At 41.9% G+C, this 288358-nt stretch overlaps 6 protein-coding genes across 13 annotated transcripts; 2 read left to right on the top strand and 4 right to left on the bottom strand.

Annotated features, from left to right (window-relative positions):
- Positions 1-2503: 2503 nt before the first annotated feature.
- On the bottom strand, positions 2504-14352 carry NOL11 (nucleolar protein 11). 2 transcript variants are annotated; one of them, XM_033076982.1, is made up of 18 exons: positions 14243-14352; positions 12334-12447; positions 11603-11659; positions 10897-11042; positions 10581-10638; positions 9929-10067; positions 9322-9528; positions 8944-9020; positions 8493-8616; positions 7747-7850; positions 7417-7494; positions 6579-6760; positions 6208-6333; positions 5835-6056; positions 5294-5372; positions 4338-4430; positions 3961-4068; positions 2504-3657 (listed from the first exon to the last, which is right to left on the bottom strand). In XM_033076982.1, the coding sequence occupies exons 1-18, from the start codon at positions 14327-14329 to the stop codon at positions 3544-3546; spliced, it is 2115 nt and encodes a 704-aa protein (XP_032932873.1). In that variant the 5' UTR covers positions 14330-14352; the 3' UTR covers positions 2504-3543. The 2 variants fall into 2 exon arrangements, with proteins under 2 accessions (XP_032932873.1, XP_032932872.1); XM_033076981.1 differs by lacking the exon at positions 14243-14352 and adding an exon at positions 13857-13994.
- Positions 14353-15520: 1168 nt separating this feature from the next.
- PITPNC1 (phosphatidylinositol transfer protein cytoplasmic 1) lies at positions 15521-92842 on the bottom strand. 3 transcript variants are annotated; one of them, XM_033076640.1, is made up of 10 exons: positions 92242-92842; positions 56053-56201; positions 52382-52470; positions 51938-51945; positions 42952-43023; positions 34037-34132; positions 25805-25960; positions 25038-25101; positions 22040-22158; positions 19359-19673 (listed from the first exon to the last, which is right to left on the bottom strand). In XM_033076640.1, the coding sequence occupies exons 1-10, from the start codon at positions 92287-92289 to the stop codon at positions 19668-19670; spliced, it is 807 nt and encodes a 268-aa protein (XP_032932531.1). In that variant the 5' UTR covers positions 92290-92842; the 3' UTR covers positions 19359-19667. The 3 variants fall into 3 exon arrangements, with proteins under 3 accessions (XP_032932530.1, XP_032932529.1, XP_032932531.1); XM_033076639.2 differs by lacking the exon at positions 22040-22158 and having other exon boundaries at positions 15521-19673; positions 56053-56196; positions 92242-92841; XM_033076638.2 differs by lacking the exon at positions 22040-22158 and having other exon boundaries at positions 15521-19673; positions 92242-92840.
- A 4312-nt stretch (positions 92843-97154) lies between these two features.
- Positions 97155-105869, top strand: PSMD12 (proteasome 26S subunit, non-ATPase 12). Of its 2 annotated transcripts, XM_033076966.2 has the most exons (11): positions 97155-97308; positions 99307-99366; positions 99566-99694; positions 100772-100879; positions 101805-101909; positions 102350-102499; positions 102676-102810; positions 103357-103469; positions 103800-103974; positions 104484-104561; positions 105427-105869. In XM_033076966.2, the coding sequence occupies exons 1-11, from the start codon at positions 97201-97203 to the stop codon at positions 105634-105636; spliced, it is 1371 nt and encodes a 456-aa protein (XP_032932857.1). In that variant the 5' UTR covers positions 97155-97200; the 3' UTR covers positions 105637-105869. The 2 variants fall into 2 exon arrangements, with proteins under 2 accessions (XP_032932857.1, XP_042635797.1); XM_042779863.1 differs by lacking the exon at positions 105427-105869 and having other exon boundaries at positions 104429-104494.
- A 6763-nt stretch (positions 105870-112632) lies between these two features.
- HELZ (helicase with zinc finger) lies at positions 112633-198468 on the top strand. Of its 4 annotated transcripts, none has more exons than XM_033076768.2 (31): positions 112633-112702; positions 129372-129599; positions 131301-131337; positions 134671-134795; positions 136898-136954; positions 137765-137813; positions 138252-138327; positions 141047-141245; positions 142222-142329; positions 142621-142918; positions 146070-146337; positions 150762-151095; positions 154849-154979; positions 157665-157844; positions 158349-158453; positions 164944-165122; positions 166675-166793; positions 168127-168272; positions 170714-170861; positions 173087-173270; positions 174212-174440; positions 177541-177745; positions 181768-181819; positions 182644-182837; positions 185149-185356; positions 186562-186638; positions 186889-187468; positions 187843-188083; positions 189241-189754; positions 192568-192820; positions 195914-198468. In XM_033076768.2, the coding sequence occupies exons 2-31, from the start codon at positions 129390-129392 to the stop codon at positions 196243-196245; spliced, it is 5838 nt and encodes a 1945-aa protein (XP_032932659.1). In that variant the 5' UTR covers positions 112633-112702; positions 129372-129389; the 3' UTR covers positions 196246-198468. The 4 variants fall into 4 exon arrangements, with proteins under 4 accessions (XP_032932659.1, XP_032932662.1, XP_032932661.1 ...); XM_033076771.2 differs by having other exon boundaries at positions 185242-185356; XM_033076770.2 differs by having other exon boundaries at positions 158352-158453.
- Positions 198469-204352: 5884 nt separating this feature from the next.
- On the bottom strand, positions 204353-213340 carry CACNG1 (calcium voltage-gated channel auxiliary subunit gamma 1). The gene is given in 6 exon segments (XM_033076895.1): positions 204353-204591; positions 204594-204641; positions 205326-205463; positions 207524-207598; positions 213099-213129; positions 213131-213340. Coding segments are annotated over 6 exon segments (678 nt in total). The 3' UTR covers positions 204353-204415.
- Positions 213341-217212: 3872 nt separating this feature from the next.
- Positions 217213-260532, bottom strand: CACNG4 (calcium voltage-gated channel auxiliary subunit gamma 4). The gene is given in 6 exon segments (XM_033076831.1): positions 217213-221447; positions 221450-221528; positions 221530-221552; positions 222390-222530; positions 228111-228194; positions 260233-260532. Coding segments are annotated over 6 exon segments (984 nt in total). The 5' UTR covers positions 260456-260532; the 3' UTR covers positions 217213-221013.
- Positions 260533-288358: the final 27826 nt, after the last annotated feature.

The following is a 288358-nucleotide window of genomic DNA, read 5'->3' on the forward strand; positions in this document are numbered from 1 at the left end:
CCGCTCCGCGCTGACTGGGGGAAGCGGCACCAGGCCCCGAGCGCCTCACGTGACCGCCGCGCCCGCCGCCGCCGCCAGGGGGCGCGCCCGCCACGGCCGTGAGGGAGCCGCCGCGACGGGGCGGCCCCGCGACCCCCGGGCCCGGCACCGAGCCCGACACCGACATCAAATCCGGACCGAACTCGAACCTGCCACCGACCACCGACCCCGCATCCGACACCCGTTCCGACCTCGACCCCAGGCAGCCACAACGGCGCCGACACCGCCCCCAGCACCGACATCAGCACCAGCCCCGAACCCGGCATCGGCCACCGGCATCGGCACCGCTCCTCGCCCCTTTATGGTCCGTTTGCCCCTTTCTCTTCGGCCTGCAACCCGCCTTATCTCACGGTCCCGACACCGCCGCTCCCTCAGCCGGCCCTGTCCCCGGACTCAGCCTCTCCCCACCCCATAGTCGCTGAGCCCGTAGCCGGGGTGTCTCCCAGAGCTCGACCCGCTCCCCGAGGGAGTCCCGGGCCCGTCGGGAACAGCTCTGAGCGAGGTGCGCACCGGGCAGGGGCTCCCCACAGGGGTCTGCATTCCCCGCCTCAGTCAGAGTCCCGGCTGTCCCCTCGGGAGAGGCTTCCCTCCGCTATCGGCACCAAGGAGCTCCCCTGACCGCTCACACTCATCTCTGGCCGTGCTTTGACTCCTCGCCCGTTAAACCCCTTTACAGCTCACCCTTACACGGCCAGCACTCGTGTGAAGCAAGCACTGAGATCACATACGGACACACCATCACCGTTTTTGTCCATCCACTTTCTCTATTCTGCTGTTTCCACAGTTCCCTGGAGCACTAGGAATGAGATGGGCTCCGTCTGCTTTGTATTCCCTGATTGTCTCATTTGCCAGAACCCAAAAAGAGCTAAAAATCAACAAAAGCCAGTTGCACAGTTGGGTTTCCAATGCCGCCACTTGAATTCAGGGTATCAGTTTCATAAGCAAAAGCAGTACAAACTGAAAGCCAGCCCAAGGCACACAAACATTTCTTACAACCAATCTTCCTTTTCATTGCTGGATGAAGGCAGCTTTGGGATTTCAGAGAGCCAGAAGTCTTATCATTAGAAAATCAGTCTGTTTACATGTTCATTTCTTTCAGTCCCTTATACTTCTGGGCAAGGTAAAACCCAGCACTGGTCATACCATAAGCATGGCAGTGACATGGCCAACGTGTCATTTAATTTGCATTCTGTAGTAATTTTTGAAGTCCTTTTGTTCATTAACTGTTGCTCAGGCCGAGCACCTCATTAAACCCACAAACCTGCCACAGCATCAGGCACGCAACAGTGGCAGCAGGGTTTAGCCCAATTTGCACTCTACATCCAGCTTTTTATCTGCAGCTCTTTTATATTCGGTGTTGCAGCTGCACAGGCTCAAAGCCCTGGTCTAAACAGGATGACACACACACAGCAGCAGCCAACATTGCCCAGCCCCATTTACACCTTTCTACTCAATTTGTATTCTAAACCTTTCCAAGTTACCTTTAGATTGCTTATGTCAGGCTGATTTTTGCTACCTCTTACAAGGTTGCAGAGGATTGTGGTAACTCTTTAAATACATGAATACACAGACACACATTTCCCATTATCTCCTTCTGGTATCATGGGAAAAACACCTGTGCATTCTGCCATCTATACACCAAGAATCCAGCAACGGTCCTAGTGCAGCAGCTGCACCAAACACTTAGCCTGCAGCATTGGGAAAGCACTAACACCTCCAAAATACTGCAGGTTTTGTGTATTTGTGGTAGATCAAAAGTGCTGAGAGTCATGTGCTTTGGAACTGTGAACCAGAGGATCTCATCTCTTAATCCCATCCCTTATTAGTTAGTGATGTGGAATTGCTTACTGAACAGAACTTAATAATTTTCATTTTATGGTGGAGAAATGGGTGCACAGAGAGGTGTTACTTTCAGGGACAGGATATAAATCAGTCCTTTCCAACACATATCTCAGAACAGAGAAATCAACCCCAACCCCAAAAACCTGCCCACTCCACAGTAGAACATACTGATTTGGAACTCTACTGCTGGTAGAGTTAAATGAGCATATTTATAAGTGAATTGAACACAGCAGGAAGAGGGATTTTTGTGTGGAGGGCCTATCCTGCTTCCATCCTTAGGACAGATGGAGGAAAAAACCTCCTTTCACAAGGCACTTTGAAGATGAGCAGCCCAGTTGTTCCAAGCTGTTGTCTGGATAAGGGAAAGAACTTAACCTACAGCTGGATGGCATTCAGAACAAGTGGTCATATGCTCTTGCTTAAATTAGTGAGATGCTTTTGTCCAGTCCTTCACTCCAAACTATTTCATAACTTGTGTTAGGAATTGCATTCAATCAGTTCCACATACATTTTTCTAAGACACCATGGTGCTGCTGAGTAATGTTACACCAGAGCACGGCAGTAGATTGGAAGTCAGGTGTAGGAAGGAAGGGCTTACATGACTTTTGCTGAGGTAATTCAATGTAGTTCCAATTGCCATTTTATTTACATGATGAAAACCAAAGTATATCAATGTACTGATATGCTGAATTCTATTCATATTCAATCACATCATTAGTAAAATTAAGTAAAAATAACATTGTATTTGCTGTTCTGAAAATGTACTGATTATCTTGTCCCAAACAATCCATCTTACACTTGACTGGAGGAAATGCAGCATTATGCTTCAGTCCCATTTCTCCCTATTCCAGAGGAATAGTCCCAAAAATATCTTGTAACAAGTCACCTTTAAGTGAATGCCTCATCAGAAGAATAATTCAACAGATATCTTTAAAATCTTCAACAAATGCTGTTTACATAAAACTTTAGTTAATCACTTTGTATTTCAAAGAGTCAAAACCAATCTAAGATGTACTTTGAAATGTGAGAGTTCAAGCACTATAGGTGACATTAACTAAGTTGAGGTGTCCAATAGTTGAGAAGTACTTACAGAAATCAATGTAGGTAACAATGTTCTTATTTTAAATTTGAGTTGAGTTTTCTTGTCCAAAATACTGAAAGCAACTACTTCCAGTGCCAAGAAGTCCCCCTCTGTAAAAATCTTCAGCTGCCACTGCAGGGTTTTTTTTTAGACTTCTACATAGATTTGGTATTGTCAGTGTATAAATACAACTGAAACATGTCACCTTCCAAAGTGACTCAAGCCATTAACTGTGCGTGCACCTCTTGCCAAGTTACTCAGCCCAAGAGAGCAAGTCATGCCCCCAGCACTTCTGCCACAATCATCTTGTGTTTAGCCAAGAATTTTGTGGTATTTTAGGAAGTTCTCATGATCACATATCAAAATCCTACATGAAAATATAAGCAAATATCCAGCTTCTCATCCAGTCAAAAAGAGATTTTAATACACAAGGTTCAAAACTTACAACTCCCACGTAGCTACAGAGTAACCAGGCTCCTCCTATGTAGAAAACAACTTTTGACAGCCCCAATATGGAGTGCTAATACATCCTTGTCATAAAAGGAATCAATACAAAATAAATGTGTTAATGAATTTCAAATTCAAATGATTTCCAGCACTTCAATAGAATAGGTGTGAGATTCTCTCAGGTGGTTCAGTCTTTGTAATTCCCTCAAACTTCCTTCAATCTTGTTGAGTTCTGAGTAGAACCGTACCTGAAAAGAAGAAAACAGAGACATTTATATTAAAATACATTTTAACTATTTTCATACATCATCATACAATGGAACTATCTGTGGCTCTGCACAGTTTAAGATATTTAAACCAAACAAAGCAGCTTTTGAAATTCAAATGAGACAGAGGCAACTGCAATTCATGCTCAGGAAAGAGCATATAGAGGAGGACACACATTATTTGATTCACGATATAATTTGTTGTTTTCTGTCTCCCCCCTTTTTCAACACCCATATTCCAAACCAACTGAAAATCAAATAATTATCACAGAGGATGCAACTTACTTGGGCTCTCACAAACCTATGCAGGTTTGAAAGCAACTCCTTTGCTTCTGGCAGCATCACCATGACAGTGAAGTGAGCATCAAGCAACAGGCACATCCAATCCATGATCTGAAGACAAACAAGAGAAGTACACTTACACTTCCTAATCTGGAAATAACATGCATTTGGCTTTACTAACTTCTAGTGCAAAATGTATGGGTTCATATTTTCATTTTGATTGTTAAAGTGTTACAGCTGAGTTCATACAGGTTACACTGACAGACAGTACTTTGTAGAATGGATGTGTATGTTCAGTTGATTTTAGATATTCCCCAACTACTCACAGTTACATACCCCAGAGAGGGAAGGAAGGACAGCTCTTAGAATGAGCTGCTCACCTGATTTATTGTGGGAGAGCGTATTCCAGGAAGAGTGGTGTTAACTTTTCCACTGCATTTCACATACAGGTAATATAAATACCTGAGAAATAGCTGAAAGTAGAAAAGTCACAACATTTGTAAAAAGACAAACATTTAATAGACCAAGGGGGTTTGTCCTGCACGTGGTAATATTCATAAGGATTTTTAAAAAATTTTTGTTTTGTTTTGTTTTTGAATGCAAACATGGATGCCTGTCTACTACACATGAAAAACAAGTTTTATGGTTCCCTTACACCACCCATAGCTGGATGTTCGAAAATTTTCATCGACATTCAGTGTAAATGACATCCAGGAGTAATCACTGCTCCAGGAAATGTGCTGGAGCTGAGATCAGCTTTGTTCTGATGTGTGGGGCTTTTCTGAAATCACTGGAAAATCTCATATATGCTCAGGTACACACAGTTCTTTAAGTTCTATTTCAGATTCTGAGAAATGGGGGAGTTTGGTTGGTTTTTTTCCTAAACTAAGGGGATTTCGATTTCTATTACATTTGGGATTATACAGAATTTGTTTCTCATATTTTCTAAATTTCTGTTTCTGATATAACTGACTAATTTACCGTGCCTTTTCCCTTTCCTAAAAAGCATCTAAATCAAGCAAAGGTATTATTACTTGCTAAGAGAATATGAACATTTTCCAGGTAAGCTGGGTCATAAAGAGAGTTTCTTACTTACATGTTCTAAAACAAGTTAGGACTACAAATATAAAGAAAATTACTGAAATATGTGGAAAAATGCGATATTCCTTAACATTAAATATTTTTAGGCATGCTAATTAATTTTTGTGCATTACTTTGTTATTCAGAAAGCAGAAAGAATAGTGAATTTCTCATATACAACAGAAAAACTCTCTTCCTTTTCCCTCACCACTAAATAACAGTCAGGGATAAAACCTTTTAATGTTAAAATACTTACAACAGCTTCTTGAGCTGGAAGGTTTTTCAGGTGAGGCAAAAGAAACGTTTCAGTGTAAGCTGAATGGAGAACAGCATTTCTGTGCAGTACTGTTAAGGGAAGAACATTGCAGGAAAAATACCAGTTTCTACCAGAGAGAATTCTAAAGAAAATATTTCTCCAGGTTTTTGAATCTTATTTCTATCATGAAATATCCACAGCAACTGAACCATCATGACAGATTTAACTTGAATAGTTCTGTCTACTGCAAGGGTGTAACTGCCCGATGTGTTTTAACAGGCAAATATCCAAAGCACTGACACCTTTTCTCTTCCGTAGAGAAAAATTATTGCAAAAGTAATAAAGCAAGGTTTTAATTGGTGTAGATACATTCTAAATCTAGATTTGAACAGTTTTTCTACCGAGTAGGAACCACTCTTATGGGACCTCAGAAACTTTCAGCAATAACTGAGGAACAGAGGATGCTCCTTCTGGGAACACCACCTACAAACATCCACAGCACATGCAATGCTCTGGCTTCCCTTCACCACACACAGGATACAGCAGTGCTGCCTTCTGAGGCCCAACAGGGCAGGACTCATCATCACTCCAGGACTGGCTTTCCTTTGGGATTTTGGTACCACACATGTCCTGGTCCATCTGTGCACTGAAACCATTTTCTACAATTTCAGTCTTAACTTCTTTCTTGTCGGATTCAACATCAATGTAACAGATGACAGAATCTAGATTTACATCTGTGTTTTCAAGATGGGCTTCACTTATGCTGTGGAAGAAAAATTCAGACATTTAACATTTTAATTATTAGCTTTAAAATCAGCAGTGCCATTAACACACATAATTACCTCTTTGAAACTTATTATGAAAATGAAAGCAGACTAAAATTTAGTGAAGAAAAAAAAGAGATTTCGAGTTACCTTAAAAATGCTTTCAGGCAAGCATAAGTAATTTCTTCAGGAATATCTGGAAACCGTTCCAGGCAGGTTTGTAAGAGATGCATATCTTTTTTCTCCAAACCAACAGCCATTAAATCTGGACATAAACTATAAGAATATGAAATTAATAGGTTGCAAAGTCCACACTGAGAACTACACTGATGACTAAGGTAATAGTACTAATCTTCCTCCCCAGATGGATTTTTATGCAAAACACCAACTTCATCAGAAAATAAGCACCTTTGGTACTAAATTCTGATAATTCAAAAGAAGCTTAGAAAGAACTTGATTTCTACTTTTCATTTTAATTTTAAAGACTACTCCTTACACTTTTAAAAATGCAGAGTCATTACCTGTAGGACAAGTCCCATGTTTCCACAATCTCCTGCAGGAAATCTTGAGGGTAGTACTTTGAATTTTTACATCTGTCTGTAAGGACATTGACCACACCGCCAACGGTGGCTTGCAGATCTGGCGTCGGTGCTCTTGCCATCAACCTTCTAAATTTGGTTTCCAACAAATAATTAGGAGCATCCTGGAAAAGACAAATACTGTGCAACTCAGAAGTACAAGGCACGTGTTTGAGAACTGCCCTGGTATTAATTAGACCAAGTAGAAGCAGACCTATTTTGGAATTCAAGTTACAAAAATCCCTCACCACTCTGTGTTTGGATTGGATAGTTTCTCTCAAGCATGAAAGAGCCAAATGAGGAAATCCCTCACTCTGAACTCAGGTAAGCAGTAACTGCTCATGGATCAACCATCTGTTACATCAGTGACAATTCCTGACAATTCCTCTGACTTCCTACAGCCAAAAGGCCTTCAACAAAATTAAAGCCGTTGGTAAAAACCTAAACAAACAAAGCTCAGATGAAATATCCTCCCTTATTTACTGTAAGAGACTGTCATCAAAAATGAACACATTTGTGCAAGTTTCCAGAACCCAGCTATTATAAACCCTGCATTGTACAGTTCTCAAAACATGCTCCTATGACAAAACTTAATTTCATCATGCCCAAATGCTGTTCTTGCACAATAATGATAACAACAATATCCTTCACCTCACCTGTTCAAGGCAGCTTGGCCAACCTGATATGTGCAAAAGGACATGGAAAGAGGTAACAGCTTAAGAGACACTTAGAGTATTTTGAGATTGTCTAAACAATACTTGAGGATATTTGGGTTACTTACTTTGAAACGTGCTAAGACCTGCCCAGGTGATAAGCTGTCGAATGGTAGTTCAGCATCAATGCTCTTTTTTGATCTTAACTGGTAAAGAAAAAAACACAGTTATTATTCAGCTCCAAAATATTTAAGGATTTCAAGCAAGGTAACAGTACATTTGCCAACTTGTTGTCCAGACTATGATTACTAACTCGAATTCCAGAAACAGTGTTAGAAACAATCAGTAACACATAACAGAAGTAACAGAAATTTCTTTCCGCTGCAACACCTAAAAGTAGCAGCACGGGGAAGAGACAAGACAAACAACAACTTCAAATGACTCTAATGCTAACTTACATTCATTCTGGACTCTGCTTTCAGACCTACAGACTCCTGGGACTGAAAGGAAACCACCAGCTCTTCATCTTCCAGAGTATTCCAGTTCATAAACGAGGACACATCTGGGAACACACAAATGAAACTACATGAAGATAACACAGCACATTTATTAAAGTATGAATATTGCATCAACTTCTTATGCTAATAGGTATTTTCTAAACTATAATGCAACTGATTTTATGCCAAGAAAGTTGCCACTTTTATTTCAGCAGCAGGTAATTAAATTATCTTTTTTATACTGTTTCTCCATTTTACCTCTGAGAGCAGGACAAGTAAGTTATTACACAATTTATCCTGAGCATTACTTGCAATGTTTTACCACTGCAGTGTTTGATTAAAACCACTATGACAATACAACTTCAAATTGAAGTTCACAAACTAAGGTTTGACATCACCCTATCCAATCACATACTCCTCTAAAATACTTTTTATGAAACAGCACTTCAGTTTGTTTTCAGTATTCATCACCAGCATTCCAGTGTTGTCAGTAATTCCAGTATCTGAGTGACGACCCAGGTTAAGTGAAGCCACAATAAATTCAGACATTTGTGTGCTTTGGTGTTCCCAGCACCAGTGAATTTAACAGCCAGGAATTCAACTTCAATTAATTTTATAGGACTATGTTAAAACAATATTTATATAATTTCAGACATCTTCCTTTTACAAGATCTTTTCACTATAATTATTTTTTAAAAAAATCTTACCAGGGGTTTGACTGCACTTGAGCTTTCCCACAGCAGCTGCCAAGGATGATGTTTCACACTTGTACATTATTACAGTCAGCACTTTCCCATGAATTAGAAAAAATTTTTCCTCATAACACCACAACTGCAAAATATTAAAATGTATCATTAATGAGATGAGCAGAAAAGTGAGTTCCTGCTCTGATGGGTTTTGTGTTCAATTATTTTATTCACACCAAATAATCATGACCACGAGAAGTGACAAAATACTAAATACAGAAATTCCTACAGGTCACCATCCTCCCAATGAATATTCTGACAGAAACTACTCATCAACTGTCAGTATTAATTTTGCTGCAGAAGTTGCAATTACTGCTCCTCCAGTAGCAGCAGAGCTCTGCAGTCCAACACTCCCTTCCCTGCTGCCAAATGCACAAAGCTCAAAGACCCTAAACCCATGGCTGAGCTTTACCTGGCCGCTGGTCCCCAGGGGCAGCTCCTTTGATGTTTGCAATGTCTGAAATTTTGTATTCCATATGGTCAGGCACTCTGAGGGAAGGAAGAGATAGATGAGACCAAAAAGCAACAGAAGTGTTACATTTGCTTTTGCTACCCTCAGTTACAAAGGCTGGAGGAAACAGAAATAACTGTTCCAAAACAGCTCAGCCAGTATTTAGCATTAGGAATTACAATGCTCAGGTTAAATCTCAATTTAAAGAAAAGTTGATTTTCCAGTGAAGAGCTTTAAACCAGAAGCTGGGACAAAAGAGACAGCACAATTTTCCCACCTAGTGCTCTGCCCAAGGAAATTTTAGACCTTACAACACCTGAATACAATTTTTCAAGCTACCTTTGGGCTGTTTCTTGGGTGCATTCAGACTGCCCAACACTGCAATGTGGTCTTTGTCCAGGGCAACTAAAGATGTTCCTTTCAGAACAGCTTGAGATATTGAAAAGTTCAGTAATAGTGACTTGGACAAAATTTCTTTTTCTTCTTCCTCTTCTTCAGTATCTTGCTGCAGAGGTATCAGAATCTGGTACACAGAGTCATTGGAATCTGTCAAAAGAAAAATAATAATCACTCTTTTACTGTTGTTTTTTGTGAAAAAAAACTGTTTGATATCACACGGCAAAAGGACATCAAAAAAGAACAACATCCAGTGGATGCTGAAAGAATTAATACAGGATATTTCAAGGACTTATTATGATCCAAAGCAGCAAAATAAAGGCACAGCAATAAAGGTGTAATGAAATCTGCAGGGTACAAGATCACAGGGAGGAACAGTTGGCCTTTGCAACCATTAAAGTATCAGGAATCTTTAATTACTACTTGTAGCTGTTTTAAGAAGTTTAAAAAACTGAAAATATTAAACAGCAAATCATAAATGTGAACATTTAATGTCATTTCATACAATTCTTTGCTTCCTTATCAAAACCCATTAACAAATGTAACTTACACAAACACAGAAGTGTAACAGTTTGGTTTGTTATATGTGCTGTGAAACACAGTGGCTTGGCTGATTCCTGTTGTTCAAGCTTGTATTTGTGTAGACTATTCAGCTTAGGTTTCTGTACATAGACAAAAAAATCCTCATCCTAAAATAAAAGAAGAAAATTTCCCCTTAAATTACACAAAGAAGATATAACAGAAATTCAAGTATCAGTATTGCTTAACTTTAGATGTTTGAAAAAATTAGGAAATTGTATTTTCTATAAGACATAGAGAATAATTTGGAATATTCAAGTAAATAAAATTCTTATTTGATGCAATAAATGGATTCATAGGAAGAAGTATTTGCATAAAGACAGATTCATGTATAATTTCTTTTTTAAAACATACATCCTATTCAACAGTTTTTCACAATGAGTGATGAAGAGTCACACAATGCCCACTGTACCTCACCTTATGAATTGTTCTCTGCAGTTCTGAGAGCCTGGCTTCTCAGCCCTGAATGCAACACAACTTCCATTTAACTGCCCTATTGATTATATCAGGATAATGATTCCACTAAAAGCTCTTAAAATCAAATTAAACAGGTGATGAATTTTGAAAAAAGCACTCAGGTCTCCTACTATGAGAGATTTTAAAATGAAAAGTATTTAACTCACTTTCTCAGTAGTGAAAATTAAGACAGGTTGTTGGTCTTCCATAAAAGCTCCACTCCACCTAAAATCAGAAAGTTGGATGAGCATCCTCCAAATTCTAGGTTTATACATAAAGTCATATCACTATTCTTCAGGCATCTTCTAAGTTTTAGAAAATCTCTATAAATAACTGAGATTTTAAAAACAATGTGCTGGAAGAAAACACCCAACCCTTCAATCTTGGCCTTTGATTTCCCCCATCTCTTCAGAAGAGGGAACAACTTTCATCATCACAGTCAATTCCTCTGAGCAAAAATCATCACAAAGTGGCATCACTTACCTGATGGCTTCACCTGAGATGACGTTTTCAATCTCCTGCTGAGGGGCTTCCAAGAGCTCATCCAGCGTCCGAACGCCCCCTCCCCTGAACAGCACCAGCAGCCCCCCATGGGGCAGGGAATGGATCCTGTACACATCTGCTGAGAGCTGCAGGAACAAAAACAAATCTCTGCTGCACTACCCTGAAAACTGAGTGCTTTATTCATTATTCTTTTTCCAATAAACTTATAACCAAAGAATGATGAACCTTTAAGGTTCTTAATAGTGTAGATCTAGTAGCTGCTGATTTGCTGAAATGCCAAAAATAATGCAAACTCCCAACAAAAAGCCAGGAAAATGTCCTGATGAGCATTACACTCCTGAATCACATCAGAAAAAACATGACAGGGTCAGGAGGTCACACAACTGCTCTACAACAACACACAAAGTGATGTTTAACACATCAACCAGCAGAGCACAAAGATCTGTAATTGAACACAATTCATCATCTTTAGAAAGTCCTCAGAAAAGCTGGCCTTGGCATAACAATCATTTTTATGGGAAATATTCTGATGATAAAGTCAGTGCAAGTGGATTCCCTACAATACTCCACCACATCATGAAGCACAAGTTAAGCTAAAATGTAATATGGCCAATACTATGAAAATTAGAGCACTTTCTCCCTCCACCAGGATCCAAAACACATAGAACACATAAAGGAGACTTACTGTTGCTTTGAAGGCTTTGTCCAAGCTAATGTCTTCACTCTTCCATATTCTTAAAACCTTTAAGAGAAGCATCATTTTTAGGTAAAACTAACACACAGACTTCTCAGCACTCCAAATACCAGCAACTGCAACAGGAGGAAAACACAGGGATTGTTCACAGTGACCTGAGTGGGAACTGCCCCAGGGGGGAGCAGAAACAGCAGGAATAGAAACCAAGCTCAGAAATCCTCAGTTGGAAAGGACAGGAAAGAATAAAGAAAAAGTCACAGGTAGATCAGAGTGATGGAGACAGGTGAGATACAGTTGGCCTGATTTTCACAAGCAATGCAAGGGCAGGAGTGATATTTCATCAACAATAAGAAGCCAAAGGCTCAGCATGATCTAAGCAAATGCTGCACGTACACAGAGAAACTTTTAACTGTGAAACGAGCAGAAAAACAAGGATGGGGGTGTCAATCACTGTAACCACTGCAGTAGTATGACCATGCAGCTGTAAATGTCACCCAGGCTGCAACAGGAGAAATAACTCAAGCTTAGGGAGAGCATGCACGAGGCACTGAGAACCTCCTGCTTCCAAGGGCTGCCAGACCACGGTGCTCAGCACAGAAACTGCTCATGTCCCACTGTGCTGAGGGCTTCCCCACACCTTCCACCAGAAATGGCACACTGCTGATCCCTCAGGAGGACCCACCAAATCCTTTTTCCCTCTGAAGAAGGATGAAGCTTCTCACCTTGTCATCATGAACCGCGATGTACTCGTGGGTTTCAAAGTTGCACACGACAGGACAGGTGAGAATCTGCCCATGTTTAAGTGACCAACAGCCCAGAGGCTTCTGATCTGAAATCTACAGTCAGAACAAAAACACTGCAATTAAAATGTAACATGTGAAACACCACTTTGGGGACTTCTCTCATGAAAGAAAGGAAATGCAAGGCAGCCACATCTGACCTGAATTAAAATATTAAAATATGAAAACTGTTATACTCAGAAATTCCTCTTGAGCATTCTGTTTCCACCTCTAACACCGACAATTTCAGAATAACAGGAAAGAACTCTATGTTACTTAGATTTCTTTTAATATAAGAAATAACTTTGACTTTTAACAGTCTGAAGGGCTTATGCCATGAAGCACAGGTACAAGGCACAGCTTTTTCAAAGGGTAGATATTAATTTTATCACTAGTGTAATTTGCTTTCACTGACTAATACAATCATATACAGATTTGTGCTTTTTCTCTTCCTATTTCAAGGTGAGTTTTGAGAGCAGTGGATTTTGCAGTCTGAGCTCCTGTTCTGTGTCATTCACACCCAACTGCTCTGAGGGCACTCAGCCCCCTCTCCTCAGCCCGGAGTACACTGGGCATATTTACAACACTGGGCAAATTTATAACACCGTTGTGTTGTCACACATTGTCTTGGCAGTGAGAATAAACAACCCAAAGGAGGTTGTATCATCAACCCACTCAAACCATGGAATGGCCTGGGTTGGAAGTGACTTCAGATCACCAAGTCCCAGCCTCTCCCACGGGCAGGGACACCTTCCCCTGTCCCAGAGCGTTCCAAGCCCCGTCCCACCTGGCCTTGGACACTTCCAGGGACCCAGGGGCAGCCACAGCTGCTCAGGGCAGTCTGTGCCAGGGCCTCACCTCCCTCACAGGGAACAATTTCTTCCTAAAATCTGATCTCAATCTACTCGCTGTCAGTTTAAACCCATTCCTGCTTGTCCTGTCACTACAATCCCCAACCGCATGGATGTGACAGTCAACTAAACACAGAAACTCATATATGCGCCTTGAAGTTTCTTATGATGTTCTACATCATAACAGAGACCAGAACACATTTTATTTTCATGTGCTGCAAACTGAAGTCTTCCTGCTGCCAGCAGGACGGCAGCTGAGGCTGAGCTGACAGCCCAGAACCCGGCACTGCAGGGAACACACACTTGTGGCTTCGGGAAAGTGTTTTTTGGGACAGGGAATGGACAGAGAATATCAGTAAGAGGAGAAATACGCGAACAAGCGGCCGAGCCGCTCTGTGTTCCTGAGCAGAGGGCCAGCGAGGAGCGCAGGGGGCAGAGCATGGCCGGGCCAGGCTGGAGCCGCTGCCGGGCCGGGGATGGCGGGGCCTGGCCCGGACAGGCCTGGAGAGAGGGAACACGGGAAGCAGCGCGGCCCCGGCCCGGCCCGGGACACCCCCCCCACGCCGGGGCAGCCCGGGCCAGCGCTGCCGCCCCCCGAGCACGCGCGGGCGGTACCTTGAAGAGCGTGGCGGCCCGGCCGCGCTCGGTGAGCAGCACCAGGTCAGGGCCCGGGCCCGGCTCCAGGCACAGCCCGGGGCCGTCGCCGCCGGGGCCCGGCCCGCGCAGCGTGAAGCTCTCGCACAGCGCCGCCATCTTGGCCAGGCCCGGCTCTCGCGAGAGCTCGCGCGGCGCGCGCACCCCCGCGTGACCCGGGGCGGGGCCGGCCGGGGTCGGGACAGAGCCGGCGCTGTCGCGACAGGGAGCGCGCGGTGCGGCCGTGCCCCGCCTGTCCCCGAGCGCAGGGCGGCTCTGCAGCGGGCTGCGCTGAGGGTGTGCGAGCCCGCTGCGTTCCGAGTGTGTTAGATACTCTAAATGTTGTACAGGCCAAGGAAAGCGGGTACCGCTGTTCTCAGGACGGTGTCACAGCGCGGCACGGTCGGGTGGTCGGGTCCGCGGGCACTGCCCTGGTTCCGCTGCCCCCGGCGCATCCCGCACTGCGCCCATCGCTCCCGCGGACATTCCCAGGCCCGTCCGGCAGTGCCGGCTGTACGCTAATGAGGGCTCCGATTTATGCTAATTAATGGTCACGTGCCCGGCAGTGACAGGGGTCACGTCTCTGTTAATGAGGGTCACGTGTGTGTTAATGAGGGTCACGTGTGTGTTAATGAGGCGGTCACGTGCGCGCTGAGCGGCGGCGCTGGGCTCTGAGGGGCGCGCAGGTCCCGGTGCCAGTGCCCCGTGTGGCACCGGGGGATTGTCCCTTAGACAGGGGCTACTCTGGGATTGGCCCTTAGGCGGGGGCTGCTCTGGGATTGTCCCCGGGCTGGGCTGCTCTGGGATTGTCCCTTAGACAGGGGCTGCTCTGGGATTGTCCCCCCGGCAGCACAGCCGGGTTTTCACGGCTTTGTATTTTCCTGTGTGGGATTTTTTGTGTGTGTAGATTTTAATGCAGCCCTACCCAAGAGCAGCAGCCCGAGCTGTAGAAGGTCAGGGCGGGTCCCTGGGGTCACTCTGGGCCTGGCACTGTCCCCCCTGCTCGGGCTGCGGTGGCAGGGCCGGGCACGGTGACCCAGCGCTCTGTCCCCTTCGCTCCCTGCCATTTCCAATTTAAAACATTTCCAGTCCCCTCTTTGTTCCCCTGCTCTGTCCCACGCTGCTCTGGAGCTTTTCCGTCCTGAATGAGCGCTGCCGTTCCTCTGGAGCAGGGAAAGTTCCGTTTCTATGGAGAGAGTCTCTGTGTGAAAGCTCGTAAAGAAGCGTTGTGCGAGGGAAATTTCTGTTGACTAAAATTAACTGACTTGGAGACAAGCCTGAGAGGATTGGAGAGGTCTCTTTTCCAGTATTTTCCAGTTATTTGGTACAACACTGCGCTGCCAAACCCTGCATAAAGAATTAGATTCCCCACTGAAAAACTTCCTTGTCAAGCAAATGGTCATTTACAACTGAATGGGCTAATGCCAGACTGATGGGGCACCTGCCCCGGTAAAACCTTTACAGAGCTGGGGCAAACAGAACCCAAGAGAGGCTGTAAGTGCTTTACATTTTCCTCACAAAGCTATTTCTTTGTGCTATTTGGTTTTGAGGAAGTGACTTGCAGAGCTGGGGTAGAAATGTCAATGGTACATGTTAATGAGGAGGTTCCTGCCTAGAGGAGTCCCAGTAAGAGAAAACAGCCACCGTTGTAAAGAATAGTTGCTGGTAGTTTATTTACAACAAAATGCAACAAAAAGACAATATTAAAAATAATAAATAACTTGGATAAAACCAGAAACTAAGTGATATGAGAAAAATGACAGTCACATTATCCTGCTGAGCCTTGCACTATTGAAGGTGCAGAGCAATCCAAGACTTGGTCCTTCTTTGATGGTGATGATGCATTGCCTGATGTTGCCATCAGTGCTCTTAGTAAAAGAAATTAATTACTGGACATAACAGAATCACATGGAATTATCACAGAAATGAAATAAACCAAGAAAACCTGTTTTAGTGACACCACAAAACTACAGGAGATCATAATTCAATGACCATGCTGTTCATTTAAAGCAAAATATTTTTAGACTTATTTAGCAATTTTAACTTACACATAGAAAACCAAGTCCAAACAATGGCAACAGAAAATCTCCTATTGACAAGATCTTGAATTCTCTCTTACTGCACTCACTATTTCATAAAAAGCATATACATTTGGCTTATTTCAAAGGATAACACATTGTTTTGAAGTTATAGTGCAGCAAGCTTCAAAGCAATTTTAGCAAAGTATAGCGGTCTTGTTACAAACTGAAATTCAAGGAACAAATATTTCAGTTTCAAAGTCTCTACAGCAGCAATTAATGCAAATTGGCTACTAGATGTCACAAAATCACCTTCCAGAATAATCAAAAAAGCCAAAGAACAAGGTCAAATAGTTTCTTTCCATAGGATTTATCCAATCCTTTACAAAATTAACCATTACATTCATAAGAAATCCCATTGAGTACATTTCAGGAATGTGCTGCTTCCTCACAACTTTTGTGGGTCCCTCCCTTTTTGATTTTTTAGGAGATCAACCCTTCTGAAGCTGCACTGAGTTGCCAGTTGTTTTGTAATGGTTGTTCTATCCAAAATACACAGAAGTACAAGCAAAGCCTGGAGGTTTTCACAGAAACCTGAACAAACTCATCACAGTTTTTGCTCTGAACTGTATTCTCCTTGATAAACAATTCCTTGCCAATCCTAGCAGAGCTGCATCACAGAATTCTTGTCACTGTGGCAGAGAAGAGGAGCAGGGCTGTGTTCACCATGCTCTGAGCCTGTACTCAGTACATAATCAAAGTTTGTTTTTGCAAACGAAGTGAGGAACACCTGCAAAACTCTTTCATTTAATCCTAATAAATGTGTCTGAAAGCACAACAGAAAGGGAGAAATCAGTACTGAAAACCCTTCTCCTCAAGGTGTTTAAAATACTCAGACCTTCCTTCTCATTTCATTTCATGTGTGCCTGCTGGGAATATTCTAGAAAAAGCACTCTTACCCTAAATAGCAGCCAACCAAACAGAAAAAGGCATTTAAAGATCCTATTGACCAGATGGGTGATGGCTGCTGGGGAAAGCAAGGCAGAACTCAGTGCTGGGTACTTCCACAATTTGTGAAAACCTGGGGTATTCTTATCCAAAGCAGGGGCACATCACAGATCTTTAATTGGCCTTGGCTGGGCAGCAGCAGGAGGCAGAGTGGCTGTTCCTGACCCTGACTAAAGCTGGGCACAGCAGGGAGTGTCCTCTACACCCCAGGATCCCTGTCTCTCTCCTACACCTCTGCCAGGCACATATTCTAATCTGTTCTTTTCAGGTGGGCTAATGATTTTCACAAATGACTTACCCCCAAACCTACTTAATATCATGATCAATGTATTGGAAATCAATCAGTTAAACACGAGTAAATGTGGGACTGCTGTGATGGAATAATCTGTGTCAAACCCAGATTTCAAAATGTGAATAGGAACAGTCACGTGTGAGCACCAGGACATTGAATAGAACTGAGCAAATTTGTCTTGGACAAACTGAAAATCCAGGTGGAGCAGACCTGAACTATTTCTGTATGGGCCAAAGTCAGGCAATGAGAAAACAGCCAAACAATGTGTTATGTTTTCAAAGATTTCCCTTTGGTGCCAATGTTCCAATCTTGATACTAAACCAATAATAACACAATAATAAAAGATCACACGTGATCCTGTAATTCCACAATGTGCACCCTCGTTAAGCTGAAATTATAAACCAACGTAGGAAAGCTTTGTTTTCAGTATCACAGCTTCTTTTAAAACAAAACAGCATCACCCATCAGGTCACCAATGACTTGGAATTACCAGCTCTGGGAAGAAAAGCAAAGCCAAGCATGGACAGGACATGGGAGGATGCAGAAGTCAGACCACAGCAAACCTACAGAGAGCTCCTGCATTTTGCTGGCTGTAGGATTTTCTCTATCAGACAAACAAACACTTGTTTCAGTGCAGGTTGGCAGTGGAATGACTTCTGCTCCTAAAACTTCCCCCTAAATACCACACATTCCACAAAACTTGTGCTGCAGCTGCATTTCAGCCACTGTGCCCCAGGTCTGGGCACCCCCAAACTGAGTGTTCAATATTCAGTGACAGCTCAGCTTTGGAAAAGTCTCTTTTTCTCTCAATCCATGAACCATCAGTGATGGCACACAGTATCACTCTCTGGGATCGTGGTTCGGGTAGGAGCTGTCATTCCCTGGGGACTGAAGTGATGTTCCCAAGGGACAGGAGCTGCAGCAGCCGTGGACCAGCAGCTCGTGTGCAAGAGAGCAAAGTGCCCCGGGGGGGCAGTGGGGAAAGATTCTCACCCAGCTCATGCTTTGAGGAGGAAGGAAGAGACCACTCCTGCCATTCATTTTATCCTTCCATCATCTACACTTCCCTCTGGGAAACATCCTTGTCTACAATTGAATTCCTGAGATTGAAGAGTGATTTCACACACAGACCAGGAAGAGCACTTCTGGTTCCTCAACATCACCCACGATTCGTTTGCTTTTTGAAGTGACTGATTTTGTGTCCCTTCCCCAAACGAGGCAGCCTGGACCCAGCTCTCTGTCTGATTGTTCTGTTTAGCAAAGATGTGAAGCAGGAAAGAAAAAGGAGTCTCCTGTTTTCTTTCCTCTACATTCAAGGTCTCCCAGCCTGACTGCCACTTTTCTTCCAGCGAGAAAAAAACCAGAATTCATTGCTTTTGTTTCTCAACTGGCACAATTCAGCTGTTTTTTTTCAATGTCACAGAACATCACTAATGAACACCAACACTCTGAGCTCACAAAAGGACAGGGGAGAGCTAGTAAAATACATTATCTACAAGAAATGGGTGGTTCCTTTTACAAATTCTGTGCAAGGTAGAAATAGTTCAATGGCCTCAAAGTAGGTATAATTAGTTACAACTGGGGCTTTGATACAGTGATATTTTAGGTTTGAAAATATTTGTGTTTTGTGTTTTAGGCCCCAAATCCTGAGTCATATTAAGCAAAATGTGGATCTGTTGGTGTTCAAGTGCAATGAGATACAGATCGAAGGTTTAAGAACACACAGGAGAAGCCTGAGAGTGGGAAAGATTTTAAAATTGGTTATAAAATAAGAAAATGGGAGGGGTTTTTTTTCTGTTAACCCTGCATTCTAGTTGGCACTAATTTGCCTCAGAAGTCCTTGGCAGATTTACTTAATACCTACTCCTAATTATAAATGCTGTGCCCTAGATGAGGGTTTGCAGGCAGAATACTGCTACAGAAAGATTGGTTTTCGTTTATAGCATCCCCTCAGACTGTTCCATTGATGTCAGTAAGATGCACCATATGGCTTGAAACACTACTTTAGGAATATATAAACTACTTTCTCTTGCATGCACTTTTCAGAAGGTTTTAAGGATCAGGTCTGAAGAAAGGAGTCATCTTTCCACACTGGAAAGATTATTTAAAACAAACAAAAAAAACCCCAACCAACAAACCACCATGACCTTTGTAGCAATTGAGTTATGTCACTCTTGCTGTGGCAGACATGGCTTATCAGGAGGAAACATGCAGGGTTAATTTAAAAGTGTTTTTTCGATGGATCTGGAAGAGTAAGAGTTTCTGGAGCAGACTTTTTCCGAGGCCGATCTTTGGGAACTGCTAGGAAATCAGGAGCATCTGTGGAGAGAGGAGTTGATGGAGCACTAGATGGAGCACTGCGGGTTGAGGAAGGCATGGAAATGTTAGAGATAGATATTGCCGGTGGGAAAATCCCAATCTTCTTGTTGGTAGCTTCCTGAGTGGCTCGTTCAAACTCTCGGACTTCATCCATTGTCATGTCTTCAACGAGAAGGAATGAAAGACAAAGGCATGTTAGAATAATTTCAAATAATCATTTCATTAACTCAGTTAAACTACTTCCATCCAAATCCTGAATCAGGGAATGATTGCTTATCATGCATCTCATTAAGTGATTCTCCACATGAATGCCTCCCCATTGTAAGGAGCTGACTGGAGCACAATGAGCACAATGTAAAGGAAACAAACTTTTAAGTACATTAATCACGTACTAATGCTTCTTCTACCTGGGTCTGAGCTGAATAAAGCTTGCTGCCTCTGTAATTGCTGGGAAAATCCAGCTATTCCACAGGGAACTAAAGAGTGCCTTTGGATACAGTCAGCAGGTAGCATTTTTCAGAACTTCAAACATAATACAACTGAAAGGGATTTTAAATTTTTCATCTTGATTATGAGCCCAAGTGGGCAAAGGGTTGTCATGGTTTGTTCATCTTCTGTAATTATCAAGAGATGAAAAATTCTCTCTCCTTCCACTGACCTGTAGCTGCAGCTTCATGCACAGGACGGAGCCTGTTTGGCTTTTCCACTCCTAAAGCCTAAAGAATTCCCTCTCACTTGACAAAGCCACCACATCCCAAGCCGTGCTTCCCAACTTTCCAGCCGGGAACTGCACTGAAACCCGGCTGGGCGAGTGACAAATCCACCGCTCAGTTCCCGCAGATGAGAGGAGGGACCCAAGCCCTGGGAGTGGAAATTGGGGTTCCCGGGAGGTCCCGGGGGTGTCCCGGTGCTGCCGAGCCCACAAGAGGGCAGCGCGATCCCAGCTCTGCCGGAGCCGAGCGAAACCTCCCAGAAAATCAAATCCCCGGGGAATGACATCTGCTGCAAACTGGGAAGTTGAGCAGAAAATCAGCAAGGCTCTTCTGGAACCTGCTGCTCCATGTCTGCAGTGCCTGCAAGACGCCCACCGAGCCAACTGAAGGCAATGTTAAGATTTTTGCTGAATGTCAAGTTAAATTCATAAATTTGAAGAATTTGAAGAATTTCATTAGACCATTTATAGATTCTTTGAGCTACCAAAGCTCAAAAACCTAGAAATAAAACCAGTAGTCTTTTAATCAATTAAGATATCTCAGACATTTGAGTGTCTGAAGCACAGGAATGGCAGTGTGGATTACAAAATGTGTGACAAAATCCTGTCCCTCCAGGGCACTGATGCTTTTTACCCCTACCCAGCTGCAGACATGTGCAACCTCGGCTGTGGAAGCAGCTTTCTGTCGTGTTCCAACATCACATTCAATAAACAAAAGCGTGGTGGTGCCTCTGCCTTTGCTCCCCCTGCTCCACACTGCAGGGACCTGCCCAGCCCACACGGATCAGGAGTGAGAAAAGGGCTCAGATCTGACACCAGTGCTGGCAGCAAACAGATGGTCCCAGGGGAGCTGGACCTGCTCGTGTTGGAGAGAGCTTTGAACCTGTTGTGCTGTTTGCATTTCATTTCACACCCTGTAACAGTGGGTGAGTGGTTCTGCACTCAAAGTGTCCCAAATCCCCCTGAAATCCCAGGGATTTTGATTGAGTGATTCTGTAGGACATGAACCAAAAGCTCTCTTGGAAAAATGAAGTGAGGTTTCTCAGTGCAGTCCTTTGAAGTGAAGTCTTGCTGAGTGGAGCCTCCAACACTTCATTTTTAATTCAGACATGAAACTCTTAAATTGACTTTTACTTTTTAGCTTGTATTTGCTTTAATTTCCTTCTGCTGTGATATACACTCAAGTAAAACAGTCCTTACACTGAGCTAGGAGGACTCAAATTCACTTTTTTTTTTCTCCATTAATAACAACTTTTGTTCTGACCTCAATGACAATTTTTCCACATGGAAACTACAGGTTCCCACAAACCACTGTTACTTCTGAAAATACTTCCCACCTTGCATGTATCTGATCAATGAAGGTGACATTAAAGTTACCTTGACAAGAGTGAGTAACTCATTAGATATTTTTCCTGGTGAAACAAAGAATTTTGTGATTCCCATAGAAGTTTTCCACTCCCCATGTTCTTGGCTTTTTGACTGGACCACTGTGAACTCCTGCATTTTTTAATTATTCAAAGAATTGAAAGTAAAAATCCTCTTTAACTTCCTCTTTATGCATCCAACTGAAATTTGAGCATTGTTTTCCTGGAAGCCAGGGAGTTGTATATGAGCCCAACCCCACCCTCCCTTACATAACTGGCAGGATTACAGTGCAAACCAAAGGTAGGATTGCACTTCATGGAGAAAGATTCTGTTCTTACTGAAGCAAAACCTCCCAAAAATTCCACTGACTGATGAGCAATTGGTTGCACTTTTCTGGTCTGTGCAGGTGTATTGGCTGAGGATGGGCAATATGTTTTAAAAATTGACATACTCTTGCTTTGGCATGGCTCTCTATTTCATCCACAGTAGATGAATGTTGGTTGCAAACTTTAATGTTGGTTTTTTCATGCATATTTTTCTCGTATTCTCGAACATCATCCATAGTCATATCTGTAAAAAGGTCAAAATTGTTGGCATTTTCCATTGATTCAGTGCAAACTTCATTTTTTTGCCTAAGGAGAAGGTTCTAGGAACACAAAGTCTTTCAGCAGAAGCCAACAAAGGATTTTTTAAAAAGCAAGGAGCAACTAGCTTTATGAAAATTGCCTCATAAAGGTAGTTGTGTCAGCCAAGGAAGGTGTGAGGTTAAGTCAAAGGGAGTCAGAGAACAGCAAGGAGTGGAAATTGTTTAGGAGGATCTGTGTAATGTAAGGTAGGCAGGAAGTACTGAAGTGCAGGCCTTGGCAAAGGCCAAGATCTTCTAAAGAGATTTTAGAAGATCCTTTGGAATAAAGGAGAGATACAGAAATATTATAAATATTTACTTACCTTTCCAGGACTTGCAAAAAGAGTTTTTGTTAACTTTGCATTGTACATCTCATAACCAACAAAAGTTTAAGAGCCCACACCAGTTTAGATTCCAGAAACTAACACTTAATCTGGGAAGTGAATTAATAGTGACTATATTAATGGTTGTGCAGCCTCAAGCAATTGAAGGAATGATGAAAACTGGAACTATCCCCCAAATGAGGCTGATCCCACCTGCAGGATCACTGAGCACAGCCTGTCAGGGGCTGTGGAACACCAGGCAATGCTTAACACCTTTAACAGGATTTGTCACCAACCACAACTCCAGCAAAAACACAAAGGATCCAAGAATTGACCTGTGACTCTTGTGAGTATTCCCATGCTTTCCATAAATCCAGTGGGGAGTGAGGAATCAGAACAGGAGCAGTGTCAGAGTTGGGTCTGTTCTTTATGATGCTTTGGGAACTTCAGAGCCTCGTAAAAACAGCCATCAACTTTTTACTTAAAACACTTAAAGAGCATTTTATTAGCACAGTCTGCTTGCAAATGGGTGCCCTTTTGATTATGCACTGTGATCTGCTCTTGAGGCTCCCATTTTCCTCAAGTTTATGATGTGCCACTGGGATTTGGGAATTCTTGTATCACACCACTCCTTGTTCTGTGCTGTGAGGCTCCTGCTGCATTTTACAAGGCAGCTTTTAAGGCAAGATACAACCTCAGCTGTTGTAGTGGCAACACCATGTCATAATTTATCAGTAAAAAGAAATGCAGCCTAAAATTTTGATCAAAAGGAAATATGGAATGCCCCTAACTCATACTCTTTCAGTCTTTTGCTGTTACTGGAATGAGAAACAAGCTCAGAAGCTGTGTCAGTAACATGCTGGGATGCACTTTGCCAAGCAGAGAACATGCTCTTTATTAGTAAGTAACACTGAGAAAATAAAATTTCTTAATAATAAAGCTAAATACAGTTTAGTAAATTAAAGGACAAAAACCCACATTCATACTTACATGGTCAGTAACAGCAACCAGTCATTAACATAACACATTATTTATTACTGATTATTTGATTCAGTTTAGTTGACTACCATCATCTCCAGGTCTTTCTCAAACTTTCATTTTAAAAGATGTTAATAGATATTTAAAACTTAATTTTTTGATGCTAGATTGTTATATCTATTTTATTAAGCCCAGATTTTTTAGTTTTTGTACTTAGGCTGATAATTAAGCTCTTAAAAATACATTATATAAGTTAGTAAAAAGGCTCACCCTGACAGGAAAAATCTACAAGATAATTGTGTATCACAATATTTCATTTGACAGGGAGATTTCAGACTTAGGAGGGGAAAATCTACAGTGATTTTTGAGCTAAACCTGTTTGGTGTGTTTAACTTCATGGCTATTCATTTGTCATCATTATCAGTAACTCTGCTAAAGTGCAGCTGACACTTTGCTCCTCAGTTACATTCTCCATCTCTCACTGTATAGATATCTTGGGTAGACTGGGAGCAAATTTATGGGCTCAATTTTTCATGAAGCCAGGCTGTTTTATTTAAAGTTACCAGTTTCCCTGGCTTGGTACAGGGATTGCTCTATTTCAGGTAAAAAACAGTGGGTTGCTCTATTTCAAGTGAAAAAAGAAACAAATCTAAAATTAAAAAATTAGCTCTGATGAACTCTCTCACTAAATAGAAAATTCTCTTAGTAGTTTACATTCTAAATATATTGCCAAATTCCCAGATATGTTAAAGGCCTGTCTCAGGATGTGTTTTAAGAGTAGCTGTGATTATGGATATGTCTTACAGAAAATGCAAGTAGAAGGTACAAACCCAGTGAGCTCATTTTAGACAATGTGGTTGGCTGATGATATTCAGCCAATTTTTGATATTCAGATTTCTTTGTCCTGCTGGAAGTGCCATATTCCCACAGCTGGCTCATGGATTCCCAACACTTTTTGCATGCAGCTGCTGCTGAATCAGACCCTGTAGGATTTATGCTTATGTACATATTTTTTCAGAAAAGCTCCCTATTTCCTTTGTTGCAATCCATATCAATAGCTTAAAACTTTCCTAAAAAGCTGGAAATGTTCTGGATCAGAGGCCTGAGGAGTCTGCAGTATGGAAATGGCTGCAAGTTAAGGCAGCCTTAAGAAGAAGCTTTATTCAAACCTGCACGAGCTTCTCCATACAGATGATTCCTGGCTGCAGTGCAGGTGAGGGCACTGCTGCAGGTCCATGCTGGCATGGAAAGGCATCCCTGGATGCTGCCTGCTGCCTAAATCCAGCATCCCTGGAAGTGTCCAAGGCCAGGCTGGATGGGGATTTGGGCAACCTGGTCTAGTGGGAGGTGTCCCTGCCCATGGAAGGGGATGGAAGCAGATGATCTCTAACATGGTTCCATCTCCTCCATGAACAGCTCACACTAGGACCTGGTGATCCAGCAAAGCAAATGGAAACCTGCTGTTAAATGTCTCAGGCTTTGCATCAGCCCTTTGGCAGGGCCTGGCTCTGGAGGACACTCACCATACCACTCATCCACCCAGGCAAACGCCTGCCGGTGACCGATCAGGAGGATGTCTCTGACCACCTGCAAACAAGGAAAGGGTTAAAGGCCTCAGCAGCAACAAAACATCTCATCTGTTTCTTTCTAGACCATTGAAAGTGAGAAACCCTCTGACAGTTTTGTGTCTGAAAAGCCATGCTGGCTCTGAAGGGCTCCTAGTCCAGCTTCCCACTGGAACTGGATCTATTGCCAGCACTGAACCATGGCTTTGACTAGCATGGGAATCCATTTGGGAATGTGTATGGATTCCACTAATCTCTGGCCAATTAGACATTCTGGATCTCTTCTTTTCCCTTCTTTAGTTTGCAAAACATGTAGAAGGTCAATACTATGAAAATTTTTGTCACCTCATAGTTATGCTATTCACTAATTGATTTTTTAGTAGACTGATTAGAAAACTTTCCCACTATCTGTGTCTAAGGAATTCTTCACCTCACTGCAATGTGTGTGGGACCCCTGTGTACTCAGAAATACTTCAGCTCATACTGGTCACAGCACTGAAAATGTTATTGGTAGTTTTTCTCAGCCTTAGGCCTGAGCAGCTCTGAGCTTTGTCAGGTTTGTACCCAGAGGGAGGTGCTGGGCTCTGCTCAGCTCTTTCAGACCTTGTGAGAGCTCTGAGCAGGCTGGGCTGGGCTCCCAGGCTCCTCCACAGTGTAGCCATATTCCTGTGAATGCTCAAGTTCTGCTTGTGTGAAGGATAAGAAACAACTCCTGTTTCACTGACCTTGTGTACAAATTGCTCTACTCTGGTTTGAAGTCCCCAGACTTCAAATTTCACAGTCACAAGTTTGTAGGAACACATAATTGGCTGATGGGTCTCTCTCCAGCCTTCTTTCAATTGGCCTCTCCCAGTTTTCTGTGACTTGAAGTATTTGGGATCCTGCAAAACGAAGAAAACATATAGGAAAATGCAGGAGGGGAAGTCATGTTTACCAGTTTGCTAAAGTAAAAGTTTTGATAAGACAAAAAACATGCTAATAAACATTATGAAAAAGTAATAGGAAATGAACTTTTAAAATGCATTAGATATCCTAAAATCCAAGCCTGGCAGTGAATCAATGGCAGCACACTCTTGGAGATGCACTGACAATCATATCATCCAGGACGTTTTCTGCTAGAGGAAAATCTGTTATTGCAAGTCATTACAGTGCAGTGCACTCCAAGGGTTATTTATGGCCTTTGGGGAAAAAAAAGTGCCTTCTTCAGAGACAGCTTTTCACTGCCCCTTGGTGCAAACTGCTCTTACCTTCCACCCACACCTGACCCCTGAAATCATGTCCAGTTGAAGCTTTGGCACTTCAACACTGACCCTGACAATGCCATTTTCAGTTTTAGGTGAACTTGCTCATCCTAAGCTGAGTAGGAAACTCCTGCAGTTTATCCAACTCTTTTTATAATGAGTTATGAGCAAACACTGAGTAATCCCAAATCTTTCTATTTCAGGAGCTGGGAAATCAAAGAAACTACACCATTGAAATTACAGCATTCATAAAATCATTAAAGGCATTAGTTCATGTTTTTAAAGTTTACTTTCATCTGTATAAGATACAATTTTATCTATGAAAGTGTTATTTTCCATATTGGTATAATTTTATTTCCCTTTATGTCCAATCCTGCTAATTATATCTTGTAAATAGAAATAATTTATGGTTAAGCACTGATTGTCAGAACTTGAAAATTATGTCACTTCAGAAAATTCATGGTGGAGCTTCTAAAATCTGGATTGAAGAGTAACCAGCAGTGTTCAGCTGTGTTCTTTCCCCAGTGCTGAGGTCTGGGGAGATCCTTTCTTATGAAAGCAGTTAAATGTACTTAAATAGTACTTAAATTGTGCTTTAAATGGATGACAATCAGGAGAAAAAACCACAAAAAACCCGATGACTACTCTGATCTTCATTTTACTTCATTCAGTGTGAGTTTATGTATCACCCAGCATTCATGTTTCATACTCTTTAGTTATCTCTTGACTTCTGGTTTTATCCTAAACTGAAGCTCTGCCATTAAAGCTTCTCTACAAAGCTCTAATGAGGTGATAGTCTTTCCTCCCTGTGAAAGTCACTGCTTTTATTGCTGACACAGGCTTTGCAAAGGGGAGACTTTGAGCTCACAGCATAATAAGGTTTCAATGTTAAATCACCATAAAAAAATTCAGCATCATCATTTATCAGAGCAACACTCCCCTGTACAGCACAGCTCATGGTCACAGGCTGCTGCCAATCTTTTCACCCAACAAAGCTCAACCACAGATGGATCTACACATTTGCTGGTTGAAAGAATTGTTTAATAATTGATCATTGCTTGAAGCAATCAAAAAAGGGAAGAAGGCATAACATTCAGAAAGATGTAACATTCTAGTTGGAGTTGTCTTAAAAAAAAGAAATAATTACAGAAAATATTATTTCAAATATGTCTGAAAATATTCCAGTATGAAATAAAAATCTCTAAAAAGGAAAACAGTGCCCTATAAGAGTCTGCTATTTCTTACACACACACAGGGTGCTGGGTGATGGAGCCATTGCCTTGATTCAGCATTTCAGATACACACTTTAATAATTCTGAGTGTTGTACTTTACAATCCTTCAGAGAAAACCAGAACAACAATGGAATAACTTCAGTACAGTCCAAAGGGATTTAATGTAACCAATTTGAGTCAGTATCAAATATGAAGAAATTCTAACTAAAAATGCAATAATGAATAACTGCCCTGCATCACTGCTTGGCTCCAGGTTTTATGGATTGGGTCTGGTTTGGTTTGGTGAGTTTAACCCAGCAGCCAAGGGGACACAGAGTGGGAATCACTCTGAGCTTGACAGCCCACAAATCACCCACGACTGCAATGCAACTGATCCATGACCACTCCCAGGTGCAAATTCCCTTCACAGCACCCAGAGATGGCACATCTGCATCCCTTAATCCTGTCCTTTTTTTTGAAGGACATGAGGATTAGTCACAAATTGGCTGGAGAGCTCTGTGGGAAGAGCCAGCTGATGATGGACGCTTCGGGCAACTCACATCAAACAGCTCTTAGGGAAATTCCTGCCTGTAGTATATTGATACTATAAAACTGCAGAGGGATGAATGGAAGCCAGCCCTCAGAGGAACAGATTCCCAGCTGTATGAAAGATCAAGGTGTTAAAGACTTTCCTGAGTGCTTGCTCAGGGAGCTGAGACTCAAAGGCTGCACAAGAGCCAAGCAGGGGATGTAAGGCACACTGTGACATTGGGCAAAGTCAATTTGAGAATTTGATTTCTGGGCCATCAACTCAAAGGGCAGAAATGTTTGACAGAGGTGTGTTGTTGTAAGGAAAGCTAATGTCCCTGAGCTTTAACCCAGCTTCTAAAAACTACATTTAACAACATCTTGACTGTTTCAGAAAAACACAAATTCTGTCTCAGCAATTGTTTGTGCTATGGATCATACAAGGAAGCCTTTAGGGGAAGAATCTCTACATCCACCTCTATATTTTTACACCTTTCCTAGGTCTCTGTTATTTACCACAGCCAGGGGCAGCAGGCCATGCCAGAGGGACTTTGGTGGGACCAGGACTGCTCATCTTCTGCTCTTCAATGCCTGATCCAAAGCCTACTGAAATTAATGAGAACTTGGACAAGAATGCTTTTATGTGCCTAACTCGTGGGTTCAAATTGCCAGATTAAGACTCACAACCTGAAATTCTTTCTGCATTTAGGCATATTAGGTCCTTCTATAACAAAAAATGAAGCAGGGCTGATAATTTTCCATTAAAAGCAAGTAGAAATTATATTAGTACTCAGCACTAGTGTCACACATACTTGAAGCTTTTCTTCCTGTGACTAGAAACTGGGCAAGCTGGACTTTGCTCTAACTTTTATGCTATTATTTAGATAATTAATTTTGTGTGTTCCTTATTTTTGCTTTTAGACACCCATGCCTTTCTTCCTAGAGAAGGCATCATCCAAAGAATGCTGTGTCTATTCACTATTTGCCCCTTGATTTATCTACTGGCAAAATCCTCTATCTAAATGTAATGGCATAGCTAAAATCTTTTTGTTTAAATAACCTTCTTGTCCTTTTATCAGACACAATTTATTAGGAAAGCCCATCTGGCAAATCCTTTTGCTAGAGGAGCAAAACCTACCCTGTATTTGCAATACATTATTGCCAGGTGCAGAGTGATTTAAAAATAGCACTTCTGCCAACAGAGCAGAAACATCATAACCCGTGAGCTGAGCTTAGTTGAGAATAAAATATAAAATTACAATGAAATAACAGCCTCTGTGTGTGGGATATGTATTCGAACACAGCATTCTCCCAGGGTTTATAACTTAGACCACGAGTCAATGTGGTTATTGATGGAGTCTATTATTTATCATTTAGCATTTATTTACTTAACTTTCCTCACGGACGTCACGGGCATCAGAGGAGGAGTGGAAACGCCCTTTCCAGGAAGCAAACACAGCTCTGGGTTGTTGCAGTGCCTTGTCACAATTAATTCTGAGCTGCTACTTTGTACTGGGAGTTAAATCATGAAATGCATTTGTTGCCTACAGAAAACCTCCAAATCTGCCTGGCACACTTGCCCTCAGCTCTGCCACAATTGGAAGCTGCCAGTCCAGCCTGGAGCTGGCAGCACCTCCTTGTGTGTGCTGGGAGCCTGCATGGGACACCTTGGCAGCCTTGTCACCCTTCTGTCTCCCCTTGCTGCTTGTGTGGCCATTCCAGCACGGGCAAAGGTCCCCAGGCTGAGCCTGCTGCCAGAGGTGAAAGTGCTCCCTGCTTGTGCCATCCTGTTCTCTCCCTGCAAGTACCCAGATGTCCCTGAGACAGATCCTTCCTTCCTTTTAATGCCTGGATTAATTTTTTCAGACTCCTATGGCAATATCATGGTGCTTTTGAAGTGCAATCATTTTTTCCCTCTTTATGCTGAAGACCATTTTGTTTGATCTTGAATTTCAGAACCAATCATGGGTTTAATACCTGTCATCTGGCATTTCAGCATCAGCTGTAGTTGCTAGGTTTTGGATTTCAGCTTTTATAGCCAGGGCTCAGGAAAGATTTTTTGATATAAAGATGCTATCATAGACCTTTATGTGGTGTAATTTGTAAGGACTTAAAAAAAAAAAATCCATTAAATGGTATTTTCTGGAAGATCCAGCTAAATACTTAAGAACTGTAAATATTGGGACAGTTCTGAGGTGTTAAAATATAATAAACCAGCCAGCTTTTATGTAAACTCACATGGTGAGTAAGGAAAAGGAAATGTTCATACTTTTTTGTATCCTTCACTGAACTCCTGTGCTGACATGGTGCCCACACTCACTGGGGGGCTGAGGCAGCTGGATTATTTCAGCTACCATCATTTAATAATGTGACAGAGGTTTTGTTACTCTAAAGCACTTGGACAGGCCTAGGGTGGTCCTATCACAGAGCAGCTGTGCTAAAGGAGAAAAGCCAGCAATGGGAGAAGAAAACTGCAGCAGCTGCATGGAATCTGTTTAGAAGCAGCCTGAAAAGTTTGTTCCATTTGTCCATTGCTTTGTTATAAACAGGAAATGAAACATGGTTAATTCTGAGAACTCGAATATGTTTGCACTGAACGTTTTGCTCAGTGGCTCACAGCTACGGTAAATGTTTCATTTCATGAATGATTCACTGGAGGCCCTCACTCCTCAGCCTAGCTCAGCTTTGTTCTTTTCTATGTTTCAGACATATTTATCTGTCTATATAGCTGGTGATACATATTCATCAATGCTAAAGTCATAAGGAAATTACTTCATAAAATGTACAACTACTCTTACCAGGCTGGTACATTCTCTGTAAAGAAATACAAAATTCTGTACTCAATGCAATATGTGCATCCAGATTTGGAAACACCCCTGGCTCCTTGCAGACAAACAGGCAAACTTGTTAGCTGGGATCTAGGATCAACCTTTCTCCATTTAGAACCTCATATTTAAACTTCTTAAAAGTTAAAGGATTAGACTGCTTGTTAAAAAGTCCTGTATTTAAGAGGTGGCTACTTCACAATGGAGTTTGTAGATGGTCATGAAGGGAGGTCACCTGCTTTGGGATCCCTGAATTGCTGCAGTTTCATCTCCTCCAGCCTTGCACAAAGGCAGAAATCAGCTCAGCCCCACAACAGAACTGCACTCCCTAAGTTTAATATCTCACAAAGCTCTCTTCTGATGCACTATTGACCTGGAGATTTCAGCCCTGTGCACACTGCAGGTAAGCCCTTCACCCTTTAGGGAATCCCAATTACTTGGATGATTCTGTTCAAGAGATCCCTCAGTATTACTGGTAGAGGCTCCCTTAAAGTGAAGCAACAGCTCTCCTTAAGCCTCCAGCTAACTGGATTCTTCACTTTTCAATTTTAGTTAATATTTAGAAGGAGAGAAAGCAAATATGCACAAAGTTGAATTCAATCATTTTCCCTTCAGCCAGAACATTTTCGTAGAACACATTTCCTCTCTCAGCACCGGTGAGAATGAGCTGTTCAACTCAAATGGAATAGTATTCATATAAAGATTATTTATATATTTTGTCTTTTTATGTGTGAATCACTATTATGGAAATGAAAATGGAATCTGCTTTTAAGATTCATGTCAGGACAACAGAAAAACTCCTTTTTAGATCATAGGTGGGAGGACACAGTGGCTTTGTCCTTCTACCATCAGGCTCATAAGTCCCAGCCCAGAGAAAGTAATGTGTGAAGGCTTTAAATTATTTAAGCAACTCTCTAGTATGCAGTATTACAGCTAAATAATGACATTTGCTGTTAAATCTGAAGTATATTTTTAAATGAAGGGGAATGTAAAGAAAACTAAAGCTCAATTCTAAAAGCTGCCAAATGTGCTGACCCTGATAAAGAACTTGCTTTATTTTAAGCCTGTGAAAGAGCCACTGAAATGAAGAGATTACTGACATGCCTGAAGTTAAAACTGTACTTGTTGGCCTTTCTGGATGGGAGTCAGGACATTTATCCTGTAGGATCTAATTGTTAAATCCTGAGGATTGCACTTCACTTTTAATCTTTAAACTTAGTATCAGTTCAGATTACATGATCTAAAAGCAGCCAAATTGTTGTTATTAGTGCAACTAAAATACCTTTCAAAAGCTTACACTAACTGGGTTTATCTGAAGCTGCTCTTTGGGAAACACAAACCCTTCCTCATTTGCATAGAATTACTGTTCTGATTGAAAACAAACAGAAATTACATTTACAAACATCAAAAACCTTTTTATAGTCTCTAAATTAGGTAAGAGGCCTCATCAGAAATGGGAATTTAGCTTTATGTTCATCATATGTTAGCACAAAACCCCCATAGTTTATAAACTTCAGAAGATCCACTATTTTCAACTACTATTATTTCACTCTCAATTACAGCATGTGCACAGTTAAATACTAAAGGTGTTCTAACTGCTCTGTATGAATTCTGAAACACAATTTGGAAGTCAACAGAAAAATCATCCATCAGGACAGAAAAAAAACAACAGATGCTGGGCTATTTTTGTTGTTTAAACCCATATAAAATTCCATTTCGCTTGGAATCAGGTCTTTAGATTTGTCTTTGAAATAGCAACACAAAGACTCTGAAATGCTTTTCTCCTTTAAGATGAGCCTGTTTTTCTCTGTCAGGAGATTAATCATAGAGAAATTATGCTTAACAGTTGGCTATTAAAAATGAGCAGGAAAGTTGCAAAACTGGTTGTCACCTTTGTGTTTACAGTTCTGAAGTACAGAGATTGAGATGAAAAATCTCACAGGATTTCTTTAAAGTACAGTCAAAAGCTGACCTGTTCCATTAGCAGCTCACTCCTAAATGGAGCCAGAAGCCGTGGAGCTCAGATAAGATCATGGGACCAATAAGCTGTTTCATGAGGCGTTATATAATTTTTGGTACTAAACACATGGGTTTCATTATCTAAGGAAAGTAAGAAAATTACTTTTAATTCTACTGTAGGCTCAGTTTTGGTTTATGACCCGTACATAACATCCAAAATAGGTTCTATATAAATGGAAGATAACAAGTACTCAACTTTTTTAGTCCCAAAATCATGTCTCCTATAGTATAGAAATATATTCCTTGGCAAGTCCTCACTTTCTATCCTAAAAATGATTATGTAGTCTCGTTTTAGATACTTAAACAGCTGCCATACTCACTGCCAGCTATGAATATAGACTTGGCTCCAGAGGCAAATCATATCTCCAAAATTAAATGCGAGCACAGATCCGATCATTCCTCTCTAGCTGCTTGTTGTGAACCGTCATTTATCAACTATGAGATTAAAACATTGAGACCTCATCTTCATTTGCATGGTGGCTGCTGATTTCAAACAGTGAATTGCATTGACCTAGAAGAAGCACACTCTTCAGAGATGTGCTCCATCAAATATACATGGGAGCAATTTCCGAGGGAATTTTCAGAGTCACTCTGCCTGCTGCCATTGATGCTTTTTGGCAGATCTGCTGCAGTCTGCAGTGTGCTTCAGTCCCTCTTGGTCTTGTGTCATTGTTCCCTTCGAGCAACTGTGCATCAGCCCCTTGTCACTGCAGCACATTTGTCCTTTGCTGGGCTTGGGCACTTTGCAGGACTCACTGATGAGGGTGGGATGCAAGTAAGGACAGCAGGGGTGTTTGAAAGTGCTCAGATCTGCAAACTCTTCTCTGAGATGCATAATACAAAGGAAAGGCCTTTTCTAGTTTGGACTAATTCAGTTGAATATCAAAGGTCTGGTACAGGATGTGTTCTGTTAAGAGTAGGAAAGCATTTCAAAGAATCATCTGGAAAAGAAAATGTTGGGCAATCTAGACAGAGAGGCTGCTGTCTGCTTCCCTTGTGACCAAAGCCTCTTGCAGTATTACTGACCAGCAAGATTTTATACAAAAACAAAAAGGTTTGGATTCCTATCCAGGCTCTTTTAAAGCATCTTACCTTCTCTTCCTCATCAGCTCACAGCCAAGCTGCCTCTTACCTCTGATTCCTTGTAATAGCGCTCGGGAATCTCATCGCTGGCAATATCAATAAAGCAGACTTCTCGCTCCAAATCTTTAGCTTCTTTGTCAAAAATCTGCAAGAGTTCAAGAAATTCAAGGCTGTTACAGAACAACACCCTGACAAAATCCACCTGGAGTAACTGTTACAAGCAGTTTCAATGACTCGTGCAACAGAATGTATTTTAGGCTTGTGCCTGAACAGCTTTGTGTAAAATACTTGAGTTTTTGCAGGAACACGGTCATGTTCTCCACCCTACTGCTCACATCATGTTCAGCACTTTCTGCTCCCACTGATGTTCTTCCTTGGATTTTTTTGGAATGGAGACTTTGGTTACAAACAGTAAAGTCAGCAATTTGGATTGGTTTTTCAATCTTTGTACTAGAGTCTGCCACTGTGTAAAAAATCCAACTCTGGACTCGAGGTGTTTTCACCCTCTAAGGACTACAGCAATGTGCAGGTGCTTGCTGGGAACACTCAGTCTGAGCTGTTACACTGAGAATCAAAATTTTGGTTGAACTGCCTCAGTGGAAGCTGCAAGCTCCCTTCAACCCATCCAGGCACACACATTCCAATCCTTTAGGAACTCATTTGGAACAGCAAGCCTGTTCTATGCAAGGCAAATGGAGATATTTTGAAAATCCAGGTCATTTGCAGCAGCAGTGCAGTATCCTTCTGTGCCTGTGTCCATAATTTAATTATTTAGGCATCTCAGTGACCCATGTGACTTACACTGTGTCTGCAATACATTTCCCTCATGATTCTGAGACTTGGAAACAGTGCTGAGCTAAAAGGCTACCATGAATTAGTGCCATGAAATTCAGGGAAGTTGTGCATCCTCTGTCAGGATCAGTAATAAGCTCACAACGTGCTTTTTCCCTTGGGGCACAATGTTCTATAGCTGACATTTCCAGGAAGAAAATATTTTTTTGTTTCCATTCTTTTTTTTTTTTTTTTTTTTTAATAAATGCAGTGAATGCTCTCTTGATTTAATTAAATTCTGGAGGAACAGTTAAAAATACAAAATGCCAGCAACTCTTTAGTAACAGAAATGCTACTTCAATATTTCTGAAAGCATAGGAGCTGCCCATTTAAAGCATTCAAAAAGAGCAATGGACTCCAGTGAACACAGGAACCAGCTGGAAGGAAGAACATTGCTCAGGAAATCATCTTTCAAATACAGGAAAAGCTGAAGTTTGACTCTACAATTTTAACTTGTCTTGGTAATGAATAGAACAGGCAACACTGAATGCTCACTGAGCTGGATGTAATATGTTCACACATCTGAAACTGCAGAAGAAATGAGAAACTCCAACCTGGTTTTATTTGTATTATTATCCTTCTCCAGTCATTGTTTTGCAAAAAAAATATGTTGATTATTTGAACAAATTGGAACTGGGAAGCCCTTCTCCTGTAGTGCTCCTTCTCTGAATTGGGTACATTGACATAAATTACTTCTGTGTTCATATACATAATATAGGCTGCCTTTTCTATGCTTCCTTGGTTGTTTTTTTCCTAAACAAATCCAGAATTACAGAGCAGCCCCTGATGAAATCAATTGAACTATTTCTGGAACAAGACGCATTTCACCATAATCTCTATAAAATACTGGAAATTGCCCTTAAATGGACATTACCAGGTCAGCTGAGGCTTTGAATCTGTCCATGTTTTAGGTTCAAGCCCCATAAATTCAAGCCCATGCAAATCTCTGCCCATTTGCAAGGACCTAAATGGAAATTATTATCCAGTATCTTATCCAAAGAAATGTGCCCTGCTCTGTCCCAGGCTTGATCCACATATTTCACCTCATATGAAAATAGTTCTAAATTCCATTTCTTTCTTTAAAATGCTGTGATGGAAGTGGGGATGACAGATGCCTTTGCCAATCTGTCAGAACCAGGAGGAATTTTTCAACCATTTCAACGATGCCTTATTTGCTGCCAAGGCTGTCTCTGACCATTTCCTTTATTCCAAAAGTTTGCTGAATGACGTTCTCACTTCACTTTGCCAGCAGAACTTGTTGTCTAATCATTTATGCTTCTCCCTTTCTCAGATTGTCCTCACAAGATTTGCAGCTAGAGATTTAATCTTCTCATTCTATCAGCAGTAGAAAATAAGAAGTCATTAGAGAACAAGACTGATTTCTTTCTTAGCTCTAATTCTCTTACTGCCTCTCCTAGCCACAGAATCTTGGATTGCCTGAAACCCTGTAGGGAGGATGGGTTTATTGTGGTTGGGATCAAAGAGACTAAAGCAAGTTTTAAAGGAAAAGATTAAAGGCCACAAAAAGAAGCATAAGGCTCCCAATCTGTGCAACTGTATTTGCAAATGTGCAGAAGCTGAATGGTTAGAACAATCTGTATCCTTAAGAAGATGATGTAGAAAGACAGAATATTAGATATTATATTGCAAAAAACTGGACAGGCTTTACATTTGGAAGCCAAGTAATTAATTGAGATTAAAATACAATCAAATGGAAAACAAAAAGCAACATTCAGACTGAAGTGGCCTTTTTGCTGTGGGTTTTGGTTTTATTCTGGGGGCAATAAAGTGACAGCTTTTACAACAGACATTTTTATACTTCCCCTCCCTAAGAGGAATGAAAACTCATTTCCACAGAATGACAGAAAGTGGGAGAAAGGTTTCAACTGGGTCTTCTTTATGATTATCAATTTTTTTCTTCTGGTGAAAACTAAAAGGCCAAAATAACTAAAAAAACCCCCAAAACAACAGCAACAAAATAACCCCAAACCAACCAACCAACAAAAGTCAAACTCAAGCAATCAACCGATCAGAAACCAAAAGAGAAGTACACAAAACCCCCTCAGGCAGGTGATTCCAGAACTTCAAGAAAGACAGCTCATACAGGATACTGCAGAAATGTAAGTCCTGGTGAACTTAAATTTCATTCCTTTGTTTCCCTCCTGCCCAAGGACGTGTCCTGGCACATCCTTTGCTAGCGGCTTCCCTTCTGCTAGCCACAGTCAGAACAGAAAGTCAGGTTAGGATATCATGGGAAATTTAACACCCTGTTTTCAACAAGCTTCAATTTTATTCAGATGTAGTTAATCTAAAATGTAACTTTTATGGCCAATCTTCACAGCTAACCTGGGTTGGATATAAACAGCATAAAGGCAGTTTCTGCTGAATGCATTGATGCCATCCACACTGGCAAACTCCTCACTCATCTGCACCACCAGGACTCACAGGGTCACATCTGTGCCTCTGGCTTGGCTTTGTTTCATAATACATGATTCTCTCTTGTGATGTTTGTTTTCCACCTTCAAGAGCAAAGGAACCATCTGAGGGATTACCAGCTGGAAAGGTGTTTGGCTCTGTCATTCCTACAAAATGTTTTTTTTTTCCAGCCTAAACACGGGGAGTTTGTGGTCAGAAGCTGTAGAGAGACAGCTAATTCATGGCAGGGCTGTAATTGTGGTAAGGACTGCAAGAATAATCCTTTTATTCTTTTAGAAAAATGTACAAAATACACTCTCCACCTTGAAATTCTCATCTGTGCAGATTTCCATGGCCAGAACCACTGGCTGCTCCCTGGTGTGTTGCTGCACACCTTGAGCAGGTTGTGTCACCTGCTCCACTGGAACTCTCATTTTTTTGAAGCCATGCTCCAACCTCAGCTACTTCCAAATTCCCTAATTTTCTTTAGAGATTTATTTGGGCAGAGATCACAGGAACTGACCAATTTTACACCTGTTCACGGGATAAAAATATTTATGTGGACACACATAATTGGGAGCAATTTTTTAATGGAAAAAGATGGAATTTCTCTTTGAGAAGAGAAAATTTGGCTCCCTGAACTGGCAGGGAATATCCCTGTGTGCCACAGAGCAGGAGAGGCAGTTACATATTTATCTGCTCCTTTTGATCTCCATGTCACGACTCCCCTATTATTCCATCCCTTATGAAATATCTCATTAAGATTTGTACTTTCTGGACAGAGAACTGGATTTTTATGTAATTATGTCAAAGTAGCTGTGCTTCCAAGACCGCAATAGACCATCTATAATATTTACTGGGATTAGTTTTTTAAAGTCACATCTAGTTCAAGTGCCAGATTTACTGACTAACTTCAGTAATTCATTTCGAAAAATCAAAAAGTAGAGGCACAATCATATCACTTGTTCACACTCTGTCAGTGTGGGCCTTGTCATATGTTCTGTGGTAGCCATATGTGCTTGGGACATACGAGCTGCAGTTCAATAAAGACAGCTCTTCCCTCAGGAGGAATTTCGGACTAACCTTTCCACTGTCAGCCTTTATCTTTTCAGGCTTCTTGGGAGGGGGAAAAGCTTCACAAAATCATGATTTTTTCATTGCACATTATGGGATACTCAGTACCATCATATAGGAAAAGTCCAGGTGCAAATAAAATCACCCTAAAAGTGTCCCTTGCTTTGACTTTGCCATATTTTGAGCGATGCCCAGCAATCCTTTTGACAGTTCCCAGAATGAGATCCTGTGGTGCAGTGAGGCTAAACCAGGGCACAGCTGAATCCTTTTCAGCTGAAATCAGTGTTTCATGGCAGTTGCCTTAAATAGTGAATTTACATTTAATTTCCATGTGCTATATTCAAGTTTGTTACAACCTAGTTCCACATTACTAAGATGGGAGACAGAAATAGAAAAAAAAACCACCCTAAACTCAACCAAATTAGAAATGGATTTTCTTGGTAGCTGCCATACTTAAAATTTATTTTACTGTAGCTTCATAATCAAGATCCAGCCACTGAGTTTTCCAAAGAAAAATGTTATGCTACAAAGAGCAAGGCACTGGAAGTTTTACATACAGTGAATTTTCATTATTGACAACCTTTGAATTATTTGACAAGCTGTACTTTTTTTGCTTTCCCCAGACACCATCAGATGGCAAAAAAATCACTGCCCAAATATCAGCAGCAATTAATTCTGTGACTAAAAAACAAAACAAAACAAACCAACAGAAATCTAGCAAACATAATGATCCTTGTGCAACAAATGGGAAAATTGAATGTCTCTGTGATTCAGTGATTTGTTTGAGCAGAGCTGTCCCCACTCTGCCTTTCCTGTACGTTCAGCTGCTTTAGAGACATTTTCCCCAGAGTGACACGCAGGGACAGCATGTGTGACATGGCTGGGCATTGATTACAGCAGCACTGCAGCCATATGGTGGGTCCCTGTAATCAACACAGCTGATTGTAATGCACAGTTGGTGCATTCCCCACTAAAAGGAAAAAACCAAAATGTGTGTCTGTAGTGCTCACTGAAATAGTAAGAAAAAGAGATGGGAAAGAAGTGAAAGCAAGAGGACAGTTTGAGTAATTTAGTTCTTTGTCACACAAATACTGAGCAGTCAATGGACTGTTGAAAGAAAATACCTGCCCAAATAAAAAAAGAGCTTGAGGAAGTCTCCTCATGGAAAGCACACACCCAATTTATTGACACTCAAGCAGTAACTCCCACCCTCCTGCCCAGATTTCTACCATTTCAGTCAGTAGATACCTGTGAGGATTCTCTCAGATGTCCCTTATGTTTTTAATATTCAGAATACAGACTTTATCTATCTATATTCAAATTCCCAAAGTGCTAATTTTGTTTTGGGAGAAGGGTGTGATTACTGTGCCCTTTACACTGGTCTGTGCCCACTGAGCTGCTGGCTGTGAGGATCTGCACTTCCCCTGCCCAGCACTGCCCAATGCCACCCTGACCAAAGGAAGAAACTCAGGATACAAAGGGAAGCAATATTTTCATAGACTCTCCAAAAGCCACCTCCCATGGCATTTACACCTCACAAATCATTCAAATTTTTTAAAATTTAAAATAAAAGTAAAATCAAAATAAAATTTATCTTTAAGATGTTGACGCTTAATTTAAAAGATCTGCAAGAGGAAACACTGTCTGGTCTGACTCACTGGTCCAGTTTCTGACAGCATTAATGAAGCTGCAAGGCTGCAAGGTAGCAGGGACAATATTTGATGTACTCACATGTTCATCCAACACTGGCTCTGTTTTTCTAAGAACAGAGTTGCCATGGAACATCTACAAGGGATACATCAAAATCAGCTGCTCTGAGCACTGAAATCACAGCTCGGTGGATTTATGGTTCTGCACTGTTACACAAGGTTACCTAAATAAAGGCATTTATTATCCATTGTTCTTTCTGTCAGTGTTTATATTTGTGCAAGTCAACTGCAAACTTTAACAGATTGGAACAAGAATGCTTCAACACATTTAAAATAGAATGATAATGAAGTCTAAGACACAGAAAAATCAGGTTCCAGAGCAGATATCATCTTTCACCAGTATCATTCCTATCTTCCATCATGTCAAATGGGAAGGAAAATCAGTAGGAACTTTGCATCAAGATATATTGCAATAATTATGTAGAATTATACCAGACAATACAACATATTAAATAAAATAATTCTAATAACATTCCAGCCTACCAAATGAAGGAACCCAAGACCATTTGTATTGCTTTCTTCCATGGATCAGTGGAATTAGTTTTAGTATCCTTATGTCTAAATATAGCTTTTCACAATCAAAATCTGCTTTATCAGACAACATGGAAATGAAGAATAGATGAGAGTGCAAAGATTTCAAAAAACCTGCATGATCTAAAAAATAGATTGAGAAATAGCTGAGTTAAAATCAGGTTTTTATTATTGCCCTCATTACTGTAACATTAATATTCATTCAGTCTATTTTGCATGACAACTGCAAAATTTACAGAAGTATTTTTTGGATTAATTATTTCTTCATCAGACAGGGCTGATAGTTGCAATGAAGGAAAATACAGTGTATCTATGGAAATCTATAGGAATGGGTGCTATGCCTCCTGTTGTTTCCTACCCAGACAAATAGTGACATTTAATCTAAACTTGTCTGACACAAAGGGGAAATGCACTTTGCAAGTTTTTAAGGGAAGTTTAAGCCTGCCCATTGAGTAATGGAAATGAGGTTGACTCCTAGTTCCAAGGTGTTTGGATTAACAGAAACCTCTCCATATTTAGGAACCTTCCAGCATTTCAGTGCTGTAGCAGCCATGTCTGTGGTCCCAGATAAAGATCATGGGAACACAAAAACGTAGATCTTCCATTGGTTTATTGTGTTCACACCAGGGAACTGCACAGCTCTCAGAATTACAAAATCAGGGAAATTAGGGCTGGAGTGCAACCCTCAATTGAGCTGCTCTTTCTCCTCCTCAGTTCAAGTAGGGGTCAGTGAAATCTCTTAATCTAGGCAAACACTGGCTTAGCCTGTGACTCAGGTGCTGCAACAGAAAGCTAATATGACATTACCCCACTGGCACTCTGGTAAAAATGACATTGGAAGAGCTGGATTCAAGCAGAATAGAGTTTCTTTGATTTACATCACTGGAGTATCCCGCCTCTGTGCCACTTTCATCTGAATTCCCTGGCTGGATACTGTTCAGGGCTTGATTCACAGTATTTTAGCCACAAGCTGACACATTGAAAGAATTCACTCTGCTTAAAAAGCTTCAGTTCTTCCTCTGTCAGACAGCAGCCCAGATCATGTCTGCTCACTGCTGACATTACAAAGCACCAGAAAATTAGTCTGCACCCTCCCAAAACCAAAGGTGTGGGTTTGCTCTGAATAAAAGTGCTGCCAAAAAGCAGAAGTGAACATTAAAAAGTGCATAAATTACAAAATGTTCATCTAGTTGGTAATGTAACCTTCTTTCTAACTCTCTCACTGATCTGGCTGACAGTAGCAGTGACTGAGTGGTTGGTATCTCGAGGTTAATAGATGATCCCTGTCATGTTCCCAGTAGGAAAGTGTCTGCATGCCAAGAGCATTATTCCAAATTCCACCTTGTTCTTGTACATGTAATTATTCTGCCATAAGCAGTGCAACAGCTGTCAGCCTCATGAACAGGCAGCCCCAGGGGGCTGAGGGAAATGCACCTCCCACCTTGAGGACAGAACACCTTCCTCTTACCAAAGCTGCTGGAGGGACACCCCAAAACACTGGGAGGCTGTGCTCAGACCCTTTAAAATCGGCTTTTTCCTTTTCAAGGATAAGTTCAAACTCCCATCATTGGGTCTCTATTGTATGGATAAAATTTCCAGACCTTTAAATTTTATTTCATGCCTACGAGAAATTTCTTCCCGTAAGTCTGCAGCCAACGCATACCAAAGTGAAACAGGGAGAAACATATTTGTGTATGAACCCAAGGGTTCAATCTTTACCTGCTGGGCTTTATTGAAAGATTTTTTTTTTTGCAAGGTGTATGGCTCTGCTTTGCTATCTGCACAACAAAGTCTGACTGACCCCCTGCCTTCTGCTCCTGAGCCTCTCTGATCAGCAGCTGCTGGCTACTCATTCCCACCCTTCCTCTAAAGAGATTTTACATAGTTAATTGTCCTTCTCATCTCTAAGCTCTAACTCTGAAAATTTTTAACTTCGTGTGACTGCCAAAAGCACTGCCTGAGTGCCCAGCCATTGTTCCCCCTGAGCTGCTCCCTGAGATCTCTCATCTCTGACCATTGTTGAGTTTCCTGTTTGTTCTTCCTGACACCTCCTTGGAATTCAACTCCCTTTATTTAGAGATAATAATGTAAAACACAGAAAGTGGAATACAACCCCCCCAGTCATATTTTATTTACTTTTCTATAAATGTTCATTACAACTAAATTCACATATGTAAATTATGTTGTGTTTAGAGAAGGAACAAATAGAATAGAAGGGGCAGAAAGGAAGTTGTGTACACAGATCTTTCATCTCCTGCTTCTTCAGAGGTAACTCCTCTACAGCTGCTCAAAACCCAGGGAGGGCCAAAGTTTGATGGGGCCTTTTTCTGTGTCCAGACCCTGGACACAGACTGTGGTTAACAAAGAGGATTAAATCAACTTTTGCACAAGGTGTCATACTTACACTGTCATTGCTTCCTTTGTTGTCCTCATATTTTGTCTCTATATGAATGGAGAACTTAGGCAAAAACGAACACTGCAACAAAAGAAAAGTATATTTAACACAAGAAATATGCCTTGCTTCATCAGCTGACACTTCAGATCCCTTGTGGTATCACCTTCCTGTTTTTTTTCAGGTTACTTCAAGGAAAAGAGTAAATGTGCACAGAATGTAAACCTGACAGGTTGGATGATTCTGGAGGGATCCAGAGATCATATCTGAAAGCTGAAAATTATAATGAAGATATAAATAAATCAGTATAAGCAGTCTGGAATAATTAGATGCAATGGTTTTCATGCTCACTATGCCCAGGAGTATGAATGTCCTGAATGTCTTGTAAGAAATTCAATTCACTAAGATCTTGAGAGCAACTCAATATCCCTCATTATAGATCAGTCTATCCCTCATACAGAAAAACTCAAGGACACTTCACCAGATGCAGGTCCTGACCAAACAGACAGCAGTGCTTTCATATGTGAGGGCTTTTTCTTAATTTTCAATGAGAAATTAATTTTAGCACGATTTCCTATTAATGAAATTAAGATGGATTATAAGCCCCTATGAAAATTCCTTTATACTAAATCCAAATAAATCTTGAGATAATAATAATAAAAAACCCCAACATTTTCCTGTTAAAGATTAATATTCTGTATCTACATGGGAATAAATTTATTTTTCTGAGGATTGCTTAACTTAGTTGGCTTATGAAGACCAGAATTTGCAATACTAGGCAACATAATCCCATCATAATAAATATTTCAAATATATTTTCTTTATCATTTCCCAGTTCTTTGTTCAAAGCAAGTTTTCAGATAGGCAGATAGAGCAGCTGTCTAACCAGCTCTAAATGACACAAGTTCAGCATCTTTCCTATTAGTCACCAAGGCTCTCCTTGCATTAACTGCCAGCTCCTTGTGTGATGCATCACTAATCCCCCATGGCAAATGACTCTTTGATGGGCTGTACACACAGGTTATACAATGAGGATGTTTGGATGCCTCAGTGTTCACACTGCTGCTGGTCCAAGTTCAGGCTTGAAAACATTCACAGAGTTGTTCTAAGGGAGGGGCTGGTGAGTAAGGGAAGAGGGCATTTAGGGGGCCAGGTGTAGTGCAACAACTGAAATGAGAAAGCAGCTCCTTGGAGACTGCAGCAAATGCATCCCTCCTTCAATGGGTGTCACCCAACAAGTCATTGTTCAGTCTTCTGATCACAGGATGCCCACCATCAATAAGCACATCTAGAATCAATCCTTGTCAAAAAAATGAGACAGATTCCTCAAAATAAGGTTCTGGTGCCATGGAAGGCCAAACCCTCTTCGTGCTGTTGATGTGAAGCACAGCTGCAGTTTCAGAGGGAATTATGAATAAAGCCAAATGCCAGATTTCCCTTTTACCTTGGTATTAAAGAAATGCCTGCTATTTTCAATCACTGTCCAGAGGTTGCCAGCAATGGGTCAGGTCATGACACTGAAATGTCACCGTTCCATATACTGAACATGAGGCTGCATTGGGATGCCTGTAGCAACTCAACAAGCCACTGCTTGAGTCTAGTTGTTGATTCCTGTGACCCAGAATCTAAACTCTAATTAAAACAAGAGCTCTTCTAAACTTGTATTTCAAAAAGAAACATTAAGAAAAGCCCAAGGATCCTTAGAATAGCATATAAGAATGGTGCCATTTACCTCAAGCCACCCCATTAGAGAGCCACTTTCTGTAAAGCCACCCACAGGCAGCCTCCCTGTGTGTTTAGTATGAAGAAGAGAACTGTAACAACCTAATTTGAGATTATAAATGGTAACATGGGTTTACCCCAAATGAAAATTCAAATTCACCAGAAAGTCCTCCACCGCAAAAGTCTCCCTCAGAAACTCAACTGGCTGGCAACCACTGCTCCAGGAGCTGTGGGGGGTCTTGCTGCCTTACAGGAACACTTAGCAGGGTCCAAATTTTTGAACATTTCACAGAATGTGTCTCATGATTCATCAGCTGCACTCTGACTAATTGGCAGACGGCTCTGGCAGAACCAGAAAACTGTTTATGCATCATTCAAAAGACTATTATTCATCATGTAAAAAGTTGGGTTTTTCCCCTCAAGTGGCCACATATTTACTTAACTGGGGATTAAAATTGTTATGCAACAGTCAGAACCAAACTAGGGAGTGAATAGTAGGTAATAAACCTTTTAGTAGATTCTTGTTTTCTTCTGAGCACCACTCCCTTTCTGTCTGCCTCCTCTGGGGGCCGTGTTCTTCCAGCACTGACCGGGAGGCGATCGATCCCGAGCATGCACAGGAATGCACAGGGCACTCTTTCCAGCTCTCTGTTTCACTACCTAGCTCTACAGAATAATTCAAAATAATTCTTCAGTCACAGTGTCTTCAATGATAAGGTGTCTGTGTAAAGCTCTCAAAGGAGGCATCTTAGGTATTGTCACCTCCAGATTTTTTAGATGTCCTATAAACTCCTTTAAAAATTGTTATACCCCAGCACACCTGTCACACTCAAAAACAAGTAAGGGGAATATTCAGGGGTTTTTTTTTGGTTTTTCAAAACTTTCTATATTTGGCACCTCAATTTTGGAAGAACCAGGAGAGGTTCCAGAGAGCACCCAGTGCAGTAACAGGAGTGTGGCAGTAATTACCAGCCATGAGCAGGGATATTTCCATGTTAGAATGAGGGGAATGAAAGCAGCATATGGAAAGCACAGCCCACAGTTGTGTTTGCAATTCCCTACACATAACCTCTTGAAAAATGAAAGGCCTATTTTTAGCATGATGATTGATTAGCGTTGCCATAGCAATAAGCAACACTTACAAGAACAGGGTAGAACCTAAGTGTGCCAAAACACTTGCCAAAGTCTTAAAGAGACAGTCAAATACACACAGGGTGTGACAATCATTTAATGGAGAGGACTGTCAAATTAGCCTTTCCTAGTAATTACACCTGATGTGGTTGTGGGAATTACTGGAGTTGTCAGCAAATATCTTGGTCTGAGAGAGGTTTCTTCACCCTCTGGAGCCTGCTTTGTGTGAGCAATGCCAGTTCATCAATACTGTTACAGCTGGTTTCATTTTCCATGTGGTTTCTGCCTGCAGAATGTTCAAAGACCTGCTAGAAACCTCATCCTTGCTCTTTACCTCTCCTGCTCCTTGTGAATATTAATCCACAATCCTTGGCAGTTATTTCTGTACAGTAAAAATTAATCCCACTTTTTTTTTTCTCAGCAGGAGAAGCATATTTCCCTAAATCTTAACATAAAAGCCCAGAAGGCAGACATTTCATGTAAATGTTCTCGCTCATCTTCCACCACTTCTCCAACTGATGATTTTTTTCCTGTGGTCACATATGCATTATTTTGACAACACAGGTGGAACAGGATTCTTTAGAGAGTGATCACCATGGACAGCCATCTACAAAGAACAGTGATGGCTACAACGAGGTGAGAGTATTCAAGAAAATGAAATATTTTCCATAGGGTAACTTCCATATATCACATCCTTTAAATTCAAAAATTTTGGGCACTATTTTGGTACTCAACAGCACATTTCTTTATTGAAGATCAAGAACCTGGGAAATGGAAATGGAGTCTCAGTTTTGTTGTAAGCAACAAAGGGGATGTGGGACTGTGGGGTGATGGAAGGTGGAATATTCAATGTTTTTTGGAAAATGAACAATGGGGAGTTATTGACTCAGACTGTTCTGCATGTGAGCCCCCAGAGCTGCTGTGTGGTCAGGTAACCCAGGCACAAAGCAGCATCAATCAGGGTGACAAGGCTGGAAGAGAATAGACGGAAAGGGCTGGGCAGGGTGATGGCATTTGGAAGATGTGACTCAGTGAGAGGGAGGAGAATTTGGAAAGCAAGATAAGCACAGGAAGGTGGCAAACAGCAAACAAAAGTGTTGTTGAGTGGAAAGGAAAAGAACAATGCAAAAACAGGGCTTGAAAATAAACAAGGGATCAAAACTCTCATAAACAAGCCGAGAAAGAAAACCACTGTATGGTATACAATAACCTGGAGAATGAACAATTACTAGTAAGTTGCCTCCAACTGCTATAAAATTCTTATCTCTGGCTTTGCCTTCCCTTAGGATCTCTTTCTGTGATACATGGGAACAGTAACCTGCTTATTGAAGAAGAGAGAAAGTGAAAAGCAGCATGGGCAAGTGGAAATGACAGTGCCATCCATCAGAGAGGGGGCTGGATTGCTTTGGAATAAGCCAGTACTGGAAAAGGGGGAATTCTCCCAAGCAGTTTAAGTTACTTGTTTCAATGGAATTAAGCTATTAAATGAGAATTCAGGTTTGCAGCTCTCAAAAAATGTATTACTTTTTTTCTCATAAACACCACAGAGGTCCTTCCTTTTGCTAGAGCCTCTAAGGGAAATAAATCTGTGTTTTCCTGGACACCAGCGAGCCACTTTTCTGCGTTGGGGGGTAAGATGGAGGATGCTGGTGGTAACTTTGCATTAGGCTCTAATCCTGCAGTACAAATTCTGCTGCATTTTTGATGCAGACTTTTCAAATCCTCAAACTGCAGAAAAGTTTCAGCACCAAAGAATGAGGGGTTACATCCAAATTTCAAGGGCTGGTAATTAGATTAAGAGAACACAGGAAAAAACTCTACAGCAATGTTTATCTGAAACAACTGTTTTCCTTCTCAAGTCATCTCATCATAAAAATAACAATACAAAAGACATTCCTTCCAGATAATTTACTTCATGGATAAACCAGCAGCTAAGTGAAGCACAAAACATGCCTGTTCTCAAAAGTAATCAGAAACCAGCAGGTCAGTAATGGACCATTTAGCAGCTCTCACTCTGGGGCCTTGACACATACCAGATGACATAATTTTATTTTCCTCAGTCATTTGCTGTAGAAGAATAAATGTCATTGTGATAAATCATCAAAGGAATTGTTGTCTCCTGCTTTCTGTTCCATAACTGTTTTTCATAAATATTCTGGATTTATATTCTATTCATAAGGATATTTGGGACACTGGCAAGTTGAAGGAATGTTTCTCCTCCTTGTGAGCAGACAATGTCATTTTAATGTTTGTTTTGTCTATATGATTGTGAAACCAACAATTGTCCATAAATTGTGCAAAAAAAATTATCCAGCTGTTTTTAAACTTCAGCCCCGAACTGAAATATTGCTAACAACACCAAAGCTGTTCAGGTCAGGTGGCAAATCTATTTGAACTGATCCCTAGAAAACACTTGAAGAGTTTGATTAAATTCTCTTTGTATTTTTCCTAACCACCTTCTACTCCAGCTTGAGAGCTAAACTTTGGCTCATTTTCAGTGTACTCCAATCACATGAAGATTTTGTACCATGGTTTAGTCACCAAACATTCATGATCTGATTATTTGTTTGCTTGAGGCTCCTCTTTTTTTTGGTCCAGAATCTCCACTGTCACTTGAGCAGCTTGAATGGATATTTGCTCTGTGCTGTTTATTTTCTAACAATATCCCAATGCAGGTAAAGAAACTTAGTTCTGTGCAATTCTTTTTCGTTTGGTTTGCAATAGACACAAGTTTGCTTTCTAGTTAATTATTTCTAATCTTGCTGGGCAACCTCAGAAATAAAAATAACAAAGCCTCCTGAAAGTTCAGTTGTTCTTGCCGCTGTGAATAGCATAAATATTTTCCACTAAACATACTTATTTGCAAAGGCTGTGATAAGCTGGCACACAAAGGGTTGTTGAGAGCTGCAAAGCATCTTGTCTCCATCTTTCAAGAGAAAAAGGCTCCAGCCCCTGACTAGCAAAGGAATTCTTTCCAAAGCCAGCAGCTAACAGCACCCATTCCCCAGGAGCAGGTGTAGCTGGGCAGGAGGCACCTGACCATACCCAAGTCCTGGATTTGCTTATGGAGTGGAATCCATTGGGTTACCCCTACAGAGCTCCCTTTTTGCTGCATCCTAAATATGGTATCTCAATTTTATTATCATAATATCAACCTAACCACAATATAAATGGATTTGTGGATAAAATCTAAACATGTATTTTAGCAAGATATCTTGTCAGGTTTCTAACTACAAGATCAAAACCAAAGCAGCTCCAGTATCTAACTTCAAGACACTTTCTCACATTCAGTTCTGAAGTAACACCCCAACCACTAAAACTTTGAACTTTACAGGAATATCTTATTCCCTAAATAGCACCCCCAAATTTGGATGACTTCCTTTGGCTTCAGCTTTGACAGTATTTTTTGACATCCTCCTCCCTCTCAGTGTCAGCAGGAAGCTTTCAAGGATTAGCTCCAGCTCTGATACAGCACTTCTTGGGACAGTCCCCATGTGTCATCTTCCTGAGAGGAAGTTTTGGTACAGCAGCTTTAATGAGGTACATTTGCAAATGCTCTCCTGACATGACCTATAGCACAAACTACACCCCACAAAAGCAGCACTTGTGCAATAGTTCTGTTAAACTCATTATCTCAAGTGTCAGTTGCTTTACATGCTGTTAACACGGTTGTCAATACCCAGTAGCAGACGTGGTGTTTGCTGTCAAATTCAGGGGGTTGCTGTGTAACAAATAACATTGCTTAAAGCAGATGCCATCATAACTGGATCCAGATTTCAGAAGACTAATATCATGACAGTATAATTTCCATTCCTGTTTTCATCCATCCAATTGCTCTTGGCTTTTTATACAAGCATGGCACAGAACAATATTCTGAAAATTATTTTTTGATGGTTGATGAGGAATTCTTCATAGGTGTCCTAATTTCAGGTCTTTAAGAAGGTCACATTTATGAATTCCATAATATTCACAGGAGAGCCAGATTGATGAAATCATTCCATACTGCATTTCTGAATGCCAGAATAAGGGATTGAATGCAATTTCTCAACAGCTTTCATATTTTACAACTGAAAAACTTTAAGACTGTCAGTAAGGTTCAGTCTGCTGTTCACATCCTCTTCCAAATCACTAACACACACTGAAATAACATGCTGAGCCTTTAAGGTCGTTCTCTTTATTTAGAATGGAGCTTACAAGGTTAATAAGGTGTGAAAATACCACAGAGCAGTATGTACTTGACTCGATAAGATTATGCTTTATTTATCCAATTATTGGCCTGCCTTTAGAATGACTTTTCCTTGAAATGAGGCTCAATTTGACTCCCACCATGTCCCAAAGACCTTTCAGAGAGAATTTATGATCTTTAAGAAAAGGGTTTCCAAGCTATCTTACATATTTTGGGCAATGTCTGTGGGCTTTTTCTTCCTTTCAGAATTCTCTAATGAATACAGAAGATCAAATTTAGAGAAATATTCCAGACAAGGATAGCAGCTATTCCCAGTGGTATGTTTAACATTTTTGTTCTAGATTCAACAGTTTGAAGCAAAGGCACTGTCTCTGTATTCACTGCAGATAAATTCAAAGCCTATCAGCTCCATTAATACATACTTTAGATTTTTGTCTGAAGTACAGTTTCCTTGATCTCCTCCCAGTATTTCTAGTTCTGTTTCCTTGCACCATGGTGAGTAATTAGTCCCCAGCTCCCCATGGCAGTTACACTGTCACTTAGTGATTGCTTTGCCTACCTCCTACCTTTCTGGACTGATTTAATTTTTCTTTACATGTCTCTTCAATGCTGCAATCACTTCTGCTGATGCTCTTGAACATTTCTGTAGCTGTACCTTCCTCCAACCTGCACCAGGTGTTGTTTCACCAGACCAGACAGAGATCACCTCCTGATTCAGATTCTCTGACTACAGCACTGCTGTTTGATTTTAATAATGTATTGCATTTCAAATTTAGATATATATTTCTGTCTGGCACCACCCTTTGCATCATCCCCACTTGTCTCTTACAGTTAAAGAAAAAAAATCATATTAAAATATTCAAATTTACTTTCAGTTAAAGAAAAAAAATTACCATGGAGAGATATCAGGGCAACACAGCAAATGCCAACTTCCCACCCTAAAACTAAATATGGTGTCAAAAGTTAACCTTAATTGATGTGAACTCTGACAGACCCTACTGAAAGCCTCTTTTGGCAAAACCAGCTGAGAATCTGTCCCTCATCCCTACTGTCCATTCTGGGATACTTGGGGTTCCTCTGACAATCAAATGAATATTCTAAGTACCTGTACTAAAAAGTAGTTTGTTGCTTTGGGTTTTCAAACCTGACTATCACAGTTTCAGCTCTTGGTCTCCAGCTTTCTGATCTGAGCTGTTAAATCCCTTTATTTTTTTCTTTTTATCATACTAAAATTTTTTTTTCTCTTTTTGCTTTATGAGCTTTTAAAAAATCTGTGCAAACATTTTGAGCACCGCAGAATTAGAAGAAACATCTTCATTATGTTTTACCTGCTGTCAGAATTTCAAGCTAAATCAAAGCAGGAGTTTCTGAAAGGTCCTTTCACCTGGAACCTTCTGACCATCCCCTCCTCACCTTCCCAAGGCTGCTGGAAACTTATTGCTATTATCGAGGCCAGCACATTCAAACCATTTTTCTCATGATTTATGTGCTATATTTTGCCTTAGCTCTCTGAGAGGGAATAGCTGATTTTTCTGGGCACTGTGCCCAGATTATCTTTAATTTTGTCTACAGATTGTACAGTTTCCCAGATACTATACCAGAGATGAGCATCTTATAAGTTAATAAAACAATAAATAAAATAAAATCTGTTCTCATGTCTCCATGTTACAACTGGAACCTTAAAAGCCTCACCCTTTTTATAGAAGCTTCTCTTTCTTACAGTCAGTAAGTAAAAACATATATAAATATTTTTAAGTACTAAAGAAAAATAATTCATATAATCCCCTTAGAATTACTTCAAATTTCCCTTTAAATTGCTTAAACAAATAACTAAAATAAAGTTTCACTATTGAATGCATTATGAATAAGTTATATTAAGAAGGAATCAGATTGGATTCCAGTACTATATTTTACATAATCTTTCTATTTTTAGAAAAAAAAAGAGGAAGAAAAACTTACTGTGTATTCTGATTTCCAGTTGTCCATTTGTAAAAAAAAAAAAGAGAGAAGAGGGAAAAGAAAAAGAAAGACACGTGAAATAAAACAATTATGCAAGATCCTTACAGTAAACACACATTAAAAATAAAAATTATTGTGTTAGCCTGCAGATTTATACTTGACTAAAGCCTATGGGACAATAAATACCAACAGAATCCAAGCACCTGATGTTTACTTTGCAAGCAAGGAATTGCACAGATACAACACTCCAGTTTTTACCTATCCTTAGTCTATAATCTCCATTTCCTCATATCAGTAAATATAAGGTGAAAAATATATGCAGTTCAATGGGAGTTATTAAAGAGACTTGGTGCTTGTAGTTCAAAATATAACTTGGAGCTTCTGAAGATAAACTAAACCATCCCCAAACCACAAAGCAGCAATCATTTCTGCCACATTCCTTACCTGTGATTGTGTAAGGATAATAATTCCAGGCCTTCTCTGTAACGTAAAATATTTTGGGAACAACTGCTCTAGCCCAGCTAGGCAGTTTGCTGAAAGTAAAAATCAAATATAAAATTAGAATATATTGTGACGTATGTGTGTTGTAGAAATAAAGACACTTCCAAATGTGCCCATCATTTGTGAGGTGTTTGAGGGATACAACAGCACTAAGACATCTCAGGAATATTTTCATTTTCTGCCTCAGCTGTGCTCCCTTCACAGAAGGAGCAGATCGGTGCCAGAGCATCAACCTTCGAGTGGGCTGAGCTGAGGCTGCTCCTTTTGGAAATTCATGGCCTGGAACCTTTGGCCACGCTCAACAGGTGAGGCCAAACAAGGAGTAAGGGTGGCACCGTGTGCTCAGCCACAGGGAGGCACTCTCCAACAAGAGGTCAGGAGGAAAAGTGGCATTTCAGTCCACTTGCATCCCGAATCCTTTATTTCTTCTTACAGATTCTTTTTTCTTCCTTCATATTCTCTGCCAGCGCTGAGCCCTCATGCTCAGCTCACCTGGCACGCAGCTGTTCCCACACTACCAACACCAATTCCTGAGTAGGAAGCTTTTATATTAAAATTAACAGATCACTCAAAACACCTCGTGAGGCTGGTAGGCAGCATTAGTCCCATTTTACTGATGGGAAAAGTAAATAACAAAAGTGAAGGGAATTAATGGAACTGACATTACAGCTCAGAGCTCATTCTGTCAGGAAAACTCACCAGTGCAGTGGTAGAAAGGCAGCAGAATCAGAAATCAAAGACATAGATACACCATTTGAATGGATCATTAAAGGGTAACTGAATAATATTATGGAAGGGCGGCATTTTTTTACCATGGCTCTTGGATCTCTCATTTCCAGTGCTCTGGTCACAGAGGGTACCAAAAACTGATGAACAAAGAAACATTTAAAAAGGCAAGTTCACTATAATTTATCTTTCAACCCTCTCTTAATGACTTCAGTTATAAGCATGGAGGCTGCCAGGAGCAAAGATGCAGAACTAGTTATTCCAAGGACAGCAGGCCCTGGACACCACAAATATCCCTGTGCTTGGGGGACTCAGTTCAAGTGGTGTTGGTCTGGCAAAGCACTGAGCAGAGCACCCAGGCCAAGACTGAATCTGCACTGAACTGCAGGAGATGCTTCCAAACCTCAATTCCCCAAGTGTAAATGTTTGAAATAGTTCTGTTTAGATAACTGTGTGCAGAAAGTACATTAACTTTCCATATTAGCAAAATTCTGAAGAAAATACATTTGGGATCATGAAGGCTTATTTAACCATGATCTGGCTACATATAAATATTTTATTTGTCCAGAGGCAAAATGCAGACGTTAGTACATTATCTACGGATTCAAAGCCAAGTGCATTGACTTTTGCTCTTTGATGACATTGCTCAAAACTGAATTCTTTTCTTCACATAAACCTTTCTTGTGTACAGACTTTCAAGAAGCATTTTACATCCTGCATAATAGACTTCCCTGTATCAGATCTTCTGTTTGTCAGCCTCTGTCAGTGTGTTTATGAATGCTTTCCTTACCCCTGCTAAACATTACTCTGATGCCTAAATTATAAATACCAGAGGATGCAGACTTTCAGCTTCTGAAAACATTGCTCCAGCAGGAAAGAAGAGGCAATAAACAATTCTAAATATAACTAAGGCTACACTGACACTAGAAAATATACATCTGCTCATTTTGCACTTTTTTTGTTTATTGTTGTTTTTAGCATATTTACCTGTCTACCTATACCTATATGTACTGTCACCAGTACAGCACATCCTGAAAAAAAAACAACTTTATGAGCAAAACACAGATTATACTCAGAATTGCTAGCAAGTCCCAGTCCCAGATACACATGAGTTCTTCCAAGGTTCACTCAAAGAAACGATAATATCTCTATTTCAGCAGAACAGGTATGAGGATCACATTAGCTCTTTTTTCTTTTCCTTATTTCCTTATTTCTCCTCCATCCAGATGAAGTTCAGTCTCAAATTTATGTAAGAGGTATCAGTTCAGATCAAAATACAGCAAAGCAAAGTTGGTTAGGAAAGTGGACCCAGGAAGAAGAAAAGCCGAGGAAGAAAACTGCTGGTGGAAGTTGTGTTCCTCAGCAAGGCAGGCAAAATTTCCAGCACATGCTGTATGGAAGCATGTCTCCTTGAGTGAGATCCTCCAGAAAATCCACAGTTTCCTGAAAACCTGCTGATCCTTTCCACAAAGCTTCAATAGTACTGCAGTATCTGGTGGCATTGTGACACCACAGCCAGATTCAAATTGCAGATCTGGTGATGGAGGACTCAGAATTATCATTAAACTTGGTGAACCTGATTTCAAACATCCACCACAGCTGTAGGTAACTGTCCTGAGTTGTTGCAGGCACAAAGATTTACTATTCCAATGTTTCTACCTATCTTTGGATAAGAAATGCTGTACTCCATTGCCTGCACTACCAGGAATCATGTGCTTCCCAAGTATGGTTTGTACATGGCTTCTGGCTTCTCATGGGCATTCTGAATTGCCCTGAAGTGGCAATTCTGAATATGCTCTTCAGTGCTTAAAACCTTATTTTTAACATGCAGGAAAGAAATACCCAGAAACATTTTTTTAAAAAACCCACAACTTGTGGGAGCTCTACAGTGGGAACACACATATTGATTTTTCCCAAGTCCTCTAGCCTGTGAGAGAGCACTTACAATAATATTAAATGTTGGCAAGACATATGTTATTGAGTTCTTTTGTGTGTGTGTAACATCACTGATGATCCAATTCAGCCTGAATTAAGGTTAGATATGTCAGGTTTGCAGGGCAGGAGGAACTTGCAATGTAGAAGCAATGGCTGCAGTGTTTGTATGCCCACTCTAAAATTCTGCAGAGCATAAGTTTAACAAAAATGGAACAGGCCCAGGGAAAAGAAGAACTTCAGAAAAATCAGTGGTATTCAATTAAATCAGCAGTAGTAAAAATGAGAACAGATTGTACAATATATCTCATATTGCATAAATATATGTATCTTAAACATCTTTGGCCTGTGAGTGTGGAAATATTGGTCCTCAGCAGTATCATGTCAGCATAGGAAGACAAACAATTCACTCTAAGAAATGATGGAACTTCAGGGAGAAAACCCCCAAATCTTCCACCATGTCTTTAAGTCTAGTGGTCCAGAAGTTTGTACATTGACAATGTACAATGATCATTCACAATGTCAATTAACTTTGCTGAGGCAAAATACAGTCAGCAAAAATGATGTCTTTGTGACATGATTATGAGAGAAACTTAAACCTTTTTAATAGTTCAGCTTTGATTTTCTTGGAGGGTGGGACTTTGCTGCTTTTGTTGTTTAGTTTTTGACTACCCCTCTCCAGTGATTTTGGAAAACAGAATGGCAAACAAGTAATTGTAAAAGAAAACAACAGTTCTGATTTTCAGTATATCCTTACTCCAAGTTATAATTCCTTCTCATGGAGAAGATGCTGTAGAAGGAATAACAGCTAATCCCTCTATCCCACCTCCCCATGGGTACCAGGAGACAGCATGCATTCATGGGAACACTTCTTTGGAAACAGAAAGGTTGTTGCTGCAATCCTTGCAACTTTTTCTTACAGTCCATGCTGGGAGAATCAGTTTTACTGCACTTGCCTGTTGAGATAGACACGTTTTTCTGTTAGCTGACCATTGCCATGGTTGGGATCTTCATAGGGCTCATTCTGCACCACTTCCACACCCTCCCCTCGGTCACTCTGCTCATGGCTGTGCTTGCTGATCATGTACAGCTGTCCAATTCTGTACTGCAAGGCAAAACCAAGAACAAAGTACGTTAGTTTTATGTTACACATGTATTCAAAAGCCAATCTTAGTCAATGATATACTGCTATGTGTAAAGAAAAGGTAGTTTAAGGTGAAAATCAGTATTTTTGGGGTCCTCCCATTACCTTATGAAGTCCATGGCATCACTTGTGGAAAAAATAACAAAACCTGTGTGCATACAAATGTAAAGAATTAGGCCAGTCCTCTATTATTAGACTTTATATCAGTTAAGAATAAGTAAACAATTTATCTAGTGCTTCCATATGATGAAATATAAAGGGACTTCAACCAGCAGGTGAACTCTAAAAGTTCTGTGGGACACATGATTCTCCTGCCCTGCTGACATAATGAAGCCCTGCAATAAGATTTGGGCAACTATGGCTGGTCCACAGAAACAGGAGCACCAGCTCTTAAGAAAAAACCATGTAAACTCCAAGTCCTTTGAAAAAAGAAGTTTGAGTGACTTGGCAATATTATTAAAATGTGTTTAAGCACTTTAATGATAAGTTTTCTAGAGACTCCCAAGTAACTTGGGAAGCCAAACACTGTGAGGATTTGCCCAACGTTGCCATCACAAAAAAATAAATTGTTGCACTTGGTCTTTTTCTCACTGTCTCATATCTACATCAAGACTTTTGCCTCCAAAGAAATCTAACAGAAATACATCCTTGAAAATCCATTAGCAAAGACTTTAGAGTAAAATTGCGCTTTCTCAATAATTTTCTCAAGTTCTTTGCACACTTTTGAACACACCAGGCTTCTTCCAACAAACTGTCTTTGGACCTATCCAGTTTTCTTGATTGGAATCCTCTCTCCTCCAGAGCAATTTGTTTAGGCATATACATGGCAATCACTGCAATCACATCATTCCCCCTTCAAACACAAAGAACAACCTGTTAATTTAGAGAATGGCTGAGCTACCACACAAGCTGCCAAGTACTAGCTCAGCATAAGCAAACAAAAGCATCGTGACAGTCTGACCTCAGAAAACTCGATGAGATTCTTGTGGTTATTGCATTATAGACAGCAATCCTATCACATACTTTAAAAAGTCCAAATCAAAAGAGCAATTAGCTCAGGAAAAAAACCCCAAACCATCACAAACCTTATTAGGAACTGGCAACAAGACAGTCTTATAAGGAATAGGAGGATGGAGGGTACCCTGTATTATTTCTCAATTCTGCATAATCCCAATTTATTCCCCTACAGCACCAGGCTACAAGAAATAAGAAATTTGGAACCTGCATCTTGATTTAAGAGAGTAAGTCCTAACATTATTTTACTTGCTAATCCACTTCTCTACCTTTGTGTCTACTGAATCCTTTTTCTCTATCTCATCATATTTGAACATTTTGTCCTAATCTCAAAGGCTTTGAAGAGCTGCAGGTCTCACACATAGCTTTTAACTAGATCCATGACAAATTGTCTTCTCTTTTTCTCTAACAAAAATGAATGTATTAGTGCACAGTGAAGGCCAAGTTTGTAGTACATTTAGTTTGACCAATTAGTACAGTTTAAAAGAAGAGTAACTTTCAGATAGACAAAGCTGTTCTTCAGGTCTGAAATCAAAGCAACACACATCAAAGCTGAATACAAGTTGAGAAAAAATGCTTTGCCTTTAATTAGATATGTATCAATTAGACCACCTGGGAGCACAGACTTCCTGTCTGTGGAGTGATAAGGATGGCAGAAAAGGGGAAAGGTGATAAGGTCCTTATCTTCTAATGGAAAGGAAGAGGCCAGTAATTTGTATCCTGTGAATATGAAAAGGTCAGATGAGGAGTAGAGAGAGGAATTACAGTTTGACATAAAGTCAATATTTCAATCATGATCTCCATTGGGATTTTTCTTATCCCATAAAGTTATGAATTTTAGTTGCCATGGACACCTCTGGAAAGTGTTTCATAATTGCACATATCAATTTCCTATGTCCACGTAGTCCTTTGCAATTTTGCTCTCTGTTTTAATGGTCAAATACAAACATCTCAGTTTCTTTTGGAAATGCCGGCTCAGAAATATCAACATGAATGAACTTTCACACTGACAACCAGCTGTGGGATTGTACTGATGCCCTCATTTGTTCCAGCATCAAGAAGCAGAGATACCCCGACAACACCACATTTTATTAGTAGAGGTTTTTGTTCTTCCTTGGGCCCACCCCATCATAAAACATCTGCAAGATATCAAATCCCAAAGACCGTGAATGAATCTGAGCAGAAATTTAAGGAGGTCAGCGCTGTCTAACAGCAAATGCTTTCCAGACCAGGTCAGTGTTTAAAGGCAGGTTCTCTGCTGAGACTCAAAATCCCACACGTTCCAATCATCCCCACAATGTCACAGAAGGGATCCCAGGCAGCTCAGCACGGTGCCTCCCATTTGGAAGATGCTGAAGGGAACAGAAGGCACCACTGCTGGACAGCTCTCCAGCAGGAACCCCACTGCTCCTCGCCTTCTGCAGGCAATGACTCCCATAGCTATGGATCTGACACCAGTCCAGTAGAAATATCCACCTTCAAACCAGCTTGGATGGGGCCCTGAGCAGCCTGGTGACATCCCTGCCCACGGCAGGGGTTGGAACGAGATCAGCTTTGAGGTCCCTTCCAACCCAGACCATTCTAGGACCTTTCATAACTACTGAAGTGGCTGGGCAGTCCTGCTGCCTTCTGCAAAGGAAACATATTTGTACATGTACTTTAAAGTAGCTAGCTTAGATCTTTTGTATGCTATTCATTTGTTTCTATCTGCTGTATAAAATATTAAAATCATTCTAGAGCAGAATGGAAAATGTTAACTTCCAAAATAATAGTACTTTACTAAATCAGAGAGTGCACAATTATTATTTCAGATAAAATAGCATTTTTTTCAAGTGTATGTTTCTATTTATATGAACAAAATCCAAGGTAAAGATGTGTTTTTTAGAACTTGCTGGAATTTAAAGTCACAGCTTTTTCTTAGTTCCTGTGGATATTGTGGAGAAACAGCATTTGAGAATCATTTAACAACAGCAATTGATGCACATTATTCCTGCAAGTGTAAACTGATGTGCCACTGCTATTTACCTTGCTCTATCACAATCTGAATTTCTGTGTTCTTAGCTGTAAGGTAATTTTCCAAGACCATCTACTGTTTCCAGGAATTCAGTAAAATTTCACACAATGGCACCTGTTATGAATTTGGATCTGGAGCAAAACTCCTTGCAATTTCTTCAGTTTAATAGGGGAAAATTAATTCAGTATCAGAGCAAGAACTTCAATAAACAAAAGCACAGAATGTGGAATTAGAGGTTTCTAAGGGTATTGCTGTGTAGCTTTGGTGGTAACCCTGATGTTTCCCAAGCCCTAATGAGTGAGACTTTGTCTCGGTGGTGACTGCTCCTTCAACGAGCAGATGGTGTTTGCTGTTGGGATTTAGTCATACAAGAAACAAGGTTCATGCTAGCAACAGCATAAGGATGGTCAATCTGATTTTGTTTAAAATTGTAAGAGAGACAAGAAGCATTTTTATCCCTCAGATAGGAGAAGGAAAAAAAGAAAAAAAATCTAAAAAATTTTAAAAGGGGTCCACCCCACCCATCTTTCATTTGTAGAGCTCCCACCATCTCCAGTAGCAACTGCACAAGAAAACTTTGTACAAACATGTCTGAATTTTTTCAGCTTAACTGCCTATTGCACAGGTTTTGATTTAATGCAAATCTCAGAGCACAAACTTTCATACTTCAGGTGGAATGTAAAAAATAAAACTCTCTGAAAGGAGAAATTATGCCAAAATGATCTCATATCTGAAATTTTCATGCCACTCCTTGAAGTTTTTATCTGAATGGTCACAGAAAATGTAATGGATTTATCACTGTCTTCATCTTACAAAATTCTCATATTTAAAAGAATAGTTGAACACTTTCATCTACATTTACTGCTCTGTAACTAGTCTAAACCATCAGGGATGGTGCTGCCATTTTTTGTTCTAAGCCAGTAGTGAGATCCCTTCCTGCAGAGAGGAGCTGGAATCCAGAAGACATTGACAGTCTTTTCTGCCTGCTCAAGGTAATGATTGTTTGGGGGAGCTGCATTTTGACAGTGCAAAGTATTTCTCACACAGGTTCATGCTAAAACATGCCAGTGGCTTCTAGTCCTGTTCGCAGAAAACTGCAAAGATAAAACAGAAAAAAGAAGAAAAGCAGCAACAACTAAAATGAAACAGATCTGCCCTTATGCACAAAGGCAGCTCTGAAGGCTCATCCCTGCCTCCACTGATGGCAATAGTTGTTTTGTCATTGACCTCAATTTAGTCAAGATTTATTTCTAGCAAGACAATACAAAGAATCAGCTTCATCATCAGTTATATCTGTCCAGCTACACTGAAACCAAGGGCATTGATCATGGCAAAAGAGTAGCAATTTTATTAAGGAATTATGATTTATAGAATGCTGTCTCATTCACAGAAAACAATCTTAAAATTGATTGATACATTTCTGATCTATTTTCAAGTCTTAGTCTTTGCAAGATGATCTGTGTGCTCCTTATAAATGTGTTCCAGGGCTTAATTTTATTTTTTTTACTAAAAAATATTAATAGGAATACTCTTTGTCACTTTCCCACATTTTTAATTATTTGCTGATTATTCCTCAGAGGACCACCATGAGACAAACATGGTGATGCCCAGGTAAGTTACTTGTCCAAACACGCACAGCCTGTCACTCCCAGCAATCTCTTCCCTGCAGCTTTACAGAGACATTTTACCTCTGGAATAAATTGTTTGGAAATGTACTTGCTTGAGTAAATATCTTTGCTTAAGAGGATACACTGAGGTTTCCTATTGTGTTTGTTTTGATGTTGAGGGCATTGTTTTCAGGTCCTGATCAAGACCTAAGCCCTACACTGCTACAGATATGAAAAGCTTGCAGTTAGATACTGAGCACAGGCAAAGAAAGCATTAACCTTATTTTATATTTGATTAATTGAGACAGAAATTAATACATCAACCTTAAAAAAGATGTCTGTGGTAGAACAGGGAATTTAGCCTCAATCTAGTGATTCCAGCTCAGCGCTGTTACCACAAGACACACCTGTAATTTATTTTTCATTCTTAATGATAATTACTTAAAGAGAAGTGGTTTCTTTTATCTCCCTCACTAACCATAAATCCTTCATGTTAGCATTATGAGACATCATTTCATCTGGAATGGGTGAATCCTGCTGCATCCTCACGCTCGTGTGGCTGTGGGAGCAGAGCCCTCACGTGTGGGCAGTGCCAGCCCCAGCTGATGGAGCACTGAGGTTGTGCTCTCTGATCCCCAAACTCCTGTAGGTGATGATTCATGGCTATTAACAATAATTTCAGGAACTCTTTTCCATGACACAAGCTCCAGCTTCTGACAAAGTGATTTGTTCACCTTGTTATTAACATTCCTAGATTGGTTTTAACAAGAATAGAGGAATGTGCAGTGTACTGGTATTTGATTTTTCATGTATGGCTGGGTTTATATTGGCTCCTCTTTGGCTGCTTTTGGAATTAGGAATTTGGTTTGGTCTGGTTTCAGTTGGGGCACAGAGCCACTACTTTTCAAGCAATGGAGGTGGGTGTCTCTTGATAAACACCAGCTCAAGGTTTTACTGCAGGACATTTCTATGGAGAGAAATCACTCAGACTTGTAACCACTGCACAGTAAGAAAACTTGCCACTGAAATAATCCCTTTTTCCAGAGAGGCAGGAAAAAAGCAGGAATTAAAACTCAATGTTGATCTGAACTTGGAAATCTTTCTTATGTAGCACAATTTACCAGTGTGAAAGTAGTAGTTTTATTTCTAAAATAGTGATTTTCCTGGTAAAATAATGACATTATGGGCTAGGATCCTGTGAAAAGAGGGCTGCTGGGTTTGGCTGCTTGGGAAATTCTGCAAGGAAAGCATGAATGGTAAACAGAGAAGGCAGAAGGGGGGTGGTTCTTACAGCCCAGTGCAGTGCTGTGCAGAGATTCCCAGCCTGCTGACCTGACCCTAAATCTCCTTTAGCAGTGTGGAGTCTGCACTAATGCACTGTTTGACTTCTTGTTTATAAGCTAAGATGTTTAGAGCAAACCAGGCACCTTTGCACTGCATTCTCTTTGTCATGTAGAAACATCCAAAGTGCAAAGTTTTTATGAACTGGTATTTTAAGTGGCTGTCCCCAAGGCACAAATATGAGAAAGTAGCTGCAGGAGCAAAGGTAGACTTCTAAATGATTGTCCTCAAAAGAAATCTCTTTTTATCCATACAAAAGATCAATCAAGGAATAACACCAAACATCTAGTTCCTAAAGCCTGAATGTTAGCATAATTCACTGTTGTGATTTGAGGCCCCAACAAGTCATGCAGATTATTTGGTGGTATAAATGTCACTCCCTGCAGTAATATATAAAGAATCTGGCCAGTCAGAGTTTAGAGTTGAGCTTGAAATTTTTCTTTCAACTAATTCCTGCATGCATCTGTGAATCACAAAGCACTACACATCTGCTGACTTGCATCAGCAGTATTCTTTACTGTTGCTCAAATTCATGGGAACATGCTTTTGTAACCTCACAAACAAACAGTTGCAGTGGGAACAGTTGACTTTTGCATGCTGTGATGTGCCATTCTTACTGCTTTCATGTTTGCTTTGCCTTTTCAAGGAAGAAATTACATCCTTAAGATACTTTATCTGCCTAAATTCCCGTGAATGACAGTTCAGCAATGACACACTGGATGTTGAAAGTCAGTATTCTCCTCTGGTATTTCCAGTTGAAGAAACATGGTCCACTCTAAGTTTACAATACCCTGGCATATAGTGGCTTACAACTAAGCAATAGGAGCAAATCTAGATCTCTGGTTAATAGGTGTACAATGAAAATTAAAATAAATGAAAATTAAGTTGCAAATGTTCAGCTTTCATGCAAATAGTTTGCCAAATATAGCTCATGTCCTGTTCAAATTGTAGTCATTTTATGCTTCTACACCAGCTGTGCTATTGAGAAAAGCCAGCTGTTTATCTGGAGTGCACAAGCTCATACAATTTTTAAGAATCAGTTTTTATTAACAATATTTTACAGTGAGTCAGCTGGTTACATTTTTCTACCATGTACACTATGTGCTTCGTACATAAATACCAATGATATTCTATTCTGTAGATTTATCCATGCATTTCCTGCAAGGAATGCAGATACATTGAGGCTGTCTCAAAAGTCCTCTGTGCACATAAAGAATGGCTAAAAGATCCTTACTGGGAGCCTTGAGCAGTGCTGCACACTGACCACTCTCCACATCTTCTCAGCCTTGTTTAAACCTGCTCTGATTGTCTGCAAACATGCCCTGCCTTGATTCCAGCTTCCTGCTTTTCATGCACAGTTCACTCTGCCTCACAATCAGTGCACAATCAGTCTGATAACAGTCAAACATTGGTGAAGCTTTTTTTTATTTTATTTGTTTGCCACAATTCATTCATGAGGTCGTTAAGTTAAAGCCTGAAGCTCAAGGAGCTGTTCAGTAAATATCTTAAAATTTTAACTTAGAATGCAGTAAAATGAAGTAAAACTGCAACATAATTTTTGTAGAGGTTACTAAAGGTTTTTCAGTGACATAAACTCTTTTCCTAATATTCCTGGAAAACGCTATTTCCATTTCAGATATTCCAAGAACAGTCAGAATGGAAAAGCCTGGGCATTCTTCTCGATCCCTGTCACCAATGTCCTTCCAGCAGCAGGGACAAGCCCTGCACATGGGGTGGCACAGGATATTCACAGTGAAATGGAACATTCTCCATGGACAGTGGTGGTGATGGAGAAGCTTGCTCTATTAAAACTGACAGCAAAAGCTGTTACCTGGTTTTTCTGTTAAAACAAACAGGATTTGTGGGGGGGAAGAGAAGAAACTACCTCATGTGCCATGCATATTAAACAGTTTTTATCTGGCCAGAGCTGGGACGTGCTGTGGCTAGCCAGCCACACAATGTGTCAAAGGGCTGGGCTGCAAAGCTGCCTTTGAACAGGGAGCTTGACTTCTCTGAAGTGCAGGATTTAGAAAATTTAGTTTTTTTAATTCAGTTCAGTTTAAGCTGGGAGTATGTATTCAGAATTTCATACATCTTTTGACCCTTTCAAAATTCAATGAAGTGCAGAAATAGACTTGAGAGTCAGGTTTATCTTTAACTATAAATGGACCAAACACGTGTGCATCTATTCATACTTTTAGAAATTATTTTCTCTTTTTGCATGGCTAATAGTATTTGCTTAATGTTTAAGTAGAACTTCTTTCCCCTCAGGCTCCTTTTCTCTAATTACTCTTCTTCAGTAATTACTCATTTTTATGACTTAAAAAATCTTTCTCACACCAACACCATCAACTTTCAAGTGCAGAGAATACAATGTTTTCAGAAAAAAATTGAAAAAATGTTGAGTTTAGAAGCACCAAAGAGACTACAAATGACTCCATAAACTTTGTCAGAACCACAGCAGGGAATAATTCTGCAATTACGTTTTTTGGCAAGCAAGTTCCTTGCAACACATTTTAGGCAATATAATTCTGCTTATAAATATGAAAAAATGAGAACTTTCTTAGTATGCACAATCTACAATGAATAAAACAGCATCAGAATTTAGCACTTAGTAGTAACAAGCTGAACAAGACAAATCCAATCTGCCTTCTGATATTTTATTCAGATGAAAATGAAATTTTGTTTGCTACTTACAATGAAATAAAAATATATTCTCAGTCCAGAATATTTCATTTGATTATCACAAATACTTCATCCTACTTTCAGATCTTCTGAAATAAAACTGACTTCAATTTAATTTTTTTAATGCACTTGTTTTATTCCTGCATTCTGTAGATAAAAATAATGTTATAAAGAATCCAGTGTCTGTAAATAGTTGAGGTCACTCCTGCATCTCTGCATCTAACCCAGGGATCAGGATGGTGAAAATATTAAGGTTATCTGAAGTCATCTGATGGAAGGAAGCACATGAGAGCAATTGCATAAGGAGGAAATGAAGACATACTTTCCTCCCCAGATTTTAAGATACATTTAAGTCTCAAATCCAGTACTGAAAGAAGATGTAATTTTTCCATTTCAGTTAATAAGAGCACACGTTTGCAATTTAAGTACCTACTCTATATATCTGTGACAAAATCCCCTCATTCTGAAATGAATCACTACCAGAGAAACCACTTTTGTACCTATGCCTCTGTTACATGGAGAAATCTGTAATGAATGTTGGGAGGACATTTAGGGGAGAAATCTATTTGCCTGCTACTGATTTATGGAAAATCAAAACTGCAGCCAAATCAACTCTTGGGCAGGAAACCTGGGTTTTGCTGCAGAACAAAAAGCAGCTGTGACATCTGGAGGTGCTCATGTGTTTGTCTAGAGTTAGAGGACACAGCCTTTCATTTCAAACTTCTGTACCTTGAAGTTCTCTGATGATGTAGAACTGAAGAGAATTGCTGCTTTTCAGCCACACAGAACAGAAGCTCTTACGTAAATATAAGCAAAATTTCCAGGAAGGACCACATTCCTGAGTGACTGACAGGCCACAAAGATTCCAGAGCAGACATTCCTGCAATATCACGTGTAGACTAAAGGGAGGATGAAGGCAAAGAATTCCTGACAAGGGACTCTACGGGTTTAATTCAATTTTATCATAATCCAGGAATGTGAAGCTATATGGTCTTCAGATGTTTTTGCCAGATGGAGCCACAGCATTAGGCATTCCACCAGTGCTTATCTGGTTTTAATGTTCTATAAGGGAAGTCTAGAACTTCACACAAACACAGCATCTCCTCTGGGACAGAACCTGGAAACAGTGCAGATGGAGGTGCAGGAAAACACAACCTGCAGATTTGAACCAACACAGAATAATTACGTGGGTTCATCATATTCAGGAAGATTAGAGAGGGTGACAGAGTTTGGGTAAAATGGGATGTAGTTTCTCAAGCTTATACAACAAATACTTATCTCCATTTTCCACAGAGCTACCTACAGTGTGACTGTGCAGGGACTGTAAGACAATTTATCAGTGCAGATATCAGCATCTGAGAGCATCCAGTGGGACTCACTGAGCCTTGACCATGCACCAGAGAACTAAAAAACTCTTCTAGGACAGGTATCCTTGCCTTAGCCCTTTGGATACCAAAACCAGAAGTAATGATCAGCAGGAACAGCAGAGGAATGAGCAGCTACTCCTGGTTCTGTGTTGGACTGTGCACCCTTCTGAAGTGGCTTGTACACCATCAGTAAAAGATTAATCAGTTCCTCAATACCTCTAAGCTGAAATATCTTTTTGCCACGAGAATTTTGTTTTGTATTATGGCCTTTTGGAAACTTCCAAGCACAAAGAAGTTTCCAAAAGGCCACTTCAGCTGGAACAGATCCTGTTGAGTCCAATGGAAAGGCTCTGGTGTTGAGTGCAGAGAGCTTTGTACGTAAGTGAGCAAACAGCTTTCCTGCACTCCCTGCTGCAGTTAACCACTTCCTCATTAGTTAGAGCCAGCTGCGGCCCTGGAACGGATCCTCTGGGTATAAGAGTTCATGGTGTACAGTAGCACCAGGGAATAGAGCTGAAAGCCATAACAACAAAATGTATAAATAGACCAAATTCTGTATAGAGAACCTGGTTTTCTTCCTGCAGTCCCTCAGAGCAGCACAGTGCTCGGTGGGAGCACTGTCAGTGTCAGAACTCCAGGCTGGAATCTGTTGTCCAACATACATGTTTGAAATTGAAAGCATGTAGCTCAAAGACTTGAAGTGCACACACCCTGTAAAAAGCTGCGTTTGGAAAAAGTCAGAGAATTAATCTAAAGCATTCTGCTGCAGACTTCAATAATTGACAAAACCCCAAACAAAAGCCACACACACACAAGCTGAACAAAAACCTCTCCTCACCAGTCTAAAAATACAGTTACAAAGAAATCATCGCTTCCTTTCCTGCCACCCAGGGCCTTCTACTCCCCAAACACTCCTGTCATTGGTTCAGACTCAGAGAGGAAGTGGTTGCTGCAGCAATGGCAACCCAATGAAAGCTCTTTATCTCCTACATTTTTGATTTTTTTATAGCATGCTGGAAGAGCAGACAGCAAGACCACAAACTTGTTGCATGGCAACACAGCTTGACCTTCCCTACTACTTTTCATAAAATTAAAGAATTCAGACAAACTTAGAGAATTCTTTGACATATGTCATGTGCCTGTAAATCATTCCTTGAGAAGCACAAAAAGGTATAATTAAGGAAAAAGATGGAAGAAAATATTAAAACATGAATGAAACATGCCCAAACAGGTCTCACAGGTTGGTCAGTAACCTAATTTCAGTCTAACATACTTTTAAATGCATGTGGTTCAGTCAAACGTTTATAGCAGTACATATCTGCATTACTTTTAAGTTAAAACACTGCTTTTATAATGGGTTAGATAATTTCTATAGGCTTGTGACTGTGAAACATTTTTATGACAATTTTTTAAATTCCAAAATCTTTATGAACTGTCAGCTTTGTTAACCAGACAATGCCATGCTTTAATGGGAATATTTAGGGATTTCTCCAACAGCTTAAAGGCTGAGTAAATGCCTGCTGAAGCATTTCCTCACTAACAAATCAAGTACTCTTGTGGACAGTTTCTCAGATTTGTTTCAAATCTCTCTCCCTTATTTGAAAACTTCGGGGTGGGAAGAGTGGGAGAGGATGTGACACTGCCTGATAGGTGTTACCAAAACAGTGAAAACTCCAACATGTGGTATTTCATGCTGGGCCTGGGAGCTTGACTAGGAAGATTTTAGCAAAGTAGTTCAGGGAACAGCTTTAGTGGGAGTTCATGGCAAACTGTCCCTGCAGGATCCACACTGTCAGTTTGCAGCCACTTGTTAATCTTTAGAATATTCCATTCCTTGGTCTCTCACATTCACCCACAGAATGAATACATGTAAGGAATGGTAATGGTTAATAATCCACGTGGAAACTTAAATGCTGTATTTCTCTCTCTTTTTTTTGGCGGTTGTTTTGCCTTGTGCTCTGTATGGACTGCAGGATTCTCCTGAGAGGCAGATAATCATCTGGGCACTCTGAATTCCTCACTGCCACGGCTGAACTGTCTCCAGCACCTCAGACACACAAATTAAAGCCACACAGTGGAACAGCAGAGCAGGGATATTCCTCAGCTGGACCTTCCTTGACCCTCAGCATCTCATACACCTACATCCCACTCTTGGATTAGCAAAGCCAACACAGACAGGCTAAGCAGTGCTTCTTTAATATTTTCTTCTATCCAGGCCGCAGACAATTATTTAAACCCAAATAAATTAATGCATCTAATTCTACTCTTTGTCTGAAAGGATGGTAATGCGCAATTTTCTGCCGAAATTGGTCACAACTGTCACCAAGAGGCAGCCACCAGTTTGGCTCTGTGGGAAGCTCACAGTGGGAAGAATTCTGGCATTCCCAGTGGGATCCACCAATGCACACAAGACTTATGTACATTTTCTACTATCTACTATATTCTTTATACTCTGTATACTCTAATCAACCATAGTAAACCTGCTATGTGCCCATTCTCTTGTCATGATTCTCAGTTAGCTCATAGGCACCTGAAGTAATCTGGATCACCAATAACTCACACTAAAAAAAAAAAAAAATAATAGCAGAAATGAAGTTACTTTAGAAAAGAAAAAGCACCCCAGGTATGAAATAAAATAGAACAGATAATGCAGTGGTCTTAAAAATAATATTTAATGCCAAAAGGGGGCAGAAATGAAAAAATCAAAAGAAACTATTTATTTCAACTTGTTTCTTTAAATTTAAATTACAAAACCAGTAATTACTATTAAAAAATACTTAAGGTGTTTAAAGGGAGGCCGAAACACAGAAGAAAAGTTAGTGCTGTAAACAAAGCTCTTTTAGGGCAAGGAAAGACACAGGCTTGTATTCAGGGCTGCTGCATGACAAGTGTTTTCATGTCATTTTCCCATGGCTCTTAGTGACATTAAAACTAGAGTCTGGCAAGCATGACTGATTATTGCTCTTTTTTCTCATTCTTCCAATAATTTCTAACACACAAACACATAATGAACATCAACAGAGAATACAAAAGCTTAGATCTGACAACTAAACAAGGCTTCCAAAAGGGCAAACTGTGTGTTTAATTCCATTTGTTTTAGTGACGGGTCAGGGCTCTTTCTTCACAGCTCAGAGGGTTCCCATTGCCCAGTTTTTCCTGAGCTACTGAGAACAAATACAGGTTTGCATTCTAGCACCTGAATTAGTGTGTGGAGGAGAGAAAATGAAGTGTGGGTTTCAACCTTGGGTTCATACAGTATTTCATATATTATGTGTCAATGCTGCCCTCATGAAGACCAGAAAATTCCACATGGAGCAAAACTGCATCATAGTTCCCCCCAAAGGTACAAATTTAGCAGATCCAGCTGCCATGGCAGTCTTCCACCTTCCTCTGTTTCTTTTCTTATGGGCAAAATAAAATAGACAGAACAAGGATGACTATGCAGCATCATGGATCTGCTGGCTCCTGGTGCCTCCTAGCAAAATTTGAAATTGCTTGAGCAGCACCAACAACAGGACTGGTTCAGAACACACAGACTGCAGGTGACTCCCTCAAAGTCACTTCATTTCTGGTGCCAGAACTCACAAACTGGAGACCCAAATTCTCATGTAGCCTTAACTTGGGAAGGCTCTTTTTCTTAAGAACAGACCTTCCATTTTTCCTCTCAGCCCTGATGAGTGCTACAGAGACACAACATGCTCTTCTACAGCCAGAAGGTTTGAATTTGAGGCTTGCTATTTATATAGTTATTGCAGTCCTCAACTGTGCCACAAAACCCTGACTGCCCCAACTATCCAACAACTGACTTCCCTGACACAAAGACAGCCAGGATGGCTGAAGGTCATTCATAGCAATAAATGCCTATGAACAATCAAGTTTCTGTTTTTGTTTTTATTTATTTTTTTAATCTGGACATGAAACGATGATTCAGTAATTTCATTACAACAGGAAGATCAAACTAGTATTGGTTTTTCACTTACTATTAAAGGCAGTTCTGCAGGGTTGAAATATTACACTATTCCTTGCCATTCCATTTTTAGTTCCTTTTCTTCCCTTTCCTTTCCTATCTATTGGTGAGATTGATATTACAAAACTCTCTTTTCAAAATGGATGCTTTTCTCTTTGCAGCTGAGGTGCCTGTGAAGTCAGCATGATGTGAAAGGTTTTCTGCATTTTAGTACCTTTGCCATGTGAGTAACTGGCAGACGTCACTGTGGTGTCAGTGTCCCATCTTTGTGAGGACACACATTTAGGGCACCAATAAAGCACAAAATGCTCTTTCTTTTCAAAATGCAATCCCGAAGGGAAACTTGCAGAGACATGCTTGCCTCTCCACTCATCTGTAGACCAAATGTTCCCTTAAGGCTGTTTGAGTGACATTTCTTCTTCCAATGACATCAGAAAAAAAAAAAGTGACATTAAATAAATTCTCAGTTACCATCGGGTATCGTCCTCAAAATAATTTTCTACACATCACAACGGCTTCATTGAATTCCTAAAACTGCAATTGCCCCTGCGAGAATTCAAAATGATGAACAAAAATGTGATGTATTATCCTTTCAGAAATACAGTAAAAGATAGAAGAAATTCATCTCAGACAGCCTCTCAGAGAACAGCACCAGCCTGAAGATTAGTATGAGCAGTCATTAAGTGAGAAGCTCGAAGAAGTGGAACTGCCTTAAATTTTCTTGAAATTAAAGATTAGATGTGGTTTTGGAGGGTATATGAAAAATATGCTGAAAGAAGATGAGTGTAAGAGCTGTCAAATAATTAACCTGTGAAACAAGATGAAAATAATAAAGAATAACACAGACATGGATGGCAGTGCTAGCTCAGAGTGGGCTGGCTCGTTTGCTGAACTGCTCTGTGCTGCCATGGTGAGATTGTTTCCAACACTCAGGTCAATGTTTGCAGGTAACCCAGGAGGAGAAAAACCAAGCCAATGCTGTCCTCAGACTGTCCCTGTTCTCTCAGCTCCCCCTTAGCTTTTCCTAACTATAGCTTCTGTTTTATTACTGTTTTTTGGGAACAAAAGATAAAGGAGCTTATAACTGAAACCAAAGAACCACTCTTATCTCCTGCTGATCTGTGTTTGACTTGACAACAGCCACTGTCTTGCTGAATCTGGCCTGAAATATCAAAAGCAGCTGGTAGTTTGACTTAATTCAGTTTTGCTCTGACAGTAATTCCAATGAAGGCACTTCAGTGCATGTGTTGTGTATTTACTAGCTCTTTGTTTATATTGCTAACAATGATGTTGATACTGCAGCAGGTCATTGCCAATTAAGTAAAACACAAGTTTATGTTACCACCAACTATTTATTTTAACACTGACATAAGCAGTGTATTGTGTAAATACATAGTGGTATTTTTCTGTTAACAGAATTGTATTTAAAATTCATGTTATCAGTAACAGTAATATGAAAATGAACCACTTATATTGAAGAGATTTATATCTAAAGTATGAACAGAGAAAGTAACAGAAGGCCAGTCATTAACTGGCTAACAACTACCAATACAAGAGATTCTATTCTTGCTGATAAAAACTCCACTAGATTTTAATTGCATGATGTTTTACTGTGTCTACTTTAGACTCAGAAAGCCACAATGAAAATGGCTCTGGAATGTTTCAGTTTCTGGTAAAAATAATAGCAATTATTAAATAAAAATGATTCATTGTATTGGAAATAAATGTCAGAAATTTTTTTCTTTGGAAGGCTCTTATGCCTACAGGGAGCTGGGAAAAGGACTTGAAATTCAACAGACATGTAGTCTTTGCATAAATACTTATGCATGAAAATCCCTTGGCTAAATAGAAACTTTCAAATTTAAGTCTTTGCAAATACAGCTCCATCTTCTCAAAGAAGCTTTTAAGGGCTTTCCAGAAGAATTATCAAAATACTCTGTTCTTACGGCACACTCTCACACATCCTACTATATTTAGGATATATGTTTCTACGGTTCTTTATCACAAATTTTTTTCTGTTGCTTATACTCTTCTATCACATGGCACTGTGTACATTTGAAATGCTCATTTTATCCATTGCTTCCATTATCTCAAGTGCAGCAGCCTGTGCAGTGCATCCCAAGGTTCCAGCACTGTGATAAGAGCCAGCAGCTCACATGAGGCCGGATGATCACGCATCACATGATGGCCCTGCCCATGGCCAGGGGTGGGACCAGATGACCTTTAAAGGTCCTTTCCAACCCAAACCATTCTGTGATTTTATGATAGTCAAGCTCTTTTTTTTTTTTCTCAGAAGTCTGCAGAAACCCCCAAGATAATTACAAACAAAAACTATGCTTAAGGAAATCTTACTCAGCTTGTAAAGCCAGGCAGGAGCTGTGGAAAGGGATGGGAGTCTGATTGGATCTAAATGCACTTGGGTACCTAAACACTGGCACAATTAAATAATCACCTAGCACTTTTTCTCCCAATTCGAGGCAGTTGCATACTAATGTGGTTGATTTTACGTAGGGCTTCTGCTCCATTTGCTGAAGTGCTGAAAAACATTCTGGGAAGGGCAAACAGTGCCAGCCCAAGGTCACAGGAGCGAAGCCTCCGCACGAGCGCGTATCCTCCGGGCATCACCAGCAGCCGTGATGCAGGAGGATCAGGAATCATGACATTCAAGCAATGGAGGCAACACAAAGCAAATCAGTTCATCCCAAATTTTTCACAAGCAATTTCTATTCTCTTGTTCCTCGTCATCTGGATATCCCACTCGACACAAGAGATCTGATTTGGAGAAATGCTAAATATTTACCACATTGTCAGGTGCTAAAGTCTATGAGAACTGTGTTTCCAATTCCACCCTGGAAAATCAAGCTTCAAACGTTGAATACTCAAAAAAAGGTGAATATTTTAAACTGTTGTCTCAATACAGAGTCTTGTAATCTGAAAATTATAGAACTTGTCCATTTACAAAAGTGTAATGAAAATAAATTGATTAATATCTAGTAAACATTCAGACAATTTAGTGATAAGCATCTTTCCAAACCATGATAGACACTGGTTCCTGTTTCAGAGATGTAAGTTAGTGCGAAAAAAGACAAAAAAATTGTATCAAGAAAACATGGTGTTCACATCAGCCTCACCCAGCCTTTTCAGGAGCCAGTTTCATGGAAAATATATTCAAAAACCAAAACTGTATGGGCAACATTAATTTTGGCACCTCCTAATTCTAAGTGCCCTTGAACTCTGAAATAACAATTTTTAAATCAGTCTACACTGATACCAAAATTATAATTTCCCTGCTGTTTTGGAATCTCTGCAAAGGGATAGAAGCTACTGAAATCTTTGCAGACAGGTGAAAATGAAGTGAGGTGGCTCTGAGCTCAGAAGCACTTGTGTTTTTGTTTTTGTTTTTGTTTTTGTGGTTAAATAAAAGCATTCAGCTTTCAGTGCTTATCTTTTCAATGCATTATATTCACACTACAGGAAACAAACATCAGTATTTTGATCCTGTGGGGTTTTTTTCCTGAAAACATGACATTAATACAGGGTAGAGCAAGCAACAGCAAAACTTCATTTTTTAAATTGGAGAAGCAGCAAAATTAATTTTGAAAGCTTCTTGGTTCACAGCTGAAAGGCTTTGTACAAAACTTCATCCTGGAGTGATATTTTCAGCTGTAATATAGGGGTTAGTAATGGAAATGCTGACAGGCCCATAATTATGGAAGCGGAGCGGGCACCACTATACAGTATATCAGATAGGCAACTGCTTAAATTCAGTACAAGGTATCAAAAGATGTTCCTGTCTGTCCTCATTAAAGCAGCACTTGAAATTCCTTTTAACCTTTATGACTCAAACTATTAATTTGATGTTCATCAGGACACATACACCAGGACTAATACTTGCATGAATACACCCCATTTTGTGCTTCAAACCGAATTGGTGGATCATCCTAAATGGTTAAGCTCATAGAAACTGAAAAAATAAATGGCAAGGCTCAGAACATTTTATTTTACAGGACACAAACTGAAGATATGTAAATTAACATAAAGATGACACCCTCCTGTTCCTGTGTTCTATAAAGCTTCTCTTTAGATCCAGATAAACAATGATATATTTGTTTGCAATTACACTTTGGGAAAAAGTGCCATCATCTCTGTTCACTGGATCTTGTTTGACAGCCACCTCATATATTGGCATGAAACTCTTGATGCTTGCACAAATTTCATGCATGCAAAGGAAAGAAGATCAAGTCTGGAGATCCAGGAAGGCAGCTGGGTGAATAATATGCTTATAGACTGTATAAATTTTAATTTATGCTGTTAATTCCACCAAAAACATTCCCTAAATTGGTAGCACGATTATAATGTGCACAGTATATTCTATTTCTGTAATATATCAATTCTGAAATTCCATCTGACAGTTGTCTGCTGTAATAATGTTCTTTTCTTCAACAGACACAGAAAGAACAGCATGAGGTTACCTTTTAATTATTTCCAACCATATACTGTATCTCATGACTCCAACAAACTCACTCCTATTTCCTTCTCTGCATTAATGTGCATGAAAACTACAGAAAGAATGAATTTACCTCTCTTGCATCTAACTAGAAAATCAAATTTTTTGTGTCAAGTGCTTCTGAACAAGCCCTTTTTCAAGCATAAAGAAATAATTTTTTTTAAAAAAGTGTGTGTTTCATTCTGTACAGATCTAGGTCTGCAGCTCTTATCAAGTAAGGGAAATAACGAATGTCACATTCCACAGAAGCTTGCCTCACTGGAAATGGGATTGATGGTGTTTTTGATGACTAGGTAGAGAAAGAAAACATCTCACTGAACAGAAAGTACTTTCCCATGGAAAGCTGGAATAATACTATTTTGAGTAATGCCCTACTTAAGCACAGGGACACCCTCACTGTGTCACTCACACAAACGTGATTTGCATGTTTGGATGGTTTATAATTCTGCCTCAGACTCCAGCAATGCCTTCTACAAGATGATTCAGAAGATTGTTATATTTGCATATTTCCCCCATTCCTGGCAGTAAAAGCTTCCACGGGCCATCAGTTCCAGGACTGCAGCCACTACAGGAGAGCACGAGCAGCAAAACAAAAAGGTCCCGACGTCTACTGATGTCATTCCTAATTGAATGTGGAGCACAGCTGGGGCTGCCAGCATTCCTGCCCTTGTGGTCCTGGGATGTTTCAATTTTCTGATGAGGAAAACACATTTTCTCCCAAGGAAGAGAGGATTTTGGATATCAACAGAGGACAATGTAATTTTGTAGTTCCAGAACAAGGGGCCACCTGAAGAAGATTTTTGACTGTTAACTCACACGCTGAAGAAGATGAGGCAGCAAAGCAACAAATGCAGAAGATAAAAATGTACTGGCTTACCAAGCCATTCCTCCTAGACATCTACAGACCAGAAAAAGCCTTGCTTCATTTTGTGCCATTTTGTCCATATTATATATAATTTAGCAAATCATCAGGTTCACAATTTTATTAGAAGTCCCCAGGAAAAAGTTAAAATTTTCTAACATAATTTGGTCCTCTGGTAGCACAGTATAAAGAACATATAAATGTGAATGTCATATGCAAAAATAAGACAAAGCACTTTACCTAAAGCCAGCAGAGTTCTACAAAGTGAACTTCAGGATAGAATTGTCTTGCCTGTCACACACAACTCCTCATTCAATGAATTCCCTCTTAGGTTCATATTTTTGCATTCTTAATGCAAAAGAAGAGAAATTCCCACTGGTTTCACTGGGTAGAAGTGGACCTGAGAGGGGCATTAATCTTGCTGACCAGCATGTATGGGAATGCTGTCAATTAATTACAAGCACATCAAATGCTTGAGTGCAGATCGTGTACCTGATGTGCTTTTCACTTACTGATTTACAGCCAGGGGGAGGAGGTTAGAGCAAAAATGTAACTACAAATCAAAGTTAAACATGGACATGGAAATTTATCTCTGTTTTCACCACAGACAGTTTGGTGTGAGCTGGGCATGAACCAGGGCTGTGGTGATGAAACAACAGCAGAACTGAGTTTGCTCCTGGCAGTGACAAAGTGGGGAATCACTCCAGGAGCACAGGACCCTGTTACTTTAGATGCTGTGTATTCTACAAGAGCTATGATCTAAAATGAAGCAAATGTTAACTCCTTTCAGAGATTAAAAAAAATCAGAAGAGTTTTCAGCTCCAAATGGAAACCAGGGAACATGACATCCTGCCAACCAGCACTTGGCAAAACAACTTCTAATACAATAAGCAAATACTGGTGCACTGATAAATATTACTTGCAAAAATTATTAATAAACTGCCTGAAATCCTAACTACAATTATTGCTGGCTCTGTGATTCTCTTTGAGAAACCGTCCCCAGATAGTCGATGGTTTAAAGGAGTAAGAATGAAAAAAACAGCAAAGATCCTCTATAGAAGTTTTGTGCTTACATGCAGTAAAGCAGATAGCCATGGTAAAAAATTCTCATTTGGTATACTAAAGATTGCATCTTTGCATTTACAATTAATTCAGGATGTTGTCTTGGCATTAAATTATAATTCTATACTTTCACCAAGTAGAACAGGAGTAGTATGAAATTTGTTTTTCATATGCTTTTCATTTGCTATCATCTATTTAATGTATTGAAGAGAAAATTGAGTAAGAGCATGAGACTGGTTCCTATTACTCAAGAAAAATTTCAAAAAATGTGTGACTACCACAGCTTGAATGCATAAACACAGAATAAAATTGAAGACAGCTTTAGTGAGGAGAAGTCATGTGTTAATCTTTGTTTAAAGAGGTCAGCAGGTACACAGCCAGAGCAGACCCAGCAGATAATGGGCAATTTAATATCAAAAGCCCATTTTGCCAAGGTCACAGAATCACAGAATGTGCTGGGTTGGAAAGGACTCACCAGGATCATCAAGCCCAGCTCTGAGCCCTGCACACGGCATCCCCAAGAGTCACACCGTGTGCCTGGGAGCACATTCCCCCACATTCTAAAAGAAACAAATTTCCCATAAGGAAAATCCTTGCATGGACAAATCATTGTTTACAAGGTGCAATAAAAAGTGAAATAAATAGACAAATAATTTTTAACACTGGACACAGAGCACCAGTTAAGTCCCAGAAGGATTTGTGCTGGGTCTCAAAGCGTTCCACTCGTCATTAATGATGGTTGTAGCAACTTAAGATAACTTGAACCCAACAAGGATGGAAAGCTACATTTTTCAAATTAACCTCCTACAAAAAGGATTTAAAAGAGAGAGTGGGAGGCATATTACAGAGAGTACAAAGAGAAAAAAGGAGAGCACAGAGAGGATACAGTTACATGATCACTTGCAGCCTGCAAGGCTCAGAGAGCAACTCTTGATTAGATGAAAAGCTCAGTAACTTTATCTCCTTGACCTTAGAGGGAATGAACACCTGGGACACCAGCTTAAAATTCTTCAGCCCAAATTCACCACAGGGTCACCTCAGCACTGCAGATGGAAGAGTTCAGGGATGAAAACTTTGGCTTCAGGGTGGTCTACACACAGAGGAAGCAAAGAGCTCTGAGTTTCCTGCTGGTTAGCCTGTGTCACACAGCTCTGGTACTGCCTCTGCTTCTGAAGCTGAGGTACAGCTGGGCCACAGGGCTGAGCAGGGTGAGATTACAGAGAAACATCTCAGAATGTCAGCTGAGAGGAAACCAGAGCTCCCCTGTTGGCAGTGCAGGAGTACAGGGTGCACAGGATATGAGCCTTCCATCCTGGGCTAGGTATTTCTCATTCTTAGGAAAATGCAATGCACATCTCAGTGCTGTCCTATGTTAAGGTAATGATTAATTTGTGGAGTTGTTCAGAGTCTGCCTGAAAAGGATCCCATCCTCAGGATGTCAGAATGGCTTCATGTCACCCACAGGTCTTTGCATTTTCATGACAGCCATTCTCCAAGCAGCTTCATTAGACAGCTACACTGAAACAGTGGTTTCTGTCAGGAAACCTTCCACAGAAGAGTTTGCATATTTTTTGACTTTATAAAAAATGCTAAAGATTTAACAGGGAAAAAAACAGTAACTCTTTATTCCATCGGTATAAATGCAACATATGAAGAAATAATTGATCTTTGAAACCCAATAAACTTTTTAAACTAGCATCAATATTCAGGTATGTGAAATAGTGAAAGAAGTCTACTGATGCTCTACACCTTTTAGACTTTGATGATATAATTTTTCTTTCCCTGTTTTCTAGGATATAATAAGCAGATGCAGTGCACTAATTTGCTACAGAAAGGACACGGGGAACCAAATTTTCAGCTGATTTACTGGAGTGAATATGTCAACTCGGGAAGTTTGCTGTGCCTCCAAAACAGTTTTTGTTTAAATCTGACATATGCAAACAATTTGCACACATAAATCAGTGGGGTGATGAAATGTTGATAGAGCTAAAAGTCCTTTTGCTTTGAAACTCTTGACTGCAAGGTGTCAAAAGTCCGAATTAAAAGAAGGGTTTGCAAGATAAGAGAGGCAAAAATGTACCTCAACAGCTCCATCATTATTTTTATGTCAGTGATTGCATGATAAAATATTTATTCAGCAAGTCTATTTCTTTTCCTACATGGTTTCCTTATATTTCCACTTTCCAAAAAATGGAAAATACTTTTAAATGTCACCTGATGGAGGAAGTGAATTCTAAAACTGTAAAACTGCTATAAACCTTACTACTTAAATTTCTTTCTTTGAAAAATGCATTCTATGTTCTTCCTTTTTCCCTTCCTTTTCTCTTCTTTTCTTTTAACTGACAAAGTGGGTAAAAATGTTTTAAACCAAGAGCATTTTCACTGTGGTATAACCTGTATTTAAAAAGCAAGATACCAGAGAAATGAACACTTGGTGCAGGAGGAGGGAGTATCAGGAACCACCCATCAACACCAAGATAAAAATTCATGCTACAATTTCACACAGAGAATCGTGACTGTTAAGAATGAATATTCATAGATAACTGCTTAAGAAAAGTGTGGAATAACCTGATATAAACTCAGCAAAATGAAGCCTGGTAAAGCACAGTAGCAAAGCTTTCACAAACTTCAAGGCTAAATTCTGGTTTGTGCCTGATGAAGACCTTGCTGAAGCAGCAGCTTGACTCCAGACTCTTGCTCTTGTGCCCACACAAGTAACACTGCTTAGAAGAGTGAGGTAGTTATTCTCAGGTCAGTATCTATTTAGATGAGATTTAGGCAGCTCCAAGGCACAGGTTTACACGAGGACTCTGTGACTTTCAAACTTAGCACCAGCACCAAAACAAAGCAGAGGTCCTACACCTCCAGAACGACCAGGTGAAGGGACAGCTGAGCTGGGAAAACTCAGAAAGGCCAAGAAAAACCCAGGCTGGAGATTGAATTTCCATTAGATCTGTGAATCCAAGATGATGTTCTTAAAATACATGATCTACTAATCTACATTAATCACCTTCAGCAATGTTTTTTTTAATTTCCTTTGATCAAAAGCATCTTGCAAACTCAAATTTTTTTCCTTAACTCACTGTTCTTGTCAAAAGTTTGGACTGGCTACAATGCAGAGCTCTCTCCTTCCCTTACCATTAAATATGCATGAATACTTCAAAGCCTAATGCTTTACTGCACACTTACTGTTACATGGAAGTTTGTGAGTGGCCCTAGGGAATGTCCTCAGCTTTTCTGTAACAATAAACTCAATCAAGTGCTACCTATAACATAAGCCTAAACCAGCTCACTTAATTTGCAAGTCTAACATCCAAAATTGTGGAAAAGGCCTGCAAACAAAGATGTTAAGTATAACAACCCATGGAAAGGAATGCAATTGCTGGGAGTTTGTAAAAGGCCTTAAGGACCTCCTTGCAAAGCTTAAAGACATTCTCTGACTCTTGTCTTGTGTACAAAGCAAGTGACACTGGTTTAAATACCATGAACATTTCCAGCCAATGTAAACCAGCTTAAAAACCAAACTATGACAAAACATACCATCCATGAAAACACTGTTTTGAAACGTGTTTTGTTTGGCTTTGCTTTACAAAATGGTAAAATGTGAAAGGAAAATTAAAAACCAAGAAACAACCCTGAACTTAGTTAAAGAGAAAACTCTGTGTATGCACACATCTCCTGGAAATTAATTTTATATCCTATAGTTATAGGAAAAACTGGAGGACCCAACTAGCTAAAGTTAATAAAGACCAAAGTCTGACAGCTGCTTCTAAAAACTGTACAAAAATCCTCAACAGGAGAGTGCTGTGCAGAACTCAGGCAGTAAACTCCACCCTGCACTTCACTGCTCACAAACTGCACCAATCAGGCATCCCTGGTGTGGTTCTATTAACTCGTGTTTTATAATTGCCTTTGATAATAACCACACTATCCTGACTGAAGGATTTGCACCTGGTTGCTCTATACTCCTGTGCATATGGTTTTTTGCAGTAAATATAGAGCGTGGAATTATTTTGAATTATTTAATTTTCACACCTTACAATATTTTGGGGAGAAAAATCTACAACACCTTCCCTCCCCCCACCACCTAAATGTTAAGAATAATTTATCTGTGTGTTTCTGTCTTTTTACTCTGAAGAATGGAAAAGATATATGTATTCACATGTGAAAAAATATATTTCTATATTATGTGATTCATATATGATGTATTCTAGATATACAGTTTAGCTGATCCTAATGGAATTGATAAAATTTAATCAAAGCTATTCTTATGGTCATGAAAGGGGGATGCTTGGAATAGTTGTGATAGTAGGATGTGTCTTGCCCACATGGAAAATCTGGAACACTTCAGTGGGAAACAGAAGGAAATGAGGAGTTGAGATGAGGTGAAGGGCTAATGTGTGGATATCACAAGCAAACAGCAATCTTTGCTCCTCAGATGCTGGTCAGGAATCAGAGCTTTACCCAGAGCTCAGTCCCCAGGGGAGGGATGAGACAGAGACCTGTCCCTGTGCATGAGCAGCTCCTTCCCTCCTGCAGAACATTTGCTTCTGGAGTCTGAAGGGGAGGATGCTCATTGATGGCCACTGACATTCCTTGGCCTGTCACAAGACAAATCACTCATGTTGTTTACTCCAGTCCTGGCCACTGAAGACAAACTGGCATGTCTGAAAATGTCTTGGCAAAGAGGCAGGAGTAGAGGTATCTACATTTAACTTATAATATGCTTGCAGCATGATTAAATAAAAACATAACCACCTGTTACTCCTAATTCAGTGGGAGTATCTATTTTCAATTATAGCATTTACTATCCACCCTCAAGTATGGCAAGGAACACCATGGCAACATAAACACAGTCGTGGCTGCTTGAGAAAGTTAAATTATAAATAGCAATGTATAGCCCATGAGGTCCTGGAAATAAACTAACTAATCCATAGGCATTTGTTACTATGACATAACATTTCCACTCAAATGCTGTTTGCCTCATCTCAAACTCCCTCAGAACAGATTTAGAAGTTCAGCATCACTTGATTCCAAGTGAGTTCAAGTTAAGGCATGAAAGAAAGCAGAGATAGTGAAGAAAATAAGCTGTAGCAGAAGAGTGGAGAACAAATTAACAACAACACCAACAACAAAAATCCCTATTTAGGCTTTATTCTGTTTCCACTGAAGTTAATGGGAAAAAAAATCCCAATATACCCCAACTGTATAACAGACTCCCCTTAATATAGACAAACATGTTTTTATACTGAATCATCCCTGAGGAGAAAAAAAGAAAAAAGAAAAAAAGAAAAAGAAAAAAAACCCAAAAAAACCCTAGGCTTAATTGAGTCGCAAACAGTTTAGAAATGCAAATAAACTTAGCAACCCTCTAAGACATTGGAGAAATTTTGGAACTTGCTGCTCTCTTTAGCTTCATTCTGGGAGAAAGATCCATGGTAACTGCAGGAATACAGGGATTCAACCCGAGCCGAGCGCTCAAGAGGCAGCTGAATTATCAATTGTTCCAGTCTGCTGTGCAGTTCCTTATTCCCTCAAAGCCTGGGCCAAGCAAGAGTGGCAGCTTTTTGCCAGCTGGCCACACGCCTGCTGGGCTGGAGAGGCTTCCTCACTTCTGAGTGACCAAAGGCTCAAAAATGGGAGAAAGGAAAGGAAATCAAAGGCTCTATAACACTAGGACTGAACATTGAGAGCAAAGAGGTAACTGAGGAGTCTGTGGTGTGAAGACAGCAAGAATTTCACTTAATGTAAGCTCACAGACATCACAGAGGTTTGACACAAATCTAAATGTAAACATGTGATAATATTACTTAGTTTAGGAAAGAATTAAAAATTTGAAGATCTATAGATTTAAAGACATCAGCTTGGTCTCTTTCTTGCTCAGAACAACAGACTTGAGAAATTTACATTTTCTTTTAGTTTACAGGCATTGGTTAAAGTCCACTTTTGGTCAGATTGATAAAAATCTGTAATGGATCTCCTGAGGTCAATGGACTTCAGATTTACACCATGCAATTAAAATGGAATTTAAATTCTCAACATTTCTGTTCTAAAAATATGCTGTGTTTTATCACACATATTTGGTGAAATCTTGGTCTCTTGGACATCAGTGACAGCACTCATTGGTATTACTGTGGTCTAATTTCCACTGAGTGGAAAGATTTAAATCAATTTTATATCAAGACTATGGTATAAAAGAAGCAGGTAGGTTATTAAAGACTGTAATCATGTGCTTCATTTGGCTTATTGCAAGTCATTTTACAAATAATTTATTAAATGAAAATATTACTTAGAGGTCAGCTAATTGGCACTTTTGAAAAAAACCTTACAGAATCAGAGAAGGAGATGGATAAATTTGTCAGGCATCTTTCAGAAGATGGGATTGTACATACCAGGACCAGGGTTCAAATGGACCTAACAAGTAAGACTATTTAAAAATATCTATGTATGACCAGGAGAGATTCAAGCTTGGCATGGGTAAGAACTTCAACAGAATTATCATTGTCTTTACTTTGTGATAAAGACAATTTTTTGGTTCATGGTAGACTTCTGTATTTTGGGAACCTTCCAAGCAACATGGTGCCACTAGCATGAAAGGTTATTTTAATAACTTTTACATAAAATGAGAGCAAAAACCCGAAAATATATTCAAAAATTAGTTGTGTTTGTCATCAGTGGCTGATTGTTAATCAAGCACTTGAGCAACAATGTGTGTCACACTGGAGTGTCATTATCACACAATTATTTTGTCATGCATTGTAATAATATTTTTACAGAAAAAATCCCTGAACACAGTCATTAATTGGTCAAGACATTGAACCTAAGATGACATTTAGTGTGATGAAATGGAAAAAAAGGCATTCTCAGCATGCTCACAGAAAATAATTCCCACAGAGCCAGAGTATTCCTAAATCACTTGGGCAAGAACTAATCTTAGAACAGACACGTAAAAACTCCTAAATAAAGACCATGATTTTTCTGGAGAGCATATGAACAAGTCTTTGACTAAATCCACAAACATTCATGTCCTGTGACTCACATGACTCCTTTAAATTAAGTGTGCTTTAAATTAAGTGTGTGTGCAAGTTATGGATGTGCTAGAGCTTGGAGGGTGCACAGCAAAACCAGCCTTGGAACTGCAGAAGTATGAAACCAATAGAATCCAAAACTGCTTCAGCATTTTCTAACCACAAACAAGAAAAAGATGAAAATGCTTTTTTTTTTCCCCAAGAAGAGCCATTAAAATGTCATTCCTACAATTTAGCACCCTGCATTGTACTTCAGAAAATTAAAAATAACATTTTGATACATGTCCAAGGATTCAAAACTGGCTGATCACTTATAACCAAAATTGGAAAGAAATGATGAACTTAGAAGGAGATAAACAAGACTAAGCCCAGACTAAAAGCATTATATATAAACACAGGTGGAGTTCAAGTCTGGTTCCTCCCACCTACAGACTGCAAATCCATCTGTTAACCCAACTTGAAATCTAAATTACCTTTTCTTCACTCTTTTTAAACACAGTCAATAATCCTGGGGAGCACCTTTCTCCTTGCTTTTTAGATGCCTGCAGACATTGGGAATTGCAGTTAAATGTGAGCACAATATTCCTACAGAGAGCTCTTCAGGCTGCAGTGGAGGGCTCTCATAGCACATTTGCATGAGATGTTATTATTTGCTTTATTTTGGTATCTCACAAAATCTAGTGCTGGTCATGATAGATACTCTATGAACAAAAAAAAGATAAATATAAGGCAAATTAAAACTTCATGTGGGGGGGGAAATCCAAGTTTTCCATTAATAAAGATAGAAAAGATTATTCCTTACCCACAATGACTAAGAATATTCAAGGGTTTGCATGTGTGTGTTATCCATCCCCATGCTCAGAGTACATAATGGTTGCTTGTGTGTGAGGTTGGACAGCCAAAATGGAAAGGCTGTGTGGATTTCAGCATCCACAACCGACTCACTTTGATAGGAACAGCCTGAGGAACACATTTGTCAGCTCACCAGTCAGAAGAATTTAGTGAATGAATCATTGTTATAAACTATGGGGTTTCCATTATCTGACTAGGCAGCCTTTTGTACCCAAGAACATGATCTCTAAGAGATTTTACAATGCAAATGCATATCAGACTAAAATGAATACTCATGAAGGAAAATATAATTTGTAACCTTTCCTAGTTAGTACAGAAATCTTTGTCTTCCTCTAATCTAAAAGGCTTTAGAGACTTTAAGAACTATTAATCACTCAACTTTTTTATAACACATACAATCAAGTACATGAAAATGGATATAGCTGTATTATTTCTAACCTTAAAAGTATAAAGAATGAAGAAATCAAACAGACTGGACTATGGGAAAATGTATTTGACATATCAGAGCTATCAAACTTCAATATAGACACCTACATTTACTATCAGGTACATAAACACAAGTTGTCAGAATTTCAAAAGTGCTGATCATTCGACATTAGCATCAACTCTTACAAGAACTTCAAGTTCTCAGCAAGACAAAGTTCACCCCCAAAAAAAACCAACAATCAGAAAACTCTAAGTTTTAAAAGCCAGTATTGACATTCTGTGTTTTTCTCTCCCTGTTCTTTTATTTCCAAACCTACATTGTGCTTCAAAATCAAACACACCTCATGGAGTTCTTGATAGAATCAAGGCTCTGTGGAGTGCTTTAGGTAGAAAATATCCTAAAGCACCAACAGGCTGCATTTTCTTTTGTGGGAAATCCAAAACTGGGCCTGTACTTTACTAAAAAAGCCCTCAAATAAAATGTGTGGCATTATCTGATATATACATATTTATACATATATATGTACACCTTGGAGAAAACAAATGTTAACAGGGAAAGACAGGACAAGGGAGATAAACAGAGATGGATGTCCAAGTCTGCAGTTCCTTGGGTAATATCTAATCCTTTCCACTGAAAGAGTTTTTAAATGATTTACACTGAAGTCTGCAGAACAAAGATTGTGTTGTTTCTTTCACAGTTATACTGAAACATGCAAACAGGAGTAAGGGAGAAAATGCATATTTTTGGATTTTTATTTGCAGTGGAAATCAGTGGAGGTTTGACATCTGCTCTGCATTGCTGCTCTTTTACAGCTGACCACAACTAACGTAAGAAGGCCAAACCAAAGCAAGGTGTTGATTTTTTCTCATGCTAAAAAACCAGCATTGAGTTTCATCTGTTTCCTCTTGCAACTAGACTGTGCAGCAAAAGAAAATTGAATAGGTATTCCTCCTAATAGTTAACTTCTGGTGCTTTCTCTCATGGGTTTTATCTGTTACAATGATTCTTTCCAGGCCTTAACATTTAACATGAATTTAAGGTCACACTGTAGTAGCAAAGGCCTTATGAGGAGAGTAGACATGAGCACCCACCAAAAACCACATCCAACCCCTTTGCTGACAAAAGACATACACAAGGAATTCTTTTAAAGGGTGAAAAGATGCTCAGAATGGTGCAAAGCAGTTTTCTAGCTCAATAATTAACTCTGAATCCTCCTCAGACCAATGTGTCAGTGCCTCCACTGTATGAATTGCAAAAGGCAGGTGAGGCTGCTGATGTTCTCAGAAGGCATCTCCTGGCAGAATGATTAACTACAGCAAAAGGTCCTTTATATTTCACAGCAATTCGGTATATTGTAAAGGAATTGGTGTGAGATGCATTAGAGCTGTTGATAGCTTAAATTAAAATTGCATAATAAGCCTCTGTTTTTGCTGGACCACCTTAGCTCAAAAATGCCAGATAAACATTTTCTGCAGAGGTCATGGACATGACATGGTCCAACTACAATTCATTTACAAGTAATTAAAATAAATTAAATTTTATAAGATGATGACTTCAGCTTAAGTTTGTTTATAGTCCTCTTGCTTATGACCAACATACTGTTTTTACAAGTGTTCCATACATTTATATATTCCTGAAAATATATTCTGTAGCTATAGTTGGGAAATGAAGGAAATGGACACAGCTGACCATTATTTAATCTGTCTGTTTGCAGGATGAGTAGATGTAGTTTGCCCTCCAGCAGATCACTGCACTTTAGAGTCAAATTATTTTACAGTTTGTATCCTACTAAAGGCTTTGCTGTACTACATGTATATAGTTCTGTCCAAATATTGTAACACCTGCTGACTCTCAGGGCATAACAACCCTTTCTCAAATGCTTTCAATGAGCTTTAAATCTGTCTGAATAAAACATGTTATAACATATACCCTTTGTACACAGAATGGGAAACTATGAAATCTCTTAAAGAAGAAGTGTACACAAGATTCAGGGGATACAAATACTGTTTGCACAGATGTTGTTGAAATAATTTAATGCAAATAATCCACACTGGGAGAATTCATAATGTTTGAAACAAGAACTAAACAATGGATATTATTATAAAGCAGCAAGGATAAGACCTCTAAAACCAGAATTTGTTGATGCTGAAAGGACTTTTAGTTGAAAACCCATGATCTGCATTTACAGACATTTTGCAGGTCTCTGCTTGTTTGTATTCATGACGATACAGCTGATCCTCCACACCTCATGCAGGCGTGCTCCCCACAGATCCAACCTGGCCTTTATTTAAAACAGAGTGCCAGTGATTCCACCAGCCTCAGCAGAGATAATCTTGGTTGAAATAAAGAACAAAGGGAAGAAAAACCTGTCAGGACTTTAGGGATTGGCCATGCACATACAGAAACTAACAGAAACCTTAATGGTCATCCCTGTTTCCAAGGAGAAAACCCTATGCCTCCTGTAGTTTATTTGATGTTCAGCTTTCAAATTTACATAACCCAGCTTCACATCACTCATAGCATTTTACAGCAGTAACAACACAATTTGCAATAGGATCCAGCAAAAATGTCTTTCCATCAATTTCCCTAAAGAATAATCACTTTCCTCACAAATGAAGAATTTCACAATACTTTGCCTCTTCCAGAAGAGTTCAGTACCACACTAACCTACCACATTTGGTTTATATTTTCAGATAAAGGTATCTCTGAAGTACAAACCCATATAATCCTTTCTGTGAAAAATTGTGGAATTCTGATTGCCATGAGCTCCAACCCTGAGAATTTTTTTGCATCTCCGCTCATTTCAATTGCTTGGTGTTCTTTTCACTTGCTTAGGAATGTGTTTTTTTATCTGATGATATTTAAAACCCACAATGCAGCCTATTATAAAATTCTCTCATATGATGTAACAAGCTATTTGGAAGAATGAACTAACACATGAAAATGCAAGGGGAAAAATAACCAAGCAGCAGGCTCATTTATTAATTGCAGCTGGAATGAAGACTGGTACCATATCCTATGGAGTTACTGGAACAGATTTTACTCACTTTATACACTAATGCAAAGAAATGGCTTTTTCTAATTTATAAGGTCTCCGTGTTAACAAATGGATTGAATTTGCCAAAAGTACCACAAATGAGGTAAAGAACGAATTGGCAATCATATTCATTTTGTCTACCAACAGTTCCATCCTGACCTTACCTGCAAAGTTCTTACAGCAGATGTTATTATTTTGCTTAGCAGTTAACATGGTGCTTCCTTTCTCAAATTATTTTAAAGCTGATCGGGCAGCTTGTGACTATGCACACGTAACAGACCTAAACAGCTGTAAAAATTACAGATTACTGAGGAAGGCTCAGCCTTGAATAAGAATTGTAGTGTGGGACACCTCAGCAAGAACTCTTGGAACAACCCATCTTTCCTGGCGCTTATGAACAAGCATCAAATATGCACCTCCAACTCCTGGATCCTGGCTCAAAATACACCACAACAGTTCAGACTATAGCAAGCAGCATTTCTTAGGAGATGTTTTCTTTGCAAGAAAGCATTTGGCCTCCAAGCAGACAGGTAGATAAACAAACCTCCTATAAATATTTGGGTATCTTATCTAATACGGGCATCAAGGAAAGAACGCCTCAGGAACAGGATCTGCAGTAGCTAATGAAGGAATTTCCTATCCACAACAGTGCCAGAAACTCTTTAAACCTGGAGACAGTGCTGCTGTTACACTGACATCTATCAGTTTTTCACTCTTCTCTAGAGATAAATTTAGGTCATAATAGTCAGCAACATGAACTCCTACACTGCTGCATGCACAGGTATTTACATGCAAGGTCCTGACTTCCAGTTACCTGCCTGGACATTACACAACACTTTACTGCACATTTTTTCACATTACACACAAAATCTGGCTACAGAAGATTGGATACAGGTGCTTGGCTGACAGAGCTAACACTTCATCTTCCTGCCTGTGACAGATTATTTTCACAGGAATGATATGGAAACCGGTCTGGTCTTGGTGACAACACCACAAATTAAGGACACAGTTCTTTCTCATTCATGTTGTGAGACTTCTATGGCAAGAAGAACAGGCAAGGCAGTGATAAAAAAAGGAAGCTGCTCAAGGAATTGCTTTTGGATGTATGTATAAAGTGCACAGGCTGAAAGGCAGAACATCCAAACAACAGAAAAAACAGAGTTTATTAAGTTCACATAAGAAAAACAGCACAGAAAGGGAATCCATGCTGTTGCATAAGAAAGAACTGCATTTTTCCCACACTTGTTGAGACAGGACCTCAAAAATTCTTGGGTGCTTAACTGGCAGTGGTGTCCATGTGGTTCAGGCACCCGAGTGCCACTGCACATCAGAGCCCAACACCCCAACCCCGTGGGAAATTACAGTTCCTGCGGAAAATGCCTTTCCCTCAAAGCCCACTGAAGTTCAGAGTGACTTTGCACCCTGCAGAAGGCAGTTTGGGCCTCTTAGAACCAAAATCTCTTGGCTTTTGAAGGGTGAGCATTCCCCCACGATGTTCTCCTGACGACTGCACAATGAAGTACCTTATTCGACATAGATAGCAAAAAATCTCACTGTGTTGGTAGTTAATGTGCAAGTAAGGGTAAAAATAAGATAACACCACCTTCCTAAGACTGTAAGAAATGTCACAAAGATGAACTATGAGAAAATACAGTGTGGAACTTCTTTAGTACACAAATACTGTAAGAAAAAGAAGGTATTTGCTAATTTCAAAATTTTGTACTGGTTCATTTTATAATTAATAATTGAATTGATGCTAAACATCAGACATGTTCTAGGTTCCTCATTCAGGCATCTCATCTACAGTGCTTGGATTAAATAATGGATGATTCAACATAAGAGAAATGACAAAATCGAGTATCTTTACTAATTCTGTTAACATTCTAGAGAATAAATGACATCCAGCCTTGCCTTCTGCCTCATCATGAATCAACCATTCCTGTTTTGGAAGATTTTTTAAACTTTTCTGCATCTGGAAATCATGTTTAACAATAATGTTTCAAAATAAATTAGATCTGCTCCCTTCTGATGATGTAATAAACTGTTATTAACTAAGTGTGGTAGTCTAAGAACCGCAGGAACCGACTTGGATAAAATGTTATCTACATTAGGGTGATGCAATAAACAGAGAAAATTATGCATTAAAAGAATAACGCCATCCAATATCACAGCATATGATATAACTTGGATGGAAACATGCTAGAATTAAACCTGTGTCTATTTAACTTCATGTGTGCGGTGGTTTTAGCTCCTGCTCCCAGCAGAAGGAATTTCCTGAGCAGTCTGAAGTAAATATTTGGCAGTTCCAATTCTGAGTTTTAGAGAACTGTTAATTTGCCAAATGTGAAGATACAGACAAAACGACCATTGAGACGAGTACTCTCTCACACCCGCGAGGACTTCTGCACGCATACTGCAAAAAATAAAACTGTGCGGCAAAACACTCGCCTGGATGAAGCCAAAGAACAAAAGTGTACATTAATTAGGGGATTAATGAGCGAACTGGCGCGCTGCTCCCGGGACCCTCGGCCGGGACCCTCAGGCGGGGCCGGAGCGGGGCCGTGGAGGGGCTGTGGAGGAGCCGGAGTGGGGCCGTGGAGGGGCTGTGGAGGGGCCGGAGCGGGGCTGTGGCATGACCGGAGCGGGGCTGTGGCTTGACCGGAGCGGGGCCGTGGAGGGGCCGGAGCGGGGCCGTGGAGAGGCTGTGGAGGGGCCGGAGCGGGGCCGTGGCATGACCGGAGCGGGGCTGTGGCTTGACGGGAGCGGGGCCGTGGAGGGGCCGGAGCGGGGCTGTGGAGGGGCCGGAGCGGGGCCGGAGCGGGGCTGTGGAGGGGCTGTGGAGGGGCCGGAGCGGGGCCGGAGCGGGGCTGTGGAGGGGCTGTGGAGGGGCCGGAGCGGGGCCGGAGCGGGGCTGTGGAGGGGCTGTGGAGGGGCCGGAGCGGGGCCGGAGCGGGGCTGTGGAGGGGCTGTGGAGGGGCCGGAGCGGGGCTGTGGAGGGGCCGGAGCGGGGCTGTGGAGGGGCTGTGGAGGGGCCGTGGAGGGGCTGTGGAGGGGCTGTGGAGGGGCTGTGGAGGGGCCGGAGCGGGGCTGTGGAGGGGCCGGCGCGGAGCTGTGGAGGGGCCGGAGCGGGGCTGTAGAGGGGCTGTGGAGGGGCCGGAGCGGGGCCGTGGAGGGGCTGTGGAGGGGCCGGAGCGGGGCCGTGGAGGGGCTGTGGAGGGGCCGGAGCGGGGCCGTGGAGGGGCCGGAGCGGGGCCATGGAGGGGCCGGAGCGGGGCTGTGGAGGGGCTGTGGAGGGGCCGTGGAGGGGCTGTGGAGGGGCTGTGGAGGGGCCGGAGCGGGGCTGTGGAGGGGCCGGAGCGGGGCTCTGGAGGGGCTGTGGAGGGGCCGGAGCGGGGCGCCCCCTGGCGGCCCCGCCGCCCCCCGCGGGACCAGCGGAACTTTGCGCGCACCTCGGCGCAAAATGCGCGCTCAGAGCGGGCTCGCTCCCCTCCGCGGTGCCCAGTCGGCCAGATAAGACAACACCGAGTTTTTTTGTATTTGCAGGACACTAAACCATAAAGCATCATCTCCTTTCCAAACGCCATCGGGCCTTTGGGCACCTAATTGCACCCACAAACACTTCATGAACACCAATAACTCCAGAGCACGTGTACTCCGTGTCGGTATTTCTGTCTTAATCGAGACAGTGAGCCGGTGGGATGCTTGCAGATAAATAAAAATATAATGTTCCTAACATAGAGTTCAGAGCACCGACAAAGAGCTGTTTGACTTTCAATCACTTCTTTACATGACAACAAAGTTTTACTAATAAATTATCACCTCTCTTCCCTACCTGTGCTGGAGTTTAAGGCCATGTTCAGCTGCGAGGGTATTTTAAGCAAAGGCGAAATATGTTTAGAATCTGGGTTTCGGACAAACGCTTTATCAGGTAGAAATTTCAGCACAAAGCATTCCCTTGCAAATATGCGTGAAATTCCTCCGAAAAGTCTGGTTGGAAAATCTTTATAAACAATATTTTGACGACACAATGCTTTTGATACACTTAAGTTACCTTCGTTCCTGCAAGATTCCTATATTTTCCAATGAAAACATTCCTCTCTAACCAGTCATCTCCGACTAAGTTCATTACACGAAGAAAAAATATTCAGCAAAACAAATATAACCTCAATTCGCCTTGCAAGAGAAAAGGCTCGCTAAGGAACAGCCTCTCCGGTACGAGCGCGGATCTTACCTCTTCAACTGTCAGAGGCATACAGATCCGGTACTCCTTCATGAGCATATTCCTGCTGCTCAGTGCGGACCGGCGAACTGGGAGAAAAGTGGTGATTTCTGCACAGAGATCACGACGGAAACCAAACAAGGGGGAAAATAACCAAGCCTCTTTCTCTGTGCGCTCTTGACAATGTGTCCACAAGACAGTAATGCAACCATCCAGGAAGGCTGACCCAGCAAGAAGAGAAATCACCACAACAGCTTCTTTCTCCCAGTTCTTCCTCCTTCACACTGCGATCATGGGAATCTCACAGGCGCTCGCACCGAGATACGCTACAAAGTCTCAAACCCCCACCGCCCCAGCCGAAGACATCCGTCGGAAGTGCATGGAAACGCCGGGCTCTCTCGCGGCTGTGTCAAGACATGCCTGGGGCGGCGAAAAGAACAAACGAGCCGAAAATGTGGCTTTCGCCCCCGCCGGCAGCACGTCGGGCGGCAGGAGAGATGCGATGCTGATTCCCAAGACAAAGGCTTTTTATAACGTTGCCTTCCCCGGCTGCCAAGCGCGGCTCCCACCTCCCCGCCGCAACGCGGCTGCGGCCGCCGCGGCTCCCGCTGGGCTCGGGGGAGGGTACGGGGGGGCAGCGCGGCGCTCGGGCGGGCGGCCGCGGCTTTCCCGGCGCAGCCGCGGCCGGGGCTGCTCACGGGCGGGCGGGCTCGGCGGGCGCGAAGCGGCTGCAGCGGCGGCGGCCCCGGCGGGGCTGGGCTAACATCAGCGGGGCGGCAGGAAGGAGGGAGGGGGCCGGCGGGGGGGCAGCGGCCGCCGCCGCTCGGGCGGGTTCACGGGGCCGGGCCCGCAGGGCTCCGGGCAGCGCCCGCCCGCGCCTCCCGGCACGGGGACACCGGCAGCGCTGAGCCCCGAGAATTCGCGATTGCTGTTAATTCTGCCGTGAGGACTTCTCGGGTTTTGGAAGTTTATTGCTCTACGCGTGACAAGGCACCTTGCAAAGCATTTTGCACCCCGGTGCAGAAGCAGCGAGCCCGTGAGCCTCGGGCTCGCACCCGCCTCCTTGGTACAAAAGGAAAGGAAAGGACAGCGTGCGCTCGGTGCGGACACACACAGGATGTGGAGGCCTCACCCATTTCCCTTCTGCTCAGCCCTCCGCTATCAGCCAGCACAATTTGTAGCACAAATAAAACCCTTTTTCCATATCAGGTTTTTTTTTTTTTCTTAACTTTCAAATGGCACGCAGAAAGTTCAGTTAAAAACCGCCTCCTTCTCAGCTGAACTATAAAGCCAGAAACGTTTTAGGTCTCCCCCTCTCCTTTAGTGAGGAATTTGTTAGTGACATTGTTTTTTAATACACTCGGAGGTTGTGTTTTTCAGAGAAATTTACCCATCAGTCAGTTACAACTTGAAATTCACAGGAACCCAATTCTGACAGTACCTGTGCACCCTGAACTGTTACACAACCTCAGCATTTCATGTTTAAAATGCTCATCCTGCTGCTTCTGTGCTCCCAATTGCTATAAAGCCACTCTGGATTGCAGAGAAGCACTGTAAGAGCAAAACACAGGCACTGCACAGATCATGGTAAAATACACATCTGCACTTACATACCAGTTATTTGCAAAAAAATAAAAGTGATGAAATACCGTATTTGGGACAGTTAAAGAGGAATTTAGGTCTACAATGAAATGTGTGTTTCATAACAAGAAAGAGCAAAAGCCCCTCAGAATTTCATTGGTTCTGGATGTACATTTCAGAGCTGTGGGTATAATTCTCAGCCAGAGGACACAGTGCCATCTCCTGGAGCCAACAATGTATGTTTGCCAGCCCCTTTGCAATAATGGCACAATATTTCACATCCCTGCCTTCCCAGGGAAGAGCAAACACCTACACAAAGAAATAAAAAATCTGAGAGCTCTATTAACAGTCTGCATTTTCAACTGAGGTATGAACAATATGTTTAATGAGATTTCTGTCTCAAATCTGACACAGCCATTTATAAATAGGGAAACTGTGACTGTAATTCATAATGTTGGTACTGCATGTTCCTGGAATTCCAAGCAAAATAGCAAAACCACGGCAGTACCTTGTGATATGTCACTGCAGGAAGGACATCGAGATGCTGGAACGTGTCCAGAGAAGGGAATGGAGCTGGGGAAGTCTGGAGTACCAGGGGGGGCTGGGGAAGCTCCAGGGGGAACCTTTTGAGTCTCCACAAATCCCTGACAGGAGGAGGCAGCTGAGGGGGCTGGGAGTTCAGGCTCTGTCCCCAGGGAACAAGTGATGAGAGGAAATGGCCTCAAGCAGTGCCAGCGGAGGTGTAGATTGGATATTTCTTCACAGGGTTGTGAAGCATTGGAATATCCTGTCTAGGGAGGTGGTGGAGTCACCATCCCCAAGGAGTGGTCAGAAAATGTTTGGATGTGGCACCTGGGGGGATGGTTTAGTGTTGAACATAGTGGTGGTGCTGGGCTGACATTGGACTTGATGAGCTTAAAAGTCTTTTCAACCGTGGTGATTCTGTGATTCTGTGGTATTACCCACAGATTAGAGACAACCCAAATTCAGATCTAAATCATCCTTCAGTTTTAAGTGATTTTCTAGTGGTTTCTTCCACTGGGAACAATACCTCTGGTTTCTGCTGAAACCCATTGTAAAAGAACCTGAACTTCTTGGCATCGGGCCTTGAATTTCAATAAAACCAGGAGAAAGACTTAAACTAGTTCCTCACCTATCACATGATTTCAACACAAAGCAAACCTTGCAGCTCTGTTTCCATTAGCAAAGCAGATCTCCAGAAAGCAGTGGGTCAATTACAGAACCTGCTTAAAACGGAAAAAAATTACTAATTCCCATACCTGCAGCAAAACATTCTCCAGACACCCCAAACCTCAGCTCTTGTGCTGATTGCACATGGGGAAAGCAATGGCCCCAAGGATATCCCTTCCAACTCCCCACTGGGAGTGCCCAGACTCTTTCCAAAGCACACTCCCCAAATGCTTCCCAGGGGACGTGCTGAGACAGAAAACTTCCAGCTCCCAGAGCAGGCAGTGCCTGCCAAGCACGCCTGCCTCAGTTTTGGGTTTTGATTTCCATGAATTGGCAGAAATTTTTTACTCTTACCTCTGCAACATGCTCTTGATGCTCTGTTGTGAAAATGAGACATTTTCGGTTTTGACCTGGGGGGAAAAAGCCCATATGTTAAATTATGCTGAGTATGAACTCCAGATGGACTTGTGTCAGCAAAATGTCACTTCAGAGTAAGAGACAGTAAGAGCCAAGTTGTTTCTTTGCGTGTTTCACTAAGGACTTTTGAATAAGAATTTAATTTCTTTTTTAGACACTCGAGGATTCTGTATTGGGGGCAACAGCTGTCTCCTCATTTCCCGGTGTACTCATGCAGATAAAGAAAAGCAACATTTGCAAAAGGCATTTATTTTCTTCCTCTTTCACTCACATCTCTGAACCAAACTATGTTCAAGATTAGCATGTGACTTTTGACCTCCCTGGAAGCCAATCCATCACCTGTGAAAATATATTAATATTACCATGAACTAGAAGACTCATATTGTAAAAATAAAAGCTCTGTAAAAATTTGTAAATAGGCAGAGTTAGGGAAGAACATCTGATACACTCTGTGTGATACATGCATGTATTTTCAGTGCTTAAGTCAACTGAAATTAAGTAAAAATTATTAAGGGTAATGGATAAATTCTGTCAGCAGACTTTTCAAATCAAGTTTGTGTTCAAACAGAAAGTGACTCAAAGCCTGTGGTCTATCCTGTGCTAATTGGAAGGCATGTATCAGACACAGCTGCAAAATACAATATTGGAGCTCTGAATTAATGTAGTTGAATTACTCTGAATTTACACCAGTGCACCAGATGTGGGAACTCAGTCTTAATTCTGTCAAGCATTTAAACCAGTTATCTCAAATACCCCTTTGCCACGTTAACATGTTGGTCTGTGTCCAGTATGGTCTGAAAGTAACACAATGTAATTTCATACTAACCTTTTCTTTCTGAAAATCCTAAATAACATCTAAAGATTCCCATGGCAGGTGGTTGGAACTAGGTGATCCTATCCCTTCCAATTTAAACCTTTCTGATTCAGGGTGTTCCCTGAGTATTTGAAGTGTTTGCTTGCACACGAGGGAGTTTTTCTGAATTTCCCCAGTGAATGAAACTTTTGTAGTGGATGAAATTGTGTTAGGAGATAATGACAACCTGCACACAAGGCATTGCACCAACATCTCACAAGTTATCAAACACATTGCTGGTGCAACACTGTCTAGATCAGGATTCTCGTGTTCTTAAAAACCATGGTGTGTCCTCTCCAGCAAGGCTAGGTGATTAAAACTCAAGGCTGGAATGAGATACAGTGAAATCACCAGGGTGAAATCAGCAGCTACAGAACTCAGGCAACACCTGGTGTGTCCACATGTCCAGGATGTCCTCATATGAGAAAACAACACAAACCCATCATCGTCCTGCCTCACCACCCCCCAGCTCCGAGCAATACCGGGGCTGTGGCAGCAGGGACACACTGTGGGTCGTAACTGAACTCCGGGAGATGTCACTGGGGGATGTCACTGGGAGATGTCACCACCACATCTGGCACCAACTCACAGCTGCCCTTCTTGGGTGCCGGGGAGTCCCCCGGCCACACTGGGGCTCAGAGGTGCAGATTGAGGGGCAGATCACGGTGCGGGTCTCCTCAGAGGAGCGGGTTGAGGGGCAGACACCCTCACACGAACCGATCGCCGTCCCGGTCCCCTCACAGGGGCCGTGGGCGGGGCGCGTCCCTCAGAGGTGGCACCGCCCCTCTGCGGGTCCTGAGGCGGCCGGGGGTGGCGTCGGCAGTGCCTGTTTGCCGCGGCACGGGGCCCTTCGGCCGGGCTGCCCCCGGCGCGCCTGCGCGCGGGCCCGGCCGGTTCCGGTGAGCGCTGAGGCGGCGGAGCGGGCGGACATGGCGGACGGCGGCGCGGAGCGGGCCGATGGCCGCATCGTCAAAATGGAGGTGGATTACAGCGCGACCGTGGACCAGAGGTTGCCCGAGTGCGAGCGGCTGGCGCAGGTGAGGCGGGAGAGAAGCCTGGCGGGGTGGACGGGCTGAGTCATGGCGCGCTAGGCCGCGCGTGGAGGCGGCGCGGAGCGACCCGCGGCCGCATCCTGCCCCACGATGCGGTGTTGAGGGGTCCGGTCGCGGGCTCTTCGTGCCCGGCTAGGGAAGGAAAGGAGTGGCTGGCTCCGCTGTTTCAGGGCTGGTGTGGAAAGGGTGGTCAGGAGGGAGATTGGTGGCCGACCACTGAAACTCCTCTCCAAGGCAGTGGTCACGGCCCCAGCTTTGCCCAGAGCTCATGGAGTGTTTGGATAACGCTCTCAGATACATGGATTCTTAGGGATGTTCTGTGTAGAACCAAGGCCATGAGATGGACTCGATGATCCTTGTGGTTTCCGTCCAGCTCAGCCTGTTCTGTGATTTTGAGACGGGACGAGGTTTCGGGGCGCAGCCTCGCGGGTGAGGGAACCAGCCGGGCCCAGTCCGCACAAGGCCCGTGGCTCTTTCCTGCTGCCCTTGCAACGCGGGGTTGCTTGTTCATGCAGGGGCTCTGTGCGCCAGAGCTCCCTTCGTGTAACAGGTCCGGGGTCAGGTTGGACAGGCAGCGCTGGGCATCCTTTAACTCGGTTACATGCGAGCCCCAGGGAGCTGGAATGGAGGGACAGAGCCAGGACGGGCTCTAGGGCTGTCTCTGCCTCCTCCGGCTCAGTAAACATCGTCTGTGCACACGCCCTGGGTGACCGCAGGATGTGTTCCACATGGAGTCAGAGTGCTGGAGCATCGGTGTTTCATAAAAAAGTTCTTCTGTGGTTTGGAGACTCTTGTGCATCTCAGAAAAGGCAGAACCATAGAATCGCAGAATGGTTTGGTTTGGAAGAGGCCTTAAGCTCATCGCATTCTGGCCCCTACTGTAGCCAGGGACGCCTTTCACTAGTCCAGATTGGCCTTGAACACGTCCAGGGATGGGGCAGCCACAGGTTCCCTGTTGTTGCTGTCATTTATTGTTCCAGTAGGATGGCTTCTGACTCTTTACATGCTGCAAATGCTCTGCTTGATCCATGTGTGTCATTGTGAAAGACACACATGTTGAACAGTTCTGAAGGCAGTAGCCTTAAGATAAATAAATTACATCTTAGATTATTTTAAGACTGTTGTATGGAGAGCAGGCTCAGGGATTTTATCCCCCAGGCACAGCTCTGCAAAGGAGTGGACACCATGGCCATGTTTCATTGTGCAAAAGATGAACTCTGGCAGTAAGAGCACATCCTTGACAAACCATTGTATGTAGGCTACAACATTTCAGCTGGGATGTTTTAGAAACAAATTTAATTTTCTTTGTTTTGTTACTAATTTTTTAACCATTTCTTGTTTCTGGTTTCTAAGCGTTTTTCGCAGCCCCACCATTGCCATGGGCTGTTACAAACTCACCCATATTAACTTTTTTTTTTACTAGATATTTTTAAGATTTGCAACTGGGGACTAGAAGTACATTGTAGTATCTGCTCTAAACAAAGGCAAATATGGTTCTCAAAACAGAGCTATTATAATTCCATGCTTAGCATGTAAAGCTTGTAGTTAATGCTTTGTATAATACACTGTAATTAAGATATGAGTATGGGTGAAAGTAATAGGAGAAGAATTTTTTTTGGCCAAGGTATTTAATTGCATATCTGATCTCACTAAAAACTCTGTTTTGGCTAGAGAAGAAATGAGTCTTCCATGCAGCTCAGTGAATATGAGCTCACCAAACCTGTCTGAAACTTGCCAGGTTTCTCTTCCAAGGCAGACAACTTAGAGCATGTATTGTGTGGAAATGAAACTAGTACCTCTCCAGTTTTATCTCTGTGTAGAGCCATGTGTTTAAAGTAAGTGCTATGCATACATTTTTTTAAGGAAAAGATGTTAAAAATTAGTGTACAGGCCAGTCTGTGTTTTTATGTATGTGGGAATTTGGGCCACTTCCAGTTTAAACTGAATTGTGTTTTTAACTTAATTGTTTGTCTGTCTTATTAGGAAGGAAGATTGCAAGAAGTCATTGAAAACCTTCTCTCCCTGGAAAAGCAAACACGGACGGTGAGTAGTGCGAGGTGATGCTGGGATGTGCTGCACCCCTCATGTTCCACTGGGTTCAAGTCAAGGGATTTGGGAGTGTCAGTCTTTCTTTTCTTTAAAAAGCAGATCAGTGAGACCAGACACAATGATGTTTTCCCCTTTGTGTTGGAAGGCTGCTGGTTGTTTATCCCCTCTCTAACACGCTCTTGGTTTGTTACAGGCTTCTGACATGGTCTCCACATCCCGAATCTTAGTTGCCATAGTGAAAATGTGTTACGAAGCTAAAGACTGGGATGCTCTTAATGAAAATATTATTCTTCTATCAAAGAGAAGAAGTCAATTAAAACAGGTGAATTTAATCCTTTGAAACAAAAAATAAAACTGTATTTTGGAATTGTGTTACATGTCTGGTTCCCCCATGTGTGTAGGGATTTTCTGTGTAGAGATGGTCGTTCATTTTTGCATTCTTCTGCATTGTGTAGAAGAATTTTGTAGACATATTCCTTATTCATGTTCAGATGTACGTTAAACAGAGTTACTGTGTTTTGTTGTGCTCATATGAAATGTGTGCTTTGCATGCTTGCTTTTGAAACTGGCATACTTTGGCAGAAAGCATTTGCATTTGGAAGTGTGAAGTTTGTTGCACTCTGTGTGTTCAGTTTGAGCAGCAGGTAAATTCAATGGCATCGTTGCTTTAGGAGGGAAAATGTTACCTATCATTTAGTGTGCAGAATCATCACTGGTGTGTGTAAAAGTAGGAGTACAGTTTAGTTCTCTGACCTACACAGACTGTAGTTGAAGGCATGGATCATTCCAGCTGAATTTTGAGGAACTTCTTGAGGAAGACGTTTCTAGAAGTTTTAATTCTGGGGTTTTTTAGAAGTAGGTATTTTAATAATAATTTTAACAGCTTTGTCAGCATTGTTACCAGAAGTGCACATTCCCATACCTGTACTTGCTATTGAAGGAGAAAATCCTCCCTTTTCCTTCCCTTCCTGAGGAATCTACAGCTGTTCTAAGGAGAGAGGGTAGTGCACACAGCTAAGAGAAGGTACAGGAATCTTCAGCCATGCAGGTCTTAGGGCAAGCAGAGAAGTTCTACCAGTCCATGTGAATGTGTGGATTTGGCAGAAGAATAGGAGTTGCTTTTCAGCATAGAACTTGGCATGGATTATTTTCAATATTGGAAAAACTGAGATGAAAGGAATGACAGAACAGCATCACATTTACCTTACAGCATCAGTCTGCAGCATCACTGTACACATCTTTATGAATCAAAGAGAGGAGATGTGTCTTGTGTGCTTTTTGCTGAAATGAGTCTCTTTAGATATGAAATTATTTATTACTTACCTCTGAGTGTTATAGCTTGAATTCATTATGGAAATCTAAAACCACAGTATGTTTTTCCCCTCTGTTTTCATACTAGGCAGTTGCTAAAATGGTCCAGCAGTGCTGCACTTACGTTGAAGAAATTACAGACTTGCCAGTCAAACTGCGCTTAATCGACACGTTGCGTATGGTCACAGAAGGAAAAGTAAGGGGGCTTTTTTAACACTTAGTGTCTAAAAGGTAGAATAAAAATGTTGCCTTCTTTAGAAGTGTCGTTTCCTAGCATTATTTTTTAAATCTTGTGCAAGTAAGACTAAAACTAATTTTTAAATTATCCTGAGAAGCTAAGTAGTTTATTTCCTTTCAAAAGACTGCAGATATTTTCCATATTTAAATCATATGCTGAAACACTGGTTGTGTTCCTATGATGTAGGCATCTGGTTGTGTTATTAATATGGTTGTGTTATTAATACATTTCAAAATTCTAAAATGCTATTTCCTTTTCACTTTTTAAAATGTTATGTATTTGAGTTTGTTAGCAAAATGGGCAGGTTTAATTTCTCCTGCATTTAGCAAGGTATTACATATAGTTATGATAACCAAAAAGTAATAACAAGTGAGTTACTTATATTGAGTTCTTTCTGGTTTAAGAAAAGAAAAAATTCTGAATTAGGCAAATTTGGGTCGATGTTATGACTTCTGTTAGTCTAAATTATTAGTAATCAAGTCTTGTTGATTAATGGCTGGTTAAGAGTAAGTGAAATAACTCAAAGGGTAGTGCTTACTACACATTAACCATTAAAGTGTAACTTCCCATCTGTTTCAATATATTCTAGCAGACAAAATATGCAAAACTTCCTAAGCAAACACAAAGGGATATGCACTATGAATAGTCATAGGTCAGTGTAGACATTATTCTTTAGATTAATTTGGGCCAAAATAGTATCAGTTATCCCTTGTATTTCATCAGTGTATATTGTGGACAGTGCCAGTGCAGTGGATGGATACACAACAAATGAAATGGTTGTATGATGACAGCATCAAGTGTACTTACCAGTGGGGTTGCAGTCTCAGAGTTTGCACTCCTCTTTAGAGAATTCCAGTGTTGAAACTCTTCCTTCTGCCCTCAGATCTACGTGGAAATCGAACGTGCTCGCCTGACAAAGACACTTGCAACAATAAAGGAACAGAATGGGGAGGTGAAAGAGGCTGCCTCCATTCTGCAGGAGTTGCAGGTAACACCTTGGAACTCAGAATTGCATCAGCAGTAGCAATTAATTCTGACTGTCCTGAGAGTGTTTACAAACTGAATTGGGTATGTTTGCAGAAATGCCTGGAATGAGATGGACTGTTATTAGTGAAAGTGCAGTTCAGCTGTGACTGCTTTTGTTAGTCTCATGGTTGGATTATGTAGAATATTTTTCACTTGGAAAGTAGATTTTAATTCTCTACCTTGTGCACTGAGTTTAGTGTTGGTGGATTCTTTGGTGTAAGTGGGGGTGATAATTAAAATGGAATAACCTTTGTTCCATTTTCACTTGCTCTGTAATAGCTCTTCTTCTGTTGATTTGTTGTGGTGTGGTCTCCCCTCCAGACAACCTCCTACTCTTCTGGCACAGTTAAGCCTTCACTTGTTTTGCATTGACAACATTAAGTATTTACAATTTCATTTCAGGTGGAAACCTACGGTTCAATGGAAAAGAAAGAACGTGTAGAATTTATCTTGGAGCAGATGAGACTCTGTCTAGCTGTAAAAGATTATATTCGGACTCAAATTATCAGCAAAAAAATTAATACAAAGTTTTTTCAAGAAGAAAACACAGAAGTAAGTAATTGAAGGATTTCTCACTCTTTCTCCCTCCCCTCACCCAAATTTTAATTTGACTTGTCTCTCTTCAGGTCCAAGTGTATTTATTTAAATCCCTGTGTTTTCTGGGGTTAGCTGAATTTCGTTTACCTGTCATGGAGCTGTGTTAATTTGACTTTTTGATACTGTTTCAGAAATTAAAGTTGAAATACTACAACTTAATGATCCAGCTGGATCAACATGAAGGCTCCTACCTCTCCATCTGTAAGCACTACAGAGCCATTTATGACACTCCCTGTATCCAGGCTGAAAGTGAAAAGTGGCAACAGGTAAACAAACTTTCCATACAAAATGTCTGTATTTCCATGTGGCAAATAGCCATTTCTTACCACATCAGTGTACAGTGGGTGAAATAGCTCACCAGTCTGTTTTTATTTAAATGACTGTATTAACAAATTGGTTAGTTGAAAACAGATATGGTAGAGTTGATTTCAAAAGAATGTTTATAACCAACATGTTCATTATATTACCTTTGAAATGGAGAATGTCTCAACTGTTTCATACAAGTGTGGAGATTACAAACAGCTGTGCTAGTGTGGTCTCAGTGGTGCTGTTGTGTGTGCAGTACAGATGTCTTTCATGTTGGAAAAGTTTTTTTCCTTCATGTATTTATTTGAAATACTAGAATTTTGCTTAACCTGTGTCAATTTACAAGTACCACAGTTCATTTCAGAAAGATGACATTGATTTCACCTTAATTTCTTAATTCAGTGAACTTAAATCTTTTACATATTAACCTCTAAGCTCTGTATCAGTTTTGGCAATTCCTCTGTTTAATTATGGGAAAAAAATCATCACACTTTCCTCTTAAACAGGCACTGAAGAGCGTTGTTCTTTATGTTATTCTTTCACCTTATGACAATGAACAGTCTGATTTGGTGCACAGAATTAGTAGTGACAAAAAGCTAGAAGAAATCCCCAAGTATAAGTAAGTATCCTTTCTAATAACCAGTTCTTAATTTAAAAAGTGTCTCTCCCTAACAGTGCAAGTAAATCTCTTTATGCTGAGTCTGCTATAAGCAACTCTGAATTTAATGCTGCATTAAGAATACTGCAAAAATGCCATGGCTGCTGTATGTGAAAATAAATGCCTCTTGTAAGAGAAAGATCTTTGTTAGAAAATCAGTCTGACTTGAGCTGCCCCCATTATTTATGGTAATAAGAGTAAAACATTTAAAGTTATGCCTTTGATCTATTGTAAGTATGAACCAGGCCTTATTAATACAGGATTGTAATCCAACTGTACTAAATCATTTAGAGACCTCCTAAAACTATTTACCACCATGGAGCTGATGAGGTGGAGTGCCCTAGTTGAAGAATATGGGAAGGAGTTGAGAGAAGGATCCCTTGACAGTCCTGCAACAGATGTTTTTGGCTGTACAGAGGAAGGTGAAAAGAGATGGAAAGATTTAAAGAACAGAGTTGTGGAACATGTAAGTATCAGTGTCTGTAAACTGTAACTGTTTACTCACTGCCTCAGCTAAAAATGCTTTTTGCTTGCTGTGTTTTAATCACAAAGATGACAAAAAAGTAGCTAATAAAGCAGCAGGTAAGGTGTCTTTTTCTGTCGTGTTGTATGTCAAGATTTTATTTGCTTGTGTATCTTTGTGTTTATATTTGGCATAGGTGCCACCAAAAAGAGGATATTGCACTCAAATCAGATTTAGCATTCGTGTTTCAATAAAACATAAATCTGAAAGTCTTGCTTGGTATTAAATTCCTGATAGGTTGATTTCTTATCTTAATAATTTAGCATGTAGAGACTTCTGTACTTCCACCAGTAAAACTGCTGTTTGTTCACAACCCCACACGTCCCCCATGCTGGACTGCCATTAGAGCACTACAGTTCCTAATCTGCTTTTAACATGGACTTTTATATTTTTGCAGCCTGCTTCAATTATTTTTTGCACATAACCCTCTACTCTGAACACTTTTATTCCAGAATATTAGAATAATGGCTAAATATTATACCAGAATTACAATGAAGAGAATGGCACAACTCCTGGATCTGTCCGTTGATGTAAGTCTTGCTTGCCTTGTCCTTCTTTCATAAGGGGAGTGTGTTTGTGGCAGAGATGTGAGTATTCAGCAGAGTAATGTTCTTGTTTGATTTAATTTTCTGCCTTTATGGGAGTTAGAAAACTATTCATTAAACCTTAAACTCAGTTTCAGGATGCACATGCCCATAAGGCACAAGCTGCTCTTAGAAGTTTATTTGTGTTCAAGGCCTTGTGTAAAGGCTGGAGCTTCTTGTTTCAGTGTAAAAAAGTTCTTGTCAATGAGTGATGAAAACCAGCTGAAGAGAGGGTCCTTCACCTGTAAGTGTCCCTGTTCATAGGTGGTATCACTTTGGGAACATGGGGTGGAGGGTTCTTCTGCCACCCCCTTTGTGTTTTTAAGAGCTTGCCAAGTAGAGTAACACATCCTGGTGTTTTCAGAGCAAATGAAAAACTTCACCCTTTTAATGGAATCTTCTTTTCCCACAAACTCAGAAATGACCCTTTTTGACAGTGGTCAGTAATTCACTGGGATTTTCCCAAGTGTTTCTTGCCACACAGCTTGCTCTGGTATCTGTGTAGCCAAGTACTCCAAAGTGTAAAAGTCTATTGGGGTCATATATTAATATTTAATTTCATGAAAGATAATCAGATATCAGTAAATTGAAAACAAAAAGGTTTTTTTTTTTTAATATAGCTTGTGTTAGTACCTTGCATTGCCAGCATGTGTCATATTAAAGTATCCTGCATTTTTTAAAGTACAATATTGTTACAGCTGGACTTGTGTATAAAGAAAATCTTGTTCCTGGTGTTTTCATACTGTTGGGAGGAGTTTTGATGCTTTGTAAAAATGCTGTTCTCTTAACTTAGTGCTGTTTGTCTTTACAGGAATCGGAGGAGTTCTTGTCTAACCTAGTAGTTAATAAAACCATCTTTGCTAAAGTAGACAGGCTGGCAGGAATTATCAATTTCCAGAGGCCTAAGGACCCAAACAATATACTCAATGACTGGTCTCACAAGCTCAACTCCCTCATGGCCCTAGTTAACAAAACCACACATCTCATTGCCAAAGAAGAGATGATCCATAACCTGCAGTAAGGTGCCTCAATAATCTCAGTGCTTTTAAAGAAGGCATTAAATCTTCATAATAGAGACTATTATTACAAGTGTGTATATGGTTTGTTTTCTCCCTGTCAAGCCTTCCTGGTCTAAAATTTAGAACATAATTCTGAAATTCATGTTGACAATTAAGTTCCCTTGATTATTCATTCAGTTGTTAAATGTTTTTGCTACAATTGGTGAAAGAACAGAATAAAACTGTATTGCCTGTATAATAATAGTCTCATGATTTCTTTTTTCCAATGTGTACCCTTATCTGTTCAACATATAATTCTGTGGTAATTTCATTACAGGGCTATTTTTGAAGCTGTGATTGAGAGGATATACTGTAAATAATAAAATCCTAGAGTTTATAAAGAGGTAACTTAAAATGATGTTAGTGTAAAGTTATGTCAAGACAGTCTTTGAACAAAATTCTGGATATTTATGCTTAAGAATGATGCTATTTCTTATGATTTGGTACTACAGTTAGAATTTGTTAATTCTGAACTGCCAGAGCAATCAATACATGAGTAAGTACCTAAACCTCTGGTTGCTTGGTGCAAGTCTCTAATTTTACCTGTTTTCTTGTTACAGTTTTTAAGGGCTACAATGGCAAATAATCATTTAGCTAAGCTGGAAGCTGCTGCTCCTCATCATGAGTGTGTTATATTCTGAACAGATAAGGCCCTATTATTTACTTTAACCTCCTTGTAAAGAGAGGGAAGCTGTGGACTTTTCCCCCTGGTCTGTTTTTTTCAAGGAAGTAAAATAGTAGAACAAATAGTGTAGTAAGAGTCAATGGAACTTCTGTTGAATTTGCTCTGGTTTGGAATGATTTTTAATGCTAGCCATAAGCATTCTGTTCATAATTAATTAAGTAGAGACTACCATTGTAAATGATGTATTGAGACTTACATAAATCCCACCTCTTTACAAGCACCCTGAGCTTCATTCAGACTAGTGTTCTTTTTATGTGAATACACAGAAATTGGGAAATTCCAAACAGGCATTTTTAAGTGAGGGAAGTCTGAAGGGACAGGAAAAGATGGAAACTTGTGAACAGTGATTTGCATTTGAAATGCAGACTTTGGACATAGCTGATGGGAAACTTGGGAATGTAATTTGGAAGGCTTGTAACTGTCAAAGCCTTACCAATCCAGTTCACTACATTTAAACAACAAAAAGGCAGCTGAACTCTCTCAGTAAGGGAAGGAAGAGGAACAGGTATTCAGAATGCATAGAATGTTTGCCATCTAACTTCCTGAATTGTACTATGATCCCAGTTGTACAAGTTGTTTGAAATCTTGTCATGATCGTTTCTGAGCATGGGATGTCCTGGCCATTGGGAGGCTTCTGCCAGAACAATGGACAAAGTATCCTAAAAAACAATATATCATCTGGAAACTGAGGCAAGAGCTATCAGAGAGGGGAACAATGGGTCATCAGGGGAAGTGGGAACTGGCCTCTCCCTGTTCTTATCATAAACATTTTCCTTCCAGTTGCAGTCTGGTCTGAAATCTTCAACCCCAAGCATTTAAGCCTCTGATGCTTCTACCAGATATGTTGGACCTGTTTCCCCAGCCAGCCCTCTTTTCATTATTATCCTGGAGTAGAATGTTTCAGTGGTTCCCTGGCTCTTCTTTCTGGATTTCTTGCAGATTCTCCTCCTTCTCTGTCCAGGTTCTATCCCTCTCTGCTGCCTTTGGCTGGATTTAGAGCATGAGTTTGTTGGAGAGATGAAGTGATTTCTCTCCCCTCACAGCCACCTTTTGCTGTCAGCATTAGAAAGAACGTGGAAGAGCTCTTATCTTTGAACAGCTCAGGTATCTCCTTAATCTCAGTTCAGAAGGATTGAGAAGGTTCACTTTCATGGTCTGTATTTGTGCCAAAGATCCATGATGATCAAGCTGTGTGCCTTTTGATCTGAAAGAGATTTTGTTCACACTTGGAACACTTTAGTCTTGATTTGGAACATACTGCCCAAGGCAGACTCCCTCCCTGTCCTCAGAGTGAGACTTCTGCTGTGTTCTGAGTATTTGTTACCAGGAGCAAGAATTCCTCAGGGTTTCCCTCCCCATACATCACAAAGGTAAAATAGAAGTTTTAAAATAACACTCTGGAATTATTAGGCTATAGGGTAACTCCAAGTGAGTGGAAAAGAATCTATTTAGCCTGAAGTTTGAGGGGGTTTTTTGTTTTTGGTTGTTTTTGTTGTTTTTTTCTTGCAGACTACCATTGATGAAAATGGAAGGGTATCTTGAGTCTATCTCAAAAGTGTTGTCACATTCAGGTTGCTTGGAAAAAAGCTCTAAATTTTTGGTGCTAGTTCATCTCAACAATGCAGATTTATGTCAGATATAACTCCTCCATGAGAAATTCAAAGGTCAGCATAAAGACATGCCAGCTTCTTAAAAATGCACAGAGACTGAAGATCTTTTTGACAGTGTGGCATCAGACCATCCCATTACTCTGACCTTTGTACTTTCTATCTCCTTAGTGTACCCTCAACATCCCCTTGTTGCTGGTTGCTTCTCAATGCTCTCATTTTGTGGATCAAAGGAGAAATGAATTAGTTTGAATATTACTTGCTCTAGAAATTACATGTGCTTAAGAAGTCCACGTTAAAATGTTACCCTTGGATAATTATGAAGAAAGATTAAAGTTGAGATCATCTGTTCATTAGAGGACTCTGGAGGAATTCCAGGGGAATTTTCATGCTGGAAAATCAAAACTTGCTACTCTTCAGCCTAATAACCAGGCATTAATGGCTGCCTAGAAAGAGTTTGCTTTGTTGTACCAAGACTAAGAACTACTGTTGCTATCTAATCCTAGGTCTACCACTGCCTTGTTTGTGGCAGAGGCTAAACCACTTAACTTCTGTTACTTTCCCATGATTGCTGCTTCTGAGGGAGTTCAAAAATTTATAAAGGTCCAGTGTGCTAAGACAATAAAAACATTGCTCCTGTTGCTGCAATCTGTCTGGCACTTCCATTGAGAAAGGCCTCCTGTTGTTTTGTTGCTCAGGGGTGAACAATCTGTTCAAGAAGCCTGCTGGGATGTTGGGCTGCAGGGTCAGGGAGGCAATTCCCTGCTGAATGTATTCTATTATTACTCTTACATGTTAATTGTAATGGTTTTTCCTGGATTCTGGTTAGACAGCATGAGCAGAGCTGATTGAAAATGAAGTTTTCTGTATTCACGAAATACCAGTTCCCAGAAATGGGAGTGAACTTGAACACAGAATGGAAATTGATTTTCTGAATTGCCTGTGAAAGCAGAAGAGAAAGAAAAAAAGTATAAGCAGTATAAGTTTCAAATAATTAGAATAGTTTTGTTTTGAAAAGTAGAAACCAAACTGCAGTTGTGATTCCAAGTGTGCAGCTCCTGGGCGAGCCAGGGCTCCAGGGCTTTTTGGCTACCAAGTCTCCATTAGGCCTGGAGCAAGTGAGGGTTTGAGAGTTCCCATCTCTGCCAAAATCTGTGCCACACCTTTCAGTGCTCTGCTCAGATCTCTGCTTCATGGCAGGGAGCCTGGCAGCCCTGAGTGGCCCCAGGTTTTCAAGCCCCTGGTGGTTGGCAAGGAGCCTGGATTCCCCAAGGACCAGGGCATGGCTCCCAGCTTCACAGAATAGGGGGAAGCCCTGTGAGCCAGCATCAGTTACAGAATCCTGACTGAAGAGTAGGGAGACAGGATGTGTTAGGGCTGCTCTACAGGCTGCTCTACACATGGTCTCTGGCAGGGTGGGCTTTCTGACATCCAGTAAGAAATTGCTGTTTTCAGATTTGAAAGATTTAAAAATTCTAAAAAATATACAAGTGGAATTGAGTTTGATATTGCTGCATTCATTGGAGGGTTTTAAAAAATTGTACTATTATAATAAGTCCCTAGAAATATCACTGTTAGGCTTTTGAGGATCTGAATCCTGTCAAGTCTCATGATGCTGAGGGGGAATTCCTTGTCTTTGTTACTCTCTCATGCTTCCCCATTATGCCTTTGGTGTTTCTTACATTTCCAACATCCACTGTTGCTTTCCTTCTCCCCCCAGACTGTGTCACCCCCTGCTCCCAGTCTCTTTGAGCAGAAGTCTAGCACTGCAAGCTCTCTTGCCATGAAACCCCATTGAATTCCAGGAATTTAGGAAGTCTGGACAATTCTGGAAATGTAAGGCAGTGGTCAGCATGTAACACATCTGGGTCTGAGCTTTGCCCAGTGCTCAGTGACAGCCTGGCTTGTCAGCTCACCCTGGGGGGTTGTGAATGATGTGCTGGAGAGCAGAGGTTGGAAGGCAAAATTGCATTTTTCACTGAGGTAATGCACATCAAGGAAAGAGAAAGAGATGTCTCATATAGATAGATACTGAGTTCTTATACTGGTAGGAATATAATAATACTATTATAATCTTATTTTGTTAAATTATCCTTTCATACTATATTGAAACGTCAATGAAAGCTACAAGAAGTCTCTTTCTTTCCAGACAGTCTGTAACCAGTTCCTGGACCATTCTCTGACTGCTGAGGTGTTACTACAGAAGTGATTCTAAAGTCAAATTTAGTTTTTTTAGGCCTTTTGGATTTGGGATGTCATCCCTTAATCTAGTTGCTATGATTCTCACTTTGAGCAGAATTTCCAGGGTTAAAAACCATTGGAGCCCCATTTGTTTTGGACCAACACTATTCATCTTTCTATCTGGAAAAAGGACTTTAAAAGAGCTTGGAGGGGACAGCACATGAAAACAGGAGAGTTGTTCCAAGCTTGCAGGCTCTGCTTGAACAGGGCAGTGCTTGGCAGCCACCCCCATCCCCAAGTTGTTGGCTCCCTGTCCAGCCTCTGGCACCTCCACTGAGGGTTTATGCAACACAAAATAGACTAAAACCTCCTTCATGTGGGAGCTAAAAGGGTTAAAATACCAAGATCCTTAAAAGCACGGGGTGCAAGGGCACATCTCCATGTCCTGTTTTATACAGTGGGATTCCCATGGTCCTCCCCAGCTCCTTCCTGGGCTGGTCCTACAGGGCAGAGCTGCCACCTTTTCACAGCCTGTGCCTGTTGGTGCATCCAATCTGGAACCTTAAATCAGCAGAGACAGTGATAAGGTTGGGGTCTGTCACTGAACAAATCCTCCAATAACTCAAGTCACTCCCATGCAATTTTTTTCTAAGCACATTATGTAAAAAATGCAGTCAGAACAAATGGACTCAAGAAAAGCTTACATGAAAAGGAAACCCAACTAAATTTCTGTCTTCTCCAAATTGAATTCAGAGGATGTGCTTATATCTAAAAATATGCATGCATTGATAATTCTATCTTTCACTGCTTTTTGTAATTATTGTTTATTTTGAAGAAAACCTTTGCGTTTTTTAAGGAAAAGAAGACCAGTAAGATAAAGCTCACTAGGAACTAAAGACAACCAGCCTCAAAAGTAAAAGGACTAACTAACTCCATTTCAGCCTGGACTGAGTGACACAGCTGGATCCTAAACATGGTTTCAGCTTTCTTTGATCCCTGTTCTTTGCACAGTGGCCATGGAAAACACAAGTCACAGCTCTGGGAAAGGTGTCAGGCTGGCAGCAGGACAGCAGAGATGGCCTGTGGCAAGTTCCACAGGAGGGTTTTATCCTGAAATGCCATCTCCTGGGCTGAGGCTGGACCACCCACACTCCCCTCTGCGACAGCACAACTGCACTCCCAACTAGTTATGAAGTTGAATTAAAAAGTAGACTGGTTTAAGACTGGGGCGGCAAATGCAAAGGATTTATTTAGTTTTATTTCCTCCTGTATTTACATTGTTGCAAGGAGCTTTCTCTTTTTAAATGCATTACATTATGAATATTGAAAACATCTTGGGCACAAGTATTTTCTTGCAGTGGTAACGCATCAGAGGCTTGGCTGCTGGTTATTCTTCAAAGAGTTATGAGGCATTAGACGTAAATTTAAATATAAATGTAAATACATTTCACAGGAAGATCCAATACTAAAATGATCTGGATCTTATTTCACTTAAAGGGGAAGGAAAAGTTTTTAAAAAATACTGGAATTCTGTTTTGGTGATAAACTTTCCTAAGATCCTGAAGTAAGCTGCTTTTCTCCAGTTCCTTGTCCACTTTGTGTTAAAGCACAACAGCCTGTGCAGAGCACAGGGCACCCATCCACGGCAGCTAAGCCGGTAACGCCTTGAAAAAGCCAGTTTGCAAACCAGCGTAGGTATTAACTGATTGCCAAAGAGTCCGAAAACACAGCGAACAGGGAAGATCACTCCATGAAAATAAAACTGTTATGCAAAGCAGTTTCTGGGAGTCATGAGGAGCCAGCAGTCCTTGAGCACGGGCAGATGGGTTTGGAAAACGGTGACAGCGAGAGCAGCCTCGGCACCCGCAGCCGCCTCCCCCAAGGTTCTTTTAGAGGAGGAACTTTAAAAAGCCACGGGAAAATAATTAAAAAAAAAAAAAAAAAAACGAAACGAAAAAAATTCCACCAAAACCAAATATTCACGCACATTAAAAAAATCCAACTCACGCAGTAGAAAAAACCACGAGGAAAAGTAATTTCCAAGCAATTTCTCGTTTTTTCAGGGCTGGGCTCCGTGTCCGGCTCTGCCCCCCCCGCCCGCCGGTACCGGCCCCGCCAGCGACCCTCGGGCTCCGCAGCTGCGCTCCGAACCCAGGGGAGAGGGAAAAAAAACAGAAAAAATAAAGAAAACACAGAAAACCCCTCGAAGTTGCCGGTTTCTAGCGCGGGCGGCGCGGACGTGGCCCCGGACGCTGTCCCGTGAGGGGACCCCGGGCTGCGCTTCAGCGGCCGCCGGGCTGAGGGGACAGCGGGTCCCGGTCCCCCTCCCCTATGGCGGACCCTGTCCCCATCGCCGTTCCGTTCCGGTCCTGGGCCCCAGCCGGACCCCACTCCCGTCCCCGTCCCAATCCCCATGCCCAAGCAATTCCCGTCCCCGTCCCGTCCCCTCACACCGCCGCCCTCCGCCTTCCGGGCCGAGGGGAGGGCCGGCCTTTCCCACAATGCTTTGTGGGACGTTGACAAGTGGATCCAAGATGGCGTAGAAAGTAATGACAGGTAAGTCGGGACTTCCCCGACCGCCCCCGCGGGCACCGAGCGCGGCCCGCACCGGCCGCCCGCTGCCCCGCCGCGCCCTCGGGGGACCCGCGGGGCTCCGCGGCCGGCGGGGCGGGCGGTGCGGGCCGCGGGGGCCGCGCGGTGCCGGCGGGAGCGGGCCCTGTGTCCGCGGAGGGCCTGCGGCGGCCGCCGCTCGCGGGGTGTTTACGGGGCGCTCGGCCGGACCCCGGCGCCGCCGCGCTCCCCGGGGCCCGCGGGCGGGCGGAGCGGCCCCGCGCCCGGCCGGGCCCAGGGGCTGGGCCCCAGAGCCGGGGATGCCTCGCACGAGCCGGGGGTGCTCCGGGGGGGATGCAGGGGGGGTGGGAGGCAGCTTTGTTTTTGTACCGGGCGGGGCGGGAGGGGACGGGAGAGACGGTCGGGAAATAGCAGTGGTGAAACAGACGTGGAAAAAAACAAATGGGGTAGGTAGGGTTTGTGGAGGGATGGAAAAATAAATTGGAAGAATTTAACAGCTGTTGTAAAATTACCCCCTCGGAGCGGTTGAAGGGTGGGCAGATGAGCTTCTGTTTTTGTTTTCTGCAGGAAGCTTTGGCAGGGAGAGTGGAGTGAAGTTGGGAGGTTTAACACAGGTCCCGAGAGCAGCTTTTATACCCTGGATCAGCTCTGAAACTGAGAACAGGAGAGCTTCCACTGCACATTGCAACTCAGCCCTTCCAGCAGACACTTAGATGTATATTTTTTGGGCAAATCCTCAGGCAGGAGAAGGATCTGTGTTACCCCTTCTGCAGTGGGATGTGTCCTTTTCTTCATTTCCAAAGGAGTGCAGTTGTTTTGGCTACAGCGCTTTGTTAGGCAATTGCTGTTTGATTAGAGTAACGTGATTAAACATATCATTGATGGAAATTAAGAAATAACTGCGGGGAAACAGTTGCAAGGCTGCTTCCCAATTAATGACAAAATGAGTAAGAGTTAACAAGGTAATAGGATTTTTACATTATCAAAAGTACAGCGAGCTTGAGAGGAAGTTTTAAAAGAACACATTTCACTGTTCATTGAAAAAAATAAAAGAATTCAGTTGTGAGACAGAAAAATACCCTGAAAATGGATATCCCCATTGACAGATTGAGTGTATCACCATGGCTGGTCCTGTTGGGATGGTTTGGATTGTTGACACCGTCTAATGTTGTTGTTCTTAATAATTAGTGTAATTGAAGCAAGGCAAGGGATAAAATACACCACCTGCCATTCTTTATGTAAGAAAAGACCTGTTCCTTTATAAAAAAATAAAAAAATAAGCAAGTGATACTTGGAAAGTTTGCATTATTTTTCAAGACTGATAGGTAGAATAGGAAGGCTTTAAAATAACGTGTGTTAAATTTGATTGTTTCAGTACTTTTGAGCCATAGCAGATTGTGAATGAAAACTCTTTTTTTTTCTTTTTTTTTTTTTAATGGCAAAGCTTTTGTGATGGGGACAGTTTGGGAGTTCTGGGCAGGTCTATAGGGAGGAGTTGATTTTGTGCATTCAGTTCAAACTTAGAGGAGGGGAAAGTGTCTGAGAGGGCCCCCAAATTCCCTCCACCTCCTTGGGGTGCAAACCCAGGGAATCAGACTTTGGTAGGCTTGGCTTTTACAGCACAGAAATTATGAGTGGCACAAACTGAGTTAAGATTTTTTTTTTTGTTGAACTTTAATTAGCAGAGCAATTTTTCTTTATTGGTAAGTGAAGGAACATTTTATGTTATTACTGATAAATTGAGTTCTCTTTGTAATTTGTTCTGAAAGCAAAAATTACTTCTTTATTTTTCCTAGCTGAAATGACATTTCCTTTATCACTCTTCACCTCTGTGATTTTTTTGGACTTATGAAATGTACAGTGTGTATTTTCCTTCTTTTAATTTGTACAGGCACTGTGCCTTTTTAGGTGAGCCAGATTATAGATGATTTTTTTCTGGGGTAGAGGCTTGTTAAAGTCATGGCTTAAAGACTTGAAATGTTGTAATAGATGATTTTGTTGGGGTTTTTTGGTCTGCTTTGGGATTTTTTTGTTTGCTTGTTTGGAGGGTTGTTTTTACCTCTTCCCATCAGACTAAAACTTAAAGGGAGATGTGGAAGCAGCATTTTATTCTCTAATTTGTCCCAGTTCTGCTTCTTGGTGTGTTATGGAGGATCCTTTGTGAAATCTCCCTGGTTTCAGAGAAGTTCCTCTTGGGCTTTGAGTTCAGTGTGAGGAGATTGGGTGTAGAAGAAGGGCTGTGGTTTGGAGAGAACTTCTGCTCAAAGGCTGGATTCATAGAGAATTTCTCATTTCAAAAGATGTAAGTCAGAGTGTCTGGAAAGCTTGAAGAGGGGATATTCCCAGCTGGGTAAGGTACAGGTTTGAGAGATGTGGAGAGCCTGATGCAAATCACTTCACCTGTTTGTGCTTTCTTTTGGAGGAATTTAAAATAGGGATAGTGAACCTTACTGGCTTATAAGGAGTTCTGATGCCTGTGGGTGAAAGAGCCTGTGTAGGAGCTGGGCAATAATATCACTGATGTGTTCCAACTCTGTTGTCTGATGAAATTTTTTCTCCATTGTTGGCAATTATTTTTGTTAGTAAAATCCCCTTTGCATTTATAGCTGGGTATTCTTCCTGATTTTCAGTGTGTTGGTTTGTTTTTATTTATTATTTACTACCATCTTATATTTGCTACTGAACATTATTCTTGGTGTTTCATTTTACTAATGGCAGAAGCAATTGCTGGAGCATTTCAGGTTATTAAAGCCCCTGAATGTCTCACCTCACTGGCATCCCCTCCTGAAGTCAGTGGGACCTCACAGGTCTGGTAGCAGGAGGGAAATTAAATTAAAAAGGTCTTTGGAATTAATTTAACTCCATCCCCTGTGTACAACCTGAGTAACTGGGGAAAGTCATGGAAGCTGGCTTGGAGCAGGAGAAGGAAGGATGGTGTGACCCTGTTCCAGCTTAGGGATAGAGTGGTTGGACAGCTGGAATTCCCCTGCCTGGGGGATCAGTAGGCCAAGAATCCCAGCGAGCCTCAGTCCTGTCCTGACGTTTCTCCTGGCATTGCTGGAGCCTCTTCCTGGAAGGAAGCAGATCCCCAGTGTTCCTGTCTGTGCAACGCTGCCAGTGGCTCATCATGGGGGGGGAAAATTCCAAATTTTGTAATCCCAACCCTCCCTCCTACTCGAATTGCAGCAGTTGAATCCTTTCTCACTTCTTTTGCTGAGATGCTGTGGCAAAATCTCATTTTCACTATATGGTACATGTATTTTTTCCCCCCATAAATGGAAGGATTGTGAGTTAGATTTTCAAAACAAACAAGACCTTCCTTTTTCGTTCTTGTTTGTCTTGCTATCTCTTTCGTGGCCTTTGGCAGCAAGGCAGCACTTGTGTTTATATGTATCAATGACATATATTTAAAGACATGGTACTTAATGTGTTGGATTTCTTCCTCCCCTTAGTGCAGACTTCTGTGGTTGCCATTCTTTTTCAACAAGGAATGAGAATGTTTTAAAAGAGACTGGTTTTCCAAAAGTTTTCACGCAGCGTTGGTATGGAATTATAAAAAAATCTGAAGGAATGCTTGGTCTTCTGGAGATACTGACTGGAAAAATCAATATTTGTTTTCCCCAAATGCTTTGGGGTGGGAGAAAATAACTAAAGTTCATAGACAGGGAAATTTGGAGTCTGCAAGGTCAAAGGCTGCTCCACAAGAACAGACCAGCTTCTGGGGATTTCATTATGGTGACGCTGATATGTGACTCAGGTTCCTTATTCCAAAACAGTCTTGCTTACTGAGCTTTTCTTTTCACACGAATGTTTACAACATGAGGCTTCCAACTGAAGCAATCCCTCATGTCTGAGAAACACAGAAAAGTGAATATTACTGTAGGAAAAGAAGGGATTGGGAATTTAAGCAGGGAGATTGTAATTACCCATGGGTGAGAATTTGTTTTTCTGTTGCATTTCTATTGCAGTGCCAGTTGAAGTTAAAGGATGCTTAATGGGGCTATAACGTAATACCCAAATATTCCTATATAATTTTGTATGCAAATTCATTGTTGTAAATTAGAAATGGACTGGTTATTTATCCAGTCTTTTCTCAGAGTCCTCCATAATACCAAATTACAACCTTGTTACAGGAAAGCCAGATAAGAAATGATAGATTTCAATCTTTTCCTCCTTAAATTAATTTTACTACACTGAGAGGTTCCATTTCATGACTACAAAGTTTGAGTGGTGACTGTGGCCCCATCCTACTTTTGAATGAGTACAAATTGTCAGATTTTCTGAATGGCATGGAGTCTTTGTCAGGTGTTAGAAGGCTTGAACCTTAGCAGGAAGGTAATTTAGTATTAAAAGCACTGAACTGCACAGGTTTTCCCAGAAGCAGTGGATACACAGTGCTGCTGAGCTGGTAGCAAGAAGTTTTGTAGGTGATGTTATGTAGAGATATGTTTTGGAGATGTGGCTGGGAGCTATTTTACCATTTCTTGCTGTTAGTCCTGGGAAATATCACTTGCATGAAGAATGATGTGTCTGAGGTGAATGTTTTGAATCTTTGGCTTATGTGTGGTTTGGGGAAATAAGTTTCATGCTCCTGTTTGTGAGCAGTAGCAAGGCTAGTGATTCTTGGAGCTGTAATGATGAAATGTTGGAAGAAAAAGAACAGTAGGTTTGTGTTTGGTATGAAATTTTGAATGTTGCAGCGGCAGGAAGTGAAGGATAGAAATGTGAGCACTGTGCGGACTCGTCTGAGCTGGTTTTATGGTAGTTAGGGTAAGTGTTACTTAGAAATGATCTTTCAGTCTGTGAATTTCACAGTCTGGGTTTTTTCCCCCCATAGTTACATATAGCAAAAATACTGTATTCATCAAAACACTAAAAATTATGGTGCTTAAATATGCTTAAAAGGTCTTTCATAGCCCTTCAGACCCCACTGGCAAGAGGGAAATCTGTAACATGAGCTGTTTTCAAGAATCTTGGTTGCTAGTAATGTGGCACGAGTGTTTAATTTGCTGGAAAATGTTTAGTGGTTCAGCAAACCAAGAAGGTAACACATCTTTGTGAACATCATAAATGGAGAATGCCACAAATGAAAAGCATAGTGTTTTTGGCAGCATGTAAAATAATATTTCTTCTTGATCTATGTTTTTGCTTAATGTAAGGTAATCTCTATTTTTTTAAAATGAAAATTTAAAAATTTTGGGAGGACAGGGGTGGGCAGTTGGCCTCTGTTCCCAAGTAATATTCCTTCATGGGTTTCAACTAAATTCCCCCTCGACTGGGATTCCCAAATAGCCATTCCCAAATAGCTGCCTTGCATCTCCTCCTCTGTTATCTTGGGAGCCAGAATTTATTGGATTTCTCTCATTATCTACCCAGGGAGGTCATTAAGGGGAATGTTTTTTGCATACTTCAGAATCTGTGCTAACTCAGTGCTGTGGGTCTTTTATTCCAGTGATGTTTTTGATTATGGTTGTTTGTGCAAATGATTTTGAGGTAACTGTGCTCTGGCCATATCTTGAGACACTCACACATTTGGAATGGTGCAGGACATTTGTTTTGTCGTTTGAACTGACTGATATTACTTGGCTGTAGTTTTGTTTGTATTTGTTTGGCTGGGCTAGACACTGCTCCTCTGCTTCCCAAGTTTTGTCAGGATTATGCTGTTAACCACAGCAGGATCGTTGCTCATTCCTGCTGATGCAGTTCTTTGAGTGGGGTTTCAAATACGTGACTGAATCACTAATGTTCCTTTCAAAAGGAATGAGGAGGGCAAGTTCTATTGGGAAATGTCTTCTGGATTCACATTGTGGTGTTGCTTTGAGGGGAGAACTTGGGAATCCATATTCTATTCTTGAAAGAGTCTAAAAATTGAACCTGTTGGTACTACCATGGTCAGGCATGTGAGGAGAGGAAACAGGGACATTATAAAAGCATTATCCATATGCAGAAAGGTTAATGTAATTAAAATGCAGGTTACAAGACAGCTCCCCAAACTAGGCTTAGCTGTATTACGCCAAACTATTTGAAGCACAGTCTTGTAAAAATGAATTTCAAAGGTTATTTACAACAAAGATAGCAGTTTTTAGAGGTGGAGGGTTAGTTACTGCTTTGAACTTTCAAAACTGTGCACAAAAATACCATGTACAGTTACATAATAGGCATGGTTTGGGGAAAGATGTGTTTGGAGGATCTGTGGGTGGCATGATTGTGTTATTAAATCCGTTATGGTAGGACCCTTTTGTGCTAAGCACTGTGTAAATGCGTAACAAAAAACTCAGTCACAGTATTATTCACTACTATAATAAATTAAAGTTCATTATAAAGCTGCAGTGAAGGCTGAAGTATATTGAAAGAAATTTTTCCTGTTTTGTGCCACAATGCTCTGGCTGATTCCTGTGCTCAGTTTGTGACCTGTGCAATGTACCTGATGTTCAGCGTGAAGGTTTTTTATAAACTTTGCCTTTTGAATGGATTGAAAGAGGGATTTATATTTTGCATCTCAAACAGCAAATGAACTTGGGGCTTTTATTTTTTTTCCCATTTATCCAACTGTAAAACTGTGATAGATACCTGTAGTATCTGCACTTGCCCTGGGGATCAAAGCTGTGCTTTTCAGTTAGAGCTGCTTCCAGGAGGGTGTTGCCTTGCAGTGTTAGGTCATGTCAGGAGTGGAGAAGGTTCTTGTGTAAAAGTGAAAGTTTGACATTTGAGGGAAGACTGTTTCAGCATTGCTACAATATCCTGTTAAGAAGAGAAAATGTGGATTGAACCACAGAGCTTTGGAACTGCTGGGCTGCTGGGGGTGGGGAAGAGTTTGCCTGAGGTTTTTGAAATGGGAATATGCTGTGATAAATAATTCCTAGTTTAAAAACACTTTTATTTCTGAAATCCAAATACAGCTGTATTAGATGAAACTGTGAATTGAACATGAGACTGAGGGTTAGGAGCTGCTAATTTTGATTCTGTCTCTGAGACTGATTAAATTGGGGAATTTGGCAAATGAACTATGGTCAAGTGCTCTCTGCAGACTGTGCTGCATGAGTGGCGGGTTCAGTGAGCTCTGGAAAACTTTGTGACCTGTTTTTGCATTTAAGCTCCTGAAATATATTTGTACATCTACTGATATGTGTCCTGTGTTGAAATGATGCTTGGGAATCTTCTTTGACTCCCCTTTACATTCCTTGGGAACACAGTTTGGCACTTGCTTGGCATTTTGAAAATGAGGTGACACATGTTTAGTCACATCGACACAGATGTGACTATATCATAGAACAGACATTTCTCAGAGAGGACTTCTGGCACTACCTTGTGACTCACTGGAGAACAATACTAGGAACTGCAGGACTGGCTAAGTCCTTAAGATGAGTAGTGTTCATTTATTGGTCAAAATCATTACTAAACCCTAGTGTAGAGAGACAGGAGTTGTGTTGTTACTCAAGTGTTGAGAAGTTCTGACACAAGTAAGGCATAGTTTGGAAAGCTGTGGATTATGGTGCTTAAACCAGCTTTTAGAATATGGATATTGTTCTGTAAAGTGTGTTTGGGTTTGAGTCCTGTAGGTTGGTGCTGACTGGTCGTGCAGTGCTGATTCTTCCCTTTGTTTTTCTCTGGCAAACTTCATTAACAGAAGCAAAGATTAAATTACTTTTCTAATGCATTTTTTCAAAGTAAGTAATTGGTGATGTTGTTATGGGGATAAAATGGTAACCATGGGACAGTGTTTCAATTAAAATGCCCTCATCTTGGATAAGTGTGAGAAACTCTATTCTCAAAAAGCAGTGTGAACATAGAGGTATATGAAGTACAAATTCCTGTTGTTAACCGGTTATTATGAAAGATTGTTTACGTAAAGATTTTCTATGAAGGAGCCAAAAACTTTAGGTGGGGCAGAAGCACCACCTATTATTATGTTACCTGATGCTTACTATGACATACTCCTCGTTTCACTTGGTTATTGCTTGCCAGATTTTAATTATTTGGGTTGAAATTTCCCATGGTAGGTGTCTTTCATAATCTGATTTTCTGGGTGCTATCGAGGAGAGAAAGATTCTGCCGACATTATTCCATTTTTTCTAGAAATATATGCTTGTGTTCATGGTAAATTAGAAAAGAAATAATCTAATGACCTGTAGTGCTGCTTTGTGAAAAGTTGAGATGTGTTATTGTATAATGTTTCTGCCAAGGATGTACTTGTGATCAACCTTGTGAAAATCTTCTCAGCATTGGTCAAATCAGCATTAAGTACAAATGTAAAAGATAATCCTTGCAGTGAATATGCTTCAGCCTCAGCTAAACAGGATTCCTCCCTAATTTGAAGGCTGGGGCTCCTGCATTCCTCCCTGGTGTGATTTTGGATAAAAATGAGAGCACAGAAAATTCCCATTCTGTTTTCCTGATACCAAGTTCCTGTTTCCTCCCAGCTCTACCTTCCTGCAACACAGAGGAAACAGTGACTGGATTTAAACAGAAGGTGCAAAATGCAGATTTTTGCAGAATTATGTACAATACATGTAGAGATGGGGGTGGTTGAATGAGGAGAATATTAGTATTCAAAAGAAATAGAAGGGAGGTTGTGCAGTGTGGGTACATATTTATTTTATAATGGTAATACAGTTGTTTGTTGGAATACAGTTTTGCTATCTGCATAAATTAGAAGGTGTTTCTGAAATGGAGCAGGGAATAGCAAAAAAGAAGGCAAATCCTACTTAAGCCTCATCTTGGCTACACTTCATTTTCTGTATTTTTAATGAATTTTCCCATGTGTGGTAGAAAAATGCTGGATATTCCCAAGTCCCTCTGCAGACACCAGGTGCTCTGCATTGGTCATGTAAAAGGACTCTACAGTACAGGCAGAGCATAATGGGGAGAAATCACTTCTAGATCTCTTAATGTGAATGTAAGAACTTTAACCTTGTGTATTCTTTTTTAATTCACTGTAAAATGGGAATATTGTCAGATTGATAAAGACATTTTCTTAATTCTTGTAAAGTGGTGGGTCTCAGTATTGTAGGCATTATTGAAAAGTTAATGAAAACTTTCAAATGCTGTCCTTTGAATAAGATTTGAGTAGCATGCAGTAAATAAGGCCCCAGCCCCTGTGCTGAAGTATTTCACTGGATTTCCATTAGCAGCAGCCTCCGCTCATTCCGCCAGGTAGCCCTTGGAAAATGTGCTCTGTGACTAACACAGTTAAAGCAATATCATCATAATTCAGGCACACAGGAGGCCAGCATAAGCTTGTACAGATGCTTTTGTCCTCACACAACCTCAGAGTATCGAACTTTACAACCCAGTATTTGTTCTGTGAAGTTAATGAATGCAATATGTGTATATATATTTGCTTTGTTTAAATAGGAACCTTGTATCTGTTGGCTGTGAATATCTTTCAGCTAGCACCAGCCCATGTCACTTAGATTCTGTGCTTTGACTTGCCAGGTGTTTTGCTTAGCTTCATCAGGACAGGTGATGTTTTCAGACAGCTGTGTGAAAAAGGATCTTTTTAAAGGCAAGATGTGAAAGTGTTAGAGATATGGTGGATGGGATGGTTGCAAGTGCTGAGGCCATGAGTTATTTCCAGATTTTGTGCCAAAGATATCCAGTCTGTCTGTGTCTGTGTTGCTGCTGCTGCCTGCACAGATTGTCCTTTTGCTGCTATTTCCAAAATGAAAATAAAAGAGATTAGTAAAGGTAATAAAGTGTTAATAATCACTTAGTAGTCTGTACTGAAGTCATAACTGGCATGCAAAAAAATGTAACTTGTTACTATCTGTGATGTATGTAAAGTGCTTTAAAGCCTGCAGAGGATCCAGATGCACAAGGCATTTGCTCTTAATCTCAATTGCCTGTTTTTATGTGAATGACAAACCACCCACAGGCTCTTCTTCCTTTTTCAGTAAACGTGGTGGTGTTTATTCGATACTTTAAGTTTACAGGATCAGACTCAAAGCTTCATTTATGTGGCCAGAGATCACTTGACCTCCTCATTTATGTTACTGTCTCTGATTTTTCAATGTGGAAGGATAGTCTAAGCATTTAACAGTCAGGGGCATCATGATCCTCTTCTTTCCCCTTTTTCCCTTCCCCAAACAGCATATGATGTTCCTCAGAGGTCTCAGAGCAGGATTCTTGCTGCTGTTATGCTATGGAATAAAACCTTGAAATGTGCTTTCCTCATTCTGTATGCTCCATTTCAGATTTAACATCATTTTTGGAATTGAAAGTAGGGTCATTTTGCCTGGAGTTGTACAACATTAGCCAAAGTAATTCAGTTACTTGAGAAAACTGATTAGATTGTCCTCTCTCAAGGGTGGAGGCTTTTGTATTTGTTCTGTAAGGTGTACAGTGCATTTCTGAGAACTCCTTAACTGCTATTACGGACTTCAGCCATAATTGCAATAGATGAGTGCATGAGATCTCTGCTGTTACATTTTTCTTAAAAAAAAAAAGGGCACTTTTAATGTATTTCCTTCTTGTACCCTGTGTATGAAAGATGCACCATCCTTTTCCTCTCTGTTATGTTTGTACAGTACAGTCATTATTTTCTCTCATTCATTAAGTGATTTTTTAGAGTGGGATTATTTATTATGTGTATGTCATGACACTGGAAAAGTGCATTTTTTCTTCTGTATGTCTCTGTAAGTCATTTCTCTGTTTTGTGCAGCTCTATTTTATTCCCGTCTGGAAGCTTGAATAAAAGGGATTTGGGTTTTTATTTAATTTGTATTTTCTCAAGGCAAAGGTTGGGTTATTTTACCACAATAGGTAAGGAAAATAAATGGATGTTTAATTTCATGTTACTGATCTAAAGATATTTTAGTGGTGTTTGGTAATAATACAAAACCAATTGACAGATAGAGATGCAGGCATGCCTCAAGATGGGATCAGAAGAGGTGCCAGAGCAACTCTATAATATGATTCAACAGTGGACAGATGTGCTGTTCCCTGTTTTAGTGTGTGGACTGACAAATGCAGTTTGTTTGCAGTGTTTTGATAGTTGAATTCCAGTGGCCCATTATTTCTGACTGTTATGTTGGCATGTTCACAGTAGCTAAATTTTTTATTGTGTCATATTCAATATAAATATTCAGATTAAACCCTGGATCTTTCCATTCCTGTATAAGCTACAATATCTTGTCACTTTTTTTGTTGATAATTTTAAGTGAGAGGAAAACTATTAATCACAGGGATTGTAGCCATACCAACTCTGTGACTTCCTAAATATTACTTGGATGTATTGTGGAAATAACAAATTTTTGCTGTGTGAATTGCTTACATCTCAGTTTACCAGTAACAGCTTTGAGAAAGGGATGGAGTGTGTACTGCTTGGGTCTGTAATCTAAAAAATTTGGAAACTCTGCTTTGGTGAAACCTGGAGACTGTTGGATGGATCCTGGAGCAGTTAAACTGATGAATGCAGCCTATGGCAGTGACTGTTATGGGCAAGAAAAATAAATAAGACTTTTCTTTCACTGGTGAGTGACACTTTGCTAGAGCCCTTGATGGTAAATGGCAGCGCGTGGCAGTAATTGATGGGGTAACTGATGTCTTGGTATCAATTAGAGGCTGAGTTATAACTTAACCTTTCCCTGGGTCTGTTATGTGTCTTGTTACACATTTTTCATGAAACCTGCAGCATCTTCAAGACCCTTCAGACTGCTGGGAAATTCAGTAACAATTGACTTGAAGCTCAGAAGTTACTGAGGAAGGACAGAGCTAACAGCTCTGTAACCAGCCTCGTAAATAAATCTAATTGGTCACTTCTTGCTCTTAAAAGGAATTGCTGGGAAGTTCTGATAAACCAGCTGTCTTTTCTTGAGTATTGCCTGGATTTATAACATGTTTGAAGCTTCTCTCCCAGTTTGGTGGCCAGCCTTTCCAGTCTGTGTGATGGGCTGAAAAATCCCAAAGGATTGGCAAACAGAGTGCTTGCATTTCTGTAGAGAGGGGCAGGATGAGTGGAATTCCTGCCCTGCTCTCTCTGAGCCTGCACCACTTTAACCGCAATAGGCAATGGAAGGGCAAATCCATCTCCTGCTTTCCTTTCCCGCAGGACAGCGAGCTGCTAGCAGGAGGACACGGCTGAATGGCCTTGGCAAGGAATATTTTGTGCTTCTTTCCCTCAGCAGAACTGTTTGAAGGGTTGTGGATTGTAATGGGAGGCAGCTGGAGAGGCTCTTCCCCTGCATGTTCCCCATGGCAATGGGTCTCATTCATTTGCTTCACTCTGCGATTCCCAGGATGTGGCTCTTGAAGTAAATTCAATTGACAGTAAATCCCTACCAGTCTCACTGTAGGACTGCAAGTTGAACATCACTGCTTTAGCATAAATCTTTACAAGAGATGTTAATGTTTGGTTAAAATATGCAAATATTTACTGACTTGTCTACTGTTTGTCAGCTTGGCATGCGAGACCTTGGATCTGATCCTTCTGTCTTGGCAGACATTGGGAATTTTGCCAGTAACATTAATAGGAACAGCATTGTGCCCTCTAATCTGTTTGTTTATGAAGTACAGCAAGAGTTATCTGGCTAGATGCTTTACAGTGAATTGAAAAAGCATCTGTTTGAAATTTTTTTAGGAACCGTCACATGCTTTAACTTTCTATCTTAGTGTATGGACCCTTTGATTCCATGAAACACATCAGTAAGATGTGGAGCATGGAAGTGCACAGTCATGAGTTAAACTGCCGTGAAACACTGGAATTTTAGTTCATGATGTTCTCTCCTCCTACATCCATTTTAATTTGAAGTTGGACTCATCAGACTGTGGAGTAGTTCTTCAGAGCCTCCTGTGCACCAAGCAGGCGTAATGTTTACTTGGAAATAAATGACTGTGTGGATCACGTTGTTTATCACTCTTCCTCCTCAAGCTGTCCCTTCTGCTTTTCCCAGCCCCCTCTGCAACTCTGGAGGGGAAACAGGCAGCTTTATTTGGAGATTGGATTTTAGTTACTCTTTGCATGTTTGTTTACAAAACCCCTTTGGCAAGAAGGTGGAATACTCATTAGGAATATTGAGCCTGAAAATCATTAGTTGTAGGGGGAAAAAAAATTGTCATGGTTAGTTGTAAAAGCCACCAAGGTTGAAGTTACACCAGTTGGAACTAACCAGTTTTAGCTTCTTTGAAATAATATTTTGTGGAAGATAAACTGAGTACAACTTGGCTTTCAAGAAATGCAAATTCACTAAGTTCTCTCCTACTTAAGGGCAGGAATTTTTTTGAGGTACAAAGTATGATGCCAAGTTATATACTTCTATATATAATTTCTTAGGTATGTCCATATATTTTAAATGTGCAACTTTAGATAGTGGGACTGTGCCTCTTTACTGGTTCTTCAGTCTTTTGAAGATGGATTAAACTTCACTAGAGGATAAATTATTTCTCAGAATTGATTTTAGACCTCTTTTGGCATGTGGTTTTCCAGGTCTCTTTGAGAAAATGAATAATCCTGATGTTTGTTCTATAACATGTTAGTATTTTAATTTCAGTTTTGCAGACAGAAGTGAAGCTCATCAGTAATTTGCTCAGTTTTGCAAAGAGAGTTGGGAATATAGCACAGGCCTTTTGACACTTCAGCTTTCAGTTCTAATCTGTAATAAACTCTACTCAGAGCGAATGTAGAAATTCCAATTTTGTGCCTGAAATCTTGAAAATAAAGATCTGTAAAACTGAAAATAAATTTTTAACAGCCTTTGCTTATTGGCTGTTAGTGTTTCTTTGATTACTTTATGGCTGGAAAAGACCTCGAATGTTGAGTCCAGCCTTTGGCTGAATACCACTGGGCCATTTAAACTGTATTGTGAACTGCACTTGTGTTTTGAGCATTTCCAGGGATGGTGACTCCATCACTTACTTCCCTGGGTAGCCCATTCCAATGTATAACCACTCCTCCAGTGAAGAAATTCTTCTGGGATGAGCCCAGAACTGGACGCTGGGCTTGAGCTGAGACATCAGCAGTGTCCAACAGAGGGGAACAATCACATTCCTGGTTCTGCTGGGACTTAGGAACTGCTGTGAATGATTTTAAGTGTAGGTAAGTCAGGTACTTCAACAGACGAGATTTTAAGGAATGGTGGTTGTAATTCATGTTCACAAGTTTCAGTTGCTGATTTAGGGTATCAAAACCAGGAGAAAATGTTTCTGAAGTCAACAGAAGTTTGGTGTCCCCAAGGAACAGTCTAGAGCACCTGAACTGGAGTCTGATGTAGGTGGCACAAATACCTAATAAATGTGCATATTTGAGTCTGCATGTGTGGCTGTAGATGGGATTGAAATGAAATCTGAGAGCCTGAGTGCATCATTTTCTGTGTGTTGTCCACATACTGGTTTCGTTTGTTATAATTTGATATTTTTCCAAACAAATTACACTGCAGTGGCTTCTTAGCTATCACTGTGTCCTATGCACTATGATTTCAGTGGATTTTTTACACTCTGAAATATCATTGGTGTGACTCAGTTTAGCCAGTTGTCCAACAACTTGGTCCTTACTGCTCTTGCTTCCACTTAATTCACAGGATTTTGCTCAGGGTCAGTTATGTCTTCTGAAGTGCTCTGGAGCTTTCAAAGTGACCAAAGAAATTTTGTGGGCACTACTGGGTGTATAAAATCCAGCTTCTCAAACAGATGAGTTCTGTATTTCTCCAAGCAGTCAGCATAAGGCAATTGGTAAGGAACATCTTTGTCTTTTACGTGGTGCCATATTGGAGAAGAGCTTTCAAATCTGTCAGCTGTGCTGGCCAGGTCACTTAGGATGGGATCTGTGTTTAATCAGCTCTTTGGGAATAAACGCACAGAAGCTCTGCTCAGCCTTTTGGTCAAAGGAATTTTGGTTATATGTCAGCCAGGAAGTGAGGAAATCAAAAGTACAGCAGAGTTCATGGAGTCCTCTGTTTTCAGTCCCTTAGGAGGAAAACAGAATGTACATGAGAAAAACATCAATTAACTGTTGTGTCACTGTGGAAGCGGATCCTGGATTTGTGAAATACACAGTGGCCTAAAATGGTAGTGAAGTGGAAACCAGTGCAATTTTTAGTTGTATCTAGAAAAGATCTTTGCATTCACAGCTTAAGAATAACTAACATTTATGTAATTGAAAATACGTGCTGAAGTGATCCAGCAGAATCTTTAATAGAATTACCTCATGAATGAATTTACTCATATGTATGGAAATGCAAAACCTACTTGCCTGTTCCTATTGTTTGAAAATGCAGACTTATTTTTAGCAGAAATAGAAATATCTGGATGAATGAGGTAATATTTTGTAAGGCTGTTATTAAGAAAGAGGCACACGTCACAGATTTGTACCAGGATAACTGCAAACTATTTATGCTTACATTCTTCATTTTAGACAATATTTTTTTGTTTTAAATGAGAAATTTTTATGTTAGTGTTGTAAAGGGGAAGCTGGTTTAAGTATTGAAAAATCAATATTCCCTTATGTAATTATTTTGATACTGAATGGAAATTTAAGAGTAGAAGGGAACACACAGAATGCTATGTTGTACAATGTAAGAAAAGACTTGTTTACATTCCTTCTGAATGTTGGCTTAGGCATGTGTTAATGGGAAAAGTGGGATAATGGATTATTTTTTATATGAGGAAATTTCATTTATTTGACTTTGAATTCTTGAAGTTACTTTACCTTTGGTTGAAAATCTGAAAATACCAAGTATAAAGAAAGCTTTTAACAGTGAATTTTTAAAGTGCACTAAAAGTAGTTATTTGAGACAATTGTAATAGTTGATCTCTAAACAAAAATATTGACAATATGCTTCTTGCTAAAAGCAAAAATGAGAACTTCTGAGATTTTTCCTCTTTCAGTTATCAGAACCCATTTTTGTGAAGTCAGCTTTAATGCACAGTGTCTCTAGTGATGTGTATCATGTATTCAAATATGTCAATGAGGAGAGAGTGTGGACAGGGATTGTATAAGTGCTTTGTTCTTCTGCTGGTGGTTCAGATTTGTCTTAGTTTAGTGGCAGATAACATCTGTGGACATACTCGTTTTATAACTGTCTCAACTTCCTCCCCTCCCCAAATATTTATTTTAAAATTATTTAAGAAGTTCTGCATGAAGGTGTTGGCATGGCAGGGGTATCTAGACTTTCTCAGCCCTCAAAGTAGCTAAACCAGCAGAAGGAAGAGACAAGTGGTTGGTTTGCTGTTGACTCCCTGGTCTTTCCTGTCCTCTGTCCATCCTTGCTTCACCCAGAGGAAGTGTCTCCTCCTCCCCAGTGTAGGTGAGAAGTGCTTGGAAGAGGTGATGTTGTGGAGTACATTGCAGATTCAGGGACAGCACTCAGAGGATGAGTTGTGTTCCTTCCAAAGCAAGGGTTGTGTTGCCACTGAAGACCCAAAAGCCTCTGCTTAAATCCATGCTGACTTCAAAATCTGAAACCCTTACTTAGGTTCTTAAAATCAGTTGTGGGCTTTGAGTACCTTCTTGAATTAGAATGAAAACTGAGAGCTGGAAGTGATGGAGAAAAGCCTGGGAAGAAATCAGTTAGTGAGAAGCTTGGTTTAGGAAATGTGAGTGGCATAGCACGAGGGGGATGTGATGCAGCACCTTGAGACGGGAATGGAAGTTGGTTGGCAAGTTGTCAGTGCCATTCCACAGCTAACCAACGTTTTATCGTCCCCTCTGCCCCCGCTCTAGGATTTCTGTCCCTGAGTCATGGCAGACAGAAGACCAGAGAAGGCATGTGAACAAGCATGTGAATCCCTTAAGCAGCAGGATTATGAAGTGGCAGTGAAGCATTGCACAGAGGCTCTCCTTTCCCTCAGCCAGTACCCCCCAGCTCACCTCCCGGAGCCCTGCCAGGCAGAACTCGACCGCATCAAAATCGAGACTCTTCTGTATAGAATTGCTTCCTTTTTACAACTTGTGAGTGTGACTCTTTATAGTATCTAGTGAACTGGAAAGAAAAGTCAAATATCTTGTATTGTCAAGATTTAAATACAACTCAGAATTTTTGGCATGTTGCTCTGCCCACAGAATCCCTCTTGCTGTAGCATCTGTGAGGCTTCTGTCTTGTCGCTCTCCCTGATCCATTTATTTTTCAGGATTGAAACATCCTGGTTTGGGTTTCAGTCACAGCTTTCTAAACAAATAAGGAAAAATACTTCAAACATTTAAAAAATATGTATTTATTCCAGGAAGGCAAAATAACTGGGTTTAGGGTACATGTGCTAAATTACACACCAAATTACCTTATCTTTAAAGAACATGAAATTAAAGCTTCCACAAATTAAAACACTCAAAAAACAAAGCTAACAAATGCCAGAATCGAGGTAGCTGGTTCATACCTGCTTTAGCTCTATTGACATAGGCCTAAAATTAGTCTTCTAATGCTTAATCCCAGCTTTGCAGGGCTAGGCTAGAGCATATCTGGTGAAAGATGTAACTTTTAGACTCTGGCGAATATTTAGTGGCTAGGTGAAAATGGGTCTTGTAAATGTTTGTAAATGTAAAGCAGGAGGCATAACCCTGAATTACAGGTGACCCCATTGCCAAAGTTGTGTCCTTCCTTTAAAGCATCAGAGCTACAGTTTCTTAAAGGAAAGGACACTTCAGTGCTTAAGAATAAACCTACAACCTGCTTTTTCTTACCTTTCTGAAATGCTATTACAGATTTACAGCAGCCTTGTCCACTCCAAATGTTCCTGTATTGAGTAGAAGCAGTTTCATCCCAGGTGGAAAAAGTTTGGCCAGGTCACAAGACCTTGCTGGGCCACTTTAAAGCAAATCTTACCCATCTGATTAAGGGAGTGTTTTTAAACATTCTTTAAATAAATAGCTGGATTGGACTATTCAGTATGCAAAACAAGAATGAAGAAGTGACCTATCTTATGGCTCCTCAGGGGAAGAGATTCACAAATAAGTGAGGATGGATTTTCTAATAAAAGTTGTGTTACCGCAGACTTGACCTCTCAAAATTATTTCCATAAGCCAATATGCACATTGGTGCTGGATTATTTAATACATTTCTGGCATCACTCTTTGAAAATCCTCTGAGGCACCTATCTGGATGTTCATCATAGTGACACTGTTGCAGGGATTTTGGAAAAATACTTGGAATGAAAACCTTCCTCTTAAAGATTTGAATTATATAGATATGTGAAGTCTTAAAAGAGGAAAACAATCCAAATTTTGCTTTTGTTTTACTAAACAAAAAAGTCTTTAAAATCACTACTGAAAAGAATAAAATAATGTACATATCTTAAAGTTTCAACATAACTGTATTAGTGCAAGATCAAAAAACAAGCAGTGTCTCAAAAATTAAGTTTTATATTTTTTTCTAGGTGTTGTGGGCCACCCACAAACATATAACACACACACCTACCTTTGCCCATTCAGACTCCTCTTTTAAAATGTGCACATGCTGAGAATTTGAGAAAAAGTCAGCATTCTAAGAATTAATTATATTATAATTGACATGCGACTTATGTTCTTTACATGTTCCACCCAGGAAAAGACAAGGTAATGGTTACTAAAAATTTTTTAAAAACTTGTAATTCAGTCATGTAGTTGTTTATGCTAACTGGAATAATGCTATTTTTAAACTTTTCATGTTTTACCTTTCAGAAAAAGTATGGGCAAGCAGATGAAGACTGTAGGCATGGTATGCTTATTTCTTTTTTTTATTACATAGTGTTGTGAATTGCAGTCAGTTGTCTGGATTTTTAAAACAGATACCCAGATTTGTTAGTTTGCTAACAGTGATTTTTTTCCTATTTAAAATTATGTATCTGCTTTGTAATACTTTTTCTGCTTTTTTGTTTCCCTTTTTTTTCCCCCCCTGAAGAGAGATCTCACTGTTTTTCAGCTCTTACTCAAGTACCACAACTCAAATACATGTCTTTGGCTCAGTGGTGCTATTTGGCTAATAGTTATTTCAGTGCACAAATGTAGGAAGAGTTGATAATATCAGGATTCTCACAAAGATAAAGACACAAAGACAGCTGATTGTTCTGCCTTTCTTCCCAGGGACATGGTGGATATTTTGGTTTGCATTTGGGACTTAGTTCAGAGAAAATCAAGATGATACATATTTGTTAGAACTTTCAAATGTGCCTATGTCACATTGAAGTGGAGCTTCTCATGTGTCACTGTCTTGTTCAGATTGGCTATTTTTGAGTGAATTATCCATCTTTCCTAATCTTCTGTTGTTCATCTATAATGCAAATTATTGAGAATTCACTGAGAACTCACTGAGGTTGGAAAGTGTTGGAACAGAGTTTATCAGTTAGATTTGGAAAGAAAAGGTGGGTGGATCCCACCTTTCAGTTTTAATTCTTTAACTATTCCTGATTGTTAAATGAAGTTTTTTCAGGTGACAGTTTTGTTACACAGACTGTGGTCTACTCTTCTGACATTACTATGCTAGCAATGATAATCTTTAAATTGTTCCTTTCTGGGTTTGTGGGTTTTTATTGTTTTGTTTTTTTTTTTAACGTACTTGTCTTCACTGATGGCCAAGTCATAGTTTGGGGAATTTGTGGCACTCTGCAGCCTGCTTGTAAAAGTCCATAAAGATTGACTAAGAAAAATAAACTTGCTTTCTGTAGGTGTAAAATTAAAGTTTAATACCTTAAAAAAGTCTGATTGTTGCTTAATCAGTACCATTCTTGAAATAATCTGAAATTAAAAAAAAAATTCTTATTTATGTATGCTATTTAAAAAACTTCTTTTACCTTATTGATGTATGCTGTAGGGGTGTAATATTCTAACTTCAGAGTTGTCTTTCATGATGGCAAATAAAAGTGACAGACTTATGGAAAGCTGAATGATGGTTAAAGGAGGTAGGAGGGAGGATGCTGTTTTTAATGAACAGTGTTCTCATCAATGAGCTCTGATGGGTTTGTCACAGGGGACGGGGTGACTTTCATCTATGGAACTTTTTCTTGATGTGTGTGCCAGTTATCAGTATCTCAAAGGAACTGTCATGGTAACTGCTTGTCATCTCTCACTGGGCAGGCATAGAAGTGGGTGGGATAAGACCATTGATCTCTATCTTCTTTTTTAAAATTAAGTAGGAAGACCAACCTTTAAATGTATATTAGTTAACAAAGAAATAGCATCCAGATTAATGTTAATTTACTTTATTCATGCCAGCATATTCTGCACATATTATTCCCCAGATCAAAAACTGAGGACATTTTTGAACTTACTGATACCATATTTATGTATTTATATAAAAATGTTGTGTATGTATTTATATCTATATAAATATACACACATACTGTATTTTTATGAATATGTGAATGAATGATTTGGCTGTGGTTCTCCATGATGTGTGGTTATCAGTTGTAGCCCAGCACCTGACATTTAGAGTATCTGCATTTATGATCCCAGAAGGTCTTAGTTTTGGTTTTATGTTTGAATTATTGTTGGGAAGAAACAACCTTAGCATGGACTACTTGATAATCACACTCCTTGTAATACTCACAGGCTTTTTATGATGGGCAAAGCTGTATTCAAGCTGCTCTTCTGCCTTTTTATAAGATTTGACATGTTGTACAGCTATGATAGTTTTATTTGAACCTGAATAATCAGTGTATTCTGGAGTGGTTGGAGAAATACGTGTTCTTTATAGTATGCTGCTTGCAGTGTTACAGGGCTTAAAATCTGTTAAATTATTCTACAAATCTTTCCCAAGACATAGTGGTTAATGTGTTGCATCTTTATATGTGCAACTGTATGTTTTAGCTTGGTGATATTGTGCAGATAGTGATATGAAATATAATAATTGGAGATTTAGTCTTTGAGATTAAAATAGCAAACTGTCAGACATGTTAAAGCTATTTTTGGTGCTTCTGCTTCTGATTTGGGAAGTAAGTTCTATTTTTGGCAATGTGGTCTGTACTGTCAGAGTGGTGAATTCAGACTAATCTTTGAGGCACTTTATTTAGTTACCATTGCAGTTTGAAGAGATTCCTAGTTGTTTTTATTTAAATGTTTTGTGGGACTGCTTATTTATCGAGTCTTTCATGCAATTTCCGTTAACGATGTGAACGTCTGTTGAGTGAGGAGTTTTGATTTATTACTCTAGAATGTAATCCTGAAGTTGTGGTGAATGTGAAATTCCTGTTAGCACTAAGAGGGGCTGTTTGCATCTGCATGAGTAGCAGTATAAAGACAGATGTTGATGTTGCCTGCAATAACAGTTATTTCATAATTCCTTAATTTTAAACAACTGTCCAGCCTTCTTTTCAATTCACATGCTTAGCTTGCTAAGCTTTTTAGTCACTCTGGCATTTTGTTTTCTGGACAGGTAATACATGTGATTAAGTGTTGTTGCAGCTTGTCTGAAGCACGTCTGTATCGTGAAATAAATCCTGTCCCTGCTGGAAGTGTTCAGAAAGTGTTTGGCACTGCTTGCTGCTGATCCCGTGCTAGGGAGCATTCAGAAAGTTTTCTGTTATGGGGAGCCTGTAAATTTCTGGGCTCAGACAATCGTTCCTATATGCCACACTTTGCAGCATAAGTGAATAAAAGCCCTTTTAAGAGGAGCAGGAATTGCCCATGAGGAGGTTGGCTATTTTTGGAAACGACAGGGCATGTGTTTTGTGAGCATGAATGGATCTTCCTGAGCATGTTTGTGTTACTGAGAGGTTCTACTGTTGGTTGCTATTTCTTTTTTACCCTTTCTGTAAGAGGAGGTCCTTTGTGTCTGTGTCAGATATGTGAATTTACCCTTCCCATATTTATGTCTATTTTAGCATGTAAATATGACAACCTTTTTTGAGCTCCTGTGCAGCATTTATTAGCTGGTGGGAGGAGACAAGCTTCAAGTTAATATTAGACAACAGCACATGATACTTAATTTATATCCACTAAGCCATGGATTTAACCTGAGTTTCAGACTTTGTTTTCTTCTGAAGGGTGAAGGAAAACTGTATCTGACTGAAATGGATGGTGTGCTGAGGGTAACAGTGGCTGATTTGTGTTGCAGTGCTGGGAGAGGGGCTGGCCAAGGGCGATGGATCTCTCCGGGCAGTGCTCTGCTGCATGCATCTCAAAGGGAAGCTGCAAATTGTGTCTAATGTTCTTTCCAAATCACTGATGGGGGAATCACTGGTAAGTGGGTTTGCTGCAATCTACATGGTTTAAAAAACAGTTTTGTATTTCCTTCTTTTAAAAAATCTGTTTAATAAGAAACTTCTGAACATATGTTTCACTGGCAGGTTGCAACAAAAATTATTTGTTTGGAAAAGATAAATATATGGGCACACATGTATCATCAGGATGCCAGGTTGTTGCATAACCAGTGTTTCAAGTTGTTGTGATTTTGAAGAGTTTTTTCATTGTTGGCCCTGAATCCTCAGGAAATGTAAAATAAATTTGCATATTTTGCGATTGACAAGAATAGTATAAATCTCAAGCTTTTGCTTGCTTATTCTAAATTGTACCTGACCTCATTTTGTATGGACTTCAGGAATTCTATCCATTAAAGCAGAAAAAAATACTGATTGGACTTTTAAATAACTGGCCCATGATAAGCTGTAAGATGGTATAAAAAGCTTTTCAGGGAAAGAAAAAAAAGCTTTGCATTTCAAGATGAAGATAAAGGTTTGAGTTCAAAGCTCCTATTTTACCCTTGAACTGTTAAAACTTGTAAAGATGCTTTTAACCCCAGACATGTAACTTCTCACTTTTATGGGGAAACTGGGGACATATGTAAGTCTCCAAAGAACAGTATCCTTTTAATTTCTGTAATTGGGATTAAATAGGCAGTTCATCAGCATGAACTGCTGGTCTTAACACACCCAGGAACATGGTCATGGCTTGCTCAGACTGAGGGGAATCAGAACCTCTTACCTTGAGAGTGGATCCTGTCTCCTGTGTCTTGGTGCTTAGCTGAATGAGTAGGTTATTTTTGAGAGTTCTGTTTGTCTGTCTGGGCTGTATCCTGAATTCCCTTCCCCCCAACCATTGGCTATTTTTACATAAAGAAAGGGTTTTTTTTTCTTTGTTTAGCTGTTTTCTAAGGAAAAAATGTTTCATTGAAAAATTCTTGGTGAGGTTGAAGGAAACTTGCCTTCAGGAAAAATTAGTAAAATAGTCTTATTGCAGGGAATGTGGAGTGCCCTTGTTTTGAGCTGTTGTTGTGCAAATAAAGGTACCTTTGTATAGAGTTCCAGAGTGTCATCCCAAAGCAGGGTTTGAGAGGTTTTTACAAGTTTTAGGTTGTTAGACACAGTTGTTTTCAGTAGGAATATTAAAATCAGCAGCTGATTTACTGACTGTGCCATTGTCTGAAAGAAGAAGTGAAACAAAGTTTTGGAATGAATTTACTGAAGAGTTGGAATCCATCCAGTTTTCTCCCCAGTGGCTTAAGAGAATGATTCTTGGTAACATTTTTTTGCTCTAATTTAAGTTCAACAAGTTGAATTTTCAGCCTTCTGCTGAAAAAGTGAAAAATCATTTTGGAAAAAGCCTAAGTGGGAGGATTGTTAAGTGTGTAAGTTTTCAGCAAAGAGTGATTTCTCCTGCTCAATAGCACAGTCAGAATGTGGAGATGTCTAACAAATGTTGTAGCACTTAATTAAATTTCTGCAAGAGGTTATTGAAATAAACCCCACAGGTCTGGGTTCCTTTAATCAAACTTTTGACTTACAAGAGTGTGAAATTGTTACAAATACCTACTTCACATACATTCAGTTTTGAAAGATTTTTACTTCAGTTGTACTCGAGTATGCAGTTAGTCACATAGCTAATCTTTACTTTTGAGGGAAAACTCCAAAAACTACACAGTCTACATCAGAGCAGGAAGAGTTATGGAGCTGCAGAAATCAGTGATCTGTAAAGTAGATCCTTAAAAAAAATGAATCCATCACTGAAACAGCAGTGAAAGATTGTTATTCAAATTCTTCAGAGCAGAAGTGTTGCAGTAACCATGGTATATTTTTTTCCTCAAGTTCTTCTTAATATGCTGCTTTCCTGAATTGTCCTGTATTGACACTTGCTGTAAATCTAGTGCTGGTTTTGGCCAGTGTAGAATTCCCTTTTTCACCACAATCTTTACCCAGTTTTATTTAGTGTCATTTAAAATTGGTGTTGTAAGTCAAACTCATTTTTCCCTCTCCTGGTGTTGAGGGGGAAATGAATTTGGCTGCTGTGGTTTAATGCACATAATGAAGGTTTATGTGTTCAATAATTAATGTTCTTTCTGCCCCCAGAACGGGATGGTAACTAAAGATCTCACACGACTGAAAACACTTCTTGCTGAAACAGAGGTAATAATGAGGATATTATTGGGAAAAATAATGAGCAGTACCTGAAGCAGCTGAAGAGCTGCTTTCCATGTGTCCCAGGAGATCCAGGCTCCCTGGGAACAGACTGGTTCAAAAATTACTGTTTCTGCTGGTGTGTTGGTCTTCACCCACCAAACTCTCCAGGAACTTTTCATCACAGTCTTGGAGGATGTTTGAGAAAATAAAAAATAATGCTAATAGGTTGTTGACTCCTGAAGTAGCAAGTAGAAAGAATTCCAGGCATTTATATCTGCACTATTTATTTACCTATCTATCACATTTTTCTCTGTTGGAAATTAGTCTGAAGTAATAAGCATGACTTCAGAAATTTTAAAACAATATAAATGCTTTCTCAATCACCTTTTTTTTTTTGCACTGAAGGTCAAACTGTCATGTCTGCTGATTAGATTGTCCCTTCTCTTTTTTTTCTTTATGCTTAGTTATTTATTTGTGCTTTATTTGTGATGTAGCTTGAAAACTGAAAGACTTATCAGTGCAGTTTAGTTTTTGGGGTTTTAGAAATTTGCTGCAGTCTATATTAAGTTGATTGCAGGGTGGAATATGGTCTTGTAAAAATCTCTAAAAGTTTTTTTCAGTTGACTTGGTGTTCCTGTCAGAATTCCTGTTATTATCAGAATCCCTGTTATCAGCAGGGTTTTTGACTGGAAGTAATTTCAACTTATGATTGATATTTTTGTAATAGTTGTTCTAAAACCCGTTTTGACAGCAGTTCTTGTTGATGAAATTGTTTTGTGTTCCTGTATAACTGTGGGCTTTTTTATATAATTGTAGGCAGCTGGTAAAGTACCATCAGGATATCATGTAGAAGATTTAGAAGAAGGTATGTAAGTCAATTTTAAAGCTACATAATTTCCTAGTGAGAAGACTTGGATCCTGCTGAATGCCCAGTGCTGCATTACAGGCAGAAAGCACAACAAGGGGCTTGACTGTTGTGATGTGTGCCAGTGAGGCAGAATTACCTCAGTGTTGACTGAATTTGGAGGCAGAAGTTTCTGTTTATGGACCAGGGGGCTGTATCAAAGCCTTCTCCATTCTGCAGAGATTGGAAATTCACCTTTCTCTAAATGATTTTGTCATGGATTGTAAATCATCTTGGGGGGAGAGGGAATTTTTCTTGTGTTCAGCTCCACCTTGGGTTGGTGCTTAGAGCTGTGGATCCCTGAGCAGTTGCTGTGTGATTGGAAAGCTGAGAATTGAGAAATAACTGATTGATAAATAATTGATAATGAATTGAAATAACCGCGGTTGTGTCCCGCAGGGTCACGGGATGGTTGGCACTTCCGCCCCCCTCCCCGGGGCGTCACGAGCAGTGAGGAATACACACTCTGTAAAAGGTAAACTCTTCTAACTCACCTTAACCCCCTCCAAGGGAGCAGAATGATTCTCTTTCATTTACTGCTGACAGAATGATTAAGAGGCCAGGAGAGTGAAGGTGCTTGTTAGAACAGGAGTTGACTTGTTCACAGGTTTTTGGGGTCAGTTTATCCAGCTTTATTGCTTTATAGAGTGGAATCACTAACTCAGGATTCATAATACAGTGGTTTGAGGGGCATTCTAGTGACAGGTCAGCATCTGTCTTTCTCTCCCACCTTTTCTAATTTGGGTGATTTCAGATATGTGAAAAGTTCCCCAGGCAGCAGTGTAAGCAGACTGGAGCACAGTCAGGTTATGGTGCTGCCTTCTGATAAATGAACTTTGTTGGTAGATGGGCTTTGTCTTCAGATAAAAAAATGGAATTTTCCTCAGATCTCATTATTTTTCCTTTTGCATAAACTCATAAGAGAAGATCCAGTGGCTTGTACTGGTGTTTCTCCTTGTCTTTTCCAGTAATCTGGTCAATATTGCCTCTACTTTGTGTTATTAATTGTCATTGCTCTACATAAAACTGAATTAATATATATGGGGAGGAACCATCATTATGCACTTGATTCTGCCATTTATGTAACTAATGCAAATTATTTTCAAAAGCTCTGACCTGCTTTTTAAATGACATGACTGAATTGCTGATTTTGAGCTACTTTTGGCATGGTTTTCTAAGATGCTAAATCTTGGCAACTCTTCTTGACTCTTAATCATGTCTGGTGCTTATTCAGCAACTTAAAAAAAGCAGATATTTACAATTCTTAGCTTGTGGTGATCTTTTGTTGAGTAACATCTATCCCATGTTTCCAACCATTGCTCTGAAGCATTTTTCCACTGAAGCTGTAATGAGCTTTATGCTCACTGTTAACCCTTCCAGTGAGAAGGATGTGCCTTGCTCAGCAAATCCCTGTGAACAGCATAATTCTGACCAGGGACTGGAGATTTTAGTTCCTTATGAGGAGGCAGTTGCAGGTACTGAATATGAATTTTTGAAGCTCTGGTTTATTTTTCCCCTGTGTGCCATAAAACAGTAGGAGTGCAGCATATTTATTCTAGATAATGAAGCTATGCAATTGCAGGAGGTATTAAATAAGAAAGTAAAATTGAGAGGAAAAAAAGTGTTAAAAATATGAACAATGGGATCTTGGAAAACCTGTATAATGATGACAAATTTTAAAGTAATATGCTTTCCTGTTAAATAATGAAAAGGAAACTCTCTTGATTTTAAATCTGCTATGTAGGTTATAGGAACAGGTCAGCAATTTTTTATGCTTGCACTCCATTTACTTTAGGAAGTAAAAATCATAATTGTACTTTAACATTCTACTGTAGTGGTGAATTGGAAAATTGACAGTAAGAATACTGAAATTGACTGCCAAGAAAAACATTTTAATTTAAAATATATTAAGAAACATAGCTTGAGAAGGCCTTTAGTGACATGATGTTATATATTATGTTTATTTTGTGTAGAATTTGGACATGCACATTTTCAAGCACATTTCTTAAAGGAAAAGTGTTTGCTAAATCAAATTATAGCCACTGATGCAAGTGTGACCTAGATGTGCAGGTACTTGTGCTGCAAGGTTTTCATGTCACAGTCAGGTGTGGCTTGGTTTTGTCTCACAGCTCAAAGTTCACAGTTTGAGTCACATTATATAACACATGTACTGTGGAAATAAAAATCTGATGTTTGTATTAACTTTTTACGATCTCCTTTTGCAAAGCAAACGAATAAACAAAGCCATCTCCTGGCCTAATTTTATTCTACATAACCAATACTTTCCTGGTAGCTTCAGAACTTAAATCTCTCCCCCTATTTCATTTTCATTTTGTCATCTGTTTTTTAAGTGCGTCGGTTTTGAAGAATGATGGAGCTGCAGCTGTTGCCTTGTGGTTTATAATTTTAATACAAAGTTAAATTAAAAAATAATTCCCAAGTTACACAGGCATTTGCCCAGACTTGTACTGAATTCTGAGAACTAGAATGCTTCATTGTGTGCAGGCCTTTGGAAGAGCATTAATTCAATGCATCAGCACATGCCACTAAGTGGAAAATGTACTTCTTCAAGAAATTCTTACTATCTGCAAGAATAGATCCTTTTAGACTAATGCACCCTTTCCAAAGAAGAGGATTAAACCTTTTCCTAGAGGTTTCTGTGTAGGTGTATTTAGTAGAAGGGACCATGTGATGTCACTGTTGCTCCAGGAAAAATTGCTGGCTGAGTATTTATCAGCTAATAATATAATCACTGGATGAAATTATGCTACATCTTTCCTTTGCCCTTGATTAGCAAGGGGCTTTGTGCATATTAATTCAGAGCCTAGTCATTGCAGGGATGCTCTGTGATCTCCTTGTGCTAATTGCTGTGCAAACACTTGATGCTGTTTTCTTTAAAGCTGGAAAATTCTTAAGACTTCCATCCCCTGTATTTCTAAGAAATTTGATAAACTTTTCTGGCCTTTGCAATGAGAGAAGATGCTGTCTCTCCTAGAAAATGCTTTATAAATATATATATTTCCAAATTAGTTCACATGGACTAAACTGCCTTTAGTTCTATAAGAGAAACTTAAAGAATGTCCAAATGTCCTTCTGGCTTTACAAGTAAAATTTTGATTATTTTATTTATTTATTTATTTATTAAATTAGAGGCTGAAAAGTTCAAAGTGTAATGGTTTTTCTATTTGATGTAGGTTTTTAGAGCAAGGGATCTGCAGGTATGGTGCCCAGTGTACTTCAGCACATTCCCAGGAAGAGCTGACAGAATGGCAGAAACGATACGCGTCGCGCTTGATCCGACTGAAGCAGCAGAAGGAAAACAAACAGTGCTCGGGCAGCTACATGGAAACCCTGATTGAGAAATGGATGAATTCCTTATCTCCTGAGAAAGTAGTAAGGAAAATACCCTGCTTCTCCATGTGCTCATGTTTAAAACTCACATGAGCCTGGTTTTGGCCCTGACTATAACAGCCGGTCGAATCACTCATCACCAAGAAATTGTCCAGCCAATTTGCTCCCCTTTCATCCTGCCCTAGATCTTCTTATAAAGAGACTTGGGCTGATTTGTAGGTTAATCACAACTTGTTAATTTTGCATATTTAATATTCCCAGTCTAGGATGGGTCAGGCAAGTCCCATGGTATTATTCCTGTTCCCTGACTGGAGAATAAATGGTAAAGGTTTCCCAGCTTAGTGGGGAATACTCTTACTTGTGTGTGACTCCTTTTCTTTGCCTGCAGCTGCAGGCACTGGTATGAGCAGCCAATCCCCCAAATACTCAAAAGTGTTTTAGTACCAAGGAGTGTGGGATATGGATATGCTGAAAGTTAGCAGCTCTTTGGAATTAGAAAGAACATTTTTTGTGGTGTTCGACCAGCTCTACTTACCACTGACTCTAAGGAGTTTTTGGTCCATCTATTGTTGATTGAAATCTGGGAAAAGTGGACTTCATGCAAAATGCATTGATGAGTGAAAGTGTGATTCTTGTTCCCTGTTGTCTCGATAGTCTCATTGATGTCAGTGAGATCTGTGGTCTTCTGGGCCTCATTTCTTTTTTTCCAAATGAAATTCTGTTCTACTTTAAACATTTACAATTAAGTTACTTGTTGAAAATCAAATCTTGTGGTTAATTGTTTCTAAATGGTTCTATTCTTCACTTGCACAGTGTGATTTGGTAGATTTAGCTTGCTTGTCTCTCTGCATTAGCACATATTTACATTAACTCCTGATGGGATTTGCATCAGTCCTGCATGATCTAGGAAACCATTCTTTCCTCTTTCTATTAAACAAAATGCTACCTTTTCCTGGAAATTTGTGTTTTGATACTGCCTCTAGAAGTTTAATGTTGTCTTCCTTTTCTTTTAATCTAGCTAAGTGAATGTGTAGAAGGAGTGAGAGTAGAACATAATCCTGAGCTCTCAGTAACTGTCACCACCAAAAAGTCTCACCAGACATGGACATTTGCTCTCACATGTAAGGTAGGACTACTTTTTTTTTGAAAGTGAGTAATAGCTAGAATGCAACCCATAACCTAAGATTTCAGTTGAATCTTTCTTAAAACAGAGAAACTTTCTAGCACCTTTGCTTTTCTTTCTTTTTCCCCAGCTGCTCTGGTGATTATGCATCAACTGCCCAGATTTCTGGAAATCAGGCAGGACCTGTACCTGCTCTGAGAAACTGATAGTTCTTATTAACCCTCTTTATCTGATTGTAAATAAAGATATTCCTGGAAGAATTTCAATATTTCAACCTCTGCCTTTCTTTTCCAGCCTGCAAGAATGCTGTATCGAGTGGCATTGCTTTATGATGCCCATCGACCACACTTCAGTATCGTTGCAATATCTGCTGGAGACAGCACTACCCAGGTATCACAAGAAGTTCCAGAAAACTGTCAGGAATGGATAGGAGGAAAGATGGTCCAGAATGGAATAGATCACTATATATACAAAGTCAGTATAGCCTTTAACACAGAAATCTTTGGGACTTTTCGCCAAACTGTGGTGTTTGACTTTGGATTAGAACCAGTCCTCATGCAACGAGTGATGATTGATGCTGCTTCTACTGAAGGTAATGTACTAAAACTTTTATTTTTTGTATAGTGGAGATCTTTCATGCCATCTCTTTCCTATTCAGTTTTGGGCAGAGGAGCATCTCTGTCAACTGCTCAGTTGACAGAGTGTTTTGTACTGTATTTTATGTTCTTCATAGATATGAATAGAAATAGTGGGCAAAAGCTTCAGAGGGTGTAAATCAGGCAGATAATTGGGATATGACAGTCTGTGTCAGGATATGGCTCCTAAGTATGATTAAAATGCTGGGAATTTCTAGTTTGGTGTGTGTCTGAGTGCAGCACTGGAAGTTCTGCCTTTATAAAAACATGTTTATGTTTTTATGAATGTTCTTATATTGATGAAGACATTAAATATGTCAGAAAAGGTCGTTAGAGAAACAAAGTGTTTCTGTATAAGAATACATAGAGCAATAAAGTCAGTAATTAAAACAGACTGTCTGAGAAGTTGGTTTGTATTTTTTTCTTCTCCTTCATTACCCAAGATTGTCAAAGGCAAGAGGCTGAGTATAGGCTTGTAATTCAATAATTTGCTGCTGACATGAATTTTGAAAATGTAAAGCAAGTGTAACTATATTTGTGTTTTCAAGTGTAAAAAATGAGCTACAAGTTACTGTAAGTGTTTAATCTGTTTCTTAAACTGATCTATGTCTCTCAGTTCAAACCTGAAATAACTCCAGTATGAGAAAAATGTCATAAAATGCAAAGATGTTTGAAGAGGTGTAAAGTAAGAAGGAGGCACTTTGATTTATGGTGTAAGAGAGCTAAATATAGGTCACTGTATCACTTGGCAGCAAGCCATTGGGTGGGACACAGGATCTTAATTTTTAATGAAAATTTGAGAGAGAAATAGAATTGTAGCACTGGGATTTAAGCAGAAGGAAGAAAAAAAGGGAAAAAGAAGGATAAAAGATGAAGCTGAGAAAACAGCAGGTGTCTATTCCTGGCCTTTATTTCCATATAACAGATTAACATTTGCAGCATTAATGGAACAAAGCTGTAAATAGCAAATACCAAAGATCATGGTCTCTGGAGATGGTCCAAGTGCTTGTAGCCAGGAGGGGAACTGTGCATGGTGTGACATCTCTGGGAGCAGAGGGCATGGCATTGCCAGGGAGTGAGAGCTATTCCATCATCTCCATGGGCATGGGGGGTAATCCCAGATTTCCTAAACCACTGGGCCTGTGGAGAACAGCCCTTGCCTTGTAAACCTGGGGAACATCAAGGGAACCAAGCCATGAGCTCCTTGTACAGTCAGTTCCTGTCAAACCAAATCCTAACCACAGGGATGCCAGGAACAGCCAGCTGAATTGCACATGGAGGTGATGGATGAGGTGCAGGTAGCAGCCCCCAGCATTAGGTGCTGCTGTTTCCTCCACACATTAACTGTCTGTCTTCAGGCAGGTCATCACTAATACTTGTTTCAAATGGATAAGAGTTTTACAGATAATTGTAACTACAGAATCCTGGGCTTTTTTTGCTGTGTAATCTAAGAGGTGTGTAATAGGCAAGGGAAAGGGATAACTACATTGAATTTGTGTCCAGTTTCCATAATTTCTTTTACTTTTTGGTATATATGAATTGAGATCTTGTGGAAATGCTTTTCTAACAGGAAGATGCCCGAGGTCTCTATGCTTGCATGTAATTCAGGGCCCTGTCGAGATGTTTAGGCAGGAATGAAAGGTCAACATTAAAATATTTTCTAGAGGAGTCTCCATTCTGCATTTTGAAATCTTTATTTACAGCAGAAAAAGGGAGCTGTAGGAAGTTTTTTGTGCACTGATTATATACTAACTGCTCTTGAAGAAAGTGTCATTGTGTGTGCAATGTGTGCCAGGAACTGTTTATGTCAGGCTTCCAGGGAAAGCCTCTCCAGTGCTGGGAATTAAAGGCTGTTGTTCAGCAAGCAAGGAGTCAGTCCCAGCATAATTACTGAGCTTTTGGGATCTGAGGTGTGATTTGTAGCAGAGAAAGCTTCATTTCTGGTGGTGTTATTTCAGACACACAAACCACACAAACTTGGACTTTTTCTTGCCGTACAACTGTAACTACTGATACAGTTCAGGCTTGAGTGATGGATTTAAATGTGTCTTCCCAGTGAACATATGAGATCAGTGAGTAGGATAAGCCATGTTCCTGTAGTCATAGTCAAGCTGAACAGAGATTTCTTTTGCTAAAATCCTGGTTTTTTTTCTTATTTAGACTAAAGACAGTCAAGATGATGTTAAGCATTTAATTTGAATTTGAAAATGTCTTTTTTGCACATTTTCAGCGTTGGTGTGATATCCTGGATACCTATGTTAAATCTTGCTCAGAGATTATGCATTAAGATAGCATAGCTTGACTATAAATGCCAAATATTTTCAGCTCTGCAATTTAAATGCAGTTCTGTTAAATGATTCACTGTTGTCATAGTGGTTTTGTGGTATTAATGGATATATTCTAGGTGGCTGTAGATAAGTGCCTGGTCTTCTGTTTCTAATCTAAGCTATATGGTCCCTGAAATCAGGGTACACTAAAAATTAATTTCCTTTGAATTTTCTAATTTTATATATGTTAGGTTACATTTCCCAAGTTTTGCTTAATAAAGTAGCTTCAGTTACTTTATGTAACAGTCTGCACTACACACAGATTAGGGAGCTGTAGAACTTTTAAAAAGGCTTTCACAGTGTTGCAAATGTGATGATTCCTTACCAGCTGATTTATCAACTTGTTTTTATGACCTTCTGAATTTTATAATATACATTGTAGGGTTCCTCACTGTTCAATGTTTTTGAAATGAGAGGATGTTGCAGTTGGATTTTAAAGCATATTGCAGTGCCAAATCCTTCAAAGCTGTTGATGATTATTTAAATAAAATAATTTTTTGGTCTTAATTCTAATTGTTATCTGTAGAATGTTTTATTTCCTGATACTCTTGGAGAGCCTGCTTGCTCTCTGTGCACATCTGAAAAGTAGGGACAGTAAATACCAGCAGTGAACTTCCTAAAGGTGTTGTGGGCAGAGGAGACTCTGCCTGTATTTCAATATCTCTGAGGGGACTGGTTTTACTAGTGGGTTTTGTTTGATAGTTTATTTTTGGAATAAAAACAATCCAACTGAGGTTTGTAAAAACAAACCACACCTTCCCTGTTCTGTGTGTCCATGCAGACCTTGAATACCTGATGCATGCACGGCAACAGCTCCTGACCACAGCCAAGCGTTGGGATTCCACGTCTAAGACTATTGTTGAGTTTGAGCCTAATGAAACTACTGAATTGGAGAAGAGCCTTCTCACCAGATACCAAATCCCTCTGTCTGCTGACCAGCTATTCACACAATCTGTCCTGGACAAATCATTGACCAAGACCAACTACCAGTCAAGGCTCCACGACCTCCTTTACATTGAGGAAATAGCACAGTATAAGGAAGTTAGCAAGTAAGTGATTCCTTTATAAAAATATTCCTATTCAAATGAGGGTGACAGCTTTTTGCTTCTTTAAGATCCTGAGGCTTCCTGTGTCTTTGAACTGAACCTGAACAAGTCTGGGAATAGAAATGTTTGGTAAAGGTCACCAGCACTTAAATATAAATTCCTGCTAATTCATTGAAAACAAACAGTGTGTGTCAGTCTGTGCTTACAGTTGCAGGCACTAAGCAGCTGTTGGACATGGTTTTGTTAATTGTTTTTGTTTCTAGTTTTTTGTCTGTCCATACAAATTTATATTAATAATAGTTATATTTTTGTTCCTGTGTGAAAGTAGGTTATAGCAAAGGAATATATAAAATCTTTGTAAAAAGAGTTGAATTGTGGGTGGATCAGACTGATCTTGTGATGATGTGGCAGCTGACTTTATTTCCTAAATAGGTTGACACCCAGTTTCTCAATAAAAGTTCCTAATAAAAGGCATATAATATACATTGTTTGGTTTGTTGTGTCTTTAGGTGTTATGTGCAAATTGATGATTGAAAAATAGGGATTTGGGAAAAAGATGTGAAATTCACAGTTACATATTAGTTTAATATTCGTGGTCAGAAATTTTTCCTGGATTCCTGTGGTCAGAAAGAGTTTTAGTATTTTGTCACTACTCAGAATGGAAAGTCTAAAAGAGATAACATCATTTTAGCCTAATTTGGTAGCAAATTTAGTTTTATCAATTACTTGGAAGTTCCAAATCAGGAAGTCTTTAGGATGAAGAGCCATTCCTGGAGCTGCAAAGGTTCAGTTGAACCAACCCTCTAGAACTTGGAAAATACTGCGTAGTTGTATTTCCATTGCTTTTAAAGCAGAAAAATGGTTCAATTTCTTTTTAAATCTCAGCTGAAGGGCAGTATTTAACCTGTTTCTTATCTTTTATCACTGCTGCACTCTGCTCTTGAGCTGGAGTGTAACACATGGAGCAGTCATGCTTAAACACTGTTTCCAGCTTACAGAAATCTTCTCCATCATACATATTTATAAACAGGTTGACTCTTCTAAGGCTTTTGAAACAAAAGTGGATTTAAAGTAAATATTATGAAATACCATTAAAACATGAGCAGTATTTTTACTGATAGAATTTTCACCTTGGGAGTTGCACTCTCATGCTCATAGGAAACCAAAGAGAGCAAACCTGGAGAAATGGAAGAAAAATAAGTGTATCCTGTATGTAATGCTTCTCCTTTGGACTGTTTGGTGCAGCAGTAATTTATTGCTTGATAAGTTTAAAGTAAGTGTTAATACTTGAAATCTTCTGTTTTGATAGTGTTGATGACAAACATCCTTTTGATCTTGTAGCTGACCCACTTTATTGTAACAAGGCTCAAACCAGCAGACATTTCCACTCCTCTGTGGCTGAGATCACACACTTGGTATTCTCTAGTGAAGTGTCAGGGTTGCAAGCCTGGAAATGGGCTGAGAAATCCAGATGCAAGTGGGTTGTAACACCTCTGAAGTGGTGCCACGGTGGCAGTGTTGATGAGCTGTTGCACTTTCAAGGGTTTGTGAATGTACATTGTAAAAGTAGTAGGATTGGTAGTGAGGTCTTCTGACAACACTGAAAAACTCAAGTGTCTGCAGTTCAGATTGAAGTGGATCCTTGGGTTTTAAGGATGTTGATGGTTTCTCACTTTCTAGGAAGGCACTGGTTCAGACTTTATGTGGAATCACCTGAGTGGAACTGGACAGTATTGGGTGAAGGTTGTAGTGCCTGGAACATATCCTGAATTCAGCTATAAGGGAGTTCTGGACTGTCTCAGAGAACTTTACTTTTATATCATGTTTATTTTAATATTCCAAGAGACATTTATACAAGTTACTCCACATGACTATCACAGAATAATAAGGGAGTCACTGCTGTTGAATTTCCAAGTGCAAACACACTGTTTTTGAGGAAAAGCAAATCGGTGTTTCAATCTTGATAGTACTTTGGTTTTGGAGAGTATAAATATCTGTTCATAGTTTTAAAAATCTTCCTTTCTCTCTTGCATATTGAAGAGAAAAGCAATATATACTTGTTAGAGTGACTGGAACATTTTCTTGTATGAACATTAAAGGGTGTGAGGTGACAGACAGATCCTTCCGTGCTCCCAGAATTACAGAGCAGATTTATCCTCAAGGCTGTGAGCACATCAAGTACTGGCTCTGATGGAAAATAAATTTGCTTTTGTCATTACTGTGTGTTCCATTGATCACTCCCCAGGCAGGTGTCCCACTGCACACCCTGAACCTGCAGGTGTCACAGCAAATGTGCTGAATGTGCTTTTGCAAAGTGGCACCTGGGGCTTTGGCCAGGATGGGTTTGTTTGCCTTTGGGGAATTTGTTGTTTGCATTGCTACTGGATGATTAATGATTTATGAAGTCATTCTTCATAATTATTCTGTGGTTTTAAATATGAACAACAGGTTTTCTTGTAGCTGCTTCATGAACACTGCAGGTAGGCTGGCATTTGCAGTACTTAGGAGGAAATAAAAGTTTTTGGTTTTTTTTGTAAGTCCAACTGAAAACCCTGTTTTGTGTAATCCTGCAAAGCAAGGGTGAGAAATGGATGAAAGAAGCAACTTCTGATTTTTAAAAAATCAAATCCTGAGAGATTTTGTAGTTTTGTGGTTTGCCAGAAGGTGTCAGCTTGCTCAATGGAAATTGCTTTATAATCTAAACTTGAGATTCCCTTTAGCACAGCAGTTGCAGTTCAGTCATTTATGAAAACACTAACCTGTGCCTTGTCTCAGAAATGCAATAAAACTGTTTTGCAGCACATTTTTATAAATCTGAATTTCAGCTGATACATGTTCAGCAGCATAGGGATCAACTTTAGGGAAGTTTCAACAACATAAATAGCAAAATAGCAAAATATTGTATCTTACTAAGAATTCCCAACCCTTGTTACTCACTTAAAAGTTTTATACAGTGTTTTAACAAGGAGATGTGAGCTGGTTTTGCTGACTTGCTGACAGCTCCTTTGGAATAGTGCAGCACTTCAATAGAAGAAAGCTTGTGTTTTTTTTATGAAGTTTTTACTGGTCTGTGTGGAAATGGGAAGGATTGGCTGAATGCTTTCACTGTAGCTTGTGCAGTACCCTTTGTGGTCAGTGATAACCAAACAGATCCCTGCTAGGTGAGAAAACTTCCCTTGCTTTTGGAGAGTGCAGGACTGGGAAATTCAGATCAGACAGTGCCCATGTTCTGTAAAGAAGCAACTGTTACCACATGGGGGCAAACTTGCAGTTTTTGTGCAAGAGTCGTGATTTGCCAGGTCTGAAAAAATATATTTGATTGGTTTGGTAGATGTTTAATTACCAAGCTAAAATGTTGGATTTTATTGTTAGAGGGTTATGGTTATTGATACTGCAGGGCTTAAATGAGTAATTACCAGTTTATTAGGTTAAAATAAGAATTATAAGAAGAACAGATCAAATAAAACAGGTATGAGTATGAAAAGTATTATAAGAATGTATTTTTCCAAGAGGTTTTATTTCATTTGTGAATGGGTTTTACCTTTTTTCTGTAATTTGTTGCAAATTTAGGAAAAGGTTGCTTATGAGAAAAGAACTGAATTTTGTTACTCTGTTGTCAGACTTTTTCCCCCCTTTGTTGTTTTAAAAACTAGATTGAAGCAATCTGTTTAAAAAACCCCAACACACTAGGAAGAGATTACTTTTTATTGGTGAGAGATCAATGAAGTGTGCTAATAAGTGACTTTCATGTGTTGTGCATGTGACTTCTGGAAAATTATAACTGCAGAGGATGAATTTGTTACATCTGATTACAGGAGGAAGCTGCTGCTAATAGGAGTTCTGTGGATAGATGGTTTATAGGGCTGAGCCTGTGATGCCATTCCCTCATTTCAAATAAAATGATATCATTGTAATGCCTTCAGTCTGATTTGTTTCAATGCATTTTAATCAATCCTTCTGAATTATAGGTACAAAACCATTTACTTTTTAAGATGGAGATTGCCTTCTTTGGTGTGCAGCCTGGAAGAGACAGATGGGATAAACAGGAATCTTGCTCTGTTCTTTGCCTGCTTGTGCCCCCTTGCATACCTACAGATTACAGACTGTTTAAATAGAAATTTTTACTGCTTTGGCACATGTAATTCATTCACTCCAGGCTTTTATTGCTATCTGGTATTTGTTTCTCTCTTGTGAGGGTTCTTTTTTTAAACTTCATAGATGTTGATTCTTTTAAATATGTACTTTATAGGCTACAGTCAAAAGGAAAAAGTGTAGATATTTGACAGCTGCATAATTTAGAAGGGCCAGTTTGAATGTACTTGTTCATACTTAAAAATTAATTAATGAAGTGAATCTTCCCTCTGAACGCCTGAAATTTCAGAATCCGAGAGCATTTTTGTGCACTGACTCGCTGCTTTCTCGCTTAGGTTCAACATAAAAGTGCAATTGCAGATTGTAGCAAGCTTCATGCTCACTGGTGTTTCTGGAGGTGCAAAATATGCCCAAAATGGACAACTTTTTGGTCGCTTTAAGCTCACTGAGACGCTCTCTGAAGACACTTTGGCTGGACGGCTGGTGATGACCAAAGTCAATGCTGTTTATTTATTGCCTGTCACTAAAGAAAAGTCAGCACAGACCCAAGGAACCAAAGAGAAGGTTTATGAAGCAGCTATTGAGGAGAAGACAAAGGATTATATCTTCTTGAGGGTATCCAGGGAATGCTGCGAGGAGCTGAATCTTCGGGCAGATTGTGAGATGCAGGTAGGTCTGGGTGGAGTCAGAACTCTGCCTCGTGTTTATTTTGCCTCTATAATTGATCTGTTTACCAAACAGAACCTCAGATTAAGGTCACTGTGATTGCCTGGAATGAATGCATTTTCACCCAAGGTTTATCTCATCCCATTTATTTCATTTTGGGGAAACATATGCAAGAATCCTAATGTCTTAATTTAACAAGGATAATTGGTCTGGGAAGACTTATGTTGTTCTGAGCTCTTGGTTTTGTGTTTGTTTTCTTAAAACAATAATTAAACTTACTAATTGATTGTATTTGAAACTTGACTGGAATGCAAAATGAGCTGGGCCTTCAGGAACTGGCTAATTTTTCCTTGAGTGTCTTATAAATCTTGGCCTCAGGCAACAGATCTATTTTGCATTAGAAATTGGGTCCTAAAGTTGTTTGTAAAATCATTTAGTACTTTATACATGTATCACTGAAGTGGTGGTCAGATTCTTCAAGCATTACTTATATTTGAATGAGTTTTAATTATGAGGAATTTTTTAAGGATCAAACATTGACTGAAATTTTGGGAAGTGATCTTCAGTTTAGAACTGAGGCTGTATTTTGGATGTACAGAGTTTTTGTTAAAGGTACTGCAGGTTTTGCTACTCTCTTCAGTAGAGTAGATATTCCCTATGTGATTCTCAAACACTGATAAAATGCTTTGATTTCTGTGGATTTTGGATAAGTTGGGTACTTTCTTGCCTTTTTCTCTAATAACTAGCCTCAGAAGCTTGGTGGTGCCTTGTTTACCTGCTGTTCTGGCTTAACTATAATAAATTCACAATTCTGCTTTTATCAAGTAAACCATTCATAAAAGTGGGGTGGAGTGAACTTAAAAGCACCATGGCTTTATTTTTGGAGTTGTTCCTCTGTTCTGTGTCCTGCTCTTGTGAACCTGACAATGGATTAACTTCCTTTCCCACTGTTTTCTGATTGTGGAATGTATATTAAAGCAAGTTACATGCCTCTCCTTCCCAGATGGCCTCATTCAGTGCTCTGCAACAGCAAATAGAACTATTTGATTCCATCCAAGCAGCATTAAAAGCAAAACAAATCACAAGCTGTTAAGAAAGTGGTGAATGCAGGTAGATAATAGGAGGTATTTAATGCCAGGCACCTTGCTTGCACTCCCAGAAGGGGCTGTTTGTCACCCAGATGAGCATCACGATTTTTCTGCATTTAAATTACCCTCGTTAGTCTGCGTGGTCTTTTGTCAGCCTTGGGTCTGTCTGGGCAAAGATAGTTCCCCTGCATGGATCAGACCATGAGTTTGGGACCATTTCCATTTGAATGGCAGTCTTTCCCAAACATCTGCAGGATATGTTTGGGGGACAAATCAGTGCTGAGGAGGGGTGGGTAGGACAGAGCTTGGGGAGGAGCTTGAGGTGCCCCATCGGGCAGGATGTCACTCCTGTCACTCCTGGAAAGTGCCAACCCTGCTGTGCAGAACAGGGCTGAGGGGCTGGGTGGCACAAATTGCACAGGGTGGAAAAAGAATTCTTGAATTTTCATGTGTCCTATTTAACAAAAGTTTTCTTAGCAGTTCCAAACACCTCCATGAGCTCCATGCTTTACGCTGTCAGATTTGTTGCTGCCCTTGTCTTCAGACTTATGGTTCTACGTCTTGCTGTAAAATGTGATAGTCAGGATGAATATTTAATGTCTCTATATCTGCCAGAGATGGAAAGTTAATGGCTACACTCTGCAGGGATACAAGCAAACACTGTTTATTTACAGCAAAGCTCGTGTTGATTTTACATGCTACCTAATGATACGAACACTGTAATGCTGCAATAAGAGCAGGAAAAAGAAAATGCTCATTTACAAAGCCTTTTGAAGGAGATGATCTGCAAGTAGTAAACATTACTGGTGCACCAGAGTGATCCCTGTTGTGGGAAGGGACTTTGTGGGGAGATAAAGGAATGTCAGGTACAAGAAGTAGTTAAATCTAGAAGGATAAATTATTCCTCTGTATGGGGAATTCTCCATAGAAGAAGGTTCCTGAGAGAAGTTTATATGGCTTTGAAAGAGAAGTGATCACTTTTCCTTCCTTCTGCCCTTCCTTTTTACCTGTCAAGGACTTGTTAAGATTTTTATATAAGTTGTCAAAAAAGGTAATTGTAAAAATATATTCTAGCATTGCTTTGTGTTTGTTGAACTTTCTGGTTGGTAGCACTCATTACCATGAGAATAAAGTGTGATTAAGAATGGGCTGACATCAAATCAGTGAGTGCTAGAGGAGAAAATTATTAGAAGTGAGACTGGGTTGTTGCTATGGGCATGGGGGTACGTTTGGAATCACTGCCACCTCCAGGGCTTTTCTCTGGGGTGACATGGGGGGCTGCACCTTCAGTTGGGATGGTGCTAATGGACCAGATTCAACTCATCTTTGCTCTGGTTCTGTTCTTTTCCTAATTAGTAGGACAGACCAAGCTTCTGTCAGGTGGTTGGGAAATCTCTTGGTACTGATGGCTGTAGAAATTGTTCAGTAATTGGTATTTCCAGGTAAATGAGAGGTGCTTTTCCAGACAGGTTGCAGTAATGTGGCTGCTGTTGGTAACATGTTCACACTCATTGTAAATCTCAGAAAGAAACTTATTTACTCCTATTTAATCAAAAATGCTTATTAGATTTGTAGCACAGTAATTGTATAAGTACATAGTGACAGCAGTGCTTTGGAAATAAACCTAAAAATGTGTATTAGTCTCTGGAAGTTCTTCATGATCTTTGGTGTTTTTATGCTGGTTTTTATTAGTGCAGATCTGTGTCAGATTTTGTCTAAAGGCTTCTGTTCTGTTGTGAACGTGGAGTTCTTTGGCATAATACTCTGATCAGATTCATATATTTCTGGAGAGATTAATTACTGCAGATTTAAGTACATGTAAATGATAATCTGAGTGAACTGTTTTTATGAATAATTTCCCCAGGAGCTGCTTTTATCCCTTGTTCAAATTTAGAATGTACTTTTCTTTTTACCCTTTCAGTGTGTGTGTTTGTGTCAACTACTTCCACTATCCATTGTTCCATTCTGAATTGAATCAGGAATGTTAAGTGCTCTGCATGATGTTTCTGGCTTTGTACCAGAATTTATGTTGGCAATATCTTTTATTTACTAGCATTGAAACACCTATAATTGAGAGAACAAAAATAAGCATGCATTGGTAAGCAGCTAATTGTTAGAAATTAACTTCTTGAGAGTCCTAATAATTGAAGAAAAATGACAAGTTATGCTATTCCAGAGTGTTTGACTAGAAATAATGTTTGGGGTTTATCTTTGCTGATTTATATCATCTGTTGATCTGGTAAAATTTCTGGCCTGATGTTTTTCTGAGGTTGTTCTTACAATGAAAGATGGAAGCTTACATTTGTAAAAAGAGTGTTTTAGAATAGTAATATTTTCCAGGAGTGTTTTTTGTATTAAAAAAAATAAATCCAAGAATGCTTTCCCTTCATTTTTTTTCTGAAAGTACAGTGGAATCTAATTTTAAAAGTCAAACAACAAAATTAAATTAGAGAAAATGCTGTATTTATCTTTGACTCAAAACAACAACAAAAAAAGCAAGTTAATTTTATCACAAATCTTTGGATTTAATGCTGTTTACTGTTTTCTTCTGAGAGCCAGTGGTGTGCAGGAAGAGAAAAATGTATAATGCACAGCAAAGTCTAATGAGCATTTTCTAAATGAATCCTTTTTGTTCACCTCTCCATTGATTCATTGGTTTGTTGTGCAGGTTGAACTTCAGTTCCAGTTGAACCGCTTACCCCTCTGTGAAATGCATTATGCCTTGGACAGGATTAAGGACAACAGCATTTTGTTTCCAGATGTCAGCATGACTCCCACCATACCCTGGAGTCCCAACAGGTACACAGACATTTGAAATCAAAGTTTGGGTGGGAATGCAGCACAGAATTTCTCAGAGCAGATGGCTGAAATCTGTCTTCGAACAGGAAACAAGCAGAGCTGCTCATTAGTGGTGAGGGGTTCAGAGGAGGGAGTGAAACTGTGCTAAATAAAACAAGAGGAATCATCCTCCCAGGGCCAGAACCCACTGAGTGAGCTGGGGGTTTGGAGGCATCCCAGCTCTGCTGTGGCTGCAGAAAATCCTCTGAAAACACCGTGCTTTATAGGAATGTCAGTGCCACTTCCAGGAGTGCTGTGCAGGATCCCAAGTGTGCAGAGTCCTGTTTGCAAGGGCTCATCCATTAGTGCTTGTCAAGCTGCAGTGAGCCCAGATTTGGGCTATCCCAGAGGATGTGGTTATGGAAGATGTGGCAATGACTCTTAAAGGATCAACCCTGCCCTTGCAAATAGCCCAGAGATTCTTTCTATACACATCTCAGAGTGTCCTTTGCGAAATGATAAACCCCTGTGTTATATAAATACTTCTAAAGAAACTTAAGGCTGATGCAGTGAAAATAGTATGTCTGAAAGAGGAATCTTAGGAGAAATGTGAGGCTGTGTGGCTCAGGGAATATGGGCAGTGTTCTTGCTCTTGATAAAAGAGGCATGATGGTTCTGTGCTTGGAGAGCAGGGAAATGAGAGTGATGTGGAACTGACAGTCGGTACAGCCTGGGAGGAGTCCTGTGGGGTCTTGAAGGTGAGAATTAGGAGTGTGATTGTGCTACAGAACAAATCAGGAGATGGCCTAGACATTAAAGGAAAACAGTCTGTCAGAAAGCTGAGACAGTGAGATATTGTAAGACAAAAAACGCTGGAAAAATTGTAGTTTGTCTCTGGAAGTATAAGAACAGATCGAGTACAAGGGTGGGATGATTGCTGTGTGCATCAGAGCACAGTACTGAGACGAAGAAGGGAATAAGTTCTGTTTAGAGTTACACTACAAGGCTAATGGAGGTCAGTGACAATGTGTTCACTGACTTAATTACAGTAATTTCAGGATTATAAGCCACACCATTTTGACTAAAATTTTGATCCGAACCCGGAATGCGGCTTATATATGGACAAAGAAGGAAAAGTTGCTGTTTTAGTTTGGAGTACAGGTGTCTGCTGAGAAAGGCAGGAACTTCTCTTTGAAATGGAGACTGTAAACCCCCTCCCTCCAAATTATTATAATTTTGAAATCAAGGGGTTTTCAGGCAAAAATATGGGAATTAGGAATAACAGTTCTTTACTAGGGAAATTAAAATAGAAATACAGCACTACAAAGAAACAAACCCCAAACCCTGACACAGTCAGAGTACAGCCTGACACCCGTCAGGCAGGGTGTTGGCAGCAGTCCCATTCCATGGTGGCTGCATCCTCCTGCAGTGACAGATGTGGCTCAGTTGGAGCAGTGCTCCTGTACAAGGTGCAGTTTCCCTCCGGAGGTCCAGTGGGCTTATAATCGTGAAATTACTGTAGGTTCTGAGTGAATCTTACAAAGAAATAGTGTTTAAGAATAGTTTGGAAGTAAGCAGTGATTTCAATAAAAAGGAGGCAAGTCAAGTAGGATAGAACTTTTATCTTCTATGTACATAACGAGTTGCATTTGATATGTTGGTATAATGTTTTGTATTTTTTTGTATACATAAATAAAATACATAACGATTATAGTTTAGTTAGTTCCATCTGATGGCTTGATTTGTTCTTCCTTAAGAATCAAACAAACTTTAAACTGTCTTTCCTGTTTTTCTTCTATTTGTGTTTTTATATCCCAGTCCCTTTCCTGAATTTCTTAGTTTCTTGCCAGCTTGTTGTTCATAGGCATCTTAAAATTGAATTCCCTCTTGATCTTACTCCCTGTTGCAAACTGCTTCTGAACAGAACTTTCCCAGTCTGTAAGAAGTGTGGTGCTTGTACCAAAGCAGATCACATTACTAAAGTATGGCCATATGTGCAGCAGTGACAGGTGTTTTTTACTTTTGAATCTGTCAGTGGCAATATTAAAAACTCTGTCTAGAAATCTTTAACTTCTTATGCTCATTGGGATTTTCTGAAAGCATCTTCCTCCCAATGCTGGCATCACTGGCTGCTTTACAACAAAAATCCTTTTTTTACACTGCTTCCCAATTAAAGGGATGTGCCCTGATGATCTTAAAAAAATGGTAAAGAGAAGCTTAGTAGTTTTTGAATTTGATTTTAGATGACTTCTACCAAGCCCTGGGGTTGTGTGACTGTTTACATTTAAAGTTGACAGTGTAAATGCTGCAAGGAAAAAACATAACTAATGGAGCTATTATTTGCATAATATAGTAGAAAAATCATTGTATTTTTACCTGCTTTTCTTATCAGGGATTGTGTGCAGGTAAACTATTAGGTGGGATGATGGGATAGGTTATTAGGTGGGATGATGTAAATTGAGAATAGGTTGAAACCCCCCACACGACTGATTTATTGCAAATTGCAAATTTTTATGATTAAAGCATGTGTTTGTTTTGCTAGATTTGTTGATTGTTTGGTGTTCCTCAGTGACACAACCCATACAGCAGCTCTGTAAAGTCTCTTCAATTTCTTTAACACTTTTGAAATCACCCTTCATTTAATTTCTGCCTGGCAGAGGCCTGTGAGAGCTTCTGTTTGTAACCTGTGTGGGCTCCTTTTGGCAGACAATGGGATGAGCAGTTGGACCCTCGGCTGAACGCGAAGCAGAAAGAGGCTGTTCTGGCTATCACCACCCCACTCTCCATACAACTGCCTCCTGTTCTTATCATCGGTCCCTATGGGACAGGAAAAACCTTCACTCTGGCTCAGGCAGTCAAGCACATCCTCCAGCAGCAGGACACCAGGTGAGAGGGGGCACTGAGCACAGAGCAGACCCCCCTAGCAGAGAGGATTTTTTGGCTAAAATTCAAGTCAAAGGTAGAAATACAGAATTTCCACCCAGCTTAGAAACCAACAAAGCCAAGCCATCCATCGTTTGGGATGGTGAAGTAATTTTATAATCTTGTATTTGCCATTTAGAACAAAACTAATTCCAATGGGAGTTAAGTGGAGTGGCTGTGATTTGCTTGGCATGGGAAGTTTTGCAGAATGGTAGATAACAAAAGCTGGTCTTTAAAATCAGGTCTAGATTAATAATTCCAAAATGATTATTGGAACCCTGTTTGCTAACTGATAACTGAAGGGTTTGAGCTGAGGGCTGAATCATGGGAAGTGCAGGAGGTCAGTGAGTAGTTCCATGATGAGGAATGTAGAGGAAGATGGCCACTGTTTCCTTTTTTTTGTATTCTACTGCTTTGAATTGTTTTCTGTTTCTTCATTGCTTTTTTATTTGCATCCATTTATTCCAGCAGGATTCTCATTTGCACCCATTCTAATAGTGCTGCTGATCTCTACATAAAGGATTATTTACATCCATATGTAGAAGCAGGCAATCCCCAGGCAAGACCTCTCAGGTATTTTTTTAAGGCTTATTATGTATCTATAAAATACTATTCTTAAGAAAAGGTGTCTATAAAAAAAGGTTCAAGAACTTTTAAAATATAAAAGCTTATTGGCATTACCAGCAGTGCTTTTAAAAACAGCCTAAAAGGAATGTGAAATATTGTAACATAATTTTCAGTCATATGTTAAATAAAAATAAAGACATCCTTTTTTAAGCTTTTATTATTCTGTTGATAAATGTCTTTCCTAGTGAGCAAGCTTTTGATATGCTCCTCTAAAAGCTACTATGATAAAATAAAATGAACTTTACTTTGTTTTGTGTTTTAATTTCTGAAAATTTTGACTTACAAGGCTAATTTGGAAACTGGGGCTCCCCACCTGGCTTCTTGGAAAAACATTTTGGTGTCATAGGAGCTACTTACTTAGAGAATTGTGTGAAAGTAGTTTGAACTCTTCTGATAAATCAGTGTGAAGTGATTGTTTATGTGCTGTAATGTACTGACCATGGGTATTTTGGGGAAATTGGGTTAGGAAAAAAAAAAAGAAGAAGAGTCTTAAGAGCAAGGAGCGTAAACTTGCATGGAAATAGTTAAGGAGAATTTCTTTATGGGCATAAATCTCCTGGAAACATTTTGCCCAGTAATCACAATGTATACTTTATACTGCTAACTTGGTGTAAATATATATTTTAAATTATGGGCATCATTTTCTGAATGCCAGTGGGTGAATTTATAATATTGCTAAGAAAATGACTCTGTGTTTACTTGCTAGCTATTAAAAGGCATCCTGGACCTACATTTTATGCAATGTCAGTAAAGCCAATGAAGTGATGTGAAAGGGCTGCATTTGCAGGTGTAAATTCTTTTAGGTCTGTTGGCTTTGGTTGCCAAGTGACATTTTACAGACACTGAGGGTCTGGCCAAGGCAAAGAAGGCAGTATTATCTTTTCAAAGATACCTGTGATCTTGTTGTGTTTTAACACAGATTGTCTTAAGGTGATTTGTAAAGCACTTTGGGATGAAAACCATTAAGGAATCTTAATTTTCTGAAGGGAAAAAATGTGTGTGATTGACCCTTTTGGGAATATTGAAGTGTGATTTAACAGTGCAAGGAGTTAAATGCAGTTTTATTGTTGCCAGGTTTTTGCTACCTTGTTTTCAACTGTGTGGTCCAGTCTCAGAAATAGGAAAAAGATAAAAAGTGCTATTTTTCTTATGGTTAAAATTTATGTGCATATTTGCCAAGAGAATCCCAGCACGTAATTTAAAAGTCACTAATATTTGAATTTAAGTTCTGTGGTACAGAAAGTGCTGCTGTAGATTGTCTGATGCTGTTCAAATAGTCAGGACACCTCCATAAAAAAATTGAAGGTTAAGAAAATGGAGGCACCTCTGAAGTTGTATATATATATATATTAATGGATACATGAATATGTGTGGTTCAAATAAAAAATCTGACAGTTGATTGTTACTTGAGTACAAAATGCATTAACCTGCTCTGGCAGGAGTTAAAGGTCAATTTTACTGAATCCAGTTGTCAGTTCAAAATTATTTATGGAGGTACCTCCCCTTCTGACTGTTGTAAAGGTGTATTTTCAAATTAAAATCATTACTGTTAGATTAAACAGGGGGATCTGAGCCTCTTGCAGTATTTTAAAGGAAACATCAATTGGAGTGGAAGCAGTTAATTATTCAAGGTAGATGTGCTGCTTGCAGAGTTTGTTGTGTTTCTAAATAACTGAACACTTTGCTGTAGATTTTATCCCTTATTTACTCTACAAGCAATGAGTTGGCTTAGTGGGGAACAACATAATGTTTATAATATTTATGTTTTTAAAGAAGGAAAGCTAAATTATTTAACATTTTGTACTGAAAACCACTGTAGATATTTCTGTGGGTGAGATGTACATTAAATAAATTATCCTGTCAGTGGTGTGACATAAAAGTTTGAAAAGTAGAGTTTGTGGGGCTTTTTGTTTAAATATCATGTTATAAATTTGTATTTTCTCTTAATAAAATAACTTCCTATGCCCTTTGGAAAATGCAAAGTCAGAGTGAGCAGTGAGAATTTATGTTAAATCTAACTTCTGCACCTAAATGAAATACCAGTGAAGCCTGAAGGCCAAATTCTCATAGTCCTGATGCCCATAAACAAATTATTACCCAGAAAAAACCTGTGCCCCTGGGTTTGATTGGATGAGTCAACTGTATTAGGGGCACACTCCAAAACCTGCCTTTTACTGGAGAAACTTGACACTGAAACAATTCCATATACTTGTGTAAATGAATGCAGAAATGTTCCTGAAGGAATGAAACCCAAGCTACAGCTGGGAGGAGAGCGCCTCGATGAAGAGCTTCTGTTTGCTGGTGAGACACCTGATTTTTGTGCAGCCAGGCACCTTCAGGTGTGAGTCAGAGCTGTAAGAGGGAGTAATTGGCTCCTCATTTGTGTGTTCTACTCTGTGGATGTGCCTGTGTCCATCAGCTCCTAGAACCTTCTGGAGGTGGCTGCTGGGGTAGCTGAGCCCTGTAGCAGAATTCACATTATCACCCTTTCCTAAAAACTCCAATAAACAGATAACAGCAATTCCTCTCTATGTGGCTGGGCACTGGTTGAGGTATTATTATTTAGTAATATTAATTTAGTATTATTTTACTTGCATAATTCAGATTTAGTTGTTTCCATGCACTGGTTTTATATGGAATGCTAAGGCAAAAGGAAAGAGGTTGATACAGCATTTATCTGTATACTGAGTATTTTTATTTATTCCTAAACATGTTCTTGCTTAGGATTAAATAAAACTAATATCTTAGTTCAACAGTGTCAAAAATAAGTTGGTTCTGTTAAAAATATCTCATTGAAACCCCTTCATTTTCTTACTACTTAGATTGTAACATCCATGTATAAATTCTGCATATATCCTGGAGCCAGGTAGCTTTAGTATGTGTCTGTTAACTAAGAATTATCCAGGTTATAGAAAAGAACCCATAGGAGCCAGAGTTGAATTAAAAAAAGAAAACAAACAGCAACCCAAACCAAAAACTCCCAGCAGGTTTTAAAAGATCATTGCCCTTTTTCCAAATGAGTTCTTGTACTGAAAATGGAATTAATTCATCTTATCAAACATAAGTTTGGAAAATAAATTACTCTTTTGCCAATTACTTTTTTCTTGAAACTCTAGCTTCCATCTTATCCATCCTTAAAGGGAAATGGTATTAAAAAAAAGACAATTTTCAAATTGTAGGACAGGTTTTTCATGTGTTTTCTGCATCCCAAGGAACAGACTTGTTTGTGAGAATGAGCCTCTCTTTGGAGATGGATCTAAAGACGTGGAAGAGGGAAATCAGGTGCTTTTAAAGTTTTCTTTAGGCTTCTTGGGACTAGTTAGATTTTTTAAAATTGTTTTTTTAAGAGATACATGAAATTAACCTGCTAGATTCCTTTCCCTCTGAGTTTCTGTGCTTTTTTTACTGGAGGGATTTCAGGTGAGAGGTAGCAGCACAAAAGCTGAGGAGGTGGGATGTATCCAAGAAGGGTTTCTTGGAGCACAGCCTGAAGGGGAGGGTCCTGGCCTGTTCTTTCTGTTCTGAACTGAGAGAAGTTGTGTTCAGAACAGAAAAAGAAGTTTTGAAGATCTGAAATTTAGTCCCCACTCAGTCTGTTGTAAGGAGTCACCAGAAGAAGTCACTGTTGTAGGACAGGAGTGCAAATCAAACTCTCTTCAGCCTCCCTCAGAGGTTCTGACTCCAGACTCACCCTTTATTCAATTTTAGAAATGTATTTTAAGTGGCTGAAAGCAATCCCAACCTGGGACTACTTGATTTGACTGACACTTAGTTGAAATAGTTGGGGAAAATGTCTCTTTTGATGTCAGGGCAGGGAAGGTGATGGAAGCACAGGCAGGTCAGCTGACAACTTGTTGCATTCTTTGGCTCATTGGCTGGAGATGCACAGAAATTGAGGTTTCTGTTGAAGGTATCCAGATGCCACACTTAGAAATAAAGGTGAGCTGAATTCCACAGGAAATGCAGATTGCTTGTGTGTTAACCAAGCATCAAATACAGTGGATGTATTCAGTGCCTTTGTTTGCAGAAGATTGAGTCCCTAATCTATCATCTCCTGGGAAATTCCATTTTGAGGCAATGCTCCATGTGTGTGTCAGTAATTTCACTGCCTGTGGTGTGGGTAGATCTTACCTGCAAGGTTTTCATTTCTCCAGAGTTAAAGCCTTGATGTGAGACATGTGACAGGAAAAAATCTCTCTTGGAAACTGTGGCTGGGTTTGGCTTCTGTGGCTGCAGCTTTTGCAAACTTTGTACCCAAATAATAATAAAATGTGTTGTGGGTACTCATGATTACTCTGATTAATAACTGCCTGACTCTGCTGGAGTTAAGGGACTCTACTCATGCAGATTTTAGACTAAACATTTTAGAAGTTTAGTCCTTTGTTTACTCAGAAGTTAAGGGCATGTTGCAGGATGAAATGTTATGATTTGTGTTAAGCTGGTAAACCCCATTTTGTGTTTGGTTCTTCCAACTCTGAGGAAAAAAAAAATCTAATAATGGAATTATGGGTGATTTTGTTAGCCCGAGTTGCACCTGAGAAAGAAAGTCCTTGTTCAGTGAGGCTTAACTTCTCTCATGACATTTTCCAAGTAGTCACATCTGTCAGGTGTTTTTATGCCAGTAGTGAATAATAGCTCTGGGATACCTATTTGATCTCACATCAAAATAAAAGAAATTAATGGGTAAGCAGCAATGCAGTTTGAAATGCTGTCAGCCAATCTGTGAGTCACCCACAGTTGAATTTTTGTAATAAAAGACAGTGCATGGTATAATAATGTCTAATAACCATAATATTTTGCATTTCAATAGCACCTTTCATCCAAGAATCTCAAAGTGCTTTACAAACATAAACTCCCAATAAACTCAGTAATGCTCTGTGAGGTGGGGGTAAGTATTACCTCAGTTAAGGCTGGCAAAGTGAAGCACACAAAAGCTGGGATAAGTGGAGCAGGGGTTATCTCACTCCCTTGTTGTAGCTGTTAGGCCATGACTTGGTGTAAGAACAGTTCATCAAATAAAGCTCATCCATTTGATAGCTGAGAAAAATAAATATATGGGGGTAACATTAGAAGCCTCTTGTTCTGAGAATGACTCAGGAGTGTGGGGGTTGTTCCTGCACTAAACCCAGTTTTACCTGGAGTTACCTTTGGTCTCCAAGTGTGGATTTGCCTTGACTGTCAAACAAAAAGTCATTCAGGGTACTGAAGTGCCTTTGCATTTCCTTTTGTCCAAAATGGACATTGGATCTTAACAAACCAGGTTTATTCTAATCCTAGTACTCGTTTCTCTCATTGTGTGGAGCTCAGCTGTAATTTTCAGATGTGGGTGGACATGTGATATCCAGAGTCCAACCAGTGCAATCATGCTCTGCAATTAGGTGCATAATTACACTTTTTCAAACACTTTATTAATGATTTAGGATTTGAACTATGGGTGCAGGAGAAATAAAATAATGAATAGAGAAACTGAACAGCATTAAATCCCATATTTAGAACTGAAATTAATTTCATCTTAATTTGCTTTGGAAATAAATTAAAAAATTTTAATTCCAAACTTTAATTTCTTTAGTTTAAAGGTTCTACTTCAGATTTATAGTTCTTGATAGAGATTATAGTGGTGAGGACCACTTGATGGAGGTGTCACAAGGCACCTTTATCCATCTACTTGCTGATTGTGTTCATTCCTGTGGAGTTACTTGGACTCTGTGTTCTGGGGCACAGCCTTTGTGTCTTCTGTGCTTCTCTTCCATGTAGCTAAACTGGTTGTAACAGGTCATCCCTTCCTGGGAAAAACTCATCCCTGGTCCCATGGGATGGTGATTAAAATGGCCTGATATGTCATGGGTGTCTGAAGTCCACTCAGTATTTTAGACTCCAGCCAAACTTCTGGCACTGTGTTCTCATTTATCCAGAGTATCACAGTTATGGCCCTGAGTGATGAAAAGATAAATCCACCTCATGTTTGGTGTGTAGAATTCAGACAACACATGGGATGGGTGAAAGAAGCAACAGGATTTGAATATATTTCATATATCAGCTGCAGTAGCTGAGATGTGCAGACAGACCACTGACAGTTCCATATTCTGGGCTGTAGTTATGCTTCAGGTCAGGAAATATTTATTTAAAATGAGCTTATTGTAAATTCAGAATTAAATAGACATTGATGTGAGGATCACAGGACATAAATATTTGAAGAATGTACAGATTTCTGTGTTTGAATTAAAACTTGCTAAGTGTTCATGTTCAAAACTGCACTGCAATAATAAGTGAATCTAAGACATTTTAGCATGTATTTCTGCATAGTTGTGGTGTTCTGCTTCTTGAAGATGATCTTTATTTACAAGGAAACACAATATTAGTATTTGAAATATTTAAAATATTAGGCTGTCACTGTGTTCAAAACTCATGGAAAATAAGACCCCTTTTTCTTTCCTAGGGTATATTTCCGAAATCGCTGGGTAAAGACTGTTCACCCAGTTGTGCATCAGTACTGTTTGATTTCAAGCACACATTCCACCTTTCAGATGCCACAGAAAGAAGACATTCTTAAGCAAAGAGTAGTAGTTGTTACTTTAAATACATCACAGTATCTATGTCAGCTGGATCTCGAACCAGGTAAGATAATTTCTAGACAAGAAGTGTCCATGCTTGAGAAATATCTTCCTCTTGCTAGTGTTGGTCCCTTACCCAATTCTTGGAACTGTTAAAAAATAAAGTAAACAATGATAATCTTAAAATGCTCTTTTGTTTTTTTTAATGAATAAATGTTTATTAGAAAACTGCAAACTACTGGCATTCTAATTAACCTTTTGCTTGTTCTTTTTTTTCCTTCTTAAAATAAAAATTAAAAAAAACCAAAATGAAGCAGTACTATCTATGATCTGGTGTTTCTGAGATCCAAGAGGGAAAATTCTGAGATTCTGACTTTGAATATTATGCTCATTAAGGTCATTACTCAGTGGAGCATGTAAGCATAAGTAACAGAGAGCTTTTTTCCCTTGTTTTGTGAATTGTTTAGCTTTGCAAACAACTCCCACACATACAAGCCCTGTTCTTTGCTAACATGATACATTTAGGGTTGTTTTCTAAACTGAAATATATTAGACTTATTTTTTTGGGGTAGAGGCTGCTTAGGGTTTATTATTTTCCTGATGAAATCCATCTGCTTTTTGGAGAGCATGGAATTTCTTTACATAAGTTGTTAGGGTTAGTTTTTTATGGCTACATTTAAGCATTTGTTACAACAGAGGAAACTAATATGGAATTTATGGTAAATATTTTTGGGTCTTTAGATAGAAATAGCTGCTTTGTTTGGCAGCAGGCTGTGTACAGTCATGCCATAGCAATGTGTGTGCAGCTGTATGAAATTCATATTTTCCAAAGAAAATTGCTGCATTTTTATGTATGTAATCTGAATTGGATGGTGCACTAAGTCCTGTAATACTTTGTTTTAAACCTTAATATGCCACAGACATCTATGTATAAAACCACTTCTGTACCTATCCTGAGTTTAGATTTCATAAAATATAACTCTACAGTGGCCAAGTTTTTTTTCAAGTGCATGTTCTCCAGTGCATAGATTCCCACCCAACCTTTGGTCCACTATTATCATAAAATTGAATTTAAATTTTCCTTCAACTTCTGTTCCTTTTTTCCCCTCCCAACATTCCTTTAAGCCCATAACCAGCAAAGTGCTCAGGTATGTGTGCAATTTTAATGGGAAATGTAATATATAACATAAGTACATGAGGATTTCCTTGTCATTGTCATTGTCCAAAGCTTTTCAAGTCTCATGGTGGTGAAATGACTTTCAGATTTGAGAAACCTCTTGAGGGCTGGTCTGCCAGGAGATATTTCCTCTTGGTGTAAGGAGGGCTCAGATAAAACAGGAGTTAAATTTCATGTGCATCACCAGAAAGAGGCAGACCTGGGGGCTCCTCTCTGTCACTGGCAATCAGGTGACCACTCTTGGTCATTTGATGGGTTTGAAAATTGTGTGGTTTTCAGTAGTTGCTAGAAATTAATTTGTGTAAGACATACTTTATTTAATTCTAGTTTTGGTTACTATCAGAATACAGAATGTTAAGTCCAAGTTCTTGTTTTGTTATCAATATTAATTTTATCATATTTCAAGTTTCATTCATTTGATGATATCTCTGTTTTACAGGGTTTTTTACACACATTCTGTTAGATGAAGCTGCTCAAGCTATGGAGTGTGAAACGATTATGCCTCTAGCATTAGCTAATAAAAACACAAGAATTGTCTTGGCTGGAGACCATATGCAGGTAAGAGCTGTGGGAAGCCAAGGAGAATTCCAGGGACGTTATTTCAGTAAGATATAAGGGTATTTATTATAGTCAGGAGTTAATGACTGGCATTCCCTGTTGATTTTTAAAAGCATTCAAGAATATGGAGAATTAGGATTGAGAGAACTTCACATTTTTATTAGAAGCATCTAATGTGATGAAGATTTGAACAAGTGAGAATAGCCAGTGCATTTCTGTTTCTGCAAAGTGCCTGGGAGCTGCTTGGTTTGGAAAGTTTAAACACTGATTATGCCTGTCATTTTGCTGCCTGTAGGCATGGAAAAGCATGCTTGGAAAAGTCAGCTTTACTTGCTTTATTGATTTAGGCCAGATTTATTTGTTTTTATAAATTCTGCCTTTAATTCTCTTTGCATTTCACAGTAGCAGTAGAGTGGATGTTTGCTTTGGTACAGTAACAAACTCAGAATGGTGTTGCCAATTATGATTTAATACTACTGGATAATTTCAATGATATTAGTAATGCCAAGGACTGGGGTAGTGCTTTTTAAATACTGCTCTCAAAATGCTTTTCAAGAGCTTGGAATTCTTACTTCAGGCTTGATCTCATCAGCCCAGCTGGGTGGAAATCTTCCCTGGGCCTGTGTGTCTCAGGCTGCTCTATAGCTCAGGGTCTTATAGAAGATACTCTATCAGGTGTCCAGTATTTAAATTTCAAAAACTGATATTTAGCTGAAGTGGACCTCAGAATCTGAATTGTATGAATTCAGAATGACAAAATAGATTGGCTTTATTTCTGGACCTGGAAATTGTATCTTAAAAAATCTCATTTTCATCATCTTTGGTTCTATTTTTCCTGCTGTTGTAGATGGTGGCTTTATTGTTAAACAAGCCCAGTAGGAGTTTAATGTAACAGTAAACAGGTCACCAGGTTTTTGTTTTTTCAGCATTTCTATTTAACTTTTTAAATGGTACTAAAATTTCTTTATTTTCTGATAGGTACTATTTGTGATAATAACTTAATTGTAAAAGTGATTGACAGAATAATGGTGTAAAGTCATTCTAAACACAGTTTGGAGTGTTAAACTGAGATAGAAGGGCTCTTTGCATAGTTATTGAATATTTTATTGTTCCTTTAAGACCATGCTGGTCTTTTGGTAATTTTCTGGTAGGAAGGAGCATTTCTGTGGAATAGCCATGGTCTGTGTCTTCCAGCTCAGAATGAATGTGCAGTAAAAGGGAGGTTTCACTTTTGGTTTGATGCAAAAACAATGCAAATACATATGTTGGGAGCATGAAATTCCGAGTCCACCCATTTAGTTACATTTTCTTTGTGTGTGTGTGTCTATTACAGCTCAGTCCTTTTGTCTACAGTGAATTTGCCAGGGAGAGAAACCTTCATGTTTCCTTGCTCGACCGGCTCTACGAGCACTACCCTGCAGAATTCCCGTGCAGGATCCTGCTGTGTGAGAACTATCGCTCCCATGAAGCAATCATCAAGTAGGTGTGAACTTTTTCACTGTATCATGTGCTTCTTCTGACTGCTGCCAGTGAGCAAAAAGAGCCAAGCACAGCTGAAGTGCTGCTGTCATGAAATCTTACTCGATTCAAAGTTAATTAGTAATTCTGTGTTGTAATTTGGTCTCCTAGAGCAGCTGAGGAATGAGGGACAGACCCCTCATTCAGGTGGGGATGCTTTGTCTGCTTGCACCTTAAACCAAAGAAGGGCCAACTTTCTCTTTTTAACCACCCAGCAGTCTGTTATAAGGCTCTGTGCTTCTTTGAACCATTTCAGAATTTTAGATTTGCTGGGCTGGATTATCTTGGAATGGTAAGCTGTGGGCAATGCAAGGAACATATGGATATGCAACTGTAAATGGAAAAAATAGGTCAAATTTTGAACATGTTTCTTTACTGTTGACATCTTTTATTACTTCTTTCAAGACACATTAATCAGTGGGTTTGCATTTTTATGCTATGATAAACTAATGGCTGCCAGTGTAATAAGCTCATCCATGAGCTGTGCTGGAAAGAATAAGTGCAATCATGAGGAAAAATGCTAAAGTTTAAATCCTGGCTCAAATATGTACTGAGGAATATTATGTTGGTATCCAGTCATACTAATTAGGTTATCACTGTGTTCAAAGCAAAAGCAGAAATATTTAAGTGCTCTGGGGAATCAAAAGTGAGAATGTAAAATATTTTTTTGCATAGCTTGATCTGTCTTCATTTTATGGACTTTGTAATTATAGGCTGAGTGCTGCTAGATCTCTTAGCCAGTTTTTGAGTTTGAGTTTGAAATGAGAGAACATCTGTAAAGAAAGGGATCATTTTAGCTTTTCTTTAGAGATCACTTCCATGTCATTTGCCTCAGAAAGGTCATCAAAATTCACTTCAGCAGCTGAGGCTCAGACAGGGAGTTCCAAGAAGGATCCACTATGTGGAACACTCAGGTGAGGATGCAGAAACACAGCACTGGCTCTGGTTGGCTCTCTGGTGGAAGTCCAGTGTGCCCAATTCCAGTGGGAAGTGGAATTGCTGTGTGAGGTGAAACCAGCTGAACACTCTCATGGTGGTCCCTTTAGGAGATGTCTCAAGTCTCCTTTTTTGTATAATGTGGAATTTCTGCTGGCAAATGGGACCATGCCACTTAGGACAGATGTGTAGGAAGATGAAGGGCTCATTAATCATCTCTACCTCACTGAAGCAGAGACACCATGAGAAATGGAAGGAAGAACAAGCCATTAGTTCAGCCTGGCTTTGGAGCTGTAATTGCAAAAAACAGCCCATACAGAAAAGTTTTGTTGTTTAATCAGATCTCGTTACTAAAAGTTAATTTGCAGAAGAGATGGTTAGTTTTGCCCTCTGGCTGCTTTGGATTGACTGCTACAACCCAGCCCAGTGTTGTTCAGGGTTGTCCAGGGTAAGCCAGTTCAGCTCAGGGGTGGGCTGCAGTGCTTTGATGATGATTTGGGAGCAGACAAGTTTCTGTGGCTTTTCCATGAGCAGCTGTTTCCATCTTAAGCTGCAATAGCTGGGAGCCTGGAGGAACTCGAAGGACCCACCAGCTGCAGTCTCCTGCTTTGTTGTCTTCATGTCAGGCTGTGCTCAGGTTACTGCAGCCTCTGAGTGATACCCAAAGAACATGAAGGTTGGAGGCTGGGCATTGAAAAGGAGATTACACCAAAATTCACTAATGACTGGAAGCCAGTGCATTAATTTAGTTGTAGTGTGCAATAGCATCCAGCATTTACAACACTGCAGTCTCTCCTTGCTGCCTTTTTGTCTTATTCCATTCAGTTTGCCTTTTTCCCTCCTATTTTCACCATGAAGTAGTTCTTGCCTCATTTCTTTTTCAGTCAGCCAGCTGCTGGAATGGCTGCTGCCAGCAGAGGAACTCTATTCTGGCTGTATTTCTGGTCTCTAGCAACATAGATCAGCCTGGAGTAGAAGTCACAGAAGAAAAGCTTGGTTGACAGCTGAACGCTTGGCCTGCGTCGGGCTCAGTGCGCACGAAATCTGTAGTAAATTTATCTTCCAAGTTCAATAACTCTTAACTGGAATGAGCAAACTCATTGTCCAGCCTGGGGAATAACCAGTGCCAGACAGCAAGTGTTCTTTTTGCCCAGTTTCCAGCCATCAGAACTTCTGAGTGAAACATCAGTGAGGATGTTCATGACTTTGTCAAGCTTTAGATGAGAAGAAAAAACAGCCTTTGTAGGAAAAGTGTTGGAGAAGCATATTTTTAGTGCCTTCTGCTGTGTCTGTAGTAGGGAAATATCAGTTCAGAGAAATCATTTGAAGATGCTGAATAGTAATCAGTGGTTCTGTTTTCCTTATGAAGTATTTTGTGGTTGCATATTTCATCAGGGAGATTTGCATATTTTATCAGTGAGCTTATGTGTAGACTCCACATTTTACCCTGTTTTGCCTCATTACAGTTACACATCCGAACTTTTCTATGAAGGCAAATTGATGGCAAGTGGAAAGCAGCCAGCACACAAAGATTTCTACCCTTTGACTTTCTTCACAGCACGTGGAGAAGATGTGCAAGAAAAAAATAGTACAGCCTTTTACAATAATGCAGAGGTAACTCTTCTTTGCTTTTACTGTTGATTGCTTTCTTAAAGCTCCACTCCCCCAAATTTTCTGGTTTATGCTCAGTGTGGGTGGAAGACATAAATTGTCCTCTACTAGGAGAGGGGAACATGGAGTTTGCTAAACATGATGTAATAAAAATTGCAATTGTAGTAAACATTTCCACTAATTTACCTTCTTTTTTTTCTCTGCAAATTATAAGCCGCATCTCATTCTCCCAGGCTCATTCTTTAGGATGTCTTTGCTGATAATTTATGTGACATTCTGATAGATGTATCTTAGCAACTGAGAGTAACTGCAATTTGAAGTAAAACTTAGATTTCTTTGACTGTTGTAGAAATGTTCCCACTCAGATAAGAGTCCTCTGGAGTAACATTTCACATTTCCTTTAATATGTTTAGGATCAGTGTCTAACTGATAATGTGCAGATGAGATTCTTTTAGGTGAGAACTTATTCTCAATCTGTTTGTTTCACATAGGTTTATTGATATTCTTCAAAAATTACTTTTGTTCTCATTCCTTCCCTTGTGTTTAAAAGAACCAAACAACCCAACCCTACAAAAACAAAGACATGCAGCAGCACCCACCTCCCACCTTCTGACTGGATGACATTTTTCATAGTGGAAGATGCCTTTTTCCAGTCACCTCCAGTTAGGGGAGGGAGAGAAAATCTAAGGAATAGCAGTAATTTTCATAGGCTTAGGAGGAATTTGTGGTTAGTGCTTGTTGTGAAGCACTGCAGAGCTCCTGTTTCTCCTTGTTGATCATGGTGGGGTTCATCTGCTGCACAATTTAAAACCTGTTTATTGTTGTTGTGCTGTACTTGTTAAACATCCTTTGCTGCATTAAAATACCTTCTTAAATAAGAAACTCCAGTGACTTCTGGACACCTGACTGCTTTCATTAATCTACTTGGATTGCTTTACCATTTAAAAAAAGTTGTAAAAGACCTAAAAATATCTTCAGTGGCCAAGTAACTGTCTGAAAACTGTGAGTCATTAATGGCCACAGGCAGAAATGAAGGACAATGGCTCCTTAAACACCAGCAGGAAAAACTGAAATTAGATGATGAGGGAAATTTTTTGTTTGACCCTTAATGGATATTTGCATTGGGGCATCTTGTGGTGCATTGATGCCTATATTAACAGTTATTCTGGGAAATACACTTTCCCTTGTAGGTCTTAATTTTAAGATTTCCCTGTGGGGTAATAATCCTCATATGTACCCAGAAGCTATATACTTTCAGAGAATCTTGCCAAAATACCTACAAAAGATCATTATTTTCGTGCTATGGTTTTTATAGATACCAAAAGTTTATTCTAATATCCTTTGTCAGTAGAGCTGGCTTGTAAATGCAAGAATTGATGTCATAAAAACATTCAGGACTTGCTTAAAGACAATCCCATATTTTCACTGTCCTCTGAAATTGCCAAAAATAAACTATTTGTGACTTTTTAAGGATTAACAGATTTTTTTTTCTTTAAGAGGCTGAGCTTGCATTTGTGATGCTGCAGGAATACAGCATCATGAATTACCATGCTTTAAATAGCTGGAGAAATACTTAGTGAATGTAAATTAAAAAAAAAAGGAATCACAAACCTTCTATAAAGTTACTCAGAAATGCCTTGTGCAGTGCAGTACCTCTGGTGTGTTGAAATGAGCTGCTCTGGCAGGAGGTTACTTGGGGCTGTCTCCTCACTGGAGGAGGTGTTCAGGTTTTATTACACATTGATCTTCTCAGCACATTTCATAGTGTTTCACAACTAGCTGTTGATGGATAATCTGAAACTCCCAGTGATATCCTTTGGAATGGGAGATGATTGTGCTCTGGTATATGCACTCTGTGTATAGAGTTATCAGACTCTAAGATGACACATATCAAATCCAGAATAAAAATCAAGTTTTATCTGATTAGGCAGTGTATTTACTTACAGAAATAAGTTGAAGTATGGCAGAAAGGTCCTAGTGCGCTTGATATTTTCTTGAGAACCTAAGAATGAAAATTAAGATTGTTAATGTAATTTTGAAGTTTGTAATTGTAACTGTGACTTTTGTGTGAAAACTTGCTCCCAGATAAAAAGTATTCTGTATAGTGAATACATTGTTTTAATTCAGGATACTTGAATGTCACTGTGGGATACATCAGTATCACTGCTTGTATAACACTGTTTCATGTGGGGTGTAACTTTGAAAAATCCTGCTTTTTTTTCCCGGAGGTGTTTGAAGTGGTGGAGCGTGTGGAGGAGCTGAGGAGGAAGTGGCCCGTGGCCTGGGGCAAGCTGGACGATGGCAGCATCGGGGTGGTGACCCCGTACGCTGACCAGGTGTTCCGCATCCGCGCCGAGCTGCGCAAGAAGCGCCTGTCCGACGTCAGCGTGGAGAGGGTGCTCAACGTGCAGGGTGAGCAGCAGGGCTGGCCCCCAGCTGGGCTACCCAAGGGGAAATGGGTTTGCTGCAGTAATAACTTCATAAAACTACCCTGGGATTTACTAAAATTATCCTAAAGCCGTGGCGGCAAAAGGAGAGCTGTGATACAGAAGTTGCTCCAACGTTGGCTATAAACTCGTGGATATGAGATTTATCTTTCCTAAAAATATACCTTTATGTTTTCGCAGAATTAACTTTAACTTAAAAAACAAATTGAGTGAAAATTGTGCAAATTGATAGATTTTAAACATAACTTTAACATTTTTAACCATCCAATTGGTTTTAAAGCTCCAAATACAGAAGTAAAAGAACTTTAGCCTCAAAATGTTTTACTGCTTTCTTTTCCATCTGTGGAATAAACTGCATGGAGTCTAAAAATTTAGGTGTTTCTTCCTGAAATCACATTGATAACAAGGATTTTGTGTAGGCATAGCCTGTTGCTAGGTTGCACTTCTAGTCAGTAATAAACAAAGGCAGATGATAAAGTTACTGAGTGACAGTGAGTGGTTTGCTCTGTTTTTTCATGGTGGATCTTCATGTATTTGAGAAATTTAAACATATGAATCAAGAATGTCCAGAATTTATTTTTAAGGTAGAAAAAATAAATTCAAGGTTTATTATTGATAGGCAATGCTGTAAAGATAATTAACATTTTGGTAAGTTTAGGAGTGATTGATATCAAGGTGAAAAATTTTTTAAAGAGGAAATATTCTTGTAATGAAATATGCTATTTATAGTGCATCTTCTAAAATTTTTAAATCTTATTATTCTTGCATAAAGCTCTTCATGTGAAAGGTAGCTATGAGTTCAGAACATCTAGGTGTGAAATCTGGCTGGCAAGGGCAATGATCTGGCTGTGGTGTGAGCAGAAATAGCAACACTTACCTGAGCGATTTTTTTATGTTTCATTTTAGGAAAACAGTTCAGAGTTTTGTTCCTCAGCACAGTACGAACACGGCACACATGCAAACATAAGCAAACTCCAATTAAAAGGAAAGAGCAGTTACTGGAGGATTCAACAGAAGACTTGGATTATGGTTTTCTGTCTAATTACAAACTTCTCAACACTGCCATTACAAGAGCACAATCCTTGGTAGCTGTGGTGGGAGATCCTATTGCTTTGTGTTCCATTGGAAGATGCAGGTACTTTCTCTATGTTCCTTGGTTAATCAGGGCTAAGGGCACTGGAAAATGTGTTTATTTGTGACTGGTGGATTTAGGAAAGTGATGGTTGTGATCATATATAACAAGGAAAAATGTGAGATAGCTACACCTGGCCATTGATAACCTGATTTTTCATGTATTTGTAGTTGCTCAGATTTTCACTTAACAATTGAACATGCTTCATTTTACTTTCTATTAGGGTTTTCTTGTATACCCATTACAAATCTATATATAAATAAAGGTAATGCATAATTTTAAAATTATGATGTAGCATATTTGAATATTATGGCAGTCGAAGGATGGTAGAAGACTTGAAAAACATTATTTATGTTTGATAGATCTTCATGACACTAGGAAAAAAACTTGTTAAGATTTTAGTGAATTTACATTTTTTTAGACCTAAATGAAGAAATGTGAAAATGCTGAGATATGTAAACACTTACGTTAAAGGTTCCAAGCTCTTGTTCTTCAAAGGGTTTTTTTGGATGGAAGAACTCTCAAATTTTGAGATGATCAGAGATAAACCCTGCAGCTTATTCTCGAAGAGAGGAAACAGTGCACTGACTACATTATTAAAATAAAGCTAAAAATACATGTTAGTTGTTATATCTATGTTGTGTTCTACTTTCCTGAGCAACGCTGCTTCTACTGTATTGAAAAGGGATTGGTTTTCAAAGATTAGAGTTGAAAAAACCAAATGGAACTCAAACCTTTGTTTACTGTATTTATGAAATGTAACCTGAATTTCACCACCTCCCTGCTGGGGCTGAGTCAGGAGTGTCTGTACATGAATGCAGTGATCTGCTTTAAATGGCTTCTAACATCTTACTGGTAGAAAAATAATTATTGTGGGTTTAGTTCATTTTTCCCTTTACCTGGTTGGGATTTTAGGCAGGGGCTGGTTTATGTAATGAACTGATGAGAAAGAGCCCCTGTGCCTCCCAAATATCTGAGATAGGGTGGGCAAAACTTGATAAAATAAAAATATAGACTGTCAGCATGGTAAATAAATTACAGTGCTAGCACTTAAGGATTGAGTTTGCATTTTGAAGACCAGCAGCTGTTTATAGATGTAGAGCTGTTCCAAATTATAAAACTGAAAGATAATTAAGAAACAAGGAGCGCTGAAACTTTATTAAGATACATCTTGAGCTTTCTCTTTAATACACCATTGTCTTGTTTCACTGAATAATTGAACATTCACTCTTTGAAAATAGTGCTGGAGGGGCTCAGGGAGGCTGCTGGGAAGATGGTTCTTTTTTAGTAGAACAGGAGTAGAGAAGTCTGAAAGAAGTGGCATTTTGTTAGGAAAAACAGACCTCAAAAAAGTTTAGAGTGTACTTGAATTTTATAAATATTCTAAAACCTGTCAAAATGAGTCAAGACTGTAATGATAGTTGTAGAGAGCTTTGTGAAGCATGCCCAGGGTAATCATTGCATTCCTGTGTGCTCCAACCGCACTCGACAGGGCTGTTTTGGCAAACACCCCCTTAAACTCCTGAGCACACTCAGACACACACAGCAGGGTTTTATTCTCTGTTCTTAGACCCCAGAACAAGTGTTCCATGTGTAGAGAGACTGCTTGGAGCATTCTCAGCAGAAATGCATGGGTCTCAGTGGATTTGTGGTACTTGGCAGTAGGTTTGGTGATGAATTGATTAATCAGAGGGAATTCCATCATTAAAGCAATCTGGTGATGCATTTAATTTTGGTTTTTAATTTTCATTTAAAACCTTGCAAGAGCTATTTGCCTTAGGGCAAAATGCAGAAAAAGGGCTAGCTTGCATCCTGAATTCTAAAAGAGCATTTCTTGCCTCTATAAAGTCACAACAGAAATGGGTTTTTAGGGAAAACTGTTTTGAATTCTTAAAAACATCACTAGCATTGCAGCATTTTTGCAAGACAGACATTTGTTCTTTCTCAAAAAGTCAGCTACTCAGCAAAATGTGACACTGCTGGTACAATTAATGTGCAGCAATCTCTCATTTTGCAGGATTTGGGGAAAGAACAGTGCTTGCTGATAGGCCAGACCTTATTACTGAAGGGTGAACAAGCAGGAGTTATAGTTAAGCACACCTTTACTCTTGATATTTTTGAAAGAGACAGCTCAGTCAGGTTTGGTTTTTTTTTTTTTTAAAGTGACATCTTCAGACCTTACTTAAATAACTTTTAAACTTCAGTAACTTTACCCAGAATGTTCCTTTTAGGTTAAAAAAAAAAAAATCCTAAGTGTAAAATTTTGCATAGCTTCTGCTGTGGATGTTAACAAAAAAAAAAAAAAAAAAAAAAAAGCCTTTTTAAAATAAAGTAATGGAAAGACATGTCATGAGAAAGCAGAAGACAGGAAGGAATGTTATTTTATTACATAGTTTAAATAACCCCTCCATCCTCCAAAAAGTTGGAAACAGAATTTTCATAGACAAGTCATGCATCATCTGATGGCTGTTTTCCTAACTCAAAAATACTTCTATATGTTATAGAAAAATCAGGCAAGCACTAATATTTATGGTTTTGTTTGTTTTCCACTAGAGGATCTCAAAGAATCTCTAGAAACTCCCAGAAATATTAATTTTCATGTGCCTCTGAAGTGTTTCACAAGAGTGGTTTTGAGGGGATATCTCAAAATCCTTTGTATTTGGTTTTTGTTAACTTTGGTATTTGTTACACTGAAGGATCTGCCTAAATTCAGAGAATGTTCTTGACATCTTCTGAGAACACTGTGTAATTCCTGTGACTGTTGGAGCTTTGATAAATGCCTTAAATCACATACATTCCGGAATTTTAAGCACTGAGTTGGCTGGTTGTGGTTTTCTAGGAAAAAGTTCTGAGTTGGAGCTGTCCATGGCATTAATATGAAATGACCTGAGGCACATGGACACAGCTGTGTGTCCATTTGGAATGGCTGGGGAGCTTTGCACTGTGCTGTGGGGTTCAGCTGCAGGAGCAGGTTGAGGGTGGATGGATTGGTGTGTAAAATGAGCACAGAAAATAAAAGTGTGCCACACTTACATTAAATCTGTTCCCATTTTAATAGCAGCCACTGAGCCTTCCTCACTGTTTGTAAAAATCATTTCCATAGGAAATTCTGGGAAAGGTTTATTGCCCTGTGCCACGAGAATGAAAGTCTTCATGGCATCACATTTGAGCAGATCAAAGCTCAGCTGGAAGCTCTGGAGTTGAAGAAAACCTACGTGTTGAACCCTCTGGCCCCCGAGTTCATCCCCCGAGCTCTGCGGCACCAGCACTCAGCCAACGCCACCAAACAGCAGCAGTCACCTCCCAAGGTGAGTAAAGGGTTACTGGTGATGCTTCTGTCAGAAACTGGGAGGGAATGTAGAGAAATAACATGAAAGGTTTATGGAACAAGCTGTTTGTTTTAAAATTGCATCAGTGCAGGCAGAAATAAATGCAAATTCCAGAGGGATCCTTGGCATTTTCAAGTGAAAGCTCCAGGCTTCTATTATCATCAAGTTTTTAGCAATATAGCTTGGGGTTGTCCAAGCCTGGTTTCCTTACTAAAACACATCTTGGCTCACTCACTCTGGCATGTTCATGGGCAGTTTTGCAGTGACCCTGGAGAACTTCACCCATGAAAACTCAGGGTAAACCAGATTAAACCCTATGAGCAAGAGCCAGTCCCCATCCCAAGGTGTGCTCTCCTGTATCCCAAGAAACAACAGGTTGATACAGAGACAAGGACTAAAATAAGCCAACAAAATAATAGCCAAAAAGGATTTGGTTTGGTTTAAAAATCACATTTAAAATTCAAGGACTTAAGTTATGTAAGATAATTTCTGATGTAATTAAAAATATGTTGTAAACTGGTTTATTGCATATATTGGCTCAGTGATAATGTCCTTCAGACATTGTAATCTGTCAAGACCAGATTTCATTAGCATCAAGAGGGCAGAGAGATAAAATTACCTCTGAGTGGTAATTTCATCAGCATTTTTTATAAAAGCAGGTGCACAAGTGATGAAAATACATAGCTTCCTTAGGATGATAAAGAACAACACTGAATTTTAGAGCTTTCTTGGGGGGTGATATATTAGTAATGAATTCTATTTTAATAGTTCTTTGTAGTTTATCTCAAAATCATTTGGGTTGTAATTTAATTAAATTGTTTAGAGATGGAACTGAAATGCAGGTTGTCAGCTTTGTGATGAGCTCGGTGTACAGGAAGGAAGAACTGCAGATATTTCCCATAGCTTTGCATTTTTGTTGCAGGCTGTATCACTGAAATGAAATTTTTACGACAGGTTTTTTTAATACAAAAAGGAAAGCCTTCCCTTTGGCAATCCTTCCCAAAAGGGAGCTTGTAAGTGAGAACATTTGGTTTCTTCATCAAGATGCATGCATTACTTTCTGAAACAAACACCAGATTTCTAAAGCTTCTAGTCATGTGTCAAAACACTGGGCTTACAGAAAACCAGAAATTACTAAATTGTCTTTAAAAGCCACTGATGTATTCTCATTTTTCAAGAGCTCTTCAGTCTTTTCCTTAATAATAGAACATCATTATTAATACTTTTCGTTTCCTAAATGGAAAAAAAAAATGCAGGTATAGTAAATTTAGGAAAAAAAGGGGAGTGAGTGTTAGGGAAAGTGAGAGTCTTGTATGTAGACAGCTCTGTTTATTTTGCTTTAGTTTGTTGGTAAACTAAGCCCTTGTGCTGTCAAACTGCCAGCACTCTATTTTCAGCTTAAGATCTGAAGTGTTTAAACCACCTATATCACAATTCTAAATAAAATCTTCCCTCTGAATGCCATTGACAGGTAGAGAGTGTGTGCAGTAACAGCAGAGCAGTGAGCAAGTAATCATCAAATACAATAATCTGAGCAAGTAATAATCAAATACAATAATCTGAGAATACAGCTGGGATCAGGGATACATTTTCCTTTGCTCAAGATTTAACAGCAGATTGTTGGTTTTGTTTATTTTAGACATCCTAAGCACTGTATTTAACATTAAAAATGAAGGATTAAAACCTAGTGCTGGCATCTTTTGCAGCAAAAAAATAAGAACAGTCTGCAGTACTGTATTTTTGTGGTGAGTTTATGGACATTGTGTGAGTCAGGGCTTTTGTTTCTCATGTGCTGAAAAGTGGTTTTGTACAAACAGCACTTCTTATTCAGCAGAATTGCTCCTGGATTTATGTAGGGACATTAAAAACCTCCTTGCTGTTTAGATTTGAAAGAAGGAAAGATGTTTCAGTCTTGTCTGTGTGAGAGGCCAGCATGGACATGTGAGGGCAGTGCCTTCTGTGTTGGTGTGGCTTGAGTGGGAGTGGGGAAGGAGATTGGAGGTGGATGGGGAGAGCCTTCATTGAAGGTGATGATGTGGAAAGGGAAAGTTTCCAGAACTCAGAGCTTCCCTCGGGGTAGTTCACGTACAGTAAATTAAGCTCTGAGTTTACAACTTTCCTACCTCCCACTCGCTGCCTGCCAGCTTTTGGTCTGGATTCAGGCACTTAAATCAGAGTGCATCATCATCCCAGACATTTCCTGCAGTCAGTGAGGACCACAGGTCAGAATAAATCTCTGGAGAACTCTCTCTACTCCCATTTGTTGATTAAAGGGGGATCCAAGGAGTGACGAGGCTGTTAACTGCCTGCAGTCACCCAAATCTTGGTCTGGGCTTCCTCTGAGAGCCTTTATGTAATGGGGATTTTTATATTCCAAAGGTGGAGTGAGTTTTTAGAGGAAACTGAGAGTATTTGTGCTCTGGTGTTGTCAATCATCATCAGTTCTAGGGTAGGTTTAGGTATTCTGGAGATGGGTGGGGACATGAACCTTGGTGTGAAAATCTTTGAGAAAACAATTGAGTGCAGAACAGACTGTTATAAAATCGTTAAGCCTTCAAAACTGTGAAGAGAAAAAGATAAAAGAAAGGCAGCAACTCCCTTCCCCAGCTTCCTCATGGCCCAGCTGACTTTAATTTACCAGTCTGATACAGGGACATACTGAAGCTCCCATTGAGCAGGACAACGTCTCTTACAAACTTGGGTCATTATTTTCTTACAAACTTAGGTAATGATTTGGTGTTTCAGTTTGAAGAATATGGCACCTATAAAATAAATAAATAAAATTCAGGTCTGATAGCTCAGAGCAGAGGTTTGTCAGACTTCTGCACATGCAGCTTGCCTCTGACATTGGAACAGATACAGAAATGCTGTGTGCTGGCCATGAGTGATTAAGGCTGTAGCTTCTCCACGTTTTTAGATTGAATCTTTCTCTGTTGAATAAACAGGCTTCCTTTGTTTAAGTGCTGCAATGAAAAGCAATTATTATTTTATTTTTCCATAATTCATTTTTCAAATGAGAGGAGAATTTGGAGACCAGTTCTTTAATCTGGTTTATGCATGAGTCAACATTGTCAAACAACCTGTCTTTGTACCCTGACTAATTTGCTCAGAGTGCTGGAAAACTGCCTAGACTTATCTCCTGGGCAAGAAAAGTTTTGCAGCATCAAAGCGTTTTTAGATTTATTTTAAATTTGTGAGCGTACTTAGGTCCAGATTAAGTAAAGTATTTCTGTGCTGCAAAGAACTTGAGAGCATGCTGGCAATGGAATATGTGCTCACAGTTTATGAATATTAACTAATTAGTTAATGCTGCAAACTCATGAGAAAGTAGGAGGGATAACTCAGGTCTGTTAAAATCCTTTTCTAATCTACAATTCACCAAGGAAGAGCAGTTTTCCTGGAGCACTGGGGTTCTTTACTCTGCTGTATTCACTTTGGGGAGCAGTCCCAGAGGAGCCCCAGCCCAGAAGCTGATAAATGAGATGGGGCAGGGAGACAATGTCTCATGGGGCTGGGTGAGCAACTGAGTAAAACTGGGGGCAGCTCCTTTGTCTCCAACATTCTTGAGCTGGAACCTGGAGCAGAAAATGGATCATGCTTCCACTAAAGCTGCCAGGGCAGAGGGGTACTGAGGGTTACATTGGTCCTGGGTGCTGCTCCTGAAAGATGTGGGACAGTGGGAAATAGAATGGTGGGAAAAGAAACTCAGAATATCTGCTGTAACTCACTTTGCATCTCAAAACAGGCCATGGGAGAGAGAGTTTTCCCAGAGGGAGTTGTAATGAGCCACTGGTTAATTGAATTAGTGGTGTTTTATGTCCAGCTTTGTGAATTCATAGTCAGGTAGTGGAACTGGATGGTTGAATGTGTAAGAATAAACTGTTGGGCTGACTCCTTTCAAACTCTGTTTTATGTTTAATTTTCATGTTCACATGAAATAAAAACCTTTGGTTTGTGTAAGAATGCAAAGATCACTATTCCTGGTTTTTTTTCCTTTAAAGGGCAAGGTCCATCATCATAACCAGAATGACCATTTCCCACCTGATGGAATTGGTGAGTGCCTCTGCAGTTCCTGGGGGAATCCCTGAGCCCAGTGAAGCTGGCAGTAGTTTGACATACATTGAGTATCTGGTCTCTCCTCTGTTTGAAAGCCATTTACTTGTTGTTTGCATGTGGGAATCAGATCAGAGACTGTTAAGTGGACATTTGGTATTTTGAGGCTCTCCCTTTATAGGTGTTGTGTGCAGTTATTTTGAAGCCTTAACACAAACACAGTTGTTGGCCCTTGAAAAATATCTGTGTTTGAAATTCATCTTGTACAGCCCTGTACCAGGGTATTTGTACTAAAAGAGTTTGGACATTATTTTTCATGCACTCTTTTTTGGGTTCTTTGAAGTGAAATTGTGCTGTCATACATCCAGATATTACTGATCATACCTTTGCAAGGTAGCATGCAACAGCTGAATAATTTTGTTATTAATTTGGAAAAGCATTAGTTTAGAGCTTGTCTTCCCTGCTAAAGAAAGGAGAGTTATTTTAGTTTTTGATGCAGTGCTTAACAGCTGCACTGACTGTCAGCATATTTAATTGATTTGGGACATTCTTTCATTAATGCACTTACCAGCTACCTGTTTCTCTGTATCTCAACTTGTATTTTCTGCCTCTTCAATTTTTTGAAATGGAATACAGGATTTGATTAATGCTTTCTCTAGGTGTATCAGACCTGTGCTGTTAGAGAGTTGCACACATACTTTATAAAAATTGATGATGTTAGGATGAATAAACAAAGAAATGGTCTTCATGTTCTTTTTGTGTATGTATCTTCTTTTTTTTTTTTGGTATGTATATACATCTTTTATTTTTATCTTTATTTTCAGTTCAGCCCAATCCTTCTGTTCTAATTGGAAATCCTATCCGAGCATATACTCCTCCCCCTCCTCCTCTGGGACCTCACCCCAATCTGGGGAAATCTCCAAGTCCTGTTCAAAGGATAGATCCACACACTGGGACAAGTATTCTATATGTACCTGCTGTCTATGGAGGAAATATGGTCATGTCTGTGCCTTTGCCTGTAAGAATTCATTTTCTGTTTCTCCCCCCTCCCCACCTCAGTTATTGTGTGCACATAAATGTATGGCAAAATCAGATAGGGAATTTCTTGCAGGTTTTTTTTTTCATCTCTCCAGCTCTGTGGGCTTTGCTGGCTTTAGGAGTGGCAGGGCAGAGAACCTGAAAGCTTTTCTCCCCCAAATAACTCCCAGCAGGCTGAAAGCAATTTCATGTTCGTGTAGTTTGGTGTGTTTTAGGCACACCAGTGGAATCTGTCTCATCTGACTTGAGACACCTGCCTCTGAATTATTTGCCTGGTTCAGTTCTTAATCATTGGAGAGACCTCAGTGATTCACACCAAGTTTGTTTCTCTTTATTGGCATCACACAGCCTAAATTACAAGTTTTGGATGTCTGCAGTGCAAGGTGTCTGAAGTGAAGTGATAAGAAAAATAAGCATAATGGGATGTTTTTCCCTTCCAGAACCTCATAGTGAACCAGTTTCCTCTCCAATCCCTTCCCTTAATGACATTTGGGAACAGAATGAAGATCTCTAACCAGGTCTTTTAGGCTATATTTATGCATGGAATTTTGGATTACAAATAAAAACTGTCCCACCAAAATTTACATACATTAAAGAAGCAGTCTCTGCTTTTTTTTTACCCTTCACAGTCAACATATTCCAGGAGGAAAATGCAAGGAAAGAACAAAGGCTGCAGAAGCTTGTGGAGTAACATGTCTGTGTTGTACACAATTCCTGAAGACAGTGGCAAGCCATAGAACCCACAGATGTGTTTAATTCCATTCATAATGCTAAATGTTGGAATATAGCTAATTTGGGTTTTTTCAGTAATTATGAGTCCTCTGTTGTAATTTGGGTTATGGATGCTGAATAGGGGACTTGCTGTAGTTTCAGTTTTGTGTCTTAGATCAGCTTGCAGCTGTAAATCAGTTTTCTTTGCTAGGCCAAGGAATTTTCCTTTTTCCAACTTACTAGAAATCTGCATTTGATGGATAAATTTAAATGCAAGGAGAAGGCCAGCAGCTGTATCTTTGTCATGCTTGCTCACATTACATTAATATCAAACCAAGGTAATTTAAAAAGCTCTGTCTTATTGTTCCAAGGTTAATATATTTTTTATGTGTTTCCAATCAAAAGAAATGTACTAAAAACAAGTATTTTGAACTCACCTTCCCTGAGGATGGATTTTTAAATAATTAAGTGGGAAGACTGAGGTACTAATGAGACTGCTACTTTAGAAAAGAAGCTTGGAGATCATTTGGGGTTGTACAGATGCAATAGTAGCCTAAAGCTGAAGTTCAAAGTGCACATTTCAAGGGCAAATAGTAATTTAAAAAAAGAATTGGATGAAAGTTGTTATGCTTGAAACAAGCAGGGACTGAAGTAAAATGTGTTTATGTTCTTGGAAGATAAAATGGTGTCTTTGTTTAATGCAGTTTCCATACCCAAAGTAAAAGCTAGAGGAGATTGTCTGCTGCCACCACTAAAGGATGCTTTGGCAGCCTGAGTGTTGGGAAGACTTTCCCTGCACTCTCTTCTTGTTCATATATTTCCCTTCTTTTAATAAATTTTCTGCAGGATGAGTTTGAATTCATTTAATGCAAAGCTGTCTTCCTTAGCATTCCTTCTTGGAAGGAAACTGAAGCCATTGTAAAAAATCCTGAATTTTACATGCTTCCAGGAGGTGGATTTTCCTTTGACTCTGCAATACAGGTGTCATGTAGCACAGACACTTTGCAGTGACATTTCCTGTCACTGCTCACCTGTGGGCACTTCTGGGTTCCACCAGTAGTCATGGGAACTTCACTGGGTGTCCTGTGGGTGCAGAGGTGGGCACAGCCCCTCCTGCTGTGGCCCAGAATCCCAGCACTGGGTGCTGCAAGGTCTGGTCTTCATCTTTGAGGCTTCTCTCTCTGTCCCACCCCCAGCCACAGCCTCATAGCAGGAGAAAGGGCTTTGAATTTGCTTGAACTTCACCAATTTCTATTTGATTAAAAAACTACAGTTTGTCCATCAGTCTTTTCTCTCTAAACTTTGAAACCACTGAAACAAGAATGGGTTTTGATAGAAAATTTTTGCCTAGGGTTCTTCTGGAAAATCTGTGCCCCTTGTTTTGCCTGCCCTTAGAGCTCTCCCTTCCCAGCACCAGCTGTGGCTGTGTGTGTGTCAGGTCAGCTGGTGCATGACAAACTCTGGTCACTGACCTAATACCAGCATGCTCCTTATCACTGCCTTTAATTGAATGTACCTTAACAGATCCCACCTCTCTCTTTTTATTTTAATTTTGATTTTAATTTTTGTTTACCATGTAGGTACCGTGGACGGGGTATCAGGGTAGGTTTGCAGTCGACCCTCGACTCATTACTCACCAAGCAGCCATGGCATATAACATGAACCTGTTACAGGCACATGGGCGAGGCTCCCCGATCCCCTACGGCCTGGGCCACCACTCCCCTGTTAGCCTGGGACAGCAGCAGCTCCCCCACCAGGACAAGGAGCAGCACGAGCAAACTCGCAATGGTCAGTGCTGGGAACGGCTCTGCAAACTGCTCTGCACTGGGGGGAGTTGGTGCTTGGAACAGGGGCTGGGGAAAAGGACTTTCCTTCCTCCTTTCCTCCTTTCCTCCTTTCCTCCTTTCCTCCTTTCCTCCTTTCCTCCTTTCCTCCTTTCCTCCTTTCCTCCTTTCCTCCTTTCCTCCTTTCCTCCTTTCCTCCTTTCCTCCTTTCCTCCTTTCCTCCTTTCCTCCTTTCCTCCTTTCCTCCTTTCCTCCTCCTTCCTCCTTTCCTCCTCCTTCCTCCTTTCCTCCTCCTTCCTCCTTTCCTCCTCCTTCCTCCTTTCCTCCTCCTTCCTCCTTTCCTCCTCCTTCCTCCTTTCCTCCTCCTTCCTCCTTTCCTCCTCCTTCCTCCTTTCCTCCTCCTTCCTCCTTTCCTCCTCCTTCCTCCTTTCCTTTTTCCCTCCTTTCCCCTTTCCTTGCCTGGAATTTCCTTTCCTTTCCTTGCCTGGAATTTCCTTTCTTTTCCTGAAAATTCCTTTCCTTTCCTGGAATTTCCAGGAATCCCTTTCCCTTTCCCGGAATTTCCTTTCCTGGAATTTCCTTTCCTTTCCTGGAATTTCCTTTCCTTTTATTTCCTGGAATTTCCTGGAATTTCCTTTCCTTTCCTGGAATTTCCTTTAATTTTATTGCCTGGAATTTCCTTTCCTTGCCTGGAATTTCCTTGCCTGGAATTTCCTTTCCTTTCCTGGAATTTCCTTTAATTTTATTGCCTGGAATTTCCTTTCCTTGCCTGGAATTTCCTTTCCTGGAATTTCCTGGAATTTCCTTTCCTTTCCTGGAATTTCCTTTCCTTTTCCTTCCTGGAATTTCCTTTCCTTTCCCTATCGAGGGATCCACAGACTGGGGAATAACCTGGGGTTTGCCATTACCAGTACAATAACTGGGATATTGTGGGATTCAGAAGGGATGGGAGTTGGGGAGGGCTGTTGAGGGTGGAATTGTTCCATTTCCTTCTGCTGTACTGCTGATGTTGTTTGCAATTAGGACTTAGTGGTGATTAATGAACAAAATGTGGAGATTAAAGGGAAAGTGTTATTTAGGTAGATAATACTAAATGTCTGTGGTGCTATAAATGCTGTGCTAATAAGTCAATTTGCCTGTGTCTGGGGAAAAAAATCCCCAAATAGTAATTTTTCTATTGAAACAAAATCATTTTGTAAATGTTTTTAGGTAAAAGTGAAAACACTGCTGGACCTGAAATCAATAAAATTCGAACACCTGAGAAGAAACCTCTGGAATCCAAGCAGGTGGGTTTCTCTTGTCTGGGATTCTGCTTTGGTTGGTTTATTTTTTTTGGGATTTGGGTATTTTCATTTGTTTATCATTTGATACTCTTTCTTAATGAATTGAATCATTATGTCTATTATTTTATTTGTTTGTTATTTGGTACTCTTAATGAATTTAATCATTATGTTTATTAATTCATTCAGTACAACCGAAATTTTATTTCAGTTTTTAAAATACAAATTCTCAGAACATTTTCCTCTCCTTTTGTAGGTTGATTTAGAAGCAAACCCTCAGCAGAGAAGCCCAGAGTCCCGTTCCAGTGTTGGTTACCCCAATGCAAAATTCCATCGCAAAGACAGCCCCAACCCCAGGCAGCTGAACCTGCACCTGACCCCGCCCCACTCCCAGTTTGCAGTTCCCAACCGCCACTTCCAGCACCTGTCCCAGATCCCCAGGCAGCCCTACCCTCTGCAGCAGCAGCAGCAGCAGCAGCAAAACCTCTTAAGTCAACAGCAAAATCACTTGTCTGAGCAGCCCAGCCCCATGGCACCCCAGCAGAGCCAGGTAGTTCAGCAGCATAATCACTTGAATCAGCAGCCTCCGCCACCTTCGCAACTTTCCCCTGCTTTCCAGGCAGGCCCCAGCCAGTCCTTTTTTAATAATCCCATTCCCCACCGACCACATTCTCCTGCTGTAGATGCTGTGATTTCAGAACAACACCCCCCACCTCTGTTACAAGAAGTCAATAATCCTTTGAGGCCTATTGCACAGCACAACCCAGTTCTGCCAACCCACTTGAACAACTTCATTGAAGAGAATCCATCAGGAATGCCCTTAGGGGACACTTTAGGTAGGTGACTTTTCTTTATTTAAATTCAGAGTGTGCAATTATAACTACATTGAAGTGAAAATGAAGGAGGTATTTACCTTTTTCAGGCATATTGCTCTGAATTGGGTTATTGTTGGGTTAGTTTCCATAAGTAATGTCATTGAGCATAATTTACTGCTTGAGGCATGTTTGAATATTCAGCACTTTATTAGAAGATTCATGTTTATATGATTTTCCATATGATTTAAATAACCAGGTTATGCACTGCAATGCAGTTAGTGTATAATAGACCCTGGAATAAACTGTATAAAAATAATCTTTTTTTTTTTTTTCTGACATAAAGATCTTTAAAAGGGGCATTAGATAAAATTTTTTTTTTAAAACTATTTTTATAGATCGTATGCATGGAAATGTAGCTTTGGAAACAATAAGGCAGCAACAACAAGCCAGGTTACAGCAATGGAATGAACATAATGCCTATCTCAGTCAAGGCACTATTCCATATCAACACCATCACCATCCTCATCTACCACATCTTCCTCAGCAACCAATTGGATTACATCAACAGCAGCAAGTTAGGGCAAACTGGAAACTTGCCAGTAATACAGAAGATGAAACAGAGGCAACATATTCAAGGTATTTGTTTACTGAGTCATCAGAGCTTGTGTAAAATTGAGCAGTGGGCACCTATCTGTAACACTGTGATTAAGTGCAAGGCACTTAAAGGTATTGCTTTTTGCTGCTGTTATTATGAAGGTTAAAATAGTTGGCAGGCTGACTTACAACTATGCTTTTATTATGTGTTATGCTTTATTCTGTTAGTATATTGGGTAGTAAAGCTGTAGTGGAAAAATATTTTTATGGAGCTTTTCAGGGCTGTATTTATGGAATAAGGAATGGATAGAGAGTAACAACCTTGTGTTTTTATGAAAAACGTGTCTGAGTGTAGTTAAGGCCTATTTAAGTTGTAAATTCTTCAATTTGAAGTAGCAGTTGGAGATTTGTGTGCTTGAATAGAAACAAAACAGCCCCTCCCTAAACACTGCTCCCAGCTGAAACCTAAACTTTTCTTCCTTTTCAAAAAGCCTTTGCTTTTAAAAGCAGATTGAAAGAAAAAAAGCTTGTACTTGAGATGGAGCTTTAGGGGGCAAGAAAGGAAGCTGTTGAACATCAACAGAAAAATGGTTCCAGTGGTCATCAACTTTAATCATGTATATTGTAAAGGCTGGATTTTTAAATTGCCTCTGTTTACTGTCATCTCCCACTATGCTTTCTTTTCCATCTGGTTTGTTATAGACATGGTAAAGCATCTAAATGCCCTCCTAGCTGACTCTTTGAAGTGCTGAATTGAATTGACCTTTTGAAAAAGTTTAGAAGTATATTGTGCAAGTGAGGGCAGTCCCTGATTGTTCCGGCTTTAGCCTTGAAAGGGGTTAAAATTTTCTTTAAGTATGTGAACTTTTTACTTTGTGTAGTAAAGCAGGAAATCCTTACCTTTAGTTGTCTCTTAAGAGATAACAAAAAATTGATTCTTCTGACTGGAAAGGAAATCTCAAGAGTTATTAAAACTTTGAGATGATTCAGGTGGGTATTTCATCCAGTTAATCCTGTTGTGCCTAATTTCTGATTGCTCAGTCACATCCTTTGAAGTTAGGGTCAGTAAGTGCAAAGATGAGAATATTTAAATTCAGTGTTTTGTTCTCTGAGTTTTCTGCACCTCAAAAAGAGCGAGATTTCAGCAAAACTTTTTTTTTTCTTTCTCTTTCCTTGCTGCACTGATTGTGTCGATGCAGGTTCCAGGACTTGCTGCGGGAGCTGTCGCACCGCGATCCGAGCGAGAGCCGGGACGTGGCCGAGATGCCACCCCCCCAGTCCAGACTGTTGCAATACAGACAAGTCCAGCCCCGGAGCCCACCAGCACTCCCTTCTCCTTCCTGCAACTCCAACCACAGCGCCCACTTCCCCAACTTCACTGAGAACAGCAGAGACATTGAACTGCCCACTAACCCAGCATTTCAGCAGCATTTACCCCAAATGTACAACCCCCCTTTCTCAATGCCATCCGAACACATAACCCCGTCTCCCTTGAAATACCTGCAACCTGATGGGTCCTGGACTTACGCTAACCTACAGCAGAATCACCTCCTGGGGCAGGGCTTTCACTATGGAATACCTCCACTGCCCCACAGGTCGCAGCAAAGCCCTTTTATACAAATCCAGAATCATCAGCACGCAGTCGGTCAGGAGCCATTTCATCCACTCGCGTCTCGAGCAGTTTCTGCTTCTTCGCTCCACAGCTTAGAAGAGGTGGGTGTTCTGTCTGCTCTGCACTTGTCCTGTCGTTTTAATATCCAATTATGTTGTGAAGTGGTCATGAATGCAAAACACCTCGTGCATTAAAAGCTCACAGTGGGAATTTCTGTGAGGTGGAATCGTTCTCTGCGTCTCTGCTGTTCACCGGGAGCAGACCCGTGGTTCCTGTCGCTGCAGGTGTAACGTTTTCTCTGCTAAATGGGAAGCCTTGGCTTTTGGAATGCTACTCTGAGTTTTGGTGCAGTCATTGCTCTGTGTCTGCATGTCATTTATCTGCAGTGAAAATCAGCCACAGCCCAGGTGGAAGCTCTGGACAGTCAGCTGGAATGAGCCAGCCAGTTGACTCAGCGTTGAGCTGTGAGTGTGCTTGAGTTGCTTCTCATAGGAGACCAGAGCTGTACACTTGTTCCAACACAGTCCAAAACCCGATTTCATAATCCCACCCTGCCTGCATTCATTTGATACAAAGCCATTCTGTGTATTTTGGGGGCTGTGTGTTGGAAATCAGAGACATGCAGCTATGCTCCCTGAGGCTGACTCCAGCACACACCCTCACCCTCACTCTGTCCCTCTCCATCCTCTCTTGTCCTTGGGCTCTCAGGGGGTGAGCTGTGAGGTGCAGACTGTGCCAGCACACACAGCCAGGACAGGCCATGTTTTGAACAGGAGGTTTTAATCCCTGTTGGAATCTGAGGTGCTAAGAAGTGTGTGATGTGCAAACATGGGATATCCTGAAGCCAGGTTGCATTCCAGGAATGTGAGAATTAATATTCTGACTTCATGTAATCCAGTATTTGTACTTAAGTGGCTTTTTCTGTGATGCATTTCTGGTAAGGTTTTTACAGAAGCTGGGGAGGGAGCCTTGCTCATTGCTGTCTCACACAATATGTATTTAATTTGTCTTTCAACTTCTGAAAACAGAAAATACTTAGTTTATGAGCCTGGGAAAAAATAACTAAAATGGAATTTCAGTGTATTTTACAAATTTCTGTCTTACACAGATCCAGAGAGGTTAATGGAGTCCTCAGGCCCATCCAGAGCTGTAGTGAGGTTTGGGTTTATAGACATTTTGAAATTTGATGTCTCAGTCCATTAAGTCATACCACCCTGTATAAAATCTAATACTTTGTGACAACAGTTAATGCTGTCAGTACAGCAGGACATAGGAACAATGGCTTTTCAGCAGTAATAAACCAATAAATATTCCTATAAAGCTTGTGACAGCTCCTGCTATCTGAAGACAAATAGAGTGAGCCTTTATGTAATTAGTGCAAATTTGGTTTAGTTCTTATTTCTTCTTCCTTTCAAAATATGTGACAGAAATGCCAAATGCATTAAAGACAGAGACTTGCTTATAAACTTTCCAAAACTGCTGCTCCAGCTGGTAGGTAGGACTGAATGCACAAAGAAATCAAAATGGAGTTTTAGATGTGTTTTTAACAGACATCCCTCAGACAAGGCACTTGTCAGGGCAGATTTCTTGACTTTTGGTATCCTTATTAAACTGTTTGCTCAATCACTATTTATAAAGCTGTTAATTGACTTGATACTTGAAAGCTTTTGCATGTGTTTAGTCAAACCAGATCTGAACTGCACATCAAAGGGAATACTGGAGTTATTCTGTCTGGTTCTGTACTTGCAAGTGTCCAGAACTTTGATAAATTCCTGATTGCTTACCAAAATAACCCTTTTAAACTCAATGAAAGTATATTTTCTGGGTTGATTTGGGCAGTAATTTATGAATTTTGTCAGTTTGTTTTTGTTGTTGTTGAAGAATTTCCTTAGGGGAGTGGCTTGTCAGGTGTCCAAGTGTTGATCCCTTGATTGTGGCACTGAAATAAGATATAACAGTTTCCTTTTGTGCACTTTTCCCCCGTATTTTTTGTAGATGATATAAATACAATAGTTGGACCATGCAAGCAAGATATTTGATGTTTGTTTAACTAATTTCTTGTGACATTTCATTAGGATGGGGATTTTTTTCCCTTTACCAAGTCAAGATTTACCTGTATGACTTTCCTGCTATTGGTGCTTGTTAGTCAGTGCAAATGGGAGTAAATACTGAATTTATTATTAAAAATAAACTGTAATACAACAGGCTTGCTTTGAATCTTGAGAAAGCTTAGAGGGCCTTTAAATCTGAACTCTTGAAGCCCACAGGTTAATTGATGGGGCTCCTGCTGTTTTCATCTACATGATCTACAGGGTTTATGGAAGTAAATAATTTCTGTGGTTTCAGATAAAATTCTCTGCATTATTTCTACCGAGGGCACTCGCTTCTCCAGAGCATTTGTTTTGTATGTACAAAATCCAGTATACAAATGTATCCTGCTTACCCAGATCCTGGTGTACAAGTCATTAATTTATCCTTTGGAAAAGGAAAAATAATTTTATTCCTTACTGCATTGTAAGAACAATTTTTTTCTTGCTCTTGTGTGTTTCTGTGCTTCCTTTGCTTCGTCTGTAAATGCTGGGTTTCTTCCTCCTCACTGTGTGATCCAACACCCACATAGGAGTGTGGAGTGTGAGATGTAAAGGTTGATAAGAATTAAGAAATCTCAGTTGATGTTCCTTGTACTTCCTTTAAAATTCTCTAGTTTGTGTGATCAAAATACTTTATCAGTGACTGCAGTATACAACGTATAACTTGAAATGTATTAGGTTTTTTTGTAAACGTGAAGAACTAGGGGGTATTTTTGGTAAGACATTTCAGGGAAAATACTGAATGGAGAAATGGTATTTGATACATGCAGTTGAATCAAAAGAGCAAAAGGCTATTTTATGATTTAAGTTTTTTTTGTTCACAGTATGAACCAAGAGGACCAGGCAGGCCGTTGTACCAAAGAAGAATTTCCTCTAGTTCAGTCCAGGCTTGTTCTGAAGAATTAAGCACTCCTCAAGACAGTCTTGGTCAGTGTAAAGAGCTTCAGGACCACAGTAACCAGTCATCATTCAACTACTCCTCCCCTGAGCTGTGGGTGAACTCCTCCTCCTCTGCCCCATACCCAAACATTCCATGCAATGGAGCCAGCAGAGCTGTTCCACCCCGGGAGCTGCTAGGTGGGTACAGCTGCAGCTGCTGCTTTCCCTAAACCATTTTAAGCCAAGATTTTGGAAGTATTTGTTGTTTCAGTTGTTACAGGCTTGCTTGGAATAATCCCATTTCTTGTTAACATCCTGCTCTTCAGCTACAAAAGCAATGCTGCTTCTTAGTCCTTTCCAAAGCTCCACTAAACCCAGGAAGTCTCTTACTGTGGCTTCAAGTGCAGCTGAATTTGTGCTGGAGGGAGCCAAGGTGACTGGTGGGATTTATTTGCAAGATAGATTATTTGTTTTCAGAATCAGTGATATTTTGTGTTGGTATTACAGTCTGAGGGAGCAACACATAAACTGAATTAGTGCTCTCAGCGTTTCTCTAGTAAATTCTGGTACTTCATCAAAGGAGTGACGAGTTTAAATTCTCTCTCACCGTGGAAGAATCTCAGTGGAATGTGGCTTCCCTGGTGGTAGCAGCAGTGCTGATTGATTGAGCAGACAGAAACTAAATTAACTTTTCAGAGATGAAAAAAAGCTGCAAGGAGAGAGCTGGAGCAGTGCAACTATTCTGTTTTCTGTATTTCTTGTGTTTATGAAAAACAAAATTACCAGGATAGTGCAGTTTCTTCCTGTGATTTTGCTTTGAGAATCTCCAGTGGTAATTTAAAACAAAATTAATAAAAAATGCAAACAGTATTCCAGTGTGGATATTAAAACCACTTAATAATGTGAAAAAATATTTATAAGCTGGTTTTATTGGCCTTAAAAGATTTAATTGCTTTCCACCAAACTTTATAAATGTAAAACATCTTGTAATTTCATAGTAATTCTGAAGTAGGGACATGCAGTGTAGAATGAATGAGAAAAGCTCTTTATATCAGCCAGCAACAGCACTCAAGAATTAAATTCCTAATGTGCCTTTTAATTTCCAAAATGTGAAAATGTTATTTTGCAAACCCATGTTTATGGCAGCATCTTTCATGCTAAGTTCAAAGCTTCAAGCTCAGGGCACCTCCTTCAATCTATTTCTATTTTTACTGAAAATCAAGGAGCTGAATGCACAGTATTATGTAGCATTCATCACTGAATTGCTCACACTGAGCTGCTCTCCAAACTCTCTGGTTATCTAAGAGGAGGAATTGTCTCAGGAACTCTGGCACATTTATGTTGGGATCAGCCAGTCCCACATTTCTTTGGTTTAATGAAAAGCTTGAGAACCTGTTTGTGAGAAAAGTCCTCAGAGGATGGATGTGTATATAAAAAATACCATATACACACATTTACTGTCAAATACTAAATTCTAAGTGAAAATACAAAATTCTCACGGTAACTGCATTTGCAATGAAATGTTTTTTATTGTAGTTAAGCATGGTTTCTGTTTTGTCAATAAATGTGTAAGAAACAGAGCCCTGTACCTAATGGTTCATGCAAACACATCTCCATTTTATGGCTGCTGTGGCTTTCCACATTTACAGCTCACTGCCTGTGATCATATTTACAGCCCAAATGTGTTTTATAGAGCTAAGGGTTAATGGCCAGTAACTGCACTGTTCTCGTTACTGTTGGTTTTTATCCATAAAATAAAACCCCATGAGAATGTGATGCTGTGAAAATCCTGAGCCTGCCTTTGCTGCTTGAGAGGGAGTGACCCTGACTCCAGAGTGTTCAAGGGCTGATCCCTCCTGCTCATCAGGAGTGGCTGTGGCACCAGTGTTGGGCTGGATCAGGAGGGATTTGGGAGCACAGGGAGAATTGATCATGGTTGTTCCATGCAGGCACTTCCCAGAATTGCAATTTGAGGGTTTGATAAGCATTGCTTTTTCTGTTGATGGAAAGAAAGTGATTTAAGTTCTTATTCAAGAAGTGTGTTTCAGATTTTTCCTTCTGTTAGGCACCTCTACCACACACAGCTTTCACCTCTGGCCCTGCTTGTCATTACTTGTCTTCCCTTGAGTGCTGTGGTTATTTTGGGAGGTTTTTTGCTCGTGTTCTGGGTTGGTTGTTTTTTGTTGAATCATAGCAACCCTAGCAAAATTGCTTGGCTTGTGTTCTTTCCATATCCATTCTTCTATGGATTGGTTTTGGGGTGTTTTTTTTTTTGGAGTGCTCTATAAAAAGCAGATGCCTGTGTGTGACCCTTCCAGTGAGAAACTTTAACTTTATGTTTTTCTGCTTTTGCACTCATTTGGTGGTACATTTTTGTACATGCACTTTCAAAATAACATTATATGATCAAAGACTGAAATAATTACAGACTATATCTGTTGCCCAGTTCCTGGAGTATTGCAGATAGAGCATGGAGCTGTGTTTCAGTGTAGTGTCTCTCTAGCTGTGCAAGACAGCAGAATTCTCCAGACAAAAGTAAGGGACCTCATTAGGATTCAGGAAATTCATTTGAAAGCAGTTTTATACCTATGGTTTTAAAGCACCATTTTTTCTGATAGTTACAGGAGTTGTTAAATGTGGAGCAAGAACATATCAATTAGCAGGAATGCATTCAGCCTGAAATACCAATAATTAGTTGGTTGGCATTCAGGACTCTGAATTGCTGTTGGAGAATGAATTATATATGGTGCTGTAAATTTTAATTTTAGCCTATTAAGCTGTAAAGCAAGAAGAATGAAATACCCTTTATGCTGTCTCAGTGGATAAAGTGCTTAAATTAGAGCAGATCCCATTCGGAAGCAGCTTCCCTCCAGTGCACCCGGAGAATCCGCTGTGCGGAATTGCAGGTTTGGGGTTTCAGCTGCAGGGTACAAACACACAGAGCATGTGGTTGGTAATGTCAGTCTTGTGCTGCTCCTGCAGATCCAGGAGCTGGGAATGAAGTTACATCACTTCAAGGCTGGATGGGCTTGGAGCTAGCTGGTCTGGTGGAAGGTGTCTCTGCCCGTGGCAGGGGATGGAGCAGGATGAGCTTTAAGATCCCTTCCAACCCAACCCATCCTGGGATTGTGTCATTCTGTGAACTCGGTTTTCAGAGTGACTAAACACAGCAGATGGGTGCTGTGGGAGGAGGTTACCAGAGGGGTGGTGGCAGCTCTGGCTTTGGGCTTGCTGCAGGTGGCTTGGCTGAGTCAGAGCCCTTCATTTGCTCCAACTCTTTCTCCTTCGCAGCTCCACCGAAGGCTGCCAAGCCCCCGGAGGAACACCTGAAGGCTGAGAACATCCAGCTCTCCAACTCCTTCAACTACAATGTGCTCCAGCATCTGGGCCAGTTCCCTCCTCTGATGCCCAACAAGCAGCTGGTGGAGTCCAACAGCAGCAGTCCCCAGCCCGCGGGCGGCACCAAACCCGTCATGTCCTACGCCAGCGCTCTGCGGGCTCCCCCCAAACCCAAACCTCCTCCTGAGCAGACAAAAAAGAACAGCGACCCCCTGTCCTTGTTTCAGGAACTTAGCCTAGGTAGTTCATCAGGTAGCAATGGCTTTTACTCCTATTTTAAATAATCAGATTATTTTTTTTAGAGAGAATTTAATTTTTATTTGTGTCGGTAGATCTAAGATAGTTGGGGCTTCACCTGTAGTTGCAAATATTCCCTTTGTTTATATTGGTAAATATATCCTCACTTAATTGCTTTGCTGCTAGACTTGCAACTAATTTTTTTTTTTTTAATTATATTCCATTGTTTTGCATTTTTTGATGTGGGTCGGGTTTTTGGAAGCTTTTCTGTAGGAAGACACACACGTGTTATTTTTAATTTGTGTAATGTTAATGATATGTTGCATTAAACTAGCAGCTGAGAGATTACCTGTACAACTTGAAAAAAAAAGGAAAAAAAAAAAAGGAAAAAAGAAAAAAAAAGGAAAAAAAAAGTTTGTCTAAATTGTATTTAAGAAGATTGTAAGTAGCATTTACATTTATTCAATAACATTAGCATACTATGCTGGGTTTCTGTACCAGAAATGGCCAGTTAATGTAAAAATGTATGTTATTTCTGCTTAAATTCATTTAATTTTTTTTTTTTTTTAAATAAAGGTGCAGCATCTTCTAAATAATTTCAGTTTTATCAGCTTTTTGTGAAGGGATGCTGCATTCTCAGACTTTTATAGTTTTAGATTCTGTATGATGTGGTATTGTATTTTCCATCCACTGTAGGGTAAAGTAAAGGCATATCTTTGCAGACACCTATGCCATTGTTTGGAAACATTCAGATAAAAGTATTGGTATACTTTAAAAAATAATAAAAAAATCGAAAAAAGAAAGAAAAAAATTAACAAAAAACCCAAAAAAAACTCTACATTTTATTTTTGGACAAGCTAATAATATAAGCTTGTTTGAAAAGTTAATTTGATAGGTTTTTTAAATGAATCATGAAGCTGAAAATAAATTTTTAGGTATGTTGGTGCTTAGTAGATTTAATAACTATTTTAAAAAAATGCGTGAATTTAGTAAAATACTTTTTTGTTTGTTTGTTTAATTTTTTTTTTTCCACTATGCATGTGTAAATGTTTGTAATCTGGCTTTTTCCTCCCTCTTCTCCAGTGGTATAAAGAATTGTGCCGCTTTAATTTTTTTTTTTTTTCCGGTAAAACTTTGGTACATTATTTGATGTTTACATTAAAATGTGACATTATACAAGGAAATTCAGATATTTTGCTAACTGTTTTGTTTGAGGAACATCATTAAAGAAGAGATTTAATGTTTGTCAAAGCTGTATCCAAATTAATCTAAATCTTCTGGGGATCAGAGTGTTTACCAGGTTATTTGTCTCCATGAACCTGGCCCTTAAGGAATCCAGTCTGAAAAATTAATTATGGGATATTAAAAAAAAAAAATTAAAGAAACAAACGTGAATGAAAATTCAGAAGATAAAAACTTTGTGGATAAAGATTTCTGGTTTTGCACACTGTCCCTGCTCTGTGGCTGGGGAGCTCAGAGGGGGGTTGTAGAGTTTCTCCTTTATTTCTCCTTAATCTTCTTTTTACACTTGAAATAACTTTTTAAATCTGGGAACTGGTTTACAGGGATGAGCTGGGTGTAGTTCAGAATTCCTCCACTTATTACCTGTGAAAATGGAAATTTTAGAGCTGTGAGGGGGCAATTTCAGATTTTTACAGCTGTCCATGTACTCTGTTCAATCAGATTTTTGCTCTAATTACAATCAATCAGGTTTTTTTTTTTTTTTTTTTTAAGACAAGGGTCATTGTGTAACGGGGTTGATTTTAACTCAGTACACTGCAGAGATTTGCATATGAATTTTTTATTATAAATCTTTACTGGGCTATGATTCAGAAACTTATCTGAATACCTTCTTCCTTCTTCTTGCTGTAAAGCAAAGCTCATGTAACTCCTTAATTTATTTCCTAATGTTATACCAAACAAACAATGCTGGGGAGGGGACAGCCCCTGCCAAGCACTGCTCAGCACTTCAGCACATGGAACCCAAAAACGAGGGGAGGCCAAATTCTGCAACCTTGACTCAAGCAGAGCTGCTGTTCAGTGGTTTTTTGCAGGAATGGGTCCATGGGAAATTCACTGGCAGAGCTGAGGGAGGATCCAGTGGAGGGAGGAGCAGGACTGGCAGAGCAGGGATGGGATCTTCACGTCCCCGAGGCAGCATTTTGTAATTTCAGGGGTTTCAAAGTCACTCAGTTCTATGGAGCAGCCTTTTGATTCTGTTCACCATTTAATATTGAATATTAAACTAATAAACATCACTTGTTAATTTACTGCTATCTGTCGATCAGTTAAGGGGAAGAGGGTTGCACTCCACTTGGCTATCCTAGGTCAGGAGCAGCTGGAGGTGAAGCTGCTCTGCCATCAGCTCAGCCTGGGGCTGGGTTGAGGTGCCACTCTCACTCCTGATGCTGCAGGACCTGGCCCTGCTGTCCTGGCCTTATCTGGGTAAGGCTGGGGGACGTGGCTGTGCTTGTCCCCAGCCTGGATCCCTCCTGGCCCTGTCCTGAGGGACCAGCAGGCTCAGGCAGAGCTTTTGTGGCAGGTTCCTGTCTCTCTTTGTTAGTGCTGCAGCTGCTGGGGGCTCTCCGCGGTGTACTGGTGTCCTGGAGCACCCTGCAGGGCAGTGATTGTCCCTGTGAGTGTCCCTGGGAGTGTCCCCAGGGTGTCTCAGGTGTCTCAGCAGTGCCAGCTTCCTCAGAGTGGCTGTAGGGACAATTCCCCTTCCTCCTCCTCTGTGCTCACATGGCAGCTTTCAGTGTTTCCACCAATTCATAAATTGCTGTTTTTGCATAAAGCAAAGGCCTCTGCATCCATATTTTCTCCTGGAGGTTGTCATCTTAATCCAATTTGTCCTGGATTTTTAATTGTATGGGCTGTGGTGTTGCTGGCCCTTTGCAGGATGAGTCCTGCCACTGACTGTGAACCCTGTGAGTGCCATTCCCTACTTTGATTAATTAATGTTTTGTTCCAGATTTGTCAAGTTCAGCTGGTTTTTTTTGCAGACATCGTGCTCTATAAGCAATTCTTTTGCTATGTATGTAGTACCTCAGTGCTATAAGTAGCACCAAGAACAGTGTTTGACCACTCCCAAATTTTCTTTTCAGACTGAGCTCAGGCATATCAGAACCTGCACATTTCCAGGGCAGGGAGCCCATGATGCTTCATGCTCTGCCCATATCATCCTTCAACTCATTTGTTTTGTTAGTTTTTAAAGGTTCTAGTTTTCCTAGAAAAACTGCAGACAATTAACTTGTCAAGACAGATGGTGATGATCTATGGTGCCTATAAAAATTTGCACATCGTATTCCTTGACATGAAATATGGGCTGTTTTGTTGGTGTAGCAGTACTTGAGCCAGTCTCTCTTTGCTGGCTATGTCAGGGAGCAAGGGCTGAATCCTTCTAAATTTGTTTTTTTTCTTCCATTCAAGAGAAGTAAAAGGATTTGCAGCAGCAGCAATGGAAATGTCAGTTCGATGTGGGGGATTTTTGGCAACTTTAGCTGAGAAATGTTGAAGAGTTTTTACCTCATTAAGGATTAATAGATGCTTCTGACAAATTACAGAACGCTCGGTGATATGAATTATCCAAGACTGGTTAAAAGATGTTGTCAGTCCCTTTTCCAGAAGACCTTGGCTTCCTGCTGGAGGGTAAATACCTCAACAAAACCAGCTGTAAAGCCACTGAGGTGCTCCCAGTGAGACTGGTGATACTGGGAACGAACTGAGCCACAGCCTGGGGTGCAGCCTTGCCAAACAGAATTGTGCTGCTGGTTCTGTTACATAAAAAATAGTCCAGAAATCTGAGTTTGTTCCCTTCTCTGCATTTCTTTGAAGCAAGCAGCAAAGCAGCTCAGTGTCTGCTGCAGAGGGGCACGTGTGACATCTGCATGCCTTGGAATTTATGTTCAATAGCTTCAGTGGAGCCCTGAGCATCGATCAAGTGTGACAAAGCAATGACAATCTCATCCTCTACTTCAGTCAAAACAAAGTTGTGACGCTCTTTTCTTGTCCCTCAGTGACAATGGAAAGGGGAAATAATTGGAATGGATGCTTTTAGAGCAGGTCCCACTGCTGTGTGTGTTTTATGTACAGAGCAGCCTAATACTCCTGTAGTTAAGTTCTGAAGTAATGCAGTGTTCCAAGGGGCACTGTCCCACTGTGGACAGTGAAAGCTCATTTAAAATTAAGTTAGGCTGAGGTTTATTCTCTACCAGTTCCTGTCTGTGGTCAGGTTCCTGGCCCAGCTGAAGCTGTGGATCCAGCCCAGGACTCCATGTGAATCCCCAGGGCTGGCAGTGCTGCAGACTCCACTGCTGTATCAGGAGTGTTCCTCAAGAGCTGGCAGGCCCAGGTGAGAAATGTCCCTCTGCATCAGGGATCTCATTGAAGGGGGAAAATTCCCAGATCCTTGGGACTTCCTGGAAATAATTTCTACTGCTGTCAGAGTGAGGAGAAAAAAGGTGATGGCCACAAGGAAAAGAGTGGAAAAGGATCACTGAAAAAATAAAGTAAATTAGTAAATACCCCTGCCTTTGTAAACTATGTCAGGGTTATGTCAGGGTGATCAAGCACCTGAGCATGCTGGACCCCAGGTTTTGGAGAAACAGGGGTGTGTGCCAGGATTTCTGGGTGAAATCCTCTCTCATGCACCCATCTGTGCTGCCTTGTGCTGAGCTTCTTCTCCCCCCACCCGCTGGGGCTGGGCTGTGCCTGCAGAACCTCGTTGCAGATGAAGAGTGTTCAAGAGCTCAGCTCCCTGCTAAACAGGCAGTTTTTCTTCTTCAGGGTTGCTTGTCTGACACCTTTTCTGCACATTAAATTCACACAGCACAGCATTTAAAAACAAGGGAAGCAGATTCTCTCCACGCCTCACAGCAAATCTTACATAAACAAAAACCTTCCTGTCTTCTGTTGCGTTGAGTGTGATTTAACACTTGGCCTCTGGCAGACTGCAGCAGCCCAAATCTCAGCACTGTGGCTTGGGCAGTGCCCTGGGGCACCTCTGTGCCTGGCTGAGGAGGGACAGGCACTGGTGTGGATTAGGGAGTGGGAAATGCCCAAGGGCTGGAGGTGTGCTGGTGGCAGGGCCAAATCTCAGGATTTCGTGGTGGCTGGTTCCTTGTTCTGCCAAATGATTGTTCTGTCCCTCTCTCTGTGTCCCAAACCCAGGAGTGCTCCTGTTGGCTGTGCAGCAGCCAGGTTCCCATCCCTCTTTGGCTCTGGTGACTCCCTGCTGGTGAGGACATTCCCTTCACATTTTCATGGTACATTCCTGAGGCTCTGGTGGCTCTTCCTTGCTGTTTGCTCAGCTGAGAGAATGAAAACTGATACTGGTTACAACTCCCCCCTCCAACATTATATTCCTTTTCCTTTATGAAGGCCAATTACTTTTATTAACTCTCTTAAAACACATTATCAGCTCTGTGGCAGAACAAGCCTGCTGCAGGAGCAGAGCCCTTCCCACCATGAATAGCAATGACCCATTTAATGGATGGGTCCCTCTTCAGCAGTTCTTAATATCTGGAAGAAGAAAATGAAGCTATCCACGTGCTTCTCAGTCTGACAGGGACCATACAGAGTAGGGAATGATCACAAAGCCTCAGCCTGCAGCAGAAAGAGAATAAAACTCAGTGAGTCTTAAGGGCTTTAGGAGGCATCTGGCTGAGCTGCCTGAGCTCTGGCTGTGGGTGTAGGATCTTGATGCCATGAGCTGTTTGTTTTCTCTGCCTCGTGAGTAAGTGATCCCAGAGAGCTGTAAACCTTGGATCCTGGCCAAAGCCCAGCACTCACCAGGAATCTTTCCACTGCCCTCACTGGGGCTTGGATGAAGTGGATCAGGAGTGTGCAGGAGATGGGTGTGTTTATCTGAAATGTGCACATTTTACTCTTGAATGTCAAGAAGGGGACTGAGCAGCATCTTGGCTGGACAAAGGTTGGCCCATCAGGATAAGAACCCACTTAGAAATTACTTTCTTCCAGTGGAGGTATTGAAAGAGAGGGATGGCACTTCAGAAAAGGTGTGGATGGGTGAAGGACACAGGACGTGCCTCTGCTCTGTGTGGGGTGATGAACTCAGACCCCTGTCCCCAAACATTGCTTATCTCAACCCATGGCTTGTCTGAGGTGATGATGATGATGGTGATGATGATGATGATAGCTGAGTGGAATGCTGTGTTCCTACCAGCTGCTCTGCTTGGGTTAATCCTTGCTGTGTAGGTTTGGATGTCCCAACCTGGGGTCAGCCACCCCAGCAGTCACACTGACTGCTTTCCTTTCTGTTGTTGCATGTAAATGTTCTCCCTAGAAACTAGCCTCTATTTTCCTGAACAATGAAAATGCAAATTCAGGAAGTCAGCTCTGTACCCAAAAATAAGATTTCAAAACCATTTAGCATTTCAGAGTGGTTCTGTGACAACGTGAAGACTTGCAGTTGTCTCTCATGATGAGAGGCAGGCAGAGCTCCTCAGCTCACACTCAGATCTGAGCACCAATGAGTGCTTCATCCCAAAACTTTATAATATATGTGTTATTTGTAGTGCTTTTCAACTTCAAAGAGCTTGGAAAACATTAATGCAACTTCACAAAAGGCTTCTGTTCTTGCTGCCATTCTGCTGATGGGGAAAATGGAGATGAGCCTGAGTCTGGCTGGGGCTGCTGGGGCTGAGGGCAGCCCCTCGAGCCAGCACAGAATTGCTGGGGAATTTCTCCAAATGTTTGAACATGCCATGATTTCAGACCTCTTCAAATTGATCAGAGACTTTTCTGTTAGGAATTCTGGGTTTCTTTAGGATTGTGGACAGCTAAACACAGAGGGAAGAGCACTTCAGTTCTCCTTTCTCCTGATTTTTAAATTACTGGGTGAGAAGAGTACACTGTAAGCCATGTACATTTTCTTGCTTGGGGGGAAAATGCTGAACAGATTCTGAAAATTGAAATTGAACTGTAAGAAAAAAAAAAAAAAAAAAAAAAGAAATACTTCACCTCTTGGTGCTGGGCACTGTGTGGGTGAAAAGGGCTGGGTGAGCATGTGAGGCTGGGGGACCCCAGTGCTGCTACTCATTGATTGGGGGAGCCCAAAGTGCTTCCAGAGTGCTTCAGGCAGCTGTGGCAGAGCCCTGCAGGCTCTCAGCAGCAAAGCAGTGCCTGCAGCATCCCCCAGCCCTGCTGGGCTCTGTGATTCTGCAGCAGCAGCAGCAGCAAGGCACTGCTGGGGCGTTCTCAGGGCTGCCTCTCCTGACTCCTTTTCCTCTCAGCAGCTGCTTTTTGGGGTTTTTCCTGAGATGCAGCTTTGTGTACACGTGTGCAGTGAGCAAAGCAGGGTGCTCTTACCAAGCCCACTCATGAACAAATGGGAGCTCCATACAGCAAACCCCACCCAGCACTGCTCTGCCGTCGTGGACCTGGCACAATCTGATGGGCCAAGTGATTCATCCATCAAATAATTTCCCAGAAAATCATGCTACCAGAAGATTATGCTTTTTATTAAAGGAAAATATCACTCTCCATGTTCAGTACTTCTTGGCTTTGCCACTGAAGTTTAAGCAAAACACAAGATTCTGTTTTGTGGGGTTTTATGATTGATTGAGAAGAATGGAGCTGCAGGGTGTAAATTTGGAGGGAGGATTTTTATCCCAATGCTATGCAAAGTTCTGTTTTGTTTTTTATCAAATGTTAACATTTTAGTAGAAGAGCATAAGGATCTCCAACTTACCCTGGGGAAACAAGCTAACCCTTCTGAGGGAAGGAGAGGAGGGTGGCATAAATGGGGACATTGACTCCCCAGAGTGTCTCTCTGACCAAGTAAGGTATAAAAGCCTGATATCCCTCATGGATCTATGCCCAACTACACCAAACATCTTCATAACAAAGCTGTCTGCTCTGTGGCCTGAGCTGTCTCAGACACAGATTTCCCCTCAACTGCATCAGCACGGGGCAGCCCCAAACTGACACAGAGCAGTGCCATTCACACACACCCATGATGGTGTTGAGTGGTCTTTCTGCTTTCTTAAAAAAAGAAAAAATGAATCAAAAAGAGAGAAAAATAAAGGAAAAAAGAGAGGAAAAGAAAAAGAAAGCAACAATTGCAATCGAGCATGCCTTGGTTCAGCAATGACTCACTTGATGCAGAGCACATTGTGTCGTGAGACCCAGACATTTTTAAAAAATACAAATATTTTCAGAACACTTTCTGGATATTTCTCATGGGTGCAGGGACCATCAGTGCTCGGGTTCTGCATCCATGCAGGTCTCCCAGGGGTTCTGGGGGAAGCGGGGCAGCGCGATGAGGAGGAGGGCGATGCCGCAGACGAAGAGCAGCACGAAGGAGGCGCAGGCACAGGCGAAGGACCACGAGTAACTGTACTTGATCCAGGCTGTCTCCTTGCTGTCAATCACCTCTTCACGGATTGTCTCATGACTTCAACAGAGATGATGATGCAGAGACCTGAAGGAAGATAGGAGCAGTGGGTTGAATAACCAGCTGTCAATTTTTCATCCTTAATTAACCGCCTCATCTGTTGTTTTGCATACAGGAACTGCAGTGAGATTCACAGGTGAGTCACTGACTTCAGTGTTTGAAGGAGCCAGTGCTCAGAACTGCCAGCAGCTCTGCCATTACTGAGGTCAGCCACTGACTTGTTGAGTGTGATCTTTTAGGCAGGCTTGGATGGGGAATTCAAAAGTGGGGGAGGAATAATTGCATTCCCTGAGGAGCTTTTTCAGAGGTTGAGGAAGATTTTCTACTGAGGTGACAGTTTGCACCTCTGTCTTTCGCTCATTGTGACATGTCAGAGTATTCCTGGCTCATGTACAAGTGCAGGTCTTTGTTGTGTACAATTTGTGTATTTTGGGTCTGGATCAGCTTAATAAATGAGGTAGAAATATTGTGTGTCCTGGTTCAGACTGACAGTGAAATATACTAGAAGGGAGTGAATATAATTTTAAAGGGGGTTAGAGAAAACACAAACCAGCTGCTGAACAGGATTTTCTCAGACCTGTAGTCTGTGGCCAGGAAGAAAATGCTTTAAGGGCATTTTTAGAAATATCTCTGTCCCCTCAGGATCTATCTTAAGTTTGTCTGTGTTGTCCTGTGAACCAAGTGCAGAAATGTGAGCAGCTCTCCTCGTACCTGCGAAGGTGTAGAACATGGATGCTGGCTTCAGCAGATAATCCCTCTTCTTCCTGAAGGACAGGAGGACACAGATTGTCCCGATGATCGCAAAGCCAACGCTGAAGATGGCAATGGCTGCAGCTGAAATGCTGTATTCTGCCAAAGGAAAAAAAAACACCAAAAATGACATAGTGTGCACATTTTGAGCCTGCTGCCATCAGCTGTGGGGACGTTGCAGTAACTCACTCTGAGAAATACGAGCATCTCTGATGCTGGGGCGAGGTGGCTTTGGTGAATTATTTCCCTCAAGTGTAAACAGGGCAAGTATTGGCCATGTATCTTTTGAATGTGAAGGGTGTAAAAGCAGAGCAGGAAGGGGAAAATTCCTTCTGAGCACCCCCTGAGATAGCCCAGGACCCCTTTGCTCATCAGCTCACCTGTATGGGGCTGCTGGAGCTGCTTTGGCTCTGCCATGGGGATGTTACTGTCCAAGCCTTGCTGGGCTCCATGCTCTCATCCCTTCCATCACCCCACACGCTGCTCCTGGAGTAAACAGGCAGCTCTCTGCTGCTTTTATTCCATGATTTCTGCAGAGAAAGCCCTTGGGTGGTGCTGGTGCTGTCCCAGTGCACAAGAGCCGAGTGCGTGGGCTCAGCACCTGAGCAGGCACAGGGCTTGGGCTGAACTGTACTCACAGCTCATTTTTATCCCTTTGCCTTTACAGCAGTGATTTCCAGCTCTGTGAAAACACAGCTTCTTCAGGGCATGGGATTAAACCCTCCCCAAAAGTCCTGTATTTTGCTAAGCCATGTGCTGGACACTTCCCCCAGCCCAGCCCTGCTGAGTGCCTGGGTGGAGGGGGAGAGTTGCTAATTGAGTAATTCAGGCCTTCATTTGCATGTTGTGTTCCTTTTCAGATTAGTTTAATATTTAACACGTGTAGCCATGCATGAACATCACAGTGCCTGATGATATTTGCCTTTCAAGCCATTAAAAAAAATATCTCCCAGGCAAAATCATGAAGAATTTTTTTGCCTGTTACTAATTAGCTCCCATCCAAATGAGCTATTTCTGCAAAGGGGAACAGCAGATCACTCTTTGTTCTCCCTGCTTTTCATATCACTGTTTTATTATAATTTTCTAAATGTTTCTCTTTTCTCTGTGCTGGAACTGCCTGAAAGTGTTTATTTCATTGTAAAATCTTTTGCTGGGCTTAAGATTTTCTTTTTGCCCCAAAGAAAAGTTCTTCCTTTTTTAATTTTTTTTTTTTTTCTGAAGAAGAAACTTTTCCTGATTTTGTTTTTCATTGCCCTGAAGGCATTTGGTGCATTTTGAAGATCAGGTGGCTGTATCAGATAGCAGATTAGTGAGCAAAAGCAGGTGACTCAGATACATGCTTTTTTATCCAGTTAAAATTCTGTCTTTCCTGTCTTAGAAAGCTGCTGTTTTAGGGAACCTCTCTTCAGGGTAGCAGAAGCAAAGCAGATTAATACATGTAATGTATCCAATGGCTCACATTTTCCACAGTAAATATGTTGTGTTGCAAACTATGTAAGAGTTTGTCCCAAAGACAGGATGAGAAACAGAGAGGAGAATGTTGGAGGAGCCCTCAAAATATTCGGACTTATTGAAAATGTGAAATTTGTCCGTGAAAGACAATTCTGCTGTAAACACTGACAGTTCATGTCTTTGTAAGATCCCTGTTCCTTCCATTCATTGATTGCTCTATTTTTTACATGACTTTCATATAAAATCAATATGAAGCATAAAATTCTTAATGGTCTTCAGAGAGCCCCTGCACTTCTTTTCAGGGTCAAGAGTCTGCTTGGGGTATGATTATTCTTTTTGGTTTTATTAATATCTTCCCCTTCAGTGGCTAAAACTGAGTGTCACTGATAGTGCCAATGCTGTAAAGTCATTTTTATGCTGGAAGGACTTTTTGCAATTTTCCTGGGTATTGACATTGTTATATATTTGTGGGACAACTTATGTAAAATCATGTTCGTGGGTGTGATCATATATAAAAATAATTGTCCCCAGGAAGCTGGGATTTGACCTTGTCCAGGGCATTTTCCACATTTTTCCCAACTGATGGTGCCTGTTAGAAATCTGCTGCTTTCAGTGAACTCTCATTTTGGGGACCCCTTTCCATTAAATCTTGTGTGTCCATCACTTCATACAACATTAGGAAAATATTCTTTTGGAGTCATTCTTACCTTTCTGGGTGGTTACTTCAAATATCTCTGAGGTCTCTCCTGGAGTGAAGTGCTTGAAGTAGGAGCAGTTGTGGTCTGAAAGAGAAAAGAAAATTCAATTTTGTGCTCTTGGAAACCTCAGATAAAATGCAGTAAAACTGAATTAGCTTTTTATTGATGTACCAAACTTGCAGTAGTTTTGAGGCTCCCTATCCTTGGTGACACCAAGGAACTGGAGCTGGATCTGATTTCCTTGGGAGCAGATGAGGACACTGGGCTGCAGCACGGACAAGGCTGAAGCCCCCCTGATGCCTTTTGTGTCCTTCTCAGAGATTATTGCTCTCCTGTTTAAAAATACGAATTACAGAGGATTTTTCTCATTCTGTCTTTTGCCATCACAGGTCTCTGCCTCCCATTTTTTGGGAATAGCACCTGCCTTGTTCACAGCTGAGCTGGCAGCTCCCTTCCCACCAAGGCACCAGGGTGGCATCAGCCCATGGGGCTGTGGTGGCCCTGGAGTGTCACAGGGAGGATGGAGTGTCCTCATCCACCTTTCCCTCCTGGCTCTTCCCTTCTGCAGCTCCCAGATCCCTCTGTGCCAGAGGGGGGGTTTTTGCTGCATGCAGGAGATTTGCTGCTCTGGGGGTCCCAGAGATGAGGCTGCTGCAATGCAGCAAATCACATGGTGTTTTACTAAAATAGGGATGCTAAGAGCTTTTTTTTTTGGCTGTCAGTAAAAAAAAGAACAAAGCAAAAAAGACCAAAGCTTTTTGAAGCCCAAGCAGTTGCCCAGGAAGGGAAGGCTGCATGAACCAAGGGCAAAGAGGCTCATGCCAGGCTTTATCCAGATTTGATCCCATCAGAGCAAGCACATAAGTTAAATTGATAGGACAGCAGAGTTAGATAGAGGGAGCTTTATGAAGTTCCTCTGCCTGGACTTCACAAGAGCACAGTGCCAGGTCCAGGGTGTTTGCAGGGGGATGAGAAGTGAGCAGGGATCAGGATGGTGGGGCAGGGGGATATGGGGGCCAGGGAGGTTGTTAGGTGACTCTCTTGGTGCCCACAATCCTTTTTTCTCCTCAGCCTGGTGAGGGTCAGCCAGGGGAGCAGTGTCAGTGCTGCCAGCAGAGCCAGGAGAGCTCCAGCCCCAGCCTCCCTGCGGGGTGGAAGGGTCTGGTGAGCTCCTGCTGACTCGGAGCCTTGGCAGCAGCAGGGAAGGGTTGAGGGTGTTCTTGCTATTTATAACTGATTTAATTGAGGGTTTGAAGGGGTGTGGAGCAGGGAGAACAGTTGCTCACCAGGAATTTGGCTGGAAGGGTGCACTGGTGGGGATGTGCTGAGCTGTGCTGTCCTGAGCTGGGCTGGGGGGACACGCTCAGCACCTGCCCCAGCACCCCTGCAGCACCCAGGGGCTCCCAGTGGCCCAGGAAACAGAGCCAAGGCTGCCTGAAATACAAAATCAGGAGTCCATTCCCTTAGGGGTGTCTCTTCTGTTAAATAACAGAGTTAGCACCAGCTTCCAGAAGATGCTGGAGGAAGCTTGGGAGAAGCTGTGGCTCTCTCCACATCCAGGCTGGGACAGGCTGTTCTAGCACAGGCTGAGGCCAGGCCAGGACCAAGGAGGGACTGCTGTGGGTTTCTGCCTGTGAGCATTTCACTGCTTCCTTACAGCATTAATTTCTCTGGCAGAAGATCCCTGTGTTCTACCTGTTGGTTCTTGTGGGTTTTTTTCTGTCATGTAAATGGTGGCTGCTGGAGTTAGTGACTCAGGGAGGATTTATTTTCCCTCTCCCAGGAGATAGGTAATTGCACAGCAGCGTTTTTTGGGCCTTTTAGGGGAAGATTCCTTCGAGACACTCTTATCTACTTAAGTTTATAAGCTGACTTTTATTTCATCTGCAGATTCTCCTTGCTGGAGACAAGGTTAATGTTTAGCTCTGGCATCTCCTGACCTGTTCTTTATTATCCTTGCAAATGACTGGAAGAAATACATTTGATCTCAGCCCTCTGTGACTCTAATTGTGAATTTTGAGCCTCAAAGCAGTGGCTGTGTGCCTCCACCAGCAACTCAGTGGTAGCTGAGGCTGAGCATTGTGTCTGGGACACTTTATTTTGGGATTGTTTGGTTTAGCTTTTCATTAATTCTCTAAAAAGCCTGAACTCAAAGGAGTCCCCAGGTGTGCCCTACAAAGGTGGAGGCATCCAGACTCGGTGTGGTGGGAGCACAGCACAGCTCTGTGTCCACTGCAGGGGAACCAAACCAGCCCAGCCCACCCTCCATCCTCAGAAACCTTTCAGAGCTGGACTTGTCTGCAGGACAAGGAGATTCCTCTGTCCCTTGTGGCCCTCAGCAAAGCTCTGCCAGTGTATGGTAAAAAGGGGTCATCACATTGGTGTTTTTGGAAAATAGAACTAGATTTGTTTTGGTGGAATGCTGAATTGTTTTCAGTTTTAAAATGCTCCCATGCTCTGTTGAGCTGGGGATATCTGTTTCAACAAGCCTGCTGTTCAGCAGAACTGAGGCATGCAGGGACTCTGGTGCCACCACAAATAAGAGAAAAGCCCATTTATGTCACAGCAGGTTTACATAACAGACAGGATTTACACTGGGGTTGATATTGATGAACACTGTGTGGCAATCTTTGTTTCTCTCCACCCCAGTTGCATTATCTCTGCCTCAAGGTCACCCCAATGTGCTGATGGGGACAATCCAGGGGTGTGTGGTTGCATGAATTTCAGGTTTGTGACATGGTTTATCTCAGAGTGTCCTCACCCCTCCAAGACTCCCCCTCACAGCCTTCCTGCCCCCTGCCCTTCAGATCCATCCCTCCTGGATGCAGAAGTGCAATCCCTCTGAACTGTGCTTGACCCTTGGGGAGCTGCAGTTTGGAGACCTTGTGGGGGAAAGGAAGGCTGGAAGGACCATGAGATGTTTGGGCCATGCAGAGTTTTGGGTGGCAGCTGTCCCCTGTGAGCGTTGGAGTGACAGGCTGGGAAAGGGCTGGAGCTCACCTTGCTCTGAACCTGAGATGGGCAGAGCATGGGGTGTCTGTCAGGGTGGAGGGGTAGAAAATGCTGGGGTTTAGTGTGGGGTTTCCACTTGTGGTGAGTTTGGGAGACAGGAGCTCAGAGGAGGTGTTAAGGTGAGGGCTGAGCCTGGAGGGGCCAAGCTTTGGGCTCTGACCTGGCCAACGAGGCCTTTGGCACACACAGGGTTTTGGAGACGGTCCCTGCAGGCAGTTTAATTTCACAGCTGTCCTGCAGGGCGTGTCTCCTGTAACAGGGAGCAGACAGCCCTGCAGACAGCCCATCTGCTTGAGCACTTCTCCTCCCCATCTGCCTGCACTCAGGTTCCTGTATTTCCAAGGACCTGTTGAACATCCCTGCTGCTGCCCAGAGCACAGGAGCCACTTTTCAGGACAGCACCAGCACTGCAGTCAGGGGCAGTGATGCCAAACTGTTTACAGCTGGTAGTAAAATGCCCTGGTGCCCACTGACCACAGTTAAAAATGTCTCAGTATGAACCTGAATTTGCCTGGTTTTAACAACCATCTCCCTGATCTTTTCATTTGTTACAGCAGGATGCTGAACCCTTTTCAATTTGTCAACATCCTTGGATGGGTGCTGTAAAATTTTAAAGCTCTGCCTAAATCACAGCCCTGCTTTGTGGACTGTGAGCCAAGTCATCCTCCCCACTCTGCTCTGTGCTGAGCTCAAAACCTAATAAATAACGTTAATCATGCCATCCATTTCCTCCACAGGGAGCGACTGGTAAATGGTTATTAATTCAGTGATAAATTCTGATGCCTCTTTCCCAGTCCTGGCAGTAATGTCTGGTTATATCTCATGATTTTCAGGAAGAGCAGCGCCTGCATCTGCTCTTTTACTGTGCGTTTGTTCATTCACATTTTCTTGGCTGCTGCAGGTTTCACAACCCTGGTGTTTCCCTGCCGACATCCCTTCCCAGAAGTGTGAAATCAATCGAGCAGGAGCCGTGTGGCCACAGCCTCACTCAGCAGCCCCCAGCCCCGGGCTCTGCTCCCTCCCCTTGCTCTGATCCTTTCCCAGCTAAAACAGGGATTTATGTTATAATTGAGGTGGGAATTTCACCCCTTTGGAATGTGATTATGACTCAGGCTGTCAGCCGAATTCCCAAATACCTTTAAAACGTGGATGAGCCAGCTCTGGTGCGGGGGACAGCCCAGCCCAGCCCCTCCATAATTCCCAGTTATTCTGTGCCTGGCGGAATGCGGCGCTGGGATGTGATTCAACGTCTGTGCGAGCACATGCTGATGTCTGTCAAAGATAGTGGCTGCTTTCCTGTGCCCTGCCTGCGAATCTGCTTTGTGCAGACAGCTGGATATTTATGAGTTTTATATTTACCCCACGGTCGTGCAGTTTTGCTGTTTATCCACCAATTTCTATTGTTTTTCCTTTTGTGGGAGTTCTCCGTGCGCACGGAAGGCGTGCAGCGAGGAAAACGTCTCCAGGCACGTAAGTACCTTCCTGAGAGACATTAAGCATATGGATGACACACTCCCAAGTTTGGTTAGAGGCAGATCCACACGCTGAGGCTCAGCTCCTCTCTTCACAACATGTAATTTGGCCAATGAGATAAAGAATTGCAGTAATACAGGCAATATACAGTCAGCCCAAGCAGGAAGATTTTTTTCACAGGAAATTTTCAAATATGTGTTAACATGTATTTCATTTCAAGCAGTGAGTCTAACACGAAGGCAATCCTGTTATTTCTGTTCTGGAAAGCATCCAGTACCCCATAAGCCTTCTAAAAAAGCAGCGTGGCTCAGTTCACAGAGGGAGTGTATTAGTGCAAACGGCCGCGGATGTTGCTGACTTGGCAATCAGCAAAAACATAATGAGCTCCTTTAGCCATGGGAATGGAGCAGCCTTCCCGGAAAGCTGCCGTGCCCACTGCCCTCCCCATCGATTGAACTGGAGGTGGAGACGTGTGTGGGAGCAGGTGAGAGGTGAGGAGGCTCCTAAGTCTTGAGAAATTATTCAAACTCTGGTTATGACTGAGTTTTTCTGGAAGTTAACAAGGCTGCAGGTCTCTGTCCCTCCCTGCCTGAGGAATGGCTGTTATTGGAACAGCTCAGGGACAACCCAGTGCCCACTGTGATGGTTTATATGGGCCTGGAAATCCTAAAGATCCAGCTGTGTTTGGTGGACCTGCAAATCCTCTCTCTTGCCTGCTGCTGTCAACATGCCCTTGGCTGAGGGTTCAGCAAGATTCCCTCCATCCCAATCTCCCTTTGTGATTCCCACTGTGCCCAACCCTCCTCCCCTGCTCCCAGCACTGTCACTGCTGCATGGGAGACTCAAATATGGTCACAAACAGACCAAGGCAACCCAGCAAAGCAGCCCCAGCAGGAGGGATGGCAACGAGGTGTGTTTGCACACAAACAACGAGGTGTGTTTGCACACCAGCGTGAAAACAGCCCCGTGCCACCCATCCCAAACTCAGCCTGTTTTCCTTCTCCATGGGCAACACGGAACCTATTTTCCTTTGCCATACCCTCCAACCTCCCAGAGCCTGCTGTGAGCCCTGGAGCTTTCTCCTTGCACGCTCACGTACCTCCTGGCAGGCTGATGGGCCCACAGCTCTTCCTCTTTGGGACCTTGCTCCTGCATGAAAAATCCGCTGGTGCAGAGTCTCCAGAGGCCGAAATGAGCCGCCTCGCAGGTGGTGGTGTTCTCCTCCAGGCTGGGGCTGAGCACGGCCCAGTGGTCAGTCACCACGGCGGCGAAGAGCAGCGAGATGCCCACCAGGATGACCGAGAACGTCAGCCGCACCTTCAGGGGTTTGCTCTCGTCCATCGCGCTCCGGAGCGCGGCGCGGCGCGGGATTCGCGAGGGCTCCCGAAATCCTGGCACATCTTGAGTGCCTGGAAATGTCAGCCCGGGCTGCAGGCAGCTGCTGGGCTGTGTCAGTTCGCTCCCCGTGCACAGCTCAGCTTTCGGCCCCGTCCCACCCCGGTGGTTTGGATTCTCACGCCCGGCCGGAGCGGCTGCGGCCGCCGCGCAGGGGCTGAGATCTCTTCACTTGCAGCATGCCCAGAAATAGGCATTAATAGCATGATTAACTTTTCAGCGAGGTTATAAAAACATCTGTGTTTATAATAGTGCTGGGCCTGAGCTCAGGCTGATCCTAAACAGTTTAATAGCCCTGGAGCCCTCTCACCCCACGCCTGTGGTGGTGCCAGAGGTGGATGTGCTTCGAGAGCCCAAAAGTGTGGCAGGGAGTGATAAAATAAGCCAACTACTTTATTTTACTATTTATTTTTATTACAGTTACTTTTATTCTAAGCTTTTATTGCAATAATTTTTAAATAACCTGAACTGTTCTGAGTAGTTGGGGTTTTTTTGTGGGTTCCTATTTTCAGTTTTTTGTTTGTTTTGGGGTTTTTTGTTATGTTGTTGTTAGGGTTTTTAGGGTTTTTTTGTGTCTTTTAAATTTTTTTTTTCTAATGCAATATCTCTCAAAAATTTGTTTGCTTTCCTATTAAACCACGTCCCCCTGAAGCCTGCAGTAACTCCAGGAGCCACCCAACACATCCATTCCTTTCTCCAGAAATGGCTTCTCTTTCCTTAAGTCCAGATTGCTGGGGCTGGGCCAGCCTCTCTCCTTCCTTTAAATATTTCAGCTGATTGTAAAGCCAATTTGATGGTAATATCAATGCAGAGGCCACTGTGGAGGTGACATTACAATTGTGATGTTAAACTGAGGAGGGTGACAGTACCTGAATTCTAAAAGAATGGTTAAAAAAATGCCAGGGGAAAGCTGCAAATATCATTGTGTCAAGATAATGTCACAGCTACTCAGTCCTGCTTTATTAACACTACTCCAGTTTGATGTCAAAATAAAGGTGCAGAGGTGTCAGCTCAAGTTGATGAGGACAATGTGGAGCAAAGAATTAAAGTGTGGGGAGAGTATGGAAAGGGAGAGCAAATAAAGTGTAAGTTAAAACATACTGGTCCAAAGTAATTTAATTGCAGTAAGAATTAGAGGGGTTAACATCACTCTGCTTGATGTGTGGCAGGGATGGCTCAGACACCCTGTGGAGCAGAGGGAGATGTGGGCACCCAGGATGGCATCTGGAGCCCATTCTTGCTGGGATGTGGGAACTGTGGGCAGGAGTGAAGGTACCTGGAGCAAAACTGGAGGGGAAGGGGACCAGGGAGGAGCAAGGCAGGACCAGGGAACCACAGGCACGTCCGTGCTGGGGCTGGCAGAGATATCAAAGGCTTCCATTTAAACTAGAACCAGACTTGTCATGAAAGCTGAAAGGCCTGAAGGGAGCAGACTTTGAGCCAGAAAAGAAATGTATTAAAGGTGCAATGCCCTTTCCTTTGTAGTAGACTCTTGTTAAATCTCACTAGACATCAGTCAATCTCAGGAGCTGCATCTCCAATTCCTTGGTGCTACAAAATCCACAGGTGGAGCAGAGGGAGGTGAATCTGTGTTTGCAAACGTGGGCACAGAGCAAGGCTCTGGTTGCTGAGGCATCAAGTGCTAATGATTCTGCTTTAGACTAATTACAACCTACCAGGACTGCAGGGGTGGGAACTCATTAGTTTTTTCCACTGGTCTTTGTGCCTCTTCCAGCGCTGGCAAGAATCACACTTTTTGTTCTCATTTAGATCCTTCATTCTGCAGAAGTTCTATGGGTTTGGTTTGGCTTTGAGTTTCCTAATTTCCAGGAAACAAGTGAAGCGAAATCAGAAGGGAATAATCAATCCCTCCTGACTGCTGAGTGGAGCTGGGAGTGTGATCAGGCTTCCATGAGCCACAGCTTGGGCAGCAGAGGCTTCCCAAGCTCACACGTGAAACATTCTCTACAGCCCCCAAAAATGACCTAGAGCTACCAGCACACAGGAAAAAAGGGGCTTTGTGGGTTATTTGTAGGCAAATGCAGAAACAAAACAGATTTCTGAGGAGCACAGGACTAAAGCAAACCCTGGAAGTTTTCTGCACGTCCAGAAGACCATGATACCTAATCCTCTGGGAATGGATCCTGCAGCCTCTCTGTGTCAGCTAGTAAATACTCAATTTAAAAACCGACATCACATGAAATATAAACAGGCTATTAATAAGGAGCTGTTGGAAAGCAGGGAGGGACTACAATTAGTTGTAGCAGCAGTGAGCAAGGGACACAATTCTGTTTCTCTTCTGGAGAAAATGCCAGAGGAGGCATCCAAAGCCCAATTACTTTGTTGGTTTTTTTTTCCCTGGAAGAGGTGGTGACTTGGCTCTGCTCCCCAGCACTTGCACTCTTCTGGATTTCTTTCAGACCAGCCTCAGCATTTACCACAACCTCCTTAACCTCACTCTGTGGTTCCCTGCTTGCAGAACAATGCTCTGCAGAAAACCCTTCCCAGGTCAGAATAACCCAGAGAAGGGGAGGCAGCATTTGCTCTGCTCTCAGCTCAAATGTGAGTTCAGCTTTCCTCAGACACGATCTCCTCAGTAATATTTGGGCTCCCCAACCTGCATTGCCCCAGTGTGGTGAGACCACTGGAATTGGGGTGGGGTCTGCACAGCCAACACCTGGGAATGCCACCAACAGCACTCTCCGAAAGCTCCCTCATTCTGGGGTGGAAATACGGATCACAAGGGCTACACACATGTGTTTTGGCTGCTATTTTATTTTTTAGACTCCCACCCCACTGTGTACAGCTGACCCACAGCTCTGTGCTCCCAAAATCCTGGCTGGAAAGCGATCCTGGGGCTCTGGGATCACGCACAGATTCTCACCCTCTCCTTTCCCTTGTAGTTTCAGCACTCTCTGTGTTCGTGGTTCTCATTCCATCCCTTTTCCCCACTTTCCAAAGCCTGTCTCTGCTTCCCCCCTCCTCAACCATCATTTTTTCCAACACCCCTGCTGGCAGCAGGGCAGCCACGGCTCCCTGTGTCACCACAGACCTGCTCATAAATGTTGGGGAAATCCTTTATTTATTTCAGTCAAAGGCAAGCAGCTTTGGGCCTGAGCTTTAAATGGCTTCACTACCAGAGGCTGGAAAAGATGAATCCTCTGCCTCCCTCCCAACGAGCCAATTCATGGTGAGCCTGGGAGAGAGAGGAGGGAGAGCCCTGCAGCCTGTGCTCACCTGGGCAGCAGTCTGGGGCTGAGGAACTGCCAGGTGAAGGCAGGAGAAGGGTTTGAAGGAGAAATGCAGCGATTCAGGGATGGTTTGGGGCTGGCAGAGGATGCTCAGCTGCGTTTGGCACCGCTGGGGTTTGGTGGGGATCAGAGCAAGGTGTGGAGCTGGGCTCAGGCTTCCTTCAGGGAGAGGAGGATGCTCGAGGTGAGCTCATAAGAAAGATCAAAAGCTGGAGGAAAGATCAGGCTTGGGGATTTCAGAACACACTGGGGTGTTTTCCTCAAGGGTGTTTGCAGTGGCCACCACACCAGGCTCAAACTGGGCACTGACACCACAGTGTGTCTCATATGGGAATGAGAAGGTTTTTCTTAATTTCCAACCAAATAACTGAAAATATTGTGAAGATAGCTTATCTTGGAGATTATGTGGGCTCTGGGACCACAAGAATTTTATCTCTGAAATACTGGCTCCCAATAATGTGGCCAGCTGCAATCAAACAGTGAAAAACGTGAAAAAAACCCCAGAAATCTCAGCTCAGAGAATCTGGAAATTAAAAATCTATATACCTTTCTCCACACAAAGCCGAATACATTTAAAATGGTTTATTTAAAAAGTAAGGATTAAGTACATTATACATGGTTGTGATTATACCAGTAGAACTGAAGCACAGTGGAAATAACACTTTAGAACTGCAGACAGAAATGTAGCCTCAAGGGACATGATATATTAGCCCTTGTGGATATGTGATCCATACAGAGAGAAAAGGAAATAGAAAAATAGTTTATTGTTAGATGTCTGGGCAGCTGAAGTGATTTCTTCTTTTACTCCTATTGTGTATGAGAAACGAGGAAGAGAGAGCTCATGGTACACCTGAAACTTTGTTTCTTGGAAAATCAAATCTGATCCAATAGCATTTTTTTTGGTTTTTTTTTTAGTTCTGCTGCTACAGTATGTTATATACCAAAAGACTGATTATTGTTAATGATATGGTTTTATGGTATCTGCAGGCCTTGCTGGGAAATGGGGCTCATTTGTTCAATGCTGTCCAGGGGAACCAGAAGGATGTGGAAGAACAGATGATTTTTTTAAACTATCACTGAGTGGTTTCAAAGTCTGAGCACAATCTAACTCTGTTCAGACAGATCAACCATGGAGCAAGACTGTTCATGGGTAGGAATGCTGCAAATTTTTCACTTTGTCAGAATCAAAGTTTTTCATGGGAAATGACTGGGGTTTGAGTTTTTTGGTTTTTTGTTGTCTTTTGTTTTTTTTGTTTTACTGGAATTGTCAAATGAATTTTTTTTAATGGTTTTGGCTTTGGTTGAGCAATTTGCTGCACTGCAAATTAACTGCTGAGTTTTCAGTCGCAGCCCTGACTGTCTCACAGGACAAAAGCTCTGGTCCCTGTTATCTCCCCATGACTTTGTTCCCTGTCCAGACCCATGGGCATCTCATGATCTCTACTCCAGCTCCATTTCTTGAAGGTGCCTGCTGGAGCAGGAGCAGATGCTCCAGCTTGGACCAAAACCCTCCTTGAGAGCTGCTGGACCCAGCCCTGCCCCGGAGGAGGAGGCTCTGGCAAAGAGCAACATCCCAAAACACTCAGCAAGACTTTTTTCTGCCAAAAATACTGCACCTCTGCAGGTCTGAGCTGGGCTGAAGGAAAACCTTGGACTTTGTCTGGAATCAGATGGGTGGTTTGAAGCACATTCACTGGAGAACGACGACTAAAAGAACAAAACCCACGCGCGGAGCAAACCTCACACTGTCCACTTCCAGTTCAAGGTAATGAGTTTAGAGAAACAGCCTATATCTAACTCCTGGTTTGAGAGGGAATGGTTTTATTCTTAATTACAGTAAACACGGATGAGGACTTAGTTCTAACTATTAGTTTTTTTTAACACAGTGGGAAACAAATAGTTCTGGGAAATTGCACTTGAAAAATACATTGACTATAATTAGATGTAAATTAATTAGCACTTAGTATGACACACTAATGAGACAGAAGGTTGGTTTTTTTTTTTCATTGCAAACTTCTACTTCTATCATAGCTAATCAAAGTATTTTAATATTACGAAGTCTCAAAAAGTAGGAAATAATTTATTGTTTGAAAGCATAAAGATTCTTGTAAAAAAAACCTTTCATCAAGAACTTTAATAATTTTAGAACCCTTTAATGTTGTCCTAGCCGAAAAGTAGGTAAAAAAGTGTTCTTTTCTGCCTCTGTTTGAATTTTTTTTAAAAAGCTTGTGTAACATCTTTCTCCATAGTGTGTTGATACAGAAAGTAGCACAACATTTTCTACTTTTAAATCGTTCCCATCGCTCCATTCGCTTTAGCTCTCAGAGTTCAGAGGTTTGAAAAAAGCATCCCAGCAGAGTTTTAACCTGAATGGAAACTCTTAATGAGCAGGGATGAAGGCTCCAACCCACCCCTGCCAAAATAACAACGTGGCTGTGCCAGGCTGAGGGCCAGGCAGAGCTTAACAGTGACTAGGGGGAAGACTCTCGCTTAAAATTGAGAATTGTGTCTTGGTTCTTGCAAGGAGAGAGGCTTGAGCAGGTTTCTCTGGGGGGAGAGGGGGTTGACTTCCTTTTTGGGATGTTAAGGCAGCTTCTCCGGATTTCCCTGGAGGACTTGGTTCCACTAGCTGAAAGCCTCGTATCCAAACCACCACTGAGTCTCTGGCCCTGGGGCCATCATAGAATAAATTAAGACTAAAGAGGTTTTAACAGTTTGGCTGAGATCTCCCACTACCAGTGACCCAACTTTCCAAATTATGGATTTTTTTTTTTTTGTCACCACTTGTCTAGTGTTCTGCTAGCAAAGATTTTCTGGGCAAAGATGATGGGGATATTCAAAGGAATCTACAGGAATTAGATGCTCCTCTCTCACTGCATCTAATTCATCTGAGGGGAACTGGACACCTCATTCTCATATGGCTTGGTCGAGTGGTCACTAAAATCAGCATGAGTACAATTAAATTAAATTAAATTACCTTTGAGTCAGGCCCTCGAGCTTTGAGATCCAAGCCTAAGTGAAAAAACTGAAAACAGGAATTTATAAGAAAAAAAATAAATTTCAGACTCTTTTAGAAACATACAGAAGCAAAGGGTACAAATTAGTTCCCTCCTTACGTGATGCATAGAGTTTGCTGTGGCCTCTCTGCACGTAAGTAGATGCATCATTACAAAATAAATTAAATTAGGTCGAACCACCATTTCCATCTAAAAGCAACTATACCTTGCACCATGCGGCACTTAATTCATAATAAAAAGAGTTTAATAAATATCTCATAAACGGTGATTAATTTTTTTTCTTTCCTTTTTTTTTTTTTTCCTTATTTTTTTTCATTTGTTCTGTTTTAAAAAATACAAAGTTGTCATCTGCTCTGTTAACGCTCGGCTCCCGTTGCTGCGGGGAGTTTCTCTCGTCCGGGCGCGTTCGCGTCTCGTTGCTCGGAGATCTCCGTTTGCAGTGGCGTTGGTGTTGCACTTGTGAAGCAGTAAGGAAATGAGGAGCGTGGTCGTGGGGCTCAGCCCTGCTCCCCACCACGCTCCGGGGAAGTCTCCAGGGGCTCCTGACAGCCAGCACTCAGCACCTTGCCGGATCAGGCACTAGGGCTCGTCGAAATGAGAATTCAAGTTTCTAAACGTTAGGCAAGAAATGATATCTGCAAAATATGCTCAAGTCCCACCTACTTTAATCTTTTTCCCTTTCCAGGTGTTTCAAGACGCACCCACCCTCTGCTCCTCGGCCTGCCTTGCCCCAAGGGATGCCTCACCCCAGGAATGGGAGAGCCCCTTCCACCCCATCAGGGAGTCTGTAATGCTCAGTACGTGGGTGCTCTGCGGTTTCAGTGGCACAGGTCAGTTTTTAGAAAGTGTTGCCTTCAAAAATATTTTCTTTTTTTCTTTTTCTTTTTTTTTTTTGAAAGAGGCAAAGCTTACGCCGTGTCAAAGGAGTGGCTCACTTGATGAGTAGTTCATATTCGTCCTTGGGCTTGGTTATAAATTATATTTGCAAGTTCGTATTAAGGGATCTCAATATTAGAAAAAAAAAAAGTACAACAATTTTTCTGTAATCCTTTAAAACACACTGGTGGCCAGTCCTTTGCAGTTTCTCCAAGACTGTGTACACACTACAAAAGTGCAGGAACATGAACTGCCTTCATCTTGTGACACCAAGAACGGAAATAAACAAACTCCAAATAGCTTCAAAAAAAGCTACGAGCGTGTGAATATCTTTATGTTGGTCCAGAGGATCTCCACTTGCTACCTCAACACATGCCACAATTAAAGAGGTGAGAGGGTATTTTAACATTGCTCCTGACAGATCCATTCTGTTTGGGCATCTCTTCAAAAAGCTCGAGGAAGGAAGGAAGGTGCTTCAAACAGGCGTCGTTCTCCTGTTGACCATGTTGACGTGGAGTCCTTCCTTAAATTCCTTCTGGAGGAAGTTGTGGACCTGCAGGAAACTGGCTTCTTGGTCTGCATTGTAGCTGGCAGCCGTGGTAACCTTCAAAGGCTCCCTGGAAAGGGTGTACATGGAAATTTCGTTCATGGGGATGGTGCCTGCTATCTTCATGCCAACTGGAGAAATGTCCCTGGATGGAGAAGGCTCCGTGGATCGGGAGCTGGATCTGGACCTCCGCCTCCTGTACCTATAGCTTGGCATCCTGGCATAGGGAGAACTGGAAGAAGTCTTAAGGAATTCCCTCTTGGTCTTAAACCTCAGCTCTTTGTTCTTCTCAATATAAATGTTCACAGCCAGAACACCTATGGTTTCGGCCACGATAAAGGACAAGGCTCCAAAATAAAAGACCAACCATAGTTGTAATGGTTCTTTTTGTCCTCATCTCGCTTGTCACTTGGGTCACCTGCATTGCTCGATATGTAGACAATGAATCCCTATGATATTACTTAGACCTAGAGGAAGAAAAACATAAATCAGTGTTTATGTGGCTGGGGAGATAAAATTGAAGCCACGTTACTTTCTGGATCTGAGTGGTTCTAAGACTGGGACAATGAAAATTTATCAGATTTATTTACTCTTACATTTATCTCAAGGATTGATTTATCCCTGAAAAACAACCAATAGATAACACATGGGTCATGTGTGCTCACAGGGATCCCAAAATACTCAGCAGGACTTTCTCCCATCTCTTCATTGCAACAGTGGAAAAGCAGCAGCATGTGGGAGCTCGCTAATATTGTGAGTGGGATTCTAACATCCAGAAGAATGACAAAAATACATTTGGAGCTCAGGGCTACGGCTGTTCACCTTGATCAAGATAAGTTCTCTTCCACCTTGCTGAATTTTCATCTAAATGCAGCATGCTTAATACAGGCTGCAGGGAGAACTGTTAACAATGGGGCTGACTCTCTCAGATGTTTCTAGTGTGAAAAACGGGCTCACCTATCAGAGGTGAATGTTTTCTGCCTTCATATTAAAAAAAAAAAAGGCCTTAGGTATAAGAGATGCTTGATTCATCTAATGTCTAATACATTTTAAATAGTGTAAAACATGCTTGTTACTGAATTTCCCTTCTTTCTGCAGGAAAACCAAAAGCTTTTCTGGAATATACTTATTGTGGGGCTTCAAGAGCATAATTTTGTCCTGAGAAATTTGCCAGGTGTGATGTTATGAATGCCCTCAGTACAGGAAAAGGGGTGCAGGGAAAACACTGCCAAGGAGCTTTTCCAGAGTCTTCTCCAGCTGAAAAAGGCAGCACCTCTCAAGAACTCAATTTAAACAGAACATACCTGCTGCAACAAAGAGAATCCCAGCGCTGAGAATAATGTTGTTTTTGCTGTTGTAAATCCTTCCTGCTCCGACACAGAGTCCTCCCAGCAACAGCAAAATTGTGCTTAGGATGGGGAACACGCTGGAGGCACGGACGATGCCTGCAGGGACACAGGTAGGAGGGGAGGACAGAGTAATCATTTCAGGTGCCTCCTCGGGTGCAAGTGTGGAGATTAGAGTCTCAAAACCCCTGTTTTTTTTCCCTAAAATCGTTAAGAAGAAAGATTTAATAGAAGCAGAGAATTGTTAAGGTTGGAAAAGACTTTTAAGGTCATCAAATCCAACGGTGAAACCAGCACCTCCACCACGCTCACCACTAAACCGTGTCCTTGAGTGCCAGCCTCATCCACACATTGTTTGAACATACTCAGGGATGTCTGTTCCAGTGCTTCATAACCTTTCAGTGAAGAAATTATTCCTAATATCTAACCTACTACCATTTTTTATTCCCTTTTGCTAAAATTACCACTGATACTGCATTTCTGGGCATGGTTTTGGGATGACAAAGCCATGAGGTGGCCAGTGTGACACAGACTCTCAGCTGAGTGGCTTCAATGCTTTGAGCTTTCTCCCAGGAAGTCCAGCATTATTGGCATTTTCTGATGCCACCGTGTGCAGAATATTTCTGGCAAAGCACGAGATAAGTGACAGTAAGACCCAGCATCACGCAGGGAGCAGCAGTGAAAAATTCATGAGCTGGCTATGAACCCTACAACGTTTGGGACAGCTGGAGCAGACGGATCTGTTCTGTGGTGCACACACAAGGTGAGCAAATTACAGCTCTTGAAGTCAGCAGCATCCAGCAAACATGGCTAATAAACCCTTTTTCTTTGCTGGATATTAAGGACATCGAAACCTTTCAGATTTCTAAGGAAGGAATTTTAACAAGTGTGTCTTAGATGTTTGTGTTTTAGTTTCCTGACAGCAAAGTAGTCATTTAAAATTCTGCATGCTTCAGTCCATTCATCAGTGTATAAAATCCCCCACAAAAATATTAAAACACCACTTCAAGCCAGCTTTCAAAGTCGGGTCACAACAAGACAGAGCAGCAATCGACAGGGAAGCGGCAGGGAGGAACAAAAGGGCTGAGAAAAAATAAACAAGCATGAGAAGAGAGATGTCTGTATTGTAAAAAGCAAAGGGGTAAAAGCTGGCAGGGGTTCCTGAAGGCAGAGTGAGGAACGAGTTTTGTTGCTGTAGAGAGAGGATTTATGTTTTGAAGAAGGGTAGATAAGGTGCTGAATGCTGCTGTGGAAAATGGGATCACCCCGAAGCTGGGAAAGGCAGGGAGGGGAGCCCTGGCAGAGCGAGGGGTGCCAGGCTGGGGGGATCCCAAGGCAGGGGAGAGTCACAGGCTGCTGTGACAGCGGCATGGGAACCCCACAGCAAAGGGGAGGCCACGGGCACCCCAGGGCCGGGTGAGTGCAGAGCAGAAAACGCCATCTGGGCCGCCGCGGCCTCCCCGACGCATCCTCCTGGCTGACACGCACAGGAGAGACGGGCAGATGTTCCAGCTGCTGCTTCCTCACCCTGCTGTCCATGGCCTTCCCCACTCACTGAATCTCTCCCTGATGATTCCCCTGGTCCCTGGTGGCAGAGCTGGGGCTGGGGGTTCCGCACCAGCACCGTGGGGAGGGCGCAGACAACAACCCAAAATCACAGCGCCTGCCTGGGGAGCTCCTGCCTGTATGGATCTGCGAGAAAAGTCCATCCCTCCCCGGGCTGCACGTGTCCTTCACAGATGGGGCATTCTGCAGCCGGATCTGAAGCCGGGCCAGGCGGGTGCATTGCTATTCAGACAGCGTCCTGCAGGAACTGCCAAACGCAGCCGATGTGAGTGGGTGTGCGGTCTCTGGTCAAAGCCTGTTGAGACGTGAGAGCCTGTTCTCTTGTCCTGCGTGTACCCCCACGTGTGTGGTATGAATTAACAGCACTTTGGCTTTTGGGTTGGTTTTTTTCAGTCAATTATTAGAAAAAGGTTCAAAGTCAGTCTCTACTGCTGGAATTTAAGGCACCCCAAATCTCTGTCGGTCTGTTCGTGCCCTGGCTAAAGGCTTAAAATCTCCTCTGGCCCAACCTTTCTGGGCATTGTTTCCTGCACTTTATGGTCATGCTGTTTTATAATGATTTCAGTTAAATCAAAGAGCTTTCCCAAAATGCTTCAGTGATATCATTGGAAGGAACTTGTCAGACATACCAAATATAGGGGTGGGTTGATCTATTTGTACTAATAATCTCCAGAGATAATTTTCTGTAGTAGGTAATTAATGCGAAGAGAAGCAGAACACACAGTGTTCTCTTCCCGAAAAATGCCACAGTATATATTTTCTCACAATGTGTACTTTTAGCTCTGAAATTTCAAAGGAAGCTCATAAGGTACCACGTAGAATTTACATATGTCTCCTGATACTGGTAATAAAATGACAGCACATCCAAAAACATTAAGGCAATCTGGTTTTTGCTTTCTCCCTGGCTTTTCTCCCCCCCTTGTTTACCGTCCTGTCGGTTTGCATCGCCTGCTGTGCACCGCTATGTGTGGTGACACCTCCTTCGGTGGAGCCGCGGTGCTGCTCCTCCCCATGGGGCTGCAAACCCTGCTCGGCTCGGGCTTTTAATCTCCGGAAAGGCAGGAGCCGAGGGAATGGCTGTGAAAGGAGGATGCTCTGACATGCAGGAGGAAGGGCATGAAAGTAGAGATGCCCCTGGAGCAGGGTCCCTCTGCTTAGGGCAGCAGAGCTGCGACAACCCCAGCACAGCGAGGATGAGATCCCCCCTCTGCAGAGGGAGAGGGGAGAGGGGATCTGTGCTCTGTGCCTTTGCTCTGTGCTCTGTGCGAGCCTGGATGGGAGCAGCTCGGGTCTTGTGTGCCCAAAGGAATGCGGGAGAGGAGGGAAGCAGGAGAGGATGGAAGCAGGAGAGGATGGAAGCAGGAGAGGAGCGAAGCAGGAAAGGATGGAAACAGGAAAGGATGGAAGCAGGAGAGGAGGGAAAAAGGAAAGGATGGAAGCAGGAGAGGATGGAAGCAGGAGAGAAGGGAAGAAGAAAAGGATGGAAGCAGGAGAGGATGGAAGAAGAAAAGGACAGAAGCAGGAAATTATGGAAGCAGGAGAGGATGGAAGCAAGAAAGGATGGAAGCAGGAAAGGATGGAAGCAGGAGAGGATGGAAGAAGGAAAGGATGGAAGCAGGAGAGGACAGAAGCAGGAAATTATGGAAGCAGGAGAGGATGGAAGCAGGAGAGGATGGAAGAAGAAAAGGACAGAAGCAGGAGAGGAGGGAAGAAGGAAAGGATGGAAGAAGGAGAGGAGGGAAGAAGGAGAGGATGGAAGCAGAAGAAGAGCGAAGCCGGGGCGTGTTCGCCACTGGGATGCGGTGGCAGCCCGGGGACCACGGGGCTCTCCGTGCTGGCACTGGGACATCTGCTGCTCTCTGGGGCCCTGCTCAGGCATGTGAGGGGGATTTTTCAGACACACAGATGGGCGTGTGTTGCCACGGGGAAGGTTCAATAGGAAGGGTCTTGTCTGAGCCCCTCTGCACGTCTCAGCTTGTCACTGCACTGTCGTTCGCTTGGTTTGCAGGGAGCAGCTTGAACACCAAAGGGCAAAATCCAAATTCCTGCCTCTGCCCACTCCCTAGACCAAAGTCTCCCAAAATGAGTAATTTTTGTCACTGGTTGCCATGGGGTTTTGAACCAGGGCTCGATCCTGCTAGCACTACAGTGTTTGCATTTCTCTGAAGCCCGAATTAAAGTGGGGATTGTGGAAGAGGCTGAGACCCCTCATGCTGCTCTTCCAGGAGCACAAAATACATGAGTGTGGGTCCCTTGGTCTAAGCCAGGCAGGAAAAATAAATATTAGTCCCAACATGTCCTTCTGAGAAACTGTGCCAAGAAATGGCCAGAAATAGTGGAGCCAGTGGACTGCAAAGGTGTTGCAGAGGGCAAAAACAGGACAGAAGCTCTCATGTCCTTTTGAAACAGGATGCAAATATCTCCCTGTCTTAGACAATGATTTGGTCCCTATACATAAAGGTATGAGCTCATCTCCTCTGGATTGAGACACGTTACCTTTCAGTAATCTCTCAATGAACTCTGTGCTGGGAAACTGCAGTTCTTAGGAAAGTTAAAGCCAAGGAGCCTTGTCTCCGTGCAGACTCTGTGAGGTGAGCGCTGCTCTGCGGGGGAGACACCGGAGACTGATTTTGCAGAAGACATAAAGGGTTGGACCAACTTGTTTTTAAGATCTGTACTTAGTCACTTTTGCAAACAGCTTTTAGGAACACCCGTCACAAGCACACTTACAAACAATTTACCAGTCTTGTATCTTAACGTGGAGCTGGAGACTGTTTTTCCCAGTTCTCACTTTTCTCTATATAAAGAAGGCATAATGTGCTTTTACCAAGATGCTACTTAATTCCTCTTTCCTTTTACTAATGATGTTTGTTTCCTAAAGCTGACTTTGCATCAATTTAACATTAGTTTCAAGGCTTTGTATGAAAGATAAATGCAGCTGTGCTCACACTCTGCCTCTGCCTGAGCTCTGAAATCGTGTCACCCCGGTTCTATGACTGATCTAAATTGACAAGAGCAAAGAGGAAAAAACATCTGGGTTTTCTGGCGAGGCAAACTTTTTGGAGATTTTTTTTCCTTCTTCATGCCTTACTAACTAGAAGTTGTTGTCCAGACGTGAGCAGAAGGGCAGAGGGTTCTCTAAGTGGTGTTTCAGGTAATTAATATTGTAATTGAGGAGTTCTCTGCCTTGCCAGCAGTGTTGTTCTCTGCTCCCTGATTTCCCAACAGCTTGTGAGCTGCAGCTCCTGTCCCTGGTAAAGGGCACTGCTTTCAGCTTGGCTGCTCAGCTCTTTTGTTCAGAAGGAACAACAAGGCAAGGAGCCCTCTGGAGAAGGGGAATCTAACCCCAGCTTTGCAGGTTTCATGGTTGGGTTCCAAGACTTGCCATCAGCTGAGAATGGTGATGTGGAGGGGATGAAACAACTGCCCCTATTTCAAGCACCAGGTTGGGTGAAATCTCTTCTGGGGGGCATTACATGCCAGCATGGAGCAGCAGTGGCTGGGTGGCCAGGCAGGGAAGCCACAGCCCCTGCTCATGCTGGGATTTTGGTGGTAGCTGCAGAAATTTCAGCTTCCTTCCTACAGCGCAGTAATTTCACTGCAGGGGGAGGTGGCTCACCAGCTGCAAAGGCTGAGACTTGAGTAAGGGTTGGGGGGTTTAAGCATTTGGTAAAGCTTCCTAATGGGCTGGAACCCACTCCTCAAACCCTATAAATACTCCCTCTGTGCCTCTGGGCACAGCTGTAGTTTTCATTTGGAAATTTGTCATACGATGTTTAGACAATTGGCACCAAAATTGTGAGCGTTCTCCTGGCTGACGGAAACCCTTGGGAAAAAAAAATCCTTGAAACTGCATGGCAAGAGGGTTGGAACTAGATGGTCTTTGAGGTCCCTTCCAACAGAAACCATTCCATGATTCAATGACTGGAGTGGGGGTCCCCAAGGGATGGTTGTGTCAGCTGCAGCATGAACTGGACATGTGGCACCGCTGGGCTGTGCAGCCCAGTTTGGGCCAGTCTGGCAGTGAGTATAACTGGTGTGCTGTCTGCAGAAGAGGAGGCCAGGGAAGGCTCTCTGGGCACCTCTGTGTGTTAGGTGTCACTGCTCACTTACGGAGAAGGTACTCTGAGCTGTCGTGGTCGTAGTCATTGTCTTCAGGGAAGTGGTTGATCCGGAAACAATGTCCTTTGTAGATTCCTGAATGGAAACAAAGCAAACAGAGCCCATAAGGAACAGAACCAGGTAAACTGGCTTTTTTATAACCTGTCAAGAAACCATCTGTAAAGTCATGAATTTTGGGCTGAAGGGACAGCCAGGACTCCTGGGCTCCTTCCTTCAGCCACTTCTATCGTTCTCTTGAGTTTTTTAATCTCTAAGTGCTTCACTTTATCAGGGCTGTGCTTATCTTACAAGCATACTGAGTTTGCAAAGCTTCTTTTTGTTCCCAGAGTGGCTGTCAGGCTGGGTCCCTGCTCCATGGCTGGGGCTCCCAGTGCCAATCTCGCTCCCATCACCCTTCCCATCTCATCCCAGGGAAGTGCAGCCTTCCCTTATCAGAGCTGGTAAAAGCTGCATTGTCTGAGGCCTCTTCAATTACTCTCTAGGCTGCGAAAACAAGTCCATAAATCTCTTCCTGCTGCAATTTAAGCCTGTATGTCCCACTCCAGGTTGGCTCAGCTTTTAATGGCATATTTGTTTAGCTAACTGGGAGCCTGTGCAGTAAAGTCAGGGCACAGTGTGCACTCCTGATCCCTGGAGGGACAACACCAGAGCTGGCTGGACAAACCCTCACTCCACCAGACACCTCAGCACTTTGTCCACGTAGGTAAAGCTGCCCATGAGCATTTTGTGCTCTTTCCTGTCACAGTTATCCATGGTCTGAGCTGCAGTGGGGTCACTGTGGCACAGGGAGCTACATGGGGGCCTCTCCCCTGGCAGCTTCCTGCAGGAGTGAGCCCTGAGCTGTGATTGTGCCGTGGTGCTTTCATTATTCATTATCCAGCGCTCTCCTGCTCGGGAACACATCACCCAGGCTGAGTTATCCCTGCACAGGAGTCTCGGTGCTTACAGCTCGAGCTGGCAGAAGGATTTAAAACCCATCAGTTAATACTACTTTAACAGAAGCACAGCTGCAGTCTGGAGGATATAAATGTGGATTTATTTCACTACCTATTACCAATGATTACAAAGATCTCAAAAGAATTACTAATCCAGAGGATTTAAATTGCACCCTGTGAGTGTCAACCGCAGGTTTGCTACTACAGCGCATTTAATTCTTCCAGTAAATGATGTATCAGCTCTAATTGCAGCAGCAGCTCAGGCTTTCTCTGCACAGCACTTCAAAGGCTGGGAACAAGATGTAAGAGGTTCCTGTCACATCTGGAAGTGACACACCTGTCCTGGCTGCCAGGTGGGGAGGGAACTTCAGCTGGGCCGGCTGCTGAGCCAGTGTGCCTGTGCATCCTGTGCTGGCCATCACAGGGGCTGCTGCTCCTCATGGCTCAAGGGCAAGGCAGTGCAAAACTCAGATTTGAAAGATCCCAGTGCTGATTTCCATGGCAGTTCACACAATGACCCCCAGCAACACAGAGCCTCTGAGACTAGATGGTCATTTCATTGAGGGTCTCCATTAAGGTGTGCAATTTACAGGAAATACATTCAGAGTGTGATTTTTATCCTCTCTATTTATTAAAGAAAAAAAAAATCTTAATAATTTCCCCATCCTAATTTCCCATGGAAATAGGCACTCCAATGACTGTGCTTGTGGGACCATCTCTCAGTCTGTACACACTGTACACACTTCTGTCTGTAGGTGTTGTATTCTGTGTCCTTCTCACAGTGCCAGAAGGAAGGTTGGAGGGGATATTAGGATGGAATTCTCCCTGTGAGGGTTGTGCTCAGACAAGATGTGGCTGCCCCATCCCTGGAGGTGCCCAAGGCCAGGCTGGAGAGGGCAACCTGGGATAGTGGAAGGTGTGAGTAGAAGTGGGTGAGCTTTAAGATCTCTTTCAACCCAAACCATTCCATGATTCCATGGTTCTCCAATAAACATTAAGGTAATAGACTGAATTTGCTGATATAAAAGCAGAGGTACTGCAGGTCACTGAGCTGTGGTGCAGACAGGGAGATGCCTGAATTCAGGAGAGAGCTCTGTGCCCCCACCACAGGCTCCTTCTGCACGTTCACAGAGCGTGGACATGGCAACAGCCCAAACAAACACCTCAGCTCACTTAACAGACGAAAGTCTGCAAGACTGAAACGCCCTCAAAGCCTCTTGTGTTGCAGCACTGATGGACTGATGGAGGGGTTTGGGCTCTGTAAAATGGCTCAACATAATTGAACTGCTGAGTGAAATGGGCCCCTCAGCAGAACTTTCACAAAGGCCACGAAGCCATTCCTTCCACTGCAGGGCTGGAATGCACCAGCAGGACAGCACTGATGAGATCTTAATTTCTTGGCTCTTACATTTAGAGCCTTTCACATGAAAGAGTATTAGCAAGAGTAGCAGAGGTAAAAAACAGAATAATCACCTCCCCTTCAAAAAAAAAAAAATCTGGATGAGCTTGAGAGTTCCTTTTTATTTTCAGATTTTAGGAATACTGGGATTGGTCATTATTAATTGGTCATTATTTATCTGGCTAAGTTATGATAGAAATAGCAGACTGTGAAATTTGTACCTGTATCAAAGCCTAGGAATCCAAAATATTCTCCCCAGTATTACTGATGTAGCTCAGACCAGAGATGTTGGTTCAGGGTCTTCTCTAATGTCTGTGATGTTTGATAGCCGTTAACAGCAGCAGACTGGATAACATTTTTCTATAAACTTAACAAGTGCAAAGTAATTCAGCAGCAGCTTATTAAACACTCAGTGAGGCTTGAAGTTGCTATCAAGAACCCTGGTGATCTACAGGGTATTGAGGCCTCTTTCAATCCACAAAGTATCTGTAATAAAGGCTGGCTAGGAAAAGTAACAATACCCCTTTTCTTCATAATGATGGACTTTGGAACTCAGATTTGGCAAAAATTAAAACTAGCTGGGGGAGTGGTCAACATAAAAGCACAACAGTAGAGTCTGAGTTGTATTTATACATGAAAAAGAAAAACAAAGCAAAGATGGAATTTGGTGGAATACCCATGCCCATGCCCTGGCATGCAAAGCAATGCAAAAAGGATAAAAGTCATGGAATGGCAGAGGTGGCAGAAAAGGAACTGCCTCAATTAAATTCAGTAACAACCATCCTGCAAACATCTGCACAAGGGCTGAGCTCCTTGAAGCTCTTCTCAAAGGCTTCTCAGCAGCTGCCTTGAAGCAGATCCACACTCACTGAGGCACACGAAGCCATTTTCCACTGCAGGAGGGGGTGTGGGAGAAAGATTTTCTGCCTTGCTTGAGTTTGGGGATACAGTCCCTTAATCCTTGGGAGAGGAAGATGGAATATTTAACTCCTACTGCTGTAGCCACTAGAGAGAGAGAAATAAACTGCAATCACTGCCTAACAGATACTAAAATATTGAGAAGCACTTCTAGATACCTCTTGAGAGTGAGATATAATATCCCACTGAGATGTTGTAAGTATTACTCCTTTCTTTGAATGATTACTGATACGTTTCTAATGATGCTTTTAGAAATACAAATATTAGAATGCATTTTCCCCTCATAATAACAATGAATTTGTTCTGAATTTTGAGCCAGGACTTCAGGATCTGCATTAATGATAATGAAGAGGTAAATTTTCTGAAGTGTTGTTGATGGTGTACGAACAAATTTTTTCTACTTGTTGCAGCATACTTAGCTGGCATTTAGGAACTGAAAAGCACTTCTGACTTGGTTCTACTCCGTGTTCAAGGGCTTCTCTGGCAAGGTTAGTACTTCCCAATCTCACTAAGTGTTGTTCAGACAACTATAATTAGAGTGTGATGTACTCAGATAACGTGATAAGGGAGGCAACTGTAGTGCCTAAGTGGAGATTAAGCTTTGTTTTGGGGTTTGAGATCTCGAAATACATAGAGGTTTCAATAGCAAATCAAAGTAGTGATCCCAAATTCTGAATACACATACTGTCTTCTCTTTACTCTTTCTCAAATAATCCTTTAATATTCCTGCCTCTCTCACTGCAGATTGTTCACTCGGTTTTTATTTTTTGATGACTGAGAGTGAAGGTTAATGCTTAGGATGCAAATGCTTATTAACTTGGTGGCCATGCATTACGTGATCCTGTTATTGTCCAGCCATGTCTTTGAGAACAGCAATTTCCTGTGGTTAGTGTTTATCAATGACAACATTCCCTGATGCCCTGGAAGTGTTTGCACAAATCAGCACTAGAAAACAGAGTCCTCAAATGTCTGACACAATTTGTCAATACAAGGCTGTACTTTTGTTTTCTCCCTGCCCTAATCCTGAAAACTCCACACAACAAGATCTTCCCATAGCATTACTGCTCTGTTGTCATTTAAAATAGGTTTCCAGCACTCCAGACTGGAGCAGCTCAGCAGCAGAGGGGCTGGCTGCGGGGGACTTGTGTCAATAGGAATTTCTGTCTCCCTGTGCTGAGCAGGCGCTTACGGGAGGCGATATCCGATAGCAGCGGGAGACACTGAGGAGAGAGGGGCTGAGCTTCTCCTTCTCCATCATCCTCTGCACAGCCACTGCCCCATTAACTCTTTCAGCCCTCCTTCATGCAGAAAACACTGGGTTTGGGACCTGCTAGAAAAGCCTTTCTTGTTTTCTCCTGGGACACCAGACATTTGCAGTGTCTTGGATCAAACCCTGCCCTGCCAACATTCCTGCAGCTCTGGAGCAGCTGTGGGTACACGGACCACACACATGCACTCTATTAATAGTGTGAAGCAGGGGATTCTCCCAAAGGAGTTGCACTGGTGGGATCAGGGCTGTGAATGTCAGCTGCAGAAGTGGTCACTGGGCTTCAGCAGTCACCTGCAGGCAGGTAAACACAGCCACAGTCATCCAGCCCAAAACCCCACCAACCAGCTGATTGCTTTCTGGCAAATCTGGGACTTCTGGGTTCGTCTGGAGTCATGGAATGAAATTATTTTCAGGATCATTTGACAGCAAGTGCTTGAGGAAACAGGGAATACAAGTTGAAGGAGCTGACTGTATATTAAAAATAAGGCAATTAGTAAAGTACCATGGGAAATTTGGACCGATGGTTCTGCTTGTTGCATCTATTCTGTGATTAAATACTGTGCCTCAGTTCCAGAGCCGACTGTCAGCCTGATTTACTGCAACACATGAATATCTGAATGTTTAAATGACAAGTTTTCTGAATGTATCAGCACAGAGAGGGCTGACTGACAGATAGCATCACAGCTAGCACCACGAGAAAAGCGCGATGAGCAGAGTGGGGCTGTTGTAACAGGAGTTGTCTGAACACAGTGTCCATCCCAGCACGTCTGCAGGACTGGGTTTCCTTAATGGCATGGCTTTACACTTCCCTTGGACATCAGTGGAGAGCCTCTATTTATAGTGAGTAAAAGTGTCTCAGTGCTGGACTCTGCCAGGGGAGAAGACAAACAGTTGTGTGTTTTTTTCCTTAGGAGGATTTCTCTGCTGACAGGTTCTGAAGCTCTTTGCCGAGTGATTTGAGCAACAGTGAGCGAAGGAGATCAGACATGCCAAAAAATGTTCATCTCCACAAAAATATCTATCTGTGCACTGTGTTCATTTGTTTGATTTTCCACCAGTGCAGCTCCCCTGTCTCACTGGACTGACACCACAGCACACGCAGCTGCTGCCTTTGCCTCCTTCTCATTCCTCTTGTCACAAAATAACCCTGAGAAGAGGAATCAAGGGTGCATCTCCTTTTACTTTCAAAACCTGACTTGTGGTGCTGCTGGTCAAACAGGGGTTATTCTAGTCCTGAGCTCTCCCCTCAGACCACAAGGAACAGCATTAGATATTTTCCTGTAGCTTGGAACTTTCTGTGTTAAACTGTCCCAAGTTTGATTATTTGTCTCCTGCTGGTTGCTGAGAGTTTCACAAACCTGTCCTTAAGTTACTTGAATGAGCAGAGATCCCATGAGCCTCTGCCTGGAGATGTTTAATGCTGTTGTTATAAAAGAAATCATGAACTATTGATGCAGGTCATGTGCAAAACACACCTCATGTGAATTTGCTACTCCACAAGGCAGCTGTGAGCCGCCTTCATCACCACAGAGGATGGAGCCAGCAGAGGAAGAAGCCTTGGGAGGTTAAATACACATTTATTGGGTGTCTGCCTTTGAAAAAAGTTTGGCTGTTGTGAGAGCTGGAAACTTCAAAGCATAGGCTGTTTTTGAGAGAGATTCTGTCTGACACCCTCGGAGTCCTGCCAGTCCTGGAAATTTGTCCCTATGACAGTTAGTATTTTTGTTTCATCCTGAAGATGAATTTGATGAACAGCACTGCTCATACCTGGGGTTATTGTCATATTTTTGTCAGGGTAAGTCCTGTGTTCAGAAAATGTCCAGGACATAAAAAGAGTAGGAGTTTATTGGAGTTTATTCCCATAACTGTGGGCTACCCTGGTGCCATAAACCAGCAGGATGAGCTGCTGTGTGTGTCATGGTCAGGCCAAAGCAAATTCAGCTCAGCTGAGTCTTTAAAAGGAATTCATCCTTACTCTTAACCATGTTTCTTTAGAGGTCTTGAGACTGTGAAAAACAGAATCTTTTATTTCACTTTTAGAAGTCCATTCCTTCTTTCTCTATCTTACATTCCCTAACTCAGAACTCACTTGTTTCTCATTGCAGGGAGAGGAACTGCCTGCTTTTGGGCCAGATTCTGATCTCACAGTAGTGGACTCAAATCTGTCTCACCCAGTGATATCAGAATCTGGCCCACTCCCTTTTGTTTGCTTCCCATCTACTTCCTGGGCAGAAAGAAAATTATTTCAAAATGTTCAAATGTATGAAATTTGCCCCACTTTCTTCCTTAGGAGCTGTCATCTCAAACAAACCCTTTGGGTTCTTCTTTTGATCTATTTTCAATTGTCTGGTGGGCAAAGCAAAACTCCTCCTCAAAATCTCTTATTTTCTTATCTTCTGCTGTGACATGAATTTCCCCTTTCTCCAGTCCTCCCCCTCGGCTGCCTACAGACCTTCCGCTGCTCAGAGCTTCCCCTCGGTGCCAGGTGAGGAGCAGCCACTCAGGATTTGCTGCCTGCTCCATTTTGCTCCTCTTTAAGGCTTTTGAAGGCAGAACACCTTCCTGGTGTGCTCAGCACCTCGGGAGGGCTCCGAGGAGCTGGAGGAGATGCCGGAGCTGCTGCTGCTGCCCACGCACTGCAGAGGAGCTGGGGCTGGCAGGGATCTCTTGCCTGGCCTTTATTTAGTGCTCCCCATTCCCCTCCAGTCTGGCAGAAGCAGGTTTTCTCCAGGAACAGGTCTTGGTTTAGCTTGTCATTTGATGTGCTCACTCCATTCTCTTACCTTCCTGTAGTAAATGCTCCCTCCTGTATTTATCACAGACTTTCTGTGAGAAGAGCCTGTCTTACACACCGCTCTCCAGCGCTCAGAATATTCTGATCTGCTTTCCCCAACTTGCCTGCTCTGTGGCAGTGCTTGATCTGATTCCCTTTTGCAGCCTCTCCCTGGTGCTCCTGGACAAAGCCCTCTCTGTTGGAGGCAGAGGCTGCTCACAGCCCCTTCTTTCACACAGCCCCACAGAGGGAAGGCTGTGCTGCTCTGCTCCTTGCATTGCTTTTTTTTACAGAGGGCTCAGGCTGCACTGGAGCTCATGCTTGGCGTGGCTGAGGAGCCACCTCCAGTGCTCTGAGTGCCAATTCCAGAGCTGCAAATAGCGACTGGAGAGGCTCCTGCTTGGGCAGCTCGACCTTCATGCACTTTTCAAGCACTCCCGTGGCCTTAGCTGATCTCCTCCAGATGCCAGGAGATGCTCACTATTTCCTAAAGAAGCTGGCACCATAGCAGAAGGTGTACCTTGCTTAGGGGGTAAAAAAATCCACTGCATATTTTTCATGTTCATTTTCTGTTCATGGAACAACAGAATTGTTTGGGTTGGAAGGGATCTTAAAGCTCATCTTGCCATGGGCAGGGACACCTTCCACTAAACCAGGCTGCTCCAAACCCCATCCAGCCTGGCTTGGACATTTCCAGGGATGGAACACCTCTGCTCTTGGGGGTGACTTCTAATTCTGACAGGAAAAATTTTACTTTCTGAGCAAAGTACTCTTAGTTATTTTGACGTTCTGCAAGCCAGGATGCACCAAGCACTGTTTCATACAGCCTGGTAAAGCATCTCCAGATTCTGGATCACCTACACCAGAAGATATCCCAGGAAACGCCTACAGAGGCTCAGTCACTTATAATTCATGTGGAAAACACACAGCCTCAGCAGCTGACCTCCTGTTTTCAGCTGGGCAAATACCATCAGAGATGTTGTGCATTTGTATTTCTTTGTAAGAAATGAACAGATTCAGAAAGAGGCTTTGCCAAAGATGCCTTTCAAATTCTGTGACAGCCTTTTGTTCCGTTATAAGAATTTGAGACCTTGAGTGATGTTAGAGAACTCGTGGCAGCAAAACTCATTTCCCAAAGATTCCCCTCACCTGCACATCTGGGAGCTAATAAAACACATCACAGTGTCTGGCTGCTGTCCTTTGAATCCTCTTCAGTCATTACAAAACTGCTGCCAAAAGTACTAAGTGTCCTTGTGCTACCACAGTGAATACCAATGGTACCAGGGAAATGCAGGGCAGCGGCAGAGGAGGGGACAGTTGTGTTTCCTGTTGGTTTAGGTTACTCACTTTCCATTTTTTTCAAATGTTTTCCTCATAATCCAGCATTTTGACCATGGAATTCATGGCTGAGGTTATTCAGCAGTGCTGCTATCCCTTCCAAGCTGCCTTTCCTTGGCCAAGGAGCAGATAATGGAGCGTGCTGTGTAATTCCACAAGCCCTGCTGTTGGGTCTTCCTACTACAGTTTGCAATTTTCTCCTTATCAGCCACATCCTCTCGTGTTGCTGCTTGGATTGCTAAATGGGGCAAATTTCAGGGGGTTCTGTTTTAGTCTCCTTTGTTGTTCCTTTTTATGGAGCTTATTGAGGGGATGACTGTGTTTTCTAGAGAGAAAACTGACAAACTTCCAGCCCTGATGCTCAGTTTGCATTTTGTAAATCAACAGCACAGGGAACAAGGGGCAATCCCTCAGCCTGGGTATGCCGTGGTTGTTTTGGGGCGACACTGGTGATGCTTTTTGAGGAATATTTTCAAGTCAGAGAGAAACCAGCCCTGCCACGGTGAGCATTCTCATGGCTGGCTCAGCCTCAAGAAACTGTCAACATTTCTAGTTTGTCGTGGGGTTGTTAACTCACTTCTCTGTGTCTGCTTTTCTCTGCACCACCACGGCCCACACTCGCTGTGTTCTGCCTTCACACCTCGTCTCGTCCTGCATCTCCTGCCACGGTCCTTTCTCCCGGCAGCCCAGAAGTTTGTCTCACCACTCACTTCCATATTTTGCTCTGCTGCCACTTTGCTGAGGCTGTTTCTGGGTGGCTGATATAATCCTCCTTGTCCTTTCAAAGTGAATTTGGAGCTTGGATAGAAACCTCCATTAGAAGCCTGTAGTTGGCTTTTCTACCTTAGCTAAAATTAGTCTAGCACTTGAGGAGCTGCTCTTGGCTTCTTAGGTGAGAGCCTTCATCCATCAGAGCTCTGAACTGAGAGCCATCCTCTGATGAGTTTCCAGCTCTTACTTACATTCTGGCTCCAAATACCTTAATTTAAAGAGGTACTTTAGTAACTGGCAGTGCTTTTGGCACAATATGTCAGAGACTGACTTGTTTTTCACAACTGTGAATGGCCCCACAGTGACCATCACAGCTCCAACACCTCAGTGCGGGAAATGAACGGTGCTGGCCTGAACCTAGCCAGGATTTGGACCAAAATCTGTTCTTTTCCCCAGTATTCTTGACCCTGACATAGATTCAGTGGCACAAAGATTGCTCATCCAGGGAGGCTACTGCCAGTCCTGTGAGAGGGGTGAAGTGCCAAGCTGTGCTGGGTGCAGTTCTGAGAACAGACCCTCGTTTTGCCTGGTGAAGTTCATATGCTGTAAAATGACAAATCATATTTATTTGCACAATGTCAAACGATGCCTTTCCCCCGTGTCTGCGCAATTGGGATCAAGTTTCCCTCAAGGGGTAGTTTGGTTTTTATCCATATGGTTTCCCTTCCTTGGGTAAGTCATCAGTTCTCCTTCATTAACATGGTGATCAACCAGGGCTCAGTGGCTTCACCTTTTAGGATCACAGCACATCTACAGATCCTGTCCCATGGCTTGGCATTTCCTGGGGGTGGAATTCAGGGAAATGGACATTGATGGCTCTTCAAAGTCTCTACTGAGTTTGTAATTGGAGTCACTGTCATGGTCACCTCTGGGGTGCTTCCTGAGCTACCTGAAACACACCCAGTGCAGTGTCTGGTGCATCCCCTGTATTTTCTGCCACTTCAACTTTCACACATACACAACCTCCAGCTGTTGCCTTCCTATTCTTAATTTCTACTTTTAGTCCCTCTTAAACTGCCATTTTTTCCCCATTTTCTGAAACATTTTCCTTTCACTCCAGGCAAGGTTTGGAGCTGGCATACAGCAGTCTAAAATTTAAGAAACTCTCCAGAATGAGGACCTGGGAAATCCTTGGGTAACACACACAGGTGCATCTGGTATCTTCTTCTCTGATGGAAAACCTTCTAGATCTAGTCAGTAGGAAAAAAAATTCATATTATGAAATGGTTCATACTATTGATATTTTATCAATAAGGCGATGGTTCATATTATTGATGCAATCAATACGAGAGAATTGATTAAGTGATGGTTCTGATTATTGATGGTGAGATCTCTTGGTGCAGCAGAAGCTTGCAAGGCACTAAATAATTACCCCTCTGCATTAAATGAGTTATTGTCTGCCCCAATAGCAGGGAATGTCTCTAACCTGACATCTAGAGCTGAACTTTCTTTACAAACTTTCTTTTGGCTCATTCATACATTGCCAATTTGGGGTTTTTTTAATGAAAAAAGCATGAGGTTTGCACTGGAAAGTAGGGATATAGGACCTTGCTAGTGAATTGATTAGGAATTTCCAGGATATTTGGACTCCTGGAATCTTGTAGTTATTCCACATCTCTTCAATCCATGGAGATTCATCATAAGATGATGGCATTCAGAAAAATAGTTGGATATTGAAGAAGCAATAGGGAAGTAACAGTCCATAAATCATCTTAGTTGAAAGGCATGCTTGTAATGTGTCTGTCTTTGGAATGCAGTGACCTTGAGCTGGGTCTCCACTCGTTTTGGAGCACACAAATGATCTTCCTGGTGTCTCTGCCAGCTTGTTGGGTTATACATAGCAGCGAAGCCTCTGGAGATTGATCATGCACAACCAGTGATGCGGGACAGAAACAAGGCAGATGACAACAGGGAATCTAAAGGTTGGGAGAAAGGGGTGGGACTGCCAAGCCCTGCTGATGGCTGGATTTGGGAAATGCAAGGCAGAGGTCTCAGTAATGATCTGTATGATGTATCAGTGTGAAAGACACTCCACCAGAGAGATCAGTGCTGTGTGTGCTGTCGAGCTGGGGGCCCAGGGCTGATGTCTAACCTTGGGAACAAACAGCAGAGCTGCTTGCTGGAGAGACTGAGCAGCTTCCAGTGGGAAACAATGAAAGGAACAAAAATATTTCACCATTGTTAAATCCTAGAAGGGAATATAAAGGCAGCAGGTAGGGGTTTAACTTGAATTAGAGTTACTACTGCCTTGGTTATTCCTGATGCTCAGCAGTGCAACCTGAAAGGTGCTGCAGCTTCATGGAGGAAGGCTGAGAGCAATGTAAAAAAAGAGCAAAGGAGCACTTTGGGGCAGAATGTCCTGTCTGAGTCCCAGTCCTGTCTGAATCCCATCCCTGCCCTGCCTGAATCTCATCCTAACCCTGTCTGAATCTCATCCTAGCCCTGTCTGAATCCCAGTGTTTCTGAATCCAGTGTTTCTGACTCCCAGTCCTGCCTGCATCCCATGTCTGCCTCCACCCCAGCCCTGCCCGAGGAGCTGGTGCTCCTTCCTGCCAGAAGGCAAAGGGATGCACAGCCACTGCCTGAAGAAAATTAAAAGCTTTAAACTTTCTAATTCCCAGGACTGATTTAAATTGTTACAGCTAACAAATGACCTAATACATAAAAATGGAGATGGCTACCAAATAGATCTGTTTAAATGAACACAGGCAGAAGAGATTCCATTTGGCTCCTGCACCTGAAACTTCCTATTTCCTAATGCAAACTAAGCAGTGACAAATAAAAATGAGGCTGCAAAACCAGCATGACCTCTTTAAGCTTTAATTATTCATGAGAACTGTTTTCTTCTCTGCTGAGATTCAGAGCAACACATTTAAGTGGGTTCTTCTCAGGTTTATGGGAGACGTACGCTCCTTGTTACACCAGCTAATAAATGCAACTAAACACAATGACCCAACAATATTTGTAGAAACAGCATTTGGGAAAATGTGTTTAATGAATCAGAAGAGCCTTAATCTAGTCAGTCTTGAAAAGCAAAACATATCATGCAAAATTACAATGCACCAAAGCACAGCCTCATAAATATTTTATTGTCAAGATTTCTGAGTTTACTTTCAGTATTTCAGGATTGTGTTTTACTATGAAATGTCTCTACCTGCACTGGGGAAGGACGGTGGTGCTGGGAGCTTTGAGCAATCCAATTTAGAATCCCAGAATTTGCTTTTAAATAATGCATCTGAGAGTCCCAGCCCTTGCCATCATCAGGCACTGATGATTGTAACCAGAAATGCTCATTGCCTTCTGCTGACCTGGGATGCCATGGAAGCAGCTGGGGATGCTCACAGCTGGGAGGAGAGAACCAAAACATTTTCCTTTTGCTGGGAAGACTGGACAAAGGACAGGTCCCTGTGCCTGGCTGTGGTGGCTGTTGTGCCACTGACTCCTTCCCCCTCAGCCCTTCATGTTCCTCCCTGCCCTTGGATAACAATATCCCCCTGACATTCATACATTTATCATTTCAGAGGTTCCCATCACTCCTGCCTCTTTTCCTGTAAAGTTTAAATGATTCCATATTTTTTTGTGTGTTATGTTTACTCTCCCTGAGCTTTGAAAGCAGGGGAGGACCAGTCTGTCACCCCTTTGGTGACACCTCCTGCCAGGTCCACATCAGGAGTCAGGCAGCAGCCTGGGAACGCTGCCATGCCCAGGGGGAGATTCACAGCTCCTCTCCCCTTCAGACACCTCATCTGCTGCCATGCAGAGCTGACAGCTCCTCATTTCCAGCTACTGCAACCTCCTCTTCCTCCTCAGGAGCCCGGGTGGGCTGTTTGGGGCTCCTCAGGCTGCGAGCCCCAGGGCAGTGTCCCTGCCACAGCCCTGGCAGACGGGCAGAGGCAGCCAGGGGCAGCTTTCCAAAACCTGCTCAACAGGGCCGTGCTCTGGTACTTACTCAATCTTTACAACTCAGTGATATGCTGCCAATATATTTTTGCCAAGGAGACAAAAATACGTCTCTTCTTCCTACTCCCCCAGCCTATGAAAAATCTCAGTTGTGTGAGCGAAGAGACGCTCTGTGTGTGTGTGTGTGTACGTTTAGAGGGGGGAAAAATAGAGTTTCTGTTAACTTATTTTCCAGTTGAAAGTCTGCCTTGTAGCCAGGGAAGCACTGTTTTCATTGGTTATAACTTTGGGCAAAAAAGCCTTACTTTGTGCTGAGCAGAAATGGCAGTGAGGGCAATGGGAACTGGGAGCAAATCCTTTGACTCCTCCATGGCTCATGTTCTCTGCTCGAGGATGGATGCCTGATGGCTTATAAATAATTTGGGGATTTATGGGTCAAACAGCCCTGTTTGAGCAAGTTGCAAACAAGAGAGGCATCATCCTTGCAGGGTGGTGGGGTTCAGCTCCCCAAGAGAGACTCCAGGTATTTCACATGTTAATTAAGACTCTTCCACCCAGCCATGGTTTGGAATTCTAGCTTTGTTTTCTGCATGGTTGGGGTCCTTTAAAACCACCTGGTACAAAAAGGAGGGACTGGAGGCTTTTTCCAAGCTTCCCAGCAACTCAACTCCAAAAAGGTGCATCCCTTTTCCCTCCTTCCCCTCCCTTTCCCCCCAGACCTTGCATGACTTCAAGGCATCAAATGTTAATGAAAGTTTTCCAGGCTTCAAGGGCTGTGAAATGGAAGTTAAAAATCCTGCACTATAGGATGGCTCTAAAAATACTCAGTCATGTTGAAACCTCACCCAGCTCCATCAGCTCTCCTGCACCCAGCAGGATGCAGCAGGGCTTTCTCTCCCAAATAAGCTCTGGACAAAGTTTGCCCAGTGACTGTGGATTACTTCTGCTCTACAGACTGGAATCACCGGGTTATGGCCAGCAAATACCTGCTGGAGAGGGAGGATGTGCTGCATCACTGAACCCTGGTGGTGCTGGGAGGGATGGGCTGTGCACTGCTGCACTGCTGACTCCAGCCACAGCAGAGATGTGCTGCCCAGCCCTGGGGATGAGCACAGCCCCAAACATCAGCCCTGTGGGCTTAAAGGGAAGCTCTGGTGTCAGCCTGGGCACCACGAGGGTGCAGCTCCTGGGCTCTGCTCTTCAGTGGCATTTGTTGTCCAGGGTGCTGGGGTTTGTGGGCTGAGCTTTGACTTTTTAAGCTCAGCATCACCTAAACACCTCTGCAGACCTGCTCCTGCAGGCTCTGGAGTAGGAGAGCTGTGCCCTCATGAAGTATCAGTGCTTTTCTGCAGTGGGTCCCCACAATCCTACCTGACCTGTCCTGCTAACCTGCAAATGCTGGATACACCAGGGGCTCCTTCATGGACTTCCAGCAGGGATAGTGCCATCCTCTTGTGCTTTAATGTGCTTTTCCTTGGAGTGTTTTTTTTTCTAACCATGTTCTCATGAGTGGGAACCTTGGAGTTGCTTTTCCCACCCCACAGCCTCCTTTTCCTTCTCAGAGGAGCACAAAGTCCTTTCTCCCCACGAGGCAGACGAGGAGCCTGAGCACCATGCCTGGATGGTGACCTGAACCCGATCCCAGCACGGTGTGTGAGCTGTTCCCATCTCAGGGAGGCTGTGACAGCTGCACCTCTGAGTCACACAGCCTGAAGAGCCCCTGCTCCCAGGGGACAGCACTTTGCTTTGGCCTCCAGTGACTCCAAACCTCAGCAAGATGTCTGCACCCCAAATCCGGCTGTTCCCTGGTGAGCCATGCCCAGGAAGGGACAAGGGACACTCAGAGTGTCCCCAGCCCACAGTGCCAGCCCCAAGATGGGGCATGTGCTCCAGGTGTGTGCAGAAAGTTTCGTGTCCCCAGGCCTGGCCAGGCTCCAGCCCTGTGTGAAATCATTGCCCAGGCTCCAATCGCTATTTTTGAGCCAGTCACTAGAAATAATTCATGTATGTGCAAGTTGAAATTCTGCTTTAAAAATTACCCTCTGCCTCAGAAACTTAAAACCTGAGACATCTACAGAAGCAGATGCTGAATTTAATTTTACAAGGTTCTTTCCAGCTGTTGTGGTAAGCTTAGAATCTCATTCTGCATTTCTTCACTTTAAGGATCTTTTTTCATTCAAATATCTCCAATTCGAGTGCTGGCAGGAGCAGGGGCAGGTGCAAGCATCATGAAGATTCTGCCCCTTTTACTGGACTAGATAAATTCTTGCACCAATCACTGAGATCCATGGTATTTCTTCAAGTAATAAACATTCAACTTTTAAGGACTTAAAAATAATTTTTTTGCCTATGTCATTCATTTATTTGATGTTATAAACCAGGATTTTGGAAAGCTCAAGGTGTAGGTTTGTGTGTGTTAACTGTGAGCAACAGTGCAAAAGGAAAATGCTTTTTCATCCATATGAGCTTCTGTAAAGTGTGTTCTATTCTTAGGAGAGTAAACATAACACACAAAAAATATGTAATCATTTAAACCTTGCAGGAAAAGAGGCAGGAATGATGGGAACCTCTGAAATGATAAATGTATGAATTTATTCCACTGCCACAGTGGGGTTTTAAATTAGTTTTATTTTTCTTTTATTTCTTCTTGTTGACAAGCAGGGCTGCACTGCTCTGCAGATCTAATGTTTACAGATAAGGAAATATTGAAGGTCAAAAATTCTATTCTTAGTTATTCTTGTATAAGGTAATCTCCTTGTGCTGGTGACAATGCAGAGTGATCTCATGTCTCCATGGGTACCTGAATCATGCCTGTCTAACAGCAACATTCTCCGTTCCCATCCCCTCCCCTGAAGTTCTTACGTAGAAAACCCAAAGATATCTCCAAGAAAAGCTTCATGTGTGATGCAAATGATGGACTGGAGCAAACACTTTCCTCTGAGACAGTGCACTGTGCCAGCACCTCCCTCATGCACAGTTGGGGTGATGAATTACTTTGCATTTGTCTGTGACCAAGAAGAATTTTGCCAGGAATGCAGGCTGAATCCAACGTGCTACAAGTGTTCATTTAATGCCTGCAAATAAACATCAAAACTGATAAATTCAGAGGGGTAACTTTGTCCCTCAGATGGGTGACTTTGTCCCCATGGCAGCCTCAGGGGGATGCACAGAAAACTGAGCTGAAATCCAGATGATGGAGGGGAGAAGTGAGACCAGCACCTGCTCCCAGGCAGATCATGGCAGGGATGAGGCAGGGAAGCACAGAAGTGTGGTGAAAAGAAGGTGGAAAAAACCACCAGAGAAACATTAATTATGTCTTCCCATGTCTCTGTAGTTCAGCTCAGTGCTCTAATACCCACAGGATGCAGCTTTCCTTGACAGCTTTGTAACATCTAAAGGGAAGAAAAGAAACCAAAGTGGAAGCAAAGGGGGCTTTGGTGGTGAAAGGGCTGCAGCTCTTTGAATGCCAGCTCTTCCCCCTGCTGCAGCAGGGAAGTTTTGGTCTCTGCTTTGAGCCGATGTGGATGGATCAGGCACATGAAAGACCGGCAGCAACAGTTCCTAGAGGCTGACAGCAGGGTTGTGGATCAGGACTTCTGCCTTTCTCCACAGCAATGGAAGGGACTGAAGTCTAAATCTGGGTCTTTGTGCTCACAGTCTTCATATAAACTTATTTTAAAAGGAAAAAAGAAACCCACAACAAGAAGAAAATTAATACTCTCTGGGAAGGGGGATTGAGCAGTGTGAGCAGCACATTCTTCTTAACATCAGGATTCCTTTTTTACAAAACCATTTCTGACCTCAGCAGTGTGCAGCAGGCAGGAAAACCAGGCTGGACTTGCAGTTTATGGTGACAGGATAGAGGAAATCAGATAAACCAGCCTGTATCTACCACCTTGCTGTGAATTAGGGCTGTCCTTGTGTTTCACTTTTGTCCAATCAATTTTCAGAATAAAAGCCTTTCTTCTACACGGCCAAGGGGTTTAATTCAACCCTGTAATAAATGGCCAGCTAACAATGGGCCAAACTCAGCTTGGATGATGCTCTAGTTAATTAAGAAGAGTAGCATCGGGGCTAAATTTGGCAAGGAGTGTGAAATGACTGCCTTCAGAGGCAGGGAAGAAAAATCCTTGCTTAGCTCACTGCATCCAGCTCTTCAAATGCAAATTAACCTGTCAACATCTGCATGCAGCCACCCAGGACAGCTGCAAAAAGGAGCTCCCAGCACCCAAAAGAAGGGCTGGAAGTGTTTAGTTCCAAACAGCTATTTTCTAAAATAATTTCTAGTAAATAAGAATACATTTAAAGTGGTAAACTGAGCATCTGCTGCATGAAATGAATGGAGGACAGCATGTGAAAAGAAACATATGTCAAGTATGCACTTCAGATGCATTGACTACTTGCCTCCAAAACAGAGAGAATTTAAACTTATTTGCAGCAAACACCAAAAAAAAAAAAAAAAAAAAAAAAAAAAAAAAAAAAAAAAAAAATTAATTGCAACCCAAAGAAAAGCCTTGAATAAAGCACAAGTTCAGCTTGGCCATTCCTTGCCTTTCCCGTGGTGGAAGGGAGCAGTTTGTTGGATTTCAGCTTCTTTTCCTCAGGCACCTGTCAGGAATGCCAAGCCCAGGCAGCTTTTGTTTGGAGCATTTACCAGTATATTTAAAAACCCAGAAACCAAGTCACTGCTGCAGTCAAACCCTACCAGATTTGCTTCACTGGAGGGAAGACAGAAAAGACCTCAGTGCCTTTTGCAAAGTGCCTTGTGTGCATGTAGGAGATGGTTTCATCCTGCCTGGGACCCAGTCGTGTTCGGGAAGGGCACTGCTGGTGACTCAATCTCTGCCTTCAATACCCTGCAACTCAGGGAAATTGCATTTCAGTACTTCCTTCAGCCCATTATCCTCAGACAAAATCTCTGCTGACTTAACTGAAGCTCTTACTTGCAAAACAAGTGCAGGGCAAGGCTCCTTCAGAGGAGGAGAGGTTGGATTGTGGCTCTGAAGGGTGAAACTCAGAGAGTGTGGGAATATTTTTCAGTAAAAGAGGGCACAGGATAAACTCTGATTGTCCCCATTTTGGTAAGAGGAATAATCTTTGTTCCAAAGCTGGGAGAGGTGTGCTGCCTTTCTGTCTGTCTGTCTGCTGAGGTTCTGCTAAGGGTTTGATCTCCTGTGGTCCCCTTGGGAGGGGAAACAAGCCATGAGCAACTTCTGCAGAAACTGCTTTGCTATGATAATGTGGTGTAATTAAGCAGGACTCAAAAATCCCAGAGTTATAAAAACCCATGGCTTGTACCAACACTTTTACTCATCTGTGGGTTTTCAGGCTGAATCAGGGCTGAGCAAAGAGATCATGAGAAAAAGATCTTTGACTTAGTTAATGGTTTTGGTCTTGTTCACCTTGGCATGTTGTAGAACCTTAACAACATAGTTAAGAAGAAAAAAAAAAGAGAAAAACCTCTGGAAAATCCAGAAACCTACTGGTTCTCAAGGAGAACCTCGAAATGGAGATATCTCTTCTTGTCCCTTCTTTGCTTGGGTTTGCTTCAATATTTTTTCCCCCTGGGACTCTGGGAATTACATTTCCAGGAGCGAGGAGCTGCCACTGTGCTGGCACTGAACTGCCAGGGCTCAGCAGTGGGGCTGGGGCTGCATCCCCTCGGCTTGCAGGGCAGCACAGAGTTGCTATTGAGTGTGTGTCCACATGGCAACAGCACTGGTGCTCCAAGAATTCCATTTCCACTGTGCCCCCGGGGCTTGCCTTGACATCTTCATTGTTCCACGGAGAAATAAAAAAGTAAAAATCCACGGGTAGTGTAAATGCAGTGCAAAACACAGAACACCCTAGGACAGGGTTATCTAATGGTTAATTTAGAAAGGAACATATCATTAAAAACGTATGAAGGTGGCTACATATTGATGCTGTATAAATATTTAAAGGGATGCCTCTCATAAGGGCAGAGTTCCAAGCTACACCTAAAATAACGTGTGTGAAAGAAAATTAAAAGAATATTTCACCATTTGGACTTGTTTAATCTGCCTTGGAAAGACTTTTTATGGCCAGTTACTGAACATTAGTATGGGAAAGGATATCAGACAGAACTCATTTTTGGTGTAATTCTACCAAAGTCAGCAGAGTTAAACTGAAGATGATTTTTCTGGCCTTTTAAATAGAGAGTAATTTTCTCCGTGGGTAGTTATTAAATGCTATTGAGAGAGACTGTGGCTGCTGTTGGAAGGGCTTTCTGGAGAGGTCACTCTGTCCCATGTGAACAGCACCAGTGAAAAACCAGGAGCTTTGTAGTTTTACAACTTGAAGAGCTCCTGGAGGCTCTAACTCCACCACACGTCACTGCCTGACCCAAAGCTAAGAGCACACATCTATTCTGAGTTGAGATATCCTGGCCTGACATCCACTCCTACATCACAAGAATTCTGCCTGTAGAAATTGCTTAAAATATTGGAGGGGGCATTGCAAAAGATATCTGTGTGGACATTTGGTCCATCTCTGTCAGAGAGGACATATTCCTTAAATACACTTTCTGAGGCTCAGCTGCTCAATCTTGACATTTTGGGGCTGTTGGGGTTTGTGTGCTTTTCACCAGCTCTCCTAAGCACTGGCTGAGGTGGCCATTCCCTGTCCTTGTTATTTGGGATGCAGATTCCTGCAGCCTTCTCTGCACCTGGACCAGTTTAAAGGGTGTGAAAATGCCCAAAAAGTGTCTCCTGCATGGACACAAGGCTGAATTAGTCCTAGACTAAAAAGTTCCTGTTTTGGGGGGCTTTGGGAAGATGTCAGGATCTCTCAAGAGGCACCTCAAGGAGCTGGATCCCTGTGGATGGCTCTGCCCCTCACATGGAGTGCTGAGCCAGGAACCCAAAGTGTGGGACTGGGCAGGAGCCAAATGGATTTTCTTCTGCCTGCACAGCCAAGGACTCTGCCCTCTCTTGCAGAAATTAAGCTCAATCTTCAGGCAAAGCAGCAGCAAAATTTGGATCATAAATCAAGAAAAATCTTGGTTTTAATGGGGGGCAGAACCCAGAGAATTATTTAGCCATTTTACAAAAAGCCTAACGTCCTCTTGGGATGAAATGGGAACACATGAGACCTCATAATTTATATATGTATTAACTTCCCACTGGTGAAATTAAAATGCAAAATAGTGTCTCTAAACAAAACTGTGAAGCTCTGTCCCTTGAGGGAGTTAAAAATGAAATGGGCAAAGCATCTCCCACAGGATCTATTCTTACCCTGCTAGGACTTTGGGTTGGATCGTAGGTATTTTCTTTCTCACAGTCACAATGCTGAGCTCCAAGAAAGGATTTGTCTGTGCAATACAGTGAGGCTCAGCAATAATTACCCATTGTGCTCTGTGATGAGCCATCCCTTTGGTTCTTCAGTAACCCGTGCACCTGGACTTTAACTAAAACCAAATAATATGCACAGAAAACATTTTTATGTAAGAGGAGGTGAACATCACTAAAAATCAGAGAGCCTTTGTATGGCATGCCAAACTGCTGAAGCGAAAAAATGTCTTCAGTGAAAGGGCTCAGATGTGAGCATGTTTCAGTGCACAGCTCCAGGAAAAACTCTGATAATAAATGTGAGCTTGTTATCGTTGCTTTTCAGTGGGAAGTAAAGCCGGAAGCAGGGTCGTGCTGGCTAATTGAAGCTTACATTTTCATTCAAGCACTGCATTTTAATTATAAACTGGTGACACAAGTGTCACTTAGTTCCTACCCTGTTTTAAGTGTGCACACGTATAAAAAATATTTTCGGTTATTAATTTATTCTTGTGATCATATTCATTATCCTGCATTATGTCTACCAGGCACGTGTCTAATGACATGTTTGATACATGCTAATTCTTATGGCTCTTTTAATACAGAGCTTACACAGATATTTTAGGCTGAGCATGGTGCCAGTTGGCCACCAAAACAGGTGCACATTAGTGCTATAAAATCAGCATTAGGAGCTGTGTACCCATATTCTGGCCAGCTGCAAGCACTTGCCCAGCCCTCCCGGGGCACAGCAGTCATGCCAGAAATGGGATAACCTGTGGGAATAGCTGCATCCAGTGCTGCTGCCTGGAGATGCTGATGGTGAGGTCCTGCTACCCAGGTCTGGCCCTGGACCTGGACCAGGATCCAGCTCTGGCGTGTGAGCTGAGCTCTTTGTGTGGCCAAAGCCCTGGGTTAATGCTTAAAATTCAGGTGGAAAATTTCTGGCCTGTTTTTCTTTCCCTATGGGGTTTTTGTGCTGTGCCCAAAGAATGTCTCCAGCTAGAATGCTGCCATTTATACACAGAAATTAAAATAAAATGAGCAAAAAGGTCACTGAGAAATGGCTACCAAGAGACACTGGGTAAGTCATTAAAAAATCAGACCAGGAGCACAAGAGAAAACAATGGAAATATCCCTAGAAAGCAAATTATGAAGGTAAATCTCTTTCAAAGGCATGGGGTGGAACAGGATAGCTGTGTTCTTCCCCTCTTAATTTGCTACCAAACTATAAAGAGGATTCTGTTTTAATAAGCACAACCGTAACGGGACACTGCAAATGAATTGCTGGAACTGCTATAATTAGAAGTGGTGCTGTGAACATCATTCCTAAATGCTACATGGTTTATTTCGGGTCTTGCATCTTTAAGGATCCCAAAGCACCTCGGAACCGTCTGCGTTTGTCAGTGCTAAAGGCAAGGACAAGAGCACAGCAAAACGTGCAGAGCAAAGGAGAAATGCTTCCCATCCTCTGGAGCAAACCACAGGATGTTCAATCTCACAGGGAGCAGATTTTGGCATAGTTTCGGATAAATATATTTTGAAACACCCAAGCAACTTTAATAAATGGAATCTGTTTGGTTCTCAGTGCAATGTAAGCTTGGATAGAGGTCGGAAGCCTCACCCTTTGGAAGGTCTGCTCACTGTCTTGGAGCATCTTTTGTTGACAGAGAAAAATGTGTTTTCACAGTGGGCAGAGCTGAGGGGATGTGGAGCAGCTCTGATCCAAACACAAGGTGGGAACATCCAAGCAGTTCCAAACACGAGCCAGGAAACTCAGCCCCTTGCTACGTTCATTGGCTTGGGTTCAGTGTGTGCAGAGGGGCTTTTGGGCTGGAGCTTCTGTGTCCTACTGCTCCATCTGGAAGGGGTCAGTCTGTCTGCAAAGAGCGCTCTGGTGACCCCCAAATCGCTGTGCTGGCAAATAACTGACCCCCTGCTGGCTGGCAGAAGGATGAGGGTGAGGACCCTACTGGTTTGGGTTAGCAACTCAGTTTTAAGAAACCATTTCCAAACTGTTACTGAGCTCCCAGATTTATTAATGGATGTTTAATCGTGTTTAGGAGAGCTCTGCTTGATACTGATGTTTTCCAACAGTTCCCCTAATAAAACCCAGATGAAATGGTCCTGAGCTCCAGGATAAACTGCCTTCAGTCAGGTGTACATCAGGTGGCAGAGTGGGAATGGAGATGTTAAATCTGGGAGGAAACAGTCTGGGGGTCTCCCTCTGCAATGGAAATCAAATTCCTGAAGTTTTGGTAGTTCACATTTGCCTGCAAATCACCTTCCACGCTCAGCAGAGCCATATCTGGAGTTTAACAATCCATTTTGGGCTACTGGCTTCACTGGCTCCAGTAACAGGGCTCTGTTCAGGGAATTTGAGGGATTCAACCCTGTTCAAAATCCCAGTGGATGAAAATGTGATGTGACACAATGCAACTTGCTGTTTCATCATCTGGCTAAAACCAATCTAACACACAAAGAAACCAAGTCTAGCGAATTTTGCATTAAAATATATGCATTATATAAAAGAGCATCGCTGTGGTTTACTTGAATTTAGAATATCCACCGGACAAAGATGATTAAAGCCCACTACTGCCATTAGTGAGTCATGCACGGAGGAGTATCACAAACTTTCATATCTGGATACCTTTGAAAGCTCAGCCTAAATAGTCACAAGGTCTCCCAGCATTGAGAGTTTGTTATTTCATTCGCTTGCAGGCAGTTGAATGCCGGGGGCTGAACTCTAAAAAACCCCAACAACACGACAATTCTTCCAACAAAATCATGCAGTGCCCTGCTATCAGCTATCACTGATAGCCAGCAAGCTGGGAGATAGGTGTGCACAGCTCTGATAGGTATTTGCAATATGTTATAGTTTAGATTTGATTACATTTAGGCAATGTTCCTCTGGCAAGATCCTATTTCAAGTCATAATTGCGACATGCCACGGCTCCTTTTTAATGCCTTCCAGCACCAAGAGATAAACTGTGCCTCTGGGATGCAGGGAAGACAATAACAACCCCAGTGATATTGAATGCTATATATTTGGACAGGAGAAAATATCCAGTCATCCATATTCCACACAAAACTGCATCATTTATAAAGAATAAATGGGAGACAACTGATCTGAAACCCCGGCAGAGAATTGGCAGTGACTTAAAAATGGTTATTAACTTAATCTGAAAAAAAAAAAAAAAAAAAAATCCCTGGCAACTAAACAAGGGTGCTAATTCCTGCCTGAGCTGGGTCCCTCTCCCACTCGAGCAGGGGATGTTCAGTGCTTCTGAATATCTCAGAAACATTTGGCATTATCAAGCTAACAGGACTGGCTAAGTGAGAAACATTCAAAGGGCACAACTAAGTGGCACAATTCCAAAACAGCAATTAAAAGGCGGAATGCTTGAAAAAGAACAATAAAAGAGGTTAATTTGTATCAGGGCTTGGCAATTGGTACAGGAAATACTGTAATTCCATAACGTGCTCTCCTTTCACCCATCTCTTCATACCAGGACTGTGTGTTTATAATCTATCATTCCTTCATGGATTACATTTGACAAGAAATGACTCAATTCTATTGAAGAAGAATTTACAGGGTTATTTGTTAAGTAGGCAGGAGCCTGGATAAATCCTGGGAAATGAGTAAAACAGGTAGAGAAAAAGAGAACCTAGACTATACCTTTGGACAAGTAAGTGATTACAGGTTTTTCATTGGCAGGATGGCACAGAGATGGTCAAGAGTTAAGAAGAGAAATTAAAAATCTTAAATTGCTGCCTAGGGCAGTATCTACTCATTTTCTAGAGCAGGACTCATGCACTGTCATAGAAGAGCTAATTTCAAAGGTATCTCTTTAGCAGAAGGAAGGTTACAACATTTCAACAAGGGGAGGGAAAAAGAGGAAGAGAACAAAGATGTTGAGGTGACAGGATGCCACGGGAAGGAGGAGAAAGAGGGCCTGGACTATCTGCCAGGCTAAATCAGGAACTGCTTCAACGCTTCCACTGCATTTGACTCCCAGCATGCAGGAACTGGCAAAAATGCCCCCAGATCTGAAGGGAAATCTAGCTAAGTCTGTCTAGGCTGGGCTATCCATCCTGCAGGCAGCTTGCCTGGAGGCTTGCTATTTTGAGATAGTAGAGAGGCCACTTGTCATTAATATTATGATAAATCTCAATACAGAGAAAGCCTCAAATGTTGCTGTGGTTCCCAGCACCTCTGTGTGCCCCTCGAAAGAGTCACAACCACACTGAAACAAAAAACATGAGCTGAAGCCCAGGAAAGAGCCACCTTCCATGTCAAAATGCTGAAGATAAATGAACTGATACTTTGGGAGTGGAGACAAATAACTAAGGGAAAGAACTATCTGGGAATAGAAGAGGGAGGACAAAATATATTGCAATTTAACTGATCAAGCACACTGAAAAAATGAGAGGCTACAGAACAAGGCAGAAAAAACCATGAAGTTCTGCCCAGCACTGCTGCTGTCTGCTGCAAACACCCTTTTGTTCTGAAGTCATAAATGAGTATCAGCCTCTCAGACATATGGGCAGTTGTGCATTTATCCTGTTTATTTTACGACTCCTGTGCATCCTGCCTTGCCATCTGTCGGGAAGAATTTGGATGCTGAACCATAAGTCTGAGACATAATAAATACCAGTAAACAGAAATCTAAAATGAAGATAAGCACCAAGTAATGTTTGGAAGCAGGACCAGTTTTTCAGTTTGATAGTTTGATTTATTTCTTGAGATGAGTCTTGGCTCAGAAAAGAAGGACCAGCAGGAAAAGGTCCAAATGAAGGGACAAATCTAAGATGCCTTCTCTTATATTGGCTTCATATTGGCATAATTCCACAGCCTTCCTAGAAAGCAGTTAACTTTATGTAGGTGGAGAATCAGACTTAATCCTGTCCCTCAAGGAAGACATGCTTCAACACCAAATATTGCATGTATAAAACATAAGTTGCAAGCAAAATGCTTCAAACCCAGTTAAAGCTGTGTTCATGCATCTTCCCCGAGCTGGGCAGCCCTCTCGCCGTGTCCCAGTTTCTCCACATCTTCGTTTCCATTTTATTATTAGAATGAGAGGGAAGTGGGTGGAAAGGAAGAAGTTATCCCTCCTAGTCAGGGGCAGGAAGATAGAGCAACCCCAGAGAGTCACAAGCTCATCATCATCCTCCTCCTTCCTCTCCATTTGCAGTTTGGGGATACAGAAATTCTACAGAAATTGCTGCTCTTTAACACATAAACCACAGAGACACCAACTAAATATCTGGGAGCTGATAGGTGTTAATAACAGACTTCAGATTACACTCGGTATCTAAGTACTCCTACCTCCTCAAAGGAGTTAGAGATGAGATGAAAGCACTTGCTTCCCTTCCTAATATTTGCTATTTTTTTTTCTCTGTTTCTGGAAAAATACACAAGACTACAGGATGGAGACATCAGGCACGCTCCCCTTCTCCCTGAGTTTTTTATGAGGTGTTTTGTACCTGGCAAGATTGACTGAAGCTACAGGTGGGACAGACCTGAGCAGAGGTGACACTGTGTGACCCAGCAAATGGGACAGGGTGTACTGGAGGGATAATCACCGTGGTGAAATTTCACAGGAGCCAAAAAACCACACATTGTTGTATTGACTTGTTTTACCAGTTCACACTGTGAGGGTCAGTAGAGCTGCCAGAAGGCAGGGAGAGCCCTGGCAGGATCTAAACAGAGCAATAAACACCCATGGCAGAAGGTCAGGTAAAGGTAACAGCTGCTGGACAAAGCCCAAAGCCTGCATTACATCATTGCAAAGGTCCCACAAACCCCAAAATGAGTTACTATGGCTCTGACAGATCCCACCACAAATGCCATCTGTCAAGTCCTCAGAACATGCAGTGTAACTATATACAGAATAAAACAGTAACTGCAGCACAACACAGCCACGAGGATCCTGTTTGTACAACCCAACGCCTCCTTGACTCTTCACAAAATGTTTCTGAAACCTCCCCAGAACAATCCTGAAAAGGTGAGATTAATATTCTCCACATTGCATCCTGCACAGCAGAAAGAGCTTTACAGCTGGATTACAAATGTGCTTTCATTGGTTTGCAGCCTTGAGGGAGCATTGCTAATGCACACAGAGTCTTTGGGATCTAAGTTTTGCGCTGGGATATCTGACATGCTGAGAGCCACGGAGGAAAAACCAAAACCTTCGTGTAGCCTGATAGCTCCCTACTGGCTATAGAGTAGATCGAGTTCAAGAAAGCAAATTAATTCATAAAAGTGACATATATTCAGTCAATTAGCCTCAGATCCCTGTTTCACAGAGCAGGGAAGAATGGATGTTTTGTGACATCAATAAGATCATTTGAGAGCCTCTGTGCAAATGTTCAAAGAGGTGCAATGAGGAGACGTGCTTATTTTTTTTTTTTGAGAATAGATAATACCTTAACCCATCTTCTGCTGACAGGTCCTCCAAATTTCTCAGTATTTTGAAGTATTTTCTACTATGGACAATATTTCAAAGTGATTGAACTCTGTGTCCATAATGCAGCTCCAAATTCTGAAACTCTAACAAATTGAATGCTCCTGAAAAAAAACCAAAACAAAACCATAAAGTCTGTTAAAAAAATCACTCCATCAGTTGCCAGCAAAACAGCTCTGCTTCACCCAGGCTAGCAAAACTGACACTGGAGTGCTAAGAGTTGCTCTTAAAAACAGTGAGTAAAGCACATGGACCTTCTCAAGAGCGTGTTTTACCAAGGAAACGGAGACGGAATGAGCAGCATGTATGCAATGACAGAGTGAAAACAGCGTCTGCATCTCAGCAAAGTCCTTCACTGAGGGGTTTATGTTTGTGTTGAGAGACTCATGGGTGAAAGTTCACTCTTCAGGAGCGCAGTAATACGTATATTTTGTCCTAGAAATAAGCTACAGCATCACAAAACAAGTTTTTTTCAGAGCAGAGACATCCATTTGTGTATTCTCCATTTGCAAACACTTTTCTTTCACAGGCTCATGTGCCTGCACAGACTGAGAAGAGCAACCACTTCTTAATGTGCCTGTGGACACAACCTCCTAGGCAGGTCATGTCTGATCTTGGAGTGATTGAACATTTGTTCTACACCAAATAACACTTTGGCCACAGCATTGCAATAAAAAGTCTGCGTTGTATTCAGTTTATTACAAACAGTGGTGGTGCTGGAGCTTCATAGCTGTGCTTGGAGAATATTAAGGAATATTCATTCTTTTCAGATGAGCCATGAATTTGCAGTATTGATGGATAGCAGCCTGCCTTTATTTGCTTGCATCAAACATTGGTATAAGCATTTTTATTTTGTTTTCAGGAGTATCCATGGAAGCAGCGCATGCGGGCGCCGCGGTTCCCGTGCTTGTGCGCATTCATCCAAGCTGGAAGACTTGCAAATAATTGTGCAAATGTGTGTTTGTGCAAGTTTTCAAAACCATAAATGATTTACTCGATCCTTCCTCCCCATTATAAATGTTCCAGCCACGCAGCCAGGAAGGACACGTGGGTCCACGTGAATCAAATAGCCAATTGCACCACTTGAAAAGTAAATGGCAAACAGGGAATACTAAAAGCAGTAGACACAATGGGTTCAAAGAGATTCATGTGCTGAAGTGTTTAATAAAATACTCTTTGAATAAATTTAAATTACAAGTACATTACTTGATTTCCTATCTTGATGCCACAGAGCCTGCAGAGCGCTCTATTGTGAGCTGTCCTATTAACTTCAGCACGATTGTTCACCAAGATAAGCAGTTTCAGTGGATAAAGTGGTGTTTTTAACATTGTTTTTTCCCAGGCAAATATTTTAATCAGATCCTCCTCGTGAGTAAGACTGTGTGAGGCTTAGGAAGCTGTGCTGCACATTTCCCATAGGAACAGGGCAGCTGGGAAATCAGAGTGCTTCAATCTCCCTCTCTCGGGTTAGGCTGACCACAGATCGGTTATTCACAGCACACAGCATCTGCTGTGTTTGCAGGACCCTGCTCTGCACCCAGGGACCCAGAGCTTGTGACAGCCACCACAGCTCAGGTGTGGGCATGGGACAGAGCAGCAGCCACCCGAAATGGGGCTGGTTTGTGAATTTATGGGCTGGGGTGCAGGTTTCAGGTTGATTGGCTGCATGGGGGCTCTGGCAGAAGCTCCCTACTCTGGTGACATTTTAACTTCAGCTGCCAGCTATCGTGGCTGTCTTGGACCCAGAAAACCAAACCCCAGCTTTGGCAGGGAGCCCTGGGCCATCTTCAGAGGTCACTTCTGTTCTGCACATCACACCAGGAATTTTTTCAGTTTCTGACTGAAGACAATCACCTTGGACAAAACTTTAAAAAATCCACTCAAAAAAAGGGCACAATTATTTAAAATCCACTCAATGAACCTCCTACTTCCACCTTTGACAAACATGCTAAAAGAACAAAATTGGGATTAGACAGGCAAGAGTTTGACTGATGTATCATTAGCTCTGCTTCTTGAGTGACTAAGCTCCATAGTAGTATCAACTACTAGTACTGAAACATGATTTCATCCCTGCAGCTCCAAACAAAGATAATATGCTTGATCCCTAAACTGTATCACTCCAATTACGATGCCAATTTGTTGTAAAATATTGTTTCAAAGAAAAACAGGAAAACATCGAGGAGCACCTGATAATTGATTTGTAAGGTTATCCTTTTACATCCTGTTTCAGCAATTTAGTTTGAAATCTTGGAATTGGGACTACAGAACGGGTGATTGCTCAAAATCCAGCATACAGGTTGTTTTATTGATAGGGTTGAGAAACATTTTACTGGGAAATTTCAATTGACCTGAAATTTGCTCAGCAAAATGCTTTATGTATGTGAAAAGCAATTTCAGGGGCTGTTTAAGGCATTTTTAGCTTCTGCACATTTGTGTCTCAGATTTGTCTTTTTGACATGAGTGAAATGGCAATAAAGACCTTTAAAATAAATTAAGGAGGTTTTAACAATTATTTCTCCAAAAGACCAGAATATTTCTAAAAATAGGTTTGAAGCCAGACCATTTAATCACATATAAAAATCCATAGCTGAAGTTATTTTCCTGCTATGTATCTCCTAAGAATTTCAGTATTACCTTTAGATTTCTAAAAGACTCAGCCACTTCAAATGAGCGAGGCTCTGAAATGGTCAAGGGAGTGCTGTTTTAAATCAGCTTCTAGAAATGGTTTTATTATTTTATAAAACAAAGGAATGGTTCCATGTTGAATCCAAGTCCCATGGCATGGTTTAAAACATGAATAATTTACTGTATCTATAGATTTTATCTTACAAAACAGAACATACTGAAAAAGGAGGAGAGAATGCAGTCTCTGCTCCTCAGCTCTGTGAACAGATGACAGCTTTCTCAAATTGGGCATTCTTAGCACATATTTGACAACTTTAAAAATTGTAACTTTATAATTTGATTATGAGCATTTGAATTTTGAGCAGAACAGCTCCCTTGCTTGTCGGATTGATGTGCCCCATGAAAAGCCTTTTTATCCCCCAAAGTGATGAGGGTTTGAGCTTCACTTGCACTCAGCTCCTGGGTGCAGCTGTCCAGCAAATCCTGCTGAGTGCCAGCAGGGCACCAGGGATGCAGCCAGACCGGAGCTCGGCCGTGCCACCGGGAGCTGCTTCAGCACTGCCCCTTCCCCACAGCTCCCCTGGCTGCTGCTCTGCTAAATAAAGTTCTGACTTAAGCCCAGGTGAAATCAAGGCAGAAATCCCACCGGTTTCAGTCAAAGCTGCACCTCACTTCTATGAATGATGTAACTGGGAGACCACACAGAAATCCTGACGTTGGGAAGCTCGGGGATTTTTCCCAGAGGTGACAGGTCCAGCCTAGCTGAACAAGCTCAGCAACTCCTGCAAGATGCAAACAAACTTATTTTCCATGAAAACAGAGGCTGAAGACACTTAGAACAAGCTCAGTGAAGATCACAAGATTCAGTTCAACTGGAGGATGCTCAGCACCTCTCCAGCAAACTCAGGAGCTCTCAGATGCAAGCCCTCATTTTCCAGGTGCCATAAAAGCCCATGCTGAGTGTTAGATTTCCTTTAAGAGCCATAAAGCCAAGCATTGCTATTACCCATAAACCTTCACATTTCAATAATTCTTTCTCTCTTTAGCATCTAAAAATATTTATTTCCTTTTCCTACAGCTCTTCTATGTGTGCCTACTATTACCAGGTAGCAAATCCGGTATTTTAAGAGAAAAATCATCTTACACTGTAGCCTTAAATCATTAGCTAAAGGAGAAGATGAGAACAGACGTGAGAATGGGGTGTTTTCTACCACGCCACAGCCTTTTCTGGGGAGAAAAAAACCCCATCTGAACACAGCTGCGACTCTGAACCGGAGCCGGGCTCGTCTGGGCTGAGCCGTCTGTCAGTTGGAATAAACACAAAGCCGGGTTTGCGAAGTTGCCGTGTGCTGAGCCGTGCTGATGGCATGAGGTGCACAGCAGCCCGCCCGCCGAGCGCATCCCTGCGGGGAGCAGGGCAGGGTACCCCAGCTCCCCGAGCCCCAGAGCAGCTCGGCACAAGTCACCAGCGCTCCTCTGCTCTGCCTGTCCCCCACACTCCCCTCCAGCACCACGGAGGCTCAGCTGGCCGTGCACAGAGAGAATGGACCAGCAGGTGAGGGGCTGCAAAGCCACCGTGGCCAGCGCAGTCCCTGTGCCGGGGATGCGCCGCTTTCCCACGGCCGGAGCCCCGCGCTCTCGGCTGACAGATGTGCTTTCACATCTGGGCTTTGCGACCTGCTCTGCCAAATCTCGCAGCACCCATGTGCTTCTTTGTCCCCGCAGTTACCGCCGCGCCTTCCCACAACTCCATTTTCAGAGCGGGAGCCACATGTTCGGCCTCTGCGGGGAGCGGGGTCCTGCTGCCCAGCTCCGCCGCTAAAACACCCATCTTTTATTGTTCGTGTCCTTCAGCCTCACCCTCGGGCCGTGCCAAGGAACCCCGAGCCCACACTGAAGCACCTGAGCGATGGCAACACCCGCTCCACCCGAGCTCCCGGTGTCTCTGAGGGCAGACTGGGAGGAACTGGAGTTCCCGCTGTCCTGCCCGAGAGCTGTGGTTCAGCTCCAAAGCTCCTAAAGCCAAAGTCCCGGGGGGAGCGGGGGGGGCCGGACCCGAAGCCTGCAGGGCTCAGGTGCGCCCCAAAGCGCCCAAAGCCCCGACCCCGCCAGGAGCCCCCCGAAGCCCCGGCGATGGTCGCGGAGCGAGGTCTCCCCCCTGGGCAGCGCTCCCCTGGGCAGCGCTCCGCATCCCGCCGCCGGTTCCCATGGCAATGTCGGAGATGCCGGTTGCCACGGTAACGCCATCCTCCTCCTCGGCCGTGTCCGAGGCAGCGGCGCGGCTCCGGCCCCGGCACCGGCGGGGCTCAGCCCGGCGGCTCCGGCTCCAGCTCCGGCCGGGGCTCTGCCCGGGCGCTGCCCGCCGGCTCTGGGAGCGCAGCCGGGTCCCCCCGGGAAGTTTCTCCCCCCATCCCCGGCGTGGCCCCGGTACCTTCGAGGCAGCAGATCCTCCAGAGCCCCGAGTGCGTGAGATCGCCCCGCGCCTTCCGCGGCGGCCCCTGCGCCTCGTCCGTCGTGATGTTGGTGCCGTTGCAGATGTGGGCGCTGGAGTAGAGCCAGTAGTCGGTGCCGATGGCGATGGCCATGAGGCTGAAGGCGGCGAAGGCGCCCACCGTGGTCAGCAGCATCTGGACGCCACGGTCACACCACACCATGGTGCTTCATAGTCCCCGCACGGGCGCGGGGGGGCCGCACGACACCGCCCGGCAGCCGCCGCGCCCGCGGGAGGCTCCGAGTCACGGGGCGGGGGGCGGGGGCCGGGCGGGGGGAGCCGCTGCCGCCGCCGCGGGGCCGGGCTCCGCCGCCGGCCGCGCCCCCGCGCACCGCCCCGGCACCGCGAGCGGCGGAGGGAGGCGGGCAGGCGGGCAGGGAGGGCGGCCCGGCCGCGGGGACCGGAGGCACAGAGCCCTCCCGACCCCCGACGGGATGCTGAGCCCGGCCCCCGCTCCCGGTGCGCGCCCGCAGAGCATCGCTCCGCTGCTGGGTCTGAGCGGGCTCCGCCGCGCTCCATCCCGGGAAGTGCTCGAGGCCGGCTGCACGGGGCTTGGAGCTACCTGGTCTAATGGAACGAGAGGGGGCTTTAAGTTCCCTTCCAAGCCAAACCGTTCTGCCGTGCTGTGAAAGTCACAGGGCACGAAGGTGAATGTGAACCGGGTTGGCTCTCAGGGTCTGTCTGGAGAGCAGGGAGGTCTTGCCCGCTCTGGAGGTGCAAAGCTCTGCACCTTCACTGCTCGTTCTTGGGTGGGTTCTGCACACCCTCCTTCTGCTGCATGGGCTGCCCTGGAAATCACCGTGGAAACGGTGCCAAACACAGTGGGGATGAGGCCTGGCAATTCCAAGAAGATGCCCACATTTCCAGGGAGCTACAGCAGAGCCATCGAGGGGGTTTAGCCATGATTTCCTCCTGCAGCCTCACTCTGTGATTAATTATGCAAGGAGGTTGTAGGCAAGTATTTGGGTTGCTGGTTTGCTCCTGTTTGGAAGGGTGTGGAGACAATCCAGCACCTGAAAATATTTCCTCTTGGAAAACCAAGGGGAGAAATATCTACACCATTTTTGTCGCGCTATCCTGTCTTCCACCCCTCACTCCCATCACCGCCAGCTGACAAGCCGGTCCTGCCTCCACCTCATGCAAGTGACAAGCCAGATGAATGGGAAGGCTTCCTGATCAGCTAATGCATTTGTGTGGAGGGAACGTGGCAGCACACCAGTTTTATGTATATGAATTAGGGAGTGGGAGGACAAGAGCTACAAACCTCGAGAAATACAGCGCTCTTGCCGAGCAGTGCGTGGATGGCTGCAGGTGCTTGTGTGACTCCAATGCTCAGCATACCAACGCAGAGAGGCTTTTCAGCTGCTCGTCCATTTCAGGGGAAAAAAAAAGGGAGAACAAAAAGCAAATACAAATTAAAAGCTGGTCTTTACTTCGCAGAGATCTTGGCGAATTGCTCAGACGTGAAGCCTATAAACATAGAACAGCTCCAAAGTCAGATGCTTGGTTTAAAAATATAAATTATGCTTTTCTTTTCAGTTGTGGTTTGTAGGTGTGTGAGTGCCTTTGCAAAAACCACCTTCTAAATGAATGTCTCCATTAGGGATGGAAGAAGGAAATCAGGTAAACTCAAAAGCAGAGTGAAACCTTGTTCCAAAAAACTGGATTGAGCATTTAAGTTTAATGAGGTTCAACAAACTTCTCATTTGAAATATATGTTTGTACCTCTGGGCTTTGGGGGTTTGGACAGAGTGTGGAAATGAGATACTGAAACAGCAGGAGAGAAGCTATTTCCATAGCTTTTTAAACCTATCAAGCCTTAATTAATATTATTTATTTGTATGATGGTATTGCTGGGAGAGATGATCATGGCTGGAGCAGAGGGAGGGGGAGGGCTGGGTGGCTGCACCCAGAGCAGGGATTCCACATGGCCCTGAAACCTCCTCCTCAGCACTCCCAGTCCAGACATTGCACAGGACACAGGGAGGGTGGTGGCTGCTCTGCTGGGTTCTCAGAAAGGGGACACACAGCCCCAGGGTTTCCAGGGGCTCAGAGCCACCAGCCCTGCAGCAATGCTCCTATTGACTGTGCGAGGTAACAGCACATTAACAGCATTTATTAGTAAAATATCTTGCTCCTCTTCCTCCTCCTCCCATTTTTGCAAAGAAGACATCTGTTTCTGTTTCTCCTGCCCCGAGAGAAATAACTCAGGCTCCTGAAGGGTTACAGAGCAGCATCCAAGGCAGGCAATCATTTTCTGCCCAAGCTATCTTCTTTAGTTTAAAAATGTTCTCTATTCTTTTGAAATGCATGAAGTAGATTGTGGGAGAGCTAATATTATATTCCACTACAGAAAGCTGGTGGAGTATTTTACATTGATGTCTGGCTCTAGTGATTTTCTAAGGATTTTGAATTCATTAAATCCAACCATTGAATAATCTCCATTCGTGGCGGAAGGAAGGCAAAAGTGCTTACGCTCTTCAACAGCAGAAAAGCGTGTAGTCTTTTCTTAAACACGAAATCTCTCTGACCCACTGCATGCAGCACAGGTTGCCCACCGTGCCACCTTTGATTTGCAGGCTTTGCTTAAGATCCAGCCTTATAAAACTGCCATTGAATGTAGCAGCAGAGAGCCTTGGCAGGGTGTTTTGCACTGCAGTAGCCTCCTCCGTCCTCAATCAGAATTAAGATCCAATTGTTCCAAGCTCAGACCAGAGGCAGAAGCTCAGGACAATGAGAAGAGAAAGCCCCACAGCATCTCCCTGTAATTCAGCACGACAACGTGCAAGGACAACAGTCCAAACCCAGAAATAATTTTTACCCTGGAGAAACAGGATCTTGAAACAGAATTGTTTTGATTCCTTGACGTTGATGTTCAAAGCTTTAAATGAAATCTTGTGCCTGATCATTTTATTTCTGAACTGAATAACAGTTACTTTGGAGACAAAACTTTGGCTTTAACTGAATTCAGTGAGAGCTGTCACTAATAAAATCCTGCCCCAGAGACACCACTGGTATCAGAAGAAAACTGCAAGATGTTACCATTTAGCATTACTGCTGCTAAGTGTCAAACATATTGAGTTTAACAGATTAGGCTTTCTTAGTTTTTTTTAAATCTATCATCTAGAAAAATAACACTAGCATTTCACTGAAAGAAACTTTTGGAAATTGCTCAAGAAGAGCTCAAGAGAGTTCTTTCTTAGAATGAAAATAATCACTTCAATTAAATAGGGCTTTTGATGTAGATACAGTCTAACCATCATCAAAGCCTGGAACAGATATTTCATCCTCCCTTATTCTTTCTCAGCTTTTAGCTCTGTGCATGTGAGAACGAATTTTAGCATCTAGGAATGTCCTAAAACTATAAGGACATCTGCATCATTGGTGACTGTCATCTTCTGTGGGTCTTGGTGTCTTTCCTATCTAATTTGGTGCTGTTATTGGGGGAAAAAAATCCTTAATAACCTCCTTCAGATTGTGATGTGTACAGAGAACTGGATGTCTCATCCGTTTTGTACAGTGCTGGATAATCTCCTTTTATCCCCAGGGCAGTAGTGGGATTTGATTAAACCACCAGATCAGCAGCAGAGCTTCACATCCCAGCCTTGGAAGTCCCTGGGATGTGGCAGAAGGTGTCAGTGGGTCACAGGAATGTTTAAGAAGGAGTGCTACTAAAATTGTTCCTGGAACTGTATTTTCATGCACTTTGGATCAGACGTTGCAGATTATTGTGCTATCTACTGAACTGCCTTAAGGGATCTTTGCAGAGCTGGATCCAAATAATTAATCTCATTAATTCTGTAGTGAAACAAAGGCTGAATTCAATAATTTTTAGGGATGGCACTGAACCTGACCCAGAGACCCACCAATTCCTTTTATCATAATTCACCATAAATTACAAGGATCTTGTGTCTTTCACCTCTGAGGACCCCACTCTGTGCAGAGGGTCTTCTTTCCCCAGCAAGGCTGGCAGACAAGTCACCACCACATTTCAGAGTGTTCAGTCTAGGAAGGGGTGAACCTGAGTTTAGTTTGAGGCGTTATAAGGCTGAACTTAATTTTTAGTCCTTTCAAAGAACGTCTGGGGTGACGGCAAAGAGTTTCAGATTGTCCTTCAGAGCTGAAACAAACGGTCATCTTAAAGGAAAAAATATTGTCATTCCTTGCCACTTGAGGGACAACAGCTTGGCCTAGATTCTATTATTCCTTTTAATATATTAAATATTCTTTGGCTTAGTCATGGGAAGCAAAGCAACACAACTGCTTTCTAATAAATAAAATGTGCTCAGAAGCAACTCTGAAGCTTTCCAGATAACTGCATTTTGAGATTGCCAGGAAGCCAGATGCTGCTATTGGAAAAGTAGCTGCTATGGTTTGTCATCCGAGCCTAGAAATTGATACCCAAGAATGCTATGACGAGACAGATTTGATGACAGCACTGCTCTTTCTATAAATAATCTGAAGAAAACTTTTTTTCATTAAAAAGAAAGAAATATTTTTTGTTAGAGACTTGCACAGCAAACCAGAAAATTAAAAAGGATAGGCATGCTGTGTTTGAATAGGGCCAACAAAAGAACATGATATAGGCAATTTATAGAAGAATATATAGCAGCTCTCATACATTTTACACTACACAGGCTCTATTTTTCCCATAATACCAATAGTTATGAAACTCATTATCTTTTTGACAATGGAGAAATGGAATATTACTCCTTTACTTGCTTGATTATGTCAAATGTCAAAGCAAATTATGAATGCTCGTCCTTCAAACACTCAGCCCTCCTGGTAAGATATTTAATATCAATAGCACTCACATCCAGCTACAGAATGAACTAATATTGCAGACCTAAAGTTCACTGTGCCTGTTTTCTGCCATGCAATTCCATGTTTCAAGTCCTACCTCTTGTCCCTGGCCTAAGCATGGGGAAATTCACTGCAGTGGCAAATGGAACATTAAAAATTACCTGAAGAAGGAGTTAAATCCATGAGCAGGGGTTATTTGTGAGTTTAAAGTGTTAAAAAGGGAATGGGAAAAAGAGCAAGTGGTTATTAGGAGTCTTGATTTTCATCATAGTTCAAAAGATTTGGAGAGGAGTGTCCTGATGAGATATTATGGGAGTTTCTAGCACAAGAGACCTGCTATGAGGCCAGTGAAAAAAATCATAATCTTTTCAATGTTGAGAAACAGATGTGCTGAGTGAGGGTTCACCCGATAAGGCACTGCTGGAATGAGCTGTGTTCATTCTCAAGGCAACACCCAGAGGGAAATACAAATTCTCCTTGGGAATACAGTACAGTAGTGGGGAGGGTGGAGAAAGGGAAAAGAGCAATGCTGTGAGATTCCTTCATTCCACCCTTCATGAGCCACCTCTAAGAAATAGCTCTGCACTTGTTTGTGCTGTACAAACACACCCAGAGCTACTCCCCACAGCCCTACATGAACTGCAGCCAGACTGGGATGTGGAATAGGGAGTGGAGTGTCCTTTCCCAATGGAATAGGCAGTGGGGTGTCCTGTTCCCAACGAAATAGGCAGTGGGGTGTCCTATTCCCAATGGAATATGGAGTGGGGTGCCCTATTCCCAATGGATTGGGAAGTGGGGTATCCTTTTTCCCAATGGATTGGGAATTGGGGTGTCCTATTCCCAATGGAATAGGGAGTGGGGTGTCCTGTTCCCAATGGAATATGGAGTGGGGTGTCCTGTTCCAATGGATTGGGAATTGGGGTGTCCTGTTCCCATGGAATAGGGAGTGGGGTGTCCTGTTCCCCAATGGATTGGGAATTGGGGTGTCCTTTTCCCAATGGAATATGGAGTGGGGTGTCCTATTCCCAATGGATTGGGAATTGGGGTGTCCTTTTCCCAATGGAATAGGGGGTGGGATGTCCCGGTGATGGATGACATTTCTAAGGGCTCTCCCTGAGCCCACAATCCCTGTGCTCATCCTGCCAGCACTCCTGGGCACCAGCTCCTAATCTCTCCACAAACAAAGCAACATCAGTCTCTTTAATGGCCTTTAGAAAATAAATATATAAATCCTGGTTGGAGCAAACGCTCCCTCTCAGACCCAAGGGGGAAGGCGCCGTGGAGCAGCGTGGCTGGAGTCACAGGAGTGTAAAAAATGAGGCAATCTGGTGGAGAGCTCATTGCCTCTGAAGCACTGCATCACCCACAGCCCCAGAGGGTTCAGGAGAATCACCCCTGGCCAGCAAAAGGGAAATGGCTGCACCCAGGTTGTTTTTAAGCTGAAAAAAAGGGGCTTCAGTGGAAGCGTGTTAGGAGGCGGATTGAGCGAAACAGGTTTTTAGGAAAAGTCTTAAGTACTTAAATCAATCATGATAACTTGCTGCACTGAATTTATCTCCTAAGCTGCCTAAAGTAAATTCCTCAGATCTGTCTGAATAATTCGGAGCTGATAATGCAGCATTTGAGTAGGAAGGCTGTTGGCCACTGAAAGGATTTTCTCATTAGAATTTCAGCCGATTATTCACCAGAGAAATGGTCTTTCAGGAGCACACTCCAGCAGCTCCCTTGGAAAAGTTTTATAAACACTCACCCTGCTAAAATATGAAATCAGAAGGTGAAATCACAGCTAGTCATTACTTCTGAGAGGTCAGGGATAGAACAAGCAGCCACAAGTGAGTTTATCTACTCTTCCATGTGCTTTGGCTCTTTTATTCTACACAAGATCAGGAAATTCTTTTGGGTCATCTGGAACTGCAGCCTCTGGTGCTGAGCACGAGTTATCAGAAAGTGCTCTTGATCAGATGTTTGTAACTGGACTCTGAAGAGCTGTTTTTCCATAGAATCACACTTGGGAAATGGATGTTGAACCAGGTAGGCAGAGCTTGGCTGAGAGGCTCCTAGCTGGACTGAGCTTACCTAAACAGAGAGTCTAAGCCTGCCCCTGACAAGCATTTCTCTCTTCCACACTTTCAATGCAATTATTTTTCCAGACAGTGAAATCAGAGAGTGAGGGGAGGTGGGAGGTGAGAAATGGGGGAACTCAAGGGGAAGTTTTACCAAGAGGAAGAACAGAACTTTAAACCCAATCCCAAGTCATGAGTTAATTGAGGTGGAATAAATGCTGGAGGAATTCATTCACCCCTTCCTCATTTAGCAGCTGTACATGGAGTAGCAGAAATCCCTTTCCACAGACCATTATGTGACAGAAGCAGTGAGAAGAAGAGAAAGAAAAGCTGCAGCAATAATTACAAACCACAGTGTTTTAAGTGAGCTGTAAATACAGGCAGCAGAATTCCATGAAGCCTTGCTGTCCACACTGCACTGGAGCTGTGATTTGTGCTTTCACTTCTTAAAGCCACACCAGTGTCTCCATGAAGTATTTTGTTTGGGCTGAGTAAATGGTAAATGGTGTATTTATTGATTTTTATCTCTCTTCACACCTCAAATGCAGCCTGTCTGCTCAGAGCCAGGTGACAGCACACTTACTCAGCAAACACCTCCTCCATGGCTGAGCCATAAACTCTCTGGGACAGCATTTAATCAGCACAAGGTCCCAGGGGTTTTCTCTCCTCCCCTTCTTTCCCCAAAAGACCCAATGTTGACCCTGATATTTTTTGGAGGAAAAGCTGGTTGGACCAGTAACACTTTACCTCCTGTTAATGCCATGTCTAAAAACGGCTTAAACTTGGCTCAGTTTAAACTGAAGTTTCTATACTCAACGCAGTGATTAAATACATCCAGCTGGTAGCACTTGTGTGCCTGTGTTTAAATTCTTCCTCCATGGTGCTGTTGGATTTTTTTGGGAGTGGGGAAGAGTTCTGCAATACACATTTATCAATAAACTGTAAATGCAGAAAATTCTCTAAGAGGCCTTTTGTTACACCAGCCAACATGTGAACCAAATCAAAAGCAACATTCAAGAAAAACCTATTTAAAATCTCAAAAAAAAAAAAATTCAGAAGCACCTTGAACCAACATGACCTTCTCTGCTCCCCATCAATAAACTCTTCTCCAAAAAATAATTAGAAGAATGTGCAAGAGATTAAGAGATGCTGGTGGGGCTTCACAGCCCCTTCAGGGATGGCCAAGCTCCAGTGCCACTAGCATTCCTGCTGGCATGGATGGGAGAGCCCAGCTCAGCTCTTCCCTCATCCCAAGGAAGATCTGATTTGTCATCAGCTGGAAGTGCAAGAGTAGCTGGGATTATCTGAGGAGCAGCACAGCCCCATCCCCTGTGGGTGGGCAAACCCAGGAGGTGCCAGCCCTGAGCAGAACCAGGAGGAGCCAGCCCTGAGCAAACCCAGGAGGTGCCAGCCCTGAGCAAAACCAAGAGTGCCAGCCCTGAGCAAAACCAGGAGAGCCAGCCCTGAGCAAAACCAGAGGAGCAGCCCTGAGCAAACCCAGGAGTGCCACCCTGAGCAAAACCAGGAGGTGCCAGCCCTGACCTCCACCTTTGGTTTCCCCACTCTGGGTGTGGAAAGGGAAATTCCAGGCTGTGCCTTCCAGAGCTGGTGGCACTGGGGGGATGCTGCCCCAGCACACCACAGCTCTGAGGCTGCCAGACAGCATCAGGAAACAGGAGAAAAAAAACCTCATCAGCTCAAAAGGAAAATGACTGGTGGAGAAAGACAAGGAATTGCAGCAGCCAGAGTTGTGAAAAGCCTTGACAAAATATTTAAAGTGGAGGAACAGAAAATGCTTGCCAAGTGTTAGAGCCTTCCTGATGCAGGTTATTAGATGGTTACTGCCACTGCTATTAAAAAGACACTATTTTCTGAGTGATCCATGCAAAGAAGGGCTGGAACACACCTACAGCTTTTCCATGTGCTTTTAGTTCTGCTAATGGAGAAAAAAATAGTCCTCCCATATAAGAGTCAATTGAATAATTATTCAATTCAATTAACAAATAAGTAATGTCCTGTTTTGTGGTGTATCCATTAAGCTTGTGCATAGGAAATTCAATAGATAAATCTCTAGAAAGTCTTTTAGGTTCATCACATGTTGGTGCAGTCAGATGTGGTTTTTTTTTTGTAATCTATGAGGAAACTGTTAAAGAATGAGGATGAGGTTTCAAAAAGCTGAAAGGAATTAGTTTTCCACTGAGCTCCACACAACAATGGCATCATGTGAATAATTCTACTACAATTTACTTAGTAGAATGAAAAATAGCAGCAGCGATTCTGGTTGTAAATAACCCATTTTCTCATAGCAGAGAACCATTACCAGGTCAACATCTACTGTCAGACTTCATGATTAAACTCATTAAAACTGTCCTGTTTAATTCTATTTTTCAAAGGAAAATTATGCCTCCAACAGGGTTTTATTTTTTAATTATTTTTTTGACCAAAAGTACCCTCTTTCTTGAAATATGTACATGCTGTTACATGGAACTTAGAAATCCAAAGTAAGAACATCTGATCCTTCCCCATCCTCCTCCTGCCCCCTTCCCCCCCACCCCCCATCCTCTTCCCACTCAGGTCCCTTCTTTTTTTTTTTTTTTGCATTTATTTAGATGAACATTTCTAACATAAATGTTTTTATCCTTTTACAGGATTTTTTTACATTTTTCACAGGAAAGCATTCTAGCAAGATCTCTGTTAACACAATGGTTTCTAGGTAGCGAGGAGAAAAAAAAAAACCAAACCAAACCCACAGCATCTCTACTGCAAGAGCTGGCAGATGTTGACTTTTCCCCCATAACAGTAATGCCTCTATTAAAAAAAAAGTCCATTTCAGTCTTACAAGCATTAAAATGGAAAATAAATAGAAGTGGCAAATATGGCACAGCAAAAATTACATGTGAGGGACCAGAAATTCCAATCCCCTCTCACAGGGGACATTGCAGGGGTAATGAGAAGATGCAGAAGCTTTTCAATCTCCCAGATCAGTCCCTGGTGGAACATCGTGGAGGCAGACAAACCGAAGGGGGCAGCAGGGGCAGGCAGAATTATTTAATGAGCATTGGCTGCTGCCAGACACCCACGGCCACCCCAGACTGCAGCCTCGCCCAGGAAGGTGCCAGAAGCCAGCCCCATTTGCTATAAACTGATGATGTGCCCGGGGTTTTCTTCTTGTTTAGCTGGAGTTTGATGTTTTATTTACAGTTCTGTGGAGGTGGGGAGGGTGTGAGGGATCCCTGGGCAGAGCTCAGCTGCAAAACCCACACAGACCTGGTGGGTTTGGTGATGGCTCCAACACCATCCTCACTAAAAGATATTTAAAATTATATTTAAAATTATATTTAAAATTATTTTAAATCAATTATTTTATTTATTAAGTTATCTGAAATGGTATCTAAAAGCCCTCCCACAGGGATGCTCAGGGTTTTGCTGTTCTCATCCTGGGGCCAGGCAGGGCAGTGATTGTCACAGTGTGGGGACAGGCTGGGGGACCACGGGGCTCCCTCCCTCTGGGGATGGGCAGCAGGGTTTGATTGCCAAACTTCTAAACAATTATTGTGTGGAAACCTGCCTGGCTGAGGAGAGCAGAGCCAGGTCCAGGCTACACACACACTCACACTCTCTCTCTCTCTCTCTCCTGCCTTGGAGCCTGCCAGGCAACTTTTTCTTCCCCTCCCCACTTCTGTAGCACAGCCAGCACCTGTCCCCAAAATCCCAACCCAGGGCTGAAGACAAAACAAGGTTGGAGAGGAAAGAAAGGTCAAATGGATTCTACTCTATTGCTAAAGCTTGGAGTAATTTGCACTGTTACAATTCCAGCAGTTGAGATAGCCAGAAAAATACATTTAATATTCATTTTTTTCCTGCTTTTTTTCCCACAAGACATTTTTTCCTCAGCTGGGGAGAGCACTAACAATGACTTCAATAGCACAACCAAGTTTAAAGCCCAGATCTTTCCAATTCTGCTTATTCCTTTAAGCTATTCCAATCCCCTTTATGTTCTTTCTGCATACACACCCGTCTTCTTCAAAGCCTTAACCATCTCTGACACACTTGACCTTTCCATCCAAGCATGATGGTTGGATGCAAAGAAAAAACCCTTTACCTACAGCAAGTAACTCTTTGTTTTGCCAGTCCCACACCTGGAAATTTTGCTGCTGCAGGAAGTAAAACGGTGAGCAGCCTTCCCTTGGCTTTTGAAAAATGGAGCTGTCATGTCTTTGAGAGAAATAACAGCTTGTCTTTATTTTGTCAGACATGACTGTTAGTTATTAGAGTTGTCTTAAGAACATGCTACAAGTAGAATTAGGACAGTATTGTCACAGAAATGTCAAGAGTTCAGAAATTAATTTGACAAGATCTGGGAGATCTCAGATATCTAATTAAACTTCCTGTGACAGTTATGTTGTGTAAATACTGGAAACCTCTTAAAAGAAAAGATCAGGTAAAACTAGTTCCATATTCAATTAATAGATGTTAGACCCATTCAGCAGCCCTTACTCTGATTAAACCCCTTCTGTTCATGCCAGTAAATATAATTTCATTATTCAGGCACGCAAGGTTCATCCAATTTTAACAAAAATATCCAATAAATTTATTGCATTAGGTAACACTATATTATATTTTATACTATATATATGTACACTATATTTTTTGCTGGAGTTTTTTTAAACACTCTTCTCCTCCACTTAGTGAATGACAGCACACATTGCCTTATGATAAGAGCACATGCAGTTCTGGTTTTGAAGGTTTTAGAATAATTTCTGTAGGAAAAACATATTCCATAGATGAAGGGAATTTAGGCTAAGAGGAATTATGGCTAATAGATTCTGACCTCAACAGGCTATAATGCAGGCTGGATTTGCACTCAGTAATACTTGCATCAAGCCCATATCTCATAGCTGTGTTAAATCATATCAATTCATCATTTAAAGAAGCCACTACATCCATTAGTAAATTGTTTTAATAGTTAATTATTAGCAGAATGAAAAGGATGTGATTATCCCCAGCCTGAGTCTCCAGAGGCACTCTCAGCACGTGGCTCACACTACTGCAGCAGCTCCTATCCAAAGCCAGCAGCTTAATGAAACATGAGAAACACTTCTGGAACTGAAGTTGGACCAAAGCTGGGTATTGGAGCCACCAGTCTGGGCTTAGAGCATAAACCTGAACCCAGAGCTGGCCCAAGCCCATCCTCTGTTCCCTGGGCTTAGAGCATAAACCTGAACCCAGAGCTGGCCCAAGCCCATCCTCAGTGCCCTGGGCTTAGAGCATAAACCTGAACTCTGAGCTGGCCCAAGCCCATCCTCAGTTCCCTGGGCTTAGAGCATAAACCTGAACCCAGAGCTGGCCCAAGCCCATCCTCAGTTCCCTGGGCTTAGAGCATAAACCTGAACCCAGAGCTGGCCCAAGCCCATCCTCAGTGCCCTGGGCTTAGAGCATAAACCTGAACCCAGAGCTGGCCCAAGCCCATCCTCAGTTCCCTGCTGTGCCCTGGGTCGGTGCCTCTGTCCCAGCACAGGGAGGCTGTGCATCCCCAGGGATCACTGCCAGCTGGGATGAGGCTGCTCAGCAAGTTCATCAATAGCCATTAATCCTGGAGGTGACACTTCCTGCACATGAGCATGGCTGGGAGGTGCAGGATCTGCAGCTGGGGAGGTGATTAATGACCCCAGCCAGCGCGGTGGCCGCTGCTTCCATCAGTGGAAAGTCACCAAGGCAGCTCCTTGCTGCCAGCCAGAGCTGCAGAGTCATCCTCAGGGCAGGCACATGGACTCGGTGTGAGGAGCAGCACTGCTTTTGTTTGACACAGAACAATATCATAAACCAGTTGCTTCCATTATTTGCTGCAATTTCTCTCGCTGATCACTCATCTCCTTAGCACTGGGGCTGGCTGGGAAGGAAGCCTGTAAAGCTTTTGAAAGAAATTCCAGTCATTTAAATCAATTCCCTTCCCAAAGTGCTTTCTGATGCAAAGACATGAAAATTATGCGTTGAATTTCAAGTTCATTCTGTTGATAGCTGAACAATGCTTATTTTTCAACTGGCATTTTCTCTCTGCACCCTCAGCTGTTCCCATCTCTTTTCCAGTTAAGCTGCATATTCTCAGTGCTTGGCCAAAAACACATCGAGGGCAGTTACCTCTGCTGGTCCTTTGGGGTCAGCAGTCACCTCAGCTTAGGTGGCCAGAGGGGAAATGTGCATCTCTCCAGCAGCATTCCCAGCAGAGCAGAGCAATGCCACAACCTTCATCACCAAACAAACCCAGTGAACCTCACCCTGCACTTCCACAGAGGGGGCAGGATCAGCCTGAGGAGCTGAGAAAGAGGAAGGTGCAGCCAGTAAAAGATTTGGAGACTAAGAAGGAAAAAAAAAACTTAGAAAGAAGGATGATTATTTTTTTTTTTAAGTTTAGGGTGAAGAGTTCTTCTCTAAAGGGTTTTCAAATGATTAAGAAAGGAAAACCCAAACCTCCTACCAGCATGATTTATTATGGAGGCAGGACAGGACAACATCAAATCCCACAAGCAATTTGCAGGGCTCCCTTACCAAGCAGAGCCTGGCAATCTGAACTCTCTGCCTCACTTAAAACAGCATCTCTGTTCCTGGATAACCCCAAACCCATGGCGAGTGATGAATAAGAAAACAAGGGTTGTTGTTTTCCTTCCCATTCCCAACACTCACTCTGCATTAGGCTCCATCATTTCACAACTCGCTTGATGTAACACGAAGTGGCAGAACGTACCCTGATCCAGAAGTGAACCCTGATGCAATGCAGAACAGATGCCTTGGACTCAAACTGCTCCTTCCTTGCCTTTCCTACCTTTGATCCACATTTTCTGCTTGTGACAGGCTGTTAAATAAATATCAGTGACAAGGCTTGGTATGCATTTGTTTTTCTGCAGCTTGTTTTCTTTTTGTTCAGCTCTCCAAGCTGAGCATCTTGTTGACAAATATACACACTCCATTACCAATTAATGACTTTAGCCTGGTGTCCTCTACTCTCCTTACTCCCCAGTGCCAGTTCTACACATTAGCCTGGGTAACATTCAAAGATAATTGTGTTTTGTTTATTTGTTTTGGGAAGTAACAGCAATCAGACAGGCAAATCCCAGTCCTTGCCAAAGCTGCAATTCTGTTTTCAGTGTAGCCTGCTCCGAGGAGAGCTGGGGAAGCACACGTGGCATTTGCTCAAGGTGAAAATTTACTTCTCTGCTTTCACTCTTCATTTTCTTCTTCTTCTTATTTTTATCAGCACTCAGAGCTTTCTGCAGGCTTTGCACACCTAAGGCTGGGTTTTCTGCAGCCTCTATATTTGTTTAGTCACTTTTTAAAGCCCATCCTTGTTGCACACTGCAGTTTATTGAAAATGAGAGGTCATTCTGACTAATACACAGAATAGGCTGAGGTGGAAGGGACCCACAAGGATCATTGAGTCCAACTCCTTGCCCTGCACAGGATCACTTCCAAGAGCCACACCATGACCCAAGAGCATTGTCCAAGCTCTCCCTGAGCCCTGCCAGGCCTGGAGCTGTGACCACTTTGTCACCCCCTGCTCACACATGTGGTCAGGATTCCATCTTTGTGCACAGAGATCTATTTCAACGCTTGAAGAAACACCTCATGAATGTTTTCAAGTGGCCATTGACTTTGGGTACCTCCATTTCCAACACAGCTGAAGTAATGGAATTTTTGACAATTGGGAACTTGGGACTGTTGCAATCAGAAAACCCAGAATTCCAACCCCCCTCAGGAATCTGTGCAAATGAGGTCCCTGCAAGTCCTCTGTGGAAGAAAACCCATTTGATTAACACTAAGTGCAGGCAGAGGTGGTACAGCCTGAGCTAAATTCAGCCTCCTTTTTGTGCTTGCAGAGATGTAAAGTCTTGCTGAGCAGCCATGGCCATGCTGCACATTAACGGAGGAGACACGGTCACAGTTGGTGAACACATTAGCATCTTCCGCTCTGATAATTAGTTTAGTGAAAAATTATTGCATTATCTGTTTGGTTTCATTAGGGACCAATTGCATTCTTAAAAAGAACGGCTCACATTAGGTGCTTTTAATAAGACAATAAGCCCTATAGTGTTTCCAAACAAGATTTAAAGCCCATTCAGCACGTGAGTAATTAGCACAAGGCAGGTTGGAGGCCAAATGCATTATTTAGTAATGGAATTAAATTTCCTTAGAAAGAAAGAAGCCCATTAAAATCCACAGAAATGTAGAAGTATCAAGGCAGTGTGTTTAAAATATACCAGAATAGAACTCTGAACTTCACAGTAGGATGTGGTTCAGATTTTAGCAAACAGGCACCCAATCTTGCAGGTCAACAATGGGATTTTACTCCAGCAATGTAGGGAGAACGAATCCTACAGAGCCATATTGCACAGCAGGTGTTCATCTTGCAGATGGGTTGAAATCAATTATCAGCACTGACTGCTGTGCCATTGGGTAAGAAGGCTGAGATCCTCTGAATTGCCCTCAGATTGTCCCCATTTCCATCCCCAAGAGTCACCAGAGAGTTTTCCTAGCACAGAAAGTTCTGCCCTTACAAGAGCAACTTTTTTTCCCCAGGAATGTGACACAAAGCTGCATTTCCTACATGCTGTATTTTAATTTTTGTGTGGCATGAGCAAATATAATTATCAGTACAAAGGATTCAGAAAAAAAAACTATGCTTAGCAACCTCCAGCAAAACTAGCAGAATGCATTTGACAAAACTTGTGCTCTGTAATGAAATTCCTACGATGGCATTCGGTGCTTAAAAAACTAGGACAAATTATGCTGTAAGGAGTAGAATATGTAAACGTGGCAAGGAGCTGCATTTTATATTCTGGCTTCAGAGGGGTTACACCCAGCTGACAGCAGTGTGAACGAGACCAGGGCACGACCCACCAGCAGAGAGACAAGGCTGATTCTGCAGGGGAATATAGAAACATCCCTTAAGCAGGTCCACGTGTAGGGAGTTCTGAGAAAGTTGGAGTGTTTCCATCTCTGCCATGAGTACATGCAGACCCTCTCGTTTATGGCAGCCTAAGAAACAACAACAATTTTGGAGCCAAACACACGAGTGACTTGCCAGCTCATCCCTGTGGTGATTCTGCAAACCCAGTGATGCACGTACCATGTACCAGAACCATGATAATTTCCATACTAGTCAGCCAGCAGTGACAAATGGAGAACAAAAAAGAGAGGAGAAGCAGGAAATATGGCAGCTCACTTGGTCCTGGGTAGCTCTGGGAAAAGGAAAGGATGGCTGCTGATCTTTGCTTTAAGAATATGAGGCTTCCAAGAGTTCCAGGGGACCCACAGGATTTCCTCCTTCAGACCCCTCAGCTCTGGGGCTTTTCCTATAGATGTGCCTCTCCAGGTACCTTCAAGGCTCAAGTTCTCATTGCAAATCTGCAGCAGAGCTGGGAGTTGGAAGAGGTGCCTGGCTCTCCCCATCAGGGCTTACAGATAAGCACTCACTGCAGAGTGATTTATGTTCCCAGGATTTGGACGTAATCCTGCCTCCCTGGGGTAGCTGTTTACTTGCAGAGCCAATTTCCCTGATGGAGCAGGAATATCCACGTCTTGCTTTTCCTCCTTTTTTCTTTCCATCTCTGCTCAGAGTGGGGAAGGGAAGGGGCATTCAGCACAGAGCTCACCCAGCCACACACCCTGGTCCTGGAGGGGTTCTTGCCACCTTCACAAAACAAGCACAAAATGCAGAACACCTCTGGCTTGATGTATAATTCAATATATTGAATGATGTCAATTATATTCAATCAATTCTCCCCAAGCAGCTCATGCTGTTGACATTGTACTCTGCAGCTTGAAGTCAACCATATTCACTTCTCATTCAGTCAAGTGGAGAACCCAGTGCTGGCTGGGACACCCCTCACCCTTCCAGACCTAACCCATGGCAGGGCTGCAGGAAAGGACTTGTGTGCACATCTCCAGCCCACTCCAAATCAGCTTTTGCTCTGTGTTCACAGCAGCACACTGAGACAGAGATCTCTGCAAGATCTGAATAAAGCTTAAGCACAAAACAGCCTGACAGTCCTGAAAGAAGACAGGGATCTGAGGAAAATGGGTTTGTAGGTGATGCAAAGCTCTCACAGATTCACTCTGAAGCTGCTGAGCCTCTTAACATCTTCAAAACCTCTTTTCTCCTCTGGGGTCACAAAGGAAGCTGCGTTTCCTGGAAGGCAGCCTTGAGAGGTTTGAGACTCCAGGAAAGTCATGACATTAGCAAAAGTTCTGACACAGCTGCTTGTAAAAGCTGGAAATTGAGCTCTCTGTAGTCATTCATCCTCCTTTGAGGCTCTTGCCCTCATTTCTGAGCTGGCCACTGCAGCAAGGAGCCATCCTGCCTGTGATGTTGGAGTCCACAGGCACATTTTGTGCTCTTTTCTCCCCACGTTGACACTTCAGGCACGTTCTCCAAAGGCAACAGCATCTCAGGGGCCTTGTGTTAGCAGTGCCAGCCTGGCAGCAGCTGGGCTGGGTAGTGCACAGTGAGCTTGGCATGGGAACTCAAAGCCTCATCTTCATCCAACCCCCTGCTGACCCCAGGAAAAACTCAGAGACCTGCCCAAGTTGGCGTGGCAAAACCTCAAATTTTGGACTACAGGTCATTAAGGCCAGCATTTCACCACTTCAAGGGTCAGTTTGGGTTTTTCCAGCATCTAACCTATTTATTGAGGGCCTTGGAAATTTGGCCAAAAGTGAGTGTGTGGCCTGAAAAGCAGTTTTACATCAATAACTCACCCACCAAGAGCCCTCTCCCAGCACTTACAGCGAGTTCAGCCAGTGTGTCACAATTGTCACACCTCAAAACCCAACCAGAATCCTTGACTGTGGAGAAAATGAGACATTTTAATCATCATTATTACTAAAACAGAGACCTGTGAAGGATTACTTGCATATTATGGCAGACTTCAATTGAAATGGGCCATTACTTGCCTCATTAATATTTCAAGTGTGTTTGAATGCTCTATGGCAAAAATATATGACTCGGAAACAAATCCAGGTGGAAGGGAAAAAAACCCCACAAAACAAATTTCATTAAATAATGAACATGCATTACTCAAAGCCATCCTGAGATTCAGCCCAAGAGTGTCACAGACAAAAAAAATCCTGGTGCTCTACTTATAAATAAGGCAAAATTATCTATTCATTTAGGAAAAAGTAATCATGTCAGTTAGACACACCAGACAAGCATATGAAAAGAAAAAATGGCTTTGAAGCTACTCCTGATAGAAGCCTTGACAGCTTGGGAAGAAAACTCTGCAATCCACTTTTTTTTCCCTAAGTATACATTAGGAAGTCCATTAAAGAAGTGGCATGAATTGATAATTTTTTGTTGCGTAACAGTTTTGAATCTTTAGGAGAACATTAATGCAATACAGCTCTTTTTGCCAGCACCTCTGCAATTCATTTGAAAACAGTTCCCAGCTAAAGGTGCTCCTTATAAATTGGATATTAGCAGGAAATGGAACAGAAGATTTACCCCTGCTGCTGTTCTGTTTGTCTCTAGACAGAGCATGACCTACTCATTTTCTAAAGTTACAATACAGCAAAGCTTTCTGTCATTTTGCAGTTTGGAGCTGCCAATAATTGTTCTAACTTGGGTAGGGGAGGGTTGTTACTCACCTTTATTTGTTCACAGTGTCAATGAGTGTTACTAAGATCAGGCATTGAAAAAATAAGGTATTTGGTCAAAAACCTTCTCCACAGATCTCAAAGGATGCAGCTCAAACCTAAACTCAAGGCTTTCCTCTGGATTTGATAAGGACATAGATAAACAAATAAAGTATCTTGGTATGGAGGAAAAGCACAACCATCATCACCTGGAAGCTTGAAATTCCATGTTTTGGGAGATGGCAGCTGAGTCAAACCCTCCTCAAAATTCAGTTTTGTCCAAGATATGATTTTTGACCAACAGTTCAGACCTGTCCCAGAGCAGAGGGAATGGGTGATGAACAACATCAAGCTGCAGCCTGACAATTGGGGGAAAACTGAAAATTCCAACTGCAATGACTTCTGCTGCAGTGAAAGATGGATCAGGGAGTTAGCAGCTGGCCACCTGGTCACAGGATTCTCTGACTGAGAGCTGGAGGAACCCATTTGTCTTTTTAATTCAAGTATTTCTCACTGGTACTATAATTATTTTCTCTGGCCTGTCTCGCCCATCCTTCTCCTGCTCTCTTTCTTTATCCACACATGATCCTAATAAATATATATATATATATATAGACATAGATATATATATATATATGCAGAGATAGATAGATAAATAGATAGATAGATAGACAGATAAATAGATAGATCGATAGATAGATAGATAGATAGATAGATAGATAGATAGATAGATAGATAGATAGATAGATAGATAGATAGATAGATCAGGAGAACTTTTTTCTCTTTTTAAAGACAAAAACATTAAATTATTATTTTAAAGCAAACAGACTTCATATCTTCCTTCCCATCAGGCCCATGAACACTCCAGCAGAGCCTGGATCTTGCAGCAGCTGAGATCACAAGATCCAGGGTTTGCTACCCCAGTGTAACTTTTTTTCCTAGGCAAGAATCCTCTCTGAGAGTGAAACTGCAGCCCCAGCAGGTTCTTCAGCACTGCTGGGCACAGGCAGGGCACCTCTGCTGATGCCTGCAGAGCCTCCTGAGCAAATCAGGTTTAAAAATAAGAAAAATTTCAGTTGGGAAGCAGCAATGCCAGAGCAGAGAGGAGGATTCTTACCTGAGCCCCACACTTCCCATCTTTTTGGCACAAACTACAGGGGCCAAACCCCACAAGAGCCTGGGGCAATCCTGCTGTCCAGGGCAGGCAGGAGCTCAGGGGAACAGGATGTACCTGAGAGAGAGGCACCTCCTGTGCTGCCTCCACTGTGCCCTTCCTTGCTTCTGCTGCAGGTGATGCTGTGGGTTGGAGCAGCCATCCATGGGGAAGTGATGTCTTCTCTTTTTCTGCACTGGGGAAAACAATACTGTCCTGAACAGAAGAAAAAAAAATAATAAAGTAATAAAAAAAGCAGATTTGTCCTGCCTGTGTTGCTTCTTGCATGGGCCATGCCAGGATTAATTCCACTACTCAGTTCTCAGATGACTCTTGGGTGCTGGCTATATGAGCAAGTCACCAAAAAAAAACCCAAACACTGAGAAAAATGTAATAAATTAAAAGATTTTATTAAATCCTGATTTGCCCTGTTCTATGCTGTAGCTTAACCACTAAAAGCTAACAAATAACCAAGATATTTTTCACAACAGAAGTTCTGAGGCTTCAGGAAACTCAGCTCTGTTTTCCAGCTCAGCTGAGCTGTGGGTGAGGTGCTGCTTTTCCAGGCACCTGTACAGGTGAGAGCAACCGTGGGGCTGCTGCCCTGGGCTGGGGGGTGGGAGCCACCCAGAAATTCAATGTTCTTCAGCTTCTGAGTAATGTCACAGCTCCTTCTCCAGGCACTCAGAGCAAACTCGTCTGCCACCTTCTGTCCCTGAGAGGATATAACTCGCTTGGAAGAGCATTTTCCCATTTTTTAGGGCTGGTTTGGTGTGCAGGGAGCAGTGAGGAGTTTTGGGGTAATTTGGGGTTGATCCCACTGCCACGTGCCCTGTGCCAGAGCTTGAGGCACAGCAGGAGCAGGGGAAGCAGAGAAGCACTGGCATTTCAAGGCTGATGCCCAAAGAGAAGGAGACAGATAAATGATGGGTGCCAGGGCTTGGCTCACAGCGTGCAGGGAGGCATTTCCCCAGGAATTCCATCCCAGGGAGAGCCCAGGCTGGCTCTGTGTTATGGCAATGAAAAATGACAGCTGCACAAGTCCACAGGGCTCCAGACCCTCTGCCTTCAGCCAGATTGATGAATCACAGAGTTTGCCTCGTCATGGACCTGCCTAACGAGGCAGGAACAAGCCTGGGGTCCCAGGGAAGCTGTGCTACCTTTGGAGAAGGGATGAGCACCCAGCCTGCCTCGCCAGGAACGAGGCAAAAACCAAAGTGGCGCTTCATCTGTCCCCAGAATTGTCACTGAAGGGAAAATGGAAAAAAAAAATCCCAAAATCAAGAACAACGAAGCCTCAACAATGGTGGCAAATTGTGTTGGTTGTCTCAATGCTCCTCAATTACTCGGCACAAGTGCTAATTGCAATAGTTCCTTTCTGTGGCTCAGTCAGCACAAATCTCAAAGCCTGAGATAGTTTTTCTTTATCTGCAAGCCATCTGTCAGGCTAATTCTCTTATTGCTGAGAGTTGAGGCTGTTTTGTTTTTCCTTTAGCACCATTACAAAGAGAGAGTGCTGCTTCTCCCCAGCCCAGCTCCAGGCTGCTCCATGGATGCACAGAAATCCTCCATGGATGCACAGAAATCCTCTATGGATGCATAGAAATCCTCAGCTTTCCCCATGGCCTGAGATCTGTGTGCTGCAGGGGATTTTGGTGCCAGGGGAGGCAGTGCCCTCCTGCAGCACTGACCTCAACACCTTGAAATTGCTCTGAAGAGCACTTGAAGATAAGACCCTCTGCTGATGCTTCTTTTTCTGGTACCTGTGACTGCATCTCAAAGTTTAATGATTCATTCCCTTTAATAATGCAAGCAGATATTGAGGAGGCTTTTGGCTTCCTCAGACAGGCTCTTTTAATAATAAAACCCACTTTCATTTGTTTTCTTTTCAAAATAATAACAGATAAACTCAAGGGGATTCTTGCTCTCTGCACATCCTTAGTTTATAAGGATTTTTCTGAGCTCTCTACTCCTGCCATGGTCCTCAGCAAGGCACTGTTGGATGGAGGAGGATGCATTCACCTGCCTTGTACAGGATGGGCATTTTCTGCCCCATCTTCCCTCCTTTTCCATACCTTTCTTCCTTTTTTCCTTGCCTTTGCCAGGTAATTTTGTGGGATTGTTTCCCCTGTTCCCCCTCTCTGGGCTGTCCATAGTTAACCAGGAGCAACCCAGCTTGAGCTGCAGCCTGGCTGGGGAAAGGCAGCTCTTATTAGGACAGCATTTATAAAAGGGTCAATTCTGTCCACGCTGAGGCTTTCAACTCTTAGCAACAAAATCCATGTGTTTTGTGCAGCTGTGTGCCCGAGGTAGCTGCAGAGGCCACAGGAATCAAAGCTCAGCTGGCAGAAATCACACCAAAGAGGTGTTTATTGACACATCTCTTTGCCAGAATAAAAAAGTGCTCCATTATTGCATGATAAAGCTCCTGCCCTGGAGCTATGGACTAGAGAAGGGCAGGATATTCCCTGTGGCAGGATCTTTCTCTTTTGGGGCATCTGCTTCCATTCTGCTTTCCCATGTCCTGCAGTGTAAATGTGGATTATCCTCAACGTCTAAGCAAAGGCAGGAGGGAGATACCTTTCATTAAATGTCATAGACTCAGCATTTCCACACAGAAAATGTGAATCCACTGCACTCCTCAGTAACCACATGTGACAGCATCTGGCAGCAGGGTGCTGACACCCACGGGAAAGTTTCCTGCCAGACCTGGTGCTCAGGGCCACCAGTGAGCTGAAAACACAGAACAAAATCAATTATCCAGCTGCAAGATGCTCCTGGGGGACAGGAGGGCTGGGAATCTGTGCTGGATGGGGTGAGACCACCACCAGTGGCTTCTCAGGCTTTCAGGAAGGTTTTACCTGGATATTTGCTGCTATGGCTTTGATGTTCTTTTCTTGAAAATCCCTGATTGCACTTTTCTGCTACCACCAGCACAGGACTGGGTGCACTTCCCTCCTCTTCTCCATGATGATTTAAGTGTCTCCTTTGTTTCTGTGCCTTCTGATTCCTTTATCCAAGCCCACATTCTTGTTTGGCCTTGACTGCTCAAAGGTGCAACACCTCCCCTGTCACAGCACAGCTTATGTGATACTCCAGGGATCCCTCATTCTGCCCTTTCATATTTTATTACCTTTTCTCTGTCTGCTAAGAATTTATTACACTTACAGCTATTTTTTTACCATTCCTTCTGAAGGAAACCTGTTTTGTGTGGTCAGTGTGTGATGGTCCAGAGACCTGTCAGTCTCTGTCTGCACCTTCTGAACTTCTGAGCTGTTTCAGTTCGATGCAGGACCCCAGCTGGAGCAGTGTGAGAGTGCTGCAGAGTCACTGCAAACAGCTGGATGGAAGAGCTGGAGGCTGCTAAAGCCTCTCCTGGAGGAAAGATTGCTGCAGGAATGAATCTCCAGCAGATATCAGAGAATCCACCAGGTTCTGGTGGTTGTTTCATTGCTTGTGGCTCCATTAAAACATTTTTCACACCCCTCCAGCAGCCCCAGGGTTTCTGCTGGAGCAGAGATGTGTCTGGTTTAAATCCCATGAGCAGCTGGGACTGTGACCAAAGCAGGAGGTGGGGAAGGTTTCCTTCCCCTTTGGTCACTGTTCAGTCCTAAAACAACATTTCTGTCACCAGCTGAGTGACTTTACACTTTTTAACTTCTGTTAGTTGTTCCTTTCTACTCTTAAGCAGTATTTATATATATACTTTTTAAAATCTAAGCCTACCCTAATATTTTTCTTGGTTTAGTTTTTGTTTCCTTATTATTTTTAAGTATTATTTCTTTATTGCTTTATTAAATTCCTGAGAGAGGACTCTGAGCTCTGCTTTTACTTTTTGGAAAAAAAACCCAAAACATTTCCTGCAGGAGCAGCATCATTTCCAGAGGGCAGCCCCCTCCATTGCCTCTGCAGAAAAGGTTCCACCTGTATTTTCAGCAGCTTGTGCTCCCAGAAATGGTGAGTGGGGCTCAAGGTCGCTGAGGAGCATTTACAGCAGAGTGGAGGTGCAAAAAGCAATTTCTGTGTCTCAGCCTGGCCGGCTGCTGTTCCACAGCAGGGGCAGGAGAGGGTGCTGCAAAACCGGCGACAGGGACCTGCTGTGCCCCAGCTCCAGACCCTGAAAAGACATTTTCTCCTAAGGGGGAAACATTTATTAATAATTCCCTCTGGAACTCAGCGTTTCAGCTCCCCAGCTATGAGCAGCTCAGGGTGGAAACCGGTCCACATGCTCATTCAGCAATAATTTTAAGTAAAAAAAAAGGGAGTGTGAAAGTGTTCAAAACTCCATATTTTAGATATTTTTCAGTTTTTCTTTCTGTGTGATTAAAGATGAGCTTTACAACCTGTGGTGTTTTTCAGGAATGGGTGGGGATGCTCCAGCATTATTTATCCATCCCTGCCTGGAGCAGGTGCCAGCCCTGGAGCTGGCAGGGTCACTGTCCCTGTGCCAGGCTGGTGGGCTCCTCTGGCTGCTCCCTGGTGACAAACCCTTGTCCCAGGGGTGACAGCACCTCCTGGGGCATTTTGCAAGTGAAAAAACAAAAGTAATGGATTTCCAGTGGTGAAACCCAGCCCAGGCTGGGCAGGGAGCACAGGGCTGAGCCTGTCCTGTCCCTGGAGGGATGTGCTGGGCAGGACAGGCCCTGGAACTGCAGGAGAAGCAGTTTTATCCCAGCTTTCACTGCAGCTCCTTGCACAGAACCTTCCTGGAGTAAGAAATCCCTCAGAATTTGGGGAGGAAGGCTCCCCTGGCAGGGGCTCAGTGGTTCTGGTGCTGTCACACAGCCCTGGCTGATCCCCACCCTGCCAATCATCCAGTGACTCTGTCAGCATCATTCCCAGCTGCTGCTCTCCTTGAGCACAGCTGGAGCACAAGTGGAGCCTTCAGAGCAGGACAGACCCTCCTCCAGGTCATTTTTAGGGAGCCATCCTGGCTGCTCCTCACTATTTCAATCCCTGGGCCTTCCCTCAGCCTTGCTGAAGTCCCTCAAGTCCCTCCCAAGCACTTTTTGTGTCACAGATCTGCCTGGAGTGTGACCTGACAAGGGCAGGGGGCTGGAGCTCCCTGCATCCCTTTGGATCACCAAGGTTTGATGCAGTTATTTGAAGCTGAAGCTGAGACCAGGAGCTTCTCTTTAACAGTTTTGGTTGGATTTAGTCCCATCCCAGACTCCTCCAGACTGAAGGGTCCTGTTGTATCCAATGTCTTTCTGTGCCCACGGTGCCCCCAGGCTCTCTCTGTTTTAAACAGAAATTATTTTCAAAATTATTACTCAATTTCTTTGTATTTAGTTGTTAAATCCATTGCTGAGGGAGTGTGAAATAGAGACTGGGCTTTTCAAGGGTTTCTGACCATTCTGCCCTTCCCAAGGGTTATCCACTGATGGGAAGCCCCTGGGTGGGATGAGCAGATTCCTTCAATGCTGGGAGCAGACAGTGGGGTGTGCCTGCTCCTTCAAACTCCTGAAATTGCTTCAAATGAAAGAGGCTGGTGCTGGAGAAAACCTCCTGATGGAGAAGCCCACAACATCCCAGGTTGGAGACCAGCCAGAAGGTCAGGAAGGGCTGGCTGATGGAAACACATGTTGGATTATTGGCCTCACCTTCAAAAGTCCCAGTCTGAAGTTCTCCCAGCGTGACAGGAACAGTGCAAGATGAAGGTACATATAATTTATGTGCCAATCTTTTAATTGATTTGCCTAAACAGGCCCTGATCATTCCAAGTTTTAATTGTTACTCTGAGCTAAATGAAACCTAATTTATTTTCCAGCATCTTTTCTGACACCTTAAGAAACTCAACCAAACATAGCACAAGGACCCTCAAGCAAATAGGCCAGGTTGACAGGTCTATTTTCACATTACTTGAAATTGCATTTTAATCTTCCTAACCTCTATTTCCTTGTGCAGCTCCAGCATGGGGCAGGAAAACAGCTGCTCCTTGCCAGCTGGGAAAAGGTGATGTGCATGGAAAGGACAATTCTGCCCCCAACACCACGAGAAATAACCAACCAACCAAAAAATCTCAGCTGATGACATCACTTGAAACAAGAACAGACCTGAGAAAAGAGAGGAAATAAAGTTTTTTCTGACCATTTATGGCCCAGTGATGGCTGCAGATTTCCCCATCTTTGGGAGCTTCAGGGTATCACCCTCTCACCCTCCTTCTCAAACAATAGCCAGTGCACCCACCCCAACCCCCCCTTTTTTAAAAAAATCCCCTTATTACAAATAAAGCACCAGAAAAATAGGAAAATGTGTCAAAAACCTCCTCTTTTTTAGCTGTTTGTTTTTTTTCTTCTGCCTCTGTTTCAGGCTCTGACTTTTTGGTCATGCAGGTCCCTAGGACAGCCCTGACATCCCTGTTAGGGCAGTTCCTACCAGCAGCTCCAATTTCTGCTGCTGACCCCTCACTGGGGAGGGAGCATCCTGTGAAGAGGAGCCCAGTGCTGATCACCATGCAGCACAAATGAAATATTAAACCTCCAGAAAAGAAATCATTAATTATCTGTGTGCATGCTAACACATTTCACCCAGAGGTCCCCAAGTGCCCAGCTGCCAATCAGGAGTGTTGTCAAAAACAGTCAAAAGTTTCTGGTTTATAAATAGGAGAGCTGAGACAGAAGTGATTCCCCACAGGCTGCAGCCCCACACATGCAGGGTGGTACTTGTGGGGTGAACTCTCAGCCCCAGGAGCTGCTCTGATTTGCCCCAAAATATCTTCCTGGACTGGATGACAATGCAGATGCTGCTGCTGAGCAAGCTCCAGGTACACACCAGGAGAGGAGCTTAAGCCTTCTCTCCTTGTGCAAGGCAATTCCCAGCTTGCTCCAGAGCCTTTGGAGCATGATAACTGCCTTGGGAAAATGCAAATATACCAGAACTGGCTGTGGGGTGGGAGTAGGGAAGAAAAAGCCCCCAGGAGCGTGGAGGTGGCAGTGTTATAATCTCAGCTTGTCATCTGTTGAACGTTATTAAACAACTCCTCAAAATAGCAGCCATAATTATTCCTATATGGAGCTCAATCTGGAGAGCTTTCAGCTCCTTCACTCTTCTCCTGCTTCACTTTCCTGCTGCAGAATGTGTGGTTTGGGGTCCCACATCCACAGCAGAGGTGTGAGGGAGCTGCTCATCCATCAGCAGAGCTTTGCCCAAGGAAGCTCTGGCATCAACCCTAACCCAGTTTCACCAGGCTCAGCTCTGTTGACATGAACACAGTTTTTGTTGCATTTTTAATTGTAAAAATGTATTTACATGAATAAAATACAGCTCACTTGGGGATATGACCTACTTTTTATGGGAAGATAAAACAACCGTAGGTTTGTGTTTTTATTTCATATATTTCAGCTGTTCACAGTCAGACAGCTCTGCTGAAGCAGATCAATAGGAAATCCACAGCCACTAGGATGCTTTTTTTTCTGTAAATAACCACATTCTTATCGAGATGTCAGGGAGCTGCTGCATTTCCATGATGAAGCCTTTAACCTTCAGATCAGTAGAACAGTTTTGACAGTACATAATTTATATGGAAATAAATAATTTGATGGGGATTTTATATGTACACGTTCTGCACTGTTGGAGAGACCTTCTCTGTTTATCTGAATAATGAATAAATACACTAAATAATATATAATCCTATTGTCCTGGACAAACATGGGTCATCCCAAAATTTAAGTGCAGCAGGAGCTGGGGATGCTTTCTCCAGAAACAGACCCCGTAATTTCTGCTTAAATAAAACACAATTTGCTTTTCCAGGACAATCAAGAGCTCTCACTCAGATATTTGAGCTTGTTTAGCATTGAAGCAAGGCAGCTTTAAAAGCCATATTATCTCAAATTAAGGTGTTGGACAGGCACTGCACAGCCTTGGCCTGTGCCACTGATTCTTCTGTCATCCCCTCACTTCAGCAGCCTTTGATGAGCTGAGCTGGAGACAGATTAAAGCAGCATTAAGACCCCCACAGCACTCAGTTATGCTAAACCTAAATGCCACAGATTTGCTTATTGAACATGAGGAATTGAGCAGGATCTGGCCTGCACTGACAGGACAGAACTGCTGCTCCATCTCCTGTGTGTGACACCGATCGTGTTCCCTTTCCCACAGAGCTGAACTCCCCTCACTCCCCTTGGGAGCAGCTGAGTGACATCTCAGTATTTATTCAAATTGGCTGTTATTAATTAAATAACACCTTTCAGCTTCCTTGGCAGGTTTTCCCTTGCAGTTGCAGTGGGATGCTGGCGTGTGTCAGGGTGTCAGGCAGATGTGAGAACCTCAGGGTTATATTTTTGTAAACATGCACCTCATTAAAAAAGTTATCACTATAGAAAATAAGAAATTTTTCTTTTGTGCCTTGCAGCTCCTCTATACAAAACCCAACTACCAAGTGCTGTTACTCAGAGACAGTTCTTGTTCAGCAGAGCTTTGC

The sequence above is a fragment of the Catharus ustulatus genome, chromosome 20 (genome assembly GCF_009819885.2).
Source record: "Catharus ustulatus isolate bCatUst1 chromosome 20, bCatUst1.pri.v2, whole genome shotgun sequence".
Lineage (NCBI taxonomy): Eukaryota > Metazoa > Chordata > Aves > Passeriformes > Turdidae > Catharus > Catharus ustulatus.

Coding starts and splice junctions, on each gene's coding strand:
- HELZ (XM_033076768.2), top strand. CDS start 129,390: ATGGCAGACAGAAGACCAGAGAAGGCATGTGAACAAGCATGTGAATCC. Junction 170,862..173,086: donor CCTTTTACAATAATGCAGAG/GTAACTCTTCTT, acceptor TTTTTCCCGGAG/GTGTTTGAAGTGGTGGAGCG. Junction 174,441..177,540: donor TGTTCCATTGGAAGATGCAG/GTACTTTCTCTA, acceptor TCATTTCCATAG/GAAATTCTGGGAAAGGTTTA.
- PITPNC1 (XM_033076638.2), bottom strand. CDS start 92,289: ATGCTCATGAAGGAGTACCGGATCTGTATGCCTCTGACAGTTGAAGAG. Junction 34,133..42,951: donor ACAAAGGAAGCAATGACAGT/GTAAGTATGACA, acceptor GAACTCTTGCAG/ATTTTTGACAAAGAAGCTAA. Junction 19,674..25,037: donor CTGGGTGGATGAGTGGTATG/GTGAGTGTCCTC, acceptor TTCTCGTTGAAG/ACATGACAATGGATGAAGTC.
- PSMD12 (XM_033076966.2), top strand. CDS start 97,201: ATGGCGGACGGCGGCGCGGAGCGGGCCGATGGCCGCATCGTCAAAATG. Junction 100,880..101,804: donor GTATGGTCACAGAAGGAAAA/GTAAGGGGGCTT, acceptor TTCTGCCCTCAG/ATCTACGTGGAAATCGAACG. Junction 102,811..103,356: donor AAAGTGAAAAGTGGCAACAG/GTAAACAAACTT, acceptor CCTCTTAAACAG/GCACTGAAGAGCGTTGTTCT.
- NOL11 (XM_033076981.1), bottom strand. CDS start 13,994: ATGGCGGCGCTGTGCGAGAGCTTCACGCTGCGCGGGCCGGGCCCCGGC. Junction 11,660..12,333: donor TCGCGGTTCATGATGACAAG/GTGAGAAGCTTC, acceptor CTTCTCTTAAAG/GTTTTAAGAATATGGAAGAG. Junction 6,057..6,207: donor TGCCTGAAAGCATTTTTAAG/GTAACTCGAAAT, acceptor TTTCTTCCACAG/CATAAGTGAAGCCCATCTTG.